The sequence below is a fragment of the Perissodus microlepis genome, chromosome 7 (genome assembly GCF_051167445.1).
Source record: "Perissodus microlepis isolate ML-2025 ecotype Zambia chromosome 7, ASM5116744v1, whole genome shotgun sequence".
Classification (NCBI taxonomy): Eukaryota; Metazoa; Chordata; class Actinopteri; order Cichliformes; family Cichlidae; genus Perissodus; species Perissodus microlepis.
In genome coordinates this window covers 10,344,636-10,632,993 of record NC_140467.1, presented here as the reverse complement: position 1 = coordinate 10,632,993, position 288,358 = coordinate 10,344,636, and the positions used below count along the sequence as shown (strand labels likewise).

The 288,358-nt window shown below is 40.6% G+C and overlaps 9 protein-coding genes across 18 annotated transcripts; 2 read left to right on the top strand and 7 right to left on the bottom strand.

Moving 5' to 3' along the window:
- Positions 1–8,098: 8,098 nt before the first annotated feature.
- mctp2a (multiple C2 domains, transmembrane 2a) lies at positions 8,099–41,302 on the bottom strand. Its single transcript, XM_084933356.1, has 23 exons — positions 41,174–41,302; positions 39,300–40,260; positions 38,216–38,257; positions 38,022–38,130; positions 35,805–35,947; positions 35,596–35,672; positions 35,392–35,506; positions 35,268–35,291; positions 32,736–32,912; positions 31,894–32,024; positions 31,594–31,780; positions 31,287–31,380; positions 31,052–31,154; positions 30,853–30,955; positions 30,665–30,766; positions 30,475–30,549; positions 30,077–30,196; positions 20,118–20,237; positions 18,241–18,282; positions 13,601–13,710; positions 13,361–13,470; positions 11,062–11,159; positions 8,099–8,914 (listed from the first exon to the last, which is right to left on the bottom strand). The coding sequence occupies exons 2-23, from the start codon at positions 40,245–40,247 to the stop codon at positions 8,855–8,857; spliced, it is 3,090 nt and encodes a 1,029-aa protein (XP_084789482.1). The 5' UTR covers positions 40,248–40,260; positions 41,174–41,302; the 3' UTR covers positions 8,099–8,854.
- A 7,037-nt stretch (positions 41,303–48,339) lies between these two features.
- mef2aa (myocyte enhancer factor 2aa) lies at positions 48,340–112,466 on the bottom strand. Of its 8 annotated transcripts, none has more exons than XM_084933350.1 (11): positions 108,263–108,440; positions 106,699–106,728; positions 90,763–90,977; positions 83,849–84,052; positions 66,690–66,824; positions 65,094–65,316; positions 56,120–56,304; positions 54,606–54,629; positions 52,740–52,869; positions 52,438–52,561; positions 48,340–52,247 (listed from the first exon to the last, which is right to left on the bottom strand). In XM_084933350.1, exons 3-11 carry the CDS (start codon positions 90,814–90,816, stop codon positions 51,911–51,913), a joined length of 1,416 nt encoding a protein of 471 aa, XP_084789476.1. In that variant the 5' UTR covers positions 90,817–90,977; positions 106,699–106,728; positions 108,263–108,440; the 3' UTR covers positions 48,340–51,910. The 8 variants fall into 8 exon arrangements, with proteins under 8 accessions (XP_084789476.1, XP_084789481.1, XP_084789477.1 ...); XM_084933355.1 differs by lacking the exon at positions 106,699–106,728 and adding an exon at positions 66,892–67,023; XM_084933351.1 differs by lacking the exons at positions 106,699–106,728; positions 108,263–108,440 and adding an exon at positions 112,292–112,466.
- Positions 112,467–140,458: 27,992 nt separating this feature from the next.
- ttc23 (tetratricopeptide repeat domain 23) lies at positions 140,459–152,679 on the top strand. Its single transcript, XM_084936752.1, is given in 14 exon segments — positions 140,459–140,764; positions 140,767–140,833; positions 144,493–144,651; positions 144,717–144,849; positions 147,549–147,563; positions 149,594–149,700; positions 149,703–149,728; positions 149,896–150,001; positions 150,364–150,491; positions 150,675–150,721; positions 150,723–150,826; positions 152,334–152,418; positions 152,597–152,635; positions 152,637–152,679. Coding segments are annotated over 14 exon segments (1,158 nt in total). The 5' UTR covers positions 140,459–140,665.
- Positions 152,478–161,150, bottom strand: synm (synemin, intermediate filament protein). Its single transcript, XM_084933345.1, has 4 exons — positions 160,222–161,150; positions 159,241–159,365; positions 157,068–157,147; positions 152,478–156,897 (listed from the first exon to the last, which is right to left on the bottom strand). The coding sequence occupies exons 1-4, from the start codon at positions 161,017–161,019 to the stop codon at positions 154,826–154,828; spliced, it is 3,075 nt and encodes a 1,024-aa protein (XP_084789471.1). The 5' UTR covers positions 161,020–161,150; the 3' UTR covers positions 152,478–154,825.
- A 64-nt stretch (positions 161,151–161,214) lies between these two features.
- On the top strand, positions 161,215–179,396 carry pgpep1l (pyroglutamyl-peptidase I like). Of its 2 annotated transcripts, XR_014800659.1 has the most exons (8): positions 161,215–162,368; positions 162,451–162,503; positions 162,569–162,685; positions 162,871–163,097; positions 163,169–163,363; positions 164,623–164,655; positions 171,545–171,743; positions 179,293–179,396. XR_014800659.1 is itself a non-coding variant. In XM_084933346.1 (6 exons), exons 1-6 carry the CDS (start codon positions 162,290–162,292, stop codon positions 164,657–164,659), a joined length of 708 nt encoding a protein of 235 aa, XP_084789472.1. In that variant the 5' UTR covers positions 161,215–162,289; the 3' UTR covers positions 164,660–165,831. The 2 variants fall into 2 exon arrangements, 1 of the variants encoding a protein (XP_084789472.1); XM_084933346.1 differs by lacking the exons at positions 171,545–171,743; positions 179,293–179,396 and having other exon boundaries at positions 164,623–165,831.
- igf1ra (insulin-like growth factor 1a receptor) lies at positions 166,812–245,855 on the bottom strand. The gene is made up of 21 exons (XM_084933344.1): positions 244,657–245,855; positions 236,232–236,798; positions 189,331–189,631; positions 188,230–188,366; positions 187,813–187,957; positions 184,919–185,127; positions 184,681–184,807; positions 184,323–184,558; positions 184,043–184,210; positions 183,555–183,762; positions 179,287–179,570; positions 178,640–178,782; positions 178,102–178,267; positions 177,911–178,013; positions 177,606–177,676; positions 177,280–177,509; positions 176,171–176,275; positions 175,806–175,965; positions 175,453–175,582; positions 172,405–172,539; positions 166,812–169,274 (listed from the first exon to the last, which is right to left on the bottom strand). The coding sequence occupies exons 1-21, from the start codon at positions 244,760–244,762 to the stop codon at positions 168,749–168,751; spliced, it is 4,257 nt and encodes a 1,418-aa protein (XP_084789470.1). The 5' UTR covers positions 244,763–245,855; the 3' UTR covers positions 166,812–168,748.
- Positions 245,856–252,922: 7,067 nt separating this feature from the next.
- On the bottom strand, positions 252,923–259,702 carry cfap161 (cilia and flagella associated protein 161). Its single transcript, XM_084933343.1, has 8 exons — positions 259,536–259,702; positions 258,829–258,918; positions 258,524–258,741; positions 258,351–258,432; positions 256,677–256,712; positions 256,376–256,498; positions 256,184–256,257; positions 252,923–255,797 (listed from the first exon to the last, which is right to left on the bottom strand). Exons 1-8 carry the CDS (start codon positions 259,605–259,607, stop codon positions 255,602–255,604), a joined length of 891 nt encoding a protein of 296 aa, XP_084789469.1. The 5' UTR covers positions 259,608–259,702; the 3' UTR covers positions 252,923–255,601.
- Positions 259,703–260,563: 861 nt separating this feature from the next.
- On the bottom strand, positions 260,564–266,977 carry cers3b (ceramide synthase 3b). Of its 2 annotated transcripts, XM_084933341.1 has the most exons (14): positions 265,936–266,977; positions 265,756–265,825; positions 265,485–265,537; positions 265,255–265,300; positions 264,372–264,548; positions 264,124–264,241; positions 262,655–262,773; positions 262,503–262,560; positions 262,342–262,392; positions 262,160–262,252; positions 261,571–261,699; positions 261,174–261,280; positions 260,940–261,093; positions 260,564–260,829 (listed from the first exon to the last, which is right to left on the bottom strand). In XM_084933341.1, exons 1-14 carry the CDS (start codon positions 265,979–265,981, stop codon positions 260,710–260,712), a joined length of 1,341 nt encoding a protein of 446 aa, XP_084789467.1. In that variant the 5' UTR covers positions 265,982–266,977; the 3' UTR covers positions 260,564–260,709. The 2 variants fall into 2 exon arrangements, with proteins under 2 accessions (XP_084789467.1, XP_084789468.1); XM_084933342.1 differs by lacking the exons at positions 265,255–265,300; positions 265,485–265,537; positions 265,756–265,825; positions 265,936–266,977 and having other exon boundaries at positions 264,372–264,648.
- A 206-nt stretch (positions 266,978–267,183) lies between these two features.
- ano2a (anoctamin 2a) lies at positions 267,184–288,154 on the bottom strand. The gene is made up of 28 exons (XM_084933340.1): positions 287,814–288,154; positions 283,633–283,802; positions 283,114–283,437; positions 281,927–282,022; positions 281,572–281,744; positions 281,280–281,334; positions 281,123–281,174; positions 280,970–281,025; positions 280,743–280,790; positions 280,312–280,376; positions 279,806–279,940; positions 279,534–279,694; positions 279,126–279,208; positions 277,404–277,415; positions 277,013–277,087; positions 276,859–276,915; positions 276,266–276,340; positions 275,874–276,075; positions 275,006–275,117; positions 274,253–274,310; positions 274,050–274,150; positions 273,804–273,967; positions 273,543–273,695; positions 273,283–273,335; positions 271,360–271,538; positions 269,559–269,664; positions 268,490–269,075; positions 267,184–268,376 (listed from the first exon to the last, which is right to left on the bottom strand). The coding sequence occupies exons 2-28, from the start codon at positions 283,777–283,779 to the stop codon at positions 267,718–267,720; spliced, it is 3,987 nt and encodes a 1,328-aa protein (XP_084789466.1). The 5' UTR covers positions 283,780–283,802; positions 287,814–288,154; the 3' UTR covers positions 267,184–267,717.
- Between the last annotated feature and the right edge of the window lie 204 nt (positions 288,155–288,358).

Sequence of the window (288,358 nt, the reverse complement as noted above, 5' to 3'; positions counted from 1 at the left end):
GTCCGCGGGTCAGCTAGCAGGTGGGAATGAGGTGAACCAGAGCGGGGGAAAAAACAGGATGGCAGAGTGGGGACGTCACATCTGGGCTGAATTAGGAAAGTAATACGGCGGGCCCAGGAAAGTGTTTGAGGACCTGGCAGATCTCCTTTCCCTAAGAACAGCAGGTTAGTATGTCAGCAGGGAGTCCAGATGAGAACGATTAGAGGTGGCCTTTGAGGAGCAGGTGCCTCTTCTACCTCTGCTGCTTAGCACTGAATGCACGGTCATTAATCTTACATTGTCATAAGGCATTTAAGCAGATGATACTTTATGAGCTTGTCAAATTCCGCCTTGTATGTGGTTTGTTTTAAATGCATAATTTCTTATGCATGGACCATTATGGAGCAGCACTCGGTTACATTCAACAAGCACTGGAATTAAAGCTAGAATCTTCTGCTGCAGTGTAATGGAAGAAAGAAGAAAACAGGGCATCTTAATCATTGTAAGTGGATTACCTCACCTAACATTACATCATAGCTGATTTGGTGAACAAATTATTTGACAATATCGCAATTTAAAATCAAGTGGCTCGCAGCTTCACTACTGCATGACCAGTTGCTGCCAACTGCTGTATTAAAATGGAGATACAGCCACTGGCAAAATCCTGTAAGAAGCCAAGAGTAACAACAGTGTCTCCTTAATAGTCTCATAATTTCCCCTATGGCTCTATCATGCTCACTGTCTCACTCTGCTCCGCCACCCCGCCTTGCTCTGTATACCAGGGACAGACACATTTGAGAATTGATTCAGCGCTACATTAAGTAATCTAGTAATCATTTACAGCAATAGTTTTGGGGTTTTCTTTGAGAAACAGAAGCATATTAAACAGGCATTGGTGTCACTACGAGGAGAATGGAGCGGTTTCCGTGCAATGTGAGTGCTATCTGACTCGGACGGCCCGCGTTGGGGTTTTTGCTCTCCTTTACGACCTCAAGCTGTACAATGAAGTGGAAGAGCGTCTTTTTCATGGTACAATTTCCACCCCATTTCTTTGCATTTCATTGTTATCCCTATCTCCAAAACAATTCAGTCATGCGGCTCTATGCAAAAGAGCAAAGCATGCATCTGCTCACAGAATAAGTGGAAAGAGAGCAGCTGTGGACACAGACCGCAGCATGAGAACTACAGTGTAGCTGTGTTTGTCAACATGAAAGGCTCGAAACCACAAAAAAACCCAACCTGTTTTACAGTTTTACATCAGCAGAGAAACATTTTGTTATTCATTTTATGATTGTGGGCATTTTTGGTACATTCAGGCTCGCTTGAGCATTGAGATGGTGATGTAAGTAGTGATGCTGGGGAGCCGGATTAGCAGGTTGTCATACTTTGCCGTTTTTGTTAGTTTTTGTTTAAAAGGGATTTCAAAACGCGGCTTTCTGTAGTGCTTATGAAACCTGAAGTGCTTTAATAGGAGTTCTGTGGTCTGTAGCTGTGAGCGATCTGAAACATGGACAAAGACGGGGAGATGGAAGAGAAATCTAAGCCAGAGGCAGTCTAGTTTGAACAGCTATACAGACTCGCCTCAAGTGCACCAGGCAGATTTTGGGGTGTAAAAGAATGAAAGCGGTAATTCTCACCTGGCGCTGGTTTTTGTTATAGAAACAAAAAGGTTGCTTTTTTTTTCTTTGCAGAAAATTTAAGAAAGTTTTTGTTATTCTACTGCACTTGTTAGCAAAATCGAACAATAACAATGAACAATTATGAATGAACAGTACTTTCAACTGTAATTGAAATTGTGTAATGCCCTTCAAAATAACAATTCCAGTTGTTGTTGCTGTTCAGGACATTTTTAAAGGAAGAAAAACAAATTTTTAAAAACCACTTTTTCATCCGCTTCAACTAGTGCCTGAATGAAGTGTAGTCTTCTCCCCTCGCATAGGTTTCAGATGGAGGTGTGGGTGGCTGCAGATCAGTAATGATTTACAAATAATAAGTGGTGGAATGAACAAATCAATAAATCAGTAGATCTCTGGATATTTGTGAGGCAACCTTATTTTTTATATTTATCTGAGTCTTTTATTTGTTTTCAGCTCTCCAAGGCAGGAGCAGGAATCCCAAATTATCCAGGGGGTTAGGGGGCGCAGTGCCCCTGAGCCCCGAGCCCCATAGCAGAGGTAACGTATTCAATGGCCTGGGGCGAGTGGAGGAGAGGAGCGGCCCTGCTGCATACTGATGGCAGGGAGAGAAGCCAGTAATTGGAGCTGCAGAGGAGAGGGGAGAGGGGGGCAAGCACTGGGAGATGATGGCTTTGTTTTCTCTCTTCCTGTCTGTGCTGCTCAAACTCCTCCTCCCAGGCCTTGCTCTCCCTCACACTCACTAAGTAGAGATATGGAGAAATTGAATAGAGATACTTGCTAATTGGTCTCTTGCTGCTTGCTTAAAGGACCATAGACATTCTTTTTCATTTGCCTATTGAAACTAATAAACTACATCTGTCCGTGTGTGTCTCTGTGTGTGCGCCTGCGTATGTGCATGCGTGTGTGCAGTTATTCAAGGATTACATGAAGCGCTGTGTTGTTCTAACAGGGAGGAAAAGAGGAAAATGTGAGGCATTGCTAATACAGTAGATTTAAGAATGGTTGTTATTGTTATTAAGACTGAAAGGAGAAGCCGAGCTCACCAAAATGAAAAAAGAAATCTCAGACTAACCTATTTGTAATACCCTATCAAAGCTTGACGAGTTCATTTACTGCTTTATTTCACTCCACTGCCGTAAAACATATGCACTGCGTTCATGAAAGCCAATTTAAACCCTGTGCTGCCTGATATGATGTAAATTGGTAAATACTATCCTAATCAGAGCACATCACAGTTAATTAAGAAAATTACTTTGACAAACGGTTTGAGACTGGTGTAGGAGCTCAAGCCAATCAGGCTCATTCCTTATGGTGGTGCTCCCTCATGTGGGTAGGGAACGGTGAGAGTGCTGTTACATACATTGTCGAACATCGCTATCAAATCGGCCAGGAGAGAAGCGGATGCTTTTGGCGAAGTAAGTCCCACAGCACCGTCTGTTGACATTGTGAAGTGGTATGATATATGCAGGCAAATTAACTAAAAAAGAAATAATAATTTTTTGAAAATGGAGAAGAAGTTTGTTGTGGCGACATGTTCGAGTCAGGCCTGCTGGCCAGTTGGCCCTTAAACAGGTTGAAGTTCACAGGTCACAAGAAGGACACAAGCAAAGTGAAGCTCTCATTTCCTGTCAAAAGCAGCGCAGACAGATTCTTTCCAAGGCATCAGTCGCAGGCTAATTGGGCCCCGGTGGGTGACACTGCAGCATCATAAATAAAACAAACACAGTTGTGGTGTTTCTGCCACTGGACTCTTTAAACCTTCATCACAGAATAAACGGTTCTGATGAAACACCCAGCCTAATTACTCTGGTACAGAGCTGTTATCTTTTCTGCCTCGTGTAATTGATCCTCTTTTTTTTTTTTTTTCCTGAATGCATTTATGTTTTTAATCAGAAATGAGAGCATGCATTGCCTGAGAGCTTGAAGACCTTGTAGGAGCCGATAATTAGCTGCTGTGGTTAATGGGCCTAACTGTGCTTGTGTGCTACATGACTCTACGGTGTCATAATGTGGCAGAGCTCAGAGGAGACAGTGCTCAGGGGTGATGCACGTGTGATTAGTCTCCTCACTTCACCAAAGCCCTCTTCACACCTTCACTTTGCAGTCAGAACCACGAACCTCTGGTGTAGAAAATTACATATCTTTAACTGCACTCACTAATCAAATGTGCTCTCTGTGAACCTCTGACTGATCCATGACCAGTGTTGGGTTTTAATAGTTTTTTTTTGTTCTCTGAAAAAGGACTAAAATACTGAAACACACAAGTCTTGTACTTTCAAAGTGTTACAACTCAGCACGGCAGAATGTAATTTGCTCCCTTTAATATGTGTGTTGCATTCATGTGTTTGTATGGCAGCATGTGTGCTAATTTAGATAAATATACAACTTGCCCTGGGCCATGAATTAGAAAGCAGGCTAATATTGATATACTTTGAATCTCTTGCTTCTTTTAAATTCACAATGAATCAAAATACATCAGCTGCCCACCTGGCATATTGTGTGTTCTTCATTCTGCTCGGTGTCCTGATGATTTCACTTTGTTATTCAGCCAGTGGCTCCTTCCTTGGGACCATATATTCATATTCATTCTGAACCTATAGAATGTGTCAAATAGAGGTGTCCTAATTGTGTCCTTGATGAAAGGCTATTAATATTGAACATTTTCACATTCACCCGTGTGCCAGTGCTGAGGAAATGTGTTTTTCCCCCTGTTTTTTTTTTCTCCAAGACAAAAAAGCAGATCTGTTCATATCTCTAATGATACCTGATTCCCCAGGGGTTAGCGGCGAGACTAGCGGTGGCTTGAGCAGATTCATCAAACAAAATATGGTGCTCTTTCCTCAGGAGGCTGAGAGTCACATTGCGTTATATCACTGTTAATTAGAATGAAATATGCAGTTCAATTATTCTTTGTATTGTTTCCTGACGCGCGGGCTTGTGCTAACTATAGAGCACTGATGTAACACCAAATGTTAGAAAGCTTAACACTTATTTCCGCTCATTTTTTTTTCTTTTAACAAAACTGCAGTGCTGCTTTTTTTTTCTCTCACACACACACTTCCATTCCATTTTTCAGCATAACAAAGTGACCCCATAACTATTCCAAACAGTGACTGTAAAACCAAAGCGTTTATTGTGTGAAAATTCTTGTAGCTCTTCTAAGCAGTGCTGTCATGATACTGGCAGCAACTGGCCTGATCGGCTGGGTAGCCGGGTGGCTCACTTGACATTGTTTTTTTGAAGCAGGCACTGGCTGTCCTATGACCAGTGTCAGTATAGCACAACCTCTGATCCGGGAACAGCAACTGTCAGGCCCGCACCTGTACGGCACTGAGACCTTGTGTCCCCCTCCACGTCCACAACGCAAGGTTGTACTTAGACATGCTTTGCATCTCATCGGCACTCATTGGCCCAAGCAATGCTCTCGAGACTGGCCATGATCCCAGCTGTTGTCTTCATTTTAATGCACTCTGAATAATATTAAAGCAGAATCAGTTGAATTTATTAATGCAGCTCGCCCCTTGGAGAGATGCTTTTAAAGGCCAATGATTTAATTTCAGCTCTTAAAGGCCATCTTCAGTTCTTGATGCTATAAAGAATTATGGCTTTTGCCATCTCTTAACACCAGCGTGTACTGTGGGCCACAAAATGAATTATTAGTAAACTGGAGCTAGTGCAAACAGCTGCTATTAGCGACCATTTTTCTCTCTGTTGTTATCTCACTTACATTGCCGCCCGTATTCCCAGAGACGACATCAGTCCCGGTTACTATAATTTATGTCTTTCATCAGGAGAGACTAAAGAAATGTGCCAGCTAGTTAAGGCGCAATCTGGAGGAAAACAGCTCAAGGTGGCTACAGCATCATTTTAAAAACTCCCAATGCAGTTTCATGTAGACGTGTTAATATACACTGGGCTAAACAGTCGCTAACTGTAGCAACATCAGTATGTTCTGCGTTGTGTTTTACAACTGAGCTGATACACAACAGGTCATGTTTCATTTGGTACATTGGTGTGTTCTGTTTAGAGGCAAATCGTAACCTCTGCCGTAATAATTTAGGCCATTTGGGAATTGCAGAGCAGCCAGTGATCTCCTGTGATGACCTGCTTCTCCGGTGGTACAAAGAGACCAAATAACACATGCACAAGCGCTTTAACACATGTAAGTCAACGGAGAGCGGTGCTTTTGTTGGTTTTTCCTCCCGTGCGCATTATGTCTGTCAGAGGGGAGGTCAGAGAACCTTAACAGCATTGTAATAGTAACAATTACTAAGGATTTGTTGAGAACACTGGCTTATTTAAATGAGTTTTGTGTTCTGTTTTGTTTTTTTTCTCTATGCATCTCCTTGTAAAGCAACACAGAACTGCGACAAAGGGTGCAGTGTTCGCTCTCCCTCTCTGCACTTGGTAGTTTGACGCCCGCTCCAGGGCTGAACATCAGAAGAGCGGCTGCTGAAAAAACAGGTTGTATGGGTCCTTGCACACAGCCTGCCTGTGGTGCTGCCTGAAGGACTGCCATGGAAACAAGGAGTGTGACAGGCTCTGGGGGGATCCGCCACAGCTGCAGGCACTTCCTTTTTGACAGCCTGATGAAGACATCACTGCCACACCATGCACAACAACAACTACTACTGGAGAAAGAATATGATCAGACAATGTTAACTGCTGTGTGGCTGAAATGTTCATTAGCAGGCTTGTAAAACATCCAGGGATTTTCCCCACTGCATTCAGGGACCATATTGCACAGTGACTTCCTCTGCAAATATCTGCAACTGTCCCAGGAGAAAATATACTGATAAATAATTCCTTAAATATGATTACAACACTTTGAAGAGGGGCTTAGGTGTGTTTGTGTGTGCGTACCATATGTGCATATAAGTAGAGAGCATGAGTGCGCACCGGTGCATGCAAAGTAGAATCAACAATTGTTGAATCCCTGTCAGACTGTTCGGTATGATCCACTGAATATGAATGATACGGGGTACATCCAAGTCCACAACCTCAGTGCCACAGATTCAAAGATTTGACAGCTTGGAGGCAGGCAACCATAGTCCCTTAGGACCTCTCGTAACTGGAAGAATTTATCTTTATAATAATATATATGTCAAATGACACATCATTTCAACTAAGTGCTATTAACCAAAGCGATGACTTTAGATAAACTGTTGTTTTTGGCCCCGTATATGTCACATTCTTATTTTCACTTGTTCTGTCAGATATTTAGATGAAATCCGGTTGTTTGCTGTAATGTCTCTTAAAAGTACCCTGGGAGTGTCGCTTAATTGGTTTCACCTCTTGGGGACGTTTCATCGGGTTTTGCATTGGATCTGCTTGTAACCCCCCCTTACACACCTCCCCGCGATGCCCTCCTCTCAGCACAGCCAAAACCAGCCCCCCCCCCCAAGCCCCAGTGGAGCCAAGAATGTAGGAGGGTTTCAGCCAGTGTGTGGGATTTAGCTCGTCAGAAGCTCAGGGTCACCTCCACACCCTCTCACTTTGAAATGGACCCCTGGTGGCAGCTCCTGGGAGAGCCCAGTGATGTCTCTATCAGCCTGTCAAAAGAGATAGCCCGGGGCTCCACCAGGTCCCCCTGAGCCAATCAAACTCTTCACAAAGCACAGATGGATGCTCTTTCACCAGCGTGCTACTCCTGAGGAGGGGGTGGGGGTGGGGGGGGGAGGGAGGGGACCCGGCCGTGATGCTCAGTCCCCCAATTGGTTAGAACAAACTTCCATTGCTGGAGTCCACTCCTCAGTTCAGCTCAACTTCAATTATAACTATATATTGTATTGTATATTGTGAAAGAGAGTATCTGCCATTTATCTAGTGGGCAAAGAAGGAAATACTACTACTATTTCTAGTTTTAATTTCCTCTTATGTACTCATATATTCTACAGGATGCAATTATTTTGAAGGACATTTCTTTAGTCACTTTGTGAAACATTTATGTGTGCAACATAAATAAGAAGAAATACTGTTTTGCACAATCAAAAATGATCAAAGATGCCAATCGATCATTTTGCGTATTTAAAATTAATATGCGCGGGAACACTGAGAGATGATACGCTATATCCCTTGACTTTGAAAAACTGTTGCGGGAATACAGATGGAAAAACAGAGTACGTGTGTGTGTGTGTATATGTGTGTGTACATGTGCAACCATTAGATAGGCCAGGTGATTTTAGTGGAAATATAAAGCACTAAGTGCCGGGGATGGAGAGAGTACTCTCGGTGAGATGAGCTCTTTCTCTCTCATCTGGACCCTGTTATTGTGAGAAGGCAACAAAGCAATACATTAGGAAGCACACTGGAGCCACACAGCTTTGATGTGAGCTTGGTAACCAAGGCGCAGCAGTGGCCGGTGTGTGAGCGCCGTTTCAATGGCTGTGTTGTGTAATCAGATGTGTTTACTGTGTATTCAAGTAAAGAAGTGGTGTAATCCATGCTCACAAGAGTGCAGTTATTGAAAAAAAAACAAGAACTCAAACTGATCAAGATTCTTTATTCAGGATTCTTGCAGATTCTCCATTTGATGATGCAGACACGGTGCTAGGAGGTAAAACTTGCACGTGAATTTAACAGGAAACACAAAAACTTTACTTAAGCCAAGCAAGTTGGAAATAATACATTTCATGACTATATTTGTTTCTGAGATAAAATTAGGAGTGCTTGTAGGATTACGTTAAATAAAGCAAATCTATAACACAAAAAAGATAAATTCAGTACTCTGTCCTTAATATTTTAAATATAAACAAAAAATATTATTTCACCACAGTTATTTAAAATATATGTGACCTTTAGTTAAATGAACATATAAAGAAAAAAAGAACATTGCAGTGTTTTGTTAAGTTTGTATTTTCTTTTCTTTTAGGCAAATTTCTCAGTTTTACCAAAGTCGAAAAAAAGCCCCAGATGCTTTTCATTCCTTTCTAAATTATATCCAAAGATGAAGGCTGAGCCTCGCAATGCTCTCTTTTCTTTACCTCCAAGCTTGTGATTGACAGCGCCATGTGCTGCCCTCCTAGCGGCTGCAGTTCACAGCCCCTGTCAGGGGGGTGGCAAACACACAAACCAGAGAGCGGCTAGCTGCCCCTCAGCAGCAGGGAGCAGAGTTAGGGTGGTATGATGGGGTGCACGGGGTCAGGGGCTCTGCTGGCACTGGAGCATTGTTGTCAGGTGGATTGCATCATGCCACATTTAGAAAGAGACCAGCCTTTCATCCAGCGTGTCCGCGGAGCTTACTTTTTCTTCCGCGCTTGGTTCTGGCTGGTGGGCGCTCTCAGCACACTGTACTGCACCTGTAAAAACAAACAGGAGTTTGGTCAGAGGCAGGTAATCCGAGCTCAGTGGAGCGCACGGTAATGGCTCCCCTGAGGAGAGCTGGTGCAGGGGAAAGCGAGGCAGGCTCGCCTGTAATGAATCATTTTTTAAACACAGGAGCAGAGGGGATTAATCACAGGGAGGAAGGATTTGAAGAGTCAAGGGTTCTGTACCAGTGAACGCCCCCCTCATTCTGCACCACAATCACAATATTAGAAACAGACATCAACTGCTGAGATGACCTGCCAGCCAGGCCAGTGAGGGAGTTGCGAGCTGCATAATCACTCAGTGTAAGTTATGTCCCCTAAAGAAAACTTTGTAAGTGTTTAGTGTTGTTTAAGCTGAGCGCTACCAACACAAGTTGATGTATAAGTTTCTTTATGACTTTGCAAACCTCGGCGTGACTTTAATTTCTCCGGGCTAAAACTGGACCTGAAATGTGATATTTGAACTTAAGACCTTGTTCTTTCTCCTGGCTACATATGTAGTGTTAAACTCAAGGAACTCAACTCATGTTACACATTTTCTCATCCATAAATTCCCGCATGTGCTTGCGAAATAAGAATCGGGTTTATTCGGACGCTAATTTTTGTCTTTTTTAAAATTACCACCAAAATTCCCATCATATGCCAAAGAGGGCCGATCATAGGGTAAGCTGAAAAGACAAGTTGGAATTTGAAAACTTGCTTTGAAGCTTGCTCGCTGAGCTCAAACAATACGGTGAATCTGTTGAATAAAGGTAAGAACTCTATGCTAATTAGCTGCTCTCCATTATTAGAATGGGAGATGGAATGTGGGAACAAAGTGACTGCCTCCTGCATCAGAACATGAAACTGTCCTCAGAACTGACAGATGCTTCTTATTTCAAGACAGACACTGTGTTGTCAGAAGTCCCCGTTTGAGGCGGACTTTGTAGATGTGCACAAGCACTAATTGCCAAGTCACATTTGCAAGAAAGACAGGAGTCAATTTTCCTCCTTTGTGGTCTTCTGTGTCCACACCTATCTGAGGATTGAAGTTCTAAGTCAACAAAAAAACCAATATGTGGTTTATTGTTTTTGGGTCTCCTGTGTATATGATGTTAAGGTTATTTTTCACAGCGCATAATGGAACGTACTTATGATTAATCTTAAGAGTGTTTTGTTTCCTTTTTTATGACTGAGGCTATTTTCAAGATGTAGTTCCTCTTTTAATCCAGGCTAAAAAAAAAAACAGGAAAAAAAAAGTATTGTTTCTATGGGATTTGAAAATGAGTCAATTTCAAAGCTCAAATAGTGTATCCCAATGGGGGAAAAAGACATACAAAGGATTCTGAATCAAAATGTATTCACCACCTTGTTTTGCCAACTCAGTCAGCCAAATCTCAAACAACACAGGCTCCCTCCAACATCACAGAGAAGTCAGCAATGGCTTGCTGCAGAAGGACATCAAGGGTGCAGCTGAGAAACAGACTAGGGTGAGAGTGCCTTGCCAGATCCAGACTGTCAGGATTTCTCGCTCTATTCTGTCTGGTGAGTTACCTGCGAGATAAAGGCATTGTGTGGCACTTCATTTCCTGGCTAAGCAAAATCCTCAGTCAGAGAGCGCCGAGCACCCAGCGCCACTTATAACACCCTGACAGCTCCTCTCAGCTCTGTGATGTAAATGCAAATGACAGATCAGCCATGGCTAATATGTAATCACATATGGCACCCAGCAAGTCGACTGGGGCTCGCAACTACATTAATTGACTCTACCACCCTGAAGTGACTGGGGCCACATCAGAGTTTCTCTGCTGACACAACAGCCAGACATGTCAGGAGCCCTCTCTGTCGGCATGCAGCCAATCACTGGCTTTTATGTCACAGCGCTTCAATCAGCCACGCAAAATTGCTAATAACGGACAAGGCCTCTGCAATATGGCTGAGGAGAGATCGGAGCATCTCCTTATTCGGGCACTGCAGCAGCTACACGGAGTTGCACTGTGGAATAATTGGGGCAGGCCCGCTTTAAAGGCGAGTGTCCATTAATAATCAAACAAAGCCAGAGGATATATCTCTGCAACACTTGGGAATTCTGGTACAGCAAATAATGCGGACATCTTCAGGGAATTCCCTCCATATCTGTATGTAAAATTGGACCTTACCTTTTGAACATCTGAAGGCACCCTCTTGAGGAAATCCAGTATTTCATTACTGTCGATACTATATGGGTTGCGCAGCTTCTTGGTAAATTTGTTAATGCCTGTGAAAACAGGAATGCATTATTAAATAAAGCTGTCGTGCAGGACACAAGTCTATATAGTTTTATATAGTTTTGTACTGTAAATAACACCTATAATAAAAACAGTTGTGCAACTCTATCAGTGCAGAATTTCCCCACCTTGTTTAAGTAATGCATTACATGATGCTGCTTTAACAGAGTCCTTTCAACCAAAAATGTGGGGAGTATTGTTAATCAGAATCATCAGAATCAGAATACTTTATTGATCCCTAGGGGAAATAATTTTTCGTTACAGTGCTCCATTATAAACAAACATTAACAGAGACAGACAATACACTAACTAAGACTAGCACAATATATACAGGCATATATATACATACAAGTCGCTTATTAATAAATAGCTGAAAAAGAACATGTGCAAGAAGGGTGTAGCTGTTGCAGTAAACAGTGTGTTAAGTGGATGAGTTGTACATAAGGAACATTATTCAAATATGATCTTACCCTTTATTAACAAAGTTTATTTGTAATTATTAGAAGGACTCCTGACCACATTCGCAGTGTGTGCTGCATCCAGTTTATCAAATCACCAGTAGAGCAGGTGGTGTACAACGATTTTGAATCAGCAGTAAGGTTCACTTTTCAGAACCTTAGTGCCAAATGGTCCCCCCTTTGACATCCTAGGATGTTATAGTAGAACTCTCAAAAACAAATGCTAAACATCTTCCCGACTGAACCCTGTAGATTCTTCCACAAAAGGTAATAATGGTCTCTGGGTTATACCAGGAGACGCAACTCCCAAACAGCAGTATTACCCTTCGACATATAAATCGGGGCTTACTATTTGCTCAGTGTGCAATTTTGAAGACTGCAATGGTGTCACATACGCACACATCAGAACAGGATATCCAGGAAGTAAAGTTTAAAAAAAAGCAGGAAGTTTAAAGGAGATAGCATCAAAATTTTATGGGAAGAAAAGATTTTTTTTAAAATCACAGATCTAGGCACGTCTGACATTTAATGGGTGTAAAATTGTGCATTAACTAATCAATGACAATCAGTCACTCAAACAGTATTTATTAACCATTCATTAATCGGTTATAACGTTTTTGAATATGCATGCATCATGTCGTTGTAAAATCACAATAAATCAAAGATCAGTTATTAACCCATTGGCATTAGTAATTTTATAAACAAGTGAAAGATTATGTAACAACTTTGCATGTAACAACTTTAGCTTTAGCTTACTAAAGCATCTGAATCTCATTTAAGAATGAAATATTTAATTACCCACAAATGTACTATTCATTAATAGTAGTTACAAAGTGTTAGCAGTTACTTTAATTTGAACTATAGGTACTCGGTTATAACAACTTTTTTCCACTTTAGTTTGCTTCAATATGATCTTTTTGTGCACATCTATATTTACTTTACAAATAGTTCCATACCACAGAGGGGAAAAAAATCTCTTGGGTCTTGTAATGGGACCATTATATTCACAGCTCAGTACTGCCTGTACCTCAGCATGCAGACAAAGAACCTAAGGACTTAAATATGTGCAAGAAACTTGAAAGGCTTGCCTTGCAACCACAGAGATGGGGGTTAACTGGGAAGGCAGAGGAGTGTCTCAGACTGTGTGTTTTTTGTTTGATATGGTGGTTTTTTGGTATTGATTGTGTTGAAGGCAGTGTGGAAGTACAGTGGTTGTGGGCTTACAGCTGGAGGAGGAGAGTCTGTTAAGGGCAGCATATCTCCCTGACCACTGAGATGACGGTCTATTCTCTATGACTACAGCAGATAATGAGAGGCTAGACCAGGAGCCTACAGACTGCCCAAGGACATCATGTATTATATACAGCTTGCTACTCTACCTCTGCTTTGTTTTCACACAAACCCTCGGTCATGCCTCTGCTGGGCTCTGCTACATCAGCCCACACTGGGCAGAGCAAACCTCTGCAGCTGTCTGATCTCTGTGCATTTGCAGAGGTGTTGAGATGGCATAGTTCTTAAATTAGTGTACTTCATTAAATCATGGATTCACAGTTAGGAAGACTAAAAGAAGTTGTGTTTTGCAAAGATGATATAGGTATATATTTCTTTCTATAATATTTGTAGGGATATTTTTGGTTTTATATATATGTATAAATGGATCAAATAACAAAAGGTATTAAGTATCTTTTGTGAATTAAACATGCTTGCGATTTTTCTCCACATGTGGTACTTACCCCATATCAGTACAATGTATCGCAGTGGGATCAAATACAATAGCGCTGCTGCCACAAACAGCACCAAGCAGGCCAAGCACGACAAGAATGGGACAGACCAGTTGAATATGCTGTAAAAAGAATAACATGTCCAGTTAAGTTTTATATATACACTACAACAATAAAATGTTAGTAATTTAAATGTATTATGTATAATAAAATCCAGATATTTGGCAGGTGATTATGAAATAGTCATATTACTTCTTAACTCGCTCCCCGATGTTTGCAATCTCCTCCAAAACGTTCTGGACAGCCAGGACTACTTCCTGCACCATATATATCTTATCAATCAAACCCTTTTTTCCGGGTTCCTAAAATGAAACAAAAAAAATGCACAGACACTGATGAGGTACACTGTGTGTCAATTGTTGGGCAGAGTAGACAAAGACCAGTTTATCTCTGCTGTGCTATTATGTGTGATTTATCTATTGAATGGCCCGTAATGAGCAAACACTGTACATCTTCAGACTATGCTTTTGAAGATGAGACAGACTCGGCCATCCACATAACAGCTTCAGAGCACTGAGAGATTTCAGCTTTTGTCCGTCACACACAATGGAGCTGTTGCACAAGTGCAGCACAATCAAGACTCTCCGGTAGATGAAAAGTACAGAAAATGGCCATCTGCAATCAGGCAGACTAGATGACCTAGAAAAGAAGTGCAGGGGTCCTCACAACTTAGGAGCGATTTTATTCCAGGAATCTGCACAGGACGAGTCTGAACACGTTTTGACAAGCTTCCTAGCCTATCCTAACATTCTCAAAAAAACAACAAAAAACACACACACACTTCAACCTGCTTAGAACACCACGCACGAATATTATCACAACCATCACGACGCAAAGCGCGCTATTTGCTTTTATGCATTGAGATAATAAACAAGGTGGAAAAGCAATAAGTCAGAACGAGAGCGGATTGGGCTGTTTGTCTTGAAATGAAGCAAACATGATTGCATCAAACTTGGAAATAATGGCAACTGTGAAGCCTTCCAGGGCAGAGAAGTAGACTAGAGATAACACGAGTAACACAAGCTAAAGAGGGCTGAGGAGCCTCACATCAAAAGGAGGAAATAATGACAGGAATGATGACAGAGAGAAGTGTGGAAGAGGGAGAGTGAGAAGGGGGGTGAGAGTGTTGGGGGTGGGGGTGGTTGGCTTGCTCTAATGGACCCTAACAGGAGGCTTGAGGATGTCTATATGTTTGTGTTACAAGTCAGCTGAAGCCACAGCCTGTGTGCATTGACAGGGCGCAGACAGAGTGCCTTTATCAGAGCTTCATGAGGCAGCCCCTGGGAACACGCTGTCTGCCAGCACAGAGAGACTCCCCACTGCTGGGCCCACTCTCCTCCACGAAAGGCGCAGGAAGAGAGCAATTCCCACACTAGCGGAGCCTCCCCCACTGGGCTCCGATCTGGACAGACACTGAAGGCCTAGCACTGTCCAAAAAAGGAAAAACTATCACAAATATGCTTTCTGTGAGATTAACATCTCACGGTCTCGTTATGAGGAAAGACGACTATCTGTGTGCACGCTTCGTTTTTGCTCTACACCCCACTGCACCGGGCGGCAGAGGGAAACAGAGGAAACCATCCTGAGTGTCTTTTACTCCACATCAGGTGTTAGTTGAGCTGACTGGGGACGCTTTCAAGTTTATTTTGAAGGCGCGGAACATCTTCAGAGTTTGCTAAAAGCCATTACGAACCGTGTTGGTAAGCTCCTGCAGGACTTAGACAGCCACACATCAAATGATAGCTCATTTGATATGGAGCCCCGTCAGTTAGGCATTCCTTTCCTTATTTCCATTTAAACTTGTTTAAGCAGCCCAATTACATGACTTGGAATTCAAATATATTACAGTATGAGACACGAAGCATTATTTATCTACAACGGATACGCACGCGAGGTAAATCTAGGACCCAAAAGAAAAAAGAAAAAGAGAGAAAACCATATTGGCTTTCATTTCTAAAAGAAAAAACAGACAAATAGATGCGCTCTGAAGTATGCATCAAGAGGCAGAGCTCTCGTGATTATCATTATTCATCTGCTTTAAGATTCCTGAAATCCTCCATCTCCTTAGCGACCAAAACTGAAGTCCTTCCTACATTAATCATGTGATGATATTCTTTGTTCATTTCTCTTTTGAGCATGTACTTGAGCGCGAAGAAAACAAATAAATAAAAGATCTCCCTCTTAAATGGGAAAGGATGGCTGAACTGGGAATGGACTAAACGAGGCCTAAATGTCTACTGATTAGAAAACCTGTGTGAAATCATAGTCTCATTTCAGATAAAATTGTAAAAGCTTCCTTTTAAGGTGCCGTAATGGAGAACCAATTTGATCTCCCACACAAAGGTAAACATGCTCTCACAGACATGTGGAGCTATCAAAAGCTGGGGGGGGGGGAAGCTCATTTAGCATCATTTTAATTAGAATAAACGGTGCCAAATTTGAATTCTCAGACTGAATCTTCTTTTTTCTTTTTTTTTCCTGACATGGATACAAAATCTCTCTAAACAAAAAACACCTGCGTTCCTTAAACAAGCTAACAAACAATTTGCTGAGATAGGGCTTTAATGTAATGTTGGGTCCACATGCAGCACGACGTGCACATCACAGATCACGACATGGGCAGTCTGTCTGGCTGGCGTGCTCAAGGAGACCCAGCGGTGAATGTGGACTATCGGGTGAGTGATGGAGTAACCCCGCAGCCCAGTCTAGCACCCCCACAACCACCTCCTCACCCCCCCCACCAACTCCCCTGGGCTGGGTTCTGCGAGCAAGTCAACCTCAGACTTGGACGCGGGGGTGTACAGGCTGTTTCCTCTTCCCTGTTCGTTTCTGTTGGAGATCTATGGACTTGTTTTGCCTCTCTGTTTCTTTATGTTATGATTAAATATTGTCTATGTGCTCCATTGATACCTAAGGCCAAAGGGAAGTCACTTTGGCCACACATAATTTGTAAGCCCTCTCCTTCCCTGAGGACAGATTTGTTCACAGGCAGGGAATCTGTTCTGTATTATCCTGCTGTAATGCTGCCTTGCCTTTCGTCTCTCTTTAACGTCATGCCTTCACATTCTTGCCGCTCTGACTGAGGTTTACATATTTCCTTCCTCAAGGGGGAAAAAAGAGGGGGGGATAAAAACATATTTGAGTGGTAATCATAACCTTCTCAGAGGGAAAAGAGACTGTGGGGAAAAAGTGAGGCTTTGAAGTCATCAAATTTAACACTGATCACTCTTTAACCCCAAATATTTTTAAAGAAGACTTTGATAGGGTGTGTAAAGCTACACTGCTTGATCTAACTGCATGATATCGCATTCAAGTGACAGCAAGACCATAACAAGACTTTCAAATAAGCCACTTTAAATTAAAGCTGACAGCTTAAAACAAACATGGGTGACTGCTTAATTAGTAAATGAAAGGAGATATTTCATTTCCTCTGATTGTGAAAGGGCTTAGGAGACTCATGGAAAAACCTTTCAAAAAGCTTTAAGAGGTGAAGGCTGAGTTTGCAAACACATGGTGTATATATAGAGAATCATAAACCAAAGCAGTTTGTGGGAGAAAAAAAAGAGACATTTCTCGCTTATGTGTTGAAGTTTCAAGGTGAAACCAATAATGATTTTTCTGACCTCGTAATGTAATGATGATTTGGTCAATTCAGTTCCCAGTTCAATGTGGATAAAATGCCGGATTCTGTCAGTGTTGCCGCTGTTTGTTTAAGCCTCGGTTTGCCTGTTAGTAGCTGTGATAGGAAGTGTGGGTTTTCCACTTTGTATGTGCAGTCATATCACACGAGTTTCATCTGTGAATTAGCCCGTCCTTTCAGACAGGATTTGCAGGATGTGCCTGTGTTTTTAAACAAAGCTGGCTTTTTTTTGTAGCCCCTGGTTATCACAGCAGAATATATTGAGCACATTATGGATATGAATCCTGGGCCTAGACACGCAGCACAGGGGTCATTGCTTGGAGGCTTTGCGTTAGTTCCACACTTCATTGCCATAAAGCAATAGTACACATCCCTGTTAACTTTTTTTCCCTTCTGTACTAAAAAAACAGCGGGTTGAGTATAATTGAATATTATCTGCTGTGGGAAGTATAATTTTCAGGCTACTTAAAGATTTCCTGTTGTTCTGTTTTTCAAGCGATGTCATTATTATTTATGATTTCTCACAAAGGAAAAAGTGAAGATAAGTGATAACCTTTTGGGGTGCGGTATGTGTTTGTTACTGTATCCGGTTCTAAAAGATCATACTCAGTGTAACTTCTCCCTTTAGAAAAGGATGACATAAGAAAATCTACTTATTTTGTCCCCAAAAGCGGACTCGAAATCTACCTAATGATGCGGTTTGGATTTGTAGAGTGCTGCAGAAACTCTGTGCAATGCATTCAGGATTGATACTGAGCGCCCAGAGGAAGAGAACAAAGAGCTTTGTGCTACAACTGTTTCACAGACTTTGAATGCATGAAAATATGGAAAAGAGCTTCAGAGAGCTGTCATTGTGACTATGCTAAAATACTGACGAGGACCCGTGTGGCTTTTTTATTTTGTCTGAATATTTCCTGAGAAGAAATTTGCAAAGGAATCACAGCTATTTGGTTGAATCAGGTTTGTCTCTGCCACAAGCATGCACGCATCGCCGTGTTTGATTTAACCTTAGTTATTCAGAAAAAAAATATTTAAAGGTTTTTTGCTCAAGCCGTTGTGTAAAATCACAGTGAAATGTTAAAACAGCCTGCGCTAAAATATGTATTTACATTCATAGTGAAACTGAGAGGAAATAGCATTCTAGCAGAACAAGTTATCCCTTAAAATGCAAGAAGGAGACAACATAAAATACCTTCTCGTCTTCCTCCTCGTCGTCACCTATGGTCATGTTCACCTAAGAGAAAATAAAGGGTAGAGGGTGAGTTCCAACGAATGGGACATGTGGGCACTGGAGCATTTTTAACAAACACCTAGTAATGAAATTTTCTTTGAGTACATTCACCCCTATTGGGAGAGGCTTGTTTCCATAGAGACTGCATCACAGGGGTGACCTCACACAAAAGCAGAGGTGAAAAAGGGCCTTCCTCACAAGAGCACTGTCACACCAAAGCAATCTCTTTTCTTCACAACATAAGCACACAGAAAAACAGAAAAGGAAAGAAAAAACACATTTAATTTGGATGTTGTTGCCTAGATCACTTTATATCAAGTCATCCCTGACCCCTCTGTGGTGCGCGCTGTGGCATTGCCTGGGCACAGAGTTGTGTCATTGCCGGCCAGAGGGTCACATGGGGGTGACAGAGGCTCCACACTGGATATGAGGTTGATCCTGGGCTTTAACATTGCCCAGGGATGGCATCTTGAGCCAGCAGCCATAAACACAATGACTGGGACAGAGATTTCGCTTTGGGGAGGGTGCGTGAGGAGGCCAGGCCCCTGGCTGGCCAGTGAGAAGGCTTACAATACAGTGAAATTGGGGGGCAGTCAGAAGTGTGAACAGCATTAACCTTCACAAGCATGTGTAGGGCGAGAATAATTTCCATAAGACTAGATAGAGAAAAGATAACACTGTAGAAAGACCTACAGTCTTCCACCTACAGTCTTCCACCTACAGATGTGGACAAACAATATCAGCAGTCTGTAAGCTGCATCGCATATTCATAGTCACTTCATTTGAGTGGCTTTTTGCTGCTTGAGGTTTTGTATTTGGAGACAACATAGAAACTAATGTTACTAGCTATGAGCTGCATACAATGGAAAGCTGCCACAACTGACTGTAGTGTTGGGGAAGATATTTTTTGGGGAGTGGCTCAAAAAGTAATGATTTATGTTGCTGTAAAACTGCATATATGCCCCATGTGTACCAAAGGAAATTAATTCCTTCCAGCGCTGGGTTAAAGGGACAAATCACCCCTAAAAAAATTTACATATACACAAATTTACACATTTATCTCAGCTGTAGTGCTCCTTTATTCACAAATATTAATTCAGTGATAGTCTGCCTTCTCCTGAGTAGAATGAAACCAGATGGCACTTATCTCGAGTCTCTCAAAGCACCAAAAAATAAAATAAAGAACTACGCAGCAATGTCTCTTTCCACACACCAGGACCTGGTCATTCAAAAAATCCAAAAACATTGTTCTTAGCTTAATGTGGAAACTGTTTTCGCTCTTACCAAACTATACAAACCAACCGTATCACTCACATGAGAAAGTCCATCTACCCCTGGCAAGTTGCTTGTGCTGGTGACAGCACAGCAGGATGTAAACACAGTGTCCCCTCCCATCCGATGTAATTTTAGCTGCTTGACTCTTTTGGTTGGCAGATGTAGATCGTAGAAAGAAAATAGCTACTGTTTTAAAATCTGCTCACAACAAGGTTTGTGAATCTTCACTCAAAAAAGAAAAAGCTGATTTAATTCAATGTAAATTTTGAAATGTAATTTTGCCACATAAGCACAAAGAATCATTTTTGGAGTGTTTTTGAGTAACCAGGTCACATTTTTTTCTTCTGCTTTGAGGATCTTGTGCCAAAAAGAAGGCAGCTTACAGCAGATAGCTCCAAAACAGGGCAATTCACACCAAAACAATCTACATGGATGAAGCACAGTGTAGGGCAGAGAGAAAAAATGTGATTGACTTTGAGATGAACTATCAATTTAACTTGTTACAAACTGTTGCACTGTAAAACCATGCATTTGAAGAAAATACTGAAGTCCTCATCGCTTACCAGGTCTTGGTTGTAGCTGGCCCTTCCCGTTGAGAGCTGGAAGTAGTTCCAGCCTATGAGGAGAAGCAGGAAGAGGGGAAGCATGAAGAGTTCCCAGTGCCACACTGTCAAGAGGAAGATCTGAGGAGACAGAACATGACAGTATAACGCAAAGCACACAGCACACACCACTGTACCCTCACCCAGCTTTCAAATCTCAGCAAACCTTTTCACAGAACAAAATATATAATGGTTTTAATCACGTCCTACATTTCTTGATGACAGCTACTAAGCTCGTAAGATTTACAGCCAGTGGCAACAGATTTTACCCCTGGCAGTTTGAAAGTAAAAGACATTCAACTTTTAATATCATGAAATCCTATTTGCAGTATACACACAAATAGCACTGTGCTGGCAGAGTGCCTTACTGCTGAACAGAAAGTCTGACATGGATAGGCATGATATGCTGCCTTTCAACATCCACATCAAATCCTCTTAGATTCAGAGACAGGAACGCTTTCTGACGAAGCACATATGGCAACTAGAAAAGCATTTGCAACATTTACCCCCTCCGTGGCAATGATACTGAGAAAAGCCAAGACCCCTGGTAGAAATAAGATGGATCACACTGAATGAGTAATCCCTCATAATTCTGTAAAGGAGTGGTGCTAAGCACGTTGCACAACACCCACTGCATTTCACAGCAGAGCACTAATTGGATGGCTGTATTTAAACCCATTTAGTGACAGCCTAATGAGTCTGCCTCCAACTGAAATGATCGGGAATGTTTGAGGAGGATCACACCAGCAGGTTGACATGGATGAAATCAAAAATATTTTTTAAATGTCCCCCACACGCTATATTAGATGTCCTAAAATGTAATAAAATGCGAATACGTGCCAGTGCACCCAACATGGCTCACTTTTATTTACCACAATTCATCTTGCGTGCTGAAATTTTGCGTATACATTTTCTGTAATTAATGCTTCCTTTGCAAAAGTTACATTAGCTTTCACGTCAATTTCAAACATAGTGTAACTACTACGTTGAACCCACACGATGGTCACAGTGTGCAGTCTAGGCTCAAAGAGCTGGAGGCTGCTTAGAGTATGAACAATATGTTCGAGTTAAGCTCGAGACAGGATGTGAAGCACTGAGGCCTTCAGGCCCCAATAGCAGGCCTGTAAACAGCAGACTGCTCCTGTCACAGCAACCATGCGGAGTCTGTGCATGTTGCTCTGGGGGGCAGTCTACCTATTGCCACACCAGGCCTAGGTTCAAACAGCCACCAGGGAAACGTGTACCGTGACTAATGCCGACAACACTGTGGCCCAAGAGCCCTGGGCTTCGCTACTGTACTGCTTATTATCCCCTCTATGCAACCTGGGTGGGAGGGGTGGGTGGGTGGGTGGGCCAAAGTGCAGTGCAGGAAGCAGTAAGATCACCAAGATGCAAAAAATGAACAATATAAGCAATATGTTATTGTTACAGCTCATTTGAATTACGTACACAAAAACAAACTACAGCCGGTAAATGATAAAAAAAAAAAAAAAAAAAAAAAAAGGTAAACAATGAATATGCATGATGTGCAGATATAGCTGCGCTACATCTCCTCTCGGTTATGAATAACTTACGTCATGTGTTGTCACCTGAGTTCCCATGAGGCAATCTAAAGAAATGCTCCCCTCACCCCAGAGGAATTCTGCTGGCTGGTGGACAGGTAGCTTGTCATATTCCCAGTATTTTCATTAAAAAAAAAAGAAAAGAGAAAAAAGGGGGGAAGGGAGGGTGTGCCTGGAAACTGACACAAGCCCAGCAGGAATGTTGAACCTCCTTGCCCTCCCTGCAAAAGCTTCTACATTAACCACTAAAGTCTAATTGCTTGGTCTCTGTCTTCCTGTGCAAGTCAACAGAGGGAGCCAATTCATTTCCGCCCAGGGAGCCAGCAGAGAGAATCTGTCACAGGTATTCATAATCGCCCACTAATGCAAATTTCTTCTCACAGCGTTCTGGCTCAGTGGACAAGATAAAAGCCTACAGAAATACAATGCCTTGTGTCTAAACTGAGTGCTTAAATGAGGGTATAAACCAAAACTGTCAGAAATATCTTCTCAATTCCTCCCTCATGGTATGTCAACCCATGTGTTCAGGATTTACATGCTTTTTTAACACTAATAAAAACGACGGAGAGAAACATCTGGGAGAGGCGCTGAGATTCCTTCACTCAGGTGCGCACACTGAGACTCGGCCGTCAGATATTCCGCAGTAATGAGAGGAGGCAGGGCTATTCCTTCCCCCTGTCTCCGCACATTCTACAGAGTTTCTGTGAAATGGAGACGGAGCTAATTCCCCACTTAAGTGGTTTATGTTTTATTAGCAAGCAGCTGAGTGATTAAAGGACATATTGGACAAAGTGCAGCCTTTCAAAAGTAAGTGTAAATTTGTAGGAAAATAATCTCGTTTTTAATTGCGTTCAGCTCCATTTCGGAGCCCAGCCGCATATTTTAATCGTCTTTTTGTCAACATGACATTGCTAATATGTTGCACAAATACTTAAACGGTGATTTATTTCACCAAAAAGGACACAAAGCAGCAAATGAAAGCCAGAGTAGTAATAATTAATGATATACCTGGGCATTGCGGTTTACCCATAGCAAAATTGGATAACGAGCGACTTGTAATTGAACAAGTGTTGGTATGTATGTCTGGAAGGAGTGTCTCTAATGCAGGAAACCTCCCTTGACAAACACCATTTAGCTGAAAAATGTCTGTATGATTATGCACATGGTGCCTAGGGAGAAAAAAAAGAATGAATTAATAAAACTATTAGCACACGGTGGAGTAAATGATGGAGATGCACTCTCCTTAGCCACCTGTAAGCGCTGTGAGAAGGGGGCAACCCTGGGCAGAGCAATTCTGCCAGGAGGGTTAAGAACAGCCTGACAGATTTGTTTTATAGTGCCATTAATATGATTCCACTAAATGCATTCTGCGCCTTCTCATGCAGATCCCCTGGCCAGCAGAATCCAGCACCTAATAATAAAGCACTCAGCGATTAAAAGTGTGAATAAAATAACTTAAAGCTGAGCAAGCACGGTAGCTTCCACCACCCACACTCTCCCTGGAGAGGGAGAAGGGACTGTAGCAAGAACAAAGGGACAAAGACACCTTCTATATAAGTTTCTATCACTCTGTAAATTGATTAACAGGGGGTGGCTCGATCTACCAACCTAAACCACTGACTGGCAGACACACTGCCAGACTACCAGGCTGCCAAATGCTCTCTTCATGCAGACAGACTATAAATATAGGCCTGATATCAGTATAAGATAAATAAAACTGTTGATAATCCAAATAAGTGTAATGTCATAGCACCAGGGCCTTCACAAAATCCTTATTGTTTCTGTTTAAAAAAATAAATAAAAGCTTCTTTTTTTCCCCTCCCCTCAGTGTGGTACATTTCAAAAATACCCTTATTTTTAAACTATGCACCAAGCAAAAACACAAAAGATTTAATCTTGGCTCTATCTTCACTATTTCTCTTCAGTTGCACTCCACTTGGAAAGCTAAACAAAGCGAGAAGAGCGCCAGCCAGCATTATGAGGGTCAGTCATGGGGGCTGTGGACGGATGCCAGATTACGTGAACATACAGTGAAAGAGTTTAAGACGGACTATAGGCTGCAGGGTTTGTGTCTGAATGTGTGTGGTAGTCTCTATGTGTGTGTGTGTGTGTGTGTGTGTGGCAGAGAGACAGCAAAAAGGACATAATTGATATATGTGATTAATGGCAAAATATGAACGCTACAAATAGTAAAATTATAAAATTAAGTCATGAAAAAAAAATCTTAGGAACTTTTACAAAACCTTGAATATTTTTTATTGTGACAAAAATTTTCCTTTTATGGGTGAAATCAAGGGCAGTAAAATGAATCTGAAAGACCTCAATTACAATACAAAAAACCCCAAACAAACAAAAATAAAAATTAATAATGAATCAAAGGCATAAGTAGCAACTCGGCTCATGCGAGTCCTGTTTTTTTGTTTTCAGCTGAGCTGAAACAGAGTCTGGATGAGAGGGCTTATGTGGGGGACAGGCGCGGCAGGCTTTAAAGTAGCTGTAAATGCAGAGCAATGAGACATGTAATTTGTGTTGAGCTCGGGCCAGTGTGGGGACAGGCTTTCAGGGGGTGTCGGAGGCAGAGGAAGCACAGATAAGATTTCTCTTCAGGGCAGGTAGAGTGTGTGGGCAGCCATAGTGCTCTGAGCTAACGCTGAATAAATATTTCACATACCCTCAGCTCAAGTCTTATCGACTGAGGGGAGGGAAAGAGAGAGACAGTGAGCGTAAAAGGGGCTACCTTTGAAACAGGGAGCGATACAGTGGGGAAAAAATCATGTCCCTCTTAAGCAGAGTGAAATCATTTGTGGGAGTTGCAAAGTGTGACACAATTAGGAACAAAATTTTTAAATAAGTATATACTAACATTATTTTACATACCTAAAGAAACAAAACTGACTGGTTTTTTTTATATTATTTAAAATTAATATTCATTTTTCTTCAGGATTGGGTATAAATAGTACAAAGGTACCAATTTTAATTATAAATGTCCAAGTAAATAAAAACAATTACATTTCTTAGGAAAGCTCAAAACCTAAATATAGTGTTATACAGCGCAACTGACATCAAATCTGTGTGCAGTACTTTTTCAAAGTCGGACCCAAATGATTAGCATTGAATGATAAGCCTGTAAGTCTGCCTGCGCGGTACATTGCAATAGTGATAGCTCTTCATCAAAGCACTTATGAAGAGCAGCTGTGCAATGCGAGGCATTAGCATTTGCACACGGGGACATTTCTGGCCGTTGTCTCCCTGCCTGTCTGACACATGCCAGGGCCAGAGTAGCGCCAGTACAGGCTGGAGCAGGGCAGTCAGCAGGGGCCCCGTGGTGCCTGTCAGTGGTGGCTACGCTGACCCCGCACTCCGGCACTGGCCACTAGTGTTTAATCCGTGTCGGGAGCGTTAACACTGAGCGACCTCCCGGGTGACAGATCTGCCATGCAACCCTTCTCCCCTGAGGAGGTGTGTGTGTGTGTGTGTGTGTGTGTGGTGGTGGGGGGGGGTTGGGTGGCAGTGGCACCGACTCTTTCTTCCTGTCAGCTCAGCTCACGTCGGGGCCAAGACCAGCCCCGAAACAGCCACACACAGGGGTGGACAGGTCGCTACCTCAGCTGCACAGGGAGAGGTGTCCTCTGTGAGTGGGAAGGTGGTGATGATACGGCGCAGACAATGGGGTCAAATGCAGAGCATACTTCAACTAGGCTGAAAACATGCATAATATAAAACAACAAAGCGCAACAGATGCACTGACAAAATCTTGCCTTCTCATAATACCGTAACTACTTAGTAAAACTTTCAAGTGAATTCATGCTGTTTTCTAACTGTAATGATCGGCAGTGGTTTCAATTAATTCACGAGCACTCGCAACTTTGAATGTCCTAAAACATAAAACATTCGCAGCCCTAATGACGTGAACGTTAGCACAGAAAGCTTATTAATCCCACTAATAACGTGACATGTTCCAAGGTTACACACTGAATTCAGCCGGCCTCAAGAGCTGTCAGCAGAAAACTGCTATTTGAGGGCAGATAAATAATAATAGCGTGTTAAATCAGGAAGCACTGCTAAGCAGTTTGCAAGTAGTCACAGACTATCATTTAATAATTAATAGATCTCGGGCTAAAACACCATGAACACACACCGCCATCGCTGCCATCATTTTTTTTCTCCCTTCTAGACACATTCCCACTGCACAGCCTGTGAGAACTCCCACAGCCACAGAGATGGAGAGTGTAACCCTCATGAGACTGAAAAAAACCACTCCTTTAAGGCCTCCAACTTTTTCAAACAGAGAGAAAACAGATGTAAAGCAGAAACAAGGAGACAATTCACAGGCGCACGCGGACCTCTTGCTTTTCTCGCAAAAAGCCCAGGCACGCCGCAATGCAGTAAACCACAAAAGAGTACATCCAAGACTCACAGAGCATCTCATATTCAGCGACGGTGTTAACAAGAACAATTATGACAACTCTGATTGTGGCCTTCATCTTGGCCAGGCTGGTGTTCTGGTTAATGGCTCTGACTGCTGTTGCTCTACACAGGTGGTCTCCTGAGACCTCTGGAGCCAGATCTGACCCCGTCCTGCCCTCATCTGGGACGACGATGATTCTATCAGCCCACAAAAAAAAAAAAAAAAAAAAGAGCGCCCGCTGCAGCTGCCAAGTGTGTTTACAGCTGCACCGCATCAAACATTCATCAAATGCCATCTTTACAGTGTGTGATGTGAGGCAATCAGCATTTCACAGGCCGTCAAATGATGTCTAAAGCAGTTGTTACCTGGCAATGTCGAAAAGAAAATGGTTCAAATACTCACGAAAGGTTTACAGGTTTCTTTCTAGTCTAAGTCCTGACAGATGAGGTACCTCATATGTTAAAATATTAATTCCACTTAAATACTTAAAACGGTCTAATGACAGCAAAGCTCAAAATAAGCTTTCAAGTGTAAATGATCCCCCTCCTTTTTTTTACCTTTCAACCATTTCATCTAAATCAAAATTGTTCTCAACTTTAAACTCCAGATTAATTTGGCTTGTTAATACGCGCTCATTTCTTTCTTTCTTTTTCATCTTTTTCTTTTTTTTTTCCTGGAAGAAACTTGTGTCTTTTGGTTTAATGCACAGAATGGAAGATTTCACTCCAAGTTGTTCCCACGAATGGCTCCTGTTGGGAAAAAGTTAGTGATCTGATCTCTCCAGCGCCTCCGCTGATGTTTCTAGCAGTGCTGTAGCTCCATCTACAGGTGGTATCCTTGCGTGCAGCAAAGAACTCTGGGTGACCCCTCTGCAGTCGCTGCTGATGTATAGCACATTCATCTCGCTCAGTCTTAGTGAAAAGCACATCTAAAGGCAGTTATTTTATGAAGATTTTAGCTGTCAAATTTCCCTCTCTCTCAGAGAAAGGAACATGCTGTTGTCAAACTCTTTAAAAGCCCAGATCCTCAGCTCATTACTGTAGCATAAACAAGAAGAAGGGAGGAAAAAAATCCAAATTTCATGTTTGTATTTCCACTTACTGATGAAAATGTTTATGAGGATTTGCCAAAACTTTGTTTAAATGCACGACAAAGATTTTTCTCCCCTTTTACTTGTTTTTTTTTTTCCTTTCTTAAATTGCATTACCTAATTAGAGAGACTATTTTAAAACTGCAACCCATTGGTGGAAAACTGAAGGTAACTTCAAAAAGTATGGACTCTGCTGATGAGTTTGCACAGTCAAAACAAGCGACCGCCCCGCGTTCACAAACTGTAACAACACTGCAAGTCTTTCCATTCCTTACGGAGTCGAGTCTCCCACAAAAACACTCGTTAGTCGCCCAGCCAAATAAGTCAATGTGCAGCTTTCTGATTGCTACCCACGGGGGAAATCAAATTGAGATATATAAACACACACACACACACACACACACACACACACACACACACACACACACACACACACACACACATACATATATATATATATATATATATATATATATATATATATATATATATATATATATATATATATACACACACACACACACAACTTGCTTATTCAGTCTTTGGAACCAGTGCACTGATCTCTGCAAAATTTGAGTACCTTGCACACCCTAAACCAACAACCTCTTCATAATCCAGTTATAAAATCTACATAAACAGGGTAGCAGCGTAGACTACGTGCTGTGTAGAGGTCAGAAAATTGGCCTGTGGGACTGAGTGATATAATGGCTAAGTATTCCTGGTAAAGCACTACGTGAGCATCCCGCAGTCCCAGTAAAAACCACAGCTGTGGTAATGCATTACAGGATGTATATAGTGTAAAAGGGTAGGACTGGTCTGCCTGCATGATAAATAATGTATTGTAATGTATATTATAGCTAGACCCACCGCTGCAGTGTTTCCAACTGCTATACCCTGAGAAGCCCTGCGCTGCCTGCCACTGTGGAAAAGAGCAGACACTAGTGGTATAATTATGCACATCTGAGAGGCAAGCAGAGGCCATCTGTCAATGTCTGAATCAGTTACCTTATTACCACTGCCTAAAGATATAAAGATAGGAGTGGGAGCTGCTTTCATTAAAGCACATGGTGGCATGCTGCTTTAGACAGCTCCAAACAGTAACTTAATTGGAAACGATGACTTGGAGGAGGAGAAGTGACTGTACGGTGAGCGCCCTTGGAGTGGGCAGGGGCACGAGACGAGGATGGTGGCATGGCACCAGGCTTGTAATGACAGTCAGTCAAGACCTTGCGGTTGGCCTCGTTGACAGTGAGGCGGTAGCAGAAGGAGTTTTTTTTCCTGTTGCAGTATTTACAGTATTGTGATTTGCATGTTTCATTGTGCCTGTTGAAACTATAATAAATCACTGAAAAGGGAAAAAAAAGAGCTTTTCACTCGCTGTACTCTCAGTCTGCTGATGAGTGGGTGATGAATAACAATGGCAGTTTCGCTCTCTTTGGGCAACTCTCGCCGTCGACCTTCGACACTTAGACTATTTGAAGCGCACCTCTTCACGGGCACAGGCGTACTCTGACTGGTGTGTTACTGTCTGCTTTTTGCACGCTGGTATCAGTGTCTGAAAACGTGCCAGTTGTTTCAAATAAAAGGATAAGAATTGCAAGAATTATCATTTTCACCGACAGCGAACAGATTATACACAGCTGACGACGGGGTGGGGGGGCTACACTGCCGTAACAATGACAGTCACCATGAGAAAAGTGAGCGCGAGCCTCTTTCCTCAATTTTAAAATCTGCTGAACTCTTAAACAGCAGGTGGAGTAGAAGTGGAAATGAAAGATTAGAGTGTACCACCTCACACTCCCATTGCCTGCGGAGGATCTAATTATAGGTGGAAGAAGATGGCCCCATCCCGCTGACCTGTCACCTGTCAGCCTGCCTATCCTCCTGCTCTCCTGCCCATATCCATGCCTGCCCGTCTGCCTCCAAGTCTCTCGCTATCTCGCCCGCACTCTCGCTGAACTGTCTTCCTCTTTCTGTGCTCCAACTTTCTTTCCCAGATAGTAGCCTGCCTCCCACTCTCCTTATACAATTGGCTGCATTGTTCTCTGCCTTCCTGTCTGTGTGTCCGCTGTCTGCCTGTCTATGTGCCGTGCTGTTCTAAAGGCTGTGATACACTGAGCCTGGCCATTGCCTGCGGGGATTTGCACCTCAGGATCAGTGAGAAGGGCTTATAGAATACACCAGGTATGAATTGCATGTCATCCTGAGACAGAGCAGACAGAAGAAAGGCGGTGAAAGGAGAGTTCTTCACACACCCTGTCTGTGACCGCTTCCTCACCCTGACACAGCGCTGGCAGGTCTTTCATGGTAAGTGTGCACTCTTAATCATGACATTACATGTGCTGTACTGCAGGGGATTCACTGGGTGCTTTAAGATTATTTAAGCTTAGGACCTAAGATCACATACCCTCATTAAAAACAGCTAAACAGAGACATTTAAACAAGGTTCAAATCTCAGAGGCAGACTGTCACTACTCTACCCAAGGAAGCTGAGACTGTGATCCTCCTTACACCATCCCCTGGGTTAGGAGGCTTTGCTAAGAAGTCAGATGTACAAACGCCCAAACCCCACACCTTCAAATACACTCTAATGTCATCAGAAGTGAAGGAAAGCCAAGTGGGGTTTGATTTAAAGGATAAATCACATCCATCACATTGCACATGGGATAAAAACAGAAGGCAGCCATTGTTTTTCATGGGAAAAAGTCCAGCAGGGAGAGAAAATGGCTAAACCAAAGAATCTCTTCAACATCTAATTCACATAAAATGAAAGAGTTAAAACTGGGCTCCAGTGAAATGGGACAAAACTTGTTCGCCCCTAGGCTTAAAGAGAGTTCATTAACATGAGGCAATGACTTACCAGAAAGGCTATTAGACTCCGTTGCGTGCTCTCCCACTGAAAACAGCTTTTAATGTACTGTAACGTGGACAGAACTGCTGTGCTGATTTTGCGGACCCGATATATACTCTGGGCAAGAACCTAATGGGAAATAATTGGAAGAAAACACCAGTTAGTATCATTTTGATACTGGACAAAATGTTTATGACTTTGCAATGAGCTTGGATCGGCTTTACAATCCCTTATTTGCCACGTTGAAGCCAAACCCAATAAAACTAATTAGGTTGAGTAGAACAATCTGAACTACAGCCTATGTGTAGATTTTTAGTGGCCACTTTTTTAGTGCATTGTGAGGGGGAGACTTTATTCTAAGCTTTTAGTTTCTTTTGCAAAATCTTGCAAAAACCAATAGAAATCACCTTTTTGTTGAACTTGATGGTTTCCTCTGTTAATTTTGCCTCCTTGGGCTGGAAGGATTTGACACCAGCTCCCACCTGAGGCAAACAAAGAAAACAAACAAATGCTTCCATTCGTTAAGGCTTTTCACAACATATAATACAGGCTATTATCAACATTAACCATTTTTGACCAAGTTGATTTGATCTTTACTTTGTTGTAGATAACCTCCAACACCAGAGTGATGGTTCCTTTAGACGCACTTCCCAGTTTTTCTTTCTTCAGTAACAGAGTTATCTCCTGGCCATTCTTAACCTTTGGGAAATTCAAAATACATGCGTATATATAAAAGTGATTTGCTACTTTTTTTAAACAGATATTTATAAACTCAGCAGACTTACAGTAAGCAAAGGAATGGCCACCTTCCCCAAAAAATTTGGGGCTTTGTCTCCATTTTCATCAAAGACAGTCAACTCGACCACATCGGTGATGTCCTTAATCGGGCTGCGAATGAGTAATTCAAATGTGATCAATATTAAAAATATATATCCCAAAAATTTGCTACAGATTTGCTTTTTTTCCCCTACTTGTATTACTTACAATGTAAAGGATTTTTTCCAGTCTGGATTTACATTCTTATAGACTGTGTGAGTTTGAAGTTTAGAGTTCCCCAGCTCTATAACGCACAGGGCGTTGCTTTTTCCTGCAAAACAGCAACAATGTGATGTATCCACAACTTCATCGTACATGTACAATGGCAATAAAGGGATATTCTATTCTTATCTAAGAAATGAATCTGAAAATTAAAAAAAGATGATCTGGAGTAGCTGAATACCATTAATGTCTGTAGCAGTGAGATCATTTGCCCTGATTATGCCAACCTGAAGGATGCCAATATCTCTCATGCAGTTGTGCGAGTTTTTTAAGCTCTGGAAAGAAGAAATTGAAAAATGTTAAACAAAGAAGGCATAATTATTCAGTGTGATACTGCTATACATATATTACATCATATATTCATCTTAAGCAATCCCATCTACATCCCAAACTTGAACTCATTACTGAACCAGTTGGTGTTATGTGCATGACTACTATTGTCCTGTTTTACTTTTTAACATTATACAGGTACAAAAGGAAAAACGTACAAATTTCTCCACCACTTCGTCTTTCTCATCAGGTTTTGACAAGGTAGCATTTTCGATGTCAGAGATGGAGACCCCCCAGACGGATCTCAGGGTGATCAGAAACACCACTCTGCCTTTTCCTGGGTTCAGCATATAGGAGTAGAGTTGCCTCTCATTAACCGTAAGTGTCGACACGTCAACCTCAAGCCTGGCGCACAAAAAAGGAGATTCGCTCAATTGAAACAATTTGTAAGGAGTGTGAGTTCCTCGGGTGAGCAAGTGTGTGGGCAAATGTAACTTTACAAACCAGGGAATACTCACATCCCCCATGATTCTTCACTCTTCCTCCCTCTCTTTGAGCACATCTCCACCTGTAGAGGTTCCTGGTTATCTTCAAACTGATTGAAGTCAAACTGCTCTCTCCACTGGGGATTTGCCTGAATGCAAAGGTTCTAAGGGCAGAAAAGATGCGGCTTCAGCACATACAGTAACACAGAAACACACACACACACGAGCGCGCACAAACACTTTGACGCAATGTCAGGTTTAATGCATTATCAGACTGAGCAGCTCCTGCATGACAGCTGGATTAAGTCTTCACTCAGTCCTACCAGAAAGAGGCAGGAGAGGAGAAAGAGAGGTATGTTGCGCGTATGTGTATCTATTTGTGTCTGCTTGTATGTGTACACCTCAGTAGCCACTGTGGGATTGTAAACACTGACAGCTTCCAATTAGAATCAGCTTTGTTCAACAAACAAACAAGCAGAGAGGAAAGCAGAGAGGTTTACAAAGAAATGACACGACAACATGAGACAAGTGCACCATGGAATCATCAGGGGGGAGGCCAACAAGTACAGGTAGATGAACAGGGCATGCTGGGTATGCAAATGAAGGCAATGAAGCCCGGCACTCGAAGCACAGTTAGAAGTGAGTGGCAGCCTTGCCCAGTCTAATGAGCTGCCTCTGCCATGGCCCAGTGAGCCAAGGTGGAGGTGAGTCAGTGGCAGGTGCCTGCTGGGAGAGAAAAGTGGGGAAGTAAGAGAGTGGGGCTAGGAAGAAAGTTAAAGTCTAAAGAGCAGACATTAAAAAGACAGAGGAGCACGAGTAAAGGGAGTGTAGGAGAATTGCAAAAAGAGTGCGACTTTTAATGAGACCAGTCCAACCTTGCTCTTGTACTTCTGATCACCGAGGCGAAAGCGGACGTAAATGTCACCCTGGCCACACTGCGGCATGTCCTGTCCCTCCACCAAGGTGATACAGAGCACCCCGGTCCACATCTGGTTCCTCAGCTGATTCTTCTGTGTTTCAGCCGAGCGCTGAGCCGGCGTGGCCTGGTTCTGCTGCGGGGCAAAGATGCACACAGATAGTTAGATCTTTTTCTCTTTTCTTTTTTTTTTCCTCAAAGCAACATGCGTGCAAGCTTTGTGAGATTGCTTCCCTTTTACCTGCTCCCGCCTCAGCCTGGCATCTCATCATGTTCACAGAGTGCACAAAAGTAGGACAAAGGTTTACATTATACAGTGCATCTCTGTTGGTGCACATTAGCACATCTCTACTGACAGGCGAGCCACACCATGGCGGCTCCTGGAACGAGAGGAAGAGAGGGACGTCAGCGAGCAGCCAGATGTCCCTGGCTGTGACAGTCCCACTCATCACTGGCTCCCAGACTGAGTGTGGGGAGGCAGGACACTTGGCATACTGCACCAGAGACAGCAGGCAGCAGTGAGTAATGATGCAAACCACACAGCTCTCTCTCTCTCTCATCAGCAAATTATGCATACATGCAGCATGTATAGCCAGCATCAGAGTTTTACTGCATGTTAGCAAATGTATCCACTTTGAATTCAGCCAGCAAAGTAACGAGTGTTTTTCTGCTCAGGTGAAGATATCAAACTGACCAGGGTACTGTGCTTTCAATAAGCCTTCAAGAGCAGCAAATAATCCACTTCTCCCGCCGTGTGTCACAGAGCAAGTGTGAGAGAGAAGGAGAGACCTTGATATGTTTCCATGTTAGAGTTCCCGTGAGGCTGTGCGGTGATAGGCCAGGGCTGTAAAAACAAACAGCACAGAGGTTGTGTAGGGCTGACTGTAATTAAAGCGAAGGAGCGTAATCTGCTCTCGCTTCTTTGATTGCCCGGCTCCTTCGGCTGCCCTGGCGACGGCGCTTCAAACAGCCCCACTGCAACTCCCCTGCCACTCCGGCCCCTCCTCAATAGCTACAGGGTCGCAACCCACATTGCCACCCAATCCGGAGGGGATCAAAGCACATCTCGGGGACCTGAATTAACATGGAATACCACAGGCACAGCCCTATAAATATCAGGCCCTTCAAAAGAAGACGAACAGAGGGAGTGGAGGAGCGATATAAAACAGGCCTCAGCCAAGTCATCCCAAGTGTTTATCTTGGACACATTTCTATCTCAGCGGCCAATAAAACAATTCCACTTAACTGTAAGTGGCCCCTAAAGAGAATCTATTCCTGGTCTTAAAAGGGCTGTGCGATTGCTTCCATATGGTGGGACAGCATGGGGACAAGCATGATGAGCTCAGACCCAGGTCCATTTGGCTGGTGTCTCAGCACTGTCCATCCACAGCTGTGATATTACATCCTAACATCTGGGTTATTGCCCGCTATGCCTGGGAATTATCAGCCTTGCCGATCTTAGTCATCCCACACTGGCAGCATGCCTCCAACAGCCAAGCCCCCCCGCTCCCCTTCCCTTCCGCTTCTCCCATACGCCCCCTCCTGTTTGAAACACTGTCACACAGCAGACTTTTACTCAGGCACTTGCAATTCCCTGTCTCTGTCGTGGTAACACAGAGGGAGAAAACGATGTTCTGACGGAGGGGGAGTAGAGCTGCAAGAGCCGGGTATTCAGCACTTCCAGGATAGGTGTTAAACGCAATAAGATATTGTACGTTTGTCAAAAAAAAAAAACATGAAATTGGGGGGGGGGGGGTAAAAATGGCATTGTTACATTGTTAAATTAGCACCGTGATTTAGGCAGGAGAACAGCGCGCAGAGTCCCGCCACGCATTTCTGTCTCCCTTTGAGTATATTTAACCATCTGTAGTGGATAACCTACAATGTGTATGAAAATGGCATTCATTCCTTTGTCATCTAATTTCAAATTGAGACTGCCTACTGGACCATCAAGAGACTGAACAGTGGCAGATGTAGTGACAGCATAGGTGTGAAAATAAACCCAATCGCTGCAGTGTGAGTCCCAAACAGCAACCCTCCTATTTCACTCTGAATCTAATTACTGCTTCAATATATTGAAAACCACTTGAGAAGAGACGGAACTTTGTTTACCACAAAACCAAATACTGCTCTATAATGCTCATCAAAGGCTCTTTCATGACAGCATATTCAGCGAATACTATTACTTTGATTTTGATCAGAATGTGATATTGTACCATACTTTCTTTACACAAAATGATTCCACTGACTGAATATAGTATGCATTGCTAAAAAGGTTAACTATAAACCAGAAAGGAAATAGGCTGTGCTGATAACAAGGTTACACACAAAAGCCTGAGTCCTGAACATATGCCTCGTTCTTTGTTGCACCATTGTGTAGTGAGCTACTGCCCCCTAGTGAGTTAGATTAGCCTAACCATAAGCGCTAATGAGGAAATTAAAAAAATATCATGGCATTAAAAGCAAATGTGAAGATTTAAAAAATCCATACCTTATTTCTTTTGGGTCCAAATCTCTGTAAAATTAAGAAGAATTGCAATGAATGAGTGCATAATAGCAGGTAAGAATATAGATTTTCATCACACAAACACTTGTAATGTCTGAAATATTCCTACCGGGCCTTTTTTGATGGTGGCGTCTCTGAACATCAGGCAGACATCAACAATAATGACTCCCATGTCATCTTCTTTGCTTTTTGGATCTTCGAGACGCAACTCCATTTCATTGGTTCTGTGAGGAGACAGGAAGGGTATGAAGATTAAAAATGAGAAGACCCCTTGTGCATAAACTAATCTCTAAAATGTAAAAGTATTACTCACTTGTGCAGTTCAAGATCTCTCAGGGAAATAAAGCTGGAACCCATGAAATCATCAGAGGTCCGATTTTTATCATAGACCTGCAACATTATTAGAGGTATGGCATGTATTAAATTAAACATCTCTTGGCCTTGCATTCAGACTGAAATTGTCCGATCTGGCACAAGACCAGTGTCCCTCGCAAAATGCAATAATATATAAGCAGCGCCTACCCGAACTTCTATGTTATATTCTCTGTCTCGGAGAGGGTGGGAGAAGGACTCGTTCCAGCGAGGGTTCAGGTCTTTATAAACCACTTTGCTTTTATAGAACTGTTTTCCTTCAATTTTGAACTTCACATAAGGATCACTGGTACCTAAATGAAACACAATAAAGGGCAAATCAGCAAGATAGTGTTGTGCGACACAAGTGGGGGAGCGATCTTATGTGTTAAATTATCAATCATCAAGCTGGTTCCATGACAGCATATAGAGGAAGTGGAAATACTAAATGGAAACTAAACGATGTTAGCAGCTTGTCGCTCTATTAGTGTACACTGTGCATGAAAACGCACATTCGTATACACTCCCTCCTCCCCCCCACATGCTCGTCGTGTGAGAGAGTGAAATATGTATGGAGGAGGTACACCCCACACATGGCAAAAACAGAAGAATGTAGCTGTTTAATTGTCACAGGGTAGAAACACTCGCCAGCATGAGGCTACCAGAAACCAAAATCTAGAAGCAACCAGTGTTAATCCTCCAAGCTTGTTAAGAAAGTCTGTCTGTGAGTGGGGTGGGGGTAAGGGACTTCTTTGTTTCTGCAATTGCATGCAGATTGGCCAAAAAAATGAAAGCCAGCCCCACGCCTTCATTTGTATAGGGGAATAAAGGGGTGCTTGAGAGAGCCTGCAGGGAGGCTTGAATCACATGACAAAGGCCCTGTGGGGATGGGCTGTCAGGCCTGTCAGCTCCCCACTCCAAATGAACATCTCGCAAAGGCAGGCAGGACCCACAGCAGCTCCACCCTGCCAGCCTGTGACAGGGAAACCTCCAGGCAGCTTGACAGGAGGAGAATGTGGCAGCTAGCAAGGAGAAAAGCTCTGGCATGACTGAGAATGGTGACGATGGAAATTAATAGGGGGGAAAAAAGGGGAGAACAAAAACCAAGGAATGGGAGAGGGGAGGGGCTGGTTATGTGGGTCCTTTTAGAATATGTAATGACAATGTATGCCATTGGTGAGCTCTTGGCACTGTGTTGACTGTTGGGCAAACAGTGGAGAGATAGGGGGCGTGTGGGGATTGCATCATCACTGTGCCATCTTGTCAGGGGAAGTGAGGTCTCAACTAGCTTAGAAGTATGACTGAGAGAGCCTTGTACCACAAAACAGCACCATTTCAAGTACCACCACCATATATAGCTGTTAGGTGATGGGAGGCACAGCAAAGTTTATAATTGGTTAGAAGGAAACTGATGAGATTAACATAGCTTTAAAATATTGACCTTCTACGAGGCCAATTTGAACACATTTGTTCTAACCTTAAAATAAAAGCCAGAATGTTGCTTTCATTTTGGATTCTTGAATAGCCTTCACAGTTTTCTCATATGTTGTAATTCAACCTATGACCACGTGAGGGTGTAGCTTTCCCAGAGTAAATACCGACCTAGGCCTCAGGGGAAAGAAAACTTTTTTCCCTCTCACAGATCAATGCCAGATATGGGGGGAAACAGTCATTTAAGCACACAAAGATTTGAAACCACCTTTCAAAATATCTAACTGATTTTACACACGGTGACTGTTAATGTAACCAAAGCACGGCTCTGCCACTTTAGGAAGTAAACATCAAACTATCAAACCAAAAGACATCTCTAAAGTAATTACAGTGGTAGACAGCTTTGACTTTAGGAGGTAAGGGATGACTTTTCCACTTTAAAAATCTACAGGCAAACAGTCGTAACAATACCAGTAGTGTCTCATCGTATCGTCAGCCTCTTGTCATACTCGTTTGACTGCATACTTTTCTAATGTTTTGTTTTTTCTTTGTCCGTGCATAACTTCACATGAGATGTCTCACCTGCAAATAGGAGCTTTAACTGAACTGACCTGAACTGAAGGATATCTCACCTTACATTCCTGTCACAGTAACAATAAGACTGACAAGATCAATATGGACTTCACGTGCCTGTAAAATTTTATCAGATTGTCCCTAGGAGCCAACAAATAAAGAAATGCATTGTTTTACTGTATACAGGACATGTGATCTATCTATGATCTAACGTTTTGATAGATACGGATCCAACCAAGACTGTTTAAAAAAATTGCTGTTATAAGAACAGGATTTGATGTTAGTTTATTCAAATTTCTAAGATCTAGATGAGATCTTTTAATTTTACAGGTTGTTAAAGGTCAGGAGCTTATTTTATGGATCACCTGTAGGTTTTTGACGTACCTGAGCGCTTGTCTCTGATGACCAGGTTTTTTCCTCGCTTCAGGTTGATTTTTAAGAGATACCTCTGGAATGGGGCAGGTACTCGATCCTCACACCCCCCTGTAACATCCTGTGGAGAATCACCGATATTTGTATGCATTTACCACACCAGATGATTAGCTTAATAAAATGAAGACAACTCAGTGGATACTCACTGAAGCATTTTCGTCAAAGAAGTCAGCTGATTCACTGGCAATCTGTGTAAAAAAAATAGATTTTTAAAAATGTTGTGACACTTTATAAAACATAAAACTGCGCAATCATTCGAGTCGAGGACAGCCAAGCCATCTAGGTTTGTGTAGCATTCCAAGGGAATCATAATAGCATTACTATTATTTATTTAGTCAGTTGTTTGCATTGTTACAAAAAAGGTGTCTATTAATGTCTTGCTAATGACAACATATTGCATTTGGGTGAAAAAGTCAGTAGACGCTTTGTAGCATCTGAAGAGAAAGTGAAATTCTGCTTGACCTTTTTTGTGCTTTTTCTTTTTTGGCTTGTTTGCACATTGTGTGACTAACTGGTAGCACAGGTTTTTATCTTTCTTTTTTGAGGTTTGTTTTCATTTTTTTATTTTAATCTAAGAGACATCTAAACAAAAGTGGATGCTTCTCTCCACACAGGGACTTTAACTTGAACACCAACCAGCTTTTGATGCTTCATCAGTTGAGTGATTTGCCTAAAAGCTGCAGAGATCAAATGTAATAAAACCAAAAGTCTGGGCTCAGGTTTAGAAAAGAAATTTTAATTTCATTCATGACTGCTTACTAGAGGATACAGTAACTACAACATTTGGCTTCATTTGCAAAAGCGAGTGGAAAAACAAAGCCACACTATTTGAAAGCTAAATGAAAGCATGGAAAGGTTCAAGTAAATGTGTCCAGTGATCCTGGCAGTTTTTGTGCTGTTACTTCATGTTACATTTACCGCAACTATTTTTTTAAGCAACTTCTCGTGACAGTTGAGGTTCACTTTGATGAGATAACCTGTTTATATATATATATATATATATATATATATATATATATATATATATATATATATATATATATATATATATATCAGTGCTCTAAACTGACACCAATTCCAACTGATATATATATATATATATATATATATATATATATATATATATATATATCAGTTGGAATTGGTGTCAGTTGTCACAGTAAAAGGAAATCACTAGGATCCACTGACTATACATGTGCCGAAATATATAATAATAAAAATAATACTGACCTCTTCCGTTTCATCCTCCTCATCTGCCAGGGTTTCATCGAGAAGATGCATGGAGAACTCGTTCATCGGCAGGGGAGAAGAGGGTTCTCTGTCTTGTTCTTCCACATCTCTCATCCAAGGCATGTTGGCTTTCTCTTCACTGGGAGTGCCACATGCTGAGTTCAGAGAGTTGCCATCTCCACTTTCCAAAGGTCTGCCCATAGAGTCCAACATCAGCCTATCTTTACGAGCATTTTGTCTTTTTGTTGGTGGAGTCCCTTTTTCAGATGATGTCTTTTTCGGCTCAACTGATGAGTTCTGTTTTTCTCTATAAGGGTTTATTTGCTCTCCCATTGATTGTGCTCTAAACAGCGCTGCAGCAGCAAGACTTTCTCTAGACCCTTTTTCTGAGACTTCTTCACTTCTCTCTGGAAGGTCTGGTCTTGGTATGGGATCTTGTCCACTGTTAGACATTTTACTTCCTGTAGGAGCTGGTTCAAAAGGGAATTTTGATAAGGCCCCTTTGCCTTTTTTGTCTATTTTAGCATATAACTCATCTACAACTGGGTTGGTTTTGTTCTCTAAACCAAAATCATCCATTTCTTCATAAATGCCCAGGGTCCCCGGGGGTGTGCTTAATCTATTCAGAGCTGGATTTGAGTGATCAGGCTGAAGAAATCTGGTTCTGATTTCTGGGATTGGATCACTTAGTTTGTCTGCAAACTCTGAACTTGCAATAGAATCAGTATCACTCAGACCAGGAGAGATGCCAAAAGCAGCAGAAGACAGCGAAGCATTCTCGGTAGATGCTTCACCTGGCACCATTGTTAGGTCGGGTACAGAGATACTTCGTCGATTGGCCAGATTCCTACCCTGCTTGGCCAGTGGCTTCTTGGCGGGCTTCTTTAAGTTGGGAAACTTGGGTTTCAGACGGAATCTCTCCGCTAAATTCTTTTTCTTGTTCTCCATCTTGAGGGCTACCCTTTAGATTAAAATAATCAACAACAGTGAAATTGACTTAATTTGCTGTGCATTTTTAGAGGTCTAATGCACATAATTTACATAGAAGCTTCATGGAGATCAGCTGATGTGAACATACTGGAGACAGTCAGTGAAAAAGATCTTCCCTATATACTGACTTGGGTGACGAGTTAAAAGGAAAAAGCTGAAACTTTAACCCCTGCAATGTTTCTGTTATGCTGTAAGAATATTTTGCTGACATGAAAAGTTGCAGTGTAACAATGCCCCCCATACCTAAGGCATGGGGGGTAGCTAATGCTTTAATCAGCATGAACATTTTGGAAATTATATGCCATGGGCTTCACAGGAACCAGATCCCAACTCTACTGAACAGCTCTAGGACATTTTAGTGTCCAACATGATGCTCTACCACTATAATTAGAACAGCAAATTATATTTTGAGGGAAGGATTTTCATCTCACCAGTAGGTTTAAAAAAAAAAAACTGGTAGAATTAGTGCCAAGACACACTGAAGGTAATGTGGCAGACTGTGCAGCCCAGCCCCTTACTCATCTTCCTAATGTGATTTATATTTCCTGTGTGACATTTAAGCTTGAGTCAAATTTTATAAAGAAGAAACTGAATTTATATGGAGGTTTGTGACATATTAAGGAGGTAGTAGGTTGGCAGTATTATGGCAAAGATTTTATCAACATACACAAACCACATTGGGACGAATGTTTAGTGTGATTTAATGTGCTACTTTTCTGCCTTTCACCTTGATCCAACACAAAAAAAACATATTACAACAAAAACAATCTTACCAATAATGCTGACATTAAAAAATTAACAAATCTGTATTTTAAAAAAAATAGCTGGATATACAGCAATCTGAATGACACTCAGTCTAATTTAGAAAAGACACTGGAACATACCTGTTCAGTTGACCTTTGTTGTCAAACCTACAAACTGATTTAGTTCCCACCCAGAGCAGATGAAATCATTCCAACAGACAAGTTAGCTATCCCAACTATGGTCAACGAGCCGAAGTATTTAAGGCAACAGATCACGTAGGATCCCAGACAAGTGATTGGTGGAGGAGCAGCAGCAGGTGAAACTAGCCGTACCAGTCAAACAAGGCGAGTTTCAATGACTATGTGAATGCCTTTCAACTGTTCAGTCCTACCCAAGTTGTCTGTGATAGATGGAGCAACACAAAGTACAGTTTGACTCCACTTATGTGGGCTAAGAAAACAAAATCTGACAAGAATTATGGAGTAAATTAAGACAACGTAGCGAGAGAGTAAACCAACACTGCAGCGTTGAAACTATGAAACAGTTGCTCACAGCACAGTAGCCTGTTATGCCAGCTTGCTCAGTGTTGATTTGTATATTTGACAGTTTATTTGCATTTGTGAGGCAATTTGTCTGTTTTACGACTTGCATTCTCTCATATGGGTTCCATTATAGCCCCAAGTATTTGAAAATATACTTAATACCTTAATCTAGCCTAATTATACAATACAACTGTCTTTCCTATGTGTCTAAAACAGTCCCAAAAATGCTGCTGATGGATTCTGCAACATGACTGAGGCATATGAAATGTCAGGGAGGATCTGGCACTCGGTAGCTGCCTCGCCATACTCAACTCCATTACTTTCGTACACCCCCATATTTGTTTACAGTAGAACGTGGTTTAGCCTAAGCTAGTTAAAAAGGAGCATTTGTGTTTGCAAAGTATAAACTATAGCTTTCTGTCTACAGATAGAAGCTAATGCAACAGACACACTGGTGTTCCCTCTCTCTCTCTCTATCTTTGTCTGAGCCTAACAGTTGAGACTATATGACAACAGATGTGTTTGAGTCTGGACTGTCTTGTTCAATATTTGCTGATGTCTTTAGGAGATCAGGCCCACATGAAAGACCCTCTACTTGGCTTCCACTTGAAAGGCAGGGTTGGGCATCAGAACAGGGCAAGCCCCTATGGCAGGTGGCCTGTCGCCCTCCTTCTCGCTCAACTCAAACAACCCAAAACCCTGCTTGGTTACTCTACCCATGCACAGTGGACATCTTCCAGCCTAAATCACAGCTGGTCTCGGGAAGGAGAGCCAAGAACATGCACTTGGGGACAAATCTACTGAGTTATGCACAAGCAAGCCTACAAACTGAATACAGTCATTAAAGAGTGAGCCTGTGGACTGAGTGGCCTAAAACATCCGTGATGTATGTTTGATAAATGTAGTTTTAACTTTTTCTTCGTATTTAAGAGTATCAATATTATATTGATATAAAGTAAAGTAGAGTAAAGTAAAATTACAGTAGATGTACTGGCAGTAACTGACCTAGCTGCTAGTGGTTAGGCTAACAATCTGATTCTTAGCTGGATTACAATTGGCCCAGAGTTACTTCGATTACGAGATATGCTCAAAATGTGTACAACACCATTAACCTCCTAAGACCCGAACTCTTCCATGGCATGCATTTTTAATTTCTCTTTGATATTTGAGCTGATTGGGACCTGATGAATCTAAAAACAAAGAATTAGCAGATTTTTTTTAACCTGATTTTTGTTTCTAAGACAAATGAGAACCACATATGAGGATATTTGTATTTGTATAATGTCCTCATAAGTGGACATAAGGCCCTTGTAGAGCAAGATTTAGTATTTTGGTCTAAATAACCCAACATGTGATGTCCAGGTCCTAGGGGGTTAAGTTTGCATAACATGTTTAGACAATGTCTCAAAAAGAGCCCGCACGGCAATCTTGCTCAGCTAGATACCAGGGAGGCCACGACTTATAGAGCCGTTTTTCACTAAAGCAGCAGAGCAGCCAGACACAATAATGATCACTGGCTGGCTTGAAAAATGAGGAAATCCATCATCTAAAAATAATTATATAACCGTGGCTATTTTCAAAAGCTGTTGTCCCAAAGACAGTGAATATGTGGCAGAAAGTACATTTTAGTTGACCTAAAAATTAAGATGTTTTAAACATGAGATTGCAGAGTCGAGTTAATGAATGAAATGAGGCCTGTTTGGCTGAAAATGAAGTGGTTGCACCTTTGCATTATTACAACTGACAGTTGATGGAGGAAAAAGGGCAAGAAGATTTGGCCATATTCCTGCGCAAGATTTCCTGAACACGGTGTGCCAAATTTCAAGAATGCGCCCAAAAAATGTAAATCTTACCTGATCCTGGGCATTCCCCTTTTAAGTTCAGCTTCTTGGGCATTTGCAGACAATGTTATGCTCACCTATCGGATTGCTCCCTGAACACCGAGCGGTTGCACTCTGTTCACATTGCTGTTTCACTTTAACAGTAACGTCTTTTTCTGACTAACTCAATTTTGCGTGAAGGATCACCTGGATGGATCGTGGATGATACCTGGGTCTCCAGCTATGATCTAGCAGTGTTCAGTTGATTTCAATTTATCCATCCATTTTCTCAAACGCTTATCTAATTCCAGGGAGCGGTGGGCAGGCCGCGAGTCTATCACACGAATATCCGCGCTTACATCACAACACCAGTTCCCAAAAAGTCGCCAGAAGAAGCTTTTAAGTGCTGTTAAGTCAGAATAAAGCAGAATTTTGCTCAGGCCTTATTATGTCCTAGCCTACTGAAGGTGCAAAATAATATTTATTTCAGGTTCACCTGTGTTGTTCATTAGTTAAATCCTCATCATAAAACTGAAATTGTCAGTTAATTTTTATTTTTATTGCTAAGTTACTGGTCTTCTTATAATGAGGATATACATGCATCCTCTTCATTTTTAAATTAAAAAACGCATTACAAAAAACATGAAAACAATGTTGAGATTCACAAACTCATTCGTTTTTATTTCACATTGGAATAAACTACATTTTTGTTTGTTTGTTTATTTATTTTTTAATGAATGTCTTTGACTAATTAAATATGATAGCACCTTAACCAAGTTTCAAACATGGAGAAAAATGGAGTCCAGGAATAAAGTGCCAAAAACTGTAGTTCCTCTAGGTGCCACTTGTGGCTCTTTCCACAAGGGATTTAACATGGTACCAAAAAAGAAAAGAGATGGAGTCTAGTTTATCCCTTCATAACAACTCTGAGTGAGTACATTTTGCATAACTGAGTTAAGGGTGTGGCCATATTGAATGGCAGGTGGCCTTCCAGTCTCATTAGGCCTCACCTCCCCTATGAAGTGAGTGTTTTAATGCATGCTGTTCTAATCTTGCGCAGCATTTTTAAAGGACTAGCTGAGTAATGTTTTGAGTTGCCATGTGGTGCAGACAATCCTTTGCTTCAGATTTGATGATTGTGTCTCTGTTGAACCCACACAGTTTATTAATGAAACTTGTTAACCAGTCTAGATAGCTTAGCTGATAAATGACCCCTCCAACACTAACACTAAGGATTAGTCCAAAAGGTGTTGATGCTGTCCAATGTTTATGGTGTCTGTGACCATTGTTTGACCATGTATTCAACAATTAATTTAACAAGTATGTGTTTTTCAGACTCATTCCCCTGATAACTGACAACCTGATTCAGTTTTCCATTCTACCTTAATGATTTTATGGAAATGAATATTTAAACGTGTGACATATAACAGTATAATGCCTCAGAAATTCTACAGTGGTTAGATTGTAGAGTCTATGACCCACACCCCAAATGCACACACATCCCACCTTCCCCACTCAAACTTTAACTACACCCATGTTTACATGCACTTTAGGAAGTGCAGCATTTTGCTGTTTCCCTCTCAGGTAATCTGAGCATCTAATTAGAGATTACACTGTAATAACAGTTCTGTACATAAATGGATGATGAGACCCTGCTTACACAAGATGTGAAAAAGCAGAGTTTTCTAGAGAAAGCCGACTTTAATTCAGAGAGAAAATTTTGGCCAGCACATTTAAAATAAACCAGTGGACAAAAGTCTGTTCTATACTTCGAGCAGTAATTGCTCAGCCTAACATCTATGATTCAGAACTGTACTCTCGAACTGGTTCTGATTTCTAGAACTATACTGAACTGTTCCCACTGCTTCAAGATTCAAGATCCTTTTATTTGTCACGTACATAGTTATACAACTATAACACGCAGTGAAATGTGACCCAACCTTTCCCAACCATCAGACTCCAGCTGCCTGTTTAAGAAATCAAGGAATCACACGGAGAATGTGTGCAAAAGCCTCAAGATTCAAAGTGTAAAATAAAATCATAATCTGTCTTTCGCTGATACAGGTTGTAACAATTACCTGCATGTTTGTTTTTTCTTACCTTAATAATGGTACCTTAGTCAATGCCCGGGCAATAAAATGCTAATGTTAGAACTGTGCAGCTGGGCAGTGTTAACAAACTAATATGTAACACTGTGTGGACAGTTTGATAGTTTGCCATGGGAAAATGACCTTTCAGGATTTTTTACTTGTTTGACAATACCTCCCTGTAAGTAATCCTTTACACACAGACACAAACTGCATTCAAAGTGATGAAAGTAAAAGTAAAGAAATAGTTTTTACCAGGGTTTGAGCTTAAGATTTAAACATTGTCAGTGGTCAAATGGTTTAAAACTGTAACTATTTAATCTGTTGTAGGAGAGGTAATTATTTTCAAGCCTGTGCTGACCTGTGGCTCAGGAGGTAGAGCAGGTCATCCACTAATCGAGGGGATTAGAAGATGACCTTCCAATTTGAGATTGGAGATACTGAGGCCTGTGTTGCTCCTGGTGTGTTCATCCAAACGAAGGTGTGAGAATGTTAGCTAGAAATCACTTAGATGTTTAAAAAAAAGTGTAGAAAATGAATGAGTGAATGGGGCATGTTGTTTAAGGTGCTCAAGTAGTAAAGTGCAATAGAAGAATCGGTTTGTTTACAATTTGGCAAGTAGCTAGCAAGAACAGGTGGCAGATGAATATAGTAAAAATATACAAAGTTGTCCTCTAAATGGACCCACCCACTAATAAACACTTTGACTTGCCATGACTAGAAAGGAATAGGTGTATTAAAGATGTCTGCATTCCATTTATGGGAGGCCCTGCTATTACGTATATTGCTGCAGGGTCACGGTTTACTAGGACATTGATTGGAACTGAGTCATGAGTCATTAATGTCATCAGCTCCACCTGTGATTTTCCTGCTGTCAGGAATGAAAGTCTATTGCAAAAACACTGTGTAGTCCTGTGAAAAACAGAACTCTTACTGCTTCCATGGGATTTAAGAGGGTAAGTTTCAGCTGCTAAGTGAGAACCAACAACCTTTACAAAAGCAGAGGGTTTGGTTTTCTGTCTGAAGCATCCAGGTATGTTAACACAGTAACATGGTCTTCTCCGGAATGGTCTTCCCAGCAAATTCTCTCCAAAGTAAGACCATACAATGTTCAGAGAAATTAAAAAAACCAAAACAAAACTGAGAACTATGCCTCAGACTCTACAGGCCTCAGTCCATGGCAGAAATTAGAAAAAGACTGAACAAATACGTGTTGGTTTGGAAGCATAGCAACTTTGTACACGATTTCCTTTGGACAGATAAAACCAAAGTAGAGCAGTTTTGCCATGATGCACAGAGCCATGGAATCCAAACACAGCATATCAGCATAAACCTTATATCATGGTGGTGGAGGTGTGATGATTCAAGCTTATCTTTTAGCCATGGGACCTGGGCACCTTGTAGTCATTGAGTTGACCATGAACTCCTCTGATAAAGTTTAACTACAACTGAAACTATAGAGCAACGATTACATACACACCAGCAAATCTATAACAGAATAACTAAAAAAAAAAAAAGAAGAAGAAGAATCAAGGTGTTGCAATAGTCCAGTCAAAGTCTAAACCTCAATTTGATTGAAATGTTTAAGAGACGTGTGCGTAAATGAATGGCTGCAAACCTTAATCAACTGAAACTGAAATGTTGTAATGAAAAGTGGGAAAAATTCCTCCACAACAATGTGAGAGACTGATAAAGTCACAAAGGAAGCAATTACTTCGACTTTTTGCTGCAAAAGGTGCAAAAGCTGTTGAATCATGGGGTGTGTTTAGTGTTCTACTGAAATTCTGTAGAACTTTCCTTTTTTCAAAAAGCCTCAATAGGTAAGGAACAACACTAAAAATATCGAACTTATAACAATAATTCACTTTCCAAATAATGTCTCAATATATAAAAATATGACAATTTTAACTTTGACTTTTGGTGTGATCAGTGATTCAGTCCCCAAATGGTTTATGTTGTTTTTTTCCCTTCTCATTGTCATGTTAAAGCTTATACTTGTGTTGTTTTGTTTTTTTACATTTTATTTTATTTTTCCCTTACTTTTTGGTGTGTCCATTTAACCTCATATTCATATATTGATGGCTCATAACGTCTGTCATCTCCCATCTTCCACATACACATTTGTATAGTCGACATAAAATTAATATAGAGCCCACTAATAAGAAGTAATAATAAGCTTTAGTCAAAGTAGATCAAGAGAGATGGAATAAACTAGTTTTCCTTTGCAGTACATTCCCCTGCTTTAGTAACGGCCCAGCAAACTATTGACTAATTTATTGGACTGCAGTGCCTCCTGCAGGCAATAGCATGCAAATACACTGTTCTCTACTGGTGCCTGTAACAGCTGAATGCAAAAAATATGGTTTCTACTATATATAATTTGTAGCTGTTCTAACAATAATATTGTTGTATTAACTTGACAAACTTAGAGATTCTCCATTGCAATACATGGAAGATTTTCATTGTAGTAAATACAAATTTCCAAATCATATACAATATATAAAATAAAATCTATGTAGAAGTTAATGCATAGGCAGAAAATTACTTAATATTACACGTGATCACACATGATTGGATTCAATGGACAGTTATTTGGGGTTTTTTCCAGTGCAGTAGTCTTACTTTTTCATTGGAAATTAATATGATTTTAAAATACACAAACTGGAAATGAAACATTTCTTATATAAATTCTGGGTTTTTTCAAGTTTTTAGAAGCAATGTGCTGCCTGTTCAGCTTGCATCAAATTGACAATGGCAGTGGGCCCAGTGAACCAAATAAATATAGTACACCGATATAAGAGACGAGGGAAAAAAAGTCTTTGCATAATTCAAAGATAAATAGACAGTGAGATCAGACTGAGCATACACTGAGGTGTTTAATAAAGTTGACAGTTTCTACTGTTTGGGACTTCACAGGAGAACAAATTCTATGAAAGAGTTGTTTACTTCATTTTATACAGAATAAGAGAGATAACCTAAATTACACATTAAAAGCCAATATTTTGTACTTTTGTGAAGAATACAAATTTTGTACAACATCTAGCATAGTATCTTAATTGTTTAATAAAAAGTTCACTTGAATATTTATGCTGAAAATAAAGGAACACATTCAAGGGAAATAAAATGTAGATTAACTTCAAATCTATTTTGATTCTGAAACAAATAATGTCATTATTGGCAACAAAGTCCAGCTTGTGCCGCCAAACGGTCTGAGCATTCAAACCGAAAACAGCTTCTTTAGTTAAGTGAACTATCAACTACAAACACTTACCAAACACGTAGTTCTGTTTATAAAAGCAGTGAAGCAAAGCAGTGTACTCTTGCACAGCAAAGTGAAGAAAGTCCTCGACAGAGGTTCATTGATTACCCTTTCCTTTCACATTCATCAGTTGTGCACAACTTGGACAGAGACCAAAAGAGCAAAGTGTATCGCAGTGCATTCGCCATGCGTTTTCTTGCGTGTGTCCTATCTGAGACGAGGCAGGTCTGGTCATGTTTGCTTGAAATCTGCATTGTCTTTGTTTTACTGAGGGAAAGTAAAAGCGGTGTCATTTCTCTTTGGGATAAGGCATTTTCCTAACTGTGCATATAGATAGAGCAACTACAAAATTCCCTGATATGTTATCGAGTGCTAAAATATGTGCTCAACTTCGAGGTGATGCTGCCCAGACAGGCAGATGGTTTTCGTTGTAGTCTTTTATTATTGCTATTCTCACCAGCTGTGTTAAAACTACATTACATTATGGATTACTATACACCATGTGAGTATGTGGAAATTGACATAGGGTATCCAAATAAATAATTTAATGAAATGTATTAGACCTAACTTGTACTCCAGCAACTTCCTTCTGTGGCACTTTAGGAGGCTAACAGTCTTTAACACTCGTCTTCCTAATGCACCGCAGACTAAACGTGACCTGTAATGACATCATATTCTGTATGTTTAATGTGAATCGGGGTTAACTGCATAGATCATTACAGACGTGAGCAACCATGGAGCTGTTGATGGGGGCAGCATAGGTCAGAAACCTCAGAAGCGCAAACAAGAAAAGCCATGGCGAAGACACAGCAACACTCGTCTTGTACAGCAAACTTCTCATACAAATGTGTGCCTTTCAGCAGTGAGATTGAAGTCAGTCAGTGTGTTTTATTATGATTTGGCTGCTGAATGATTCCTTTCCAGTGAGGATGAAGAAGAAAACAAGTCACAGCCCCTCCCCCTGCACACCATCTCCTGTCTTTACATGACCTCAACAGCTTCAGATTTTCACTGTTCCTCAGGCTGCACTACTCTTACTAACGGGAAATGGAGATAAGATGAAGTTTGCGTAGCCAATTCATGACACACATGGGTGTTTTTTGCACGCAATTGTGACGGACAGTTCAAGCAGACTTACATATTTACAACTACACGTGGGAACAGGCATGACTGGTTTTGTACGAAGGTCAGCAGCCACTTCTGCCATGTCCATGTGTCTTCCTTTAATTGCATGAACCAATAGCACGATAGCGGAAATGGCTTGAGAGATGACGTGTCTTTCAGTCGAGCTACACGCATTAACAATAGATTATTCCTCAGTGAGGGGCTTGGACCTTGGATTTGAATGGTGGCAGTGTATTCAGCAGCTGCTAACACAGGCCAGCACAATAGGTGAGAAGAAACCCTATTTCCCCTAGCCTTGTGATTATCCTTAAGAAATATGAAAATAGTGGAACTTCAACCTCACAGCATTGTTATTACAATGTCATCAGGACAAACAATCACCACTAAACCACTAAAAAGAGAGACAAAACAAATTAGCCATCTGGAACTAAACACATGGGAGTTTTATGTTGGCGATTTCATTTCCAAAGAGACTAACATAATAGTAAATATTGACCAGTGAATGATCTACTTTTTTTTTCTTTTTCTTTAAGGGTGTACTCTTGTAAACTTGGCTGTAAACCACAAAAATATACTTTCCTTGAAAACGGTGATCATACAGTACATTCAGCATGTACTCACACCCTGGTAATATATATTAAAGTAGCTATTTACACAACAAAAGACGACGTTTGGCTCAAATGATCAATTACACAAACAGAACAGCAAATGTTCATGGCTTTCGATATCGATTCAAGATCTGGTTTACATGACTTTAAACTATAATAAAAGCACAATAACAAATAAGAACTGTGACGAAACAAACGGTGCGTTTGAGTGAGTTGTTAGGAGAAATCAATGCAACTGTACAAAACAACACAAAAAAACAGCTTTGGCTTATATTACTGATGAACTGTTACACAAACGTGAACATGCTGACTTTCTCACCAGCTCAACTGGGCATTATCTTAATTGCACATTTACATACCCTAATCTTTTAAATTATAAAATGAATAGTTATTGTCATTATTGCAATAGATTCTGCTGCTATCTCATTTTTACCCCCGACATTTATGTTTCATGTATTCACTAAAGTAGTCTGAACTGTTGCAACGATTTACTGTAGGATCAAAATACCTGTGTAACTTCGATAAAAAGGACCAGTGTGCTGGATGTTTGAGTATCCAACGGCAGGCGTATATTACAGCATTCACAAACATGTTTGAATTAGTGTGTAGTCAACTGTAATTGAATTTGTTTTTTCTGAAGGGGGGATGTGTGGCTTATAATTAGAGCAGTATTTTCTTCCACGGAGTCGGTCATGTGGGACAAACGTGGACAAACCTTTCACGTTTCTACATTGGCGGCCTCGGAAGGGGAAAAGTGAGGGATCAATTTGCAACACACACCATCGCAGCTAAATTCTACCAAATCCCACACACTGGTCCTTTAAACTGATGCGCGCCTGATCCACTCAGTCAATAAATTAGGAGAGGCCACTTAATATAAAAGGTCTTGTGTGATTACAGCATGATTTTAAAGACAGTTCTTGCAGTGAAATATCATATGCACGGGTCCTCAGCCTGAAAGCAACACAATTTTCTCTGACTGTTTGCAACTTGCAAGCACAACAGCAAAAACAGCAACTACATGTAAGTGTCTGACTAGACCAGTGACTAAAGTAATCTACCGCCTATTGTTTAACGATTTTCTTTGAACATCTTTCTTCTGCAGCATCTCCTGAATTGCACCAAGTACCTGATACCACCTGTTTGTGCATATAATTCAGTCCACCTAGCTGAGTTTTTAATCTTATTTTATCAGTCTGAGAATTAACTTTAGATATGTCCTGACACGTCTTATTACATTACATCTCAGTCATACAAACTGAAGTGGAGTTGAATAATAGCATGACAATGATAGCTGTAAGGACCCTTGCTCTCTCTCTCTCTCTCTCTCTTTCCCTCACTCTCTCTTTTTCCCTCTTTCTCTCTCTTTTAGCTCCATGTCTAACCCCTCCCTCTCTCTCTGACCGGCTGGTGACTGGAGGCTTGATCAGAGCTCTTTATGTCACCCATGTGTCCATGCGCAAGCGCTTGACCGACGGGCTCTCCCTGTCCTCCGAGCCAGCAGGGGGTCTGCCCAGCCCCAGCGGGGAGTGGAAGTCTGGCCGGTGGTCCTCGCGATCACTGCCATCATATGAGCTACAAGACGAGCTGAGGCTGTCGGCAGGTGAACGTCCCAGAACTTCCTGTCGGCTGGACCCTTGCTGCGGCTGCTGTGAGGGGAACCCAGACGGGGTGACGCGCTCCCGTGGCGGTGAGATAGGCTCAGACTTGATGTTTATGCTCTGGCTGGTGCTGATAGATAGGTTGGAACCCTGAGGTAGGTGACCTCCGCCACTGCAGCAAAGATAAGCGAGACATTTTGTTCTTGGTCAAAAACAGCGAGCGAACAAATATGAACTGAAATAATGTGAAAAGCCAGGACTGTAGATGTGTGATTCAGTATGATATCACAGAGCACAGTGGGTGTTGCTTTTATGTGAGGGCGTCTGGAGAGTGTGCTTTTGTTTGTAAGTGTGTTACTCACACCAAAGAATTAAGAGCTGCTTGGCCCAGTTGATGCTGTTGCCATGCCGACATGGAGCCCAGCGAGAGCCCAGGAGAGCTGAAGCCCTGTAGGGAAGAGATCTCTGCACTGCTCAGGGAGTACTCTGTTAAAAAAAAAAAAAAAAAAAAAGCAACCACGCACACTGAGAACTCACTCGCATTTCAGTTACAACACTGTGTGCCACTGAGAAAAGAGCAGGAACCAACAGCGTGTTGTGCAAATAATCTCGGCCAAAAAGGTTGTTGTCAGTCTGGGAGGGGGGTGAGCGAGTCCAGACTCACCAGCAGGATTGTAGGAGGTGGTCATGCCTGAGTAGACCAGGCCCTGTGGGGGTAAGCTGGGGGTGGTGACAGACACTACTGGAGTAGCCAGCGGCTGGGTGGACTGGGAACTGCTTATCCTCTGAGTGTTCTGCAAAAAACACAAACAACAAAGAAAATACTTTAGCTCAAAACATGGCACTATAAAAATATCACACTTGGATACTAAACAGTGCCAATAGTATCATTTAAAACACTTCATTTAGTGTCGTGTTACTCGAATTAGAGGCCGGGTGCCAAATCAGCCATATAATGCCAAGGGCAGGCTGCACTAAGTAAGACTTATTGATGAGTTTTCACCTCTGCCTAATGTTTTCAAAATGTAACTAAAGCATTTTCAGTTTAATGAAGCTGTAGTTACTGAATAAAGCAAAATCCTTTCTTTGTTTGTCTTTTGATCCTTTTATTGTTTTACCTGATAAATACTGCAGATGATTCAGTCATTTCGCTAAAGTAGCTCTTGGGCAAAGTTAAAAGTCCCTAATGTAAAGGCTACAAATGATCCAGTTTTTTTAATGACTATTTTTTTCAAAGTGTTCCATATTCTGTACTAAAGGTCGTGTCAAGAATGTGCATGTAATAATAAAAGCTGCCACAAGGTGGCAGTGTAGCTTCATTGCTGTAAATGTTCCGCTCTTTCTGATTTATTATTGACTGTGTGCTTTAAAAAGTTTATGAAAGTAGATTAAAAAATGAGGACACCTAACAGTAAACTGATATATTTAGTCTGATTACCTACAGATTCGTCTATATTTAATATATACAGAAAAATGTTGAGAGAACTTTGCAATAAATTTAGGTAGAATTCTGCTATTTAAAGTAGAAAGCTGACCGACGTCAGTACAGAATTGCTGATGTGCAATTAAAAGCATGACAAATGCATTTTGTTACAGTGTTATTAAAGAGTTAAGAACACTCGTTTTGGGCAAGCTCCACTCCACAAGAGTCCACCGCAAAAACAATCAGAGTGAGCCATTAAAGTGAGTCTGGAGATCAGTTTCACACCCGAATATTTCAGACGGTATACGAGGACAGCGTATATGACACATATCAGCACCCAGAGTGACACACAGCAGAGCCCCAGTGGTTTTTAGTGCAGTGACTGGCATGCAGTCCGCAAAAAAAAAATGCAGCTTGTTGTGGTCATGCAGCAAACTCTTCAGTGAGTTGCAGATCCACTAATGAAACGCAGCAAAAGTTTAGAACAATACTATAAAAATCCCCAGTGTTTAATGTAACAAACATATGTGCAGCTGCCAGCAGTTGTGTTTGAAGCGCCATTGCATCATGATCTACAGTCGATGGCTTCCTCGCATTGTTCCAACACTCTCCAGCCAGATGACTTCACCGACTATCTCGTAAGGTGATATCATTTAAGATGATGTAATCCTCTCTGGCTTAAAAAATATAAATGATTTATAATTTACTCATCACTCTTTGAGTTGTAAAACATGAAACTATGCGTAAAATAATTTTAAAAAGTAATCACTGATCTGCTTTCTCTCCCTCTTCCTTTCTCTCGCTCGCTTTCTCTGTCACACACACACACTTTCACACATAAACTCTGGTGGTATATGACTAACATTGACGTGTTGGGAATAGAGGAGCCAATTTAACAGGCCGAGGCAATTTTCACAGGCCAAACCCAAAGCATGCAGTGTTAATGTTTTTGTCGTTGTTGTTTTTGTTTTTCCATGTCTTGTTTCTTATCACTGGGAGATCTGAGAGCCAGTCTCCAGTGTGCGCGGTGCCTTCAGTCTAGCATCAGTGATCACCGGAAGCACGTTCACATTGCAGCCATTTGCCCAGGCATTTCTCAAAACTCACCAAATCCATTTCCTCCTCCTCAGACTGCCCTCAACAGAAGAAAAGAAGAGAGTTACAGAAAAGCAGCAGAGCGGCTGTAAATCGCTCGGGGTGGGGGGAGGTGACAAGTGCAGGAATTTACAGTAAAAGGGACAATAATAAATATAAAAACTTCTGGTGACCAATCACTGGTAAATCCCGCTCTCTTTGAACAAAGCAGTTAAATTTGCTTTTTTAAATGTAATGCAAATACATGCGGTCACCAAACCGTAGCACGTGTGGGTATGAAGCGCTGGTGCTCCGGTTTGTTGGGCTATAAAATTCAAGTCTTGTAAATAAAGAAGATGGAGCAGTCAGACGTCAGTGAAGCTTACACAAATGAGAGCTGACATTTGTGAGTGGCACTGAGATCAAATCATAATCACCAGAAATTACGAATGAAGCTTCTCCGCTGGTACCAATAATGGCTGCTTAGTACTGTGCACTTAAAAATCCCCCCTGTGCTGGGAGGAAGAACAAGAAGCCCATTTTCCATCTTTTCTGTGCTGTGGGACATACTGTGTCCACGCCGGGGCTCTTAATACCCACACTCAATCAATAGCGGTAGGAAGACACGACAAGGGCGACAAGATATTATCTGGCTCACACCCTGGGCCCCTGATTAAGTCTTCATCTACACTCTGTCACACTGAGATGTGATTAATTTAATACCATTATGGCCTAATGACAGGCTGTCTGCAGACCTGCCACAGCCCACGCCCTCAACAGCCTCTACCAGTCGAAAATACTTCGTAGGCTCAGACAGAACAGGACCTCCCACCCTGCACCTCTTGCAACACAACCTGTCCTACTCCTACGTATTCCACAAGCAGACACAGTATCACACAGTTGTTTAAACACTGCTCCAGGCCAGCTGAGGCTCAGCAAAGGAGGAGCAGCCACAGTAACCAGAGGTTTATTTACAAAACACATCGGTTTTCTGGAAAGGCTCCTGTTACTGACACCACAAACAACACACAGAGGTGAATCAGGGTATTTGCTTGCCACTGTCTTTAAATCCCACCCCAACCCCCCTTTTACAGTTTTCTGAATGTCGATTCGTGACTCGGAGGGTCTGCTTAAACTTCATGTGTTTGCTACGATCAGGGCACCCTGAAGCTTTCTTCTTCTTATTGTTTTTATAGGCCTCAGAATGAATGTGAATAATGGAGGGAGGGTGCAGATCCATGGTTCGGTCCACACTGAAATAGAGGTGAACACATCTCAGACACTAACGCTACCACACTGAGCCCCACTTCTCAGATAAATAAAAGTCCTGAGTTCAAGTGTTCAAGTGAGGCGGAAACCTCAGCTGAACACCACGCTACGTTTTGTGATAACATCGAAAACATGTTTGGGCAAAATCCAGGCAAAGTGTTCTGCTACGAAGGGCTTGATAAAGACACCAAACAAAGCTCTGCTCTGCCCTGCAGCAGAGATATTTAAAGGTGCTTCAGCTAGTGATACTCGTGTGCAGTGGTGTGCTCTCTACTCACCAGCGGGGGCATCATCCCTTTGCTTGATGGAGGGATAACAACCCTCAGGTCTGGCTTGCGGCTTCCCATTCCCATGTTCCCTCCAGGGGGTGGCGGAGACTTGGTGGGCATGACTTTACCCAGGCCATTGCCACTGGCTGTGCTGAGGAGGCCTGGAGAGCCCCTGGGGTTAACAAAACCATTTCCTGCAGATGTGCACAGCAACAGAAACACATCATCAAACCATGCACTGTGACTGACAACACTCCCAGTCATCAACCAAACCTCTCGCGCTGTGTTGTTTTCCAGCTTGCTGCAGCATGCAGCGTTAAGTGTTTCCAACCCTCTGGGAAGTTTTAATAGACTGGGATAATTATCCTGCACATTTACAAAAATAAAATGTCCATTTCAAAATTGATGAGCCCTTTATTTTTACTGTGAATGATTACATCAAAGCCAATTCTTTGCATCTTGGGACGAGGAGCAGTTCACTGGCAAATGTACTGTGACTGCTTAAAAGAAATAGCTGAGGCCATTACAATTGAATAAGAACAATAAAATGTTGTTCTTTGTTGTTTTTCACTGTGCACACAAACAGCAGCATGTGCTAGACTATCCCCACACCATTCACACCTAGGCATTCATGATCATTAGTCATTTCCTTTTCTTGAGAACAATTCAACTAATTTTAGGAAGTTATTTTCTTGAGTTCCAACAACTTATTTTAGGAACTCCCTCTCCCTTTTCGCATTGGACAACCACCCTTGAAAAACATCGCTATATCCACTGGGTGTGGAACGATCGAAAATAAAAGAAGTAATCGTATTGAACCAATATTAAATATAAATCTTATAAAAAGGTGTTAAAGCTACAATAAATGCCACAATACAGAGAACGGCTTATAGTTATTATTATTATTAGGACTTTTTTTTAAAAGAAATATGTTTTTGGTAGTTTCTCAATTAAAATAAATCTTTCCGAAACAAAACTGAAAATTTCTAAATCACCATAAAGTGTCTGGATCCATTAAGCATTTTCTTTTTAAAACACGTTTCACATAAAGATGTGTTCTTTCCATTTCTATCATGCTACAGTACCTTATTTTGAACCACACGACACTGTATGACTCATCTGCACAAGATCTGCAGTGAGATTCTGCAGATTCCACACAAAAGAGCTCTGATAAAAAAAACGGACTGCTGAATTCTTATGAAAACAATAACCAAACAAAAGTAAGATTTCAAGCGCACTTGAAGCTTAGCCTCACTTTATTTGACGTAAGTCTGGAAAGAAAAACTATACTTTAAGAAAAACACACTCGGAAATCCTGAAAACAAAGGGAAGAAGGAATTAATGATATCTAGCACTGCATCAACAGATCAGTAACACTTCAACAAGTTGCTGATTTCTCTATTGTGTTCAGTTTATCCCAGTGAAACACAAAGTGTGTGCGCAACAAGTAGACTCTTGCATAGGAACATAATGGAACAATAGCCCGTCTGACTACAGATAAGGCCAGCAACAATTCAAGGTCAAATAAACAGTTATGAAGTGCACAATAGTATCTCACCACTGAATCAACAGTATATGCAAGCAGCTACTGCCATCAGCCTTCACTTTGATCATATAAGACTACGCTGCTGCAAGACAACAATGTTTACAGAATTAGCAGATTAAATGTCCAAAGCCCCAAAAATAGCAAGCCTGATTAAAAGCATGGAAGAAGTCATTCAGTGGGAATGAGGAGCAATGAGTGCAAATAGAATTTCATGTAAAGGAATGGATTTCAATTTGGCAAATAAAGACCTCGCTGATAGCAATCAGTGAGCTCGAATATTTTACTTTGACAGAAGTCTGCCTTGTAACGCTGAGGAAAAACAACACGATGGAGATGACTAAAGGCCTTTTTCACATCAGAGATTTGTCTTGCAGCATTGGAGGCCAACCTTCGCAGCCAAAACTGTCTGACGTAACATTGTTTTATAATAATGCTTTTCAGTAAAATATCAAAATGTAATCCTTGCTTTGGTTTAGTTTGTTTTTATTCCCTAATCATATCAAAAATCCGACTCAAAACGTATATCAAATAATAATGTAATGCATCATCTGGTGACACACATATATAGCCAAAAGAAGACATAAATGATTTTTCTTGGTTTAACATCAAATTTAACTTGCATATGTTTTTCTTAATTGTGTGCATAATGTATTGTTTTATTATGTAGCTCATTGATCTTCAGCTCAAATAGGCTGTTTAAATAAAGGATTCATTCATTCACTCATAACTGATGTTGTAAAATGTGTCCACATTACAGTAATGTTTGTGGGTTAAATTGCCATGTATGCTTTATGTTTTCATGCACCTGCATATATATTTATACATATATCTATATATATTTCATTATGTCTTTCTCATGATAATCTGCTTAATTTTATTCACTGGTTTAACTGTTGTTTTTTTTTGTTTGAAAACACTAAAGGCTTAAAGTTGCAGCTTTGCTAAAACTGCAAGGTTCTTTCAGAGATGTTTGTTTCATACCTGCAAGCTACATAAGATACAACTTGCATATTCTTAGCACTTGTAGTCATACTAGCACTAAGGTTCTGTTGGTGGCAATGATGGTTTATTTATCAATAAAAAATCTCCACAGCTGTTTGACACAAGAATATCACATCATTCATAGTGGTCACAGCACAAGTACACAAGTAAAAAAAAAAAAACAAATAGCAAAGGAAAAGATAGAAAGGATCACGAGATAAGAGTACAGAGTCTATTCACATGAAAAGAAATGATTGCACATATTCAGGTAACGCGAGCGTTCGGCTTGACTGGCTTGTGTTATAGTTGGTTTATTATGTTGTTTAAGTATTTCCTTTTTGTGCCATGGAAACAAACTTTCATTATTAAAAACAGCCTACTTTAAAGTAGAGATGGCACGATACTACTTTTTTATGTCCGATACCGATATCATAAATTTGGATATCTGCCGATACCGATATGAATCTGATAGTGTGTTTTTTAATCAATAAAACTGTTTTTTAATATCTTGCTGCATTTTGTATAAGTTCATACTCAAGTTTAAATAAACAACAACACTAAAGCTATTCTGTTATACCTGTATGTAAAAAATACACTGCACCCAAAATATTTCATAGTTCAGCAATACTGATCAATCTAATAAACTTAAACCTACTCCATCCTTCCTATTCTGGTATTTTAAAGAGTACTTAGCAGAAATATTAAGCAACCTAACTAATAGGGTTGCAAACTCCCAGCAAAAAAAAATAGGGAACCACCCCCCACCCTCCACCTCATGATGCTTAATCGACGTAATCAACTTTAATTTGATGCAGTGTGAAAAAAAAATGCACAGAATTAAATTATTTTTCAAGAATAATTAAATAGATTCAACATCTTTCTTCAACAGAATTGCAGACTGCACAGATGGTACCTTCCCAAAGGAAAAAGTACTATAGCTTACTAGGGTATATTAGACTTAACAGTTACTATATACAGTAATGGACTTCTATATATTTTACATCAGATTAAAAATTTGGGTGTAAGATTCAGATAATTATTTATTAAAAGCTAGACATTTTAAATGAGAATAAGAAAGAAAAGTATGTCTTTGTGCCCCCCTTTTCCCTGTTAATGCCCTATCGGCCCCCCTGGCTAAACTTTGCTAGATCCACCCCTGCACAGTTACCAGCCGTCAGCTACGTAGAAAAGGATCCTGGTGTAGAAAGTAATATTAAATAAATTCTAACAACAGATTATCAAGGTTAAACGTGTTGCTGTTGTTCAGCCGCTGGTTTCCTCTTTCTGGTGCAAAGTGGGCCAAAAACAAAGAAGAGAGACGGACTCGCGACAGAAAAGCCGATCAGCTGATCATTAAGCAGTTTCATGATTGAAGTAGCAACAGGAGAGGGAGGGAGAGAGAAGAGGCACTCGCTCCATATATCGGTTGTTAACCTTAACGTGGGAATGCTTTACAAACATTCAGAGACAAACTTACACACTTGCTTTACTTCTCTCTGGGATAACTTCCTCGGAGATGAAATGCTGGTTTGGTAGGAAGCTACAAATACACACAGCCGCTCTATCACGTGAGCACACTGCTCCCACGTGCTATGGTTATGAGCCGAGTTACGCCATGTCGCAAGTTTTGTGAGGTGCTTTTTTGATATTTAATAGATCGGATTACATTTTTTATTTCTCTCCAATATCCGATCCAGTAATTTACGTCAGTATCAGACCGATACCGATAGGCTACGTAATATCGGATCAGTCCATCTCTACTTTAAAGTCGTTAAAAATGTAGACATCCACTGATAAGTCGTCTTGCTTACTCATAGGCTGATGTAGTGTATAGAAAAGGGTTTGTATACATGACACTCCTGTGTATGTAGCCTGTAACCTGCATTATCAAAGTTTAATGCATTTTTGTAAAAATGTTACAATCGAGGAGGCAAAAAATGAAGAACACTTTCTCTATTTTCCAAATGTGAATATTCTCAGAAACGTAAAAGAAAAACTCACAGCGTTCCAGTTGTAATATTTCTAATTCTACATGACTTAAATTGTAATATTGTCACACTGCATCTATTAACATTTCAGTTATGTCCTTTCGCCACCTCATTTAAAATACATTTGCGTCACACTATTGGCGATTTCATTACCGGTCGGAGACACAAAGACCCACAGTCTTGTGTCTACTGGCTCATTTAGACACGGAATAACCCACCTGACTTGCTTATGTGTGCAATGTGAGTTTGATTATGACTTCATACGTCTGACGATGAGTGAAGGAAATAATTCTTTGAAAATAAGTGAGGATGAAAACACGTCTGAACAAATACACGGCAAAGTTCAATGGGATCCAAGGTAACAGACACAAGTTAAGACCAAGCCTTCAGCATAGGGCATGTCACCGGGCCTTTCTGCTCTCATTCTATATTCAGACTTCTCTTAACAGATTGGTTGTGCTGGTAAATCCTCTCTGACTGAAACCTGTGCACGCTGAAAGCTGTTTGGTTTCTGTTCATTGTTCTGAATTATTAAAATGGTCTGGTAAGGGGTATTACATAAACCCCTGTGTTTACAAGTGAAACATTCGGTTTTCATTTTAAGTTTGGGGAAAGAAAACACTGTGACTTATTGTGTCCAACATCCCACACGCGCCAGGCTCAAGCAAAAAAAAAAAAAAAAAAGGGGGGGGGGAGTCTTGATGAATGAGAAGAAATCATAGAAGTGAATCAAGGGGCTCCAAATGCAGTTTTCCAATAATAGCTAGATGCCATGTAGCCTGCGGTCCTTTTGTTGTATCTCAGCAAACTAATTTGAGACAGGATGTCCCAAGTGTAACTGCTAAGAATGAAGTCAGATGGAATAACTGTTCACGCCCCATAAAAATTTTAGACTGAAGAAAAACTGAAACACGCATTTGACGTTGGAAAGTATCCCTCATTATTCAGCAACTGCGGACATCCAAGCAGCCTAAGATTAATAAAGTAAAACTACAACAAAGAAAAACAACCTTCTGAAAACAAACTCCGGCACCACTGAGCCTGTTACTTAATGACATCTGGTGGGCATGCAAACAAACTTTGAAAATGCGTTTCAAGAGCTTGCAATCATTCAGTATTAATGAAGGCATGTATACAGCTCGCAACCATACTGCATACCAGAGAGCACTCTCCTAAATCCTTCGTTTTCGCCACAACTTTCTCACCAGTCAAGGACCAGACCTTGTAATTAGGTGTTATTGTATGAGCTGTTGTAAGAAGTGATGCACTGTCACTCAGTGAAGTACACACACTACTCAAGCACATAAAATGAGGCTTAAAGAGAAGCAGTTTGGTTTGTGGAGGTGTATTAGCTTTCAAGCCATTATCTGAATGAGAAACTAGACAAGAACAACAGATGGCTCATTTCAGAGAGAACAACTGACATTTATCTGCCAGAAAATGTTGCCAGTGATGTTCGCTGTGGTATCGTGCATGCATATACAGTACGTGCGCCTGTAAGATGGAGAAATTTTACACAAAAAGCTAATAAATAAAGCGGCTATCACACTAATAGTTGAATGGGATAAAAAAATTTGCCTTTTGCTTAACTTAGAAAAAAAAGTTTGAAAGTACTTAAAACTATTAAACGGGGAGAAGATATCACACAACACATCTTCCATCTGGCTGCTTTGAAATGCCTCTACTGTGGTCACTGCGGCTACTTGGGAAAATCATAAGCATTTCAGGAATGGTCATCTGACATCAGGGCTAGAGAAGTTAGTCCTCCTCGTAGCCTATGCTCTGCTACACACTTGTTGCAAACAACAGCTGCAACATGCCCATACAGTGCCAAATGCTGACGCCCCTTGGCAGAGGCTCCTGACTTTACCCTGACCTGGTGCCACACCCAAACTTAAAACCAACCGAGCACTTTCTTTTTGGTGGTCTTTAAACTCTGTGACTAAGGCCGAGCCTAAAATCTCTTAAAGCTTATATCCTAGTGTTCTTCAAATTGTTATTACCTTTGATTGTCATGCAGTTTGCCAGTTTGCTAAACAAAATAAGGAAAGAGTTAAAACTCCACCTGCCTCCACGTGTCACACAACACTTTTCACTCATGACAGGCTGTCCGGTCATTGTGTACTGAGGACTTAGTGGAATGACATGGCCTGAATACCTACAGGGTTATGCTGGTCTAGGCATCTTACAGACCCTCTCCAGCCTTATAAGGGCTGCCAGGGCAGTCAGGGGGGAACAGATGCACCTGTCAATAGACGGGAGGGAAACAGGAGAAGAGGGAACTGTGTAGAGGCGACAAGTTTAAAGGAAACACTGGGTTTATTTACCTGCCCGTGTCAGTAAGACAGCTAATTGCCCCACTCTGTTACCGCTTTGAAGTACAAACACCACACAGTGTTTAATGCTGTGGAACCATTTCCCATCTCTCAAACGTGCGTTTACCAAGCATATTGTGCATGCTCTCTGTTAAGAGGACATGTGTGCCCTTTGCATGCAATGGAAAGACAGTCAAACCAATCAGTCAGTGGTACTGACGGCTGTCTTTAGCCAATCACAAATAGATATGCTACTATCCAGCTCATTTGCTAAGCAGGAAGCCTGTTGGGCAGAGCTACAGAAAGCTAATGAATCTCTCCAGGAGGACTTACCCGCTGGGCTGGAGCCCACACCACTTGGCACTGAAAGGTCTGTGGTATCCAGCATGCCACCTAATAAGATGCACAGAGTGATATGATTAACCATCTGCATCTTTCTGCAAGCTAGCAGAGCATGTGATGGAGATGGCAGACCAGACATGAAAATGTCATGTAGCTCTATCTTCACAGTGCACGAAAGAGTAGAACGTGCTCTGCCAGGGTCCTTATGGTGAGGGAATTTTCAATATGTGATTAAAGAGAGCAACTTGTTTGTTTTCAGCTTGTTTATCAAGTCGAGGATGAGGAATGCAGCATTCCACTGTGAGGAGGCACGTTCAGAAAACGGTTACTTGTGTAATTCTGAATTTGTGCACCTCTGAGTGATGTTTCACACACATTTAAGCAATGCACTTAGGTCAAAAGAATATAATGCTAGCATGCCACCAGAATCATCCAAAAAAAAGATAAATGCTTTACAGTTATTAATCACAAGGGATGAGTTATTCTAGAAAATTATCATTTAGTATACCCCCAGTAAACAAGAACATGTTACTACTGATATGTGGTCAAATGTCAGTGAGGCATTTCACACCTTGCTGCATGTGCTTCCATCAAAGGCATTGTAGTGAAATCTTGCAAAAGCCAACCGAACTGACTGAGTCCGACCAGTCATACCAGTACTAGTGTCACTGACATCATTTTTCCACTATGCAGATACAGTAAAAGGTGTAACAATGAGCATCTCAGAGGATGTGAAAAAAATATATCCACCAAAGATCAGATAAGAGGTGTTGAATGACCACTTGACATTAGCTCACTTACCCTGGAGACCATTTTGGACAAAAAGTTGAAAACCATTTGAGATAGAGACCACTCAGAGGTTAAATGTGGACAACCTAGATAACGCAAACCTATTTATGCATATGAAACTAAAGAGGTAAAAGCTAGATCAGTCAAGTTTTCTCTAATCTATCTGAAGTATGCAACATTATTGGCTTTGTCAAGTGCCTGAACTCTGTCATTCAGACATAGGTCACATTTATTGTTTTTTTCCCCGTACCCTTGAGATGGGACTGCATCTCAATATCTAGCCCCAGAGCTTCCAGCATTTCCGTCCACACTGCCATGTGTGTGCCCCATTCCCGCCTCTCATATTCCCTTGCCTCTCTGTGCACCCTGTCCTCATATCCCCCCTGCTCCTGTATGTGTGCAGCCTCTCTTTTTACTTACGTCTCTTAGCCAAAAGCCTGCGCTTGTCCGCAAACGTCTGGTAATGTCTGAACTTTGTTTTTCTTTCTTGGGTTGTTCTGTTGCAGATCGGTCTTAATTGTGAGCATACCAATCCCATAACGTTAACTGGCATGTATTTATTTGAAACAGTAAAAGTGATACATAAATGTTGTTGATACAATTTCCATCAAAGGGGCCAGGATGCTTTTTTACAAATAAAGCCGACAAGTCTGGACAATTGATTGGATCCAAGATTAATTTGTATGTCGATTCTACACAACATATATCCCGCTTATAAAATTAAGTGAACTTGCATGCTGCTACCCACTGTCTCCACTCTTTATGCTAAGCTAGGTTAACAAACTTCTGGCCTCCAACTCCATGTTCAACAGGGATATAAGAGTGATACTCATCTCCTCAGCAAATTCTGAAAAGTCAAAAACAGCAATTTCCAAATTTGCTGAGCTACTCTTTTCAAACTATTGCAAATAAAACTTTGGTAATATTTCTGATGTTGGTGAGACCGACTCTTGTATCAATTTGGTGGGAAACTGCCTTAACCACCATTAACAAAAATCGAAGTGAGATTGTTATCCACTGACCTGCACTGCCTGCACTGGTGGGCCTCTGGGATCCTCCACCAGAGCCAACATTCCTGTGCAGAGAGGCCTGTGGAGGGGACAGCATCCCACTCTCACTCAGAGAAGCTGTGGCGGCTGCCAGGCCCTGGCTGCCCAGAGTCCCTCCTGCCTGGTACATGGCATTAGGATTGGATACAGGCACTGCCACATGCATGGAGAAGTTCTGCTGAGGCAATGCTGTGGGCTAGAAGAGGGAGACAAACACACAAATATTTACACAGATTACACTAAAATTCCAAGCTCCAATGAGTCTGATGAGTCACTGGTTGTCATGGCATCATTAACAGCAAGCTCCACTTGAAGGTTAGCTTTAATAAACAGATTCACAAAACAGGCAGGCAGGGCAGATTGAAGTACTGCAAAGGAGACCTCCTACATTGTCGGCTTTGTATGCTTTATAGTATACATAACATAATATTTATATAGCAATTCATGGTACTTTAATAAACATTCATAACCATCATTCTCATTATCATCATACATAGAGAATACACACAAATCTTCAAGTAATACCACAACATACAAAAATAATAACTTACAAAACCCAAAATATAAAAACATGCTGTCAGGTGATCACTGTGCATTGCAGCAGTCAGCACTAGACACATAGATTTTCCTTTTGAAACACCATTGTGTAATGGGTTTCTCTGCAAAACACACAGCGGTGGTGGGGACTTGCAACCCAGACATCTACAAGAATCACAACTCATTTGCATTTACCCACAAAGTGCTGACTGTGCAAAGCTTTAAGTGAGAATGACAGGTGGCAGTGAGAACATTTCATTATAGCATTATCCAGTGAGCCAGTTGGGTGTTATCATTAGTTTGTTAATGGCAAAGTGATGCTCTTCATGTCAGGAACATAGAGAAAACAACTGCTTCTTAGTAAGCACTATGTTCTTGCACAAGTCTAATATTGTCACGTGTGATAAGATCACAAGAGATCTGTGGTATCTTGAAAGACAGAGCCAGTGTGGTACTTGGAGAAGGGAACGGGACGGTGTAAATATTAGTGCAGTGTAACGATGAAGAGATATAATTTGAAAAGAAGAATGAAAATGTTGGATTATTAAGGTCCTACGGAGACAAAAAAATTATATATTTTTTTACCAATCGAATAGAAATCTGGATTGAGATGGCAAAAAAAACACCCTTAAATTAAAGGATCTGCAACTGTTTATAATAAACACTCACTTTACTCTTAGGGTATTTACTGTAAATTCATTATGTTGAGATAGTGATTGCAGTTTGATTTGTGATAACATGACCATGATACTAGGGTGTAATCTTTCTAGCAGAAGCATGCAACATTTCATCTGTTAATGAAGTGTGATCTTATCAGGGTGTGCCAAAATATCAGCGGCAAAACAACTCAACGTAAGGAACAAATGCACACCCAGTAAAGGGGGCATTAATCTTTAGTGTAGGTCTGAAAGAAGTTAACGGAAATCTTCGGAGGGACAACAAAAAGAGGAAAGAGTTAAATGGAGAAAAAAAAGAGCCAAAAATCCGTTGTGCCACAAAGCCAAGCAAGAACATTGCATTTACAGTACTTACGATTTTATGATTTCTCATCATATTATCAAACTCCTCATTAATTTTTTTATACTTTTCTTCTGTGTGAGGAGTGAGGACATATGAGGCATCGGGGTCCGGGCTATCACAACCTCTGTGTTCTTTCTTGTTTAGCGCCTGTAGTGAACATCAACATAAAGACAGGAATCAACACAAAACAGCAGGGGACAAAGGAAGTACTTACACCGCAGCGCTTGTACATTAAATCACTGTCTTCGCTTAGTTTGCCGAAATGGTCATCCATGAGGGGGCTGTGCCCAAAACAGTCATCAGGATCAGGACTAGCACAGTCATTATGGCCTTTGTTTCTCAATTTCTGAAATGAAATTGCACAGTTGAAAAGAAACAATGTACAAGAAGTAGTCCTGTGTTTATGTTGCTTGTTACCTGTTATATACAACACTGTGCAAAAGTTTTATGAACATCAGAACTGTACATTTTTATACTAATGCTAAACATTAGGAGGAAACTGATCTGTCACAAAATAATTCTGTAGCATTACAGACACAGTCAGCCATAAATACATGTCTTCAGTGCTGAGAAAAACAACAGATCTGTAACAGATGGTATGGCCCCCATACAACATCACTGAGTCAGTCTAGGATCAAACGAAGAGACAGAAGATGCCATAGACTGTATTTATAAAAAAGCCAATGTGATGTCACCCATTGGTTTGTGGACTCATTTTGAAGCCTCAGACTAAGCACTTTGGCCGCTGCCATTTTATAGAGAGGTGGATATGGCTGATAAAGTGTCACATGTCATAAAGTAACCACTCCCTAAAGCATAACCTGCTTTACTGCCAATTTTACTCGGCTAGAATTTATGAAATAAAACAGCACGTTATGGTAAATAAGGCCTGAAACTAGCAATCGAGATCATAAACGCTTAGGGGGAAAAAACGCTTACTGAGGTAATAAATAAAGTAGGCAGTAGGACAACTTAATAATAGACTTCCGTACAATAGGATTTTATTTTTGCAACCAGATGAGCACCACCCCCTTGCTCACCATTAGAAAGAATGTAGGTTTAAGGCACATTGATGCCCAGTTTTTAAATATACAGTATAAAGCAGACACTGAGGTAACCCAATTTCAGACAAACAGTGGTAAGTTCCTCAAGATGCTTGAGATAACCTCACAGCTGAATAACTGGAGAAACTCTGTGTGAGGCTATGTCATAGATGTGGTAACATTTTAAGGTCGAATAATAGATAACTTTTTAAAATTTTTGCACTTTTTGTCAAGGTAATCATTCGCAAATGTACCTGCAACCTTTGACCAGTACTGTACTTTAAACCAAATTACATGTGAAAATATTCTACTCTGTTTTTTCTTTTCTTTTTTTCAGAAAAACTATTTACAAACACAGTGGGCTAGAGTGTGGAAGACAAGGATAAACTGGAAAAGTCACTTTCACCAATTCACCCTTCACCTGGAAACTCCCTTTTTCTTTTCTTGTATCCATTCCTGTCCCCACAGCCTATGCATGTGCATGGCCATATATTTCACATTTATTAGAATGCCCTGCACAAAACGACTCTACAGCTGAGCACACCTAGTCAGCAAATTGGTATGGTTGGCACTTGCATACTCTGATCAAAGTTAATGAATGTGCGATTATCAAAAATTGGTTACATATGCTTATTTGTGCAGGTCATTGAGAAATTATAGCAACAGAAGGTGGTCCGTTGTGATGTTATAAAGAGCCTATTCTAACTTTAGCGAGGTAAGAAACATGCCATGAAACTAAGCTCTTTTGCTCACTTTCATACAGGCTATTCTCTGCTCCTCATTACAGCTCTGAAAAGCAGTGTTAACAAGACTTGCTGACAGCATGTGACAGTTTGTGATATCTAGGCAGTGTACATCAAAACATGATTTATGCGTGGCTCCCAAGACTTCTCTATCAGGCTGCTGCAGGTCCACAGCAGCACCCTGCCCCATCTTGAAGACCTCGTGTCTACAGGAAGGTCACTGACTCCTGTGGATGTAGGGGTTACAGTGCACACCAGAGGAAAGGAACCTACACACACTAATGAGACCTCACTCTCTTGTTTCTGGTCTTCATCATGCAGCAAAGTGGAAAATGTGTGTCTGTGTGTGTGAGAGAGAGAAAAACAGAAACTATGTGAGTAGGAGTGTGCGGTGCATATGTGCAATGTCTGTACGTTGTGTGTGTGTGTAAATGTGGTGAGGGGAATGGGGGAGGGGGGGTTTCTACAGCTGCTACATCCTCTGACAGCGATGTGACAGTACGTTTAGGTCTGTGCAGACAATGTGGCTAACCTAGCAGTTCTCACCACAACCTCAGTGTAAGTCACATTTCCTAAAACCTGGGTTGTATGAGACTCCTGCATAATACAATTTCTCATTAAAACTAGACCACTTTAAACACCCGACTGCTCCTCCATTTTTCGCGTACATTTTCTTTTTGAGGGATGTATATTTTAAAACCCAGTAACAATGTTGGTATGCAACATGCAATGAGAGAAATTATGCTGTGCATAGCTGAGATCGAAATGAGGAAGCTCAGAAAGAAAGAAACAACAACAAAAAAACACCCACATCTCTTTAAACGTTAAGTGTACACAGTGCCCAAAGGAGCGCAAGAGAGAGAAGTCCTCTGGATAATGAATGACCAGCACTGTACCACAGATGCATTACTGTTTGGTGTGGTACAGAGTGGAGGCATTCTTCTCATTCTAAGAAAACGCCTTGCTGGTTCATTTCCTGTTTACTGAACGCAACCCCCTTTAGTTAGTGTCCTGAAAGGCCTGTGTTTACTGGGGTTAAGCTATGCACTTTCTCCACCAGTGAGCCAAAGATCTGATCTCAACCTGCTAATTTAAGTTCCAACCTGCTCATTATGGGAATATCTTGGTCGGATTGGTCGGGCACGGCTGTGCGAGATGGGCAGGGTTGCTCCACTTTCACAACAAGCCTGGCCAACCTTCAGTACACCACACCCACTAGTCCAAGCCTTTTAGGGAGGGGTAGCAGAAGCAGAGTGGGCGAGCAAGAACCGAATAGCAGTCAAGGGCAGGCGGGACTCAGATGTGTTTTATGATATATGACACGAGTCACTACAATACATATTATCTTCAAAGAGATGTACTAGAAGGTGTCGTGTTGTGCAACAGTTCATCTCTGTACTGTTCTAATGAATACAATATTGAAGTGCAAGTAAAGCGTGGCTGTAATTCTTTTTTTAAATTACTTGGCATGTTTCCGGGTGCCCCCCCACAGACACTGCCTACAGCTCTCAGTAAACGGATCACTAAATGAGCACATGGCCAAACAGGTGCTCCTCTTCCAAACACCTGTCAAGACCTGGCTCCCCATGCCAGCCAATCAGAGGCACACTCACGGAGACATAGCCATAGCAGGGACCACATGTATCCCTGAAGGCCCCCCAACCACAGACCAACTTAGTTCTTACATGCCAGTGCCACGCACTGCTCCAGACGCTACAGGGTTCTGACACGGAAAAGGAAGAAAATACATGATTAGGAAGCAAAAAACCCACTTTCTCTTTTCCGTATTATGAACAGCTTGTTAAAAGCAGCTTTAAAATGTCTCTCAAATGTTGAATCAAGCTTTGGGGTTCGTACTTTTTGGAAAGTATAGTTGGCTGGACGTGAATGCAGCTGAGGCTGGGATTTTCAGTAGCATGTCTGATGAAAGATACGGCCTGTTTGTTGCGGGAGAAGGTTACAAAGGCTATAGACAAGGGAACTTGTGTAATCTATTCACGAGGCCCTGAGAGGCTCACAAAGATGAGTGGGAACAAGGCCAGCTGCTATTTTCTCACAGTGGTCCAAACCTGTATTGATAGAAATTTGGCTCTTGAAATAAAAATGAGGCTGAGTGGCTGATGACAAAACCTACTGGGTCCTATTGTCTGAGAGTGCATCTATAGTAAGTGTGTCCATCAGTTTGCTTTTGTGATACTTCTCTTAAAAAATATTTTCTATTGCAGGAGGCCTTGAAGCTTCCTTGTCTTGAAGAAAACATTTATCCGTCATTTCCATCTGAGCCCTGACTAATAACCTAGTTGTTACCATGGGAAGCATTCAGCGCAGTAATTGCCTCCTCACGTTTGCACTGTATGTTCAGCACAGGAAGCAGCAGAGCAGTTAGATCTCACCTTGCGTTCCATTTTGATATGATATCAATATAAATTCTCTTTTTGATTCAATTCTGCGCAATGACACGGACTGCTACTAAAAAAGTGAACTTTGAACAGTTTCTGTGTGTCATTAGGCATGACAGATCATCAGTTTACATCACTATGCTCAATTCTGCCTCCTAGGTTTACTTTTAAGCAGGATTTTCACATTCAACGGGTTAAAAATAAAACCCAAACTATTGCATAAGCCACCTACATCACCTGTTTCTTGAGAAGTACTTTTAGTGAGATGGGTCCAAGCAATTTACTCTGCTGCTGTGAGTCTTGGAAAACCATTTCTTTCTGATGTTCTCCCTCTCTTGTGTCAAGAGAGCTTTCTGCACTTAACTTATTCATGTACTGTACTCTACTGTACATGAATAGAAGGGAGGGTGAAAGGAGAAAGATAGTGGTTAGGTATAAAAGCTAAACTTCAAAACTGTGGGGGGGATGGCTGAAAGGAGGGCATGAAGAGGCTGTTTCTGCAGTCTCTTCTACTGTGCCTGAATCACGGCAAAAGGCTATACTTACAGTAGCTTTCACTATTGGAAGAGCACCACCTGACCTATGACTGGTTTACCACAGCTCCAATTCAAGGCCCTCTGTGGAAAGACAGTCTGTAGTTATAAACTGGAGTACATCATGAATGTTTAATTCACGTAGTGTTTGTTCAAGCCTCCCCGTTAAAAGCCATATTTTAACGGGTTGCCGTGCCTGTGGCCTCCCCTCACCTCATTCCAGCCGGGTATCTTGGCCCGCTTGCCCTGCAGTGCTGTGAATTAGCCCTTGTGTCCGCCGCTACACTAAGCAAGGTAGCATGCTAATCCTCATGACATCACTATTGTGTCCAGGCCGTTCCATCTAATGTGCTTATCAAAGGGCTTCTTTGAGTGTTAACGTACTAGAAAATCAGCATGGGGAGGTGGCTTATAGGAAGGCTTTTATCTACTAAGGGATATTTCTGCTCTTATATAACATCTTAACAATCTTTCAGTGCCGCCATGTTCCCTTTCCTCTCTGGTGGTGCTGTAGTCTTCACTCAAGGGGAATAAACACTTCCTCAGGTCGGTCTTTAGCCGCTGTTTAAAACTGTCCAGCACTGGGTTACTAGGAATCCATTTTTCTCCATTTCCTACCGCATACTGTGAGACTAGAGCAAGGAGATTTTAGATAAGGAGTCCTCTGTAATTCCCAGACATATCTTGTTTAATCTCATGACCATTAAACATTACAGAGTGGAGTGATATCAGGATATGAGACTGGATTCATGTCCTTCCTTTAGCACAGTCCATTGTCTAGTTACTCAGTGGACAGGAAGAGCGAACAGGAGGGGGCAACTTGACTGCCTACATTACATTTTGACATTGTTCTCTTGCAGCTGTTAGAAAAACAACATAAATAGTGAGATTCAATCCCACCTGAAAGTAGTGACAATGGAAGACAACAATGAACTAAGGCCTCAAAGTCAGTGGACCATAAGTCGAAAGTGGCAATGCTTGTTAAATAAAATCGTGACAGACAGATAGACATCAGGCAAACCTCTTATATTTTACTGCAAATGATTACCTGCATTTGGTTGACTAGATTCCCAATTTAATATAGTCCATTGATTTTACTGAATGAGGAGTAATTGCTGTGCAGTGAGCAGTCCCTTCAGAGCTTTCTGCTCTGAGACTGTGGTGAATGACTGATGTGACAAAGCTATTAGCTGCCAGAGTCAGAGAGAACAGTCTCAATCAGTGGACTGCATATTTTCAGTATAGACAAGAGGGAATTAAACTACAAATTGAGGATAAAGGCAAACCAATGTCATCATTATCTACAGATTAAAAAGAATGAGAACAAGCACCCTGTGCCCACGTGAAAGTAGTGGCACACATAAAAACTGAACAAACTCTAACAAACACAAAATCCTTCAAACCATTTCAATCTCAGGCTCTTCATCTCCCTCTTTCTCTGGTCATTGAGTGGATCATTAGCTGTCAGAGCCATTGAAACCATACCCCCAACCCTGAACTCCCATTCCTGCTCGCCTCTAAAATATTCATAAGGACAATTAGGAGTTCCGATAAGGCGAGTACGAAGGGCTGGGGGGCGTGCGGCAGAGAGGGCAGGATGTGCCAGCAGGACGTCTGTTCTGCAACACTCTATACCCAGACCACAGACCTGTCCTCATCAATCTGAGACACAGCAGCCTCCCTCTTTGCTCCCAGTCAGGCCGGGCAGTCGGGGGGGAAGGTGGCACTGTGCCAGCTAACCCCCCCCATCCCAGCAGGCTTTGCTCTGTCCTCGCCCCTGGGCAGGAGGGGTTGGCTGCACAGCATGCACAATAGGAGGAGGGGGGCACAAGGGCAAAGTGATTGTTGCACGAACTAACTCACAGAAGCTGTTTTGAACGAAAGCAAGGTCACTGAAGAACATCGAGGGTGGAGTCGATGGCTTGAGGTTCTACTAATCTTTATCATAACTAGTATCGCTGTTGATCTGTAACTAGATCAAACCAAATTAGGCCAGCTTAGTGTATGACCTATTTCATGTGGTTCGTGCCACAGTTGATGACAGGTATGTGGTTTGAGCTCAGTTTTGAGGCACTATGGTACACAGAATTTGTGTTATTTGCTATGAAAAATACAGGGGGGGGGGGAGGACAACAATTTCCTGCTAAATAACAGGTACAGAAGGAAACATTTTTTTTTGAGTAAATACATGAGAATAAAATGTTGAAAGAAATCATGTCCATTACATTGAACAGAAGAAATAAAATGTCTGATGACAAAGAAATCTAAGTTAATTTCTGGTGAATAAATTCCAAGGGCAGCTATGCCTCTGCAGTGACTTTAAAAGAACATTTCACAGAAAGCTGAAGACAGGTTGGGGTGCTTTGATGCTAGGTGCAAGAAAAAAGCCAAACAAAGTCAAAATGCATAATAATGTAATCTATTTCTTAACAATCGATCTAACAAGTTTAAAAAATACAATCTAAGCACTGGTGCCAAAAAATGTGTCCATCAATAGTTATCTAGGCTTTCTGAAGGTCTTTAAAAGTTCTTCTTTGGGTATCTGCTGCGTACTGACTAATTTTCAGTCCAGTCCTTATACCTCAGCATTTTCACAAGAATGCACTTCTCTTTGTTAAACCACTTAAAACTGACCAATGAGGCAGTCAAGCATAAAAAAGACATTTAATTAAAGGGTTGAACCACTTTGTGCCTACACATAACAAAAAACTAAACAAAAAATCAATTTTATATTACATATATTTTGTATTTTTAGGCACTTTGTTACTAGCAGCCTAATGCAAAAATATTATTTTATTAAATCTATTAAAAAAAATGCCAATGAGAACACAGTTATTCCCAAATATCTGAGGAAACTGGAGATGTGGAGGACATCAGAAGACATAACAGGCCTAAAGAACTATCCACAATAGATGAAATGTATCTGAAAGTCTTGTCCTGAAGAAACAGGTGATTTAACAGCTCTGTTTTTGCCTTATATACGGCTCATGTATGTTTGAACACGTTTCAATAAACTTTACACCTATTTTTCATTTTCCTAGCAAAATAAAAAAAGACATTTGTGGTGACGCTACTTTTTCAGAAAAAAATCTGATTAAAAACAACTTTTAACACTGAAATTTTTTAATGAGTATAAAAATATAACTCTCTCCTTAGTTAACTGAAGTGTGTTCAGTTGAACACACTTGAAACCCTTGAGTCCTAGTAAGCTCACTGGAAAGTACTGTTTAGAATAAGACACAGTGTCTTGTGGTCCTTGTTGTTGTTGTTGTTGTTGTATCTCTTTTCATTAGATGCTCACTAAAAGACCCTCCGTTTGAAATGAGACATATGCGACGTAGTTGAGAGGGTGGAAAAAGAGCTCTGACGTCAATGAGGCACGACATGAGCCAAAAGCAAAAATCTCTTAGCAGTAACCTGGTAACAGGAATCGCATACACACACAGCCGAGTCATAATAAAACAATGAGATGTAGTACATGATGGATTTAAAATGCACAGAAAAACAGTGCTTGATTATGGAGTAAAGCCAGTGAGCAATTCAAAAGACAACTACAGAAAAGGGATACTGCTGGTTACCCAATAATCAAACTACGTTTCAAGATGCCATTGGGTAACAACTACTTAAAGTATCAGTTCCACAGCAGAGTACACGTGTTAGAGAGTCACCTATAGCTTAACCATATATCTGCATGAGCATTGCAACATCTGTTTTATTACACTACAAAAGAAGACCGCTGACCTTTTTTCGCTAAAAGCCCAGAGGAAAAGGAGTCCTTGTCCTATAAAAAGTGGCACTTCTGAAACACAGCGTGTTGCTCGCAACAGAACCATTAATACTGCTCGCTGTGGCACGAGAAGACCTTTCAGAAAACTCTCATCAGACTCCTTCGTGAGAGATATGAAGACATCAAGTGGTATAAGCTAAGTACTTATTTAGATAGAGTTTACTTTTACACTTTGCCCCACATTGGGTATCTCTACTCTAAATATACTGTAGACTCTGAGGCTATAAAATTTATACCCTCTGTTGGAACTATAAATGTATCAGAAGTATTCTAGTAGTCCAAAATAAATCGTCCGCTTTTACTATAAAATGTGTGAGTTTATTTTTATCTCATCCCACTGCACTAATCTGAAAATAACTTATCTTGTATGTATATAACAGTTAGTATGTTGGCTCTGACACTCAACAAAAGTTAACTGTAGAGCTGACCTGGCCGGAAACACAGGCCCAAAGGTTAAATGTCTGCCCTCAGATACAAAAAAAACCCCCAAAAAACAGTCTGTGCACACAGACAGGAAGAAGTGCATCATCTTAACAACACTGTTTGTTTATATGTACGCCAAATGAAGAGGCGATAATGGGATTTCAGAAATACTAATTAATGGCTGCCTTTGTTGCTACATTATCAACCTCTCCAGAGACAACAGACTAACTGACAGGTTTCATATTTATGCGGCAACAAGGAGAAGACACTAAAATAAAAACTAAAAAAATAAATAAATTTTCATTATTACAATGCAGTATCACCGAAAACTTCTATTAATCTCAAAACAAAAACTTCCAAAACACAATAACATCATATTTAGGTTGGTCTGCAGTATTGTATGTGACCTACAGTTATTAAGTATAAAAAATAATTTTAATATCACTTCAATAAGTCATAGAAGCCCCAAACTACATGTATTTTTTTTCTGTAATATTAAAAATGGGCTGGCTGAAAATTTCACATATATTGAAAAGCCCTGGAAAATCAACATCAACCCAATAAATCTATGTCAACAGCAATGACATTTGATTTAGCTTAAAAGGGATATCTCATCACTGCTGCTGTGAGGTCTGTGGCGAAACACCAAAAAGGATGATGATGGTGCAGATAAAGGGTAAAGTAGAAAGATACTGGTAAAGGGCTGAGGCAGATATTGAGCTTTGCAGAGAACTGAGAATGAAGTCATTAAACCGGTCTATTTATTTATTCCTTTAAATAGCGCTCATTGCAGAGAACACAGCAACTTGTGCTTGTTTTGCCTCTTTTCAGACAACAGGGAAATTCTGTCAAAACCAAAACATTTTCACCGGCATATCATATATATATATATATATATATATATATGAAATATCATATATTATATATCATCATAATATATCATATATTAATGTATACACATTACTTTAAACACACCAGAAAAGTATGGATACTACCAACTTACAGAGAGAGCAAAAGGGAAAACTAATAAATGAATGCTATGTCTTTATGTTTTTCATGACAGCAGAATATAGAAACACTTAACAGCAAACTAAAAAAAAATAAAAAATACAAAAAAAAAAAAACTTTCTGCAGAAATGAAACCAAGACAATGAAAAATCTTCAAACATGCATAAAAACTTTGACTGGTGTCAGGTACAAGTAATTATCCAAACAACAAATAAAACTCAACACCTAATCATGCATCTGTTCACTTAATATAGCCACCCGACACTTAGCACAAACATTGCGTTGTTGAAAATAAAATTCTATACTAATTCAATTCTCCCCAATTCTAAATTTCAGTTAAGTAAATATATCTGTGTAGCTGAACTTGAACGACTTATGTTACAATTGCAAAACTGACCATATACCATTCAAAATACCACCACCTGTTTTTCTAACCTGGAGAAATTCTCTCATTTTCTACACAGAAAAGTATGCTATGTGTGTTAACTTGTTGTGAAAAAGACTCTTTTTCATCGGTATGAATAACTTTCATAATGTGTACGTGTGTGGGCAGCACATACCTATTACTATATTACTTAAGTGACCAATGAATGAACAGTGCAATAACTGCAGTATCCACCAAACACATTTTGTAGCCTATGAGATAATACCTGAGAGATAAAGAAACAAGCAAGTATCGTAGGGCTAAAGAAAAAGCATGAATAGAAATAAATAATCATTTTATTGCCCTTAAAATATGTTTGGATATAAAACTTTTGGATGTCTAAAAATAAATTTATATTAATGTGTTTTTTTTTATTTAAACACTGTGACATAAAACATAAAAAAAAATCACACTACCACATTTCTGTCACACTATGAAATTCCTGAAGAAACTAGAATTTTTATCTCTCTATTGTCTCCACTAATCAGCAAAGTTGCAGCAGAAGTTGCAAAGAAATTCATGCTGTTGCAGTAAAGTTGACTTTTAATCTTTTCAATTTGTGTTCAAAAGATTTCAATTACACGTGTCAGAAATCGTGTGCTCAGACCGCTCTAAATGCTTGGTTTTTCAAAGGGATTTTTTTTAACTCTTAGCTCTAATTGACATCAAAGATAGGTGATGGCCTTAATATAGTCTGCTTGCACAAAACAGCCAATCACTTGGAAGTTGGCTTAATTGAGCTTGTTTCAGACCAAGGATGAATTAAGGGGCTGCACCAAGGCCCACTAGAGGGTAAATCGGGAATAAGGAATGATGTAAATCTAGAATAAAAGTGCAGAAACAGAAATTAGTATAATAGGAGCACTTTAAATTATGACCATAAATGTGTTTAGTGAGGTTAAAACTGTCCTTGACCTTGAACTGCTATTTCTAATCAGTTCATGTCTGAGTCCAAGTGGATTTTTGTGCTAGATGTGATAAAATACTTCCAGGTGATCGATTCTAATTATTTGCAAGACTGGGATCGACATGAGGTCAGAGACCTTGACCTTTGACCACTAAAATTAAAAATTTTCATCCTTAACTCCAGGTGAGCTAATCCTACCACGACTGCCGCCAGTGCAGAAGCACGAAATATAAATTTCAATCTACTGTTAACTAACATTTCAAGGTCTCTCTATAAACGTGAAGCTTCTGTCAGAGTTGCTTTCAGTTTTATTTATTTGTCATATGCAAGTTAGCACAGGGTCAACATTGCAATGAAATGTGTTTGAGTTGTGTGCAGTATGTATTCACCTGTTAACTCTAAATCAAGTATACCACACTTTACTGCTATTTTCTGAGATGTGAGGCTTTACTTTTATAAATTAAGATTCATTTTGAAATCAATACATCGAGATATAAAAACATGCACTTTCAACAGTGCATGTTGCTCAGCAGCAATCTACACGACACATAATTGGCAAGACATCATCTTGAGTAAATCATGTAGCACTAATAGCAATTTAAAGCACAATTATAAATACACGCTCAGGACAAGCTGCCTCTGGTACTTGGAGTAGTTTCACCAATTCACTCTGATATTCAAGTATTTGTTCTTGCTGTTAAAACCAACACAAATAATCTGCACAGCACAATATCCTAGACAGACTTCAGAGTTGACTGAGTGCTGATCTATTAAATATTTGCAAGGCTAAAGCTCTTTTCTCTCATAAATATTTGATCAGTAATTCTGGTGATGAAGGGTGAGAACAAATTCAAATGCAATTTGTGTTGGGCTTTTTTTTCCCATGTAAAACAAATAAAGTATTAAACAAAGCCGGAGCCACAGCCTGACTTTGTTAACACATTTGCTAAAGTAATATATTTTTTCAATTTTAATCTGAGCACCTGATCTGATCTCTCTGATCTCTGATCAGCTCTTTGGAAATGTTTCATTCTGTCAAAAAGTCAGAAGTCGTTCAAAGATAAAAAAATCACAGCTTTTTCAAGTGTAGTTTGAAGCGTTCATTTTTAAGAAATGTCTGTAAAAAAGAAGCCTTTTTTGAGTAAAATGACTCTCTGCTATTTCTCCACTCTCATAAAGTAATAAATAAGAAATCACATTCACTGAATGGAGGCTTAAGACAGTTTTCTGCTTGTTTTTTTCTCATGTTCTTCCATCTCTCTTCCTTAATCCCCCCCATCCATACACCCCCGGCCCATTCCCCAGCCTCCATTTCCAATGAGCCACCAGCAGGAGGATAATTGATCAATCATGCTAATTGAAGAGTCTGGACAGCTAGACCACCATAGCAGATGTGCCAATTTGCATTCATTAGGATAGAAATGAGCCTTAATCACTGCTCAGCCTTTGATTGACGAACATAAATATCTCCTGTCTGAAACTCCCGGTGCCCATTCAGCCCAAAGCTTTTCAAGGGATTCATTCTATAACTGGTAATAATATTTATTTTGCTTTGATCTGTAAATCACAGGAAAAAAAAAACACTTGCGAGGCACAGCTCATCACTTAATGCAATGATCGTCTCCATCATTTAAAGTGTAACACGCAGAATGAGGGACATGAGGAGAAATTAAACCTTGAATTGTGATAAATGCATGCGTAGCTTTTGTCGTCGCGAAATCTACAGCACACAATGTGTGACATTCAGTAATGGTCAACATTTACATACCTTATTAATACAGCTCAGTTTATGACAAAAGTTCATAGTGATCATGAAATAAAGCCTAATGGAAATTACCTGATAATTCTGTGCTCATTTCCTCTCACTGTACTGGTCTTGTGAGACGGGGGGACTGCTCGTTCATAAATACAGAAGGAATTGTCCCTTTTTCCCCGAGTCACAATAACAATGGCCACCTCTCTTTATTATGAGTAAGATAAGCAGAATTTCCCTATGAATGATCTCACGCTGTTTATTCTCAGAAACCATCAGGGTAAAAGACATGAAAAGGAGCGCTAAAAAGTCACTTCTTTGCATATAGCTCTCTCCGGGTATTTAAAAGGTATCGGTATTTCACTCCGAGCGCATTCCTGAAATTTGATTATAGTCTATTCACAACCTTGATTTCATCAGATTAGAATTAAGTGTCAATTAATGTTTATTCCATGTGTCTGCAAACCTGATTAATGCTAACCTATACCATATACCTTAATTGCATCGAATTGCTTAAATAGGGGACAGATTGATACCAAATTATGCCTGTGAAGTTAATATCTTATTTCAAGGTTTCTCCTGGAGAGACACAGAGATCTTTCTGTGTGCAGAAACACAGCGTGAGGTTATAGCAGAGCACAAATCTCATTAGCTCCACAAGCGGAGACGAGAGTAAGACTAAATATTATTAGATTAATCTAATGACTAACGGCAGCATTTTCATTTGTGGAATAAACAGAATTCAATAAGTAACACAATAGAAACAACACCATGAAAACTTCATTCAGGAATACCCTACTTAGTCCACTGTTACATTGAATAACCCTAATGCATGAGAATACGCTGAGACAACATGAGCTATAAATGCTAAATAAGTCGTCTTTATTTACAGTAAGAGACATTGCTGGTAGTCACTCAGGCCATGTGATTCTGGCAAAATTATTTATTTAACAAATTAAAACAGTAGCTTGTATAAAAACACCCACCTGTCTTTAATAGTAAAAGCGGTGAAAGGTTTGTTTGATGCACACAGGTGAATTCATAAAAAGACTTTACACCACTGCTCACCCTCGCCTGGAGTGACGGTAAGGTTAGCACATGCAGACAAGAACTGCCAAAACACACACACACACAACCAGGGTAGAAAAATCTGAGCCTACTGCTCTGCTTTGGACTGCGAGCCAAGTTTGAGACAAAGTCCATAGCCCTCCACTGGGTTATCAAACTGTGGCCAAGGCATGCATCCATCTGTGGAAAACATGGAGACTGTTCTCCCACACTGCACAGCCCAGCCTTTATCTACAGATGGTACTACTGAGCAAGAATGTGACCTTTGATTTGGTTTCTCACATGGAAAGGTCTTACCAATGAAAAGTGGGTGAGCATTTTTCTTTCCTCCAAAACAGGACAAATGAGCACATGGCTGTTTTTATAGCAAAGACTTGTTTAACACAATTTAAAAATTTAGATAAGTGTCCCGTGTAAGTGCCCTCATGTGAGGCCTATTTCAGTAGATAAATGAGGAAGGGGTGGATTCTTCCCATTATTATAAATGCATCAGCTCCTCTGTGTAGTGTACAAGGATTTGTACAGCGGTGGTGAAGCACAAAATCTGGGAAAGTGCTCACCAGCAGAGACGGTCAAAAAAAACAGCCAAAATTAGGCTTTCTCTTAAAATATGATCAGATCCGAGCGGGAACTTGTGGGACTGGAAAATAAAGCCAGCACAGAAATGCAAACAAAGCTGCAGTTCCTGAAGTGGCCACTTTTACAGTGGAAATAAACACAGTTTTGGCCTCAAAAGCTTATTTTCCCCTTCATTATGACTGAAACCTCTACATCACCCTATCACAGTTGAGATAGATCCCACCCCCTCACTACCCAGAAATGAACAAGCAGTTAAGAAAATGGATGGATGACAAACTGTTAAATGTATGTATTATGAGCTGTTGACAGGTGAGAGCCACCCAGGCAGCTAGTTAGCGAAACACGCCTCTCCACTGCATAACAAATAACATGGCTCAGTTGTGGATAATTGTGTTAAATGCAGGGGCGGATCTACTGTGTTGGCATGTGGCTTAAATTGTAACACATGCATATGTGTAAAGAAATGGCTTTGATTTTGCCACCCCATCTGATTTCCATGCCACTCTAAGAAAGTTTCTCTAGATCCGCCCCTGGTTGAAAGCTAAGTGAATTTCTAGTAAGTTCTAGTACGTTTGCTAGAATTAGCAAATAACTTAGCAATCCATCAAATATGGTCATTTCTGGCTAATGATGATGATTAAAACAATGACAGTCATAATGCTAAAATTGGCACATCAAAACGGGAGTTTATGGGTGACGTCACAGTGGCTAGAACTATCTTCTACATGTATATATACAGTCTATGATTGGGTCATAGCCTCCACACATTATCAGGCTCCTCAGGCACAGCTCTCTGAAGAATGAATAGTGAGACAGTGTGTTGATGCTGTTAAGTGGACTGGGTTGGTTACTTCAGCTCTGTTTCACATCTGAACCCTGACCACACAGCTTGCAGGCAGAGGGGCATTTGTTATAAACTGCAAAGACGCTGGCCGAGTGAGCCGGGACAACGGTGGCTTGTTCTCGCCTTTTATACAGAGGGGCAGCTTGATGGGGTCAGCCAGCAGTACTAGGTGGGAAAATCAGCAGGAGAACAAAAAATGTACATTCCAATTACACCAAGCTGTTCACATAAACATACATCTGCAGACCACAGATATAGAGCGTGGTGTGGATTGACCCGGCTGATACGTGGTGAAAAAAAAATCCCATGACTCTCAGTGCAAGGTGTTTGCGGGAAGTCTTCGTTGTAATAAGACAGCCTCCAGAGTCACAGCAAAAGCAAAACTGTGGTCACTGTTATGTAAGGAAAGTATTTATGTATTTTTTATGCAGGTGAGCCCTTGCTATGCTCTGAGGGCCCCTGATGGAGGAGTGACTGCATGAGTGTACGGATGCCAGAACACTCTTGTGCAGCTCTGCCAAGCAGGTAATTCACAAGCAGCAGCAGTATAAATAAAAGATAATGGGCCACAGCTGACTCCTTTATGCTGCATGTAATTTCACTAATTCCTCCAAGTGAAAGTCTTTTTTAAACTGGCATTCTTGATTTTTTTTCTATCCATTCTGGCCCATTTGAAACTCTTAATGTCTCTTAATAGTGCAGGAGTAATAAAAATGCTATATGTTTTAGTGGGCAGGTGGCAGTAAAAACAGAGAATTGGGATGTAGCAGTTTGCATGGTCTATTAAAAAGTGTCTTGCTGCAGAAAATTATCATCTAAGTCTATTTCAAATAATAGCAATAAAGATTAATGGGCAACTTCATACTGAGAGTGTGGATTCCATCAATAGGCATTAACATACATTGTGTGTGCTTTCATCTAGTCAGAATGAAGATACCGGCCTCTTAAAGCAGATCTTGAATAAGCTGAGAAACCACACATGTGCCAATGCAAGATGTTTGGAACAGGATGTATCCCTAATTATTCTCATTTACTTTGGCTTTTACGCTTTTGGCTGACAGTTTTGTATGCTGGCATAACAAGTGGCTTACTCTTCCGCTAGTTGCTGGGCATGCAGGAGCTGCCAGGAAACCCAAGTGCTTGTTGAGTTTTATAAAGCTGTATGGAATGTACTAAACACTGTATTTCTCTGAAAAAAATACTGCAGCATTGGGCAAGCTAACTGTGTGTGCTGAGGAGTAGCCAGAGAGCTGTGCCCTGCAGGTACAGTATCTATGGGAAACAAGGTTAGCAATGGTGGTCGGCAGCTACTGTGTGCATGAGTGTGCAGAGATAGGTTTTCCACGTCAGTTGATGGGCCTAAGAGAAGCTGAACTTATCAGAGAGTGCAGACCTCCTGTGCCCTATCTGAATGGTGACTAGAAGGAAACTGCTATTTGTTCCTGACAGCACTTACAAACCAAGCCAATGGTTATCAAAGAATACATACGTCTTTTAAAGTGGAAGCCAAGCAATAAAATAATTTAGCCTGCATAAACCCGAGGATATGTTTTGTATAACAAAGCATAAGGAAGATAAACTACATGCTCAGTGTGAGGTTAAAATGGCATGGTGTGAAAGAAGTTTTTTATTGCAAATTAAGAAAGCGGTGCTTGCTCACCTCTACAATGTCAGAGTTGGTTCTGCTCTCGTGGGGCTCGTTGTACTCTGTGTATTTCAGCAACACTTTGTCCATGTCTGTGCTGGCGTACTGGAACAGTTTGTTGGAGCTGTTGAAAATGATGAGGGCGATCTCACAGTCACATAGTACGCTCAGCTCATAGGCCTTTTTCATCAAGCCAAACTTCCTCTTTGTGAAGGTAACCTGAGGAAACACAGAAAGCAGCCAACGGAGAACATTTTTATTTGTACACACAGTTTGGTTTAATTTGCACTTTAGCATTCTCATTACAACGAAAAGCTGTAGTCAGTAGTTGCTGTGTGATTATTAGTGGTAAAAGGGGTATTTACATATTTTTTTGAAATACATTTAAAATCTTCACGTAAATGCAGAGAAGTACTATCAACAATAATAATAACAGCCACTGTCAGTGCTGTCTGTAAAACTGCTAGATACTTCTGCATTAAGCCCTGTAAGCAGCGTATAATCGATCCAGGTGGATCTTATAAAGGAATGTTTGTATGTAAACTGTCCATGTGCTAAATAGCTGATATTTCAACATAAATACAACACTTGAGTGAACTGCAGCAGAGATGTATAGTAGAAAAAAACATTAGAAACAAGCATGGTAACACAAGATAAGAAAGGCAACAACACTACTGTAAACAAGATGACAGATAACAAATTCATTTCTGCTTTAGTAACAACTGAAATAACATAGTGCATATCTGAAATGTCTAGTTATCGGGCCAGAGGTCAGGGTTAGAGCCACGAGTCAGCGAGCTGAGTCAGAGCTTTGGCAACAACAGGGGTCCATACATTACTGTAGCCCCTGTCTCCATATACGGAAAGCTATCTCTGTAGTGCAGCATAAGCCTTGTAACACGAGCCCTCAGATGGGACTTTGGGTCATACATCACTCCAATGGTAACGCAACCCTCTGCAAAGTGACTTTCTGTCCTGTAGCTCTGCAGCTCTGTCTCTGTGGTCACTCACACCAATTCACATGTGTCATTATGTTACACTACCTCTTTACAGTAAGCTACACTCATTTCTCAAACTAAAAACATTATTAGTGAGGAAACTGGACACAAATACAGCCGTTGTCTCGCTTGTGTGCAGAAATCTGTTTTGGAAATGCGTTGCTTTTTTTTAATCTGACTTTTCACAGCATATGTCTTGTCAAATTGTGGCTTGAGAATGTGCTAGTAAAAGCTGCGCTCAGAGCTTTCCGTCTTAAAAAGCAGTGCATGGGGTCTATATCCTCCATCAGTTTTACTGACCTACTAAGAGAGGAGTTGAGGAGATGAGCTTGCTTTGTTCAACTTTAATTGGTCACAGCTCGCAGCTATACCCTCATTTTAACTGGTATAATGCAGTATAATCTTATGTGTTGCATAGTGTATGTGTAACCGCTAAGGCAGCGGGGTCACTACAGCTGTGATAAATGAATTTTAAATCTTCCACGCTACAGGTAATTACACTGGATCATTATTCCTGTTATAGACACACCGGAGCCTGTCCTGCTGTCATTTTCTTTTCACTGCACAAATCTTATTCAAGCTCATATGACAAAACAAAATTCTAACATGAAATTTCTTAAAATCACAAGGTTTAAGTACAGGAGAAGCTGAACCAAATAACATGTTTCCTTACAAATCACAGTTACAGAGTGTTTGAGTGAGTTTGGCTGACAGGGGAAAAAAGCATTTTCTTAAGGTGGACACACAGTGGGGGATCAAGCCGGGACCAGCCTCTTTCTACCTAGTTGGAGTTGTAACCACCTGATACTAGTCTCCTCTGATTAAACACCAGCGATGCCCACTCGCTCATTTACCCGCTTGCGTATTTGTTTGCCTAACCAACTGGAAAGCAGCGACTGTCATGTGGGAAAACGATTAACAAATTGTATGCTTTTTAGCAGATGAATGTGGCTGTTAAGCCATGGAGATGTCACCTTTCAGCAGGAAGCCCAGGATGAGATGCTGAGCGAAGACTTTGTTCCACCTGGATGCATGGCTGTGCTGAGTGCAGAGCTGCTGACCCAGGCATCGCTTCATTTCAACCTCAGCAGCAGTACTGAGACCTGGTCCTTGCCCCAGCCACAGACAGAGTAACTCTACAAGGGCTAGCTACTGCTCACACTTCCATTAAAATGTGACAAGCATATTATTCTTCTGTACATACACACTTAGGTTATTTTGTAACCGATTGCCCTATTTTTATCCTTTTGTTAGAACATGTAAGAGGTCCGTCTAAATTTGATGGGTCACAACACAAAAAAAAAAAAAAAAAAAAAAAAAAGGTTTGGGGCATATGGACCAGCATTCACAAATGCACAAACCTCAATCCACCCCCATCTTTTCTGGGGTGACTGGTGCGACAGTGGAAAACCACAGACATCCTTGAGGTCAAGTGGGAGGTTCAATGGCAAAGCTTTCCTATGCTTCACCGAGTCAAATACACCCACAAACACACTCGATGCGGTTTTAGCATTTTTTCGAATCGCTCCTGCAGTAAGATGTGGTGCAAATTTAGTCTAACTCCCTGACTAATTCATGTAATTCACAGCGACAGGATTAGCCTCAGTATTGTAAAATTCTACACCACACTGTTCCAGTGCATCTTACAGTTGTTCACAAAAATCGTATGCCGTGGCGAAAAAAGACAGGCCACATTTAAACTTCCAACACATTTAAGTGATCCCAGCTTTCTAGGCTTGATAAGGTCATTTTAACAGCTCACACAATACCCAGCAGATCAGTGAGCCTCTGCCACACTGAAAACTCTCTGATGTTTTAAGAAGCTCTCTCAATGTCTAGATAAAGTAGTAATTCCACTCTCAATTCACACTTTCTGCATTTCTACCTTCTTCCCAAGAGCCCCACCACCACAACCTATGTTTATAGAGCTTTAATTGAGGTAGGTAATTTACTTTTTATTTTTTATATTTTTATAGCAGACCAAACTAAATGCTGCTGCAGTTCTATCTTTCCCTAAGCGATAGCAAGTTCAGGTAATGGGGAAACCTTCTTTGGAACGGACAAAATCATAGTCAAGGGGTAAATTTAAAAAACTGCATATGAACGGCAACAAGTAAATTTGGTCTCATCAGCAATACAGTTGCCTGTTTGTTAAAAATAATTATAGACCTGCTTAGCTGGTAAAATGCAATGGAAAGTTTAACTGCACAACGTATAGACCTTTAGTGTAAACATACAAGCATGGGTCTGTCATGTATGCTTTTACTGCTGTATTCGGTTTATGTTTTATTGTCTTCAACATTCACAAGACAGGCTCTGCCACGGAAACTTGTGTAGCATATAACAGCATATGCTACAACAAACTCCAATACACACATTCACACAGAACTGACTTGTCAATCAAATGGTCTATCAATGTCTGTCCGCAGGCAGAGGTGCCAAGATGACAAACAAGACATCTGGGACTGAGAGTGCAGCTGTGACTGGAGCATGGCAGGAGATGCCTGAGTCACTAACACCTTCAGAGGGGTGAGGAGCTAGCGGCCTTATTAGAACCTCATGTCACCTCTGACAGCCCCTATGGCAGACATGAGAGCAGGCTTCAGAGACAGTGAAGTCTGGCACCAGCTGGCAGAGTGACCCAGGCCCTGTGGCTGCTGCCCTGGCTCCGCAGTGGCAGAGTGTGTGGGCTTAGGAGATGAGCCAGGGCCACTGTGACTGTCTGCCTGGATCAGCTCTCTCTGAGAGAGAGGACAGCCCGAGGAACCCCATGTGGACATTCGAAGGCACAATGGGCTAATCCAGTGGGTGGGATTGACCTTGAAACCTACAGTAGCTGTGACGGATCCTGTTTAGCGGAGACGATGACATGCAAGGTAACAAAATGTAAGTAGGTTTCCTGGAAATATCTCTAATCAATAACAAGAATGATGCATTTAATGGATAATTAATTTGTTCTGTTTATTGAAAACTGTAACTGAGAGAGTGTGTTGTGTTCAATATACTCTAAGTAAACCTGCTGCCCTGTCTAAAACCAAGACGAGATCAGCTAATTAATGGACACAAGCACTATTTCCACTTTCCTTTTGGACTTTCACACACCAAACAATAAAGAGATGATGCAACAAATATCAACAAACTCTTTAAGTGTCAAAAATATATATCAATTAAAAAAATATATAACAATGACTGCTCAGAACTTCAGGACTGAGTGAAAGCTGAAAAAGAGGCGCTATGTGCTGTGTTGCTCCCTGGAGAGTAAGTGAGAGAGAGTCTCTGCTTGCCTACAGGCATTTGACGTGCTGGAGCAAAATCCAAAATGAGCCACAGCAAGGGCAGGCAACCCTCCACCCAGCAGCAAAATCATCAAACTTTTAATGACTTGGACAATTACCCCCAGTGAGCCTGCTTAATGGCATCCAGAGGACGTCACTAGACACTGCTCACTAGGCCTCACCAACATGTACACTAACTTACGAGACTGATGCATACCTTGGCTTCTTCACTACTGTTCTCCCTATAGTTTCACAAAAATCGCAGCTGCTTTGGGAAGAAGGTAAAACGCACTGAATTGGCTCAGTGCTCTTGGCCCTACTATTGTTATTTTGTAAAGAACATGAGTTCCAAACCTCTGAAGTCTGAAAGAATGACAACTTTCTATTGTTGAAGACTAAATTTTCTTACTGGTCCGTCCACTCTTCTAGAAACTCAAAGTAAAAGAGGAAAATATAAGAACCTTTCAATCTGCACATGATGCCTGTACCTGTCTGTGTCTCAAAAGGTAATAATTGCTGTGAATACATCAAATCAGAAGAATGGTGCAGGTTGTTATCTTGCATTCATTTGCAATCAGTAAAGTCGGTCTAGCTGATGACTCTACTGCTGCCATCATTTAGCCAAGCCATGGAACAGAAACTGGCTCTTTGCAGTTGTACAGTAAGCATTATACGACCTCAGTTTGCTCCATGTCTCATTCTCCAGTGCATCTCTGCCAGGTCAAACAGCAGAAAGCGGCACAAAAATACTCTACCCTACACATGATGTATTAAACAGTTACACATCAATTTGTCATACATGCACAACACACTTCATTAGAATATAAACCTACCTGCGAAGTTCACAGCTTGCACTACGCTGTAACTACTTACCTTCTCAGCCTGTGTCACACACAGTGTTATAAATCCTGAAGGGTTAACAACCCTCCTAAAACACTTGCAGAGACAATGCAAGGGAGCCCCTGTTGTCCTTACACAACATCCTCTATAGAAATACTGTCTAATTAGTCCACTTAAGGACCTCTTTCATTTCAGTGTTACACTATGGAAAACTAACAGCAAAGATTTAAACTGTCTCCTGACAATGGGGAACATATGCTAATGGCTATTCCCCCTTGGTTAGGAGCACGCCCAAGGGAGATGGCACTGTGCGCTTCATGGCCCACGGAAAAAAAACGAGAGACAAAAAAAAAAAGCCACACGCATACATCACCTTATACCAAAGCTTTATTTTAGCACAGCCTATTGTCACAGCAAATTCTCTGCTGAGCCAGCTAAAACCAAACTAAATGCTAAATGTAAGCTGAAATGCCTGCATGCTGCTGATAAACTTTCTCACAAATTATCCAGTCAGACATTTAAAATCTGATGCAAACACTAGACTTTGGAAGGCATGTTAATAATAAGCTCTTCAGCTTTACTTTCCCGTAAAACAACACTGCAAAATGTGTCCCCTCACCACCTCATATATGCAGTGCAAAGAATGGATCTTCTGAAGAGTTAACCTGCTCGCCTAGCAATCGGAAAACAACCTGTTTTCATATAACTTTATGTTCTTTTTTTCCTTCATGTCACAGGTGACTGAATAGAGCTTGGATACCACCAACGAGCTTAGACCGATTCCCCTAACGCCCCCCTATTTGGAACCCACCCAGAACCAGGTGTAGTGCTGATAATTGGCCCACACTGTGGAATTTTGTTTTGCACTTGACTGAACTGCTAGCCTCACAGATAGAAACATAGTCAGAGTACCAACTGCATATTACCACATAATTAATCATGTTTAGCCGATGTTAACCAGATGCGTTCTATCTAGATACAGGAAACCTATGTATCTGCATTAATTGGTATAATTTGTCAGAAACAGTGCACATGCTTCCTTAACTTAGCTCTTAAATCATAGGGAGCGTAGCTAAATAAGACATACCATTTCTGCTATAGATATATGCACCTGTTATTCATGTTTCAAACAGACCCAGGCTGTTTTTTTTTACTGTTTTGCTGTTTAGGAGTTTATATTTAACATGAGCAGACAGAGTGAATTCCAGCTCTTTCCCGCTTTGTGGCTAGTCGGGACCAGCGAGGCCAAGGCAAAGAAGGGTGCTGTGTGTCCTTCTGACCCACCCTACAAATGAGAGGGTGCTGTGGTGCAGTGGCTGCTCCTAATTACTACCAAACAGCTGCAAACACACAGGGCTACAGCAAAGGGCCCCAGCCATACTGCCGGGCCAGGGGACAAGCCCTATAGTGTGGGAAGGCCACAGGCAGCCCGCTGCACTTCTTGCAACACTCAGTTCACTCCCACGCCATGAGGCCCCCGCTGCGGCCCAGACCTGCTGCTGCCTCATCAACTTCTCTGGTTGAAATTGCAGGGTGGCAAGGGAATCATGTCTGTAAATGCGACCGCACTGACAAAGAAATGTCATGGTCCCTGTTCAGCTGGCTGGGACTTTGGGGAGGGAGGTATGTCTGTTCAGATCCTTGCACACCATGACAGCTGCTGAACTTTTCCAAGAAGGAAAACAGAGAAAAACTGTAACCGTCAGATAGATACAGAGAAGCATGTAAAGATACAGAAGCATCTTTTAAAACAGTCTTAGATTAGACACAGACAAACATAGATATATAGATGAACTGTTATCTCTGTCCCACTCACCTGCCTGTTCCTTTCGTCCATGATCCTCGTGATCTGTATCTTCTTTCGCCCCATGGTTGTCTCCTTTCCTGGTTCTCTGACACCTCGACAATATCAGAAAAACAACACTCGTTCTTCCTCCTCTCTCCTAGCACATTGTGCAAAAGTCTCTCTTCTTATATTGGCTCTCACACTTCTCAAGACACTCTTTGTTCTTCAGCAGACCACACCAGGATCTGAAAGAGGACCAAAAGAGAAAGAGAAAAACTGAAAGTTAATATGACACCCAACAACATCTCCCAAAGTACCAGAGGGTTCTGCATTTTGTACTCAAGCACATACAGAAACTATGAGACCTGCATAGCGTGCTGTTATCTCTTTGACTGCTTCAATTGTTCCACAGCTGAAATCACTGAAAGGCAGGTTCACCCTAAATGGGAAGGAACTATTCAAGTCTCCTTGACATTTATTGTGTTTTTTTCCAATTAGAAGCTCATATTTTGAAAGAACAGTTTGACATTTTGTTAGGTTTTATATTTTTCTGACAAAGTTAAAATTAATACCAAAGTAGGTGGTGTTTTAAATTAGAAAAGCGAATGGAAACTTTTGTCCAAAGGTGACAAACTACACCCCCCCAGAACCTCTGAAGTACACCAATTAGCAAGTAATCTGTGCTAAGTCTATAAAAAGTTAAGAGTCAAGGGGAAAAAAACAATTCAATATCTTATTAAGGGTTATTTGCTTGGTTATTTCTTGGCTGAGAGCACTACCTTCCTGGAGTCTCTGGTCGTTGCCTGGCAACTGGTTTCAACTGGTGTGACTAAGTGAGCTCTGAACTTGTAGGCAAATTTAGTTCCCTTGACAGAGATTCAGGTTAACCATTTCTCTATTTCCAGGCTTTGTAATAAGTTAAGCTAAGGTAAGATAACCAGAAACTAGTTGTTCATTTGACTTTGAGGAGAGGTATAAATTCTTCCACAAAAGTCTTTTAAAGAAAGTGAAGAAGTGCATTTCTATAAATGCCAAACTTTTAGTATACTCGCCTACTTTAAGTTAGCATTTGTCTTATGCTTACATTTAACACTATTTCACACATTTAACACAGAATGCAAGGTTTTTATTAAACAAAAACTTTTAGTCAGTCTCTCCCCCCACCTGTACACATAGCCAGTTTTCAAAAGAAGATCATGCTGTCCCGAGAAGGCAAATTATGGACACTGTGTCCTCTTAGGAGAGGGACCATCTGGATTGTTACTCACACACAGTTAAAAGCAGGCATACACGATGGTAAAGGGAGCAGGTTGGGTTTGGTGGCTTTAACAGAGTAGTTGAACTCTATGCATGACACTCCCTTTCTCTAATTCTGGGTTTACAGAATGAAATGTACAGTAGTTCATTCTTTTTTTTATCCCATAACGTTTATATTGGCCACATAAAAGTTATCAAGGGACACCAGTGACCCATCCGTGACACAGACTGGGATGAAATGATGCGCAATACATAGCATAACTAACGTTTTTGGTAACTGGCTTTGATAGCAGAGTTTTTCCTGAAACAAATTGATTTATTTGAAAAAAAACTGTACCTTCCTCAGCCAGTAATATTTTTTTTACGGTCTCAGCTTGGTTACACTGATGCCAGCTTTGCTGTTAAGATGATGAAGAGGGAGAGCATAGTTTGGTCTTACAATAGGGTGGTTGAAATCTCCAGGGTTATAGGATAAGCCAGAGGGATAAAAAGAAGTTGGAATATATTCCCATATGAGCTTGTAACCTGGCCAGTGGTTCAGATCACAGTGTTCCCCAAGGAACATCTAACTCTGTCCTGTCTCTACTTCTCTGGAAGAAGAGATATAGCCCCCTCCCTGGAGGCACATCCATCACTTACACCCAGCAAATAGAAAATGTCCAAACAACTATATTTCCCCCATGAGTACAAATGTAGAAAGGTTAACAACTCGGGCCTTTAGATGCAGTCAGCAGTTGCGAGGTGAGGAAGCCAGGGGCCGATTTGGCAGTGAAAATGAAAATGACCAGTTGCAGTGGCACACAGTCATTATGGGTTACAGATGGACTGGCATTATGGTGTCTGGCTGTCTGAATCGGGGCTCCACTGTAGGCAAACTTGACTGAGATCACCTTGCTAACTTCCCACGCGTGGCTGTCTGAGCCAGGAAAGAAACTGTCTGAACCCCCACAAAGAATTTCCCCAAACCACATCACAACAGGCCAGGGAGAATGACAGTGCTCTTGTTCATTCAGCATTTTACACACAAACTAATGTTTGAATTAAAGTGAGCCCTGGGCAAAGGGTGTCTATTCCACTAAAGAAATACACTGGCCACCCTGAAGTTCATTTTGCTCCTCCTCTGTGTTTGTCAAGTTTTATCTGTGCATGTGAATATGGTGTCAGTTTTGAGATGTTTTATCTAATCACTTGCCAAGGCTAGTCTGAACTAACCACTGGCCTGTTATTTGAATGTGTGCATATGTGAATAGGTTCAGTGTAATGCGAGTATAAGCAGCGCGTACACATTCTTTCCTCCCGTTTTGCAGAGGAGCTGTCACCGGAGGACAGTTCAAGTCTAGAGGCATAATAGGCTGTGTCGTGACATTTTATCTTCCACAGATACGAAATGACAAGCTGAGAGAGCCTTCAGACTGCAGGTGTGCCACGCTCCAAACTTAGTGTCCATATTCATCACAAGTTAGTCAAAATCTAAAGTGGCTAGCTAACAAGACATTATTTTCAAGACTTGAACAACAGCAATCACTGATGTGTTACTGTGGTTATCACAATATACTTTGGCGTAGAATAAATAACGCAATTTCAACGTCCTGAAGTGAGTGGGATAATTCAGCTGGTCTTACCAACCGGATAAACATGTCAAAAGATGTTCAGATTACAAAGTAGAACAATGTCTGCACTGTAGCAGAGTGCGTGTTTCTGCGTGACACTCTTAACTTCTCGTGAGTGTTGGAATGGGACAGAGTATCTGTTTATGGCCTAAATCATGTGCTCTTTGTACAAGTGAGTGTGCATGTGCGTAGGAAACAGAGACATAGACAATAAACATAAAAGGAGAAAAGCACTGAACCAGAACCAGGATACCATATGAGGCTATGAGCCCACCTTAGAAAAAATGTACAGTATAGTCACGCAGCTGTCTCCTGTAAACTCACTGTCAACAGTAAAACCTCTTTCTTTCCAGCAGAGTGATTTAGTGGAAGTCTACTGGCAGCGATTTGAGTGTTTTAATTTGTGTAAAATTACCTTAAAATGATAACTGGGTTTTTGTTATCTTACCTTCACTGCAAGTGGCCACTAAATAATACACATTGGTCCTTTACCAGCTGCAAAAGGTTCCACTCAGTAAATTATAAAACATTCTGTGGGTAGTAGCAAAGTAGACGAAGAAGATGAAGTCACCTTGTTTGCACAAAGATGCATGGAAATGGATGAACGGTGTTGATAGTGACCGAGGTGAATGGATTAGCATCAAAGTTCCATATTAAATACACTTTTTTATTCCGCTTTGTTGATTTACAGCTAGAAGATCGCATGTTTAATACTACCACTTATTCTTCTCTGCCTTCTGCATGTGCTGCACAATAATCTGATTGGAAGATAGTGCAAGGCTTCCAGTTCTGTAAAACTAGAAATGACTCATGCGGCTCACTAATGTTAGCTTTAGTGTTAGTTTTTCCAGCATTACATTTTTTGCTCTTCTTGGCTATTTGTCATTATGAGGTTGATGCATTGTAATGTTGCAGTTTCATAAAGACACTGCAGGAAACATTTCTACAAACCCACATGTCTGAATGGCTGCCTCCACGTACAGAAACCATATCTACTGTGAATCCAACATTACCTCGAGCTTTTTCATGAAAAGCCACACAGATACTAAATGATTTTGCATTTAGGAGAAGCTTTAGTTTGTGCACACAAAACAGCACATTGTATAACAACACTACATTACAAAGACCTTGATGTGACACACCTGGTTCACTTTGATATAAACCAATCCAGCACTTCTGAAAGATGCTTACCAAACATTTGTAACACATAAATCAATGTGCAGAGAACATGTCACTGTAGCAACGGCCACAGCTTGACATAAAGTCAATATGGCATCCCCTACTATACCTGCTGTTAAACAAACACGCTGTTTTAGAATATGCCATGCCTATACAAGTGACTAAGCATTGCAGTTGTTTATTAACAGAGCCGCAGCAATCCTCTGTGATGAGGTGCAACACTGGTCAACTGACAAGAATGCTAGTCCTCCTCCTCCTCCCTTAAGACGGACCACTGAGACACTGGGAGGCTTGGTGACAGGTCTAGCCCTTTCACAATCAATAAAACATGCTCAATTCCCAGTGTAATTACTGGATCCAGCCTCCTCCCTCCCTCCTTGTAAGCCTGCGCTCATTCCACACAAAGTTGAACCATTACTCTCTCATCTGCTGCCCTATATAAAAGGTAACATAAAATTACATTTCTGTTGTGAGATGTGCCTAATGAACTAAAAACGAGGCCAGTGCTATGCAGTTAGTCCGTAACGAAGCTTATAAACTACAAACTTTTTTTTTCCACTCAACATCTCAAACGTCATAATATAATAAGAATGTGTCAAAGAAGATTTTGAAGATTCATCCTATGTGGCTTGTGTTAAAGATGTACCCACCATATGTAGCTATACGCAGCAAGCGCGCTTCAACTTCTTTGAAGGTGATGGACAGCAGCCAAAGTCTTAAGCATAGCCGTGACAGTTGCACTTCCTGTGCAAGGCAGAGTTAGCCTCAGTATCCTACCACAGGCCGTGGGCAGACAAAACTTAACTTCCTGCCCCTCGACTTCCTGTTATTCAGGACCTTTCAAAGTGCCCCTCTGTGGGGGAGACAGAGGGAGCGGGGCAAGGCAGTGGGGAGGAAGAAAGGGAGGGACCACCTTGGGGATACCCTCCCTTCTGATCCTTCCCCTTATTATCATCCTGAATGTAAGTCGAAGACTAAACAACAGAGGCTCATCTCTCGTGGCTTTGCCCTGTCTGTTTACTGTGTTTACTGTAAGGATCATTACACAGGCTGGACGACGTGCACAGGATGCTTTTGGCCACTCACTTTACAATTAGCAGGCAGAGGCCTTTTCTAGTTATTCAAACACTCCAATGGTTACATAAGAATGAATCACGGTGCTCACAACTCAAGTTAATATATAAACAACATGATTAAGACAGAAGTACATTCCCGAGCATGCAACAGCCTCACGCGGTAATCTGATGTGCATTGACACACAGATTCTGTGAAATAATCCATGACGACATTCTTAAGTGTATCAAACTCAAAGTGTCAACATTGCGGCTCGGTTATGATTAGCTTCTGGCAGACTGAAAACATAAAGCGAAGCGGCCTAAATCCACAGTTTTACCAATTTGTTTCAATGGCGCCTTGACACCAGCGCAGTAGGAAATGAACATCCACCTCTTTGTTCTCGCTTTAATCAGGAGGTGCTGTACCTGTAAATGGGGCTGTTGGCCTGAGGGGAGTGGAGGCAAGCCAGCCCTCTCACACTCTCTCCCTCTTCCCTTTTGTGAGAGTGCGCTTATCTCCCTCTCCAGCAGTGAAAGGCAGTATTGTGGCCCCAGCAGCATCACTAGTGTTAATGTCTCCTGATGCTAATCTGACACACGGCTGATCCTTTAACAACCACTTTCTCTATCCCCCCCCCCCTTTTTTTTGCCCTCCCCCTTCTTTTTTTTATTCTTTCATGCCATTTCTCATGATTTATTTTTCATCGTCTCTTTTTAATTCTCCCTTTCTTTAAACTCATGTTATACATTCCCTCACCTCAGTTTCCAAGGCAACTAATGAGACATAATTAACATGAGCTATCGCAAGGGCATGTGAACAAAAAAGTGAAAAAGGAGGCTTTGAGAAATGTAGAGAGGTGGGGCAGTCTGCAAAACATGGACTTTCTGCAGCACTTCCCCTTCCTCTGTAAAGCATAGCTTGGGGGTGACATTTCTCACACAGGAGAGATTTGAATATCATTTCAAGGAAAGGCTAAAATGCTTATGATATGAACACCTTGAACGTGTTAAAAACAAAATTCATACAGTTTGCACTAAAGAAGATCCTGCAGGCCAAAATACTGAGACTGAAATCAGGAATGGCAAGTCTTTCATAGGTTGCTTACAGATTTAAGCACTGTTAGAATGTTTCTTGCCTTATTGCATTAGGTAATACGTTTCCCTGCATATTAAATCAGTCTGAAGCTAATTCGATGAAGAAAGTATAAAAATGCATTGTTCAAAAGCAAACAGTGACCTGCATGTAGGGACAGTCACAAAGCCAGCAGTGAGTGCCTGCACTGAAATGGCAGCCAAGCAGACAGCGAGTGGTTAATCTGCCCTGATGACTGGAAGCTCAGTCCAACTCTCCAATGACCCAGCTGTAATCCCACAATGGATCAATGCAAGTTCAAACAATCCTCCATGCTGCTAGCACCTTGCTTGGGCTGGGGGATGGTGGTGTAAGACAGGGACCAGGAGACAGAAAGCTACTTATCACCTGCAAAATGACATCAAAAGGAAAGAGAGCCCCACAGGATGAACTTGTTCTCACTGAGAATACGCTTCACTGTGGGCTACAGCATACTGTATAGACGACTGAGTGGAAATGATGTCGCTCTTCAGATAAACACCAGACACGTATTCAATCTGCAAAATATGAATGACGATGAGTGGATATAACAACTTGTAACTGAAGGACATCATATGCTGACAACCTTAGCAGACAGACATCCTCCATCTCACTCTCGCAGTAGTGTCAGGGGATGAGAGGACTATGCAAGGTGACTTTGACTAAGTGCCTTGGGGTTTCGTGAGAAAACGCCATTGACATTACATTAATTTCATGTCTCTTTTTTAACTGACTTAGTGCCACGGAGGCCTGGAGAATAGAAAAAAAAAACGAAACAGACATTTTGCTTTAGCTTCAAGGCATAGGCAGTAGGGATCTAGAGGCCAGGAAGACAACAGTGACAAATAGGTGACATGATGTGATACCAACTTTTTCCTCATTATACGAGTAATTTAACAGAAGGATGAGACATTCAGTCAGCAGATCAGGATAAATGTTAGTCAGAAACTTTCCACTGCAGCTCACGTGTGTTTAGGTTTGACGGCAGTTTTTGCCAATGAAAGACAGACAGAAAGAAAACAACACAGAGAGAGAGTGAGAAGGGGAGTGTGAGACAGAAGACAGTATGACTGTGTTAACTATGTGGAAAGATGTAAGGGAAACAAGACTAAAAGAAGCACCCCGCACCCATCCCAACCCACCTCTGTGGTAGTGTGGTAGTGTGCGGCAGCTGCGTTGTAACATAATTACTGCTGGGACACATCTATTCCCAATGATCCATTTGCGTCAGTCAGGTTTTCAAGCCCAGCCAATGAATGGATTCTCAGTTTCTCAAGGATAAAGGGATGACCCTCACCTAACAGTTATATCCATTTCATGTAGAAAAGCTACTCTCCTCCTCAAGGTAAATCCCTTGATGCATATTTGAGTCAAACTTTCATGAACATAGAAAATCATGATAACTTCTTCGATGCACAGACAGGATGATGAATTATATCTCATTAAAAATGGATGTGCTTGATGACATAGATATACAGTTAAGTTGCTATATTGTCCTGTTAGCATAAGGATTTGCCTCTAAAATATTACCATTACTATTAAGTTACAGAGCTCAACATTTTAGTTCCCGGCTTTCCAGATGGTTATTTAATAAAACTTACCGACGTCCTGAAGCTCTCAGCAACTTGAAAAATGTGTTTATACACTGAGATTAAAGGCTGCGTTAGACCACGACCCAGTGTTAGGTTTATGCCACAGCTACCTTATATTAATTGGCAATTGCCAAAATCATTTTTTAATGTTTTAACGGTTAACCTGTATACGCAAGCTCTTTAATCAAAATTATATTTTTATGCTAAAATATATTTATTGTTGCTATTGTTACAATTTTACAAAAAAGCTGGAAAAAAATAGTAAAGTATATCATTATCTTTTGGTTAATTTGCAAATTACAATTATTTGCTTGTATTTCTAAACAGAAATATTAGTTTAATAGTTTTAGTGGTTGAATGTTATGCTTGATTAATTTTTGACTTCTCAGAGAAGTCCAGTGTGATGGTTTAAATGTTGGTTTAAAAATGTGAATTCAGTTAATCTAATTCAGTATTTCTGAATTTTAAACAAATTTTTGACACAGTTCCATGATATTTGTGTGTTCTAGATTTAATGACAGGTGGTCGAATAAACTTGTCTTGTTCTGCTTTTTTTTTTTTTTAATCTCCAACTTGAGAAATCATTAAGAAAAATTACTGTGCAAAGGCACTTTTTTAAATCAAGCAACCTGGAAATACCTTTAGGACTCACTGTCTATGCTTACATTTTAAGTTTCCATGCTAACCTGCTACTTTGGTGCAGGACTGATGGACTGACTTGCGCATTTAAAATTTATAAGTTTTGTTTGGAGGGAATATTTTACTTTCTTTTCTTGTTTGTTTCAGTATTAATATAGCTACTTTTTGGATTATTCATTCATTTATTTATTTATTTGAGACGCCACAAATCACACAAAAGACTTAACTTTATGTCAAAACATTTTTTTATGCTCTCTGGAAGAGACATTTTGATTTTTAACTTACTATTTGGTTAATTTTGTATTTGTTGTTTGGTCGAGTGTGTAGGACAGATAAACACTGGAACAGCCTGTAAATACAGTTATAGTTGAAAAATGAAGCCAGTTTCTCTTTGTTTCTCCCTCCCCACCATTGTCATTTTTTTTTTAAATTTAAATTTTTTTTTTTTCTGAACATAGGCTACTGCCTTTCTTTCTTTCTTCCTTTCTATTATAAGTCTGAGTAAAGAAATCGCTGCATTTGGGTGCACCTGAGGAGGCTGCATTTTCTCACAGCTGCAAGATGGTGCCATTAAAGCAGCGCTATTATTTTTTCCGTTGACTATTTCTCCTATGTTCAACCAACATTATTAGCAAACTTACTCATAGGTAAATAAATAAATCGCTCTTCTAAAAACGATTGGTGAAAGGCTCAGCCTGTCGTCAATAGTCAATAAATTTGTCCAATCGCCCAACCTTATCACAGTCCATACAACTGTTTCTTTATAACCTTAAACCCTGAAAATGTGATATATATTTTTTACTAATAAAAATTGCATTATTTGGGAAATGTCCATACCAACTGGCAGCTGTAGCTTTCTGGTAAGCAACACATCATTGGTTCTTTTCTGTGTGGTATACTTGCCTACCACTCTGTTATGAAATTCTAGTGTTTTATTTGTCTGTTACTGAGAAACTAATTAGCAGGTATATATCTGTGATCATAAAGGCTATGGATGTAGCTTGCAAAACAAGTTTGCTAGCATTGGCTGATAACTTAGCTCTTCCCCCTTCTTTCATCTACATATAATCACTTCAGATGGCAACAGGCAGAAAAATTGGAGTCCAGAAACGAATGGGTTACACCCACTTTTTTACATGCAGTCTGTTCTCCAACCACCAAGACTGCTCTGTTGAAGTGGCACATTATGCACCAAGTAGTGCTTCTGAAAAAAGGCGTACTACTGTACTACTGTTTAAAAGTATGTTAACCAGTAGTACATATATTGACTCTGGGTCACAGTATGAGTTTTTATAACATATTTTCTTATTTGTATTTGCAGAGGCCAAGTGTTCAACTAGATTTTGGAATTTCTTTAGGTAACAGCATTTCCCATAGTATCACACAATGATTCAGCTTAAGAAACTTTTCAACTCCTGATGTGTATAAATTATTTATAATCAGCCAGTCGTGCTATGTTAGAGTCATGAAAAATTATGTCATCCTAAACACACTTGACATATTAACCTCTAACTGCTCAGCTCATATTAACTCTGTTAATACAGATTGTGTATCTGAGCAAAATCCCTCCATCACCATACTCCCTGTGACTTTGTATGAGCTTCAAAAGATATCGTCTTAACATGACACATTAGCAATGAGGACATTATATAAACAAACACTTCCTGTGTTACCCCTTTGCTCTAACTGATGAAGTATTTTCAGTATTTCCCTATTTTCAGTATTTCATTATTTTTGTTGCTTATTGCTCTGTTCACTGTGTTACACACAAACACACATGGAATAATAAAAACTAATGCATGCATGCTCCTAGAGGTTTATAAATTTGCATAGAATTACAGTGTGGCTCTGTGGTCTGATTTGGTATGATGGCATGTGTCCATTTGCACGGTTGTCTATCATAAGATGGACTTCTCACCAGGGAACAATAATAATGCCAAACCCATAGGGAGCAATAGTCTCCCCCCCCCCAACCTCCCAGTAAGCCTGTGAGCTGTGTTAAGTGTCATGGCAGCCTTTTGATGTTGCACAGACCGCAACTCAGAAATGGTAAACAGCAAAGATGAACCAAGATCTTCCTCCAGGGGGAATCCACAGTGTAAGGATATTAGGGGCGTTATGCATAATGCGTCTCAGCAGCAGCGCATTTACCCAATCCCAACATGTCTTTTTTAAACACTGGGAACCGAGATTAGACACAGAACTTCTAGATATTCAATTCTCCACCAGCATTTGGAAATCCACATGAAGATTTTACTAAATAAAAAGCATGTTTTGGAACACATACATGGGGTCCATATTGTTTAGGGGTATAGTGACTGGGTATCTTCAGAGAATGTCTGCTTTTAATGGGAAAAAAAATTAAAAAGCTCAGAATAAATATTTGATTTTCTCTTCCCATTTTTATCTTCCACTCGATGCCTCTTTCCCACAGTGTTCCATTACATAAAAGGTTTATGCAATCTGAGCAGTGAGGATGGCCATGAGTCATAACAACAGTGAAAAGGCTAGCTAAAGTAGCACTGATTTTTTTTTCTCATAATTTCATGTTATAGAATTGGTCTTTTAATGATCGCATGCAGACCTGTGATTCATGCATTTCATTTCATTTATATTACATTTAAAATAATGAAACTACTCACTCATCTCTCTGTACCACATGGCTGAGAGATGATGGAAGTGTGAGAGAAAAGTAGGTTTTGCTAAATCATTTTGTCATAGTGCTTCATGTTGTTAAGGCTCCTTTAGGTCACAGTGGGTGACAGTTTTCATTTTTAATAATCACTCACGTTATCACTTTGCTTTTGTGAATGACAGTAAACATCAGTTTTAATGAGGCTTTTCCTAAAAATGTGCAAGGCAGATCTGCCCATTCTAGTCTGATATGTATTGACATGAATGATTATCATTCACTGAGCAAATAATCAAATGGGTATTTCACGAGCTATAGCCTACAGTTTCTCCCAGATCAGATGATATGTGTTAGCTGTCACATGAACACTGTGTGCAAACATGCACAGAGAGAGACAGAGAAGGGGAAGACAGAAAGACCCCAAAGGCCTTCGCACAACTTGTCTCTCCAGGAAACAGAAAGATTCCTGGAGAGGCTCTGGTCCTGTGTCCCAGCTTCAAATAACTAATTGCCTCAGGCCCTCTATCCCAGGGCCAGCGGCTCATGATGAATCCCGACCTCCCTAATCGCAATACCCGCTGTGAACACCTCTGTAAGCTGGACCAGTGACAGAGGTTCAGAGGAGGATTGAAACAAAGTAAAGAACAACCCAGTCTGACATGAATCCAGGATGGCAACAGCCAGTGGAAACACGACACTATTTTCACCTAGATCGGCAGCCCACAGCACACAGATGGAAAGTGGACTGGGAGAAAGGAAGAGGACAGACGGGCAGACGCACAAACAGCGGGCAGACTCAACACCTCACTCGCAATCACAGTCACACTATGAAGAGCTGGGATTTGGAGACTGGAGATGCAAAGACAATCATTTCTGAATGCCCTGGATTTAAAGGGACAAGTTTTGACTGAATTAAAATGCAAAAAAAGAAAGAAAAGAAGAAAACATGGCCTGACTATGTACAAGAAAGAAAAAGTAATATTTAATTTTCTGGATGATTTCAGAAGTAAAATGATATGTAACTATTGAATTCAGCCAGGCTTGCACTTTAACTTAAGTGGGCAACATAAAAAAGACAATCTCATCATCCTGAATCTACAGAAAAACATACTCAGTGCACAATGGTTTGGAAACTCAAATGCATAACTCACTGCAATGTTCATGGTGCTATAGCTGTGCTCAAACAGTAGAGAGGAAGACAACTTTAAACTGTAAGTCAGAGCCCTGCGGTGAACCGGAGCAGCTTCCACAGAGCAGAGGGGGCTGGGGTCACTTCCTTTCCCTGTTCATATGGCTGATGTGTGCTGGAGAATAATAGGAGGAATCACATCCCCCCCAGCTGTTCTAGTTCACAAAGCTTCTCAGACAGACAGAAAAACAAGGATATTACAGACAAGGCCTTCTTCCTGCAGATGAATTGGCCACAGGGCCGGTCCAGCTGCAGGAGATCCAACTGTTCCTTCCCAGAAGCTACTGAACTTTTAGTCAATGGGCTTTGTGTATGAGCTGTGACACCTAAGTCTCACAGCTGTAATGAATACACCAGCCATTGATAAACACTTTTTAATGCATTCGACTTTTATTTTTGGTAACCTAATGGACGGCTAGATTAAGTGGCTGTAACTGATGAATCAAAGAGCCTATATTAGCCCTCTCTAACAGCACAGTAAACACCTCCATCACTTAGACAACAGCAGACTTTGAAGAAAGTTTTACTTTGCGCACAGTTCAATTGTTTGTCTGTTGATGAGGCTTCTACTTCATCGACTCTATACAAAGACAGAGAAGTTAAATCTCCAGCGAGAGAGGCTTTTTAAGATCTACAGTAGAGCATGAGTAATTCAATACAGTGGGGTATATTAGCAATCATGGGAGATCTTTTGATCTAGTAAATTATATTATAATATATTCCTTTGATTTATGTGTTTTTCAAAGTCTCATTAAGATGCGGCTAAAATGCAACTCAGCAAAGACATGTCTTTCTTAACTTCAGCTTAGTTTTGTACGTGATATTGTTTAGCTACATCATTGACTAATATTAGGTCTCCATGCAGGACAACAAGATGAAAACAAGGTGAAAAATACTGACTGAAAGCACGGGACGCACATGTTTTCGCTCTACGTCTTTTGAGTTTGGCTCACTCACTTCAGAAATGAAGCACAGTGTGATTCTGTGGTTTTTCGTGCAGTCCAGAAAGTCAAAGAGGCGAGAGGAGGCATCTTAAAGGTGTTAAATGATTTGACTTGTTAAAGTCATCACCTTTGCTCTAGCACATGCTTCCACAGTCTACCCTCCCAAACCACACCAACTGTGCAAGGCCAGTTTATGCTTAACACAGTAGCCACAACCCAAGAAACCAAGAAATTCTGAGTTTAAAAAAAAGCAATAGCATAATTTTAAAAAAAAAACAAAAAAACATTAAGACTATAGGCTTGATTCTTCACCATTATAGTCTGCTTGCATTATGGATGCAAATAAACTGACAGGCTACAGTGGCAAAAGCAGGCTGACAGCATTACAGTGTGGCGCTGTGTGAGGATCTTCCTGCTGAGTCTCCTGTGTGGTCCAGGTTGCAGAGGTGAAGAGACCTCCAGCCAGGCCTTGTTTGAAAGAGCAGGAGAGACAGGAAAAGACGGTGCGGCCTTAAGCTGCTCTGCCCTGCTCAGCAGCACATGTGCTGAGTGAGCCAAAAGGGTGGCTTACCACCAGAGGTCTCAGTCAAGGGCAGGACAGTTGAAAGGTCACTGCTAGCTGTCTTGCTATACAAACAGTACCTCAGTGAGTAATGCCTTCACCCTCTGAGCTGTTATAGAGATTTAAAAAATACTAGAGATAATGAACATAGTTTATAACTGTCAATTAAATGTAAGCATTCAATCAAAGAGCTATGATTTTTTTAAAATAATTTTTCTAAATTATTTTATATTGTTTATCAGCACCTTAGCACAAGTTTTGCCAGTGGGCTTTGCGATATCTTAATTAAATTTCAGTTTATTTTGTGTATTTTAATCAGTCAGATACTTCACGCAAGTTGCTGTTGTCAGTCACCCAGTGCTAGTTCATGCCCATATCAGTGGTTCACGGTCACAACACATGAATGTTCTGTCTTTAAAGTAAGGGACCGGCACTAACCAAAGACCCATAGTGACTCCCACAGTCCAGAATTTATCAGACACATGAGTGATCTGATTAGCATTAACAAAAGAAAAAGAAAACATGTAACTAAACATGAGTAATTATATGTATATATTTATAATAACAATTAATAGTCCATGGGGAGCAGTCTACAGTTAGCTGTAGCCTAAAACATTATCTCCCAGGCTCAAGATTCTGCATCCAACCTCCAGGTCTCACAGAGGAACGCTGGAATCTCCATGCTGATGATACAGCTCCAGTAAGGAGTTCCAACAAACAATGACTCACGCTAAGATGTTTTAGTTAGGAAGACTGATCATTGTTATGCATCTGACTCTTTTAAACATAGATATTAATTCAAATTCTTGCAAAGAAAAAAAAGCATACCACAAATTTAAAAGAACGATAGCCGTGCAAAGAAGAAAAACAGAGAAAAGACAACTGTGCGTTAAAAAAAAGTGTCGCCTCAAGTTAATTGCCGTCAGTGAACAGACTCAGTATCTTGTAGCAAGTTTAACGGACCAAACCAACTCACACAGCTGGAGCGGTGTTTGGGGGGTGGGGGGGGGGGGGTGCTAGAGAACACAGTATAATGAGTTTAAAGTTAATAACAAGCCTGGTATAGACACAACTTCAAGGATTCACAAAATAAAACTAGGGATTCAAAACACAGACAGATAAATAACCATGCAAGAAATTTAAAATAAATATAGGAATCAAACTACACTGTATAATACTATAATAGCCATAAGGGCCTTAATTTTCTTAAGAAATCTGCAGCATAAAAGAACAGCTTGGCTTACCACACAACCAGAGAAACACTATCCTCTTTAACGGGCCAAGAATGTTCAGCTTCTATCTCTTATTTTTTATTCAATGCATCCTTGGCTTTCAGCTCTCTGCTGTTTTGTCCTCCTTGAAAAAAAATGTCCTGGGAGGAGGAGAGTGAAGGAGAAAAGACTTTCACTCAGTGATTCAGAGGCATCGTGTAAACGCCAGCATTCTCCTTCTGACAACCGGCGTTAATTGCAGATCCGACTCGCCCACACACTCCACATTTCTCCTGGAAGGAGAAGCTGAGACACTGAGATTGAAGTGGGATGAGGAGTGCAGTAAAAGATGCTGCAGCTGCCCATTCCTCGCACCGTCACCACCTCTCATTTCTCCCTTTCCACTGAGAACTTGTGCTGAGACGCAAACAAGCGCTTACGCACATTTACACAGGCATGCAGGGGCACACAAACATCCCATATAACAAGGCTAAAACAGTTACTAAACACTGGTAGTCATTGTGCAATACCAGCCATAACGATTAAATAAATACAGGACAAAACTCTCATATTATCAAAGCTTTCTGTGTGCTTGTCTAATGGACGCTATAGAACATTTGAGGTCTCTGAGGTTAGTGCAACAGTTCACAGCGCACGTGAGAAAGACATTTACGGCAGCCCTATCTGTGCCTTCATACTCATTCCTTTGACTAATACATGACATAAATTGTTAAAACGATATTCATTTCAGCACGATGAAAAAATCCCTCATCCACACATTAGACACAGGAGCTCACGTGATGTAGATCATGAGCAACAAGGCCCATTACTGGCGAGGCCTGGGGCAGCACAGAAGCTAATGACTGCAGATTGGAGGGTGCTTTAATGCTTTGCTTTAGAAATCACTGGCAACCAGCTGGTACGGTAACATGCATGCTTTCAGAGTAGCGGTAGCACAAAAAGGACAGTGAGAAAATGCAAGTACCCTTTCATGCTGCTGTAACAACTCGTGCCCCTAGAAAAACAATGAAATTTGTCATTAGTTCAACCTGATAAGGGGGTAATATACTGTATGCAGTAAAATATTTACAACTGTGGTAAAGACAAAGTCACGTTTTATATATGCATGCAACATACAGAGGGGTTTTTTTTCAACACGGCAAAACATAACTTTGATTTTGCTGGGTTTTATCCACACAAAAGGCAGTTTATACGTTCAAATGTGAAGCACAACCACACAGTAGATCCACTCATGAATGAGCTTATAAAATAAGGACAATTTCAAGTCTTATTTTCAGTTCCAACTGAATAAAAACTACTCCTTCTGTGCAATATTAATGAGCTATGCAGGGTGTAGCATACACTAGAAACATTTGAGAAGGTCAGGTTACCGTTGGCCATTTCCCACTCTGGCCAGGGGTTAAGGTCACCAGAGTGCCAGAGATTCAAAGAAACACCAGGCAGCAAAGGTTCTCTCGCACAATCTCTGCTGGCCAAAGATCCTTATGCAGCTTAACTTAAAGGTGCGATGCCCCTGTCACTATGCCTGTCACTTAAATGCATAAAATGTGTCACCTTCAAGTGATCTTATTAACCAGGGAGAAATCTTTAAGGTCAAAGATCATCTAAAATATCTCACATCAATTCACTTGATTGGGCACGCTTTGGCTGAGCATATTTCAGTTTTAACCATTCGCATATCCCTTCATCTATTTCAACTAATTATGAAAATATATAGTACATATATGTATACATATACAATATAGGCAACTACCCCAGCTTTGACTTTTATCATGCCAATTGCTCTAATGAAAAAGAAAAACTTTATAATTCACGTTATAATGCTGTACATCTACAAATTAAAAAATACCCCTGCATACATAAAATGTATTTTATTTTACTTTTTTTTTTTTTTATTAAAGGAGGTTAGGTGTTTATAGAAAACATACAATCTGCAGTAAACTCACGCCAGACAACTTTTTTATTACCACTGTCACCGTGTGAGCTCGCCTGATGTTGTCAGTATGATGGCTCAACAGTGTTATTATATACACACTGATTACTATTTTCCCCAGGAGACTCGCCCGTTTTACAAAGTACGGCTAATCATTTCACACTCTGGACAACAAGTCAGAATCTGTGTGAGTTTTAAGACTCACAATTGACAAACCGACCATGTAGTCGAGCTTCTAGTACAACTTATTACCGGCTTAGAGATGAGTCCTATAAAAGTTTTTAACAATTGACAGATATCAACAGCGCGCGCGTCTAGCTACCCCCCCCCCCCCCCCCCCCCAAAACACGACACTTGGGTGTTTTACGAGACGGAAAGCGACTAATTACCAAGTGTGACTTATATTAAATGACGCCACTTTTTACGCTGTCTTCTCGCAAAAGCTACATGTTATTAGGATACGATAGATAGATGTCTCCTAATGTCTCCCAAATCCACTCTACGTCTCCCTCTTGCGCTTTTCTACACTCACTCTCACTGTAGCTACAGTATCGCTGCCACACTCCGCAACATTGTTTCTATTTCCGTTACTCACCTTTACTCCCAAGTCAGTCGCTGTATATAGACACTCTATATCGGTGACTCCAGTGGATAAACGTAATTTCAGTTCACATTTACACGCTGACTGCTATTTTAGGGGGAGCTGACAAACTCAGAAAAGCCAGTCTCCCTCTTGTCAGTGAGACTCCTCCCCTCATCTGACGAACTGCCTCTGCCCCCCACTCCCTCCTTTCTCTCTCCCTCTCTCTCTCTCTCCACTCTCTCTCTCACACACAGCGTCAAAACATGTAGACTACAAGCTGTCTAAACAGTGTTTTGTTTTTTAAACTTGAACATTCATGTGAGGTGAACATTAATCCATTTTGTGCTCATTTTCAGACATGGAACTACCCCCTCAAAAAATTTTACAAAATCAAAGAAAACAATTATAGAAGCATGTCCTCAATTCCTCTTCCTTTAAGGCGTATTTTTATTTAAAAAGCTACTTTTCCGAACTCACTGGTCTCGGCCTCATTACAAACTACATTTGACGTCATATCTCTAAGACAACAGCGATGGAATTCGGTTTGAAGAGCAGTTCCGTCGGCCGATGAAAACTCGCAGCGCCCCGTGAGCAGCTAATCGGAGCGGGAAGGCGGGACCTTCGTGACTCCCATACGGGCATGTCACGTGTATTTGCGGGGGTCATCGTCACAGGAGGCGTGGCTAGCAGGGGCTGTAGTGGCGAGTGGCCCGCCCCGCTGTTTATACTGGCGTTTGGAGGCAGGTGTCATTTTCTCTTGCAATTATGCGTTTATTATGGATTTGATAGACTTGATTCTGGAGCAAATTTACAAATGAGTGGCTATTACGATTAAATGTGGCAGTTTAAAGCTGTTTGAAGCTAACAGGGCTTTCTGGTTTGAAATGGAGCCTGAATAGAAGGACCCTTTTCTTCTACTTTAAATGCGAACTTGGACTGTATTTACCAAGAAACTATTCTAGCTACAATTTACTTTATACATTTATCGCATAAGATTTATTTCTTGATGTCTTACTACCCAACAGCAGGTTAACATAAACTCTGTCTTAACAAGGTACGCCAGGTTACGCCTCACACAAGTTAATTATTCATTTTAAAATAATTACATTTGTTAGCATAATAACCCTTTTCCCCTCCAAGATTAAAAACATAAATGAAAGAATGTCCTTGATATCCTTTTGTGGTTTTGCTGCTTTATTAAAGGATCCACTTCCTGAATCCTCAGTCTTTCTAAGAGTGAAACCCAGAAGTCTCACAAAAGTTTTCCACATTAAACTACATTATCTATTTGTGAAGGAATAGAATCACTCCTTCATATACAATAGCTTTTTGGGTAGCACATTTGTATTAATATACAGCTGATAAAATCAATTTTAGATCGCAAAGAGTAACCAAACTTTTAGTGTCTGAATGTTTTCACTTCCTCTAAATACTTTAGAAATGGTAGTCAGAGCAGCAATTTTGTATCTCTGCAAACACACTGTATGGTTTGATGGTGCTATGATGTAACATTTTATACTTATTCAGGAATGACGGAGAGGGTTTTGAACAAAGTTGATTAGTGTTTGTTTCGTCTGCGGTGCATTGTGTTATCTAAGTCACCAGTTAGTTTGAGCTGTAAAAAGAAAGGCTGTGTTTAGTGTTCCTGGGACCTCCTGATTCCTCATAAGTTTAAAGCAAGAAGTCAACATACCTTTAAAAAAAAACTATTAAAACACAAAATGTCACAGCCTTGGAATAATTAGGCCAAGAAGCAGCAAACTAACAGATTAAATGGCAAATCAGTTTGCTTCATTCTATCATGGACTTGTGACCTGTCCACACTGTATCCTGGAATATGCTCCAACATCCCCCACCCCCCACCACCTTACTAAACTGAATTGGATCAGCACTAAGGAAACCCTGTCTTTCTCAAGACTTTTCTCAAGACTTCTCCCTCCATGCAAAAAAAAAAAAAAAAAGCCAAAGTGATGAAATTAAATTTTAGAATAAGTCCTTAAACAAAAAGGGAGTAATAATGTTTCCATTCTATCTACAGCTGTTGATTTACACTGCCCTACCATTTGATTCTAAAAATCATGTTAGCATTTTAAATCATAACATCATATTGCCAGGTAACGTACATTTCTGGTTGTTCTTTCGTGGGAGGCCATTTAATTATTATTTTTTTGTGTGTTTCCCAAATTTACTATGTATTTATAAGCACCACATGACAGGGTTAGCAAGTTTTGTTTTGTTCTGTTTTGTTTGTTAAATATTGAAGTACTTTTAGTCTAATGAGCAATTCATGCAGTTGTTACACTTTGATGAAGTCATTGAAGCCTTTCCTGTAATTTGTGGATGGCTGAAAATTTTAGTCAATAGCAAAAAATGAATATTTTGCACCCAGCAGTGCTTATATCATAACAATGCTGGTGCGAGATCTATCTTTGAAAAGATTTTTCTTTTCTTTATCCAGACAGAGAAGAACATATACTTCGTGTACTTTAATAAGTATTCTTATGTTGTCTTTGTGGTAAAAGTTCAACCCTCTTTGATATATTGTAGCATATAAAAGTGGTATAATATATTACATAATATATCACGTATGTTTTCAAAGTGACTGAATCTGTTAGTGTCTCATGTGTGGTATTCTGTTATTAGAACAATAGTACTACTACATTGTTAGTACAACAATATTACATCTCATAACCAAAACAAAAATCAGCATTGTTTCAGCTTTGTCATGATCCTTTATGAGTTCCAGCTGGTTCTTATTAGGGTGCAACGATACACAAAATTCATGGTTGGGTTCGGTTCAATACTTTGGTGTCACGGTTCGATATTTTTTCGATACAAAAAATGTTCATGCCTTTTTAATTTATCATTTATTAAAATTATAAATATATATTTTAACTCAAAAGTACAGTTTTTAAATTTAATGTTGCTGAAACAACAAAATAAAAAAAATAAATCGATCTGATCGAGAAATCACTCATCTTTGGAAAAGAGAGTTTATTACAGAGAAATGGCTCTTTCCAAAATAAAAGCTATACTATACGCTTCTTCTGGGGTATATTCTCAGCAGCATATTAAACATATCAGGTCCCCATAAGGAGAATCATGTGCTAACGGCTGTCTAAATGACTCGGGTAAAGTTTGTAGCATGCGTGCTTGTTGTTTTTGTCTGCTTCCACTTGTCTTTGCACTAGGATGATGTCGGCGTAAATGTGCTGTCATATTCGTTGTGTTCCCACTAGTGCTGTCAGCGTTAATCTTGTTAAAATGACATTAACGCCATAACGCGGCAAATCTCCGTTAACAAGTTACCGCGGATCGCCCCGTGGTTGGGGCTGGACGGCGTCAACATGTTAACAAGCTAACTGCGCTAACGCACTAGTTCCCACAAATTGAGCATTGCGTGGCACATCCAACATACTGTTTTACTTTTGTCCATGACGCACTTACCATCAGGGTCATGCTTCACAGAAAACCAAGATAGTTCCAAACGCCAGATCTGAATGAGGGTGGGGGAGGTTCAGTTTCGGGTAGCGTTGAGGCAGTTGCCATGTTGCAACGAGCTTAGCTTCTGTCTTGCTCAACACAGACAGCATCGTCAGAAGAAAAGTTGATAAAACAAATAAAAAATGTTCGATACATATGCGTACCGAACCGAAAGCACTGTATCGAACAGTTCAATATCGATATGAGTATCGTTGCACCCCTAGTTCTTATATATCTTATATATCTAAGTTCTAAGATATCACCTTAGCAGCACTTTTGTGTTAACGTGTGTTACCATCATCTCAAACTGAGGCTAGCAAAAAAGAACAAACAACAACAAAAACTTTTGCTATTAAGAATAAAGAAGAACATCATTGTAGTGATCTGCATTACCTGTGTCAGTTTAATCCAATAAAAAGCAGTAGACTAATATATGAAAAGCTATGTGCAACCCATATCATCCTGGATGGGAGATAAAACTTAAAATGACATTAGCGTCACATTTCACTTCACATCCTGTGTGAGGACTTCAAGCCCTTTGTGACACCTGTGTCTTACCTGTTGTTCTACATGCGCCTTCACAGAACCTGCTGTTTCGATCTCCACCTTTCCTTCTGCAAGCATTGACTTTCCTTTTTTCTTCTTTCCGTTCTGCCCACAAGTCTTCTTTCTGCTGCTTTGTGTCACTCTACCCACTGATTTACCTCAAAGCCAGACCAGCTGGCTTTGGATGCTTCCCTCAGAGCCCTACGAGGCCCGTCTTCACACCCTGTTCTTTCTCTTGTCCCTTGGTCTCTCTGCCGGCACAGAGCAAGGGGCAGTGGTTTGAAGGGTAGGACCCCAGATGGACATAGACATGTCGGGCATGCATTATGTGATGGGGCTTGGCTCACAGCTCTCTAGACCAGCCACAGCTGTCAGTCATAGCTTCACAGATGAAGGTGTTGAGGACTTTTTTTTTAAACCCCCTACTCTGTGAAAAGGATCATAAGAATAAAAAACTAATTTTTTCTAACACAAACAGTTTTTTAAAGAGTGAATGCTAATGTAGTTCATGAGAGAGTTTGTTTTTTTTTGAGTGAAACAAGTCACAAGTCACAATATTTTTCTCATATATCAAACGTTTGTTTGCCTTTATCAATTAAGCAGCTTTTTTTTTTACACATATGACACAGCAAGTGATGCATTTCAACCAGCTGAACGGACATGCCAAATAATGATTTGTTCCAGCAGGGTTTTGATGCCGTCAGCTGGCATTTCCAACTTACATTGCGCCAGACCACAAATAGACCCAGACACTCTCCAATTAAAAAATGCATGCAGCTAGCTTTATTAAGCCGTACAAGTCAAGTCTGATCTATCTTATGATCGCGAGGAAAGAAATAGATGCTTGTGTTGTAAATGAGAAAAACACAAACAGAACTCAAAGTCACACAATTTCCTAAGACAGCAGTCAGACTACAAGGATCTAAAATAACATTTCATTATCTGAGGCTCATTAAAACAACAGTTCTAAAACCCCTCAACACCCCTCACCAATCCCCGGTTCTGTCCTCGCTGCACATTACACCTTAGTCATGGGACATGCACTGCTAACAACTGCCATGCTGAATATCACTGATATAACTGAATAGCTACACTTATAATGACTCTGATATATAAGTCAACCATTAGAAAAACAGTAGTATACCTTCTTAAATAACCACCAAATAAGTTTATTTATTAAATGTGAAAGTAACAGAGTTGCATAAGATCAAAATACTTTCAGTCTCGGAAGAGATTTAACAGCATCATAGAAAAGTGTCGATTGATTGAAATCATATTTTTTTCAAAGTGCTACAGCTTTTCCTCCAGACTGATTTTAATCATATTGATGGTACAGAAAGTCTTCCAACAAAGTCATATCTGAGTCGACCGCAGCAATGTGTTAGATAATCAAGATCGAGATCTAAAAATACTCCGTGTCTCACAGTTTGAAAGTCTTCTCTCATTACCCACTGTAATTAAAAGTAACCAAGGCATTCAAGCTCCAAATAGCAGACAACTGTTAATGTGAAGAGGTGACACTTGAAACTAAATTCCTTAGGATACAAGTTTGCTGAGGAGAGCGGAGTAGCTAACACGATATATGTGCACTCCAGTGAATGTGGGTCTGGAGAAAGGTGCCCGCTTAGGCTTAATGGTCAGCTAGCAATCAAATGTTTTCTGCGCAAAGCAAGACGCTGCGGTTTCGGTTTATTTGCTCTATAGAAATAATGACAGGTATAACTTTGCAAGAGTTCTGTGATGTTTCTCGCTTGTTATGTCTCACTTCTGTACAACTTTGACACTCTGCAGTAGTTTTGTTGAGCGGTTCCTGAGGCAGAGAACGACAGCATACAAAGGTCCTTATGATGAGCTGATGATCCCTCTTGAGATTATCAGTCTCTTGGGTTTCTTAATGTATTCGTCTCTGTTTATCGCACTACTGAATGCTTATCAGCTGCAAGGGGGAGTAGCTCAAACATCCATTCTGTCTTGTTTGCTTGATAGGCCCCCTTTTTCCAGCAGATGTGCAGAGATTTGGATAATAACGCAAGTTCTTTAATTATCTGCAATATTCACACAAGTCTATAGTTCCATTTCTGAAATTTAGTCTCAATTGTACTGAGCTCATTAAAAATTGAACAAGGTCAGGAATTAATCTGCTCTTGCCATTATTCATTTTGTCGCCAATATCAATTTAATTAATCACCTGGAATGGCTCAAATGATTAACAGTGCCACGTACTACTGAGTGATTTCACAAACATATTTTTTCTTGACATCCACCTGAGGATCTCACTTATTAGTAGAAGAAAACATTCGAAGTACTTTCAGGGTTTGTTTTTAAATAAATCTTTAATTTTCTATGAGTGCAAATGGTGATTTTGTACTCGGGCAGTTCACTGTTGGCTAATTTCACAGATTTTCTGACTCGATGATTGCATCATAAGCAAAAACGTGTGCGAGCGTGTCTGTGTACGTGTGAGTTTCTGACATTGCCAAAGCCAGTGAGCAGGTGCCATCACTTCTCATTCCCACCATTTCCAGTGAAAAGACATGTTGAGAACGAGACGGATCAGGGGAGTCTGCGGAAGGGAATGTGTGGGAGAAACCACTTTAATTCCTGCCTTTCAGCCAGTTCTCCTTGGCATTTTAGTTACGATTGCACATCAAGCTAATGCAACTGTAATTGAATTTGTCAGACTGTATAGCAGGAAAGCCAAAAGATATCTAAATCTACTCTCAGTGTACAGTACCTGTAGGCAGGATTTAAAGAAGACAGTGTCCTCCATTCTGATCCAAATGTTGTTTAACACTAGACTCTAATTTAGCATATAATTTGAAATGCCATTACTAACTTGTGTTTACTGGTTTGTTTACATATGTTGCTGCTAAACTGCTTTCTTTAAGCACAATTACATGTTCCTTCACAATGCTCTATTACTGCACAGTTCCTAAAAAGCTAAAAAGCTACCCTAACATGCAGTTGAAGGTAGTAGGTGCCCAGTTCTCACTAAGCATTATGACTCACACCAGGCATACAGCAGCTATCCAACTCTAATCCACAAGAGATAATTTGGTATTCATGTTTTACAAATGTGCTTGAGAAAAATCCTTAAATCTTTTTGGCATGTGCAGTCGAGAAAGTCGTGCAAGCATGTCATCCACCGTGAAAAGGCAGCTCGATGGTTGAGCAAAGCGAGGCTTTGTCTCCCGAATTCAGCCCGAAAGACATTGCCATCATCATCTTCCTTTGTTGCGGACTTTGTCTTTCCAGTATTTTACTGGTTTCTCAAAGGTAAATAGAGGCTTGACTCACTGGGACATGTGCAGTTTTCCTACAACAGGTAATAAATTTGCGTGTCAGGCCTGCGCGTCACAGATTAAACATGCTTTGTTTAGGATGATTTATGAGTGCAATGTCGCACTGGGTGCACTTGGCTGCAAGAAGCTGAGGGTTTGATGGTACGAGGGGGTAGCAGGTGGGGCGGTGGGTTGGTAAGTGTCAGATTTGTCTTACAGGAAGACTGATCTGTAGCTGCTCCGAGGGTGCCCACTGCAACACACACCTCTGTCATTAATCACACACAGCCTCAGAGAACAGAGTGCTTTGTCTTCTCCTCCTCACACACCAGTGCTGCAAGCTGTCACCGTCCCGAGAAAAGCTTACTTCAGAACAACTATCAAGAAGTAAAAGAAACTGCCTGTGCCCCCTGAAACTGCAGATTGTATACTCACAGAAAATGGTACAAAGTTGCAGCACTAAAACACGACTCTCTTTGCTGTTCATGCAGTATGGCAGCCTTACTGCAAGACCATAAACTGTGCTATTCTTGCATTCGTCCTCGTGCAGAGAAGGTTACCTAGACATACAGGATTAAGATCATTCACTGTCCTCACGCAGAAACAGCTGATTCAGCAGGTAGCACAAACCATGTTGACTTATAATCCAAATACAGCTGACTGCTGATGCCCCACTTTCCACCAATCACGCACACTGACTCCTTCCATTTTGAGGCTGAATTTGAGGTAATTAATCACAGTGGTAGCAGAGTAGCAGGCTATTACGCCCAGAATCTTCTCACAGTACGATCAGTTGATTTTGACTTGGAGTTTAACATCAAGAGAAAAACACTCCTGACAGTAACAATACATTGCGCAATAGTGCTTTCGTTTAAAACATCACGCAGGAAGGGCCATTCTGCGTCGGTGAGGCGAGAGTTAGTCCTCGAAGCTATATTTGCATTAGTTGTGAGTGCCATGTGATATTTTGTGCAGTTTCCTGTTTGATCTCTTGCAGCAAAAGTCTATCAAACCCTGACACAAAAAATCTCTCATCTGGATTTTACTGCAGCATCATGTTCATAATAGGAATAATAGCAGAGGAGGAAGGGTGTTTATATAAAGGGAGAGGCGAAAGTAAGCCGATATGATAAAACTTGTTGAGTAACATATAGGCCTTAACTTGCCATTGCCCAGTTTGTTCAGTTAAGGTGAGCAAAAGGAAAAAGCGCAAACAACAAATAGTTTTAGTCTAAAAAGGCAGAAGAAAAGACCACGGATGACTCTGAAGCTCAGGTCTTAAAATCCAATATTTAGAAAAGAGATCAAAGCATCTGACATGTTTCAGATGGTTTTACGTCTGCACTTTGATTACTTTTTCTGCTAGGTTTTTTTGGTTGTTAGAAAGTCCTGTGTGTGTCTGTCTTTTTAATCTTTACCCTGAGTCTCTCTTTTGTGATTTCTGCTTGCACCTTGACGAGTGCATTTGCTAGTATCTTGCAGGATCTTTATGCATTGTGTGTTTTTGGAACCTTGGAGTGTTTTTGCTACCTGACTGCTTTAGTTACTGTGCAGACCGCCTCCGTGTGCATGCCCTCTGCTGAGTTCATTCAAATTTGGGACTTTAATCTGTGCCCTCACTAGTCTGTGTTTAAATCTGCGTTTGGTTCTAGATCGTTGGATTGGTTATGCAGTACGTTCGGTCACGTGAAGAAGAAAGTTTTTGCATGACTCTATGCAGTCCTGTTAAAAACAAACTACACATAAGTAAGCACGCAGGACATTTGATAGCTTGTGGAAAAGACCTTTAGGAGCAATAACTTGTAGTAATCATTTTCTGTATGACTTTATCAGTGTCTCACATCGCTGCAAAGGAATTTTGTCTAACGCTTCTGTTCAGTTTTGCTACAGTTAATCGACATCCATTAATGCACTGCTCTCTTAAGGTCCTGCCACAGTGTTTCAGTCGGGCTGGGGTCTTTGACTAGGTCATTGTAACACAGTGATTCTTTTCTTCTTCAACCTTTCGGCTTGTAGAGTTGCTGCTGTGGTTGAGATCATTGTCCATGACCTAGTTTCAGCCATTAGCTGTCAGACAGATGGCCTCACATTTGACTTTAGAAGACTTTGGTATACAGAGTTCACGACTGACTCGGTAACTTCAAGGTACTCAGGTCCTGTGGCTACAAAAAAAACCTTAAAAGCCCAAATCGTCACCCCTCGACCACCACGCTTTTCAATTGGTATGAGGTACTGATATGCTGTGTTGTGGTGCACTTTGATCTTGTGTGTCCAAAGGACGTTGTTTCAGAAGTCTTGTGGTTTGCTCAGATGCAACCTTGAAAACCTAAACTGTGCTGCCATGTTCTTTTTAGAGAGAGGAGCCTTTCTCCTGGCAACCCTTTCACACAAGCCATACTTGTCCAATCTTTTTCAAATTGTACTTTCACTCCAGAGAAGATTGTGACACTGTGTTAATGCACATTTGTGGGCTCCAGACCAGCAAACTGCCAGAATGTCTGCTTTTATCGAGGTACTCACACTGGCTGATAATTAATTAATCAAGTGCAGTTGATTAGCAGCACCTGGCCGCTACTTACCCCCTAATTCCTACGCACAGTTTTTTTTGTTGTTGTTGCTTTTTTTGTTTGTTTTTTAACAGTACTGCAAAAACCTGCAGAACTGGACTCTTGCAAAAAACTTCCTTTTTTCATGACTGTACTCTGTCTAAGATACCTTAGACAGAGTACAGTCTGCACTTAAATACAGGCTGCACTTAAATACAGGCTAAAATTTGTAATCTACCCTGAGCATCTCATAAACGGTTAATTTCTGAATGTGACCCTTGGTGGTCAGGAAGGGGAATAACGATCTGTCAAAATAGAGCTCAGGTCCACAAAGCCTGCTTTCAGTGTGGAGAGCCAGATATGTGAAGTATATAATTGCATGCACTGTTTAACATTTATTACATTCAGTACACCATTGCGGTTTGTTTATCGTAACATACCAGGCAAACAGAGTAAATGTGCCTAGGCAAATATTTGCAGCACTATATCAAATTCAGCTCCAAATTAAGGATATCAGAGAGGCCAAATAGGGTCGCGTGTGAAATAACAGAGTTGTTAGGCCATTCACTGTTCCATACACAGATTGCCCTATCACACGAGTGGTTGAAGTGTTTGCACACAGAGCTTTGCCGCCTGCGGGCTTATATATCACACTGTGTCTTATTAAGAGCTTTTACAAAATCTGGCTTTCACTAGCCCCCCTTAGTCACCACTGTGAGGGTAGCGGACTTTGGGACCTTGGTTTGTACACAGCCCTGACTAAATGCTTTTTCCTCCCTGAAAAGATTGGGGGCAGTGCATGTGGATGATAGATAAAAGCAGAGAGTGGAGATATCATAGATGTTCTGTATATATTCACGGGGAAACTGGTTTAAACTGATATCCTTTAAGGAGATCACATATATTCAGCTTTCCTGGATGTCATGGCTTGAGGTGATTAAATTTATTTAGATGTGCCTCACGACAACCTTTACAGCATTCCAAAACATACAAAAAGTGACCAATACTGAAAAAAACATTAGACTCTTTGAAAATGTCATTTATAACCAGATTGTCTAGTAACTTGTTGTGATAACCATGGCGACAGTGCTGTATTAGCCTCGTGTTGCAAGTTCAGCTGTCACAAAGACAAGCCAGACAATTTTGCACAAAAGTTATAAGCAGTGACCACTGACCCATAAATTGTCTCCAGCTGCACGCTGAGCCACAGAAATGACTTCACTGTAATCGTTGAAAGTTGTTACAAATTCTGGGTGTAGCCTAACTATGTCCTATTCCTATAGTCACCGAAATAGAGGACTCCATTTTATTATAGAATGCTGGGAATTCCCCACCATTTCCTCTTGCTCTTGACCTCCCACCCTCCATTGTATGTGCAAGGAGAAGGTCTGAGGCCGGAGAAGAGTGCGCAGCTCTGCCAGGCTGACAGATCGGCTTGCCGTGCCCTCTGCTGCTCCGTCTGCACTGCGGCTCCATTGTTCTGCCCTTTCAGGTCGAGCCCCCGGGCAACTCCTCAACATTGTGTCGGACAGACCTGCAACCTGATACCACAGCAGCAGGCGCCTGCCTACATCCCCATGGAACACTGATGCTTCATCATGCACTGTATATGTGCATGTGGGTGTGTTTGAGTATGTACATTAAGTTTCAGGAGAGAAAAAATTATTTCTATATAAAACTATAGTGGAGTAACTGTTCACCACTTTAGTCTTATCTGTCGAAGATGTGAGCGATCAGCGTGCAAGGAAATCACTTATACGTTCATCACATGGAAAAAATGTTTACATATTCAAGGAACCATAAGAACAGGGGCAAACCTTAGACTACACTGCAGTGGTATGTATGTCTACGCAGGCTTGATGCTCTTATTTAGCAGCAAACTATACAGCCGCAGTCACATCTTTACAGCAACAAGAGGAAGACTGACATCTTATCTCACCGCCACAGAGAAATGGAAAAACTGAGTCTGAAGAAGCCTATAGCAGACACAACACAACAGCCTATACACATCAAAGCAAACCCCAACCAAGCTGAGCATGCCGTTGTGTGTCACTGAGGAATAGTCCTCTTTTTATGTAACACACAGATGATTAAAGAGTTCAACACAGCAAGCAGACTAATGACTCCACTGGGTTGCAGGGGAACTCAGGAGAGAAGAAGGCAGGGCCTCTGGAGAATATGTGCTGAAACAGGGATAGGTTCTAAAATATACAAATTTATTCATCAGAAAGCAGTCTTTTTTATGCCATCGATGTGTGCGTATGCGAGTGTGTGCAGGTGGCAGAGAGTGAATGTGAGCAAGGAAGGCGGAGGGGGAGAGAGGGAGAGAGATGAGAGAGAAAAGGATATAGCAAGTCTGATAGTATCAGCCTTCTGTGAGCTGTACAACATCAAGCAACCAGCAACAAACACTGCAACAAAAAAACTGCAACTCTGCCATAATGTCAGTTTCACTTTCTGCATCTGTCTTTTTTTCTCTAATAGTATAATGTGTATTTTTAAAAATCATTAATAAGTCATCTGGCACCATTTAACAGGTCTAAGTCAAGAGTTTTTCATTTGCTTTTGTCCTCCGTTTGTGAGACATAGCAAAGGAGGCACATACATACATATTCCAATTGTTAAACTGTCCATCATTATTACAGGAGGGATTCATGACCACAACCTAAATTAGATTTTTTTTTTAAAGTATGGCTAATATACTTCATTAAAACACCAAGAAATGTCCTCACACAGCACATAATAAACACTTTTCCTACTCTTGAAATGATTTATCATCAGTCATATTCATGTACTGTTTGTGCACGGTTATTGCTGTACTGGTGTTAATTCCAAACACACCCACAAACTAGTCCTTAAAGAAACATTTTGTATTTGTACAGCAAATTCCACACAATTTTTCCCTGCCCAAAACAAAGTTGATTTTCCACCATTTTTTCTAATGCCTGTCATGGGATACTAAAGCCTGTCTCAACACATACTGGAGTAAATGAACAGAGCATAGAATACCATGCAGATTCAAGTTATATCATTAACTTTGTACTGCTCTCATCTCTTTCATTTGTCACGTTGTTGTATCAGTGGATAGCTCAGTGCAGTCAGTACATGTTTGTGTGTTTTTTTTTCCTTTTAAATCCAGTAGCCATGTGAACGGAGACGTCTAAAAATTACAACAAAGCAGCGTGTCTTAAATTTTGGGGAGATTCCATTCCCTCTCTTGTTCACTTAACTCTGAGTTTTTTGTAACCCATTGTGCTCTGAGAGGAAACATATTTCATCCTTAGATTGAGGTGCTATTTTTACACAAACAGGTAGCAGAGTGGCAGAATGAGTCAGTGGTAGAAAATTACATCATATTGTAAATATATAAACTAGCCAGCTGCTTTCGTAGACACATCTTGTTAAAAGGTTTGACTCCAGAACTGCCTTAATCCTTCATGGCATAGATTCACAAGGTGCTGGAAACATTCTTCATAGATTTTAGTCCATATCAAAGAATTGTTTTTATTTTTATTTTTTTGTTATTGACACATATTTCTGCTGTACATCCATGCCCATCTACTTGTGCATTTAGAGATATTCTGCTGCATATCTTGGTTGTAGCAAGTTGTTATTTGAGTGACTGTTGCCTTTCTATAAACTTAGAAAGGCAAGAGTTCTCAGATCTCTGGTCTTAACAGAGATGTCGGCCATGGCTGATTACATATTTACATCAACATGCAGTTAAGCACATGTACCGAATGAAATGGCTGGTGAATGTATACTTTTTACACAGCTTCTATATGACTGAATGCAAACATTTTAAAATATGTTAATGACAATATGCCTCAAATGGAAACATAGGTTGTTTATGTAGGTATTTCCATCCATCCATTTTCTGCTGCTTATCCAATTCATGAACTCTGGGGGGCCAAAACATATTCTAGCTGCCAAGAGGCAAAACTGGTAGATTTTGAGACCTTTAAACATGACCACAAAACATGTATCACTTTATTTTCTATCATTATTATCTTACATTGTGCAAACACTGTATTGAGCAAACACACATTTCTCTAATTAGCATACCACACTTTGGAAAATTAAAACAGTTTCCTCTTTTTACTTAGTGGTGTTTAGATCTGATTTGATTCTGCATAATCTGAATCTTTTTCTAAGGAATCCAGGAATTGTTTAATTTCAGCATTATATCCTTAGAAGCTTTGCTACTCCTTCTATTTGGTTTAAGGCTTCCTTTAGAAAAATAAAAACCCACAATAGTACAAACACACATGTTTTCCTTATCCCTGGGCATGGCATTGAAATAGTAAATGTAAATCCACTAAATTGGTTACTTCTGACGAATACAATCGAGAAGGGATGACAACATAAACAATGGTGCAGAAAGTTGTTCAAACCAGCTGCACAGTGCTATTGTTAGGATTAGAGGGGTAATCTCATGGCTGGAAAATCTCATACTACAGACACCTGATCAGCCAGGGTGCTTGTTCCTCTTTCATTTTGCAGTTATTGCAAACAGCATTCCTCAACATTAGTCATATTATCATAATATACATTTTTACCTCCCTTCATGAAATGTCTATTATTTTGTGCCATACCTTACATATTTGTACAACCTGTACTACAAGACTGGCAAGAGTTTGTAGTTTTTACCTTGGCAAAGTAAATCTTATTTGATCAAATATTTCTTATGATAAAATGAACATTCACTATGATATAGATAAAGTGAAAAATAGTGCCTAAAATATGCCTGTAGCATATGTGTATTACACATGAAACAAAGCAGAGGAGGGCTGAGACTAGGCCAAGAGATGAAGGAATGAAAATAGAAAGGAAGAGAAAACAAAGAGAAATGAGAGCTTGTGTTTGTCTGTATGGGCAGAAGGCCTGCAGAGCTTGGCAGGAGTCCCGCTTCTGACAGCAGCTGCGGCCTCAGTTTTATATCTTAAGGTGGTGCCTTGACTCCACACCAGTCTTTCAATCTCCAGCTCTCATGTTTTCAATCAGAGGGGACCATAAATTATTGTCAGCAGTAATCACAGCTGTCCATGATGGGCCTGCTGAGGGGTCCCAGCCTGTCCTGGTGCATTAAGTCACACTGAAAAGTGGCACCTCCGATATTGGCAGTGGGTTGGACCTGCAAGCGGCCTAAGACACATCACAAAAGTTAAGAAGAGGTGTTAAGAAGAACCTGAAGCAAATGGAAAAGAAATGCTTTGTTGAGACTATCTCGCTTTGACTTAAAAGATTTGATTACTTGCACATGACAACCAGTCAAAACACATGAAGACCAGTTTCTAAAGAGCTGTAGTTATGCTGCTAAGCTTCAGCTTTTTGTGGCAAATGAGTATTTGATATCTCTTCAATTTATATTTTTTGTTCTAACCTCAGGGGAATTTCAGGGATGAGGTCTTGAAGTTATTAATGAATATTTAAATTTGAGTGAGCCCTTTATTCCGTAACAGTGGAACGCAGTGCAAATGAGACTGTACATCTGTGATCAAACATGATCATTAGCTGTTGCAGTCTTTTAAAAAAAAGAAGACACGACGTTATCTGTTTGTAGCCCTGGAAGAAATGACAGAAATGCCTGTTAGATTTCCACTAAATGCTGGCACAGCTCTCCTCCCTGAAGTCGTAAAGCAGAAAAAGTGGGCTTCCCCTCTTTCTTATGTCCGCAAAATTCATCTGGCTCCCCTGGCAAGTTGCCCGGGTAGTTGTGGCATGGTCTATGTTTTTTCACGACAGCACTGTTATTTTGCTGTGAAAACTCAGCATGGGGTGGCACACCCACCTCTGGCAAGACACTGCTGTCAGAGCTGATCAGCAGAGAGCAGCCTTCCCTTTCAATTAGCCTTGTCTGTCTAAGAACAGGGCCAGGAGCACCAGCATACAGCCACACAGGCACCCAGTGAAGGAACAGCAAGGAGAGCAGGTGGGAGAAGAGGGGAGAGCTGGAAAAGTAAGCCCCAAAACTCCAGACGGGGACTGAAATACCCTCCACTGCTGTGCACTAAGTCCCTCTGTACCAGAAAGGGCCCTGCCATGGCACGTCACAGTAAACACAGGCAGGCTCCATGGAAACATGGCCATTTGGCACAAACGCATGGGATGAGATATGGCACCAATGAGGCAGATAATTCCCTGAATAACTATATCTTCCCCCTCATGTGCTATCACAGTGAATAAGAGTGTAGTGCATGTGCGTGTGAAAGGCAAGGAAAAAGAGAGCATGCAGGAAACAGCCGTCTCACATATTACCCATAGTCTTACTCGGGATAAGAACAGTTTATAAGCCAGTGATCAAGATACAAATTAGAGGCTGTTCAGCAGCCTATAAACAGTATTGAAGGATCTTCAGGAAGAGCACTGGGAGTGAAGAGAAAGGATAGCAGCCATGCCCCTAGGTTGTTTATTACAAATGCCACATCCAGGTGGGATTTGCAGAGTTGCACCCTAGCCAGCATCTTTCTCTCAGTGGAAAGAGCCTGAGGTGGAGGATGGTAAACATGGGCAGCTGTAGCACAAGCACAAATCCACCCATATGCTTGACGGAGAGTTTAGAAAAAACTGCTAAGAGGAATGAATGTATCAATACTTTATTAATTCCGTGGTTATACTTAGCATTCAGCATACTGCTCGCAGATTTTATCAGCAACACTACCTGTTTAAAGTCCATTAAACTTTTAAATAGCTTAAGGTTAAACAAAACACCTTAACACCTTGTTTATTTCTTTATTATTATTATAAACTTTGGTTTATAATAATAAATCCACGCAATACAAAGTGACAGAGAAGGAAAGGACATTGTGTTATGCCCTTCCAGATTTCCGTGCTCCTTTCTCCCTAGATGCCCTACTGTAATGAGTATCATGTGTTTAACTCTGCTGTAAAGAGTCATTGTACCTATAAAACCAACGGCTCTGTCTTGAAACCTTGAAAAGTCATCACTGGCTAAACCTCAAAGGTAAGTACAGGTAAATGTGATAAACAGACAAAATCAGCGCGGTCTATTCAAAACCTGTCGCTTCTGTCACGCAACCTCCCATCTAATTAAAGTAAACATTGCAGTTGTCTGGGAATATAATGTCCCTACAAGGACAAAAAATACTTGTTCTGGGAATTTAAGTAAGATCACATGGTCATCATTGGCAGATTGAATTTGCCCAGTCGTCCTGCACTAGCAGATACTTGAATTTCCCCTTTTTTCTAAGCATTTTCTACATTGACGGGAATAAGATGAAGGTAATCATCTGTACGCAACTGGCAAAACCCCAGTCTGCTGATTGAGATACCCATGTGATATGACTGAAAGGTCCAGAGCACAGTTAGTCATCTACTGTTTCCCTGGTAAATGTTTTACACTCCAAAAGACACCTCAGTTGAATGACAGACAGCTGTTGCACTACCGGGGGCTCTAAAATGTTTGCATCCCATTAAGTCCAGTATAAAGTCATCAGTTTGGGACATATTGCTCAGTTTGTTTGTACAGCTTTGTCTTTCATGTCATAACAACTGGGAGGAATATGACAGGCCATTGCTGGGTTTTGTGCAGATGAGGACACCAGATATTGAAAAGAATGTAAGGCAGTTTACACTGTGAAAGCATTTCCATTAGCGGGGCAGTGTAACGCCAGTGGTATAACACAGACACAGCATTATGTTTGTTATGTGGCAGGGGTGATTCTGTGTGCTCTTTTTTCCCCATTATATGGTTAACTCAGTATCTCAGCACACTTTCAAGTTATTCCAAACTCCAAAATCCTGCCGGTCTTTCATTTCTCTAGTCCCATATGTATCCTGTTCAATCCATATGTAAGTGAGGATATGAGTCTGCTTCTTTGTTCTTTTGCCATTCACAACTATCAAGACGGCATTTGTGGATAATTTATTTCATCCTTTTCTGACCAGACTTATCATGTGGATTTTTTTTTTTTTGTATTGCCAAATCACACCGCAGGCTCAAATACAACTTGAACTTCAAATATTAGTGTGCGTGGTCATAAAACGGCAATAAAAGAACACATGAAAATTTTGAGAATTTAGCAAAAGTACAGAGGGAAGGACAGCACCCTCTCTTGCCTTTCCAGCTGATGTGTGGGATGAGGGCCCCTTTGGTGAGCGTTGTTGTCAGCCGAGACAAACTGCAGCTCCTGGGAGTGCCCCAGATCTGACAGAAACCTCCCCCTCCATCAGTCACGTCATCTGAGTCAGTGAAGGAGTCTGTGCCCTGCTCGCGGTCACACTAACCAGGAGACACAAGCTGTTCCTCTCCAGGTGCTCATTAATGCACTTGTCCTTGATACCTCCACCGTACAACAACACAAAGACAAACACATGCCTGCCGTGTTCTAATTACACTTGCGCGCACACACTCATGAGGATGTGCATCATACATTTTACTAAGAGACTTGTAAATGTCAAACAATGGCAGACGCCCCTTTACTCCCCCCTCCTGTTTTTCATCTTTTCTTGTTTGCGCTGGGTGCGGTTGGGGAGAACTGTTGTTCCAATGCAGGAAGAGATGGAGTGAATGTAATGCTATGTAAAGATGGTTCAAGTCTTTGAAGTGGGGGACGTTGGGGACAGCTGACAGCAGAGCCAACATTGGAGTGGAGAGCTAGGCTGGAAGAATTCATCAAGCTTTTCCAGCAATTAGCATATGGGTCTAATTATCATATGAAACCGATCCTCCATAACTAGCTTCTGCCTCCAATATGTCTTTCTATCTTTCTAAATTATCGCCCATCCCACTGAAAAATGGTGAGCATGAATGACCCCTGTATTGTCTTATAGCTCTCCTCTCCAAGGCCTGCTTGAATAACTACCATACCTCCAATGTTCGTTTTTCCATTATGCAGTTAAGCCAGACAGTTAATTATCCAGGAGCAGGGGAGGCCAGGTCTCTTTGCTGGCTGCGATAACGATATGCTTTGCTGGGCAGAGAATGAAGAGGGCCAGCCCATAGGGAACCGTGCTGATGTCAGGCAATCTTTCAAAAAAGGCCCAGGCAATTAGATGCACCAGTGCTACCAGGGATGACTAGTGTTATTGAGGATACTGGCTAGCCTCTCTAATGGGGGTATTTAGGGCAATTATGATAAAGATGTCAAGGCGACCTCCCTGCGATTGCTGCTTTTACAAGGGGTGCCTCTAAGTGCAAGATCATAGAGCAGAAATAAGGAGTGACTAAAGATGTGGCCAGTCCCGTGTGGAAGTCTGGCCACCAGCAGAACTGCACTTAAGACTCGTCTCATGTGGAAAACACTGTCAAGAGGTGCTAAATGGGATAATCTGCCCTCGGAGTTGAGTTTTATGGGAATTTTGGAGTCTATTATGACAGTCTCAAGAAAGTAAACACTCAGTGCTCAATTAAAGAGTAAAGCCCATCTGATTTGTTTCCATTTCGCATCATACCCGTTCAGCACATCTGGCCCAGGGAGACACAGAGCACTGTTATTATTTAATGGACGAGGGAAGCTGACCATCTGTAAGGTAGAAGAGCCCCACAAAGGGGCCTTTCATGTGGCTACTGTTGAACACTGCTTGCAACTGAACTGAATTGTTTCCATACACACGTTCACCTTAGCCGTCACCTTTCCACCACTGCCGTTCTCCAACTCACATCAAAGTTACAGTTCAAGGACATAACTGAGAGCTACTGGTCACCACACACACTTATACCTAGCCCGCCCATTTACAGAGTTAGCATATGCCATCCACATGGCTGGCATGACACTAAACACACACTGACTAATGTCTGAAGTAGGTTCAAAGAGGTAACAGCAGAGGAAAAGTGCAACGTGGATGCAGCATGTATCCTCTTTCCTCCTTTAAAACAGTCAAACAGCTGGTCGTGTTCTTACAAAGCGCTCAGTACATTTCCATGATTGTTTTTATACCGTGTCTGTGGATAATGCACCATGATATCCCTCTCTCTGTAATAACCTCTCAGGGCAGACATTAGACAATCAGGAAACAGCAATCCCACTATCTAGATGAAGTAAAGCTCTTCAGTGAAGCACATTCCAGAAGTAAGTGTTTCTTTTGGTTGCAGTTGATGGAACAGAGCCATACGCTACTTCAGAGGGACCATGGAGATTAAATATAAGGTTTAATGCAATAAAATCCTCAAAGCACACTGAGCCTCTCATTTTAATGTTTTAATAAAGAAGTGCTGCTCAAGAAAATTAAAAAGGCAAGGGATATTAAGCTTAAAAATCAAAAGTTTTGGTCTTGAACCGTAGTGCCACAGCTTTCTATATCACTTTTGAGCTGTCTGTGTGTTTGGATGGTCTATTCAGACGTGGGGCATATGTTATATTTTCCAACTGGCAATATCATGGGAATAACATGGATCATAGTGCACAACCTTTAACATTTGGTGGTGATGGAAATGGGACGGGCTTGCTAGCTTAGAAATTTGTTGGGCAAAGAAGTATTGAGTTCCATATGATGGTTTGCTTACCAGATTCCATGTACACGTCAATGCACAACTCTGAAACACTGAGTCATTAGAAATCATGGACAATGTTGTAATCTCAACATTAGCATTTCAGCCACCACCATAGTGGTGCTTTGGAGCCAATATTTGTACAAGAGGGCAGAATGCTTAGCTGGTGGTTAGCAAGTTGCTATGTTGCTAGTTAGTGCTAAGTACAAAACAAACAAGCATAACAAAGTTATTCATCAAAAACTGAAGCAAGGCTGTAACTTACTGCAGGATATTTTCTTTAGCAGATAACTACCGCAAAAATGCTCTAAAAACACTATATTACCACATTGCCACACCGCCTTGTTTTATAGTGTTTATCATATCATGTACAGTACAAAAAAATGGACACCACTACTTGTTTTCTTAATTCCAAGTCATGAGCTAACAAATTGCCAATCTTTAGCCAATGAGCATACCCTGGATAACTGTCCTTTCTGAAACACAGAAAGATGAAATGAACAAAATGGATCTTTTATTCAGTATGACCTCAAATGAGTGACTGAGCCCATTTCTTCAAACTTCTAGTGCAACCACAGCTATCATGCCTTGCTGGTCATTGTAAAGAAAGCAGATTTTAGACACTTCATGTTGGCTTGAGGCCCAGAAAAGTCCTTTACACCGTCTGTGGGATTGGCTAACCCTTGGTGCCAGCCTCAAGTGGCCATTAGAGAAGGTGCAGTTTGCAGACAAGAGATGTCAAAGTTATTTTACACCGAAGGCCACATACAGCTCACTTCGATCTTAACTGGGGCGGGTTAGTAAAACTGAAAAACTCACATTTCTATAACCGTGAAAAACAGAAAATTTTCTGTCATTTAACTGTTTGTCTATTACTTAAATACACTTTAGTGTAGTTTAATGGGTGTGGGGGTCTTTATTAGCATGAAAAGCTGCAGAAAATTACAGTTAAAAGTCCAAAACTGTATGCCCTTCTTCATATTTTCCAAAACTGTTCAGCAGGCCAGATTGGAGTCTTTGTCAGGCCGATTCTGGCCCCTGAGCCTTATGTTTGACACGCCTGTTATAGACAATGTTGTGAGGTTTGATGTAAGTGATACTGACACAGATGCATTCAGATTTGTCATTTTTAAACACCATTTCTAGTGTTATAAACTAGAATGTCATTCATATAATTTATTTACCACATATGAGTTAAGTCCAAATGCTCCAGAAAAAAATACTAAATTTTCTCATCTGCATTTTTTTTAAACTGATAAATAAAATACTGCCATATGAGCATTTTAGTCATTCTCCAAAATGCTACAAAGTATTCCAACTTTATAAGCAAATGGGAATACAAGCAATCAATCAGGTCAGGTTTGCCCTTCTGGAGAAACAAGGCGCCATTCTACCCCACCATCAGTCATGCACCACCTCTGCTTGTCCTCTTGCCTATTTTCACACCATCTCTTTCACTCCACACCTAACACAGTGACTTATTATGTTATCCCTTGATTCCCCTTGATGTTGCTCTCTTCTGCTCTCTTCCTGCCCATGAGTTACAATCCCATCTTCAAATGTTTGGCAGATTCAAGAAAGCGGGGGGGGGGGGGGGGGGGGGGGGGGGGGGTGTGAAGGAAAAAATATCCTTTTAATATCTACAGCCAAGTGTCTTCAGTTGGTGTGTGTAAAGCTTCTATGTTTTGCACAAGGTCAGTTAAAAAGTATAGGATGTAAAAAGGCTTTCCATGACAAATTGCTCCTTGTAAAAATAAAATTTATAACACCAGAATCATGTGGATGTGTGTTGTCTTCTTGGGGGGTTAAGTCTTCACTCCAGTTTAACAAAAAAAATGAAAAAAAAAAAGTCAAAGCATTTCCCAAAAGGGTGCAACATATGCCTGTACTATATAAGGTCACCTTTAAGACTGCTGTGCTACACAGCTAAGAGGTACAGTTAAAACACCTGGTAAGCAACAACCCACAACTTTAGATTACAAGTGCAAATCGTCATGAAAATCGCTGAAAAGGCAGGTTAAGCAAAGTCATCAACTATAGCCATTTGTTAATCAATCGCAGCAGAAAGATGTATTTCTCTTAAGGCAGATTGATAATCAAAGGCTCTGCATCAGGTCTGAACAAAGGACCAGCATGACCTGCTGTGTGTACATAAATCCCAGCTGTAATGATGGATGGCTACTTGGCAGAGTGTTGTTCTACGGTGCAGTTGAAGAAGAATCCCACTGTGACTCCCATCCACCATCACACACACAAACATATTTAAACACCACATGTACCTTTATTTACAGATGCTGAGATGGTGATGTGTGACCACTGATTTAAGGTGTGTAATGAAAGTTTATAAAATTGGTGTTTATGCATATGTATGTTTTCGTGTAACACACAAACATAACCGTTCACTTGGTCTGGTTACATCAGAGGGGTAGAAAAAACAGTTCTACCTCTGCTGTTTTCGACTCGTTCTTTCATCAACAGGAAGATAACAAAAGAAGAAAGAGGGGAAAAAAGCAGACAAAGAGAGTGAGAACAAGACCCACCATCCTTTCAGGAAGGACCCTGCAGGGTTTGGGGCCCTGAAAAATAAGGCTAATTTGAAGGTCATTTAAAGAGCGCCAGGCGTTGCAGCTCAGGAGGGGGGCCTCAGAACAAGTGCAAGGGGAGCGGCTAGGTTTGCACCGCTGTGAGGTAGTCGCTCCGACAATCCCTGGTGCTCTTCATCAGTCTCTCCCATCCACCAAGAGCCTCCTCTGACCCACATACCAGCCAGGGGGAGGGGGGTTGCCTTTCTTCCATTATTGATATCACTGCATCACACAACCTGAACTTATATGAACCAAGTCAGCAGAGGAGCCACAAAAGGTCAGAGAACCACAGGCAGACATTTAGCCTCTCATTCACATTCACAGTCAAAGGTAGGTGACATAACCCCCCTTTTTTGATATGCCTACTGTAAACGAAACACTCGGTTTGGAAGTGTATTCTTGAAGATGGGGGTGTTAACTGAGTGGTCTTAAGCAAGAAGAGAAGATATGCTGAAAGAGCACTAACTACAGTACAGTACTGTGCAGAAGTCTTGAGTCACTCCACATCTCTTTATATTTTGCTTCCAAGGAAGCAGACATTCTTCTTGAGCAATAGTTCTCCAGGCTTTCTGAAAATATTTCAAATATCTTCTTTGGAAATTGTTTACTTTTTCATTCATTTTCAGTCCAGTCTTTGTACCTTTTTTTCTTTTTTCTTGTGTAAACTCAAGACCACTTTGCAAAGAAGCTATTTTAAATTCTAACTTTCGGCTCTTTGGTGCCAGCAGACTGTTGCATGAACATATAATTCGTTCCAATTTTTTTTTTATCTAAATCTACAAAAAAAATGCCAAAAAACACAGAATCCGACAGGCTCAAAATAGTATTTCTACAGTAACAAGGTGCTTCGCAAACTGCTATTAGCTGAAAACATGCCGTGTCGTGACAAGGTGTGCTTAAAGTATTTGAAGAAACTGAATAAGTTTCTTGTTCAGGAAAAAAAAGAAGGAGTGACAAGTCTAAAAAAACTGTCTATAGCTGATCATAGTATGTGTATGACATGACATATCTGAAAGACCTGGGGACTGCATCTGGGCTTTTAGCTGAGTCATCTACTGTTCACAAAAGCCTCATTAGAAATTATTTAAATGTAAGGGTGGCTGTGAAGTAGCCAAAGGAAAGGAAATCTGACTAAAGGCTGCACTGGCAAATTAGTGGCAACAGATCTGATTGAGTGATGAGTCCAAATTTTAAAACGTTGGTTTAAATCATTGTCAGTATGTATGGGGGAGGTCAGGAGAGAGGTACAACAAACAAACAGGGCGGAGACTCTGTCGTGGCTTGGGCCTGCATTTCAGCAGGTTGTGTAGTGGATCTATATATATATTCACTCCTTACGCACATTCCAGAGAGCCCAAACGTGCCACTGGACTAAAAGTTGTTTAACTAAATGTATTTAAAAACAAAAACGTACATGTTATTTATCCGTGTTTGTGTACAGCACTTTGTATCTGCTGTGGCTGTTTTTAAAGCACTTTATGATAGTATTGTATGTTACGGTATGTAACGTACACAGATATACACGTACTGTACACATCGCCATTAGTTTTGTGATCAGCTACTACACAGACACGCACACAAAGTTATAAAGATGGTGATAATGCTGGTACCCTAAGCAGTCGAAGACTGCTATATGTGCAATTCTTTTTCTGACAAAGTTGTACTTTTGTATTTTCTTACTCAGTTGTATATAGCATTTGTATTCTATTTTATTCCATTGTACATAGTATTTTATTTTATTTTATTTTATTGCATTCCAGTGTTTTCTAATTTCTGCTACATAACTTTGCACTTTTGCTGTAACGAAGCAAATTTCCTACCTGTGGCACTAATAAAGGTCATCTTATTATCTTATCTTATCTTATCTTATCCAGCTTTATTAATGCATCAAGAGGAGTTAGATGGTTACCTATTAAATTATTAAGGTTTTACCAAAAGTCAACTGCAAACATTACTAGCTGTAACTGTTTGGATATTAAAAGTAAGATCTTTTGATAGAGTACAAACACAATTAAATTACTATAAATTTCAGATTTCTTTCCTGGTTGGTATCAAGGTGAAAATGTGTACAAGGCTCGAGCACTATTCACCAAGGAGCTGCACCTTCCTCTCATCTCTCTGAGGGACATCCTTGGCAGTTGTTTGTGTGTATGTGTATGTATGTGTGTGCCTCTTTTGGTGTTAGCTTGGAGGGATATAGAAAAAGTCCTTTACATCATTTTGGAAATGTCTTGAGAGCAGTTGCTGATCTGTGTTTTAGCACCTAAAGCTCGATTGCCGGTTGTGGAACGAGCCAAAACCCTCCAATACACATATCTTGCTGTCACAGTGCTGCTAAAACTGTGTTTACGAAGGAATATACATGCTGTCAGCACACAAAATGGCTAGTCTATTGGTTTAGGCCGCTATTGTCTAAATAAAGAATAGCAATATCAACTCCAAAGCGCCATAATCTTTGATTTTGACACTGAACAGAAAGAGAAGAATAAGCTTTAGGGGAGAAACAATAGTAGATTTGTTTTCTGCGTATGTTTCAAATTAGGCCATGGTTTAGGTAAGGATAAACAGTAGTTCAAGCCATTCCAAGTGTTTACCACAGCAGAGAATTGTATGCATATGAATAAAAAACACTATTGTTTAACAAAGCACTGGAATGGAAGGATGCTGCTGGATGCAGAGAGAGCTTATCGCAGTGTAACTATCACGTCTTTGCTATAGATGGCTTAAGTCGGTTCAAAGGAAAGGGTTCCTGGCTTAAGTGTCCGCCTTTGTTTCTACTTCTTAACAATGGCATTACTTTCACAAATACTGTGCCACTGGATATGTTCCTCCAAAAACCTCGCTTTATCTAAAGTGTAGCAGCTGTCAAGGCATTTGCATATTTGCTGTGAGTCAGAATATGATACATTTGTTGAAGGGGTAAACCAGTTGTGTGGTTTAACAGTTAAAATTATGATTTGTCGAATTGTGTCCCTAAATTCAGACTGATTTAAATTCAAATGTAATACACAATAGAGTCGTCAAAGATGAAACAGGAATATCAGAGCTCCTGTAGAATTATTAATGATTTAAGGCATTCCTGAAAGCTATGTCACATTAAATGTTGTCTGCTCTATTTGGCCCCACGCTACAAACCATCTCTGACAACAGGGACTCAAGTTTATCGCTGAGGGGTGGGTGTCTGTGGGTAAACTAACACAGGAAGTGGGGACAGCTGTCTAAAAGACAGGTTCTACTTTGTGGCTTCGACAAATAACTGTGACATATTTGACAAGCATGAGCACAATATGATTGATGACTCTTGCTGATTGAATACGACTGCAATAAGAGCTGAGTTTATAGGCTTCATTTATCTGTGAATTGGACCCATAAATTGATTTCTTGTTATGCAGGACTAGCACATTCCTGTGTGGAAAGTTAAAGCTGGGTATGCGAATAATAAAACGTACATTATAAATTATTACAAAAATATATACATTTTGCATTAAACTGTTGTAAAAAAGACAAAAGGATCTTGTGAAAAAAAATGCATGATGTTGTTTTATTGAGTAGAATGACTCGTGTCAAACTAAAACCGCAAAACTTTAAATATTACTAACAATTCATGACAACGCCATTAACTTTGCATTCATTTTCCCTTTTGATTCAGCTCATTGTGGAGTATATTATATTTCTGCATGTTCATAACGCCATCCCTTCACAAGCCGGGGACAGTGTGGTTTGTTACTTTGCCTGTTTGTGACCCCAAAGTTGTGTGGCAAAGGTTAACCATACAAGCGCAGAGAATTCACCCATGCTTCCTGTGCAACTGCATGCAAGACGCAGGTTTTCTGACTAATTATGTGACTTTTTAAGATCCCAAGTTTGGTTTCTATAAACAAAAACAGTGGAACATCTATGTTAGCAGCACATTGAGGAGCAGTTGCCCTGCTGCCTGCATGTTTTATTTTTTCTGCTGAAGAAAAACCCAACAGACAAGGAAGTTTTCAGTTTTCATCTAAAGCTTTGGCTTTGCTAGTGATGTTGACAAGGTTGCCATGAGCCCCTTGAACTGTGAACAGAAGGGCAAGTGCTATAGTGCCTGAAGGCAGGTTTCTATGGTGACTTGACAGATGAAAATTGAGTAATTGCAAGCTAAACCCAGGTAGGGGTATGTCCTAAGTAAATTCAATACTAAATAAAAGTATTGCTTTCGTATTGATTATTATTTAAAGAGCTAACATGTATGATTTCGAAGCAGCACTTGAGAAAGAAAACATTCATCATCAAATAGTTATAATCTTTAAATCCTTGCAGGAAGCTTGGCTTGCCTTCTCCTTTGTCTCTCAGAGAAACCACCTAAAATAAAGTTATTCACTGCTAATGTTTTTGGAACGATTCCATGGAAAATTAAGAACATGGAAAGTCAGAGGTGTATAGGGTAAACATACATTAAAAACTGTTTTTCTTCCGCCGCATGTATGGGCTGTAGCTGGCAAAGATCTGGCCTGGAAGCTCTGAAGGGTTATCTTATATCCTCTGTTCCTACTAAGCAGCGCAGACATAGGAGTCTGTGTGCAATGCAACATCTCAAAACTACATGAAGAAAACACTAAATGTTCAATGAGGTGTCATAGTTTTTAAATCTCACGGTTTATATTTGAATTAAGATTAAGGGAAGATCAGTTTTGCTGAGTACAAAATACTGCTTAAGCTTTAAAATGCTCTGTAGATAGAAATGCTCTTTTGTTAACGCGTTATCTCGCTACATGACACTCTTTGGAGCTAATATTAGCGTAAGAACATTTTGTTAGAAAACTTGACCAAGAGTTGCAGATGCGAAAGTCCACTTAAAACCCAATACTACAGTAAAACAAAGCTAAAGAAGAAGAGACTACTCTTTTGGAAATCCTTTCCGTTTGTACCGTGTGTATACCATACGTTTGTGCACGGCGCAGTAAGAATAAAATAGAAGAATGTGCGTTTGAATGGCGTTTGGCAGTGGTGAGCAATTTTAAGTACTCACTCTCCACCTCTCATCACCCCCACACACTCTCTTGAATATCTACACATACACACAAACACACACACAGATGTCAGAGAAGCCTGAGTGACTCTAGCCCTGTCACTGGGTGCCTACTGTGAAAACACTCCCCCCTCTCTCCCTCTCCCTCCCCCAGCCCAAAGCCCCCTCCCTCTTTTCTGGACGCCAGCCTGACATACCAGACCTTGTTCGTTAGCGCATATTTTTACCCACCGTTACTAAATTAGGAAGCCAGAGGGAGCAAATGGTGTGTAGCTGCCAAGGCAGAAGAAGAAGGGTCTGATCAGGCCTGGGTTTGTTAAGGGCCCATGCCAACCCTACCAGCTTCATTAAGAGCCACTTGGGTTTCAGAAATAGAAGCCCAACAGGGACTGGGGCCAAACAGAGCCCTGAATGGCCAGCCAAAAACTCACGGGACAAACAAACAAATAAACGAGTTGTCTCATGGCCTGCCAGAATCAACCGGCAGCAGCCATCCCAAGGAGCCATTAGAAGTTATCTTAGGCAGTCTTGCACACAAAATGTGCCCTGCCCCGAGTTTAAAAGTGGTGACAGTATACACACACTCCCAGCAGCACGATACAGAATAAATTAACCTAGAAAGCGGTCTCTGGAGACCAATTTCTCAAAGCAGCCACAGAGACGTTATTTCTTGTTTATTTGGCATGAATATTGGGTACTGATGTAAGAAAGTATATTTTCACAAGGAAATGTACATTTCCTCCTCCTGCTATGGGTATATAGCTTTTATATTAAAGCACAAAATGATGGGAAACACAGGTATGGGTTATCGGCACTTTTACAGCAACATTTTAATTTGAAGGCTGTTTAGTTCTTCGAATACACCTGTACTAACAATTTATAGCCATACAATTGTACTATCATACCCTTTATAAAAAGGAAGAATGTTGCACAGCATCGAAACAGACTGCATACCCAGTGACAAATAATAAATTAACTTAATCAAGGGGAAAGCATGTTGCTGTGTAGAACACTGAATCACATTTATTTGCACGAGATTTGGACAAACGACAGAGCTTGTGTGCAAACAGCATACTTTAATCTCTGGATGTGTAACTTCAGCAAAGTACAAACAATTAGAGAACACAAGAAAAAAACTCCTTTAAGCAGTAAAATTAGAAGCCATGGAAGAATGTCTTTCAGGTTCATTGTTTACCATCTCATCAAAGTGGCACCTCTCAACCTGCGCACCACTGCGACTTCAGCCCATTTAACACCCACCCATTAAAACTAATGAGCTACAGATGACATTGAACAACTTAAAGGTCAATGTTGCCTCCCACCCATAGGTACATTAACCAATAAGCATACAGAGATTTTTTTTTTTTTTTTTAATTCTGTGGTCTACGCAGGTTGTTGTCATCATAAAATACTTGTGAAGGCATTGTGAAGTCATAAGTTTTTGCCATTTGTGTGACTGCTGAAATGTGCAGATGACTAAATGGTGATTTTTATAAATCATAAGTATCTTCCTAAGAGCTTTAAGAAAACTTAATCCAGAGGATGAAGCCTGGATGACACAGAGGAAAAAAAAGAAAAACAAAGGCCCTGAAGTATACATATTTGCACTTTACTTTGAAGTGCGCATGCCCTCAGGGATGGCCAAAACCTCAGCCATCACTTCTTAAAACAGCAAAACAATATTATAATACTCCCTTGAGCTCAACAGTAAATCCCACGGTTTGTCTGAGTCCACAGCTCTTGTGTTGCTACACTGACATCTTGTGGCCTTATTAAGACGATAAAAAAACAAACCCTGATTTTAATGAGACAGTTCCTTTGTCATTGACTGTCTTGACCCCTCTCTTACCTCGGGTCATAGGGAATTAGAGACAGGGTGCACAACGGACAATTCACCAGTGCATCAAAGGGGCTATCACAAGAATACAGACAATGACACACCTATGCACCTTTGCACCTATAAACTTAACAAGCATGTCTTTGGTATGTTATTGGGAGATTAAAGCACCTGGGGACAACCCAAGCAGGCACAGGGAGAACATGTCAACTTCTCACAGAAAGACAGCCTATTTAAAGCAAATTTTGTATGTCAAAAACCTTGTCTGTCTGTGAAGGTTCTCAGTCTAAAAACCTTGTCTGTTTTCTTCAAGCCAGGGGCTAAACAGCCATCGGGAGCACTGGGAGGTTTTATGGTGGCTTGAAGTTTGTTTTTGCCTGCCAGGAACAGTCAGGTTTTTCATTGATTTTCAGGCCCTTAAAATCCATCTTTCTATGCACACTTTTTAAAAAAAAAAAAACTCCGTAGCTAGGACTGTCAGGTGTAAGGAAGCTGATGTATTCCATCCTGTAAATTGCTGCCTCAGTCTCAGCTGTCCCCTGTTCACAGCCAAAAATATATTTCAGGTTTTTGAAAATGGTCTGTACTAATGTGTTGGGCTTTGAATACTAGAGCAAATTAAAATGTGGGACACTATCTCAGTATGTAGAACAGCGGGACAAGGACTAAAAATGACATGCAACATTACACAAAGCGCACAGCAGTTCACTTAAGCGGTTTGTTCGTTCATTAAAGCAGCATTGGAGAAGACCAGAGATAGGAGTAGATACAAACCCTGCCTAGAGGTGGACAGATGATCCAAATATTGATATTATCATTACCAACCCTGGTATTGGTATTGAATCGATACTAGTGGAATAGGATTAATACTTCACCAGGATAATCTGGCATACTAGGGGTTTGCCCAGTGGGCTGATGCGGGTCAACTGAAGGAGCGCTGTGCACCAACCCTACAAGCACTCACGACAGTCCATTTGTTCATTTTCATTGCAGACAATGTATTGCCCAATCAAATCTCTTAATGCAATCAGACCCTCCCCCATCTTTGATGTGCACTCATGCGGCTTGTAAAACAGAGTTTAGTGTGGAAGGAGTGGCAAAGAAACTAAAAATAAATGCAGAAAAATGTGTCAGATTAACCGACATGTTAGCTGTCTCTATTGCTGCTGCACCGTCAACACCAGCAACAAGTAACAAGCCGTAGAGAAGTGCAGCAGGAGGAACTGCAATCACAACAAGAGAGTGAGGAAGAGACAGAGGAAGGGGAAATTAATGTGGTATGAAAACAGATGAAGGAACATAATTAGGAAGTAAAGTGAATGGCTACATTGACCATTAGCAAAAGTGTGGCTTTTAATTCTCACATAGTGCACTGCAGCTAAGAACTAACCCAACAACATAAAACATGCTGCTGTTTATTTTTTGTTGTTTGTTTTTTTTGAGTGATCATGATGGGCTGCGTGGACCAAAAATGCCAGGGCTGATTTCTTTTGTCCCAGTCCAGCCCTGATGAAGCCTACTTTCAAACAACAGCAGAAGACCCAAAGTGCTTTAGAGACACGCACATTTACATTCCAGGTCTCAAAAAAAATTGTTTCAAAATACAGCTGAAAAAATACAGCTGAAAAGTGAGTTTAGTTGTCGAAAGTAAAATCAGAGTGATTTAATGGTCATTATAATGTATTTGGAATAATTTGCTAATAATAATTCATCTCATAAATCATGACACACTGCTCTCCCCTACATAGGCTGCCTTTGTAGGTTATAAGTATTGGTATCGATATTGGTATCAGCAATACTGACCCTGTATTTACTTGGTATCGGATCCAAAATGTGTAGAATTGCATTAAGTCAACCGCCTTAATGACAAATGAATCACAAGAAAAAGAAAACGTGGATGTGGCTATTCTTTGATTTAGTGACTTTCTACCCAGGCTAGTTCAAAAAGCACACTGAAAGAGCGTTAACAAGAAGACTGAAACATGCAGGCGCAGTTTAACCATTAACGATTATATCCGGTTTGATGTATTTCATTAAACTAAGTCGTGTTGATGATGTTTGTGGTCACATAAAAAATCGTACTACACTTAAAAACGACGTGTTCGTCCACGAACAGTGTAGTTCTTGAATGCTGCCCGCTCAATGATATGCCAGTTTGCGCCTTCAGGAAACGCTTCAGCGGTGAATATTTTTCAGCAGCGGACCCTAACGGCATCGCTGAACAGAGCCTGGCTTTGGTTTAGCTTGTAAGACGATGTTTTTTAGCTATTAATTGCTAGACCGCTAAATGTTTCCGGTGAATAACGTGGACGAGGATCCATTGTTGGTCACATTAACTTGCTACTCTCGCACGCGCCGTGTGTAACCAAGGAAACCATTCTACTGATGGCAAATGAATAAACGAATTAATAAAACAAAGTAATTTAGAGATGACAACCAAGTGAGTCATCAAGTGAGTATCCTTTATGTTTACCTTTATTTGTTTAATTCGTTTAATTAGCTCCGCTAGCTAAATGTTGATCATTTTATTTACAGTTAAAGAAAATTAAGCGTTTCTGTAAGGTGTTGGTAGTTTAAGTGGTAGGTTAAATGAACGCAAGCATTTACATATGTTTCCTTCCAGGAAAAAAAAAGTGTTAACATGACTTATTCGATTAAACCTATGGATGTTCCCATGAAAACATGGCAAGCAGAAACAGGGGTGCATATTTCTTTCTTTTTCCTTTTTATGGCTCAGATGTAGGGAAACCTTCACAAATAAACAGTGCTAAGAAGAAATTTATATAATGATTCCTCCTGAAGAAAAGCTCAAACACTTTTAGAGGCACGCTCGAGCCCATGAGGACCATTGAGAGGTGAGTACGGTATAGGCTGTAGTGACACAAACTACACTTTTTTTTTTCTTTAGAAGTCATATTGCAGCGTTTATGTACAGATTTAAACATTACAAACAAAAACAAAAAGCTCCAGCCGAGTCCCTGTCCAGCACATAGACCAATCCCAGTCGATCAGGTTAGTGCCATCTTTGAAGCAAAAGTGGAGAGAAAAAAAAGATCTGATTGTGGTGCAGCTCAACTGCTAAGTGATCATTTTGGGGAAATTTTCAGTTGTTTAATGTTTGGTTTAAACACCCTTGAGCTTAAGATTTGAAAATCCTTAAAGCTGCACCAAAAACAGCTCGAGTTTTCCTCCCACATGTTGACATTTTGAACTCCTAACATCAGACGGCGCTGGATATGTGCTGCAGTGTACACAAAAAAACAAAAAAGCAGTGATAAACAGGCAGTTATAACATAAAACACAAAATCTGTTACAAGCATAATGTCCAGAATATAATCACAGCCCAGTTAGATGGAGCTAGCCTGGGGCAGAGTATAATCCAGGGCGTAGTAAGGGCCCATGATCCAGAGTCCAGAAGAAACAAAGGCAAAGCAAAAAGGAGGAGTCTGTCACTTCCTGTCAGATTTCACGAAACAGAAATAAATGCAACGATACAGTCAAAGTCAGTGAACATTATAGAGCAGGAAATAGACCCACCCTGCAGAAAAGCAAAAAAAAAAAAAAAAACCAAAAAAACAAACAAACCCTAAAAACGGTCTTTCTTGTGTGCCATTTGGTGACTCCGGTAAAGATGGAAGTATTCACAAACTGATAATAGTGCAAGAAATGTTACGAGTTCTTTCCAGGATATAGACACAGACCACACCAAGGCAGTCATTTAGCTTTTGTTGAACCATTGTGGATCTCACGCTAATTAAAGCTGTGCAGATTTTTCATTGTCCAGCTGTTACTGATTGCTGTTTGTCATCAATGATGTTTTTAAACCAGGTTTTATCCAAAATAACCTGACTAAAACAAAGGGAAACATGATCACCAAATCTGGTGTTTTAATATTTTAGCGTTTCAGTTTTTATTTCTCTGAGATGGTATTTTGAATAAAAGCCATCCCTGATGAATTTGACTGTTCTGGTGGCAGGCGCTGAAACACACGGGAGACCTTTTTGTATCCCAAAGTGTATAAAAAGCAATAAATAAAGGCTGGGATGCAAAATAGCTGCACATAGTACCTGTAACATTTCACACTGTGAACTCCTGGACGTAGCCACAGCCCAACACAGACAGATAAAGCAACTCTTAATTAATCTAAGGACACAATCAGTTAACGTGTGACACCAGCTGACAGATTAACAGGAAGTTTTGTTTTGTTTTGTTTCTTTTGTTGGTTTTTTTGGCTTTGAGTTTTTCATTCTCGAGCATTTTGACAGAACAAAATATTAAACAAGAGACCTAATCTCTCCAAACAAGGCAACCTGCTTCACGAGCATTCCCTTTTTTTTAAACTAAAAAAACAAAAAAAAAAACAAAGACAAACCCCAGCCCCCCCTCCCCACCCGAGGCTCATGTAAAGAGAAACAGAACAAAACAAAACACACTAAAAATGTATAATACACATCAGGAAAATACGTTTTTATATTGTCAATAAATGGGTTCCAAGTCGCAGAGATTTTTTTTTGTGATGAGAGAACTCTATATCTTTCCAGTGGTAAAAAAAAGCACCTCCTTTAACCATCGTATGTATGAAGGAGCCTTATTAGACTTCCAGTGGAATGGAATAAGTCTACGGGCAAGCAATGTAGCAAATGCAATGGCATTTTCCTGAGGAAGTATGTATACGATTCAAACAAGATCTCCACTCATCATCAGATAAAACCAGCCCAATGTCTTTTTCCCAATTATTTTTAGTTTTTTCCCAAGTAATAGGCCTTAAGCTCTGTATCAGTTTGTATATGACAGAGATTCGCCTTTTGCCAAAAGGATCCATTTCCAAAATAGTATCCACTTGATTTTTAGGAGGTAGGTAAGGACAAGAAGGAAACAATGTTTTTGCAAAACTTCGTATTTGCAAATATCTAAACATATGTGAGGTTGGTATATTGTAATCTCTCATCAAAGCGTCAAAGGTGTTAAAAGTTTCTCCTGAAAATAAATTGTAAAAAAAACCTTCAAACCAATATTATGCCAAATTTGGAATGCTTTATCTGAAATGGATGGCAAAAAAAGGGTTAAAAGCAACAGGGAAAAAATTACTAACCTGTTGCAAACAGAAACGCCTTCTGAATTGAAGCCATATTTTAATAGATGTTCTTACAACTGAATTTGTTATTTTCTGTTTTTGATTTAGAGCTAGGGATGAGGTTAAGAGGGGAAGTGGATTAGACATCAGTTCCATTTTTACCCAAGCCTCACCCTCGCTATTTTCATAAACATATTTCCAATGCAATAATTTGGTGATATTAGCCTCCCAAGATAAAATTTGGCAACCGTAGCCCACCAGCCTCTTTTGGTACTTCCAAATATGTTTTTTCCATTCTGAGATTTGAATTTTTCCAAATAAATGTTGCTATTAATCTATCTAAATCTTTGAAACTTGATTTGGTTATGAAAACAGGAACCATTTGGAAAACATAGAGAAATTTTGGTAAGACCGCCATTTTAACTATATTTATTCTGCCTGCTAATGAGATTGGAAGTGTTGCCCATTTTTTAAAATCTTGTGATGTTTGTTCTAACAAAGTGTCAAAATTATGAATCCGCAACTCTTTCATTGTGCGGGTTATATTTATTCCCAAATATTTAAACGTTTCTTTTTCTAATTTAAAGGGGAAGGCAGAGAAATAGGAAACAGTAGGCTTTTCGAATAGTTCACAAACTACACTTTACAGTAGCCTATGTGCAGCACACCCAGATGCTCAATAATGTGCTCACTGTTGTCATGGCGCAGGCTCAAATGGAAGGATACAATATGGAGACCACACATTATTTGCGTGAAAAGTAATTTTATCTAGAAACAAAAAGGGGAAAAAAATCGAACCCTAAATAATTGCATTGCACTCATCAATAATGTCTTGTGCGGAGATGTGCTGTATTTAGTAAATCAAAAACCAAAGCAAGCAAATCTAAAAGGTCTGGAGGAAAGAGAATGGTTTATGTACAGTATATCTGCAGAAGATTAAAAAACCAAGTTTCCAACATTAGCTTTTGTGCTTTGTTAGTCAGACAGAACACAAAGTTTGGATTATATATAATAATATAAATCCTAAATAAATCCATTAAGTTGGGCAAGGTGAATGACAGTGCTAGTATATGGGGAACGACACCTGAAACTAGCAGAGGCCCATGCTAGATTTGCTAAAGCATATTTCAAGTTAAAAGGTAATTTTACATAGATGCTGTGAGTACATTGCGAATCTCAGTCTCAATATGTAATTGCCTTATGTTTACCTTAATCTTTACATACTTCAACTCAGGATTAACATTCCGCTAGGTCTGGTCGACCTTTACACAGACGTAGTTATGACAGTGATTAGCCATTTTTTCACATGTTGCTGTTTGGGTTTCTTTTTGTAAATGGTGTAAGGAGAATGTTCAGATCCGCTTTGTATCAGTTTTAAACTCTGCACTATGATCTCTCTCTCTCTGTGTGTGTGTGTGTGTGTGTTTTACTCTAGGCTGGGGACTGCAGGCCCAAACGCACTCGGCTCTTGCAAGAGAGGTGCTAAATTTCCTGTCCACCTCTACAATCACAGGTGAAAAGGTTAAGATTTTCACATGTCTTCTAAATGTAAACCTCACACAAGGTGGTGCGTTCCTTCTCACGGTCACACATCGTTACCACAGTTGCTGATATGGTATTATATAAAGCAATCAGTTCAACTCAGATAAATTGAAAAAGTCCTTGACTTGTGAACTTTGCCTGGGGCAAAATTATCTTTTCTGAAGGCAGAACATATCCTGAAGCAGCTTCGTAAGTGCAGTGTTATCACCCAGGAAGAAAAGATAAAGACTGAGCTGGAAATATCCTCTGGGTATACAGGTATTTTAGTCAACAGATAAACAGCTGTAAACATAAAACAGAATTCCAAATTTGCAGCCATTAGTGTGTTATATCAGCTGCTACTCAGTTTTCTGATGATCTGATAATTTCCTCTATTTCCTTAAACTGTCATGCTCATTAAAAAATAACTGAAACACTTATGCTTAAGTATGGTACTTTATGTTTTAAGATTGGCCACAAGATGGCGATAGATTTCTGCAGATTTGCACAAAACTACCTTTTAGGATGTTTTTGGAAAGGGGAATTTTTGCTGACCACTTGTAAACAACAGCCTTTCAAACCAGAATTTCCCCTATGACTGTCCAGTCTGCTCGGCAGTAAGCAGGGGTGTTTTGTAGTGGTGTTTATAGACATGGAATGTAGGACTGCTGCATGGCAACCCAGTTAATCATTAATGAAGCAGAGGCACAGATGGGAAAGAAGCACATATTTTTAAGCATTTCTCTAGGCTGTGGACTGCAGGCCCCAGCCTAGAGAAACTGGCTTCATTATTTTTTCTCTTTTTGTTTAGTTTGGCTTCCTCCTTGGCTCATAGAGATAGTGTAAAGCTTGTAGTTACTCTATTAAATGTCACTTCCTTTGTTTGTTTCCTCTAAACAGGCTAGCATTTTTATATAACTGATATGTTTACATCACTTTAGAAAATGCATTACCACCATATGGTCGTATTGACAACAGAAGTCCCAAGGGCACTACTGCATGCTCAGGATAAGATTAAAGAATTAAAGGATCACGGTGACGACACCTTCCACAGATATCAAGTCCTGTATGCACTGTTACGGGAACTTCGTGGCCTGGCAACATAAAAAATAGCAGGCACTTGCATAGTTTAAATCATGGGGTGAAATTAGAAGCACAACTAGGAGAGAAAATATAGTGTTGCCTGGGTTTAGGCCAACATACGAATGCCTTTGTATTTATTTTGATCCTGTTGCATGCTTTTCAATGCATGCATCTTAAGTCACTTATAACTGAGAGCACTGAGGCAAGGTGATGTAGACTCAGAGGAATTTGTAAATGATCCAATCTTGTTCTGTTTCAGAGAGCCAGAGTTTGTTGACATGATGTGTGTAATTGAAAAAATGTGCAGACTCTGGCTGGTGTGTAAGCTTACTAAATCTCTTTTGTTAGGTGATGAGTAAGATTTTGGCATGCCTCTAAAGCTCTATCAGTCACCACTGTTGTGATGGAGGGGAATGTTCCCACCAAAGCCTGGAACAATGAGCTCAGCTCTAGCTATGGATCCTGGTCCAAATATTTAGGTCCATTTTTGATTAACACTCAAGGTGTGCACTAACAATATAATCAGTAGATGGGATATTTTTGTGCCAAACCTTTATTGCTGAAGTTTCAAATTTGCTGTGTTGTTCTTATATTGGCAGGGCATAGCCAAATAAGATGACATGTTTTTTTTCTTGTTCTTTATCTTCAGTTTCGCAAATCTAGAGATTTTGAAAGACTTTATTACATTAAACATTTGGAAATAGTATTTCCAAAGTTATCTCTAGTTAGATAATGAATTCATATTTTATGAGTCATACATATTCCCTCCAACCTTAATTGACAACTCGTGTTTATGGTCCGTATTCACTGACATTTAGTCTCTGTTTACCAGCTTTGTGCAAAAAGTTCCCAAAGTCTGAACTGTAACACTTTGCAGCTGCAGTTATTTAATTTTCTTAGGCTATTGATTGTATAGTTTTTGCAGTGTAAGTATTATAGGTCAGATGTCAGTAGTATTCTCTTGCTTGGAATGAAGTATTTTTTTTTTCTTTTCAAAAAGAACCCCTTTCTCTCAGTTTACTTTTGTTCAATTAGCTTACTGAAATAAACCAACCTTTACTGGTTTATCTGATTTGTTGTAGGCCATGGTTGCCAATCAATACCCAAGAGAAAACGGGAATTTGTTTCTCTGTGATGCTGAGGCTAAATGCTATTAGTTTGAAGCACCATTCCAGTATGCTGGATCAGATAGCTGTTTTTTAGTCTCTCTGTTTTTACTTTGGTTTGCCCTTACTGTATCATTTTCCAAATGAAAGCCCAACAACCTTGCGTCAGTCATGTACTGGAAACGTTTACAATAGTGAACTGTGTGGCTTGCTTGGCAACACATCTACAGATCCCTAATTATATTAATTTTCCTGCCCTGTGGGCTTTTGGTATATTTCAGTGGGATGTGACATATTATCGTTCTGCCAGGATGTGCGTAAGGAGGTAGAGTGAATTAAAAGGATAGAGAGGCATTGTATCTGTCTGTCTGTCCGTGCAGGCAAAGCGGTGGGGCTTGAGCCATGCTGGAATGTAGTGATGGGTTCAGCCGTAACTGGTGCCCTAAAAGGGTCTAATGTGCCTGGATATATGGGTGGGGCACTTCTTCTATCCATCAAAGTCTGGTACCATAATCTTAGATTCATGGGAAAATTCAAAGAAATGAGCATTCACGCTGCTTTTGTAACCTGTGCTGCTGGTACATAGCCAGTAAGCCATAAATACCTAAATCCAAGCAGTGCAACGATGGGAACATAACACTGTTAGGCTTAGACTTTTGGTTCCCATATACTCTGCTCCTAGTAAAACAGGAAAAAATACAATTTTGATATTATGATAAACTGTGTGGCTTTAAATCAAATGAAATTCTTTTAAAGGCTGATGTTGTGTTCATATCTAGAGATTGTATAGAAGTGAGTATTTGCCCTCCTATAAAGGCCAGGCCCTTGACTGGAGAGCTGAATTAAATTTAGAGTCCCTTAGTGGTTTAAAGCTGTTGGCACAGTAGCCTGATGGATCCAGTGTCCTCGAAGTGGGTAATGCTGCCATCATATCATGCTCTCTCCTTCCTCTCCAACTCCCTAGTTCTGTATCAGTCAGAGCAACTCAGTATGACAGGAAATGACACACAGTTGTGGTCAGAAGTTTACATACACTCGTCATGAATGACATGGTTTTTTGGGTCTTTTAATTATTTTTGAACAGTTCTTTTTACAGGGTGGAATGACACGACTTTAAAAACAAGAAATGGGTACACAAGTTTGAATTTATTCATCTGCACATTGTCAAAAGTATACATTCAGGATTAAATCTATACATACCCCCCCCCCCATGGGGCGATCGTAGCTCAAGAGTTGGCAGTTTGTCTTGTAATCAGAAGGTTGCCAGTTCGAGCCCCGGCTCGGACAGTCTTGGTTATTGTGTCCTTGGGCAAGACATTTCACCTGTTGCCTACTAGTGGTGGTCAGAGGGCCCGGTGGTGCCAGTGTCCAGCAGCCTCGCCTCTGTCAGTGTGCCCCAGGGCGGCTGTGGCTACAATTTCACCTTGACTGGACACTTTTGGTACCCAACAGGTTGACATCAGGTTTTTGGGAAATATGAACCCCTATGAGCAAGCACTTTGGCAACAGTGGGAAGGAAAAACTCCCTTTTAACAGGAAGAAACCTCTGGCAGAATGAGGCTCAGGGAGGGGTGGCCATCTGCCGCTACTGGTTGGGGCGAGAGAAGGAAGAGCCTGTATTTGAGCCTGTATGTATGCTTTTGACTCTGTGTAAATTAGAAAAAATCAAAAATTATTTCAGACTTGTGCATCCGATTCTTGTTTTTTGTAAGTCATTGAAAGATGTATGCTGTGCAATTATTCCATCCTGCAAACTCAAAGAAATAATTGAAAATCCAAAATTACAATGAAATCCATGCCAGTGGTGCCTTTTATTGACCACATGTCAATAAAAAAACAAACAAACAAACATGCAAAATAAAAAAGCACACAATAACAAATGGGTTACAAATTGGTATTTTTTCTACAGTCTACAGTGGTATATACGCACATTAAACCTGTGAGAACCTTCACAGACATATTAAACCTCCAAGCTACCCTGTTCTGTCAGTACTGAAAGTGTAGTTTCCACTGAGGCTATAAGAATCTCCACTTATTTAGACATCCTTAAAATGAGAGTTTAATTAGCATTGCTACCAACAGTGTCACATTTAACTTGTGAATAGATGCAACAAAAAGAGTCGGAAAGGCACATTTCCCTATTATTGTCTGCACTGCACCAAGCCTCAACTGGAACCATCAGCCAAAGCTCTTTTTTCTCTCTGCAAGGCCTCAACCAGGCTAGACAACCTGTAGGTAATTTAGTCTTATTAAACAGGCTCATAGTATTAAAGTAAAATGTTTGTGGTTATATACTAGACACTTATTTCCTGGAAGTTTAATAATTGCACTATTACTAATAGTCTTTGCTTTGATGATCTTCTAGATCAGGGGTATCAAATGATTAGTTCATTACCAGACCCCTGGAGATCTTCAAGACATGTTGAGGAGGTCATTTAGCCATTTGAATCAGCTGTGTTTGATCAAGGACACATCTAAAACCTGCAGGACACCGGCACTCGAGGCCTGGAGTTGCCTACCCCTGTTCTAGATGGAAATCAAAATACAATGCCAGACACAGAATATACAGACACAAAGATGCAATGGCTTCAGTGTACTCCTATCACCTGCACAGTTCTATACCAGGATGATCATTGTTCCATAATGGAAAGACATACCACAGATTTCTTGTGGATATAATTCAACATCCTAATTATATCCTAACATAGTTGGTTTATGGTATGGGCAATCAAAATGACCAAGGACTGCATGCATATGAAACTTAGACTCAGGAGAACATTGAGTAACTTCCTGTCAATCTGAGTATTTGGATGTCTTTCTCTGTAGAATCTATAAGAGACAGAACAAACCAAAGAAAGCTTTAAGCCAGTGTCAGAAGTCCCTGCAACTGCTGATGGACTGTAGTAATCCAGAGAGGACTTGCTCTGTCTATAGACCAAGGCCACAGAGCATCTTTCCAAGGCAAGCAGATTCAAGTTAACACAACTTGCACATTATATACAATTCTTCTGCACAACATATACAAACACAACGGCTTCCTGAGATAGTGATGTTATTTGCCAGTCTTCCTTCAGCTCTTACTTGGTAGTATGCGATTTCTCATTTTTTCATGTGCATGTTTCCGTTAGGCTTATGCCATAGCTGTGAGTCATGGCCTAGAGGAGCTGGAGGGGGCTCAGATCTCCCACAGCCTGGCCCTCATCCTTTCTGTTGCAGCAGAACCCCATCACAATGGTAAGTCTATTCACAGATACAGGCTGGGCCAGAGAAGTTAATTGGGACTTAAATATTCCACTGTCTATATGTCAAATGGTGTAATACAGAATCCAGCTTTATGGTAGCCTTTTTGAAGACCTCAGTATCACTAATGTCAACAATGGACAATCTATTCTCTACTGTAGCCATATAAAGCATAACATCTGGAGACTGTAAAGAGAATACAAGGATTTCTTAGTTACAACCCCAAACAACTGATCTCACTATTAAGGTGCTCATATTGAAGGTATTAGCTAGTGCTGCCAAGTTTTCAGAATCAGTTATTGTCAAATGTGTGTGTTTTATGTGTGTGTGTGTGTGTTTCCCCTTTGCTGTTTTAGATTCTGCAAGTCACTAATTTGATCAAACTTTAAAAGCATAGAAGAACTCTGTAGGTCCACAGGATCCTGCTTTTCTTGTTGCCCAGGATGACTTCTGTCACTTTCTCCTTAAGAATAGACAAAAACAGGTTACGTCCACTCACAAACTACGATCTCTATAAGACAGCCAGATTTCCATAAGATTATTTTCAGGCACAGAATGTCATACAAAAGTTTAAAAGGATGAATCCCCTTAAAGTTTCATTATTTACTTGCTTTATCTGGAGATAAAGTAGGAAATAAGAAGTTATTTACCTGTTGTACCACTGTAGAAATGTGCAGAGATCCAGAGAACCTCTCTTGATTTTAAAAGATTTGCATGACCTGGGTGCTGAGGTAGCCGATACCCTTCAGCTGATTGGATGAGTGAAGATGACCAAGGGCAGAATAAGCCAGGCTTACAAGACACTAACAATAATCATGTGTTACAGAGCACATATTTGTCTTGGTTAACACCTGTGTAGGTGTAATGCCTGACAGAGGACTACTTACTGTCATTGAACTTGACATCATAGAATTTTAATAAAAGGTCAGAGTTGCATGCTAATCTTGGAAGGGTGCAGTGTGCAGAGCCCCTCTCTCTGGTGTAAAATATCCTGAAGAGTGACTTTGTGCTTCTTTGGTTTGGATGGAGTCTGACAGATGGGCAACACTTTTGGGAAGGAAATTACAGTTTGCTAACTGTTTTCAATTAATAGGAGGCTGACCCCAATTACTGCGGTATGTCTTTATGTCCTTTGAAACAAAAGTGGCATTTCTGTGTCAATCACCACACAAGCACTGAATAAACAGCAGCTCTTTAGTTCATTTAATTCAATTTCTCTTTTCATAGCTCTTACAGGTTTTCTTTATTTCTTATGTAATGAGGGTTTTTTTTTAACATGCTGTATATTATTTGCCACATGAGCTCAGTTCTACCAGCAACAGAACACTGGTACTAAAATATACCAGGAAAGGGGGGATTGCTCCACACTAGTAATGACATGCCTCTAAGTGAAGGAGCCTGGTTGCTATGTTGCTGTGTTATTGCTGTTGAAGTGCAGAGTCGGGGTCCAAGTATGACATGGAACACCAGGGCTCACTCTTCTCTGTTCGCCGTTCAAGTGGTAAACTTTCTGACAGAGAGCAGATATGCCCGGAGTGTTTATTTTCACTGCTTTCCTCATGACATCACTCAAAATGAGTAACTTTTTCTTTTCTGAAGTTAAGCCGGCTTGTGTAGCAGATACAATGCATAAGAAGTTTTAAAAACAAAGAGAACAATAGCCCACATACAGCTACGCTTTTGACATTTCCCCCCTTCCTCTGAAGTGCAGCTGAAAAAAAGGGCCTTCCATTACATCAACCTTAGCAACAGTGAAAACATTCAGGAGGCCAAATGGATCTGTTCCAGATTAGCAGTGTTTCACTTTTCCTGGTGAGGAGGGTAACTTTTCACTCTTCTTTTCCCTGCTTTAATAAAGCCCTCTTCAACTGTTATTTATGGTGATTCTAGAAATGGCTGACAGCCATTCATCATGTCTGCTGTGTCACTTTGTGTGGGCACATTGTGTAATCATATACGTGTTTCCTGATGAAGGTTTTGATTTGGGTTTTTTTGGGTGGGGGACTTACATAACAGTTTCTTATGAAGTTGCTTATTTCTCTCTCATAATTATACTATATAGAGAACAACAACTGGCTCATACCGAGTCTTTATTTTACAGCAGATTGCTGATGGGTCTTCATAATAAATCAAATCCTGCTTGTTGATCTGACACTCTGGGCAGTTGGCACAGGTGTTATCTAAACCTTGGACAGCTACAGTGGTTATTTTGGTATGTTTAGTGCGTTCACATGTTGCTAGGAAGTGGCGCTTCCCCTCCGAGTTTGAGTTTCAACACTTATCTTCCATTGACCACTCTCTCAGCTATCTTTTTTCCCGTGTGTAGTGCCTGAAATCCAGAGATCCTTGTATGGGCGTCAGCTCAAGAAGACCAAAGCAGTAAAAAAAAAAGCTGTGGACATGCTGGCTAGGTAAATTTGTGAAATAATGACAGTGTTCTTATGTTAAGAAATCTGACAGGCCTCACCAGTCAACACTTACCATTTATTTCTTTTTGATAATATGATTACATTAGGGTAAACCTAACAGACACTTATAAGAATGCAGCTCATGTTTTAGTAAAGGAACTGTGTCCTCTATGTTTCTCAGGGCACCAGAGGTGGCTGAGAAAAAAGGTAAAAGGAAAACGACCTCTAATCTTTCCACTTGTACCATCCAGTGGTAATAATTAAAACTTCATAACTGAACACACTTGTTTTGTTTGTTTTCAGTGTGGTTTAAAGTTTAAGCCAACGGTTGATATTCCATCATGATGGTTTTTGTAACTAAATGGTTTTTGTCATCTGGCAGTACTTGATTTTTTGTCAATTTGCACTTTAGGTGAAGAAAGTAAAGTCTAAATAAATACTCAAACAAAACATACGCATAATATTTTTTAATGATGTTATAATATTGGGCCAGTTTTCATCTAAGGACTGGAATTAATACCAATATAAGCAATGGTCTCAAAAGAATTCAGAATAAATCAATGATTTCAGTCTCTCCATTTGACCTTTATTAAACACTGTATTAGTCACTCTTTCACTAGTGAAGATAATAACCGCATAAAGATTAATAACAAACACTTTAGGTGCACTGATATAGTAGTGTTTGAGTTTAAAGAGTAAATCACAACAAATCCATGAAATGAAGGGTTCTTTTTGTAGATTGCTAATGACTTCTAATTTATTTTATTTGTAAAAGCATGGCATTCATGCCAGATGTTGTATTTTTGGATTGCTTTACCATCACACCAGAAAGTTGACTTGCAAAGACTTTTCAGTAGTTAGAAGTAAATTATACAGCCACTGTTAGAGAAAATAAGCAAAAAATAACCAGACGGTACACATGCTATTTCATTTCTGCTTCTGTAACGCATACACAACACAACAAACTCTAGTCAACACTCAATGCTAAGCTGATGATCCAAAAATAGGTGCGGTTATAAACACACTTGTAGGTCAGAGCAAAGTTGAATCCTTCAAGCCAACACTGAAAGCCAACAGCTGTGGACAAGCCATAAGTGCTATACATGACAAAGATCAAACCTATGTGTGATTACTTTTTCATCACTGCAACATCCTTTTAATGCAAAACGCCTCTGCTGCTACTTTAATCGTTTTATCAGGATATTGTTTTCAACTTGACAGCCATGTTTGGAATTCTAAATGGGACCATTTAGAATTCCAAATGTAGTGTTACCCCCAATTATATGCTCAAAACAAAAATCTTAACTGTTTGCAATTTACAAATGTTTGGCACATGTTAAAATAGACTTTTTGTTTTATTTTTTAAAAACATGCTTCTCCCTTGGGGGGTGCTGGAGCCTATCCCTAATGTCATAGGGCGAGTGGCGGGATACACATTGGACAATTACACATTTACACCTATGGGCAATTTAGAATCATCAGTTAACCTAACCAACTCCACATAGACAGTCCCCAGCCAGATGGTGGAGTTGAAATCTGGACCTTCTTGCTGTGAGGCAACAGTGCTAACCACTGCGCCGTCCCTAGAAACCCCAAGAAATCACTTTTAAGCTTCACAAGAGCTTTGTTAAGACAAACTCTAAAGCAAATAGATCTTTTTTTTTTTTTTTTTTTTTAACTCTCATGATATTATCCTCAGTCACAAGGTCAACAGTCTTGAACACATGTTAGCAATGACTTGTTAATATAAACCACTGTGTTCCAGCATGTGCTGTGTACTAACATCATTCCATTTGGTAGAGGTGCTCAAAACATAAAAAATTAAAGCCCCATTCTGCAAACAGTGCACAGCACCTTGTAACCCGGAGAGCAATAAATGCTGACCAAGGAGACTTAACATCATGGCAAGTACAGCCACGACATGATGGCTGGGTGGATTATATGCTGTAAACTGTAGAATGAGCTGTTTAAGCTGTTAAGTGTAGGTTAGTACAAAATGAAGCACTATAAAGAGAATAATCAAGGATATTCAAACTGCACCTTATGAAAAGCCAAACATACTAGTACAGCACACAGCATTGCCTACCATTAAATCTGGCTACAATATGTAGAGGTTTCAATCCTTACACAATCTAGCCCACAGTAGTTAGTATGGAGTATTTCAGTAATGGGATCTCTGCAATCAATAGCAAAAAGAAAAATATATGGAAATCAGATACTTTTAACTAAATAGCTAGTACTCTGTTTTAGGTAATCTAGCCTTATGGATTATAAGTACGCTTGTTTACTTGAAAAATAGCATGAATACAGTTCCTGCAATCACCATTAGTATATGCTTTGTATGTTTAAGTAAACATACTGTAATGCACTGGCAATTATTCAATTTGAAAAAAATAATCAGATTTAGTTCTTAGTCATTAGAAGGGCTTTCAAGGTAAACTGTTGCGATTCTTTTCTCCTGTGAAATCTTCACTGGCATCTCCAGGACTGGAGGCTGCAGCTCTTGCTCTGAGGCAGCCTCGTCATGGCCACCGTGTACATCCATCTGGAAGGAAAATGACTTGTCTGATGGCCCCAGTTTAAAATGTTTCTCACTGATTTCAGATGCAGATTCTCCTTTGTCGCTGAAGTCGCCATACTCCACGCTATGAGCAACATTATCTTCCCTGGAAACTCTAATGCTGTATCCTCCTCCCGCCCCACTCTGGAAGGCTTTCTCGATCCCTATGTTAGATGACTTGAGCGCTGCCATGATATGATCTTCAGATAGGTCATCTCCTTCCAGCAGCCCAGATTCTTCCAGGGTTTGAGAAACATTTAGCTCTGCAACTATAGTCATGGTTCCATTGTCAGTGGACTGTTCCACTCTTTTGACATCGACGGCTACATTCTCTGGACTTTCACTACTCACTCTGGTGAGGAAAGCTAACTCCTCTTTCAGTGGTCCCGACACTGAACTTTGTAGCTTCTCAAGAGCTCCTTTCAGCTGCTCTTTGGGCTCCAAAGAGTCTTCTCTCAGGTACTCAAGCACTGACTCTTGCACTACAGGTGAGACCCGAACCTCTTCTTCTATTATGCACTCTGGAAAACTCTCTTTGGCAAACAACCGGTCACCTGACATAAACTCATATTCATCACTTTCTTTTACAGTCACTTTTTTCTGGGGAAGGCCATCATCTTGATAATACCTCTCATCCGACAGGTCATCTACAATTCCATAATGGCCATATGAGGTTATCCCGCCACCCTCCTCAGATTCAGAAAGATTTTCATCTGGTGTGGAGACAAAATACTCATGAGACTCTTGATCATGGGAGAAATGTGGAGATTCACTCTCTCTAGAGACCTCTTGGACTTGTACAGATCCAAACTTTGACTCATCTGTGTTGGATTTCATGACATTATCATCCCCCCTGCTATCTTGAATGCCATGAGGGATATTTTCTGGCTCCTCAACTTGGAAATATGCAGAAGGCTCATGAAAAGTAAACCCGGACTTCTGCTCAGCCTCAAGTTCTTCATCACTGTAAGACTCCACTGGTTCCTCGATGATTTCCACATTGACTGACTTATTTTGTAAGTCCTCTCCTCCTTGCAAGCCACTCAGCAGATTCTTGACTATGCTTCCTGTTGCTGTGTCCTTGATGTCCTCTAGTGACACTTTCTTCACACCTTGTTTCAACAGTTCTTCCAGGGCATTGTCCTGAGAAACATCCAGCTCTTCCTCCACTTTGGACTCCAGCACGATTTGTGTTTTAGTCGTGCCATCCTCCTGCTCAGTTTTCTCCACGTGATATCTGACTTTTGAATCTCCTGCTGAACAGACCTTGGCTTCAAAACCTGCTGGTTTTATCACTTTCTCAATTATTTCTTCTACAGACACAGAGTCTAATATCTTTTTCTCAGCTGGGCCTATTGTAAACTCTGTTCTTCCTTTGTCTTTGACCTCACCGTCGACAACGGGGCCTTTTTCTTTTTCATCTGACACATACTTCTTGCTTTCTGTCTCGGTTTCCGTAACTAGGCTCTTCATTGATGGTGACACCACTCTTACGGATTTGGTATCAGGAGTAGAAGACTTGTCAGGACTCATCTGGCCCTCTGTGTGTGGGAGCCAGATGAGTTTCACAGTTTGCTCTTCTGCTGTTCTTTTTGGTACACTCCGACTGACTTGGTTTTCACTATGGCCTGCTTGCTTATCTTTGGTTGTAGTACTGGTGGTGGTAATGGTAGTAGCAGAGGCAGAAGCAGCTGCCCGAGCTTTGTTAAATGAGATCATATCCCTTCTGGATGCCGGACTCTGATGGCGAGCTCTTCCTGTAACTGAAATAGGGATGACCCTAGACGGACTTATGGACCCAGAGGAAGGGATGGGGGCTCTTTTCAAGCTTGAAGTCGATGGCATGTACCTTATATCCATGTGCTGTTTGGTGGTTAAGGTGGAAGCTCTTGGAGTATAGCGTTGGGCAGGCATTTTGATATCTGAGTCAAAAGTAATTAGTAAAGAAGTAATTAGTAATAATTATTTGATGAATTGACATTTTGTTTTCAGTTTTGCTTAATAAATGTGTATATGATTTATCCAAGTAGAAACCAGTCTTGCAGTGTTTTCCCATCATTATCACATCAATAAAAATAACTGAGAAACATACCTATTATTCTTTCTCTTTGATGTTGATTCACTCTCTTATGAGCATCTTGCAGACTGATTCGCTCACCCTCCAGAAGAGCCCTAAACGGAGACAAGGCAAATTACATATGAAGACAGGGGCAAAAAGGTCCTAACTCAAGTTAATTTCTCAAATATTTTCAAAACATCAACGACAAGTACCTCACGGGATCGTGTACATCCTTCAGCTCTGCCATTTCAACCCTCTCAAACTAAACACAACTGGCTTACGAGAAGGCATGAATCCTGTACCTGACCATATAGGGTAGTAGTCTTAAAAATTCAAATAAGCCACCGTCATTTAATATAGATGCATTACTAGTATTTGAAACAGCTCACCTTTCCTTGGCCATGCTTCAACAGACATACAATAGCAAATGAAACGAGCAACTTCTCTGGAGAGTGCCTTCCGAAAGACTGACCTAAAAATAACGCCCACAAAGCATGGCTGTCTATGCTTCCCTGTGAATCCCAGTGCAAAAACGGACACGTGACACATACAAAAACAAATGCCGCTGCCACGTCTCTAATAAGGTATTCTGTCTATTCCAAAAGTTCAAAACAAACCAGTTGTGCCTGTGGAGAGCCTGCCATACAGATACAAGCTAAAGCTAAAATGCTAATATCTATCACCATCTTTGATATAAGTCTGTTTAAATGTAGGTCAATATGAGGCAAGAGGTTATAATATATCAAGGGTACATTGATATAACATTCCAGTACAGTGTTTACCCACTGTTTTATAAAGAGCTTTGAGATACAGTTAAAATATCTTAGCATCTCCCTGTGTCATGAACATGAAGCCAAGACACTGAGTGCTATAACAAGACAAGTTATTGCTTATAAAATCAGTCCTCCTTCACACAATATGTTCTAACAGCTTTACTTAAGAATCATCTATAGCAGCGGTCCCCAATCCCCAGGCCTCGGACCGGTACCGGTCCGTGAGTCGTTTGGTACCGGGCCGCGAGAGTTGAGGCTCAGGTGTGAAATGTTTGGTTTTCAGGGTTTTTAACAGTTTTCAGCGTTATTTTGTTATCGTTTTTATCGTTAACTCGGTTTTCCTGGGTCTTTTCACGTGTGTTATGAATAAATCTTCTTTTTTTCAGTACTGGTACTAGTTTTATTTTGTTGTATTTATCCGCGACACCTTAAAGGCCGGTCCGTGAAAATAATGTCGGGCATAAACAGGTCCGCAGCGCAAAAAAGGTTGGAGACCGCTGATCTATAGCATGTGTAGTATTTATGTAACCTTGTCAGACACTAATTTTCAGTTAAGCAGCTCGGGTTTTTTTTAAACTGTATAGCAGTCTCCACTGTTGGTGCATGGGGCCACTGCAGGTGGGGTGTGAGTGAACAATGAAAAATATGAATCCAAGCTATATTAGCTTAATGACTTTTGTTTGAGATCTTAGATTTGAGCAATTAGTGCCAAAACCAGGAATGAGCAAGAAAAGTATGTCTCCTTATGTAAATTATGAAGTTAATTGAGTTAAGATTAACTTGAAGAGGTATTTGGGCTGATTTAATCAGTAATCTGATTTCAAAACCATAGAAATATCTCAGAATAAAGAAAGCTTCTGCATTTTAGCCATTGTTTCTACAATGTTTTCTACAATTGTTTCTTCAGAAAAGAAAAAAAATAATGATTCCAAACAAATAACCAGTACTGTCTCTGTTTTCACATGCGCTCATTCCCCAAAGGAGTTCTTCATGAACAACACAAAAATCGTTCAAAATTGTTGTAGCTTACACTTTTTAAAGTAGACTGACTGTTAGCAACACCTTTGCAAAAAGCATCTGACAGCTTTTCCTTGTATTAAACGTGTCTCTGAAACATTTAAGACGCCACATGTACTTCTTCTATGGAAGACATTTCCCCTCACAGTAAGGGAAGCAGTGAAACATACTCCTATGTGGTTCTAGCACCCAGGTATGGTTCATATCATATAATAAAGGCTTACTGAAGAGTTGCATATACAACAACGCTGACTGCTGATTGTCTCTCATAGTGTTTTTATTCGTGCCATCTGTGCTTTTCATGCAAACACAAGTAAAAATGGCTTCTGGGACAAGACTTATACTTGACATGACATTATAAAATATCCATTTCATTTATTTAGACAAAAAATGAACAAACTAAATGGTTTCATCACCTGTAAGTAGCAACCTCCATTCCCAGATCCATCTTCACCTGGAGAAGCTGCTGATGCTCTCTCATTTTTTGTGCTATAACATCAGCCATCACATTCCTCTCATGCTCCAGCTGTTCAATAGTCATCTGATGGTAGGGGGGGAAAAGCAAAAACAGGAAACCATAATTCATCTCAAGGCAGCTTTTAGTGCTCTTAACAGATTTGAAGATTTTAGGCGTGTCCTCTCAAGTAGTGCTTTTGTGTATTGTGCATAAACCCTCTCCAGTACATGTTAACATTTGCCTTCCTTACATACAGATAAACAGAGGAATGTATTTGGTGTGACTTTACTGAAGACAGCCCTGCAGTGGGTGGAAAGAGAAGTGGTATGTAACTGACTGGCCTGCTTTAGACTGCATCTTTAGGCTAATAAGGATTTGCCAGTCTGACAGCTAATTGGTTTAAGTGGCTGGTGTAATCTAGCAGTTGGACGGTACTAGGGCGGAAGTATAGTGTTTGTCCAGCTAATGGAGCTATGCTGTCCTGGTATACTGACGTCAAATGTTGTGCACAATCCATATTTTTTAGTTATGGGTACATAAACTTGACAGGCCTTGCTCACTGTTGAATAATGACCCCTCCTTATTTATTGTGTAGTGTTTTGGTACAGACGCCAGAATGGTGCAGCATATATATATATATATATATATCTCACATTATTAGAATGTGAATGTAAATGTGAATGTAAATTTCACATTATTAGAAAGATCGAAAACATTTGTAGCAGCCACTGTGAGCTGCAGCTGCATGAGTACCTTTAAGGACAGTGGGTGTGGCAGGGCAACAAGGGACAAGCCGCTCCCCCGTCTCCAAAATTAGAGCTTATTTTGCGGGGTTTACTGAAAGTGGTGGGTTTTTCGTTTGTTAATTTGTTGATAAAACGAATCAAACAATGCCAAGTTAAACATTTCTTCTACTGTAGCACAATTAATTCGTCCTTACCTGATACTGACTGTAGTCCACACGGAATTTTTCCTGCATGTGCATCAGTTGCTCCTCAAGTCGCATTTGAATCTGCCCTTGTTTTTCCGCTTCCGTGCGTAATTTGTCCAACTCGGACGCATACAGTATCTTTTCCCTCTGCATGTCGTTCAGCATTGCCTGGTCCGCTTTAATTGACTGCTCCATGTCTTCTACCGTCTTCTGGTACATTTCGAAGGTCTGAATCCATCCTTCGGACATACCGTGGGCATACTCCTGCACCTCTTCCACGGAGACCACCGGAGGCCCACGATAAGTTTGCCTGATGATGGGTGCCACTCGGGACTCCACCTGACGGCAAAGGCGGCTCACTTCTTCCCTGTGTGCATCTTCTAAGCGTTTATACTCGTTCTCTAGTTGCAACAGCCGCTGCTGGAGTTCGCTGTTGGTTTTGTGAGCGTGATGAAGCTCCTGCTCGCAGTTCTTTAGTTCGCCGCTGACGTCCCGGCACACATCGGTCTGCTCGCTGCACAGACTCTGGATCATCTGCAACTCCCGCCATAGCTTCTCCCTCTCCATCTCAGCCTGGGACTTTTCAAACGACAGCTGCCCCACCATTCTCCGCAGGTCTTGCATCTCAGCCCTGTACTTAGTTTCCCATCCGGTAGTCCTCACCTGTCTCAGTTTATTTATTTCAGCAATGAGATGCGCGTTTTCTTGCTCCAGCTGCTTGGTTCTGGATAGATACTGGGTAAGTCTGCTGTTGAGCTCCTGCAGCTGGTGCTTCTCGCTCTCAAAAGTTCTCTTGAAAGGGAGCATTGTGGTAACTAATTATCTCTGTTAAGTTAGATGGAGAAAAATGTCCGGTGATTTTATTTATTATTTAGGAGACGGATTCTCCCGGCATCAATTTGCGTCTGCGTCTGTGGGCGCGACTGTGATGTAATTTGTGATCGGTGGCCTTTGACAAGTGCAGGAGGAGGAGGAGGAGGAGGGCGGGTCCTTTGCTGCATCATAGCAGCGTCCCGAGCGTGTCCCTCCGTCCCTGTCCGTTATGTTGCGTTTAAGTGCTCTCTGAAATACTATAATGCTAAACTCACCTCAACTATAAATAAAAGAAAGGACAAGCTAAAAAGAAACGTACACGAGTTAAAAAAAAAATGATAATAATTGAGGTTTAAACACAGTATATTGGTTTTGGCTACATTTACCTTTTGGCTTTTTCTCCCACATGTAAAAACCAGTCTACATTTAACTGCAGCTATAATATAGCTCCATATTAGAATGTATAAATATATATTATTTAGAATGTGTGTTACACTTAAAATATATTCCCACTGATGTTGTAAGCGTCTAGTTTGCAGATTTGGTAAATTTGCTTTTTCATTTTGCTTTTTTAATTTTAATTGAATCTTTTTTACCCTAATACTTTTTAATTCAGAAGATTTACTCTTTCAATGAAGTGCTTGCCTTTGTTGTTTACTTGCCATAATAGACCGATAGATTCTTCACCCTGCATGGGAAGTTATTGTGTTACAGCACCAGGGTAAATATTTAAAAATAGAACATCCTACAATAAATAAACACAAGTTAAAGTAAATGTGCCAGAGGCATAACATAGTGATGGCCTGATTCTGTGAGAGTGCAAGAACTTTAAATATATCCAACAGCGATTTAAGGTTAAGTTGAAGGAAAGTAAAAGGTAAACTGAGATTGTGCAAGAAAGTAGTTAATATTGATAACTACAATGTACACACAGTGGCGCAGTGGGTAGCTCTGTTTCCTCACAGCAAGAAGGTTTTGTTCATGTTCTCTCCAGATTCCTCCCATAGTCCAAAGACATGCACTTAGTGGGGTTGGTGACTTTTGGTGATTCTAAATTGCCTGCAAGTGTTATTGAGAGTACAAATGCTAGTCTGTCTCGCTGTTTTAAGTTCAATATGATTTGTGGATGGCATAACTTTCCTGAGACACCTGAATGCATCACCCTCACAAGGGCATCACATTTATCAGAGATGAGCGCCCCCAAGCGGACAGTAAACGGATAACGAAAGCTAAAGAAAATCTATCTACGTTTTAGTATCCTTGCATGAAATCCCTGAACTGCTGTTACAGGCGCTGCAATCTCGGTTCGGCTATGAATAAAAGCGAAACTGTGGTCGTTACAGGTAAACTGTAAATGTTCATGTCCTCCATAATCGCACCGAACCGACTTTTATTTTGAATTGGCAAATTCGATTTACTTTTAAGGTTTTGGACCTTTTCGACAGTTCTTGACCAACACCAGCTGGGAAGCCGCCAAGGTAATAACGATCAACGCCACCGGCTGACTGAGTCTGAAAATAACTCATTTGAAAAATCATTGCAGGGGTTGAAACTGATCGGACTGGGGGAGAATGTTGACGTCCATGTGAGGGAGTTACCAGTGAGTTACTTGAAAACCCAGAAAATTATTGGTGAGCTCTGGCACACTCTTAACCCAAAGGTAAAAATAAAGCGAAATGTGACTTGTAGACTGATCACCTTATTATTTTAAAACTTAATTCTGTCAATAGATTTCCAAAATGTTTATTGTGCTTCTTCCAAATATGAAAAATAAATAATAAAGAAATCCCACCACATAAGACAAGGTGAATAACTCACTCTTGTGTTTGTGTGCATTTACTTCAGTTTGCTGTACATCTGGGTTTGGCCAGAGGCTCCAGTGTGGTGATTTTGGAGCAAACGGGAAAGAACACTGGCTACAGAGACCGAGATGTCTGCGGCTACTGTCCAGAGACTCGCTGCTGCGTCGAAGGGGGGGCACAGAAGCTGGAGTCAGTCATTAACATGAGGGCAGTCTCAAAGCACTTCAGACAAGCAGGGATGGATGTAGTTTATTCAAGAGATGCTGGCAGGTAGGCAAGTGTTCCAGCACGATCAAGAGTCACTCTTGAATATGAGATAATGACTGATTTCTTCTTTTTAGGTACCTGTGCGATTTTGCATATTACTGCTCACTGTATCACGGTCAGGGGAGAGCAGCCCTCATCCATGTACCCACATCTGGTACCTTGGCCTCAGCTGACAGACTGGTGCCTCTGCTGCAAGCCCTCATTCAGAAGATCCTGGAACAGCTGGAGGAGCATTCAAAAACAAGAGATCCCCCTTTTGTGTCAATGAGGTAGATCGTGATCTATAGTAGATACCCACTGATTGGCGTGAATGGAAAATTAAATATAGCAGGCATTCGTAGTTCTCATTCATTTATTTATTCAAAATTTCAGCAAAAAAAAAAAAAAAAGAAAGAAAGAAAATACAAGAAATTCTCAGATACATATTCAGAGAAGGTGTTTTAAAAAAATACACCATCTCAGCTATAGGTGTGAAAAACTTTGAGGCCTCAGATATAGAGCTTGAAAGAAGACAGTCTAGTGATTTTTTGTTTTGATTATTTCTTTCCCCAATCAAGTAATGAACACACAGATTTTGTGAAAGCATCATAATAAAGTAATAGTAGTAGTAGACCAAGGCCCCCTCAGAAGGTACAGGAATGCAAATCATTAAAAACAGAGGCGCAGAATGATGATGATGACGATGATGAACCTCAAACTTATTATTGCAGTTTAAATGCACTGATGCATTCTCCATAAACCTGACATTTGCATGAAGAACATTCTGAAGAATTGAAATGTTGACAGACGACTAAACTGTAGTGTATATTTATGCTGTTTAAGCCTAAGGTAACGCAAAAAAAAAAAAAGTATCGCGTGAAGCTGTAAACTATCGTCTTTTTCTAACCATGATTACTCTTCACCGTGACTACCCGTAAATCTACGCAACATCCCTGTCCTATACATGTCCACGAGTTCATTGTAAATGTTGTAAGCTTTGACAGGTTCGTGATCTAATGGTAACTAGTTATTCAACAGCTATTCACCTCAGAACAGATCAGTGTCTACTCTCAGAACTGGAAAGTTGACATATACCATAATACAGCAAAAAAACAAAAACAGAAATGCATAGATATGTTAAGTAACTACCTAAGCTGTTTGCTTGTCAGTGGTGATTTTTAAACCGTTGTGATATTAAACAGCAATCAGACAGTTTTATCTATTTTTTTATTTACCACGAACTTTAATTGAGCACCCAAATTTCACATTAGAAGTTACCTGGTTGCCTATCTGTGATCCCATTTTCTTTTCTTATTGCTTTTGGGTATTCATATAAATGCAAATTATCTAATGTTCCCAGCCCATCAGCCCTTGCACTGAGTTAACGCTCGCCAAGTAGCCACTGCGAGTTAAAAAGTAGCACTGAGGTTTCTTTTGTTTGTTTGTTTGTTTTTAATGAGACGCTTTGAGATGTAAAAGCTACTTTGCCACCTTTTCACGCTTGTTCTCTCTCTTTTTTTTCCCTCCTATTTTGTGGTGACAAAATAAGATCTACTGAGGTGACTGAACCAGCAGCATTACTGTAAGTATCAGTTACAACGGGCCAGACAAAAAAAACGGGGGGTGCAGACTTGACTTTTGATAGAGCAAAACAACTCTGAACAGACAGTGAGGGAGTGGCACCGATAACGGGAGTGGAAATGAACGCTGGGGTCAGAATGTCTTGGCATTCAGCAGGTAGACTGGGAAGGAAGGGGAAGGGGGATGATGACATTCACATAACCACGAAGAGTTTATAAGGGTAGAAAATGACACTGTTTTACTGCTCTTGTGATTCCAATGTGGAAATCATTGATTTAGGGGTTCCTACAGAAGTTAGAAATACGTAGGAGGCTGCTTTCCCCATCTTATGGAAAGTACACAACTATCTAGTTTTTGTTGTTGTTGTTCTGAAAAAGTGAATGCTATCTGTTTGCTTGGAATAAAGTGAGAGGTGGAGTTGCACTGTACGCTCGCAGCATCACAGGCTGCAGGTCAAATTGTTTTATTGGAGGTGATGAAAAAGTTTCCCTTTTTAAATATTTCCCGTTTTATATCTATCTATATATATATGTATGTATATACATTTTTTATTTTAGACTTTTATATAAAAGCATTTTAGAAGAGGAAAAATTAAAAGTTTTTGTCTTTTGAGGATTTGAGGTTGTGACATTTATGTTTGGAGATGGAATGTGTGGTGTTGAGCCCTGGCCTCCTGTCTTATCACGTACTGCACCTGCCTCGGTTAAAATACAGTGTAGATTGACGTCCTCACATAAATACTCATTTACATTTAACACTGAGAGCAAAACTACACCGTACTAACGGCTGCTGTTCAATTTGAGCAAACGCGCGGTCCTTTTTTTTCTAAAAGCTTTAACCCGCTGGGCCAGAAATGGCCGGGGTAACTTAACAACACTTCCATTCCATCTCCTGTGTTAGTCCGCTTCGTGAGGTTTATCTAGATCCCTGTGGGGGTTTAAAAAAAAACAAAAAAAACGAGAAAGAGTGAGATGTATTTGTTTTCCATACGCATACATATATTTAAAAAGAGTGAGGTAGATATACTTAAAGGGGAAAAAAAAGAAAAGGTTTTAAGTCCCCCAGTCATGACACCAAAGAAAATGCATACAAAAAAATCCAACTTTATACTGAATCATGGGGCATTTATACAGTGATTTAAACTGATATCACAAAAGGAAAAAAAAAAAAGAAGAAATAAATAACATTTCTACAGAAAAAAAAAATAAAATAAAAGAAGGGGAAGGGGAATCACCAGGTAACATGAGCAGAAATCCTTCAAAACACTTTCAGTATTCAGCCATTCGTGACATTGAAATGCGTTCCCTTCCCTGGACTTTAACCCATCCTTTATTTGGTTTTAAGAAGCAGTCGTCGCGAAGATTAAACAATAAGTCTGAAGAAAGGAAATCAGCAGAGGGAACACTGAGCTAGAGGAGGGAGTAGAAGTGAAACGGTTAAAAGATGGTTGGCATATATTAAGGCAAACGAGACAACCTAATTTAGCCCTATCTATTCGAAAAAAAAACGAGGCAGGACGTGGATGGGTTAAAATACCAGATCTGGTAAATATCTCGTATACTGGAACTTATCCTGACTTCAGAAGGATGATCAGGAGCAGGAAAGGAGGGGGAAATGGTGAAGCAAGTACAGGATGATGTTGTGAGAATGTGTGGAGAAAGCAAAGCCTTAACTTTGACCTGAGATCGAGTCGCACCTAGTGGCCAATGCCAGGCGCAGTGCTAGACAATAAAGTACAAAAAAAGGGGTGCAGAAAGTACACGCTTTGCTCACAGACTGAGCCAAGGTGTCCGTTCTAAATAATAATAACATTAATAATAATAATATAGACATCCAGAAATAGAGAAAGAAACATTTCATAAAAAGAAAAGGCAATTAACAAAATGCAGTGTTGCAGAAAACCTTTCGGGGGTCACGTTTTGTGATTTATTTTGAATTTTTCTGAACAGTTTAAGGGTATTAGAAATGGACTGTTGTGGAGACCATAAAATACCAAACCTGAAGGATTTCTTTATATATATATATATATATATATATATATATATATATATATATATATATATATATATATATATATATATATTTTGGATGTTATAAATAAATATATATATATACATATATATATATATATATATACACATATATATATATACACATACGTACATACATTTTTTTTTTTATTTATAACATCCAAAAGAGGAAAAGAATAAAATAGCAGCTTTGTTCTGTACAGACATAGAGGCAAACATTTTTTTAACCGTAAAAAGGTTTTAAAAAAGTGACAAAAACCAATGAGTGTATAAAAACGATCCTGCAGTCAAAAATACAACTGTAAGACCTTTATATGTGTTTGAAATGTAGATAAACTATTGACTGTTCTAAAAAGAGACCACCTGTGACTTGAAGGCTGTCTCTAGGCTACTAAAATCACCTCATTTTCTGTCTCTTGCGTTGTATTCGGTACAGCAGTGCCGGCGAATCATGTTCACCTCCCACTGTGAAATGCACAATTGAAAATCTCAGAAAAAAAAGGTTAGAAGAAGTCAAAGTGGAGCCAGAGTTGTATTCGTAAAGTATAAAGTTCAGTGATTTGCTCATTTGAAGTGCGACCTTCTGATGCTTTGATGTTTTCAGTCTTTTTTTTTCTTTTTTCTTTTTTTAAATAAATTAAAGACAGAGGCTGTGACTCAGAGTTGGCTGTGCTTCAATCACATGCCTTCTTCCCTCAGATGTTTGAAAGATGAAAGTAATGAAGGGCATGTAGGTGGGCAAGCAAACTTTTGATTAGCCAATCAGCACCACAGCTTTTCTCTTTTTCTGAAAATCTGTCAGGTGTTTGTAATGCTCTCACATATATGGTGCTCTTTTAGTCTTGCTGACCACTCAGTCACATTTTAAATGGGCATGGATGCAGGCTGTAGCAGATATCCGTGGCCAATTTAGAAACACCAATTGACCTAACATGCACGTCTTTTGACTGTGGGAAGAAGCCAGAGTACCTGGAGAGAACCCACAGAGGCACAGGGAAAACATGTCAACTCGACACAGTGTCCGCAGCCAGCGTTTGAACACAGAACCTTCTACGTTGTGAGGCCATAGCTCTTACCACTATACCGCTGTGCCGCCATGTGATTGGCGTGCACACAGAAAAAAAGAAAAATTATTACATAGGCTGAGAACAAGTCAGCCAGTCCTCAGTTTTGAGATGGAACCAGTAAAATCTGCGTTAAACATAGAAAATAAGTGATAACCAATGGTGAAGGCAGCAAACTCCTACACACAGCTGCTCCAGGAGCAGTGACAGATAAACATGAAGACTGAAAACAGCCAGGCAATCTTGGCATTATCTTCCACACAGACACAACTCTGAACCACAACCGTCAGTAAGAAGGGACACCTTTTAAGAAACTGAAGAGAAAGCATGATTTGGCAATAGTCTGACAGAAAATAGATCTTCCTCTACCATTCTGACCTACACAGGACAAAATCCCATAGAAACATCAACAGTAAAATAAAATGAAAAGAAAAAAAAAGATCTTAGAGGATCAGAAAAGTTGGAACCTTTCTAATCCTCACGCAACATGAGGCAGTCTGCTCATGTGAATACAGTCATTTTGATGGAAAGTAATTTTAGAAATGGAGCTATACCGTATTATGTGTATAAATACACACTTGAATATCCATCACATCACCTCTGAAATCATGAGGAAAAAGTGCTCTTCTGTTGGTTTTGCTGGCAGATATGCTTTAAAAAAAAAAGAAGAAGATTTTCTTAAAGTTCATGTGTAAATCTGTAAGTCAGGATACATGCCTGTATCGTTTTCCTTCTTTAAGGACTCTTACATAACAAAGACTCAGATACAGGCTGCGCAGGATGGAGTTTCCCAGTGTTGAGCTTGAGCCACCAATTGCTCTGTGCTATCTTGTTTTCCATTTCTTCCGAGTTTATGTTTGACCTTAAGAGTGGAGAGACCATCTACTGGCAAACAGTAGAAGAAAGCAATTTCTTACCTCATCCATCCCTCCTTAAGAGACAGATGAGAGGTCTGTGATACCCTGTGTAAAAGGGGAAGGAGGAGAGGGCTGGTCTGATATCAGCAGGCTGATGACTGGGGCAGTGGTAGCGCCCGTTCGTTCTTTCTGCCCCCGTTCATGTGTGCATAGGGTTGTATCTCATCAAAACTGGGCCGCAGCACCACGACAGGCCCGTTGGCCGAAGCATGTCCTGAGTGCTTGTCCAAGGCTAGTCCTGGAGACGCCAAGGCTGAAGCAAGTGGGCCGGGAGGAGAGTTAGAAACAGGTCCCAGTAATGGCGTACTCGGGCCTTGCATGGGGGATAACTGATGCGTAGAAGGAGGAGACATGCCTCCTGCACACCCAGACGAGGAAATGACAGCAGTCGACGGCTGCCTCACGGATGAAGGGTCCAGTGGAATGTTCTCCATGTTTTCTACCTCCATGTCCAGCTCCTCTGTGTCCGGCGGCTTGTTCTCCTCGCTGTAGAAGAAGCTCACTTCCCTGAAGGGAGGATCCAGTTCGTCTTTGATGCTGTTGATGATCTCCAAGAAGGACGGACGCATCTTAGGGTTATACTGCCAGCACATTCGCATCAGTTCAAACCTGAAAGATAAATGACAAAATCATCATTTTTGTCATTTCCGTGTAAACGTTTCTCACACACCAGCTTGAACTGACAAACAGAAACTTCTTAAACTGCAACATATAAGCAAACTTTACAACCGGTAAGGACAGGAGGGATGAAAACAGCATGTGGCCCTGTAAGTCTTGTTTCTGTCCAGCAGGTGGCAGGAGAAACTGAAGTCCCCTTTAGGGCTTTTTGGCACTACAACTCAGTTCATAACACTGATGGTGAAGAAAGAACAGAGACTGTAATATCAGCATTGGTAAAGTGTGCTACACTAGATTTTATGCTTCACAGTTTTTTCTTTAAAAAAAGAAAAAAAAAGGATGTAGTTATTGTAAATAACCGTCCTTACCACTTGTAGCTGCTCATTAATTCGAAGCAGGTTTGTTGGCAGGTAATCTTGGTGAGCATGCCTTCTCTTTAAGTACTGTCCCATAAAATTATATAATTAAAACCCTGTAAGACTGTGGCCAAAAGACTAAATATATGTGCGCGCGTTCCAAAGTTGCTGCAAGCTACAAGGCTTTCAGTGGCAATAATATAGTAAGTAAATCCACAAACTATTTTTATGCCAGTTCAATTGTTTTGAAATTTTGCCATTTTTTTTTTTTCCTTCTATTTTGGGGGTTCTGTTTGTTTTTTCTTTTTAACAACAAATACAGTAAGATCAGAAATGTAGCATGCACTCAGCAGAACAGTAAATCATACTTAAGGTTACTGTGCCAGGCCAGCAACCGAGCTTTGGGAATGTCAAAACAACATCATAAACAGGAGAATTATTACAGTTTTGTGTGGTGCTGGACCGCACACCACAGCTCCAATTATACACAAACAAGCTCAGAATACTCTCTAAGGCCCGCTGACATAAACACCTTGGCCATCGCTGTTCCGTTCTTGCTGTTCCCTCTGTCTTGTTTTTCCTAGTGGTCTCTTTGCCATCTAGAATAACCTCTGCAGCTGGGTGCCAGCTCCTCTCCGCGCCAGAGGAATTATGGGTAAAGCTTTCTTAAGCACGTGCCTCGCTTCATGCTCTGAAGCAGCAGGGGGCGGCTCAGACTTGTTTTGCACATGTGCAGGAAGTGTCTCAAAGTTGACGTTCAGATGTCCGAGCTCGGGCAGCAAGGACCTCCCGTGAAAAAGGCGCACGGCGCTTGGAAGTAAGGCCGATGCACCAGAGTAACCCGTCTGCTGCAAACTTCCGACGCCGTCTCGCACGAGGCTTCTTGATGCAAATTTAGAAAACAAACACTGTAAATCCTGACTTCTTGTCAGCATCCTGCCAATCGTGACCCACAGGCCACATGCTTTGGCTAAACTGACTAACATTGGACCTGTCAGCAACACAAAACAGATTACATGAGCTTTACTTGCACTGCATTAAAACTCCACTTGTTCTTTAGCTGTGTTTTTTTTCCCCCCCGAATCACTTCACATTCAAATTTGAGTGTACCAAATGTGCTGTATAAATACAGCTGAGCAGCAGCTATTAAGTTACTGAGATGGCGGCTCGTATGGTTTGCCTCGGGTCTGCTTTTTTGTTTCTGTTTTTCTTTATTTGCTCTGGCTGATTCGATATCTTTGCTTGGCTGTATGTCTGTATCTGTATTATCCTGCGAATTTGCCATCTGCACGGTATTAAAATATAGTGAGAGCTCATGTGTGTTAACGTACTTGGCCAATAAACAGATTCTGACTTCACTGTCCGATATACTGTATAAGGACGGTTACAAGTGAATATGAGATAGTCGGTGTCAGAATTATAAGAAAATCTTCACTGGCCTGGATAAAGCCAAATATTCACAGAAGAGATGGGCCAACAAAGCTTGATAAAAATCAGAAACAGACGCAATTTCAGGCCAAGTGTGAGTGCAAAAAAGTCTCCAAACATCTATGCTAAATGCTTAATAAACCTGAACAGGAATCCCTGCCAGATCTGAAAAACTTCACACGTGCAACCTCCCCGGCGTGGCAAAACCTTGACGGATAATAGCGTGTAAGTGATATTCCACAGAAAAATAATGATGTTTAATTTAGTCACATTTATTTTCCAATTCTGAAGGAGGAAAAGCACTCTTATCTCTGGGAAACTCTAGACAGAAACATGAGAATAACAATCAGTGACCAAAGCTACCTGAGAAACAAAGGAAACAGTACAAGTAGGAGACATTTAAGGCTCTCGAAATATGACTCATCCCTGTTTGTGTTAACCTGCCCACTTCCACTTCTTCTGTATCTTTCTATTCAGTCTTTGTATGAACTCTCTGGCTTCACTGCACTTGGGCAATCTTCTGGAAATCTCCATTAAGTCACTACAGCAGAGGCGACCATCGACAGTGGCCTGACTTCCATGTGTGCTGCTAAGCCCCGACTCCACCACCTCTGTAACACAATCCACACACTCCTGTAATCAGGACAAAACAGCCACGCTGCCATAGAAACACGAGGTTTGTGTCTGCACAACACTTGATCCTCTTTTTCTTTTTTTTGCTACTCACACTCTTTCTAAGGTGAGGTCAGCCGTGGAGAGTGGGAGGGGAGAGAGCAGAATGCCTTCTTATTGAGGTCAGCGACGGAGAATCAAAATGCATGTATGCAGCGCTGCATGCCGACGAGCAGGCTGTGCTCTGGCTTTTCTTTCCCCTCTAACAGCCAAAGTGTTTGATTGATTGACTGATTAATTTAAAGTTAAATAATGATAACTTTCTCATCCACCACGCTGACAGACAGGCACTACCTCCCTCCGTAGTAGGAATGAGGGGCATCTTTCACACACTGATTGTGGCATCCCTTCTATGGGCCGGCGTTGAAGGCTGAGCAGGGTTTTCACTGCCAGCTGACCACTGAAGCTATGTCGTCAACGGACCACATTTATCCTGTGACGTTAATGTCGGCCCTCGTCCTGGCTCTACCTTAACTTATACACACGATATCCTTCACACTCAGAGCCACAACTTAAAATAAAACAGGGCAAAATATTAATAGGACAGAAGACATGGGTGGCTGCGGCTGTAGAGGATAAAATATCCTTCATAAATCCAAGCTGATGTTACTTAGTTTTATTGTTCTTAAGGGCAGGGTCACAGATTTGAAAAAAGAAAGACTTACAGCATGTCAGGGCAGTTGTCAGGTTTGTCCAAGAGTCCTCCCTCCATGACAAAGCGCAGCACTTGTTCATTGGACATCCCCTGGTAAGGCTGTTCAGCTAAGGTGGCGATTTCCCACAGCACGACACCAAATGACCTGCAGCGAGAAATTAGGCAACATATTCAAGTAATATATTGTGGTATTTTATGTGATGCTCTTTCAGCTTTCACAGTAAACGTTTATTTTAACCATCGATCAAGCACACATATTCTTTTATTGCTTAGGAATAAACTTTACTTTGAAGAGCCTATCCTACATCATCGCTCTAAATTTGAAAGAAATTACATCCATTATGTTAGTGACTAAATTGTTATCAGGGTGACCTGAAAATGCCTCACCAGTAATACTTGGTAACCATCTAATAAAAGCAAAAACTCCCTCCACTCAAAATTGAGCTGCACTGTTTGCATACAAACAATAAGTACAAATCATATTTTTCATATATTCCTTTTTTAATAAGAGCCACATATGGTGCTTGTTTGAGAGCCGTGGTGCTTGAGATGTGCATAAATGTCCAACCTAAACAGAGAGGAATATTCTAGTAATGGTTTTAGAGGGACTAAATGTCAAACAGCCTGACTGACTGATACAGAAAAGGTAATAAATGCCTTTTAATATACAGAAGAGGGAAAAAAACTGATGTCAGCATGATAACATGCTCACAGTGACAGGCCGATGCTAGGCAGGTATCTGATTTGGCGTGCTCTGTGCCTTAGTTTATTGTGTTAAGTTGGTGAGATTTACTGGAATGTAGTCATTAAAAAATGTATTAGAAGATTGAAAATTCTGATCTCGTGATGAAGCAAGATGAAAAGGCAGAGAAAGTGGCTGTAAAGCAGTAAGTGGGATTCATCTCCTGGGTGCAGTGAATGTCTGAACCAAATTTAATCTAAGGCTAACCGATAGTTTCTGACTTTTTGTTCTGTCCGTGTTGGACTGAAATACTCTCACTGCCATCCATCGATCGCAGTACTAACAGCGCACAAGCTGAGCTGACACTGCTGACTTTATTTCAGGCTTCATTTCTTTTATTTTCTTTTTGGAGTGTTTCATGTATCCTTAGCTCATATCTGTCCACAAGTTCCCCAAAAAGATGAATGCTATTTTAAATATTGCAACTTTAAGTTCCCCAAATAATCTGCACTAGAATCCAAAATGAGCGCAGGATGTCGGAGAGCTGGTACTGAGCATTTACCCTGCTTCTTATTTTAACTTCATGACGTGTGGCACGGTATGTTGTAACACAGCTTACATGATTACAATACTGCAGGAAAAACCTCAGCATGAAGTATTTCTTCAGTTTAACTTCAAGACTGCCTCGCGATGACCACAATATTTGTTTACTGTACTACTTTGGCTAGCCAAATTTTCAGATGGTATGCTTAACTTAAAAACAAAATAAATAAAAAAGGCCTATTACAATACTGCACACCAGGATCTCAAACAGTCACCTACTCATGATGACATCAGGGTTATCTTACACTAAACTTCTTTACAACATCAAAGGGGAGGATATAGTACACAAAATGTGGAGGTGTGTTTGTGCTGGCACGGCAACCTCTCATTTAAAGACATCTGGAGCAGTTTAAGCCCACTCTTAGGGACCAACCCGTGACATTTGGGGAAACAAACACGCAGGGGGTTCTAGTAAACAGTAGTAAAACACAGGAAAAAAGTGGCAGTGCTGTAGGCTGGGAATCTACGAAACAGTGGAATAATAGAGTTGTCAGTAAATGAAAAAAAAGAAGAAGAGGAATACTCCTGGCATGTACTTTTTTTGCCAGGAATTTCCAAAGAGGCAGCCAGAAAACCAAAGGTTTGGATGCTTTTGGAAACAGTAGTCATGATTTAAAAAAAAAACTAAAGTAGAAAATTATCATAAGAATATATTATCTAGTTTTTTGCCACAGCATGAACTGTTTTAGAGTATACACAAGGACAAAGGCAAAAAAAAATATTGAGGTGGTTATGGAAAACTTAGCATCTTTCTGGATTACGTCGATTACGTCGACTATCAAAATCGTCGACGACTGAATTTAATAGTCGACGCGTCGTTTGAAGCTTTGTAAGATCCCAAAAGACGCAGGAATAAGTAGTAGGATTTAAGAGTGTAATAACGGACTGAAACAGAAGATGGCAGCACTGCATGTACAAGGATGCCAGCTGCCGTTAAACCCCGAAGAAGAAGAAGAAGCTGTGTCCCAGAATTCATAGCACAGCCCAGCTCAGTTTCCAATAATGGCGGCAGCTAGTTAGTTTTAATGTTACTCTAATTATTCTTTCTGGGTCACAAAATAAACGTTTAGCATATTTTCAGGCGAGAATGTATCTGTGTAAACCTCAAATATCGGCTCAGTTTATCAAGACACCACATATTTTCAAAAGCGCTCCGACGTTTTCGGAGATGTCTGTTACCCACTAGCTCGATAGCTAGCCGGGGTTACAGGCTCACTAGAGCCGGTGAGAACACCGGACTGCCGCCAAATCGTTTTCAAACCCACCGCCGTCTTTCGCTACTCAGGTGAAACATATATAAGTGACTTAGATAACTTAAAAATGTTATTGTTTGGCTTTTTTTAGTATTTTATTTGTTCCTGAGTAAATCGGTTTGGCTGAGCTTAAAGTTATAGTTTTTACACAGCTGAATAAACGTCAAGCAGACAACTGATTATCAGAAATGTGAGATGCTCGAGAATATACTCCGGTGTCCCGTTATATTTTAGATAGCAAGGAGTTTATTAAACTTCACCGAAACAATCTGCAAATTTCATTAAAATTTAATAAACTATCATCTTGTCTTTATTTTTAGTTAGCACATACCTTAAACACTTAAAACTGTAAGCTAATGATAGTTATATAAGAGCAGATGCTGCTGGTGCAATAATCTGATCTGATTAGTCGACTAATCGCAAAAATAATCGGTGACTAGTTGACTATCAAAATAATCGTTTGTGGCAGCCCTAGTCTAATGCAGGCTTGTGTATATGTAAGAGTGATTTGCTGCCATACCAGACATCAGACATTGTAGTAAACACGCCATCTTTCAGTGACTCTGGAGACATCCAGCGGACAGGCAGCAGGCCCTTTCCTCCTTTTCGGTAGTAGTCCGTCTCATAAATATCTCTGGTCATGCCAAAATCTGGAGAAAAAAAAAATGAAAGCAGAAGTTGAGGAAGCCACTAAGTATCACTCATTATGTGTGGGAGAGGGAGCTCCAGAGAGCTCATCTATCCCTCTCACCTCCTCCCTCCCCTCTGTCCATCTACATTAACGTGCTTGGGTCCGACACTGAAATCCAAACAGTTTTTTGTCAAGGCCGGCAGAGCGGAGGAGGCTGAAGGCAATATATTAACTTGACTTACCTCCAATCTTCACAGTGAAGTCCTCTGCTACCATGCAGTTCCTCGCTGCCAGATCTCTGTGGACAAATTTGTTGGCGTTTAGGTACGCCATACCGTCTGCGATTTCTCCAGCCATCTGGATCATCTTTTTGAGTGGGGGTAAGACCTGGCTGGTGGCGTTCTGCAGTAGAGCAAGAGGCGGTGAGAAGAGAAACTCCATGAAAAGCACTATTCAGTCAGTCGACATATCACGCCTTTCTGCTTTAATCAGCTGAGCGAAACAAAGCGTAGCGTGGATGATGGATAAGGGTGGCAGAAGAAATTGAAAAAATTAAGAAAGAGAGCAGAGGTGAGTGTGTGTGTGCACACGTGGACAGGTTGCTTACTTCTTTGCGTAGGGAGCGCAGGTGGCTCTTGAGATCTCCACGAGTCATCAGCTCCATAATCACTAAGGTTGGCTGTCCCTGAGAGACCACGCCAAGCAGCCGCACCTACATTAATCACAGCAGTGCAGAGGGGTCAGCTCTAATAAAACAAAACTGTGTCCAAAATACATGCTACATATAACTTCAAAGTAGGTTTTGTTCACATAGGAAAATATGAAATATGCTCAAAACTTTAAGCTCTGAAAAAAGTTTTTTTAATAAAAAAAACAGCACAGAGTTCATTCAAATAGGCAAGTCAAGTTCAGCTGTGATCCAGCAGATTGATGATACCCTTCTACACTTCTACAAATCTCTTATGGCACCTTTAACCTGCCTGCCTGCCTTTGGTGGATCATATTGCTGTTCACCCCAACTCGTGCAGTTGGGGTGAACAGAGCCATGCCACCAAATCCAAATTACTGCACCTGTGAGTATTCACCTATTACAGTGGTCCTGACTCAAATCACTTTGTATTTTCCACTGATCAACACCATTCTCCCACAAAGCAAACCACAAAGGAAAAGTCTCACTAGACTTTCTCGCTGTTGGGTTTTGTGTGATTTCTTGTTAGAATAAAATGTTTGGCTTCCACTAAATCTAGATAACTTTAAAGACCACCACATAGTGCATTCAGTAGCAATAAATTACTAGGCAGTAAGGTAGGTTGTCTGACTCAGAAGCACACTAGGTTACAGTTCAGCTCCATTCTGCATTTGCAATTTAAATGTGTTTTTTTTTTTGTTGTTGTTGCTTGGAGCATTGTTAAAGATCTTTATCCTTAAAAAAACAAAAACAAAACAGTGACTAATAAAAAGGCTTTAACAACACATCCACTTTATGCAGTTACTGATGCTGTGATCACACTGAAGTGAGAATATACAGTATATCCTGGAGTCTGAACTGCAAGTCATGCTGCAGCTGTCGGAATAAAGACAACCACAGCGTACTTGAGTCTACGTCTGCGAGGATCAATTTCATCTCGTGACTGGATTCATTATGACAATACACTGGTTTATTATTAATAACCACATGAGCCAGATGGTAAGGATTTGATGACGCGTCCAACTTACCACATGGTGACAGTTGAACTCCTTCATGACAGAGGCCTCGTTCAAAAACTCAATTCGCTCCCTCATGCTGGCCGTCTCATTGACCGTCTTGATGGCCACTCTTGTTTCAGGTTCGTCCTTCACTACTCCCTTTGCGATGCCTTCGTACACCATGCCGAAGGATCCCTGGCCCAGTTCCCTGTGCATAGTGATCTTCTCCCTTGCTACCTCCCACTCATCTGGGACATACACTGGTGTGGCACAAGAGACAGCGGGTCACCATCAGAGTTTAAACACCCCACCCAAAAAACCCAATGAAAAATAGACCAAATATCCAACAGTCTTACTCTCAGTGGCACTGAGGTACTCTGGATTGACTGATGCATACAGGACGCCATTCCCCAGTCTGTCACTGTTCCTGTTAACACAAACTCAGTTAGCCTGCAGGCAAGTCTGATTGCAGATGCTGTGTACAATTTTCAAGAGGAAGTCTACTCTTTACCACAGGGGAACGTTAATGAAAACAACACCTATTAATGCTGATTAACATTACACTGATCATTAAGCTTCATGAGCATAGCCAGGCAGAACAGCTTAATCAAAGAACTTCTGTCAGGCAGTTTTAAAAGCGCGTCTGCAAAAAGATACTTGCCTCTTTTTGTTCACATAGAAGAGGATGGTGGTGAGGCTAGCGATAAAAATTGTCACAATGATGGGAATTATGATGACCACATACAACGTAACACCGTCATCACCTGTCAGAGAAGATAAAAACCGATGGTGTCAAGTCCTATTTATTTTTCATTCCTCTGCATTCCATGTAATTAGGGAGAAGTTCATTACGTTTAGGTGGAGACACATTGAAGAAAACATTTTCTGTCCAGGAGCCGTTTCCTGCCGGGGAAGTGGCACGCACTCGGGCGGAGTAGTTCCCCGAGCCAAGGTTGGTTAGTCGAGCTCCTTTGTACCGGCGGTAATCCTGTCGCGACACACACTTGTGCTTCTCAGGCTGGAAGAGAACAAGCACACGCTGGTTACTGCTTGGAAGAAAACATACCATCAGGTTAATGTTCTCATCTAATCAAAAATATGATTTCTTGTTTCTTATTTCAGGTGAATAAGGTTTGATGGCCTCCAATCAGCTTTCTATTGTGTAGAGTTTGTCATTTGTTTTTGGTTTTACTCAGTGTTTAAGCCCTGCATGCATGAGCATGATTGGAGTCTGGTGCATGTTTTAAACATGTGAATCCTCCACTGAGCAAACACTAAGAGACTTTTCAGTTGTTTACAATATTTGGATAGTCATGGATTCCAGGCTTTTCAATGTTGAAAAAGGAAATGACCTATGATAATAAGCTATAATTACCCCAGTCCAGCTCACCTCATTACCCAGGCGGAACTTGATCTCATACATCAAGATGAGTCCATTGGGCATAACGGGCTCTGGCCAGTGCAGCACCACACACCCCTCGATTTTGTCACACCTCTCAAAAATCACCTTGCCCGGGATGTCATCCGCTTTGACTGGGGGAACAGGCACAACCACAATAATACAAACAAGGATATTTAATTTCAGAAAAGGTGCCAGCACATTTCATTTTCCATTTTCCACACCACTATGCTACCAAAAACAGCAGGGATGCTGTGTAAATGAAAACAAAATCAACACAATCACTTGGAGTCATTTTAAATCCTCAATCTATTTGAAAACTGAGAGATTTTATATTTTTATATTATATTTATATTTTAATCCTCTCCACCTTTATTTCCGAAAGGCTCAGCTTTGTTTTATACCCAGTCATGGTACCGACCTCCTTCCAATTAACCCAACTAAGTGTGAGATGTTTGACCAAGTGTTTTTCAGCATTATACACCTTTTCCAGTGTTTTTTGCCCGATATCCAAAAAACACTGGAAAAAGTAATATTTGTGACTTTTTCAGGTAAATAAAAGAAATGCACTCTCTTTATATTTGTCAGCATTACTGAAAACAGGTAGTTGAATGCAGGCTTTTTATTATGCTTCTAACCTGCAGGTTTGGTCCTGGAGAAGACGAAAGCTCCAGCGCTGCACTTCCCCACCACCTCGTTGCACGCATGGATATCAATGCGGTAGACGGTGAAGGGCCGCAGATTGGGGATCTCTAAATACTCTGTTGTGCTCTTGTCTTCAGTGAAGGGGAACTCTACGTTAGGAGGAATGCCATCTGTACTGTTATCCCCTGCGCCGAGAGTGGTATTCCCTCTGCCGCCCTCATAAAACAGTGTGTTGTTTGCTGTACCAGAAAGGTCTCTGCGCCGACGCTCTTGAGGTCTGAAATACAAAGACACAATTGAATATAAAACCTGTAGCACAGATCATTAAAATTCAATGAGCAGTGCTGGGGAAACAAAAGACAAAAAGGTGCATTGTATGTCCTGGAACCCTTATTGTGGCATGTCAGTGATGGTTTATACCTCCTGAAAAAATGTTTGCGCAAAGCTAAACATCTTTCATGGAAAGCACGGAGTGATTGCTACTCCCAGTTGTGCTGTGCTTATTAGGTCATTAGATCACTGAGAGGCTGACTGACAGAGAAATGCAAAAAACAGACATTAACACTAATGTCCAACATACCCCTGATAAAAAAAAACAAAACCCAAAAGGTTAAACTCTGAAAAGTAATATTTAGCCTTCAGTTCACTCAAAGTTCATATGATACTGGGTGGAGCTGCCAAGACCTGGACATCATCATAATTGAGGCGATGACAGCTGTGACCTTAGCAGCAGGAGATACCACAGGACATCTTGTCCACCTGTGAAAGATGCAGGGTGGTCAATAAGACAGACAGACAAAGAAAAAAAGCACTTGCTGTGACTGAGAAGATAAAAGCGTTACTGATGCCCTTTATAGAGCTCGTACACAGACATGTTTGGGGGTTATCTAAAACCGAATGAGGAGAAATGTCACATGAACAAGTGACTGGGTTTAGACAGCTTAGCTCAGAGAAAAATAGCAACTTCAACTAAAGACTCAAACTGTACACTGAGAATTAGAACTGCAACTACTTTCTTTAATAATTTGTTGTTTTTGTAATAATTAATAGATTCATTATTTGATCTACAACACCATTAAACAGTGTTTTTAACAATCTGACTAATAATTCAAATCCATAAAATCTACTTTTTGTAATTTTTTCATGAGATGAACAGAAACCAAAAATCCACAGAAAAAAGAATTTGTTCCTCTAAAATCTTGAGCCACCGCTTCTCTCTTTATAACGTTGGCATTTACATCACTGGCAAGTGGTGCAATACAGAAACAACTGTGTTTGTTGTTATAGGCGTATAAATATATATATTCTTTATTTTATTTTTTATTCTTCTTTTGCACTGAGAGAATTGCACCTCAATTTCATTGCTGTAATGACAATAAAGATTCAGTTCTGATTTCTTTATATTTTGCTTCCAAGAAGCCAGACTTTCTTTTAATTTTTAGAAGTTACATTGAGCAGTAGTTCTTCATTCTTTCTGAAGGTCCTTCAAAGTTTTTCTTTGGTATTTCTCTGATTTTCTGAGCATTTTCAGAGAAACTTTTTGTTTTGTTTAGTTGTTAAGCAACTTAACACGAATCTCTGAATCATTAAATTGTTATAAAAGAACCCAGCTCGAGGGATGCAGCGGTGTTGTTCCTACGCATAGCAGATAACTTAGCAAAGACGTATTTCTTTAGTTGCCAAAGACAACAGGTCCAGGTGAGCAGCAATGGACAGAGGAGGTCAGGAGAGATGTGTCTGCAGCATTTCGGCCAGTGGTGTCGTGGATTTTGTCGAAATTGGTGGAATGATCAAGTTATGCAACACCATTTGGAACGTGTAAGAAAGGCAAAGAGTGATAATGATCCCAAACACACTGCCAATGCAAGTAAAACCATACGGGATAGCAAAACACACAGTGCAACACGATCAGTCATGGACCGGCCTCCCCAAAAACCGGATCTCAAGATTGTTGCAGCTTGACAAAGAACAGAACAAAAAACAACAAAAATTCTAAGAGATTGGAGAAGCCCGGAGAACTATTCATGAAGACGACTTTAAAAATTTACAAAGAAAGCTTGCATGTTTGCACATTTCAATAAACTTCTACACCTGTTTCCCCATTTTCCTAGCAAAATATAAAACGCAGTACAGTAGACTACCATGTTAAACTAAGAAGCTAACTAAGCAAAAGCTACAGAATGCGCGTTTTATTTTACTTACTTTTGTTTTACTTTAAAACAAAAGTAAGTCTGTGAATTGGGGAATGGGAGTCGATTGCACTGCCTATGTGCGCTTCACTGAGTCCTCGGAGCAGGGAGCAATGGCCCTAACAAAATCACATGTAATTGTGGTCAGCTCAGTGCAGTGGCAGTAGCTATGCTGGAGGCTGGATGGGACTTCTTCTTTTACGCAGTACAGTAGACTACCATGTTAAACTAAGAAGCTAACTAAGCGAAAGCTACAGAATGCGTGTTTTATTTTCAAGTCGACCTGCAGGAAGAGGAGTGCACAGACAAAGACAGAAATGTGGGAAAGGCAGTTTCACTGACATGTCAGCATTCCTCTCTGACAGCTAAAAGTGCTGCAGTCCAGCAAACCAAAGCCCAGCCTTTTAGTTATTACTGACTACATCACACATACATGAAAACTGACAACATGGTAGAGACTACAGACAAAAGACTCGTGACACTGATTCACTCTGACAGTAGCCGTTCATCAAAGCCAAGAAGAAGAAGAAGAAATGAGCAGGCGACAGACATTTTATGGCTTCGACTTTCTGTATGGGCGATAATGACAGTGAAATAAGAAAAAAGAAATCATCTGCTACCTGTCACATGCTTTGTAGCTGTAGTTACTACAGTGCCCTGACCTCACCTGCTAAAAAAGCTCTACCTTTATGCATCGGAATCCAGAGAGGAAAGCCGTGACTACACATTCACTCTATGGTTAGTGGGGCACATTGTAAGCAGTTGGCAACTCATACAATACAACAGGATCATGGATAATAGTGAAACATCTGATAGAAGAAGAGGCAACTTCAGGGAGTCCTTTTCACCTCATCTGTATGTATTCATCGTGAGGCAGCCCCCTTCCTTTTCCCCATAAATCAGTCTGCTTTCCTTATTTTCTACTTGTCTTCTACGGCTGATGGGGCTCTTCCCTCATTCATTTAGATTCCAGATGGATTCACTGTACATTTCCTGGCAGCTGCCTCGTTACAGGAAAGAAAAAAGAGGGAAAAAAAGCCTCGGACAAAGAGAGCATGCAAGGGGAGGAGTAGCGTGAAGTGCCGAGTTGAGAAGGACAGAATGGAAAACATTTCCTTTTCTTTCTCTTTCTGTTTTCATGCACCCTCTTTTCCCTCACCCTGGGTCTAAACCCTGAACTTTTGAGAAAGAAAGAAAGAAAAAAACTCCCTCATTTTCCCTAGAGTGGTTTGTAATAATGTTGGCTGTGTTACAGTGGAGAGGCTGTGCATACACTGGCCGAGCTCCTCGCTGAGGGCCAGGGACCTGCCACCCGCCAGTTTCCTAGACACTTCTACTGAAACAAATCAGCACAGCCAGAGAGAAGAGGAGGTGTAGATAGATAACAGTTCAGCCATTTTTAGCAGTTTTCCTCCAAAACATATTGATCAAATTCCATGAACAGCACTACGAAGTAAAAGGTCAGTGCTGTTCAATTAAATAAACTTCATCATTTTAACAAATGAATATCCATCAGTCTATCCTGTCCTATCCTATCCTATCCGAGAACTGTGGGAGAGGAACACTGAAACATCCATAGCCACGAGCAAGTGAAATGATAACACAACACAGATGTCAGTCCTGTTGCGGGGAACAAAAGCATAAGCAGCTATTGTGTAGCCAAACGAGGCCCTTCAGACTCTTTAATCTCGTCTCTCTCCTGGGTTTGTTTGTTTTGTCCAAATTGCTGCCTGGTAGACCCCATCAACCCCTGTGCCACCGTTGCCACGGCAATAAAAAAGCCACATGAGTGCTGAGGAGGCTTTGGAACCTACTCAGCATGTCTCCTTCATCTGCTCCACCCAACAAAAGGGCCGGCCTCAGCGGGCCAGCTCAGCGTCCGTCAGGTCCGTCCACACCCGTCATGCTCAGATCTTGTTCGCTCCACAGAGGAGCCATTAAACCCGTTCCACCACCTCAGTCTTCGCATTGACCCAACAAGGCAATTACATTCAGTGCTCTGATAGCTGTCTGCACTTGAAAGGGAGGTCACAGCCTATAAACGGTTTAAGGAGGCCACTGATGTGACATACCTTGCCAGAAAGATGGAATTGTGGAGGAAATTCTCAAAAACTTTCAAGAAGACACGGTCGTCCTTCTCACGGTCCTTCTCTTCTGGTGTCTTCTGGCAAGCACAGCACAGGACCTTTTCTGGCCCTGCTAGGTCTGACTTCGTGGGCTTTGTGTTCTCTTCCATGTCTGTGAGCTCCGACGCCGGGATTCGGATTGGGATCTTCAAGTCTGTTGAAGAAAATATGAAATGAAAAGCCAAGAAAAAAGAGTGTTTAGCAAGGGTGGGATTTAACCTTACCAATTACAATGACCAGCTTTTTGTTTTGGCAAGCTAAAGCTCTTTCAGGTAATTGTCCTCTTTTAACTGTGCATTAAGATTAGTTTAAAAAAACAAATAATGTTTGTACGATGCAAGAAAGACTGAGTGGCCTTCACTAAGTAACTGGAAAGGTTTGAAAGGTCAGAGAATAAAGACATATTGGCTGTTTATTTAAGGAGGAGTGCAGACCTTTGGAGCAGTAGTCATGTTGGTAGAGCTCCCTATCCTCAGCTTGACGCTGCCAGCGGACCAGGTAGTAAGTGAGATTGCCGTTGGGCAAAAGTGGAGGTGACCACTTCACCACCAGCTTTGTTGAGGAATTACCATATGCACGGGCATCTTTAGGCACAGACGGCACTGTACCAGGGGGAAAGACTAGATTATTTTATGTCGTTCATGTGTTTATATAGTTGCGCAACAATAATAATGTAAAACTGAAGCCAGAACCAAAAGTGATGGTCACACTTACACGATGGGTGTGTGCGAATATAAATGATGTCACTCTTTGCTCCAGTGGCATCTTTGTCGCTCTCTTGCAGGGTGATGGCCTTCACAAAAATAGCATACTGAGTCCAAGGTTTGAGGTGCTGAAGTCTGACATTTGGGTCATTGTTATTATCTTTAGGAAGATCCACATCCACCATGTGCCAGCTATTTGAGCCACAGCCATCCTGGCCATCAAACTCAGTGATGTTCTGGAAAGGACTGCAAAAAATACATTAAAAAAAAGAATTTCATTAAAAAAAAAAAAAAAGACAGTTGACATGAAAGTAAGACACTAAATTACTTTATGCTCAGAGGCTAATAATAAGCCTTTGTGTACTCACGATTCCTTGTAGTAAATGATGAAGCTGATAAGGGTTCCATTTTTGGGGGGCTGGTAGCGCTCCCATGTCAGATTGATCACATGGCTGGATGTGATGTTGGATTTGAATTTCAAGATATGGCTTTCACCTGTCACAGCAGAGGAGGGCCCCCGGTGAGACATATGTATAAAGTAAAAACGTGCACACAAGCTGAATGACTGAATGAATGTGGACCAAAAATTCACACGAATTTACTCACAATTGGCTCTTTCGCCATTGTTGCGGAAATCCCCTTCCTCTGGCTTCACAGCTATGCCAGTTTTATCCCACATCTTGTAGATCTCAGACATGCAGAGTTTGGGGTTCTGACGGAAGAATAGACGTCCATTGCTAATAGTCAGGTTGTGCTCAGTCCAGTTCCACAAGTACTTCAGATTCTGATTGTTGATGGCGGAGAATGAATACATGCTGGGGGAAAAAGATCAAAAGACTGTAAGAAGCACCTCGTATAGTCTCTATCAAAAAAACAAAACAAAGTGTTTCACAGGATATAACGTTCCCCTAAATGTTGTTCAAGGAGCTTTTTTTTGCCACCTGGTGGTCCCACTAAGGACCAGCAGATGTGGATATTACGGCCTCGGCTTTGTGTGTCTGCCTGAAAACAGGCCTCCATTACTACAGACGAGGACATAAAACAGAAACTGTCACACCAACACTTTTAGCTCTACCAGTCCAAGTAACACAGATGAACACCTCCAGAGGGAAAGGAATGCCTGCCACCCTCAACAGCATTCCTTGGTGAAACTTAACCCTGGAAGAAATGATAACAAGAAGGGCGACAGGCTTTCCCATGACCCCTTTGGCCATCACTAAAAAAAACTTTCACTTGTATCTTGGACTAGTGTTAATATCACAGTGGACACTAATGGACTGTACATTTAACTTTGTTTAAATCTTACTGAAAATGTATTATCATTATTATCTTCATTAAGATTATTATTAATTCATCTCTTCATTGACCTATTGTGCTAAATTACAGTAACATATTAATTTTTGCACTCTACTGGAACAGATGATAATAACAATAACAATAATAATAATAATAATAATAATAATAATAAACTGAGTCATTTTATCTCGTTTCCCTTTAAGGTCACTTTCCATTTAAGCCAACGTTAGTCTGATTAGCTGCTTCTGGTGGGCGGGGTTTTATAACCATATTAATCACAGCTGTTCCCTCAGGCGTCATACAGAGCCAAGAGTGCAAAAAAAGACCCCAAAAACTGAGATTTTGTCTTTCAGGCATATTTGTATGGAAGTCTACCCCATTATTTGAAACTTATCATAGCAGCTCTCTTTAGACCAGCGAAGTCAAACTTATTTTAAAGGCCCGCATACAGCCTGATCCTAAGTGGGCTGGATGAGTGAAACTTGCATTCCTGTTAGGGCTGCCACAAACGATTATTTTGATAGTCAACTAGTCACTGATTATTTTTGCGATTAGTCGACTAATCAGATCAGATTATTGCACTAGCAGCATCTGCTCTTATATAACTATCATTAGCTTACAGTTTTAAGTGTTTAAGGTATGTGCTAACTAAAAATAAAGACAAGATGATAGTTTATTAAATTTTAATGAAATTTGCAGATTGTTTCGGTGAAGTTTAATAAACTCCTTGCTATCTAAAATATAACAGGACACCGGAGTATATTCTCGAGCATCTCACATTTCTGATAATCAGTTGTCTGCTTGACGTTTATTCAGCTGTGTAAAAACTGTAACTTTAAGCTCAGCCAAACCGATTTACTCAGGAACAAATAAAATACTAAAAAAAAAGCCAAACAATAACATTTTTAAGTTATCTAAGTCACTTATATATGTTTCACCTGAGTAGCGAAAGACGGCGGTGGGTTTGAAAACGATTTGCCGGGAGTCCGGTGTTCTCACCGGCTCTAGTGAGCCTGTAACCCCGGCTAGCTATCGAGCTAGTGGGTAACAGACGTCTCCGAAAACGTCGGAGCGCTTTTGAAAATATGTGGTGTCTTGATAAACTGAGCCGATATTTGAGGTTTACACAGATACATTCTCGCCTGAAAATATGCTAAACGTTTATTTTGTGACCCAGAAAGAATAATAAGAGTAACATTAAAACTAACTAGCTGCCGCCATTGTTGGAAACTGAGCTGGGCTGTGCTATGAATTCTGGGACACAGCTTCTTCTTCTTCTTCGGGGTTTAACGGCAGCTGGCATTCTTGTACATGCAGTGCTGCCATCTTCTGTTTCAGTCCGTTATTACACTCTTAAATCCTACTACTTATTCCTGCGTCTTTTGGGATCTTACAAAGCTTCAAACGACGCGTCGACTATTAAATCAGTCGTCGACGATTTTGATAGTCGACGTAATCGTGACTAGTCGACTAATCGTGGCAGCCCTAATTCCTGTCAGTACAAAGAAGTTCATCTACACATCTAATCTCTGAGATATCTTAACATAAGATATAGAGATGCAATTTCAACAGCACATCTTAGTTTTTATACATGATAAATAACAGATCACAGAAAATGTTCTACTAGCTTGCTTCCTGTATTTCCTGTAAGCATAGTTTTTGTTGATTGATTAAACATTTTCATTTTTAAAACTGAAATTTCTATAGACAGTGGAAAAAAGGAACATTTTCTGTCATTTAATTCTTTAACTAACACCTGACTATTTTGATAAGGTATAAATGGCAGTGGGGGAAGTCTTTATCGGCAGAAAAAGCTATACAACGTATGAAAATCCAATGATAAGTCAAAAAACGTATACTCTCCTTTATATCCGGGCTGATTCTGGTGTTATGTTTAGCGCTCCTGCTTCAGACTGAGTCGTTTTAACTTGATTTGTATTTTTTAACTTCCTTGTCTGTAAAATATGTGTTGCCTTAGTAGCCACAGTCACTTATCTAGCCTTTGTGCATGACATTTTATAAGGATATTGCGATATCTGTGAAAAGTGTTGCAAAAAGCATTCTTATCAACAAGAGGTTAGTTTGACATCTATGGATGTAAAACAGTATGCTTGCTGCTTGGCTCCGATCCACTCATGTCCTCTAATTCCCTCTTGCTTCGCACGTGCACGCTACCACAGCCTAAAAGTGCAGACGAGCCTTACTTGTCGATGAGTTCCTGCCCCTTGATGTAACGTAGGCTCTTGAGGAAGGACAGCGAGCCAAGAGCGTCAGAGTGCCGAATCTTAACATAGCCCGTCACTGTCTGGATCAATCCCATGAATCTCTCAAGCTCGGGGGCTATATTATCTGAGGACAAGAGATTTAACAAAGAAAAACAAAACACATTTGGTCACACAAAAATACAAAAAAGCTATAAAGAAAATCTATTGCTACTGTGATAACCAATTTGGTCTTCATCCAAATCCGCCAATGAACACATAACGGATTAATCTTTATCATATACAGGGATTACCTTTGAGCCACTCTAGCTGCAGCATAGCAGTGTAGTGAAGTCCACACCAAAATGTAAAGTACATGTGCTTCTAAGAGGAATGTTCATTGTACAGAGCTACACTCACTTCCACGGCGGATATTGATGTCCAGATTGCCATCGATGACGGTGCAGTCCTGCAGGAACTCGGCAGCATTCACAGAATCGATGACAGTGGATCTGCAGACCTTATCGCACGGGCCATTACAAGCACTGCATAGCATACTGTATAAAGAAGAAGCAAATATAGGGGTGAATGAGCAAGAAGAGCCATGTGAAAAAACTAAACAAAAAAACAAAAAAAGTGTCAGAAATACAGAGAAAAACTTTTTCTACCACGCCCTGAAAAAAAGTTGCTCACTCCCCAGCTCCCAAGCATTCCAGAGAATTCATGCAAATAATTTCAGTGCATGATACAAGGTCACCTCTCACACGGAGAGTTTAATCTTTTATGGGCCCTTGACTGAACTCGGTTTCGTGAGAGAGTGACTCATTGTGTTGACCTCAGAGACAGAGCAGCAGTCGTACGGCCAAAAAAATATCCGGCAGCAGAAAGGCTGCATGGAAACTTTACAGACAGACAAATCCGAAAGAGACAAAACGGGACAAAAAGGGTGTTTTTATTCCTCTCTCTCTCTTTCAATATATATATATATATCCTTGGTTGGGAAATGTTAAGTACAGGAAGTTTTAGGACACTCAAGCCAAGTCTCTTCTTAATACCTTTATTTGCTAGCCTGTAAAATCTACCAGTGGCAAGTGTTGAGCACATTTTACACTTTCTAAGTAGTCTGGGAAAAACCTTGAAACATTAATAGCCCGCATACTCTAAAACCGCTAGCACTTCCAGTTTTGCAGAAAGGAAGTTTTTGAAGAGCCGAGGTCAGGTGAAGTTCAGCTGAAGGATACTTCATGCAAATAGATTCATTATGCCTAAGTGCACAGTGCTTTAGTGTATGTGGGCACTGCAGAATAAACATGCATCTACTTCAGAAACAATACCAAGACCTGTGGCTCTCCTTTTGATAGCAGTCAGGTTATAACCCTTACAAATTCAAATACAGAGTATTAAGAATGATGGGCAAGCCTGGAAAACACTTAATATAATGTGAATGTATTTACTTTAACACATATGTTACCATGGTATTTCCAAATGATCAGGGTCTAAGAATAAAGGATTCATCTTTACCGATTAGTCTCGTTACGTGTGAAGCCAGAGGGACAGTCGAGCATACACTCTCCATCGTGGATGACAAAGTGAAAATCGCTGGCCAGATGCACTTGAGCGCACAGTTCCATGGTTATGCAGCGCCAGCCCTCAAACTTGTAGGTGCCCGGGGGACAGTGTGGGACACACCGACCCTCGTGGTAGTAGTGGAGACAGGCGGAGCAGGTCATGTCGTTGTTGGGTTCGGTGCAGCTACCGAGGCACTGGTTGTGGCAACACTCCCCCTTGTCCGTACAGGCAAGCCTACATTGCTTCGGGCAAACTGACAGAGACAGAGAAAGACACGGTAAGTAAGTGTCAGACATATAGAATGGCTTGAGAACACCCTAAACAAAGAAAGTATGCAAGGATAATGTTGTTCCATATACACAGGTCTGCAGAAAGCATCATTCCATCCATATACATGGAAAGCCGGATGTAGGAAGAGAAATAGCAAGACACCCAATTAAAAAACAAAAAAAAGTTAGACATCGCATTAAAAGGAGGAGATAAGGAGGAGATATTTTCCAAAGTGGTCTGCAAAGGCCCTATATGAATGGATGTGTAGAAGGGGATTAGCTTTACCATCACCACACTGTAGCCGAGCTTGACTTCTTGGGCCTGCTGTGCTTGGTTTTAGGCAAGAACAATGCATTCTTTTACTTTCAAATATTCTGTCATGGTGGAAGAGAATCACACCCTTTCTATTACAGCGTGTAACAAAGAATCACTTCCCACAGAAAATGATTGTGCAGGGTGTTTCGAATTAAGCTCGAGCCCCATGAATAATAGTCACTGTTTTTTGGGCATCACTCAGAAACCAAGCAGCAAACAATATGTTATCAATAAAGCGCGGCATTTTCCCATTTCTTGGAAGGACAGACAGTTAGTCAGATTTATCTGACTGAGCTTGAAACGGGACGGTTAATATACGAGTCGTCATCACTAGAGAATAAGTGTTTCCAAGTCCAAACTTTGATGCAGGAAAGACTACAGTTATGAGAAAGTACTCATTCAGCTAAGAACACACTACAAAACCCCGATCTTTGCTTGTATGTAGTCTTCCTAAGTACTTGTGTTAATCCCATCTGTCTTACTCTAAATGAACAGTGACATATAAAAACAGCAAAAGCAAAAGGAAACGTCTGTTTTTAATGTTCAAAAGCATTTTTTATACTGTAGCCTATTCACAGAAAGTCTCCTCAGGAAAAACAGATGTAAAGAGAAGAAAGCAGACGTTTCCCACCGCTAGCTAATCATGAGACACAGGGGTGCCCTAGTTTTAGATAAGCCTACTTCCATAGACAAAACACCTGGACTGTGTGTGTCTGTGTCTGTGGGAATCTGTGTGGTTGTGAAAGGCCTGGTGACACTGTACTTTATACAAATAGCAGCTGAGGAGTCACTTGGGGGGAAAAAAAGCTGCCCTCTGTAACAGATAATAAATCTATTGTTTTTTGTTAATTGTTATTTATCGCCGTTTCTTAAATCTACCTAATTTACATAGAAACTATTTGGAAAGAGCAATGCTTTTTGCGGCCTCCACAGACGTTTGTTATTTAGATTTTGAGAACGTAAGGGTTTACCATTTATTGTTGTGCTTTTGACTACAAGACAAATTTCTTTGCATGAAATGAAGTGAAAAAATGAGGCAGAGCAACCATGCAGAGTCAGAGCTTAAAGAAAACACGAGTACACACACGCCATCAATATGTTTTATGTGTTATTTTTATATCATTATTAAAATTTGCACAACCATGACAATACACAAATTACTTCATTCATATTGTTTCAGCCTTCCTCGTAACACATGCCATTGTCTGAGTGGAGAGTGCACATGTGTGTCCAACGTGTTAGCATGCATGTAGATATGTGAATATTTGTGTACGCTGCAGAAAAGGACTCTGCTCCGCTTGTTTATTTGATTTTAAATTAAAGGCAGGTTTGGGTGCATTGCGTTTCATTTGTGTTCAATTTGTTAATCAGTAAAGAAAATGAAACCCTTGTGTTGGGCTAATCTCTGGAAGGGTACTTCCCCTTGCTTCACAAAACATCTGTGCAGGTTAAAACGGTTCACGGTACAGATCAGCACTGCTGCGGAATAAATGCATACTCAGTCTGAGACTCTCATTTCTGCAAGGTTTCTCAAATACATCTTTCTTATATTATCAAAACAAAATTATCAGCAATATTTGTTGAAGGAGGTAATGCACACAGTTGTATGAAATCTCCATCACTAATTTATAGCTTCTTTAATAAACCTTTAGGTCTTTACCTGTGTTAAACTGATTGGAAAGAGGTGTTCTGATCATCATTGCAATGTGCAAGTAAAAGTATGTATGCCTACACAGATATTCCATTTTAAATAAATAAATAAAAATAATCAATTTAGAATTCCCATTTTTTCATTTTCAAAATTTCCCTTCAGTTTAATATTTTTAAGTTAGTTACAAAAATTTAAGAAATGTGTTTTTTCTTTTTAAAAAACAAGAACCTATTCTCAATAAGTGTTCTTATTATGGGCCACATATTGGTTGTTTCAGTAGTTAATGACAAAAAAAATTCAAGTATTTGAAGTACTGGAATCACTAAAATTTGAATGAGTTATATGACCAGAAAGCTACTGAATAGCATATTTAAATCATTAGTTTAATTACATGCCACATTATAATTCGTAATCATAATTATAGTTCTATACTGCACCACCCCAACAAGTGTTTGCATGATGACATGAGTATAATACTCAGCGTGGGAAAGGCCATAATGCTATGTATATCTTCCTCTACGCACATTTTCTGTGACGACAGGAGTCGAGCGGCTCCTTCACAAACAGTATATTTTCACCAATAGTGTATCTAACTGTTTTAGATTGGGTCCAGTACAAATACCAAAGATCTTTTTTTTTTTAAACTACAGCTTCAAATGCCAACACACTCACATACTCGCATGTAGCAGCTATGATTTGATTAGAAACATGATGCTGACTCTAGTATGCCAGAGCAGGCTGACTGGTGCTGCACATTTAGTAAGAAAAAAAACACAGCGTGGCTTCATTTTCTTGGAATCCTACCAAAAGGGGGCAGCCAAAGCAAACTCTAATGAGCCTTATTGGAGCTTCTTTCTGCATCATTTTAAACGACTCCTCAATGAAGAAAAATCCCAAACATGCATACCTTCCTACAGAGGAAAGCAGACAGAGGCGAGGAGGGGGAGTAACTGTCTTAAATCCATATAAGTCGATCCGGTTTCACTGCGTGACCAAACAACCCGTGGTATCAAGGATACAATCCCCTATTTATAGATGGTCCTAATGCAGCCCTATTTCCACGCTGCTGCTGTCTACACATAGCTATGCTGGGTAATGTAGGTTTCCACTACTTCAAAGGAAAGGGACTACCTAACAAGGGTCTCCTCTTAAGATGAGTCGTCATCATCCTTGTAGTCCCCCGGGTAAATGTTTAATATGAACTGGAATGCATGAGGAGCATCAGCAGGTCTGGATTTGACCCTTTTTGAGTACACACTGCATTAAGTAACCTTTTCAAAACTTGCAAATCCCACCCCCACCTCCCTGCAGGAAAGTCAAATTGCTGATTGTTGGGTTAGGGGACCTTATAATGTTGTTCCTCTCTCACAGTACTTACACAACCCTCCTCTCTCCCTCCGCAAACAATGTCTGGTCAAACATCGGAGCCAACCAACAGTCTACCCCCGCTGTTCACCAGACCGCTGCGACATGAGGAGTGGCCAGGTTCGTTTCATTAGTAGTAAACGGCACAACAATCCTCACAGAGGAATCTCCTTCTGAGGAGCTGGCGAGGCCCTGGCTATAGTCACTGTTAAATACAGCAGCAGGGGGAGGAAGCATTGCTAATAGGGAGACAGGCTGACAAGTTTAGTTTTTGTTCTAAAGGTATTATCCAGCTGCCGGGCTATGAGAAAAATCTGCAGAATGTTCCAGGCTACGGAGAATTCAACAAGGAGAATGTTAATCCCTAGTAACAACTTCCACAACTAGCTGCAAACACGATTACAGAGCAGTCAGAGGAGAGAAAATCTTACAGACATGGAAAATGCAAATACAATATGAGAAAAATGTAGGCATACAACAGATTTTATAGGAAGTGCATTTGTCTCCCACCACCCATGAACCCACAGCACTCACCTCAACACTGTATGAACCAAAAAGCAGCTTTAATCTTATAACAAGATGGTTCAATTTCAACACTGTTTGTTTTCAGGAGGGTGTGTGTGTGTGTGTGTGTGTGTGTGTGTGTGCGCGTGCGTGCGTGCGCGTGTGTGTGTGTGTGTGTGTGTGTCTGTCTGATGGGTGAGAAGGTTCAATGTTATTGGTTCAAACTGGTGCATTACTTGAGAGGAAGAGGATTGCAGTGCAGCAATTCTCCTCATCTGAATGCGAGTCATGTCTTGTTTGCCGGAGAGCACACTGTGCAAGTAGACTACTACACTGTTTACACTGGAAGGCTGGTGACATGTTTACAGCCAGCTGGCCACTGCCACCTCTGAAGATGAAGTACGCGTGAAAATATAAGTAATGCGGTAAAATGTTACACTAATCCCAAACCAACCAGGTGCAGTCATGCCGAAACGTTCAAATTATCCAACAAAGAATGTTTCATTCTTTAAGTCATTCTGCACATCAAAGTTCAGTGCGTCTTCCCGGAGTCATTTAGAATAAGTAGGAAGACCGACAGACAGCTAGGAAATCATTCATTATTCACAGTGGGGCTCAGGGGAGAAGGAGGGGGTGCCGAATCGAATATAGGTGGGTAGGGTTTACACTGTTAGCTGTCTGCTGGACCAATAGCAGCTGGGAGGGGAGGTTCTTTTCCAGATGACTGACATGTTATTGAGTCTGGAGCAGAGATGGTAAACAAGTCCTCTCTTGAGCAGGCACTGGGAGGGGGAGTTGTAACCATAGTGATTAAGCATGACCTTTCTACAGATTTAGAGAAACCATAAGTTAAGGAAAAACCTGAACAGACCCTTTAGTGGAACATTCGTAAATAACAAACCTGGCTGGGCTACGCGGAAGGTGGGACAACCTTTCAGGATGTAATAGGTAACATTTAAACTGGCAGTGATTTTAAAAACGCATCAGTTTGAAACAAAACCATAAAAATACATTATAATTAACACAAAATGTGCGCTTTGAAAATATTGCACATTCATAAAAAGAACACAACCACCACATACTTTGCTGTGACTGCCTATGAAGGCTGTTAGGATAGAAGCCGTGCACATCAGGCGTCAATCACACCGCCGGTGCTGCTTCACGTTATAAATGGGGTCGTAGCTTCATCAGGACATAATTAAATTTATCTCTATATCACCTCCATTTATGAAAGCATTCACTCGACTGCACGCTACAGTGATCCACTGCACTGGGGGGGATGCACAGCCTGTCTGTGCACAGTCAAGGCATTTGAGCTCAGGTTACCAGCTCTGAAAGCAGACTGCAAGGTAGCTCAACTGTACAGTAGCAAACAGCAGGGCCTGTCAGGGCCTGCTGCAGTCCAGATCCCAGGCTGACCCTCCCATCTCCCTGAGCTCAATCAGGCCACATCCTCATCCGGCAACCCGATCCTCCCCGGGAGCCCCCAGTGGATCACTCCAGACACTTGTTTAAACCACATCAGCCCGAGCGGCTGGAGAGAGGATGCTTCCTCTGCTCACAGCCAAAGGCAAACCGCATCAGAGATTCCAGTGCGGTCTCACTCCAACAGCGATAGAGTCTTAAGTGCTGGGACGATCTAATCTAAAGAGGTTTTGTTTTTTTCTTTTTTAAATACTTTTTCAGGCAGATTGTGTCTGGCTGCGCACGTTCGGCAAGATCGACCGTTTCGCTGATCAGAGGGGGTTTTGTTTGGAAGAGGAACGCTGCACGGCATCATGATGCGATTTTCTCGTGCAGACAGCTGGCTCAGATGAGCTTGCCTAAATCTCTGTTCGGGCCTGCGCACAAAGGTGTGTGTGAGCCCATTTCTCCCTGTCCCACTGATTCTGGGTCTTTTCCACTCCCATGCCCTCTAAAGAACAGCAATGTGTTTTTCACACAACTATGTGCTGGTCTGTGTGTTCAGGCATGCGTGGTATTTCCCCTCACTCGATCTCAGTCACAACAACAACACACAGGCACGCACACATGCGCCTGTACACACACACACACCTTCTTTAGGCCCTCGGGCCTTGGCCCAATCTGCAGCTGTTGTTGTTGTTGTTGTTGTTGTTGCTTTGTTGTTGATTGATTGCACCCACTAAAAAGACACAGGTATGCAGCACCATATGTAAGAACTTTGTTTTTATCACTGTAGAGACAGAGGACGGCCTGAAAGCTATTAAAGTGCTAAAACAATGGAAAAAGTGAGTAAGAATATCCTTCAAAAGGGACATTTTACCACACAGATTAATATATTCTACGCATTCGGATGTTACCAGGCAAAATCCTCATTCTAACTAATCATTGAACAGTAAAAAGCCCAAACATTTAGTTAATCGAGGTCTTTATATTAAAGTTAGAGATGCACCCATGTTAAATAATTCGGTGTTTGAACACCATATCCTTCTTCTATCTTGTAATTCTAGCTTGAAGCAGTTAATGCATGGTTGACAGGACAGGTCAGTTAGAGTGACAGAAAATTAATTGGCAACTGTTTCAATAACAAATAGTAGTTTTAGTAATTTCCCCAGTTTCATTAGAAAAGAATATTAGATGGAAGTCAAATAGTGGGGCCTTTCTCTGTATCAAAGCTGACCTTCTGAATCCCTGTGGGCCTGACTTCTAGTCGACTAATAGCCCCACAGTCCCAGCTCATCACCCCTGGAGTGTTTGTAGCCATGAAGATGAGCCTCTCCAGCAGCTCTCCAAATTATCCTCAAGACTCACATCTAGTGGTTGTCATGACTCAGAGGGGGAGTTCAAATTAAAAGCACATTCAGCTGCACTGACAAATCTAAAGAAGGCATTATTGCAAAAACTGACTGTGTGACTCGTACCTAATGGTTGGCAAGTAAGTGCTTCGCCTGACATGTCTAAAGTTGATCTGGTCATGAAGAGTTCACAGAGATTTGCAGAAATGTTTCAGCTGCAGGCACTGAACTTAACAAGCTAAATAAGGTCCTTAGATAGATATTAAGGATGGAAAGAGAAACTTTGCAGAGAAGTTGGGCATTTTTTCAGAGGTTCTGAGGTGTTTCCTCTTACTAAAGGTGCCTTCTACAAATACCTGACTTCCCAGATCTCTTTCATTAAATACAGTGCGTTTCCTGGCACTCCTCTGTTGACTAACTGTTTTGCAAGCCGAGTGACTGGTCAGGGTTAGTAAGAGCCTTCTACGCATTGCACTCTAATCCCTCCTGTTAAGTGATTGTCTTCATAGCTGTTAGTTACATGTATACACTGTAAGATGAATCATTACAGATTTATTTCGCAACACTGGAAAAAAACAACATAGCTGGTCATAAAATGAACAACTTGGTGCTTCTTTTGGCTCAGGCGCTGGATGTTTGCAGGCACAGTTTAAAACCTGGCTGTGTACCCACATGCCACCAGACAGAACTTCCAGCCATATGGACCAATGTTGATTCTCAACATATTCCAACCCACTCCAATCTAAACTTTAATAAACACCTTTAAAAAAAACACTCCTGAATTTTAGTGCTGCTTGTACAAGTTGCAATCAGGGAAATGTGTAACATCTTTAGTCCGCAGACAATCTTAGCCAATCATCATCGGAACATCAGAGAACAGTAACGGTTCTCATACCAGAGCATATTTCTGTAAATGACCATCGACAACTCTGACACACGGTGCCCAGACTTCATCCTGGTGCGCCATCCGGCATACATTATCCCTGCTTGCATGACGTCTGGATTCAACATGACAAATCTTCATTTCACATCGACTTCAAAGAGGTCCTAATCCTGATTAAGCACAGCAACATTTGCCTTGAGCTAAAAAGCTGATGGGGATATGTTTGTGCTCATTGCAAGCACTCCCACCAGGTTAAAATTGAGATCTCTGCTAGCACTGAGGAGGCCATTAGTTGATTGCTCCTCTGTGATAGCGAGAGGATGATAAAGCCTAAAATTGCTTGAGATTACTTTAAATAAAAACATTTTATAAGTTAAAAAAAAAGTTATACAGCCCACATTAAAACCTCTGTATGTCTGCAGACACTTTCTGGTTGTTGGCACACACAGGCAGACTGCAGTGTTGTTACTCTGCCCATCTCTTCAGTGCATCGCTCTCTTTTCTTTAGGATACACACCTCAGTATTTGGCACCTTAATGGAGCCACCAATCCCAATAGTCGCTTCATGAATAACATCCGGGTTAAGGATTTCCTTTTTCCTCCCTTTGATGTTGTTATAGAAGCAAGATTCAATTTGATTTGATATACCTTTATTAGTCCCACAAGGGGAAATTTCATGTTAAGGCTGCCGACCTATTGCACGCAATGGCGGCGCCATCTTACCCTCCGACCATACGTACATTACACAAAAACATCACATGGGGAAGACAGGTCAGAGAGGTATAACAATGGAAAATGCACCACATGAGGAAAGATAAGGAGAAAAAAATAACTCCCCCCAGACTGAGCTCCAACAGGGAGATCAGTTTGAGAACAGAAAAAAACACCTCTGCACAAAGCACATGAAAAAACTCTTAATACACCAAAGAAACACATGACAAGCAACAGGGGTGGGTGAAGGGTGAGAGACAGCCAATGTAGACAGTGCATCCGGGCCTGCAGCCTATGCGCTGGTCTCCTTGATCCACCATCAGCATCGGAAGGGAATAAGCGTCGAAGGCGTTTGGAGGGGGAATGAGTGTATATCTGCATGTGTATATATATGTCTGTGTGCGTGTGTGTCCAGAGTTCAGCTGAGACAGTGTCCTTCGCCCTGCCAGGCTAAGTAAACAGTCTTCCAGCCAACCCAGGTGGCCTTGCATAGAATGGGAAGAACAGTCTAAACACAGTCCATTATCAGGGTGTTGTTGTTCAGCTCCAGCCTTGAGACCGCAGCTGGCGCCAAAGGGGTATCCGCATGAAGTGATGGAGGTTTTTACTTTAGTGCGAACAACTCATGAATTTCAAAACTGTTCTAACAGTCCGACACTGGTCTCTCAATCTCCCGTTGGAGAGCCGTGAGCTTCTCCATGATGTTATCAAACTTACGCTCCGTGATGTTGTCATTCTTGTGCTCAAAGAGCCGATTTCTGAGAACTCACGACCGCAGTGAGCTTATCCAAGATGTAATCCAATTTGCACTCCGAGGTCTTGTTCTGAGTATTCACGGCAGCCGTAAGCTTCTCCAAGATCTTATCCGTGCTGCACTCAATGAGCCCATTTTGAGAAACTCACGCCTCAACCCATCATTTCAATCCCAGCGGGCAGCCTTGTGGGGGTTTGAACAGCCGGTTCCGCTTCCTTAATTCTTCGATACGTCAGGGCCAAGCCAGCTCCGATCAGCAAGAACCCTGTTATCATGGTTCCGAATAGGTAGATATCTTCAGCACTCAGGCTCACCCAAGCCCAAACTTCTCATTGAGAAAGGGGTGTCAATTGCATTCAGGGACCAGTTGATCAAATCCATAATTCTCTTTTAGATTTTAGAGAACGGACTGTGAGAGAGTGTTCCAGGGAAAAGTAATACAAAAAACACGAGACTAGACAAGGACACAAGAGGCTAAGCAGGGAAGCTAAGGGAGGAGGGGAGGAGAGGAGAAAAGTGCGACCGCCTTCGTCAAGAGCAAGAGCAGAATTCTTGAGTGTTCATGCACAGAAAAAAAAAGGACAAGCACCAAATCACTCTCTTTATCTAGAGAGCCTGCACTGAGACTTAAGGCTAGGTCTTTCAAGTGTAATGGCCTGATAAGATACCACAGTCCCAGATGATGTCACAGTAAAACAGTATTGTACTGATCCAGTAGAATACACACAAACCTCGTGCTTGTTTTGAACATTTCCTTTTGGCACAAGGAGTTAAAGGTTTGCAGTTTTCCTCATAAACAGTTGAACAACAGAGAAGAATAGAGGCACTTACTACTGACATGCACACTGATAAGGCCAAACAGGACCGGTGACGGGAAATGTTTGGCAGCATTCAGCAATTAGCTCATTCTCACTCGATCCTTTCACATCAAAAGGGGGTGACTGGATATCATAAATAAGGGCTACTTTACCTTAAACATCCCATTAAATCCATGTGTCTTAAAATGACAATAAGCCCAAAAGGGTGGCTTACCATGTCAACGTAAAGCCACGAACGACACTAAAGGACCACTACAGTGTCGTCAACAATGGACTTGTAAAGGTTTATCCTTATTAGTAATTGAGTAACAGCAACACCCAACGTCATGCCAGTTGCACAAAGCCTTGCAGCGGGAATGAACTACTATTTACAAGTCTCTGAACAAACTGTGAGTTACGTCACTTTCAGCAAGTTTCTCTCACAGGCTCAACGCAGACGTAGCTCCTCATTTGTAACCTAAGTTTCGGTGTTAATCGGATTTTACCATGACGCAAGTCCCCCATTCACTTCTGGCCGCGAACACAAACAGTAGTCATGATAAAGAGCGTGTGGAAACAATACAAAATGACAAACTGCAGCTCTCCACCTAATCTGTACCATATTTGGTTTTGGGGCAGTGTTTCAATGGCAGTTCAGCTAGAGCATTAAGTGAGACCTCGCTTCAGGACCTTCATATGCCATACATAGAGCGTGGACTCAAAGGTCAGAAGCTAGAGGCCGGTGACCAGACATGGGGCAGGGGATGGATAAAGCTGTGCCTGACCTCACACTGCCTATGTGGATGGAGCAGGACAGCTGACAGGCCTTAAACAGTCCCCAGCCCACACTTCCTATTGGCTGCCTGTGACATCATGCTTCTATCCCCATTTTTTCACCTCCTCTTTTCAGGGTGGGTGGAGAGTTCAGTTCTTCCTCCTCCTCCTCCTCCTCCTCCTCCTCCCCCGTCTCTCCTTCTCTTCCCCCCTATCCCACACACACAAATACACTCAGCTTTCTTTTCCCCTTTTAGGGACCTCAGCAGCTTCAGGAGGGAAGAGAGAAGAGGAAGGAGGGAGCAAGAAAATGAAAGAAAGATGAAAGAACGATTAAAGCATGTAGTGTGGAAGCTTTGCTAATTTTATCTACATTTCTAGACAGAGGTGTGTGTGTGTGAGAGAGAGTTTCCTTCAACTTGTGTGGCAGGTACATGCCTTGTATGACTCTCATACGAAGCACCACTGCCACATCACACTTGTTTATCGTTAAAGTGCTCCCCGATGGGTCAGCGTGTGGTCTGTAAGCATGAAGCAGAATCTGCATATAAGCCATAATGTTTTCTTTTTCCTCTCTTTCCTAGGCTCTCGGACTTGAGCAAGTCCTTCCTAATTAACACATGCCAAATGAGGAGTTTTGTCTGGCGTATCGTGCTTCATCATGTTATTGTAAAACTCTGGGTTTGACATTTTCACTAGAGGACAGCTACAGCTGGGCTTTTTCTTTTTCCAGTAATAAAACCAAAAGATTATTAAAGCAAAAGAAAACTAAAAAAAGAGAGAGAGCCACAAAGGGAGACAATAAGAGGAGGCATATTGGGAAATAATTGCTTAATATAAAAATATGCGCTGTAAAAAGAAGAAGAATCAGACTGTTTTTTTTGTTTTTTTTTAGTGTTTTAAACTAGACATGCAGCAGAGGGATGCGGCTTTTTAGGGAGATTTAAAACACAAAAATGATCAAGACACGCATTCTATGCGTGATGAGGGACAGTGACTAAGGGCTGAGATTCCCCTGCTCTGCGACAATCAAACCTAGTGTTTAGTGCCGGATCACATCCCTCGGCGATAGATTAGCTCTAAGTCGGATTAAGGAGGAGTCAGTGCATATAGGAGAGGTGAAGTGTCATCAAAGCGCTGCAAGAGGACTCAAAGACGCTGCAGCGGTTAGCAAGCATGAGGCAGGAGGGTTTATTTGGGACTTACGGGAAGATGGAGAAAGATCTGGGGCGGGTTTTTTATGTTGGGCACAAAGCACAAAAACTACATTTGAACACACTTTCAGCTCGTATAGCTTGTCCTGCTATGACACCAAAAGCTGCAGCTTAATCAAAAAGAAAACCTCCACAGGTGTGAACACACTATAAACCCGGAGCATTCAGAAGTCGACACAGAGGGCAGAGAGGACAGATGCCAGTGCAGAGGCTGGGAAATGGACACAGGGAACAAGACTGCTTCCAGCTACAGGAAGCGTGCTAAGCCCCCACCATGTTAAACATAAGACTTCCAGAAATGATTGAAACAAAATGCCCATGCTTTCTCCTCACCAAACAAACAATAGTCTCCTTTGTGAAAGCCCGTGGCTACCAACAGTCAGGGGAGATATAAAGACACAGTTTAGAAAGAGCGGGCATGTTTCCCCCCCTTCTTTTTTGAGGCTGCAGACAACTCTCTCCTTCAGTTTGGACAGACCGGGACATAAATGTGGGGCGCACTACAGTGTGGCCCACTTAGGTGCCCCCTGCTTAGAAAAAAATGCTTTTGTTTTCCTGTTGTTACAGGCCTCAAACAACTCAAGGAACAAGGCTGCAACAGTAGCGGAGCACCAGCAGGGGGTCAACGCCATGGTAGAGAGGCACGCTAACACAGCAGCCATGTTACACACATTCATTGAGATTGTAAACACAGGGCTGAGGAACCAGTTTTTTTCCCCCTTGTTGTGACCTAAAAATCTGTTGTATTCCATTAATGGTTCAGTGAGCGTCTTCTAAAGCAACACAGCATATCTACCACAATCTCTCACACCGTCTGAACTTTGATATTTCAGACTTATTATCATTCCTTCAGCTCCGTTTTAATCAGCCCCGGGGTTTCCCCGAGCAGATCACTTTACACAAGTTTTCTGTCATCCTTAAAAGATCACTCTGCTCCTCTGACACACATGTGGTAACCTGCGTAAAGAGGACACTGCACCAACTGCAAGCACAGGATGAGCCGATTCTATATTTACCCGAGAACTGCTGTATCTCTGCTGTCCCCAGATGCAGTAATTCATTAGTTATTTCATAAATGTCTTGTTAACTCTTATTGGTCTGAATGCTGCTAAACTGAACATCATAAACTGTAATAAATGGAGGTCCCGAGGCTATATTTTTTCTCTTCAACAGAAGCACTGGATCAGCTCTGGAATTACTTGAGAGAGAAAAAAATCATATGCCTCATAACACATGACTGTAGTATTTAACTCCACTGAGGAACATGCAGATAATAACACAACGAGCCCTTTATCCTACTTGAATTGTGTGTTAAATATTAATCATCAATAATGCAACATATTCTTATTCTACGTAACATCAACTGGTGTTAAAATGCTGCCCACGCCCCGATTAAGACCATAACAAGACACCATGGGAGAGTAGAAATCGCACCTGCTAGATCAGTGATTTCCGCCGGAATGCACTTATTCAAACATGAATGTGCGCACAGATTCACACACACACACACACACACACACACGCATACTTTTGAACAGCTGGTGCTGGGCTGGCTGGCTACATACAGCCACGGGACAGATAGCTGGCTGAGAGAGGGAATGGGAGCACGTTGCTCAATCAATGAGCCATCAATCACACACTTACACACACACACACGAACACAAATGCATACACACAGCAAGAAGGAGCAAAGACATGAAACAGGAGACCATATCCTTTAACTACCACTCAAAAGAAAGCCATCAAAGCGCTGGCTCTGGCTCCAGGCCTTTTTCCATGGCCAAATTTCCAGTCACTGCTTTGTCTTGTGGTGGTTTCATTAGAGCTACTACTAGACTCCTCTGTGTGTGTGTGTGTGTGTGTGTGTGTGTGTGTGTGTGTGTGTGTGTGTGTGTGTGTGTGTGTTGCACCACAGCAGTTATCTGCTATCTAACTAGCTCACTGCTGCGGGGTTTCTTTTCTGCACTCTGCTGAGCTCCCAGACAGCAAGAGGTTGTGAAAAGGCTGGCAAGGAGGCGGCAGCAATCATATAGTAAGTAGCACCTTTCTGTTGTCTGTTTGGTTCCTGTAAGGAAAAAAGGCGAGTGAGGAAGTAAACAAAGCACGTCAGAGAAGGGACTCAGCAAGTGATTACTGTTATTTATAGCTATTCTTTTCCTGCTTTGGCAACACCTGTACAAGCGGTACGTGATAACTTATACCACTTAAAGGGGGAAAAAGAATACATGGCACAAATTGCAGTTAGTTACTCTGAACAGTTGGATTATTTTAGTCGAAACATTGATTTTTATTTGAAAATGAACAACCTAAACACACCAACACACACACATTCTCATTTTGATATCTTAGTGAGGACATCTAATTGACATAATGCTTTCCCTAGCTGCTGGCCTGTTTCTTGCTCACACCTAACCTAATTGCAACCCTGACACTAAAACCAAGCTTTGAGTCTCAAAAATGCCTTCAAACTCGTGAGGACAGGCACTTTTGTCCTCACAAGTGTCTGTTGGTCCTGACAAGTATAGTAATTTTTGATTTTTGGTCCCCACACAGATGTCTAAACAGGTACACACACACGCCTATAATTTTATCAACAGGAATAATAATAAAGTTTTCAATGATAAATGCGGATATCCATCCCTGTTCTTAAATCAATACTAACATCAATTCCTGAACACCCATGAAATCAGGTGGGCCTGTGTCCATTAATTGTTAATTGTTTATGTAAATGTACACAGCGGGAATACATCCACAAACAAAAAAGTAATGCGCATGTAAATCAGAGTCTTCAAACGATTTTAATAACAGTCCAAACATGACTCATTTGGGATAATTTCAAAACATTAGTTCTTATATTTGAAAAGCTGGAACGGGTAATCGTTAGCGGTGTTATTTTATCGGTGACTCAAATGGTTAACGGATTATCTCAGTTAAAGAGAAGCAGGAAAAGGCGAGCGGCATCGCCATCAGCAGCAGGATCAGCAGCGTTAATGTACACAGGGAGGAGTAAACAACACCAGAGGACGTCCTCGTGTCCCTGAGCCGCAGTGACAGCATGTCCTGCTGTCTGCACTGTCATTCTGTGTCAGCTCTCATTACCTACAGCACTGCACGAGCAGCATTGAGTGACTGACTGGCTAATGGCACCTGCTACCTACTGCTTTATGGATGACAGCAGTGGGCTGGGAATCGCCATGACAACACAGAGATTGCACTATGCCTGACCTCGATCACGTGGAATAATCTGTTCGTTTAAACATTATTACTCATTTATGCAACACAAGAAACCGATTTCAGTTGATTTCGTATGTGTTAAATATCTATAATTTACACAGAAGACACAGCAACCACTCAACTGCCGCCTACATCGGACTAAGTTAGGCCCAGTTCACATAGTGGAGGTTCGGCTTCGCCTTGCCATCTAAACTAAGTTGTGTTTATTCGCCTGCAGCCATATTTCTGTGACAGCAGATATAGGGGAATCACAAACGAGAGAATAAGCTCCGTCACTTGAAACAAGACTCCCCTTGGATTGTCATTTTTCCTCTAATGGATAACAGAACAATAGATGCCTCTAACTCACCTCTAAAGGATCACTGTGCCGTCATTGTACAAGGGGCACAAGGGTCAATTTCCTCAGCAAAGAAGAAGAGAAGATGCACTCTCTGTGATCCCCAAACTCTGCTTTGTTTTCTTGGGTAACATTTTTTTTTTTTTTTGAAGATTTTAAAGACTTTCTGCAAATGATATCTTGAAGACAATAAAATAAATTAACTAAAGAAAAGAGATTTACTAAAAAATGATTCAGTATGCTTGTATACCGTCTCTTCCACCTGTCTAAAGCTATTTCAGCTGGAAAAAGAAAAAAAAGGTGATTATATCTACTGGAAGATTTTAATTAAATAACAATGCAAATAGTAAAGTTGTGTGGTGAGACCCTGGGAATCCACTTAAAAACAAAACCCAACAAGAAAAAAAAAAAAAACACTGGGGTAGTTTCACTGTGAGACAGCAGGAGAGCACAGAAATGATGTTTACATGCTTCCACAGCACATGGTTAAACAAGTGCAAAATCAAGATGTCTCTCCTAACTGTAACTGGCGAAGTTTACAAAATGTTGAGGTGTGCCTGTTACTCCTCGATCTGATAACTGATCTGCAGTGGCTGCTAAGCGAGCAGCTTCAGACGGAAGCGCAACCCAAATTGGGCCTTTGTTCCAGACTGCACAGTGCCTCAGTAGAGGCATGAACAAAACACAACACAGACGCACACGAAGCCTGAACAGTCGCTAACGCGCACACACACAAACACACATAACTAACTCTACCACAAGCGCCTCTGAGCCGCGTCTCACCCACCCACACACATATACTAAACACAACCTAACCCGCCTCCCCTCTCACTCTCTCTTGCTCCTTTTATTCCTCTCGGTCTCCCGCTCCCTCCCCCCTAACCCTCATTCATAAAATGGCTGCTTCACAACTCCAATTCCTGGCATGGAATTTATGGATAAGGGGTCAGGAGCAGCAACAGGCCAGGGGGGACTTGTTAGTTCTATTTTTCCCCTCCCATCTTTTTCTCCTCCTCCTTTTTCGGATAAAAAAAAAAAAACAACCTACACCAATGCGATTTGTCCACCTAATTCTCCTCCACACATATGCCAGCCTTCCTCATCTCTACCCCAACCCTCCCCTTTCCTCTTACCCACTCCCCTCCAAAACAAACCTGATACCCTTGTAGCCTAGCAGGGAAACTAAAGCTATGCATCTGGCAGAGGAAGGCAGGCACGAAGTGGAGAAGGGGCAGGAGCAAGTGCTGGTGGCTTCTCCTAAGAGGCCAGCAAGAGGGGAACGGGGACAATCTCAGGTTCCATCCCTGGAACACAACCTCCATGTTTTTGCAGTTTTACCACATCACACGGACGCACATGCAAACTCCCAGGGCATGGGTTAAAAACAACAGGACATTGATTGCTATAGCATTTGCTCCGAAAACACCAATCTATGTTAAAGGAGCAACAAAATGGGGCAGCTTGAATGGCCGAGAAACTCATCCCAACCTGCCAACACATACCTGTCTTGGTATGAGACAAAAGTATGTGTGTCAAGGTAAATTTGGGCCTATTGCATCAGTTTTCCTCACGACACCACTCTGCGATATCTGCTTCTGAAATCACACAAATTAAAACTCACTCAATAACAGCACACAAACCCTGAGGTGCATGTCAGGTTACACCGTAGGTAACAGCATAAAGTTTCAGAGGGGTTTGCGGTTACAACGTAGCTACGGCGTAGATTTCCCGCTGAAGCATTAAACCCCAATAACAATCCCTCTCCTCCTCCCACCTTCTCCCCTGTGCTGCCCCTGGAGCCCCCAGCAGAAGACGGTACGAGCAAGGAAGGGTCGAGGCCACGAGATGAACGGTCCCACCTCTTGCTGGAATGAGCCTTAATTTGATAGGGGTTGGGCTGAGCCAGGACTGTGGTAAGACATGCACATGTGCCACACAGAAAGAAGCATGTGTTAAGTCACTGGAATGTACATACATATCGGAGACACAATGAGGAAGGTCATTCTTAGGATGCAATTTGAAAAAAACAAAAAACAAAACAAAGAATCAGCCATATGCTTAAGTCGTTGCTGCACGTCTGCCGTTTCTGCATCTCACATCAAAATGAGGACACCGGACGTAAATGCATAGACCTGCTGCAAAATGACACTGTGCCGTGGTTACATAATCTTTGCACTACTAATGTAGCTGTTACTGTGTCCTGTATCTCATAAAAGCAGCAAATTTAGTTGTTCTGCTATAACCAGAATACAGTGTTCCCCCTCCTAAGCCCACACGTTTCAGCCCACCCATCCTCTTCTTGCCTATCAGTCCTGGCCTTATTCCATTCAAACTTTTCACAGATGGGAACAGAATTTTGTTGATGTGCATTCCATATTCAGTGTACATGCATCAGTCACACCACAGACCAGGGTGTCAGAGGGTCAGAGGTGGAAATGACAGACCTGGGGTCTTTATACATGCAAGGATACGTGAATATAAGATCCCATATCTGAGCTGGCAGTGCAAAACAGGGCAGCAGTAATCAAATGAACTAACATCCAGGCTGTGTTGCATGGTGTGGTTACGGTTGCCTGGCTATTTATATGTGTCCCTCCTTCAGAGAAGGAAGCCGCTCCTATTGGATCCAGATGTGAGTGGAAGGACAGACAACAGCTCGACTGAAAGGTAACAGCCTGGATCCAGTTGAGATTCTACTGCTGCTTAAACTACTGTGCTATCATTTAGGAAACAGCGGCATTACTCCTAATGGCAAGGACAAAAACATTACTACACATGTACTACCACATAGACTACATTTGTCTTTGAAGTGTATCATAAATGAGAAGGTGGACGGATGTGAATTTTAAAAATGTGTCTAAATAAGTCAACATTCACACATTTAAGCGTTTCTGAGAGGTGAACGTCACCGCTCACCTGAGACTTCAAGGGTTAAATTACGCTCTCGGCCAGCCAACTACCATAACTTAACACTGCTCTCCTCCTCCCTCTGTTTAGCCACAGTACTTGAATGTCAGCAAGTGCCTGTGAAGCAGGACTAAATGTGTTGTGACCGCTGGTGATGAATTGCTGGTAGGCAGCACCCCAGTGGGCCATGAGCCAATTGATCTACTAGTAGATCCCATGACACATGATCAATTCTTAGGCCGGTCTCCTAAGAGCTAGGGTCTACAGGCATTTTCACATGCCCTCTGGACTGGGTCAGGAGAATCAGGACAATACTTTGTTGGAACTTGTCCTTTGTTACATGTAGGAGGCAATCTGCTGCACATGCATTCTCACTATTACACAGAACATCTATAGAGTACAAATACTATGCTTGGTTTGGGTGAAGGTGCTGCCCGGGTTCAGGGTGCACACATAATGCCCACTGAACAAGTTCTCTATTCTCCAGACAGTTACCTCAGCTATTCTACATGGGTCCACACAGACTCTGTACTAGGATGCTGTCAGTTTAGAGACTCTTTAATTGTATTCTCAGAACATCTCCACCAGAGAGTTTAAAGCACAGGTGTCGAACTCCAGGCCTCGAGGGCCGGTGTCCTGCAGGTTTTAGATGTGTCCTTGATCCAACACAGCTGATTCAAATGGCTAAATGACCTCCTCAACATGTCTTGAAATTCTCCAGATGCCTGCTAATGAACTAATCATTTGATTCAGGTGTGTTGACCCAGGGTGAGATCTAAAACCTGCAGGACACCGGCCCTCGAGGCCTGGAGTTCGACACCCCTGGTTTAAAGGAAAGTTGAGCTGAGAGAAGAGAGGATATGATGTCCTGGATATGTTTTGTACAGAATGAGCTGAAATGATAGAATAACTTGTCCATCTGTTCAGTGTACAGTTTCATTCTTTTCTTGTTCTTCTGTCTTCTTACAGCCACCGGACATGATGTGGCAGACAATAGAGGCCGTGGACAGCTGTTAATCTAGTAACATCTGGCTCCGTCAACCCACATTTTTCTCTTCCATAGTGAATGGATACGGACTATTCTCAGACATGACATGGTGATCCCTTGATCCGCTCTTGCATCAGATATGTCTGGCATGAGATAGCTGAAGCTAGCACAGACGTGTGCACACACACACACACACACACACACACACAAGCATCATTTGCGGTTATGGGGCATGGGACATGAGGTCTCAACAGGAGCCATTGTAGACTGCACTACCAGGCAGCCACACTGGGGCCCATTCGCCCCTCTGATATGGCTCGAGTCTGAACACCTACGTCAGCCCACAAGCAGCCCGCGTGACGTCAAGCACATGTGTGCTTTGACCAGAAGCCTGCACGAGTTGGTTTCACACAGAGAACGAAAAGGAGGACGGAAAGGGAAGAGAGCACAATCTTGATGTCTCAACTATTTGTAGCCCCTAAAACAGAAACTGAGATCAGCTTTGATTAGAACACGCAAAATAAAACAGCAGTATTAGTATTTCACAGCAAGCATCACTGTCAGTCTAATGGTATAATTATACGTCTGCTCTCAAATAACTCTGAGGCATTCTTGGTGCCCACAGTAGGCCAATGTTCAAATAAAATAGCACTCTCTGGTTGACCAGCAGCTGCTGGCTTATATATAAAGAGAAGTGATACAGATGCCAAAGGAGACAGCAATAAAAGTAAATCATTTCACCAGTCAAGGGTACATCATGTCAGATCGAATGGGCAGGTTTCTTGGAATAAAAAAATAAAAATCAGACCTTTGTCAGTCAATATTGCCCTTTGTTCTTTGTGCTTCTTGTGTAATACAATGTTGTATTCTGTTTTCTGCGTCAGTGCAGGGTAACGGAATACAACAGTCGTGTCTGGTGTTGTATTACATTAGCTAATAAATGACATCCTGATGCTGAGTTAACTTTGTTGTCTGTTTGGCTGGATAAAATGTGCCAGAAGGAATGTCTCAAAGGCAAGAAAACACACAGAAAAAAAAGTAGGTTTGGCCATGAAATTAAATCTTGATCTTTCTCTATCACTGACACAGCCACAAAAACACCAACTCCAGAGCACATTACACTGATCCCTGTGTCGCCCCTGCACCCTCCTGGTACCCATTCTGCTGGCTCCAACCGCCAAGGCCACCCGCCACGAGAGAAGCAGCAGAACGGTCCGGTTTCCACAAGCCTACGTGCTGCACAACACAACCACATAACTGCGTACATTGGGGGTGGGTGGAGGGGGGTATCTACCCTCTCAGTGCACCCCATCACCCTCAATCACGACACACAGACGTAAAAACACTTTGGCACGGGGTACAGCATGCACGCATGCGTCGATAATGCTTTCTTAATGATTTTTGCCACTGTCTAGTCAAAAGAGAACATATCGTCACTGGTCCACAATATTCACCCATCAATACATTACAAAACAGTTTTGAACTTGAAGCCGTTGACCAATGAGGAGTAAAGACTAATGTGCTTAAGTCAGAGACCAGACTGCCCACTGCTCTCGTAAGCCTGTTTGACCAGCTGTCTATCTTCCTAAAGACAGACTGGAGAGCACTTTGCGTACACACACCCACTTGAGGGAGGGAGCACCAAAGGCACTCCAACTTCCAGACATCCGTCCCATCTGCTCGACCAACCGCCAAAATCAAATCACAACAACAGGAGAGGACTTGTGCTTGGCTTCCCTCTTTTAACCTCAAGGAATTAACCCTTTGAGGTTATGCGTGACAACCTTGAGCATAACCCTAATTCTAACTGTGGGCATTCGAAATATCCTATTTCTCTTTTTATTAAATAGTTCTTCCAATTAGTGGCAATCAGGGAACAAAGGAAATAACGTTTCTAACTGAGAGAAGATCAGGAGTTTGGATTACCACCTAAGACGTCTTAGAACTCAGAAGGTTAAAACATGCACATTTCTCTTCATAACACATCTAATGTACAAGTTTCCAAGTGCTAAAAAGGCTCTGAGTCAACTATTAAATCTAATGTGTATGCTCACTCAGTGGTCACTTCATTAGATGCACCTGCTCAAGTGTTCAGTAACGTAAACATCTAATCAGCCAGTCACGTAGCAGCAAACAACTGGATTTGGGCATGTAAATATGATCAAGTTCAAATCAAGCATCAGAATGGAATAGAAAGGTGATTTAAGTGACTTTGAGCATGGCATGGTTTTAATGGCATGAGTATTTCAGAAACTGCTGATGTGCTGAAATATTCTCACACAACAGTCTCTAAGGTTTACAGAGAATGGTCCAAGAAAGAGAAAATATCCAGCGAAAAAGGCAACGTTGATATCAAAGATCAGAGAGAAAGGCCATACCCCTTCAGGTGGTGGGCAACAGTAACTACTAATCAATTTTTACAAGCATGGTGCAGAAGAGCACCTTGAAGCAGATGGGCTACAGCAGCAGAAGTGCACAATGGGTGCCACTCCTGTCAGCTAAGACAGGCTCACAAAAATTAGACAACCGAAGACTGAAAAAAAAACTTTGCCGGGTCTCAGGAGGCTCAGTTGTTGTCAATATTAACCAAAATCTCAGAGGACATTTAGAGCACCTTGATTAGTCTATACCAGGGGTCGGCAACCTGTGGCTCCGGAGCCGCATGCGGCTCTTTAGTCCTTATACTGCGGCTCCGCGTGGTTTGGGAAAATAAATTAGAAGTATTTAGCTGAAGTGTATTTTATTTATGTTAGTTCTTTTTAACTTGTAGTTCTAAATTGGAAGATTGTGATATTGAAATATAAAAATAAAATTATATTCTATTATTTTTTCATCGCTCAAAATAATAGTCACACTCGCGGAAGCCGGTATACCCGCATTTATCGAGACTTTCAACCCCAGATAGGCCAATTATGGATCTTCGGATCCACATTATGTCAGCAGCTGTTCTCCACTGTGAACTATGTTAAAAACAAACACCGCTCGCGCCTCACAGATGACAGCTTACAGTCCTGCGTAAACTGACTTCGTATATCCCCGATCTGCAGACGCTGTGCGCAGAGGCTCAGGAGCAGAAGTCCCATTGTAAACATACCACGGCAGACCCGACGATGAACATGCTTTTCAGCATCTCTATATTGACCACTTTTCACACACGGTTGCTGTACGCACACAGCCGGCTGTAGCTTTTCAGCTCACAGCCCGACATACACCACCAACAGCACAGATAGCGCAGACGTAAAGGCAGCGAGGCGTAATTGCGGGTGTCGCTCAGGTGCGTCCGCCTCCCCTGCAGCGGCGCTGCAGACCACGCCCCGCCGCACGCATTAACCAGGTAAAATACATATTTAGGCAGAATTTTGCAAATACCTATTTTTCCTTTTTTTTTTTTTTTTTAGCAGCATAGTGCTTTTTTCTCAATTATTTTTTAAAAGTCAGATCAAGGCTCAAACAGCCCAAAGGCGATATAAGGGTGGCGGCTGACAACAGTTTTTGTTTGCTACATGGATCATTTTAGTTCAGCTGGGTGTCTTTCCTTTTGTTATATTTCTTTAAGAGTTCAAAATGTGTTGATTACATAAATAAAATCTAATTTTCTCTGTAGCACTTCATGGATGTCATAAGCAGCACACCTTAGTTGTTCACACAAAGCATAAAGGTAAAAAACAATATATACAGTGTTATCTTCATTTTAGATGTCAAAAAGTATTTGCAGCTCCCAGTGTTTTCTTTTGCGTGGAAACCGGGTCCAAATGGCTCTTTGGGTGTGAAAGGTTGCAGACCCCTGGTCTATACCCTGGAGGCGAAAGGGGATCCAACCTGGCAACAGCAAAGTGTAACTAGTGAAGTGGCCAGTGAACATATAGTTCAACTTTAATAGAGAATTTGCAATATTAATCTTTATTATTTATATACACTTTTGTCTATCTCGATTGTAAAACATTGTGTTATCCCTGGTATTCAGCCCACACATACTCTCAACACTGAACATGCCTTCTCTAAATCTGAAGCCGTGATTCCATTTCATTGAACTTGCAGTGTACATTACTACTCGAGAGCACGTTAGGTGTGAAGGCAGGAGCTATAAGTGAAGAGAGGTTGTGAGTGCACCTTGCAAAGAGTGTGTTTCAGCCTCAGGACTGCATTTTCCACAACACTCCTGCAATTCAGAGCTGCCGAAGAACATGCTCAACTCATTAGAGCAGAGTTCGTTAAACCTTTCTCATCAATGTACCTGCACTCTGCTCTCCATCCTCCCACATTTACTCTGTTATTAACCAGACAGCGCTGTGAGATAAATGACTACATTAATCGTCTTTGATAGCTCAGGGATTTTCCTTGTTCGCGGGCAGGAACAGTATACAGTACACGGTGATGGTCAGGGCCATTTTGTAAAACTGCGTACGTGTCTCTCCCTGTGTGCAAATGTGTGCAGGGACTGAAAGAAGCAGAGTTTGGATCACTGCTTGATGGATAATTTGTCCCTGCGTGTTCAGTGTCTCTGCTGTAAATGAAACACATGGGACATGGCAGCAGGCTTTTAACCCCACTTTGTCCGATGGCTGTGTTTGCTCTTTGCGCTCTCCCTCTCTCGTCAGAGGTGAGCCTCTAGTTCTCAGATTGCCGCAGCTGTCAGGGAAGACCCGAAGGACTCTGGCTGTTTCCTCAGTTCACAGAGGAGTTAATGCTCTCTGGCTTTTTCACTTGCAGAACCATATTTTTCCTTTCCTCTGTATCCTCTTCCTTCCTTGGGGGTGTGCTGTGAAGTTGTAAACCTGAGCCACAGGTGTCCAGCAGTGATACACGTTTTGCCCCCTCCCCAAACGCATCTGGGAGATCTTATAGTTCTTTCACCCAAAGCATCAGTTTAGCATACAGTTTACGAGAGCAATGCAGGCAGGGCTTGTTGTGCAGTAATGTTGTATTATTATGGCACCTTTCTCCAGAGGGTACCTCTAATCCAGTTACAGATTTAAACAAGGGAAATGGTTCCAAGGCATCCATCCCACTTATCCTTGGATCACAGGGAGAACAGAAAAGCTTGTTGCCAATCCTGCAGGGACTTCAAAGGGTTCAACCGTCCAAACATTTGTAGAAATTTGTGGAATTCAGCATACTTGATTGCACATGAACTACAATAATACCTAAATTCCAGCTCGTTAATTAAATCCTGTGACGAACCCGACAAAACACTCAAACCTGGTTTGTGGGAGGCATGTGGAGGCAAAGGACCACCTCTGTTAATTCTTATGTTTTTAACAAAACAGCATGAAAAGTGCAAAACACAGATTTTTACTGTAATCAATTATTAACAATAGCAATTATTAACAGTTGTAACAAGAACACTGACAACTGTTTTAAATACATTCCACATCATGCATGAATCCGTTTCCTAGATCTAAAAGGATAGCTGGCTGCAGATTAGCTTCTGATTTTTTTTAATAACATTAATTCAATTCAATTCAATTCAATTTTATTTATATAGCGCCAAATCACAACAAAAGTCGCCTCAAGACGCTTCATAGATACAGAGAAAAACCCAACAATCATATGACCCCCTATGAGCAAGCACTTTGGCGACAGTGGGAAGGAAAAACTCCCTTTTAACAGGAAGAAACCTCCGGCAGAACCAGGCTCAGGGAGGGGCGGCCATCTGCTGCGACCGGTTGGGGTGAGAGAAGGAAGACAGGATAAAAGACATGCTGTGGAAGAGAGACAGAGGTTAATAACAGATATGATTCAATGCAGAGAGGTCTATTAATACATAGTGAGTGAGAAAGGTGACTGGAAAGGAAAAACTCAATGCATCTTGGGAATCCCCCGGCAGCCTACGTCTATTGCAGCATAACTAAGGGAGGATTCAGGGTCACCTGGTCCAGCCCTAACTATATGCTTTAGCATAAAGGAAAGTTTTAAGCCTAATCTTAAAAGTAGAGATAGTTTCTGTCTCCCGAATCCAAACTGGAAGCTGGTTCCACAGAAGAGGGGCCTGAAAACTGAAGGCTCTGCCTCCCATTCTACTTTTAAATACTCTAGGAACAACAAGTAGGCCTGCAGAGCGAGAGCGAAGTGCTCTAATAGGGTGATATGGTACTACAAGGTCATTAAGATAAGATGGGGCCTGATTATTTAAGACCTTGTATGTGAGGAGCAGGATTTTGAATTCAATTCTGGACTTAACAGGAAGCCAATGAAGGGAAGCCAAAACAGGAGAAATATGCTCTCTCTTTCTAGTCCCTGTCAGTACTCTTGCTGCAGCATTTTGGATTAGCTGAAGGCTTTTCAGTGAGTTTTTTGGACATCCTGATAATAATGAATTACAGTAGTCCAGCCTGGAAGTAATAAATGCATGAACTAGTTTTTCAGCGTCACTCTGAGACAGGATATTTCTAATTTTAGAGATGTTGCGCAAATGGAAGAAAGCAGTCTTACATATTTGTTTAATATGTGCATTAAAGGACATGTCCTGGTCAAAAATGACTCCAAGGTTCCTCACAGCGTTACTGGAGGCCAAGGTAATGCCATCCAGAGTATGAATCTGGTTAGATACCATATTTCTAAGATTTTCAGGGCCGAGTACAATAACCTCAGTTTTATCTGAATTAAGAAGCAGAAAGTTAGCGGCCATCCAGGTCTTTATGTCTTTAAGACATTCCTGCAGTTTAACTAATTGGTGTGTGTTATCTGGCTTCATGGACAGATAGAGCTGGGTGTCATCTGCATAGCAGTGAAAATGTATGCTATGTCTTCTAATGATGCTGCCTAAGGGAAGCATGTATAATGTAAACAGAATTGGTCCTAGCACTGAACCCTGTGGAACTCCATAATTAACCTCAGTGTGTGAAGAGGACTCTCCATTTACATGCACAAATTGGAGTCTATTAGATAGATATGATACAAACCACTGCAGTGCAGTACCTGTAATACCTACAGCATGTTCTAATCACTCTAATAGGATATTATGGTCAACAGTATCGAACGCTGCACTGAGGTCTAGCAGGACAAGCACAGAGATGAGTCCACTGTCAGAGGCCATAAGAAGATCATTTGTAACCTTCACTAAAGCTGTTTCTGTGCTGTGATGAGCTCTGAAACCTGACTGAAACTCTTCAAATAAACCATTCCTCTGCAGATGATCTGTTAGCTGTTTGACAACTACTCTTTCAAGGATTTTTGATATGAAAGGAAGGTTGGAGATTGGCCTATAATTAGCTAAGACTGCTGGGTCTAGAGATGGCTTTTTGAGTAAAGGTTTAACTACAGCCAGCTTGAAGGCCTGTGGTACATAGCCGATTATTAGAGATAGGTTGATCATATTTAAGATCGAAGAATTAATTAATGGCAGGACTTCTTTGAGCAGTTTTGTAGGAATGGGGTCTAAAAGACACGTTGATGGTTTGGAGGAAGTAATTATTGAAGTTAACTCAGAAAGATCAATTGGAGAAAAAGAGTCTAACTTAACATCAATGGTACTAAGAGTAGCTGTAGATAATATTACATCTGTGGGATGATTACTGGTAATTTTTTCTCTAATGATAAAAATTTTATTTGTGAAGAAGTTCATGAAGTCATTACTAGTTAACGTTAAAGGGATGGTTGGCTCAACAGAGCTCTGACTGTTTGTCAGCCTGGCTACAGTGCTGAAGAGAAACCTGGGGTTGTTCTTATTTTCTTCAATCAGTGATGAATAGTAAGATGTTCTGGCTTTGCGGAGGGCTTTCTTATAAAGCAGCAAACTATTTCTCCAGGCTAAATGATGATCCTCTAAATTTGTGACACGCCATTTCCTCTCCAGATTACGAGTCATCTGCTTTAGGGTACGTGTTTGAGAATTATACCACGGAGTCAGGTACTTCTGATTAGAGACCTTAGTTTTCACTGGAGCTACAGTATCCAGAGTCGTACGTAGTGAGGAGGTGAAATTATTAACAAGATAATCGACCTCTGTTGGGGTAGCGTTCAGATAGCTGCTCTGCTCTGTGTTGGTACAGGGCATTGAAGATGATAACAGTGGGTGGATTATATTCTTAAACTTAGTTACAGCGCTTTCAGAAAGACATCTACTTTGATAAAATCTACTCTCCACCGCTGTGTAATCAATTATTGTAAATGTCAATGTTATCAGGAAATGATCAGACAGGAGAGGGTTTTCAGGAAACACTGTTAAATGTTCAGTTTCTATGCCATATGTTAAAACAAGATCTAGAGTGTGATTAAAGTGGTGGGTGGGTTCTTTTACATTTTGAGAGAAGCCAATTGAGTCTAATAACAGACTAAATGCCATGTTGAGGCTGTCATTTTTAGCATCTACATGGATGTTAAAATCACCCACAATAATTATTTTATTTGAGCTCAGAACTAAATTAGATATAAAGTCTGAGAAATCAGACAGAAACTCTGTGTAAGGCCCAGGTGGACGATAGATGATAACAAGTAAGACTGGTTTCTGAGTTTCACAGCTGGGGTGGACAATGTTAAGCATCAGGCTTTCAAATGAATTAAAAGTCTGTCTTGGTCTTTCATTAATTAATAGGCTGGTGTGAAAAATTGCTGCCACACCGCCCCCTCGGCCTGTGCTTCGAGGTTTCTGGTAGTTAGAATGACTCGGGGGTGTTGATTCATTTAAACTAACATAATCATCCTGCTGCAACCAGGTTTCTGTAAGGCAGAGTAAATCAATTTGTTGGTCAATTATTAAGTCATGTACTAACAGAGACTTGGAGGAGAGAGACCTAATATTTAATAATCCACATTTCACTGTTTTACTCTTTGGTTCAGATGTGGATACTGTATTGTTCTTTCTTTGTAATTGTTTATGTTTAAGTTGTTTATTGCTGGTTTTTAGTTTGTTTTTTGTCTTTTTGGAAGCTGACACAGTCTCTATGGAGATGGGTTTTTGGGGGGGTAGCAGGAGGAGAGAAGCTGCAGAGAGGCGTGTAAGACTGCAACTCTGCTTCCTGGTCCCATCTCTGGATAGTCATATTTTGGGGGGTTTAATAAATTTGTCCATATTTCTAGAAATGAGAGCTGCTCCATCCAAAGTGGGATGGATGCCGTCTCTCCGAACAAGACCAGGTTTCCTCCAGAAGGTTTGCCAATTATCTATGAAGCCCACATCGTTTCTGGGACACCACTCAGACAGCCAGCAATTTAAGGAGAACATGCGGCTAAACATGTCACTCCTGGTCTGATTGGGGAGGGGACCAGAGAAAACTACAGAGTCCGACATTGTTTTAGCAAAGTTGCACATCGATTCAGTATTGATTTTAGTGACCTCCGATTGGCGTAACCGGGTGTCATTACTGCGGATGTGAATTATGATTTTACTGAATTTACGTTTACCCTTAGCCAGCAGTTTTAAATTTCCTTCAATGTCGCCTGCTCTGGTCCCTGGAAGACAATTGACTATGGTTGCCGGTGTCTCTAGCTTCACATGTCTGAGAACAGAATCACCAATTACCAGAGTTTGACCCCCGGCGGGTGTATCACCGAGTGGGGAAAAACGGTTAGACACATGAACGGGTTGGTGGTGTACCTGGGGCTTCTGTTTAGGACTATGCTTCCTCCTCACCGTGACCCAGCCGCCCTCTTTCCCCAGCTGCTTGGGGTCTGCCGGGGAACAGCTAGCGGGGCCTACGCTATCTTCGGCTGCACCAGCTACAGGGGCCTGGCTAGCTACGGGTGAATGAAGGGTGCGAAGCCGAGTCTCCAATTCAGTAATCCTGGCCTCCAGAGCTGCAAATATGCTACATTTGTTACAGATATCATTACTGCTAAAGGAGGCCGAGGAGTAACTAAACATCTGACACAGTGAGCAAGAAAGTGCAGGAGGGACAGGTGAAGTAGCCATGGTGCTAACGAGTCGGCTACGAGCTAAGCTAAGCTAGCGAAACAGTACAGAGACAGTGAGTGAATACTTTGGCTATAAATTAGGTAGTGAGTACACAGAAAGTGTGCTTCGGATGAAGCACGTGAAGATTATACTATGAAAGAAGAATGTATTTAAAAGTTGTTAATTAAATTGCTAAGCAAATAAGCTACTCAGAAACACCACTGTGTTTGAGCAGGAACAGGAAGTGATACTCTACCGCAGAGCGAGCGAACACCAAGTGACAGCACCACCAAGGATAGGAAAATTAAGGCAGCAGCTTTTAAATTTAATACTTTCAGTTCATATTCTGTAGTGAAAATATGATGCAAAATGTCCAATTTTGCCCTATGTCTTAATAGAAAATAGCAAAAGTAACAATGTTAATCATTTGAAGTTGGGTTAAATTTTGTCTATATTAACAGGCAAAAATCAAATATATAAAAAAAACACAAAGAAAACCCCATAAACTCCTTGGCGGAGGTATGAGAAGAACAACATGATCTTCTTCCTGATTTTCAGGAAGAACACAATCCATTATTGCCGGATAATTGCCACACATAGAAACCATCAATAGTTCATACAGCTCTAAGCCGAGCCAACACACATAAAAGCTTGATGTGCACAATTGTAACGACTCCAAACATATGACCACAGAGTCAAGAGAGAGAAAAGGACCTTTTTCTTTAGGGGAGAAGTGGCACCAACAAACGAGTGCGCCCGCACCGACTGCGCAGAGCCCGCGTACCCTTCAAACATGGCATTTTCCAGTGCAGCTCATGAAAAAAAATAACAGATGTGTCGTCACCCCATAATCGCCATTAAGAGGAATAAGAAGTGGGATTTTCTAAAAATAAACTCATTTGTTGGGGTCTTAGAGGCTAAACACTGCATTCTAGAGAAGCTGAGCTGAGTGCAAGTGACGTGCCAGCGGATCACTTACCGTCATGCATTCTTAATTTAAGCTGTATCCCTCTTGAGGGGGCCTTAGGTAACCTTACAAATGCATGAGGAATATGGGTTAAAGTGTGAACACGTCTCCAAATAAGGATTACTGGATTATAGGAAAAAGCTTTTTTTTTTTTCACTTTAGACAATTGTTAGTTTGGTGTATGAAGCCTCAGAAAACACTAATGTCTACAAACAAAACTTAACCTGACAACCCCGAAGACGTCATCCATATTTTCCATGTGACCGACAGCAGAAGAAAGGATACATATTATCCCATTTTCATACATGTACTGCACCCCTGAACCCCCCCCAACATCACCCAACAGCAGTGCATGTGAGAAACCAAATACCCCACACAGTCAGTTTTTATATTAAGCTGTTGTTAACCTTGTCAACTTCTCAGTACAAATTCTATATAATGTTGGAATGTACTGATGCACAAACAGCACAGGTGCATTCATTATTAGTGAGCTTGTGTCACGTGTGGTGCCTCCTGCATGCATACATGAAGGCAGCTCCTTCACTTAAACCACACAGAGTATTTCCCTGAGTGCAAACGCATCTGAAACAGACCATTTTCTTCTGCGTGCTACATGTAAGAAAGGACAGCTGTGGAAAATATCCCGACTCGATCTTCTGAAATTGTCCAAAGTTCCTGTGTGAAAACAGCCACAGAAACCTAAGTAAATGATTCGCCGTGGGCATGAACAAGACGAGAAGTAGTGAGAAATTAGGTTTCTGGAGGACAGGGGTTATGTCCTCTTTCAGTTTGTGACATTATGTGAAGACAGTACTGTTATTCTTTTGTAACAGTGGAAATCAACTGTACTGACAGCTAAGTCGCTAGTCTTATATAATCCCTGCCCAATCCAAGGCACTTTTTCTTTTTTACTGTGAGGTAAACAGGCCAACAGTACCCAGAGTGCAGAGAGGTGGTCTTCCAGGTTAGGAGCTGTCAGGGTGAGAATCAGCAGAAGGATGAGGAATTAACAAGTGTATCAGGAGAACAGTTGGTGATGGAGGGTCAACAGCTTTCAGCTATTGGTCAGAGTTTATCAGACAAAGCAAGCAATGAGGAAACAAAAGGTATTGTTTCAGATCTCCCTGTGAGAATCAGACCCCCCCCCCCCCCCCACATTTAGTGTCCTACAAAACACTGTCTGTGTTTAGAGCATTTCTTCACCAAGCCATATATCTGGGATTTCGTTTCATCAGCCACATATCACCCAGGGAATAACGCCAACACTGTGGCAATTAGACGATAAGTTGCAGTAAGCCTGAGTCAATACCAGTTGGCTCATTTAACAGAATCTGCCCATTGTCTGCCCTCTGTGACATCTCCCATTCCTCGCCACCATTGTATCTTCTCTCCTTATCTCTCTCATAGACAGAGGAATCTTCAGTATGCGACAAGAATGCCAACAGGGAAGCCAGCCACAAGACTGAACTTACGTAACCCTGGAACCAGGGGTAAAATGTTACAGAACAGACAAAATACAAATATGGCAAAAGCTCAAGGGAAATCTAGAATGTCATGAGGGAGAAATCCATGTTGATTTTACATTCAGTTCAAAAAGTGTCAAAAGATGCCTCGGAGGTCACAGACCGCAGGGCATCAGAAAGCACTAGTGAACAATGAAGGATACATTTTCTAAGTGGAAATAAATTAGCCAAGCGAAATCAAAGAACAGCGTTTTCTTTTCAGTAGCTTCCTCATGTTTCTGTTTAGTCCATTTAAAACATTTTCTTCTGGGAGTTTAATGGAGCAACACACATTAGAAAACAAAGTTAGAAGATTTATGGTCATTTGAATTGTAGCGACAGGCAAAAATCCAGAAAGGGACGAGAGAAGAGAAGGTAACGGAGAGAGCAATGAACACCTCGGTGTACAATAACAAGGGGGCCGTGCACCCATTATCTCCAAGACATCAATTCAGAAAGGATATCGGGAGCGACAACCGGATTAAACTCAGATTAAACAAAACACATTGGAGCCAATAAATGAGAACAGAAATCTAATTATTCTCACAATGTCATTTCAATTCCACCGACAATTAGCGGCAAGTCTGTAATAGCCTACACTGCCTAATAGTGCTTGTGATTTAACTTAAATAGAGTCCAAACTAAACTAACAGAACATTAATGGCTATTTGTAAAGAGGCCATTGGTGCACAAAAGGCTAATTCATTCCTGCTGAAGAGAGCAGTTTAGTTAGAACAATGACACTGGGCAATGAGGGTATGAGGCCACACTTGAACTGGCTTATGATCTTCACAGCTTCACAGTTAATCAAAGCCAAGGGGGCATGGGGAGGTAGAGAGAGAGAGAGAGGAGAAAGTGAATAGCAGAGAAGTCCAATAGTTAATCCTAGCCACAGTCTTTACTCTCTGAAGATGCCCATGACAGACCTAAGATGGGGAAGGATGCCAAGCGACTAACTGGAAAACTCACTACTTCAACAGTCACGGTCTGGAAACGTTTTAATAAGCTGGAAACAGTTTCCAAAATGGTTTACAGTTCCGATGCCGACCAGAGACAAAGGCCTGCATTGTGAAGCCAGAGCGTGTATTTTTTCTGATCAAATTTACTGCCAAGAAGCTGGGAACAGGCGACATACTCAAGAGCAGTCGCTGTTGTTTCTTTAGGCCTAACCTCCCCCTACCCCACACCCGCCTACTCCACCTCCTAAAACACTCGCACACACACACAAACACAGCCTTTTCCACCACAAAGGCAGACATGCGAGAGCTCCTCCATTGAGCTATGTCAGAAAAAATGCGACGCTGCAGACCATCCCCACAGTGGCCCGTGGCCAATATCTTGAATCAATCTTCAGCATGATAGCCCTAATTTGGGCCATTCAAAGGGTAAGTATTTACATGAGAAAGTCAAAGTTGGTAAAAACCACGAGAGATTCCTGGTATGGGTGTGTCTGTCAGTGACAGAAAAAAAAACGAAAGCAGGGTAGGAGAAATAATGTCGCAGACAAACACACTTCCAAGCACAATGCTTCTGTATGTCGCCCTGACACCACAGCCGTTTTCCACAGTTCATCCAAACATAACACACACACACATACACTATACATATACAAACAAATAAATTCTCCAGGCAGCATTTTACCGCACTGAGGTTGCTTATTACATTTTATAGTTACATTTTCATTTCTTCACTGCCAAATATTTCAGCAGCCTAAGCTGATGGTGATTACTTAATGAGAAGCCTAACCGTTTGGCTTGGTCAGAGATCGGAGTTCTGGGGGTATTTCTGGGACCCGAGGAATCATAAACACGTGACTTGGTCTTGTACAGATGTCAGTCTGGATGTGATCTGACTGCTGGATGGACATGCATGAGCATCCATCTCACTTGCTTCTTCTCAATTCTTTTCCACTCTTGACTTTTTTTCTCCTCCCCTCCTCTTCCTCAAGTAGCCGGCCTCTCTGTCAGGACACGACCCGCCCAGCTCATACTCCGTAAATCAAGAGCGACATCTCCGTTGTTGCACTTAAAAAGAGGCAACAGCACAGGCTCTCTTTGCTGTGCCCCGAGAGGCCGCTTCCTCCCACCGCACCGGAGCCAAGAGCTTAAACACAAGCTTGTGTGCAGCATTTTCTGACACCCGCAGGCACTAAGCGACGCGCCAAATGCAGATGTGTCTGTCTCCATGGCGGCACAGAAGAGCTCACTGGGCAGAGCACGTACTTACATGCTAGGAAATAACAACCCCCTCTGATATTTACATACACTCCAATGCAAAACAACACTGGGCTAGTGTCTGCTGCCATGTGGCGTGAATGGAAATACACACTTACTCAATTGTAATATACGATGTTAAAATTTGTTGGGAGCAGACACAGATTGAGTTTTAGGGATTAACTGTGATTTTTCTTTTTTGTGCATCTACGCACAATTAAGAAAAAATAACAAACATAAAGATAGCTAAAAAAAAATGAGCCACACATTTGAATTAAAAAAAATGTTAAATCCCAATTCCAAGAGCTTAAATTAATCCTGCAGTGGAGGCAGTCACTAGAAAAGGTCACATTCTCAGGGGGTATCGCTGCCGGTCTTAAATATTATGTTTACTTAGGCAAACACGCCTGTACCTCAGCCACTTTGGGCTTTCACTTAATTAAAACTCAGTGGACAGAAAGGTGTAAAAACAAACCATTCCTTGATTTGAGATTCTACATGACAGCTTCTCAGCAGGCTGAGGTGTGCAGGACCTCTACAGAGATACAGAATACTAATAATACCACAGAGTAGGCCAGGGTCCAGCATATCTGACTCTACATCTACGTGCCAGTAAAGCCACTGGTGCCAACACAGTGGCTCACAATGTGAGCCATTCACAGAGTCTGTGCACCCACTGTCCTTACACACAAAGAGGAGTCCTGCTTCATCACACGTATCAGATGGCCACATAGTTTCAAAGACAATCCATAATGCTCTCATTGACCTCATCGTTCTCATCAGCGCACACCTAAGCAAAAAAAAATGTAAAAAAGTAAATTTCTCTCCCACCTCACTCTCATGTTCCAAGCAGGAATAGTGCACTTTTATTCCTCTTGGTCATTACATTTTTTTTGCTTTTATCCGGGATGTGGAAAATAGTAGGAGACCCAAACTGACCGATCCGTGAAAAGTAAAAAGCGGAGGCGGCACAGTGTGTGATGTAAGATGCCGGGTCTGTCTGATTCCACGGCACTGGCATGCTATGTAAAGATACACTGGAAGAACAGCAAACACCAGTTTAAATAAGAAGAAAAATGATGAAGGAGAACAGGTACTTGTAGTACAGGTAGTTGTTATTCAAAACATTCAAAACATAACCAGTTAGCACACATAAATACATAACCATCATAACCAAAAACTCCACAAAGAGAAGCATCAAATGGGCATTTAAAGGTCAGCTTGAGTAAACCGTGCGGAATGCTATAAATTAAAAATGAAACAGCAACACTGAGGACAAAAACAGACATTCAGCAGGTTTTTGTTCTACTTCAACTTGAAACGGGTCAGCGTCGACCGAGTGACTGAAAGGCTAAAAAAAACCTAATTAGTAAAATGTCGTAAAATAATTTATCTGAAAAGGAAAAATAGAAGACAAAGCAACATTTATTAGCTTTGTGTTCATTTTCATTTTGCAAAATCCCAAAGTTGTCTAGAGATGGAAAAGTTCTTTATTGCGTCATTTAGTGCCTGCGGGTGTCACAAGTATATTTATTATGTTTTAAAAAATGAATTACGTGAGCCATGAGTTCAGCACCTTGTGATGCACCTCGGGCAAGCCGAGACACTCACCAACCACAGAGCAAAATTTTACTGTGGGTGTTGTTCTCTCTTACAGCCTGAAAGCGCCGTCACTGGGTGGCCTTTCCCTAGCAGTCACCACGCTGGATCTTCACAGTACTTCATGAAACTCCTGTTTAACGGCATCACTTTGGATTCAAACGCTGCTTTTCCAGGAAAGACCTACGCTTAACCTGCCCTGACCCTGTGTCACTTTTTCTGTGGAAATGTTTTGCACTTTATATAACTTTTGTACGACTCATCTACTCTTGTCTGAAAATACCTGCGATCGATTAAAGTGTTTTGTCACAGGCTGGATTTTCTAAAGCCTGAAAACAGAGAGAAGAGGAGATACTGGGGTCTAGTTCCTTCTCAAAATGTTTCAATTACAATATCCTGAAAAGCTGTTCCGTTTTTTTCTTTCTTCCCGCGATGCTAAAAACATGTTGCCTAACCCAGCTCTAATGGAGATGATGTAAACACAATGAACCACTAATCTGAAAAAAAGAAGCCATGAACCAGAAGAAAGGGGAAAGAAACCTTTACATGCGTCGATTTGAGCCTGAGGAAACTGTTCCTTAGTGCAGATGAATGACTCACATATGCACAGCAAAAACATGCACGTCACACCGCTAATTAAACAAAAGCTATTTTTGTCTGAGCACGCTATAAGCACGTACATATATACAGTGCATACAGTAGGTACAGTACATGCCGAGAGGCAGTGTCACACATCCTTTCTCATCCATCTTTGGTCCCTGGTTTATTTTCCAGATGACACACATCTGGAGGTGGTGGTTTTGACATTTACTTTAAACACGAAGCCGAGTATTTTGAGTTAATCTTAGTCCTTTAAAAAGTTGCTGTTGACTGAAGGACATGCTGTTATGAAGAAAACCGCTCTTTGTGGGGGGGGGGGAATGTTAATGGACGGATTTCAAAACAAGCTCGAATTCAGTGGTTATGATATTCCTAAACAGGAAGTCCGTTTGCAGTATTGAAAAAGAGACAAAGGGGAAAAAAAACACACTCTGAAATCTTTACTGTAAATAAAACATACAGTGGAAACAACGGCCATTGAAGGCCCTGCCTTCTTAGAACAATCAGGAACAAAACAGCAGGAACAAAAAGATTTCCTAGTTTTGTTGATCCTAACCAAAGAAAAATAAATAAAAGTTCCACTGATGTAACGCTCGCATATATGAAAAGGAATGTGGCCTTTTGCTTTATGCGAGGCTATTTTTACGTACAGAAAGAGCAACAATCCAACGTGTTTGAAATGGACTATGGCTCTTTTTTTTCCTGTCTTTCCTTCCCAGCACCACACTAAGGCTTCATTCCTACCCACTAAAATATATACTGGTCAAAAAAAGTGAAGGGAACACATAAATTACACATCAGCTCTTGACAAATGGAATATTGAAGGTGAAAATCTTTACTGACAAACAGTACATTGTGTCTTTTGCTGCAAATAAAGTGACAATATAAACAGTAAATGGAATCCAAAATCTTGATTATAAATCACACCAAGAGTAAAAGTTAAAAATTGCCCAAGTGTTCTCTTAATTTTGGGAGTTTTTGTTTTCCAAGGAAACCAAAGTTTCAAGGGTTTGTCTGAAGACGAGCATCAGTGTCTTTACCTCACACACAGGCAGACCAAGGGAGACACAAACAAAAGGGCTGGAAGTTAATACCATATATTATGCAGGGAGGTAGGTGGAATGCAACAACAAGCTTCTTACAAGCAAGTACATGCCTGGACTGGAAAAGTGCTAACAACAGTACATATAGGACAGAGCAACTTCTCAGAAGGGTTGAGAAACAGACCACAACTCAGTGAATACACCTGCAGGGTCTTTTTTTCCCAACTGGGGTGAAACAATGGACGTTGACTTACTCATCCAAAGAAAGCCAAGCACTTTTTTAAAACCAGATCATACATAAAAGCAGAGGTGCAACAGAACAAAAGCTTAAGCTGGGATGACAGAGGAGCGCCTACGCTGAGTAAACGAGTGTGAGTAATAAAATATGAATGACAATGGGTGATGTTTACATGGAGACTGTATGTTTATCAGCCACAGGGAGGAGCCTGATCCACACTCAAGCGCAAACAAGGCCTGCAAAGCCTTTCTGTAATTGACGCAGTAATGGGGGTGGGTGGTGGTGGCAGGGTTGAACTGAAGTCCCGACTGGGACTTCAAAGGCGCGCTGGACGCTTATCAACCACTGTGCGCTCGTCAAACAGAAGAGGATGAAATAGATGAAAGGAGAGCTAATGCACCTCCTCTTTTACCCCTAACAGGCTGCACTTTCTGCTCGATCAGCAGACCTCATGAGCCAGGCTGTTATAAGGAGGATGCACAAGCGCGCTCGGACCAAAGCACGCATACACAGCGGGTCGGTTGGCGCACTTGCTGCTGAATTAGCAAAGCCATCACTCACCATTTTCTTAACTTTTAAGCCAATAAACATAAGAAATCGGTAAGTGCTATGGATGAAATCATGACAGCTACTGAGCTCAAGTGTGCTGTCGGATGACAGCTCTGTGAAAAGACAGTATGTGGGCATAAAACATTAAAGCGTACCTTGTGCCTAACTTCAGCCCTTCTCTGTGGTTCACCTTATACCCCACCCTATCCCTACAGATTCTCAATAATCTTTAATGTCCTGCAAATCTAAAGCCAATTTAGTGAGGATGAATGAGGTGAGTGGCATCTCCCAGGTGACGCGGCCTTTCCCTTCCTTTAAGCAGCGAGCAGAGATAGAGCTGCAGTGCAGAGCTCTAGAGACCTCTATATTTATCTGACACAGTAACAAGCCGCTGTCTGACTGCTTCATAGTGCAATACAGCTGCAGAGCTTTCTTTCATCCAACAACCCCCCCCACCGACACACACACTCACCATCCTCCGCACTCTACATCCCCTTCTCGGACATTGCTCTGCTGTGGTCAGTAACTGGGAGGAAATCAGCGATGATCTAGCGACATGTCATCTCTTTGAAAGCTTTTATGAATGAAACTGCATTTGCATCCACGCCTGCCGGAGGAGGAAATACAGCGAATCCTGATCGGAACTTCACACGCTGCTGGATTTCAGAAGAAACCATAATTCAAAGTTGAGAGCCATAATTCATCTTGGGGGCCACCCTGATGCTAACAAAGCACCAGCTGGTGATTACTGCTTTGGAGTGGCCCATTGAGGCGAATGGCCAAGGAGCTGCTGGTCTGCCAAGAGAACCATGCCAAGAGGGCTGGAGAAGGCAGAGGAGCCCCAGCCACCTGTGCCCATTAGGCTGCGCGTTGACAACTGCACTGGACTCCGGGGATCTCACCCAAACAAGACGAAGAGAGGAAGGGGAGGCAAAAGACAGGGTCAAGGTCATTCTAAGCCACTGACAAAAAGCAGGCTAATGACATTAGACAAGTTAAGACTCCTTCATTGATTGCTGACACTGAACATTAGATGGGGAAGATTTTTAAAGAGCCAACCTTATCCAAAGTTTGGTTCAAACTTCTGTAATCTAAATCCTCATGCTGGTAAATAGGGAACTTGAAATAAGGCCTGAAAGGGAAGTGTGTGGTTGTCAGAGGCATTTCATCTAGCTGTATAATTCATGAGGTTTCCTTTGTAATTTTATTATGTCCTTTCATCTCCTCATTGTACACATGCTCCGATAAAGAACAGACGGCAAATCACCACTGGCACGCCGAGGCCTGCTTGATATCTCCTTTAGAGATAGCGTACGCACAAAAGAGACACGTACAAACACAACCATAGGATCCGTGATTCATCGTTAGTTAAGCAGCTGCAGGATACAAAACGGCTCTTAGTAATTATACATGTTTTATATTTTTATAGTTTATAGAAGTAATGGAAGAAAACAAACAGAGGCCAACAGTTTTTAAAGAAGCACACACATTTTAGCCATGTGTGGTGAGGAAGGTAGACAAGAGTAGCTCAGATCCTCCTTTGGTCTCCTCGCCACACATTTAAAGGGAAGAGAATAGAGGACCAGTGTTTCTGTGACCTGAGTGAACCTACCTAACTATTCTGGCAAGAAAAAAAAAGGATACTCTTCTCTCTCTCTCTGTGGGATGCCAGCATACATCCTCACCTCTGCAGGAGAGATTTGTCAGCAGGAGATTTTGTTTTTTTCCCCACTGTGGAATTAACCCATGCTCTGAGCTTACTTGCAGGCATGGCGCATTATCTCCCAGGAGCCACAGCCAAGCCAGCCTAGCATGAGTAAATGGCTGCTGTGGCCGGAGTTATAAAGAGGGATAGAGCTGAGGCAGGCAGGCAGACAGAGGCACAGTTAAGGCACCGAAGGCAGGCACAGGCAGCAGACACAGGCACTCATCTCTCGCACCTCTCAGAGAGGCGTCGCTAAGAGGTGGCGATAGCCCTCATCCCGTCCTGCCATTTAGAGCAGGACTGAGGGGAACCTACCACAGAGCTGGGGGTGGGTGGGGGTGGGGGTGTTATAGTATTGAATGAATACTATGAATACTATGAATGAGTAGTGAGAGCAAAGGATGAGTCACAGCTCCCGAGCTGCGCAGCCACAAGCCAGCAGGCAGCCTAACACTAGAGGAACTGGGTGGCTCAAATAGGCATCAAACAGGCTGGAAACACATTACACACTGGGCTGACACTTACACAGGCTCTCTCTCTCTCTCACAAACACACACACACACACACACACACACACAAACACAGCAGATACAGTCACAGTGGGCACAAGTTGAGGAAAATTTGTCAAAAGCGATGGCACGTGAGAGAAGAGAGCATATGTCTGTATGTTTGGATGTGAGTACAAGTATGTCAGTCAGTCTCTTTGGAGCCTGGCAGCGAGACACACAGGTCCTATTTTGGTCAATCAAGCAATCCTAGGAAGCGGATCTAATCTGTCAGTGCTTTGAGAGGAGACCTTTGTAGGCCACAGAGGACAGGAGTCAGATAAACTCACAGGGTCAAGCATTAATAGACAATAAGCCTTGCTGTTCATACATGGACAATAGCACACTGTACAGCCGTGTCATCATGACTCGGTGAAACTTTGCAAACTTGCAACCGATTCTAAATAACAGAGAGGGACACTGCTGTTGACATTAAAAGTTAGTAAGAGCAGTCAACACGTGTCTGTGGCTTTTCACCACTCTTGGCCCAAACAGCAAAGTGAAATAATATAGGTTTCAATTTTGTCTTTGCATGAAACTCAAAACACATTAAAGTCTGAGGAAAAATGAATTCCTTTCTGACCAATCGCAACACGAGCCCCTCGAAAGTCCAAAGGCAACCAATAAAACCAATTGAGCAGAACAACTATTTGTAACCAAGTTGAGTTTTACTTCAACAGGGCTCAGGTTCTGGGTACTCGGTGAAGAAGGTCTCTGTTTGGGCTAATGCACCAACATCATCTGCAAACGGGCCCTGAGCATGACATTTATGGATGTGACGTGGATGGTGGGAAATGTGGCAAAGGCCATGAGAGGCGAAAGAGGAGAAGGGAGGGTGGGTGATGGGATTTAGATGGGATGACAGCGCAGAAAGACATGTCAACTGCTTGTAATTAATATCCTATCAGAAAAAACCTAATGATGTATTGTCAAAAAAAGAAATTCAGATATGATTTATATACTGTAGCAGCACTGTGTATCATGTAATGTCAACAATTAAAAACACTGTAAACGTGCCACAGCAAATAAACTGTCTCAAGGAAAGCAAATAACAATTTCACTAAACTATTCTTTTATCTAATGCTAACATAACCACTGACTGTCAAATGTGCTTCAAGAAGTCAAATAAAATGTGAAGACAATATAGTAAATAAAATCTAAAAAATCGATGCCTGATAAATTCAGAGAAGACAATATACTTTCCCATGTATCACACACACACGTGCAAAGAAACCAATTAGTAACTTGTTTTTGCTTCTCTTGTCCTTGGTTTGAAGAGACATCTGAGAACCCAGAAAACAAAGGGCTGCTGTAAAGGGAGCTTTATTTGCTATTTAATGCATTTATTTTTGTGACACCATGGAGTTATAACACTGTGAATCAATAGTATCCTGATCTCATGGGAAATAATAGGGGCCATGCACAGTGTGCCAGCAGGGTTGGAGTATGTTGACTACATTCTCTTTTAGTTCTTAGTAGAAACCACACACAGGCACGCTCACTCCTTTTGGAGCTGTGGTGATACAGTGATATAGTGAACATGGCAGGAGACACCAAGACAGATGGGACTTTTCCATGGTCAGTCTGGTGGCTTTAGGATGGTGGGAGTGAGTGACTCTCCTCACTTTGTCACCAGCGCTGGCACTCCGCCCAAGCTTTGTACAAACTGGAGCAAAGCGCAGGCAAGTAGTTTGTGCCCAGTGGAAACAGCGGATGTACGGGAACTTGTCATGGTGCTGAGCATGCCCCCAGGAAAGCACTGGATTCTCAAGACTGGTATTTGAGCTGTTTCCTGTGCCTGTAACCGCAGGACTTTGATAAGCTCCAGAAGCCATTAAATATTCAAAAGCTTCGTTGTATCTACTGTTGGATGTTGGTTAAACAAAAGAAGGGGGAAGGCACGATCATATGAACTTGGCTCACTATATTACACAACAATGGCTGCATACACCAAACAGACCACACACACACACACACACAAATCAGTTTAACTCTTTATTATTCGAAAAGCACATAAAGTTTCTCCACGGCTTTCCATGTGTAGTCCGCACACAGCCTCTGCTGTGTATTTCCCCCCTCTTTATCCCCTCACAACTGCAATGACTAAGCCAGCAGGAATGTCTACCTTATATACTTAAAGTGGCAGACACAATTCTACTAACTCCATGTTACGAGAGGTGTAGAGATCAATAAATCTAGTTTATTCTTTGCAAACCCACCGTAGAACCACTTTGCACAAATGTATTTAATGAGTGGTTATTTCCAGGAAATTTGAATTAAATTAATCAGCAGAGAGCCAGGAAAACAACCAAAAGTAAACTGGCTAGTCAGTGTGTAACCGTACTGTTACAAAACACCAGGTATGGGCGAATTTGGAGAGGTGGTGATTAAATCCCTGCAAACACTAAGGTGTTAAATAATCATTGTTTGAACATCCAAGGCATAACATTAGCTCAAAAATGAAGTCAGGCCAACTTCCGAGTCATTTTCTGAGCCATCTGCTGGATTTTTCCATGGAGCAATAGGATAAAGAAGGTGCAAGCACTGATAAAACGTGCAACCTTGACATTATCGTCATTTCCTCTTAATTTACCAAGCGAAACATCTATTACTGAAAGACTCAAACACTGCATACCACAGAGTTATAATTATTGGTGGAGAGATGATCATTATGCACTGTTAGAGACCAGAGGCCCATTAGAATTGAGATTTCAAATACTCAAGGACCTAACACCGTCTGAAACCCAAGCTTTGTGACATTTTATATTTTCCTTAGTGGAAATGAAATACTGTTTACTCGTTTTCAAAAACTACAGGACTAGCTGTTTAAAAAAAGCACTTTCGACTTATTTTTAAATGGCACCGTTTTGACACGTTTAGATAAGACCGACTGAATGCCACAGTCAGAATGATTCATTTTGCTCTTTCTATTATATTTGGGGAAGGTTTGCGAAAACTTAACACCATTGGGGCTATTACTCATCAGGAAGAAACATAGATCGCATCTGCCTGTGAGACCTTGCTCTACAGTAAAATAGTGGTTTTTGGGGGGGTTTGTTTAGTTTTTTTTTATTAAAAAACCCACTTCTGTTGTGAAGTGGATTCAGGTCAGAGCACTCAGGCCAGAGATATCAAGTAGGTCTTTGGCAGAGAGAGAGCAAACATATTACTAAATGCAAAATAATGCAAAGTCTCCGAGACTGGTGCAAAGCTCTCCCAACAGCCAGGGCTCCAGAGCAAAGTCTGTGGTCTCCTCATGCTAAAGTTTTGACTTACCCTAATGTCCCACTACTCTTAAAAACAATAAATAAATCATTATGACGTGCATTTGTTAATATAAAAATAAAGCATGGCAGACGTGCTGCTTTAAATTAGACAGGGTAAGTTAAGGTTGAGAAACCAGACCGGAGTGCCTGCAAGGCTGAGCATACCATAAATTAATATTCTATTGCATAAAGACGTGAGCTATGTGAGAACCAGCGGGTAAGAGAGTGCGTGCCTCCCAGTGGAGCTATGAAGACTAGCCGGCCCTAAGACCAGCCGTGACTACAGCGGCATGCTTAGTGTTCATCTGCCTATTGACTATGCGGATTTGGATAAGGTCCAGTAAAAAGCAGGACTGTCTACAGCAAACACAGAGACCTGAGGAGGACATCTGAAGCAGGTCACACTTCTTTAGTCATGGGATCCCCCATAACTCAAAGCAAGCAGCTGGCAGCGTGGAAGGAGCCAGAGTCTCGCCAAAAAAGCTTGGTGGTTCTGACCAGTGTGTGTGTGTGTGTGTGTGTGTGTGTGTGTGCGTGTGTGTGAGTAAGTGCCTTTCGACAAGTAAACAATGAAGAGATATCTGACAGCCGGAGCTGTTAACAGCCCCTGATAAGCCCTGCAGAAAAGAGTTAGGTGAAAATAGAAAACGAAACACCAGCAGAACAACTGACAAGGACAATCAGAGATGAGACTGAGACTAAGTGAAGTGGAGAACGACAGTTAGGAAGACGAGAACAGACAACATATACAAAGAGGAGGGAGTAACAATGAGGAAGGCAGAGAGGATATACGAGGAAGCATGGGGGTTATAGATGAGTGGGAGGAACGGGGCCTTTTTCAACACTCTGTACACTGCCCTTCAGCGAGACGTTGGCATTGAGCTTGTATACTTGACATTTGTCTGACATTTCCCCTCCATGCCCCTCCTCCTGTAAACAGCTTCTCTCCCTGCCACTAAAAGGCACCCAGAATTTCTGCTCCAATCTGCACTTCTCTGCACAGTCACTCCTACTCACGTCCATCCTGTCATAAATCCAGATGTAACGCAACATATTAAAGCTCACTTCTGAGAAGCCCTGGTCTAATTCACCCAAACCTGGTGTGGGAAACAGTATCTGGTGAGCGGACAAACATTTGGAAAGGCCCAGAGGGCAAAGCAGTGAGCTAGGCAGACATCACTCCCTCTTCATGTTGTGTAATTAAAGAGGAGACCGGGCTGTATTGACTAGAATACCACTGCATGCCCTTGAAGGAACATCTGTACTGGAGAAAAACAAGGCAATTATACAAAGGGGCGGAGGAAGGAGGAGAGAGGAATCTTAAGCGGGGAGGAGAGACACATCAAACCTTTATAAAAACAAAGACAGGCACAAAGCCTGGAATATTACAAGACATCACAGATCTGCTCTAGCTTCATTGTGTCTTATTTTTGCCTCAGTAACTCCTCCTTTTTTACCACTGTGTAGCTAAACCCAGACCCTTTATCTGCAGCCTTGAGACCTCAAGGCCTTCTAGATGAATGCTTTTACCCTGACCTCGCCTGGGCCTCTGAGAGAAGTGAACTGGTTCAAACAATGCTCCGGCTCTGCTTCTCAAGTCCGCTTTGTGAGAACAACAGAGGGTTTCACCACAAAACGCCACATAGCAGCTAGTGTGGGAAGAACAGACGTGACTAAAAAGTCATCACAGGCGATTTGCACCTTTTACTATGTATGGTATTTGTAAAATATGCCCATTTAAGATTTCAGTGTTTTCGAACAAAGACAACCATACAAAACCTTGTTCATTTTCATTGTGTATCGATCAAAGGGCTGATAACATACAGAGAGCACCAGCAGGTCACAAAACGCACACAGTAAACACCATTGCTTTCCTATAGAGATCGACTTGGTCAATAGGAAAAAGCAGCAAGCTTGATTTCCACTGTTTATTCTGAGGTTCCCTGAAGGGATGAAGGACAGGGGTGTTTGTGACTTCAAACAAATCCTAGCACCTGCACAGATGCCTTCAAAAATGGGCAGGGGGAACATTAAAAAAAAACTGTTTTCACATAAAAATGTCATCATGTGCTAGTTTTAGTTGCAGATGGTTAAAAAAAACTCAAACCTCTGACGCATAGATCGATGAGCCCTTTTGTAAATGTGTACCTGACTCCAACTTTGAATAAATTTTCATGACCTGTAACTGAACTTCAAACCAGAGACAATGTTGGACCAAATCAGTCTTCAAGCTAAGCCTTTATGTTGCTCCCATCTAGAAACCCTTATAGTTTTAGGACTGTATCTCGCATTTTGTGACATCATCTGCCCGCAGGCAGGCAGAAACACCTGACAAAGTAGTTGCTGGAATATATAGGTGTCCTCCAATACCAAAATTTCCCATGATCATAAACATATAAACAGGTGGAGACCCAAAACGTGCAAAAAGTATTGCAAATGGTAGCAAACAGCAATAATTACTTAAATTCATGGAAAGAGTGGGTGAAATGTGTTAGACAACAACAACATAAAATTTCTCCAAAAAGCCTCTTTGCTCATCTTTTTGGCCTATAAAGACTCGAAGTGGTTGACAGAGTTGTTTTGAAGAGGCATGAGACGGAAGATCTACTTGTCCCAGTTTCTGATCTGAAAGCACAAACTGTCTCACACTCTAAAATCTGTGAAAAAGACAGTGAAGATAAGTAATGTGACCACAAGGTGCTACACCCGCCTGCTGTATGGATGCACAAAGTATCAGATATTCATAAATGAACTGACTCAACTCTACAGAATGGAAGGAATTTAAATGCAATGAATATAAAAAAATATGACCCTCCCCTGAACTGTTAAAAAATGCATGACCCTACCGCAAGGCCAAAGTTAAACAAGAATTACCCTCCCCCCCTTATTTTTCAATATACCCCTTTTCATAAATCGCAAAACGTCCCTCAGGCAAATATTTAGCTGACATGGTCCAGACAGGTAGACTACCTCATTTCTTGGCAGGGCAACTTTAACCTCAACTGAGTATGCCTCTCTAATACCTGGTGCTCTATATTGCAGCCATCCTTCATTCCACAAATAGCCTGATCTAAAGACAAGGTCTCTGTAACGAACAGAGAGGAAATGTTTGCACTGGCCCATGGACAATCTGACTGCCTGACGGAAATGAAGGAAAAACACTGCATAGATTCATGGGATTTGTTCACTGGTGAAGAAATTTACAATTTCATCATGTTTGTGATGCTGGAAACCTCCGAGCTAGATCAAAGCCACGTCCGCTTTTACTCTACTGCAGCACAAAGCATCGCTCAAACATCGCCATGATGAAAACTACCAAGGAGTTCAGGGTTACCTTTCTGGCAATGGTTGGAGGTCCAGCAGCGGTAGTTACGATTGTCATTGAACGTCGTCTGCTGACAAAGAGGGTTATCCTCCATGATCCCCGGGCAGACGTTGTCACATTCCTTTGCCTTCTTGTTCCCGTTGATAACATTGTTGAACTCAGTATTCATAATAAATGACCAGTCCACCGAGTCCAGGTAGCAGAGCTCAGGGTTCTTTTCAATCCTCATGGCCCCACGGGTGATGTTCCTCAGGTTGTAAAGCCCAATGTCTTTTAAGCTGGTCATCTCATAGATCACGAGGGCGTAGTTGTAGAAGAGGTTGTGCCCACGAATGACGCTCAGGTTGGGGAAGAGCACACTGAGGCTATCGAGGCCCGAGACACGAAACAGAAGCAGGTAGCCGGTGATGACGGTCAATTTCGGGAAGCTGACGGAGCGGAAGTCCTCCTGCTGGCTGTTGTTGCTGGTCTTTTCGTTGATGAGGAGGATGCGCAGGTAGCCCTCCACCACCGTGCAGTTCTCAAGACGCTTAAATTGATCGATGTCGTTTCGGAGGTCGATATCCGGGCCACAGACTGCAACACACAGAAAACACATCTTTACTGTTTTCTTCATTGAGAAACAAAGAAAAAGAACAACAGAAGAGTATTACAGTACATATGCATCATATACACAGTTTCACCAGTGTTCGATGGGAAATACAGCCTGGAGATTGTGTATGCCAAAAGATTTCCACGTAAGTAATCTTCTTGAAACATATAATCTTGTTAGTACAGTAAAGTTGGTACTTTGCTGGCAGTTTTTCATATAGGAAAAACAGCATGTTTACACCAAGTTCCTACGCTGCATGAAAGAAATTAATTTATTCTCACTGCTCTCTCAGGAAAGGAGTTTTTAAGTGCGACACGGGGGGAGAGGTTCTCACCGAGGTCAGCTGAGGTGAATGCATTTTGAACAGGGTGATGAGAGAAAAAGTCGCTTACTTTCACAATAAAGTGCGAGAGTTAACATGTTCATACATCTTTTGTATCATATCAGACACAAACCCGGCATTTCGTTGGAAGACATGTGGTCCTTCACCTCAGATAACCCCAGCATTTAAATAAGCTATTTCTCTGTTCTCGGAAAACAGCACTTGAAACCACAAGGCCTGGAGCATCCCTTCACACCGCACACACACCCCCCCATATGCAAACAGACAGAGAGACAGGCAGGCAGATGCACACACACAATAAAAAAACTGCATTTTTTATTGATGATAATCGGCTATCCTATTAATTGTGCAAAACAGCAACTACACCAAGGGAAACCTTATCGCAGTGAAACATGCAATTACATACATGCTGTATGCAGTTTTGGATGCACCAAGTTAGTCATGTCTGTCCCCAGGCGACAAGGTGTCGACAGGTTTTGTCAGAAAAGCAAAAAAACATGCTTCCATGGAGCACTGGAAGTCATGAGTCACTTCACAAGTAACAGTCATCAGTCAGCATGAAAATAAAATACAAGACAGAAAATAGATGCTCAGCCAGTCAAAGAAGAAAGCAAACAAATAAATAAATAACTCTTGGTCCTATAATGACACAAAGGAAATTTATAAAGCAAATCCTGGGTATATGATTATACTTAGATATGACATCTGCTGTACTTGCCTGTTCATGTAACATCCTACATTGTTTTCAATTCTTTGTGCACACTGAATACCCTTTGAATACCCCAATGCAAGAAAGGTAAATGCTTCAAAGTAGATTATACAGTCTCACTTCTTCAGCACCTTTGCAAACTTTATTCAAACTTTTATTATTTTTAATCATTTCATAATGTATCAATCTGTTTACCAATTCACTGTTTTTCTGTTCATCAGTTTTCTTAAGCCAACTATTTCGTCCGTTATCACATAATTGTCTTTTTTTAACTTAGCTATTTAATCAGTTTATATATTACTTTTTACCTATTTTAACATTTTATTCCAGTGAAGTTAAAATAGTCCATTTTTAATTCAAACATCCATATTTTACCCATTTCCCCTGACTATTTCGTTCCATTTAGTGATTAATTTTAGAGAAACTGACTATAAATCACATTTTTCCCTATATAGTTTTTTCACATTCCTTCATACAACAGCTCAAGTACTCTCCGGGGTAAATACACCAGTGTTTGGGAATCAACTGTCAGTCAAAAAGCTTAAGAGAAATCTTCTGTGAATCTCAGACAAAGAACAACTAATTCCCTTGCATTGTATGTTAAATCGTTATGAAATCAGAATATCTTCTAGTTGCATTTATATATATTTTTTAACAGTGTCTAAAAGAGGGTTCAACAATCAGCTCAGGAAATGCAATGACATACAAGCTCTTAGGTTAAACCTGTTATGTTCTTAAAGGCGCTTAAGACACCGTCACCGTGTCCACCCAATGAGGCAAACAGACATGTTTTCATTGTCTTGTCAAAACACTGTCTACTGAGAGCTAAAGGATAAAGAAAAGAGCTAAACAGTTTCCACTCCCAGCACGAACACTATGCCTCCAGATTGTTTTTCTAGACTACAGAACAATGACATAGAAATCTAACAAGCATACAAATAGTTCTGTTAGTATATTAACTTCACTTTACTCATGGTTGTTTTTCTGAAAAGAAAAAAAGGGAAAAAAGCCACGTTTGATGTGCTTCATTAAAGCTATTCTACCAAAAATAGAAATTGCAATCTTTATGGGGGTGAACGGGCTATATTTGTTCCTGCAGGGGTGTTTCACATGTCCAAATTTAGAACGGAAACAATTACTCCAGTAGAAAATAGTATTTGCTTTCCCCAATCAACACCAATGCCCCTGGGCTCCACTCGTGAGCCATCGAGCTGCATGTCTTCTTTGTTTCATTGAGAATTTTCTTCCAGCTTCTCCAGCAGCCGGGGGAAAGAGGGAGGAGGGGTGGAGCCACTCAAATACAAAGACTAATTTGTTTGTTAGTAAAGAGAAACTCTAGGCTCCACTTCCTGATGGGGGCATTAATAAAATCAGGAGGCGTCTGGCCAGGGAAGGATAAGATTTCTGCCAAGAATAGCTATCAGGGGCCATCCTGGTGTAAAATGGCAGCAAACAGAAACCGCTATGCAGTAAATGTCTTTCTGAGTGCCGTCAATACAAAGCAGATTTACGCTCACAAAGAAAGCCAGGAAGAATAAAATGAAAGGAATTACACAGACCTCCTCTTTGTGATTCCCTTGTTCTACTCATTAGGCATGTTAAGTACCAGGAATTCCAATCGTTTCCTCGCAAAAAGACCGAGAAAGACGTTGCCTCAAACTAAGCCTCCAGGATTCTCCGATTCTTGCCAGTCAGCTCATTTGTTGCGAAGACAACGATGCTTAAATAAGATTAAGACACCAAATCCTTTATTCATTATTACATACACCAGATACATTTCAGCAACAGCGTCCACATAACACGATAACCCCAAATAACACGCGTCTCCTTCTCTCCTCCCGTGTATCTTTGCTCTTCACACTGCTGAGTAAACACACATATCTTCACAGCGGGATGGGATCCATCGGCTCGTGTTTATGACTGATAAACCTTGCCCTGGCTCTCTGTGGAAATGTCATCACACAAACACACGCACACACCAGCACAAGCACGTGCACGGTCAAACGCGTCCCCGTCGAATGAAATCGAGGCAAGTGGCCGCCGTTTATCTCAGCTTCACGTAAAATCAGATTCGGATCCAGTAAACATACCTCACACGTAAATAAACGCCATCTCGGTTTTGGCTGAGAGAAAAAAATGAGATAGCAATCTGGGACCACATGCTGTGCTGTTTATCAAAAGGCCACAAACTGAGCTTTCTGGGAAAGCACTTGTATTGCAACTGTATCCTTTATCAGACATCCAGCTGTAAACTCCGGGAAGGTTATTAGGGAAGACTCCTCTTCCCTGTGTTTATTTTGAAGCGATTTTAAGGGTCCCGAAAACTCTGTGACCCCTGCAGTTACTGACATAAAGTTGTTGGTGGGCTCTGTGCGAAGTGCAAGCAGGGATGCATAGAACTGTTTCCATTGTGGATTAATCATTAACTATAACACAAAAATAGGAAGAAGAACAACAGTCTTAAAGTAAATTGTAAAAACAGAGCATGTGGGCAGAAAGAAATGTTTGCAGACTTTAACAGACAACTTAAAATACTCAATTACCAGTCCGCTGACTTCCATTGATTATTTTGCACTTCTTGTTATTTAAAATCTGCATTTTTTTTTATTCTTATTTGAATTCCAGAAAAAAGCCCATGTTGATCATATCGTGTTAACTACCACTTTTATTAGTGTGTATATATACTGAGACCAAGTCTAGGTTAGCTAAGATTTCGGATTTCCCTTTCATTTAAGGCCAATCATAAAGGGTCTGGTTTTATTTTCAAGGGTTGCCTAGCAACCAAAGCCACTTATAGCAAATGATCAACTTCCTGAAATTGTGTTTTTCAAAATTATATGAATTCTCAACCAATAAAATCAGTATGATCATTAAAAGGTTCAAACAGTGAAGGAGTTGGCCACTTTGCTGTCCTATCCCCTCACACCTGCCACATCAACTGGCTCTAATCCCCAGCATACTGGAAGTCATCTGACCAGCAGTGTGGTGGACCGTGTCCACTCAGTGGACCTTACTTCAATCACTGTGGCTCAGATTTCACCAAAACCCCAAATGGTAACATTACCCATCACAACAACTCTCAGACAGGCACTCCCCCTCACCCAGAATGAGGGAAGAGGGCAAGAGGTAACAGGCTGTGTTTACATACACACTGCACATGCTCAAAACAGCAATATGAATTTGCAGTGATGTAATTTCTTTAAGGAGGGAGTGTGAAAACCTACAGAGAATTTGAAAACTTGAAAAATGTCATCAGAAGGATTTTGATTTAATGTCTAGAAAAGATTGATGTAGACAATTTGATGTCACTTCTTGTGATGGAGCTTAGTGCTGACGGCCTCAGCCTTCACCACCTCTGTGGTTTGAAACCAGATGTGACGAGCAAGAAAGTTTTACCTGACTACGAAACCGAGGGGAACTGCACACTGATGTGGTAAAGATCACTCAGGCACAGTTGTTTTTGTATTAAAAGACAATGACTTTGAGGTTTCAAGTTCATGTCTCACCACTTGGCAATCATCTTGGCACCTTTTTGGACACTTATTTTGAAGAGTTACCTAAAGTAATAGTATTTTAACTGTTCACCTGATTTTGCCCCAAAATACAGTTTTAAAAATATATCTTTTTTCATTAGTTCTTTGACTGTCAGCTTCACTCTACAGCCTTCTGGTCTGTGGCATGTATAAAGAAAATGACCTACATAAAGGAATATAAAGTAAAATGCAGTGTTATGATCTTTAGTGTTTAACACTCAACAGATTAATATGAGTATAGAAAAGGCTTCTTGTAGACATTCTGGGATCCTCCGCGCCACAGAGGATAGATCAGCACTCTTTTTAAACAAACAGCTTTCAACTGATAAAGCGAGTGCCATCCATTAGAAGAGCTAACATTTGCAATCATCATCTCGCAAATTGTAAAATACTCTACGGACCATTAAACCGGCAGCCAATGATGATGTATGTGCAGTCGGACGGATACTGCATTTGAGCAAATCCAGTGACATGCCACTTGAAATAAAGTGTTTAATTAAGCATTGTAAACCTCAGCTGGCAGCCTGGAGGAGCGGTAGGCCAGCATTTGACTGCACTCTCACAAACTAGCCCAGTGACACACTTTTACATCCTTACTCAGGGGCACGCCACTGACTCAGGCTGCCACGCTGAGTCCTGCTGCAGTACACACTCGATGCTGCACAATAAACTTGCATGTGTGCACACAACACAGGGCTGTGAACGCTTGTCACACTCTTTTGGTGCAGTGTGACTAGGCATTCCTGCATCCAGTCTCCAGGAAGACCTAAAGGAAGTGGGGGGGGCTTTATGTAACCACAAAGTACACCTTAGAGTAGAGTGACAGCAATCAAATCTGAGCCACTTACCCCGTCATGACAAAGAGTGCTGAACTTCAAATATGCCATACCCCAAAGGGAAAAGTAGGAGGGGTGCCTGTCAAACACAGTGTTCACTGATGCTTGATTATTTATTCCGTCATTCAGGTTTTTTCCTAATCAACATGTTCTTTCATAAATAACTGAACAGGAACACTGGTGTACCCGCACGGATCAGGACAGCGGGTGCTTGTACTTACACGACCCCACTTTTGCCAGTGACATATCTATTTATAACTCTAATAGCAGTGGTGCCAAGTGATGAAGTTAAGCGCATCAGTCTGCATACGAGACCGCTCCGTGCGAACAGCACAAGCCAATAAAACAGTTCACAAACTCACTACTATTCCAATCAACAAAACCAAGTCTGTTTCTCTTTCAAGAGTATTTTTGCACAATCTATTTCCAAACACCGAGTCTCTATCGCCCTCACACACTCCCTTTAGACTTTTAGAGACTTGTTTGCTGCACATTTCGACGCCATGGCATGGAAAGTTTACTGTGGCGAAAGTTAAAAAGTAGTTTAATTGCATTTTATTGGTGTGGACAGATTACAGAAATGAAGAGAGCAAAGAAGGTTTTTACCCCCTTGTGGAGCACTGGAAATTCTGTCCCTCTACAACCCGGTGAAGTAAACATCATCCTCGAGTGATACATTTGCATCTCTAATGTTGTCCGCAGCCTTTGTTATGAAATTCTTTGTTCCATGAGTTCTGATGTATTATGCACCACAGAGAGCCGAGATCTGAGGGCAACTGCCTGTCTTCCAACCCTCAGATGTGCTTGTGGCCTTCAGAGGGGGAGAACATGACTGTGGTACGACTACCGTGTTACTTTTATTTTTCTTCCATTTCCATATAAACAGAGGTCAGACTATCAGTTTCCTTACTTATCAAGATATAAAGCATATGCAGCGTAGCTGACAAACACACTCAACTCAAGCACAATTAATGGGCTCAAAGCAGAGATGCAATTAATGTGAGGCGGGCAAAAGAGCAACTTGTGGTGATGGGTGTGCCAAACAGACACCCAACAGCAGATCATGATGATATGATAAACTGAAAGTTTTTTGGAATGCTTAATCCTCTCTATCATTCAATTTCTTTAGTTTTTTCTTTTTTCTTTTTCAAAAACTAATTTCTTTGGGCATTTGAAGCAGAAGCTTTTGCCTTTGAAAACCAAGACAATGAGCCATTAGATATAAACACACTCCATACAGCCAGTGACTGGAGAGGGAACCCTCTTTGACCCCCATTGATCAGATGTTCTATTTTAGCACTGGCAAAAAGCAGCCTTGACTGTGGCAGCTCTCAGTACATTACACAGGATTAGATCAGATTAGATTTATATGTAGATATAAACAAAAACAGTTTTTATTTTATATGATTTATCATCCTATTCTAAATTTAAACCATGAAAACAAACTTTTACATCAATCAAAGGCAACAACAGTGGGCAGACTCCTGTGAAATTCTGCCATTTATAAAACTGAATACTTGGGAATAAACTGAATACACTGGGTCCTACAAACCCTTTTGATTTTTTTTTTTTACTTTTCCCCGCCTTTAATGGTTAATTAGCATCAAGTGCACACATTTTCACGTCATGCCAAAGAAAATTAAAACGTTATTTGGATAGTTAGTATAACGTCAGCGGACATTTCTTGCGTTTTACAAAAGAGCACGCTGTTAAGGCTGGATTTATGTGCCTGGCGCTGCTGTATTTCAATACTTTCATTAGTTAACAGTGCACAGATCTATACAAATGTAACAATGTTTCACTTTTTTATTTTTTTAAATTATATTTAGATATATAGGCACTCTTCTGGCATTTTACATTTTAAGAAGCAAGGGATCGCCAGATTTAAAAAAAAAAAAAAATTGGCTGTTCGTGCGCAGCGACGCCACACTACGAAATGTAAAATGGCCACATGGTCGTAGTAACCTTCAGCTCAGCTCCCTGGCTTCATCCCGTGCTTTCTGGATGTCTAATGTCAAAAATCACACCGGTATCTGCTTCCATGTCTTTACGCGTTTCTCAAAAATCATGACAGTTTCATCAAATAAGACGATATTACGCACAACAGTGACTGTATCTGGTTAAATGCGCGCATCAACTGACGGCAGCTATACCACATGGTCCTCTTCAGATAGCATAAGTAAGGGGCACAAGTCGGTTTTGTCGCATTCCATCGTTTTGTCCAACTACAGGTATTCACTCTGATTATTTTGCAAATAAAAACAATAACTGCAGCTAACGCATATCCTCCACTAGTGGGGAAAAATGCGTTTATGCAAGAGGTTAAACTGGGTTACAAAAGCAAATTATGCCTTTAGGCCTATTCCTGCTCAAGCGACATCTTCTTCATAAAAACAATATTGATTAGAACTAAATACTTACTCTCTCCATATGTGGACCATATGCAGATAGTGGAGACAGACAGCATCAGACCCCAAAACAAGATCGGGCCACCCATCGGTGCTTCTGATTTTACGTTCCTGAACATTCTTCTCCTCTTCAAGAAAAAATAAAAATAATGAGAGTAAAAAAGGAAGTAAAAATATTTAAGTTGTGCACATCAGCTCAATAAATCAGAGCCTTCGCACAAAAAAAAAAAGAGAGAAAAAGAGAAAACAAGTGCCTCGTAGCCCAAAAGCTTCTGATATCCTGATGCGTGGTCGCTTATCTGTCTGGATTTGCTCTAAACATATATATAAATGTGTACAAAAAATATTTAAACGTTGGGGGGTGGAATACTAAAACACTCTGCTATTTTTGCCAGTCACAGGATGCTTTGACGTTGGCTGGTATGGCACACAAGCCATGATTTTACTGAATAAATGATGGCAATCCCCATCTTCATTCTCCATCTCTTAAAAACAGCATGCGCGTAGCCTACACAGCGCGACCAGGCCCGTTAATACAACAAAAAAAAAAAATCAGACTTAAATCTTAGCAGCCTTTACCACCATAATAAATTAAAGCCAGTGTCGCTCACAAGAATCCCCCCGTGTGAATAAGTGTGTGTGAGGAGGTGGTGGGCTGAAAACGCGTACAGATCCACAGGGGTGGTGGCTGTGAGGTTGAAAAATGAATGAAAAACCTGTTTTTCCGTATGCTATTCAAACAGCAGGGTCTATCGACCCCCCCAAACCAAGCAGTCCTGGCTCGCAATGAGAAGTTGCTTTTAAAAAAAAACAAAATCAGCAAATTTTCAGCCCCTCAGCTCCGACTTATCTCCGCCGTCAGTCGGGATTTGCAACTGAAAGAAAATACCAGACTTGTGCCACGCAAGAGAATGGGTCTCCAGCTCTCCAGCTAGACGACCTCGGCTGGAGTGGGGAGGGAGAATATGTCTAAGGAGTTGCTCTCCAAGAGTGTTTCTTGTTTTGCCTTTATAGCTTCGCACAAAAGAGAAAAAGAAAAACTCCCGTCGCGTGTGTATCCACAGGCTGAAATCCCACGGTTCGCCCTCGGTTAAAGCACACTACGGGTCTCCGCCGCTCCTCCGTGGAATCGCTGCTGTAAACAAGAGTCGGCTTCTCTCACACAGAAACACAAAGTGTTACGGATAAGGTGGTCGGGAGCAGGATACAAAAAACGGAGCGGATTTAGACCCGGCGTGTCTCGAACGACGGGGCAACCCAAACAAAACACACACACCCCAGCCGGATGTGAGTGGGAACACTTTTCTGCTGTCCCAGCTTCTAAACTTCATGTCATTATTCAGAACAGTGGCTCCCATGTTATTTAATACACCTTACCCCACAATATGGGCCACTAATTCCGTCATACATTAGCTAATTGTTTAACTACTACTTCATTAAGTATTTCATGTCACTTAGTGGACTCTTTCATATGCGTATCATTAGGTTTAGTCAGATATTTCGTTTCTGCTGTTAGTTAACAACTTAAGCTGTTCATGCGGCTGTTTCAGATCTTAAATATTTAAAAGTGATCATTAAAACCACTAGTCATACCTTTAGATTAAGTTTTTTACAATATTTGAAACATCTGTGGCTCCTCCCACTGGGTTGCTTTGACATTATTTTGGTTAATCCTTAATTTTTCTGATGCTGTCAATTCTTTACATTAAATTGTGTTGTTTGTTTGTTTGTTTGTTTATTTGTCCTTCTTACATATTTCCTGCATCCTACAGAAGTACTCAGTGGAGTTCTTGTAGAGCTTTTGCTTTTAAAAGAAGCAAACAAATTGTATTACCTTTCCCTGAGTTGATCCTATTTGTATAATTCAAATATCCCAGTCATTTGAATTATATTGCCCACATAAGTGGTTTTCAACCTGAGGGCTGGAGGCAGTTCTCGCCCATCTCACCAGATTTCCAGCACATTTTTTTTTACTCTTCCAGTAATGAAGACAAATGAGTATCTGTGACATATTTATATAAATTGGGCATTTTGTCTGTGAGGCAATAACTGAAAAGGTGGTTTGTTTTTAAATGCCAGTTAGGTCATTTTTTGTAATCATTATTTTAAGGTGGTATAGCAATAAATGTTATTTTGTGTAACAAACTGAAGGTTAGTTCAGTGTAAGAATTTGGCTTTTAGGACAGAGGAACATGCACAAAGTTATTTTTTTTATTGTCAGTTAATGTGTCCTTTGCCTAACAGAGCTTTGAAACATTTATCTCAGTCAAGGTTAAAGAAGTTTTACATTTTGTAAAAAGAATTAGGTGGGATAAAATACAACGTTGTTGGCACACAAATCATGTTATCTCAGATGGATTACTTCAAAGAGTGCACATTGTTGACTGAATAACTTTGTGCTCCAGAGCGAGTCAAAATATTACAATGTTTACAGTTACAGTGAGAGTTTAGCCCTGAAGAATTTTGCCTTTGTTTTATTATCCAAGTACAGACACATCTTATTTTTCTGTTTAGTTTAAATATGCATATATATCTTACTCCTCTGGATTTGTTCATAATATTTTTTTCAAAAGGTGTAAGTAAATAAATATTTGTGAATGATGTACTAAATAAATATGTTTTTCTTTGTTGTAGGAGGGAGTGAATAATTGTACTGCATGTTTCACTTCATTTTAGCTGATTAGATTATGTTTGGGTGGTTTCACTGGTTGCTAACATCCTCATAGTTACCCTTTATCACCGTTGGATTTCACTTGTAATAAGAGGTACTGACAGGTGATGAAATTAATTTGTAATACTAGCTATATTTCCTACAAATTTTTCTTTATAATATGCATTTTGCTGGGCTAAAAACAAGATCGGCAGGTCTGCTCAATGAAGTGAAATGTGGACTTTAATTTTTAATGGCTTTTAAACTCGTCTTTTCGCAGATCACTGCAGATTTGTCTAAGATTGAAAGGATCACTTTCGAGTAACTCAGCTGACGACTCTTCTTATGTGTGACAATGTTTCATATGGTTCAGAGTAGAAATCTTTTACACTGTTCTGTTCATTAAACTGTGTGATTTAATACACTTTAAGGTTTGCAGGACTTCTGGAATACAGGGACGACGTTCAGTGTTTTGAAGTCTATTTAGTGCTCAGGAGCTGTACCATAGGTTACGCTGCGCACTATCGTCACGGGTAGGGTAAAAAGTAAAATCCGACATGGACATGTATTCAAGCGGGGACTTGAGTTGTGCTTTTATCTTTCATTCATCCAATACACGCAGCAGACAACGCGCGGTGCAAGGAGCGTGGTTATCGATCCATCCATACCGCACAGCATCCCCTAACTGGGGACCGGTGAGCCTAACTAAGGTTAACTCCAGCGGACATTTGTAATTAGTTTTCATTTTGAATGAAAGCGGGTTGTCTTTTATCTCCTTGTTCCTTTGCATTTTGATGTACGAACGAAATTAACGATGTCGTTGCAATAAATACTATGAACTATGAATTATAAACAGCAGCATCACTGATCTTTATTTGGGGAAAGGAACTGCTGACTTATGCTTGCTTCTCATTGTATTTTCAAATAAAGCTACATGCATTATAGTAAGGGAGTCCTTTAGTTGCGTAAATATGTGATATGATATGAAAATTAGCATACTTTATTACAAAAACAATAATAATAATAAAAAAAAACCTCACATATGTTTGACAATCGTAAAACTCCGGACATGTACTGCAATGTTTTCTAATGAGAAGCGGCGCTGTTTTTTTCAGTTACCGTATGGTGCTGTGGTTGTTGAAAAGGGTGTTTAGTTGTCGCCCTCTGCTGGAGAAACGTGCGTATTATATTAAAAGTATTATGGAGAAACTAAGTATGCTTGTTCCTCTGCTTGGTAGCGTAGATCAACTCGGTGTATTTAGGCATGTAGATGTCATGAAGACGACCTGCTGATGTTGAAACCAACCATCAGAACAGGGAAGAAAGGTGATTTAAGTGACTTTGAATTTGTTGGTGCTGGTCTGAGTACTAAGGAAACTGCTTATCCAATTGGATTTTCCCACATAGTCATCTCTGGTGTTTACAGAGAATGGTTAAAATGAGAAAACATCCAGACAGCGACAGCTCTCTGTTCTCTGTGTGAAAATGCCAGAGGTTTAACTAGAACAGCCAGATTGCTTTGATTTGATAGTAAATCAACAGGTGGCAGTGTAGTAATAGTGGATTAAAAGTTAATGGGCACATTTTAAACCCTTTAGTGCTACGTGAGAATTGTTCAAATGCCAAAGCCTACCTGAGTATTGTTGCTGACCATGTCCGTCCCTTTATGACTGCAGTGTCTTTATCTTCTGATGGTTGCTTCCAGGAGGATACCACGCCATACTACAAAGCTCTAATCATCTCAAACTGCTTTCTGGAACATAACAATCCACCAAATAGAAAAAGCACCTTTGGGATGTGGTGGAAAGGGAAAGTTACGTCATGGATGTGGAACCGACAAATCTGCAGCAACAATGTGATGCTGTCATGTGAATATGGACCAAAATCTCTGAAGAATGTTTCCACTGTCTTGTTGAATCTATGCCATGAAGAATAAAGGCAGTTCTCAAGGCAAAAGCAGGTCTAACCAGGCATCGGGAAGGTGTACCTATAAAATGTCTGGTCTAGAATTCTCTATTGACAGTTAGGTTTTCCTCAAAGGAGACTCATTTCTTCAATGCCTGTTTCTGTTTTCTCCCCAAAGACTCCCAAAAGATCAGAGCACTGAGGAATTAGTTGTTGATAGAAACCCAGCTCCAAAATTGTGATGTTTAAAGTGTCTTTTAACATGAGAAAGCAAGTACAGAGTTTTTAGAACATAAAAAGAAACCATGAAGTTTCAACATCAGCTTGTACGCAACTAGATCTGTAAAAAGTCAGCTGCAAACATGTCAAAGGATACTGGTCATTACAAGCCATGTGGCAAACTAATGATGATATTACTGCCCACAAAGGTTTTTGAGGCTGTATGGGAAGCCATCATTAGTAACCTATTATGCATTGCACATGGATTATAATATGGGCTATAGAATTTTAGTCACATTACTGTATTACACACGTTGCCACAAATTGAAAATAAAATATAAATGACAGCATGTCATCAGCCCATTTTCCCGCATCCTCCAACTTAAGCTTTCCTATCCATCCATTTGTTACCATTTTATTTTTCTGTTTTTGTAACAGCATGCACATATTTTTTAATCAAAATGATATTATTAAAACTAAAATTATTATTGTTCTTCTCTGGGAATTTTCGAGTTTTCAGTTTTACCAAAAAAATAGCAAAGCACATTATGATTTTTTTTAAACTATAATAGTGAATATCTTTCAGTATTTTTTGAAACCCACGAAATAAAACTCACCACAGCAGGAAGCAAAAGTGTTGCAGTGCTGAAATGGTTCCAGCATGGTGATGCAAAAAAACAATCCACCTTAAAAAAAAGTGCACAAAGTAAATGTAACATCAATGCAAAGAGACATTCTGATTTAGACAATGTAAGTAAAGGACCATACGCTGGATAAGTGATGTGAAAAATGGTTACAGGTTACATTGAAAACATTTTTTTAAATCCAACTAAATGCTATATCGACATTTAAACTTCCTTATATTTTGCCAATATTTCTGATAATCGGTGTACCACTGCATAGGTCACACATTAAATACACTGCACTGAAATCAAGTGAACTATCGCTATAGACTAATTTCAGTCCTTTAGCTCTAGAACCAAAAGACAATCTGTTTTATTTTTTGCTTTTTTTTTTACAGTTATTTTTTTCATGAAAACTGGCCACAGTAATTCTCTGCCACACGTCTGACACGGACAACCTGTTTGTGAAAAACATCAAGCAATAAATTAACATTTAGAGTCCTGACAATTCATTTGTTGTTACAGCAACATTTGACTGTGCAACAATATAAATCTAGCTTTGTAAAAAGTGAGACCTGCACAACAGATTAAATGTGCCATTTAAAGGAGCAGTGTGTAGAATTTTAGTGACATCTGGTGATGAGGTCGGCACTACAACCAACTGAGCAGTCCTCACTTTAGCTGCCAAAGCATCTTTTCAAGCATGCAGTAAAAACTAAAGTGGCTGCAAAGCCTTAAAAAATGTTGTTACTTGCCCACATCCCCTGGATTTATCCAGAGAAAGTAACAACATCACAGCAAGCCCTGCTAAAGTTGTAACAAATGCAAAAGACTCTCTCTAGAGCCAGTGTTGTTATTATTATCCCTCTAAGTCTGAACTAGGGCTCTTAATGATTAGGCTAGTAAATTTATAGTTTTGGCCTCAATGCCCTACCTCACTATTGTTCTTCTAGACAGGTGTCAAATATTTTAGTTTGTCGGTGCATTAAAAATAAAAGTACTTAGACTAGATCCAGAGTTACAGGGTAGTTGTGAATCTGAAAAATCAAGTCTATCTTTTACAACCCATTTGGCATCTGCTACAACCAGATCTTTTTAGTGAAAGGTACATGGTGGCCTAAAAATACATACCCACACCAAAATAACTACTATAAACGACCCTTGTTTAACTGCCAACATTATGTTTTTTCTCCCTTGATGGGGGGGAGTAATTGGTTCCATTTGTTTGTCTGTCTGTCTTTTCAATTTTTGTGTGATGTTAGATACCGATTACAGCTCGACCTGATTTAATTTTGGTAAAAATCAAGGTCATACCAAATGTGAAAATCATAAAAACTTTATATCACCCACAGTTTCTTTTGTAGATTAAATTTAGACAACAATAAACTACACCTTAGTGGACATGAGTACCTAGGTTGACCTACCTATTTGACCTTGACCTTAATTGTTAGCACCCAGGGTCAAAGTTGACCTCAAAAAACAATTTCAAGAAACTTTCATGTGAAAGGGCATAGAGACAGAGATGAACAACTACACTGTTTTTCAATATGGTGCCATACAACGTCACGATGACATAATCATATTGTAATAAAAACAGACTGAGATCAGCATGTTGTAATAAAAACACCATAAAACCGTTTTAGGACAGCCCTTGCCCTTCAGGAGGCGCTGCGTTCTTTCAGTGCTATTGTTTCAGGTATAATGTAAGCTTGCCTACCACACACATCCCTGGAAACCTGAGTATGTGAGGCTGACAATGGCCCTCAAACTCAGAACAAGAAAAACTTGTCAGATGCTTTATAGTAGCAGCATAATAATAATACTTGTGCACTGACCATCACCCTTCTGGCTTACAGTTTCAGCTACTCACTTGCTTCACGCTCCAACCCGTGTTGCTAAACGAGAAGTAGAGAAAATAAGCAAGTTGACAAAGACACAGTCAAACATGTGGAGAGCAGGAAAGAAAACATACTGAAAGCAATAATGATCAATCAGTTCAAAAGTTCTACCTGTCAGGGTAGGAACCCCCACCAGAATACTGATTTTCTGGCTGCCAACAATGGTAACTTTGTTCTTGTTGCCATCACATGTCTTCTGCACTTTCTTTGATTTTGGTGACCAGGATGAGAATATTTTTAAAAAACACACAACAGCCACCAGTCCAGGTACATCCGCTGCCATGACTGTCTGGTTACACAGTCAATCTAAATTCTGTCAATGACATAAAAAACACAATAAATACAAATAAGGAGGACGAAACGCTTATGTTACTGTTCTTAATTAGTTGAGAAGCTGTCTACAATTTGTATAATTAAAAAATAATATAATTATAAAATTTGTATAAAGTTATGAGCCTATTTCAGGCAACTATTTGTCAACTTGACCCTGACACACTGTGACTGGATAAGACTACTGTTGTTAACTTACGATGCTAGCTCCTGGAGGTCATTTTTACAAACCTATCCATGTTTCCCATACTTCCTGCTTCTGACTGCACCACATAAATATATACATATTATACAATAATATTTCTTATATAAATAATAAAAAAAACCCTGACTGAACAGGTTTTCTTATCCAGGAAAAATTATATGACTTTTTTTGAAGAATCAAAATTTTAAACCTCCTTAGGAGTGGAGTGGGGTGGGTGGGTTAACTGTGAAGTTAAACGTTAACATGACTTCAGACTGGTTCCAGTAATTTTCCAGCAGGATAGAGTCATTCTTTGTCTGGATAGTTTCCCCAGGAGTGGGAGGGCACAGAGACTGCATATCTGTATTGGCACATAAACCACAATCCAGCTGCTTTATTGAAAGTTTTTCAAACCCATTTATTGTTGGCTTACTGAAATAAACAACATAGGGACTAGTTACAGTGAACAAAGTTCTTAGAAAGCAGTTTTTTATTTTACTGGCCAAGCCACAGCATTCACCCTGCTGCCATCTGGCAAGTATTACAGAAGTACTGACTGCTGCTCCAGCAGACTTTAGGTCAGTTCATTTCCTCAGACCACTCACTTCATCCTCCGTCAACATGTATAAAAGTATTTTTGTTGTTGTTGTTATATTTACAGCAAAATCATTATTTTTTATTTATTTTTTGTTAGTAATATAAAGGCACTACATCATTTTAACCATTTTATTACATAAATTACACATTAACTGCAGAAAACAAATAGTGTGATTGATCGTGTATTTTATGGTTTTAGTGTGCTAATGATAAGCATTTGCCTTGTATGTACTTACTGGTTATCAAGAGCTGGTCTAATGTGGACTCTGACCATGAACTGGCCATGGAAGATGATGTTACAGCAAGCGGCTGTAAAACAAACCGCTGTAAGCTCTCATTCTTCTCAGTATCTACTGCACTATTGAAAAAAAAGACTTGGTGTAATTTAAAAGCTCCGGAGCCACATCATCGTGTACTTGAATGTTTTCTGGAACTGTATATGGCAAATAAATGTTTATTAATTAATTAATGAATTATTTAATTAACTACTAATGTATTGATCTGTGGTGCTGTTTTTATTATGAAAATAAACCACTCTTCAGAAAAACTAAAATCAACCATGCTGACATTACAGATCTTCTAGTATCTCGATTATCTCCTTCACCCCTGCTGCAGAAGCCAAAAATATTAGAGTTAACTGTCTTTCCCTGTGGTTGGCTTACCTCTCTGCAGTGGAGAAGTTCTTCAGAACCACCATGTGCAGTAAGGGCTTCTCCCTTTGTCTCTGAGTCATGCTCAGTGTGGCTCAATCACCTGGCAGGTGCAGCAACACAGTCCGTTTCAGACGAATGACACTTAAATGAAAAGCATAATAGCAGCAAACATGTTCAAACGCTGCTGTGAAACAACACATAAGGGAAAAAAACATCAATGATGTAGCTACATAAAACCTTTTAAACTCTGAGCGGGATCATTATATGTATTTCACTGCATATAATTAGAAGAAACATGATGCTGCACATTACGACCAAAACCAGGAGAAAACAAACACGTCTCATTGTGATGTTTGTTTTGCTTCAGCGATGGTAAGTTAAATGCAAGCTCAAATAAAACAAAAAACTGAGGTCTAAGCCATGCACTTGGAAGTCTGGTTTACTGATAATGCTTCCAAAACCTCTGCCCCACAATTGAGGTCACGAAGACAAAAGAAAAAATTTAAACTGAAACCTAATCCCCAGACATCTTAGAGAACAGAGGTCTGTTTTTAATATTCGTTGTTCTCTAAAGCCATCCCTCAGAGTCGTTCCTGCAGTGAGATAGACTTAAACTTCCAAGGGGTAGACTAGCTGTCTCTCCTATCACACACACAACTGGGATATTGGCTCTTCTTGGAAGGTTCTTCTGGGATCTTCTCCTTCTTGCTGTTTATTTTTCCCCAATTGCCAAAAAAATTGAGAGAACAATAATGTTTTGTAAATTTTTCTTTTCAATTTTCTTTTACAGAACATTACTTTGTATTGCAGTTTCAGTTAAATAGAAGACTTAAATCATTTTTGCTTTACATTATTTACAAAGTCACAGCTTTTTTGCAGATGAAGGTTGCATCTTTGGACATTCCTGAATTTATAAGCAGTATAGATCGATATTCCTCAGTTAACTCCCAGTGATTACTTCCTTCAAACCATCAACTCTATTAGACCCCTTTTGACAAGACTGTTTAAAAAGTCCCACAATTAACTAATGTATTGATCTTAAATATGATAAATCTATCTTTATTACTAGGGTACCTACCACAGGCTTTTAAGATAAGTTCATTAAACTATTACTTAAAAAGCCTCTACTTGGCCCAGCTGTCTTAGCATATTATTGACCAAACTCCAACCTTCTTTTTACTTTAGTTTATTTAGCAAATTCTAGTCAGTGCAGAAACGGCACTGGTGAAGGTTATGAATGATCTACTTATGCCTGCTGACAGTTGATTAATCTCTGTATTTGTCCTGCTAGACCTCAGTGCGGCATTTGATACTGTAGACCACAATATTTTACTGCAAACATTAGAACATTTTCTAAGTATTAAAGGTGCTGTGCTGCAGTGTTTTGAATCCTATCTGCAAAACAGATTTCCATTTCCTCATGAAAATGGGGAGTGTTTTCTATACAGAGCTCCACAGGGAACCGTGCTGGGACCAGTTCTATTTACTATATACAGCGTTCCCTCGAATAGCTTTCTGTTATTTGTATCACAGTCTTCTGATGCTGACTATGCACAATTTTAAAAAAAAACATTAAAAAAAAACAATCAAATACAAGTTCCAGCTGTATAATAATCATCCACATAATAAACAGTGTTAATTATTAATATTTTAACATCAGCTGCAACTTTGTTATAGCTTTCCAGATAATGTTCATAGATGGTTTACAAACTAGTTATTAACAAATTCATGAACATTGCTGTCAAATTATTACTTATTACTTCTAGTAAAACACACTTAACAGTTGGTGGTTATGTGTTACTGATTTTTGCACAAGAATCTTCCTGCATTACAAGTGATGACCTAACCAGAAAAAAACAACCTTTATTACAATACATTTTAGCATAAAAACAGATGGTGTTAAACACTAGGGTTAGCTTCTGAGAGTGCCTCAAGTTCTGTTTTTTTAGCCATCAACTGTGGTTGTTTGAAAAGTACAAGTCCGTCCCCTGCAGGATCAGCGGTGCAGAGTATCCAGTGATTGTTGTCCTGTTCAGCTTTATGGGAATCCAAGAATGTGTGAGCCGTCAGCTCATACTCCTTGCCGTACATGGTCCTGCAAGGACACAACTGTTATGCACAGAAAAACGATAGTTGGCATGCAGGGGACCGAACGTCACTTTTAGCTGCCATTCTGAAGGCCGGAATCTATTAACAGCAGAAATGAATTCACATCTTGATGGTCATTATTAAGGACACAACAGATGGTTGGTTTCACATGTTCTTATACCGGTGTGGAGCTGATTAGCTAATTGGACCTGAGTAGCAGTGCAATTGTAATGTCAGTGTAGCAAAAATGTACTGTTTTCTTCTTTACTTGCTCCTTATGTATCCTACAGTTTGTTTGTTATTGCTAATGTGCTAACAGACATCTAAGCTGATATCATAAATGCCCAACACAACTGGTTTGGAGTTACATTTGAAAAGAAAATTGAAAAATACCAGAGGACTTGATCACCCAGAACAGCAAGAGCCTGGTTTGTTTTGCAATGCACAATCAGCACCTTCACATTAGCCTAAAAAAGCATGGACAAAACACAATTCTTAATGGCAGTGAAAGGAACATAATGCATTTATAACACTGATGCTGCAACAGGTGTAACGTTTAACCAGGAAGATACAGTAAACACTTACAGGAACTGGCAGACCCTCACATTCAAGTCTTTCCTGGGGGTCAAAGTAAACTATCTTCCACCATGACAGAAAGGAATCGCTGTCTTCCAGGCTTACTTCTTGGAGGCGAGACTTTTTTGCACACTTTTAGGTCAAAATATATGATAATAGTAAAAATTCTCACGAAAAGGGGGAACATAATTATGTCATCTTGCACTAAAGTATGTACAGTATGTACAAATGCACAATTTTTCCATTTATTTTTCATTTAAAGCATTGTCACGGTTAGTTTTGCTGTAATTAATGTTAAAGCTTAACTTACCTTTTGAAAACTTTGCAGGTCACTCGTCAAGTAAAGCTGAGGGAAAGAAAGGGAAAGAATACATGTAAATACAAGAAGCAATCATTCAAATTGTACATACATCCCATGTGTATATGAGACCCTGCTTTGTCTTTGATTCATGTTGTAACATTAGTTATGGTACTTCCATGGGTTTGTGGTTTTCCTTTCCTGTGCGTTTTCTGTTCACCCTGTCTATAGCTTGCTGTTTTTCTGCATCTGTTCTTTGTTCTGCTTTAAATTTTCCTGTTTCATTTTGAGCGTTATTCCCTTGCCTCCTGTGAACCTTTCTCTATTTTGATTTTTGTTTTCTTGACAGGATATTGGATATCTACATTTAGACATAAGAAAAAAGCATGGCATGTTAAAAGTTCATTAAAAAAAGACTATAGCAACCTAGAAGCCATTTAAATCTTGCATTAAAAAAGGGGATTTATGGATGGCTAGATAATCCTGAGAAATATCTGTATGCAAGGGAGAAAGTCGAACACTCTCAGAAAGCAGTGAATTAAAAACCAACATGACTTCATATCTGACATTAATGCATGGCCTTAACCCAGTAAACACAGTTTGTTGCTATCGCCACAAATTCAAATTAAAACTCTCCTAAGGTAATGAAAAAAGCATAGTATAAAAAGCCAATGTGTTCTTCGGGACCTAACTCTTTAGAGATGGACTGAGGCGATGTGCAAAAACTATTTGAACCATCACAGTTTGAAATTGTTTTTCATCCTCTGGGATAAAGAAAAGAGGGACCGTTTCAATTTTTTTCAGATTTCACTTTAAAGGCAAGAATCCACAGTAGTATAAGAGCGTGTAGTGTGTCAAGGGATTTTTTCAACCTTTGAAAAGCATCTTAATGGGTTGAAAAAACTGTTTCAGGAAAACAATGCCAACCTACATTCCACATGTAATTTAATAGCATGAATACATAGTGACCTACAAGGGTCCAGGTGCCAAACTAGCCTGACTATAGTCCACACCTGTCACAAATGGATCACACTGTGTTAAAAAGAACGCAACTTAGTGGTAAGTTTTTTTCTTAGAAAGGTAATAATTTAACCTTCCAGTAATTGGCACACTGACAAGATCAGGTTTTTAAAGGTAATGTCATAACTTATATAAAGCTACTAAAATACTATAATAAACAGACTGTTCATACATATTGGCTCATTTGTACAGGCCATCCTTTCTGGTATTTCACTTCAACACTGTATCTACTACTAGTAATAAACGTCTTAATAAATCCTCTAAACACAACACATCTAGTTTAGATCAGTCCAAAGACATAACTGAAAAAACAGTGTTATATAATAATCAGTGCTTAAAAGACTTATATCCTCCTCTCATACCAAGAACACAACTGAAATAACTGACAATAACTGTAACAAACCCACAATCAGTGCTATTTTCTTAGACTTTAAAAGCTTACATCTGAGGATATTACAGAACTGTGGTGTCAGGCCAGATTGTGCTCCCTGTAAAAAAAACATACTAAAGGATTTTTATGTGGAAAATCACTGGAATGCCCATTTAAGATACTCTTTGTATTCAACATGTAATTAAAATGTGTATTGTGTGTGTGTGTGTGTGTGTGTGTGTGTGTGTGTGTGTGTGTGTGTGTGTGTGTGTGTGTGTGTGTGTGTGTTCACTTACTCCCCTGGCAAAGCCACTTGTTGTCTTTAAGGCAAAACTTTGCTCAAAATGAAGAGTGGATCCCTCAGGACTGCCATCTACACTGATGTCACACAAGCAGATGTTGCAGATTTAAATCAGGGTGTTGCTATAAGTATTAAAGTTTATGTTAATGTAAATTTGAGGGTGTTTACCTGGTAATGACGAAAGCTGTGCGTGTGCACGGCTGGACACTCCTGACAGCGCTGACTGCACACGGAGCTTGAATGCTGGGAGAAGGAATCTTTGTTAAGCTGTTAACATCAGTGTTGATGCTCACTGCACTGCACTCCCTGTTTCCTCCTCCCATGTTCACTAACATCACAATATCACCAAAGTGCAGTGTACCATCATTTGTCACGGAGAATTTCACCTACACAAACAGATAAAGTCCCTTATTAGCACATTGCCAGTGTGATTGGTTTCAACAAGTATTTTATTAGGTTAAAACTAATTTTACCGGTTTTAAAATGTTCTCTTTGAGGAAGTCCATTTTCTGGCCAGCAAGCTCACCCCTCTCTTTTTTCTCCAGATGTTCTTTTACTTCATCCTGGAGAAAGAAAAAATAAGACATCAAGTAAGTCCTCTTTAACACAGTTTTTTTCAGTCCCACTACTACTAGTTACTGAGTAACAAGTAAAGTAAATCAATTACTTAACAAAAATTTACAGTAGCATTAAACCATTATTACAAAAATTATTTGTAATCTCCCAAATTCAGTATTTCAGGATTATATCTAGCTGCGTGACATTTTGCGTTTGTTTTTGTCTCTGTGCAGTGGAACCCTGAAAACTTTACCCCAATAGCTATATCAACGTATTTTTGTGTTGCCTACAACTCATAAAACGTCTAGCACTGAATACTTTCTTTAGGTGTGAAAACAGGACTATAAACAGTCAGATGTAAAGTACATTTCGAAGAATATGGGAATATTTTGACCATGAATTGTAAAAGGTTAAATGTTTATTAAAAAATTCCAAAATTAGCAGACTATTTGTTATTATTTATTAGATCAATGCCCAGTTCGCAGTGAATGAAACACTTAACTGAATTACAAACACTGAATTACAAACACTGAATTACTACCAGTGCTATTTTCAACCCATTGCTGGTTGAAACATTAAATGTTCCAGTAGTTTTTTTCTCTCTCTCTCTCTTTAAACAAACCTCTTTTAAGCGCTGCTCTTCAAACCAGTTTCCCATTTTCACAGGTGTGCGGTAAGTTCTTATATGTGCCATTTTTCACTCAGGCAAAACTGCGAGTACATGCCGGAAACTTTAACAAGTTTAGCTGCTTTAGCTACTTTAGCTTGGTTTGTGATGTAGTCTCTATGGTAACGGTGTACTCGTCAGTTCTCGCTGATCGTCGCGAGACGTCGAGGTTGTAATTAGAAACAAAACAACTGCAGTGTAGTACATTCATACAGCCATATATTTGCGTGGGGGCTTTTTAATCCGCTTTAATCTTGCTTGATTTGATTTTTTTTTAAAGTTTTTTTGCTCTATAGAGCAATTGTATTGTTTTTGAGTGTGTTTTTTGAGCTTTATTTTATTTTATTTTATTTTATTTTAATGGTATTGACTTGAGCAACTCTATTTGTAATTGTATGTGCTTTTTTTGTTTTGGCTACTGCAATTTATTTACAACATTTATAAAGTATATCTTATTTTAAAAGGTTCATGGTTTATAATTTATCCTATATGAAATAGAATAACCCATGCATGTGAGATCTAAAACTCATATTGTCATATCATATCAGCCGCTCACTTCGGAAGTCATCACAGCGGATCATCTGCCTCTGTCTCACTCTACCCCTAGCATCCTCTTTTACTACACCAACCCTCTGCGTGTCCTCCTTCACTACATCCATAAATCTTCTCTGTGGTCTTCCTCTTTTCTTCCTACCTGGCAGCTCCATATTCAACATCATTTGTCCAGTATATTCACTCTCTCCCCTCTGCACATGTCCAAACTATCTCAGCTACGCCTCTCCAGCGTGACCTGTCCCTCTGATACATTTTCATATTTGTCTTTATTGTTACTAATTATTCCCACCAACATACAAAAGCACAAAATAAATGAAAAAGAATTTCTGTTTTTCATTTAAGAGTGGAATAAAACAACATGTAGTCACGGAGTTGCAGAAAGCATGTAGTGTCATACAAGTTTATTTTTGTAATCCTTCACAGTTACCTATGCAATAATATTCTGTGCTTTAGAATAATACTATATGCTTTATCATTTTACAAACAGTTAAACTCTAACAGTTGTAATCCAAAGACTTGAAGAAAAATGTCCACATATCTGCTGTACATCTTTCTCTGTTTCTCTCTGTATGTTTCAGTGGCCATTGGCCCTGCCTCTGGCACCAGAACCATTCATGTGACTCGGTTTGTGGTTTCTTTCTATCGGTGGGTCACTGTCATCTTCCTCTTTATCACTCCTATCATCGCCTTCCAGCTGCAGGATGAAAATAAGCAAAGAGGATAAACAACACAGACAAAAATAAAACATACCCCACATTCCCACACATCCCACATGCATGGACACAGAGACATCTGTAAACCCACCTGGGTAAAGATAAACTTGTAAACCATTCTTAATATGAGAGCAGCCCAGTACAGGTGGAGCAACTGGAGAACCAACAACATGACGTTGAAGAAATAGTAGCCAAAGAAGGCAGGGTACAATTCCAGTGGGTACACCCATGTACAGTGAATCAGCCTGTGGAAAACACACTCATAATATTTTAACATATCACACTAAGATCATCAAGATCATCCTTTTTCTTTTAAAATACTTACCAAAAAGGAAAAACAATAAGTCTTGTCACCATAAAGACGACTGCAAACACCACAAACATGCCGTTAGAAGTCTGCTGCCACGTGGCGTAGTTGAATACTTTTGCACCCTATAAGGGGGGAGAGTAAATACATGTTACCTATTTTGCCATCAAATATGCCTAAAGTAACACTGTACTTAAATCTATGTATATTTTGAGTTTTCTTATTTTCCATGCCACCTCAGACATTGTTCACTGCCAGATTTTTGCTGGATCACCACCTTTACATTTTTTTTTTAAGAAAAAAAGGTCTGAAGTTCAAATTTTAATCAGTCTTTTTCTGACTAACTGACAATGCAACACAACATCCCCATAAGTATAAGTACCCTCACTATAGCTAATACAGCTACAGCACTGACCTCGAGTAGGATGTCAGAAGAGTCATGAACAACCATGACAAGGGTTCCGATACGGACGAAGTTTAAAATCCAGGAGAAACTCAGGAGAGTCAGTGTGGCCATATGATGAACCACCTGCTCTTTAAAGTCCTAAAAGTAAACAAGACTAATAAGACACAAAGATCACATAATACAACAGGCTTTGCCCCCAAAACGGTATTCTAAAAACACAGAAATCTAATCTAATAATAATCTAATGATATTATTACATTAAATATTTTTCTGTCTCAAAATGTGCCTTTGGGAGATGATTACACATTTAAGTGTGATTCATTTATGTATAGTAGAAGCAACAATTCTGTTTTACGTTGCTCATTTTCTTATTATTTCTAATATACAGAAATGCATATGTTGTGCCTGAATAATTGAAAACTATTATTTATTTATTAAACATTTATTAAAAATGTTTATTTATTAAAAAGCTCGTGATTGTCCTTTGGCTCTGCATAAAACATAGTGGGGGAGGTTGTATTGTGGGTAGAAAACAAATCCTCCAAGATTAAAATAAATGAAACTACTTCATTGTCACTTTACACGTTTGTACACTTACTTTTCGTTTCACATCAAATGTGAGACTGAAGACCAAAGAAAGATAGAAGCCCATTTCCAACATGTAATACCAGTACTGTGATGGCAGAAGGGACTGTGTGGGGACAAGCAGATGTATTTTTGTGTCATTCATCATGCTGTACTGTGTAATCCATAGCAAATACCAAAGGTAAAGGCACGTACCTGTTTAGGAAAACCTGCCCAAACTTCCCTTAGATTATAAACCCAGGGTTTCTAGATCCAAGGAAAACAGTAAAGCAGAGAGTGTGATGTGAATATCAGAGAAACAAGTCAACCAAGCTGGCTGTTCACTAATGCCTTGTAAGGACAGTCCCAGTACTTACATCATAGAGAGCTAGGATTCCACCAAAAAATGCAAAAAGATAAAATGCACATCTCCAACTGTTGACAGGCAAAAGCAATAACGTCACATATTTGCACAGACATTAATCTTTTCGCATCAGTGCATCTTCAGTTCACACAGACATACACTCACCTGGCTTCACTGAACCTCTTTCGAAGCCCCGGTCGCTCCTGGTTCCTTCTCCTCCTGAACCACACCTGAACTCTCCTTTCTGGCCAGCCAGTCTTCTTACACAGAGACCACACGTCAGCCTGAGACACAACAGGAGACATTCCAGTGTTCATAACCTTTCCACATTTGGACGCACCCTCTCCAAGGTTACACAAGCAGTAAGCTTTAGTCTTTGATTATTAACACACATTAACAGTGCAATTCCACTAAAATTTGTGGCAACCAAACATGTTTAAAGGGATGTGATGCACACGTAAAAAGACTTTATGATGTTCCATTAAAATGCATTTTACCTGTAGCTTATTTGAACAAAAATCTGGATTTGTTTTTCTTTTGTACTTTCAATCATTTACTATTTTTTTTTTGTCATATTTGTCACCCTTACATGTTTCAGATCATCAAACAAATGGTATTATTAGACAAAGATAACCTGAGGAAATAGTAAATGCAGCAGTTAAATGACACTTTCAAGTATTCAAGGAAATAAGCAATCCAATACCATCAACCCTTTCCTGACATTTCAGGAAAGGGTTATAAAGGCTTTGGGACTCCTTGAACCATAATAAAGGCACTTATCCACAAATAGAGAAAAACCTGGAACAATGGTGAACCTTCCCAGGACTGTCCAACCTATCAAAATCACTCCAAGGAGGCTCGTCCAGGAGGTCGCAAAAGCGCAGACCTCATTTGCCTCAGTTAAGGTTAATGATGAGTTAATGATTCAACCATAGAAAGAGACTGGTCGAACATGACATCTATGTGAGAGTTTCAAGGAGAAACCCACTGCTGACCAAAAAAGAACACAAAGGCTCGGCTCATATTTGGGGAAAATATTCTGTGGACTGGTTTAAGTCCTGTTACATGTGACATAAAACTAACACAGCATTTCAGAAAAAGAGCATCATATCCCAGAACTGCTCTCCTGCTTCAAGACCTGGATGACTGAAGCTCAAGCGCGCTCAGATAGGAAGACACATATCTGAAACCTACCAGAGAATTTACGTTAATGGCTCAAAAAAAAGTAAAAAAAAAAAAAAAGGTTTTAGATTAGCGTAATCAAAGTCCAGTCTTAAATCCAACTGAAATACTCTGTCATGACCTTAAATAAGCCGTCCATTGCAATGTGAAAGATTAAGTTTCAGTTATTCTAAAGACTTGATTATAGTTCTTGATAACAAGGGTGGCACAACCAGTTGTGGGATTTATGGGTCATTGCTTTTTCACATAGGTCCAGACAGCTTTTTTCCCCTTAATAATAAAAAGCATAATTCAAAAACTGCATTTTGTATTTACTCTGATTATCCTTGTCTAATAATAAAGGTTGTTTGACGACCTGAAAAAATATAAGTGTAACAAATATGCCTGAAAAAAGAGATCAGGGTGGGGGCTTCACATCACTGTATTATCCATGTGTTCGCAGTATAACTCACTTGAGAAGGAACCCGTGTTTGGCTGCAGAAGTATTTTTCTAGTATAGGGTTTTGTTCTGCTGGGAGACGTATCTTGTCCCTGATTCCCCAAAAATTAGCCAGTGGTGTGGCAAAGTACCTGAAACAGCACCAAAAGCCGGTCACTTCCTTCTACACACAAAAAAGTCCTGGGATTCTAAAACCAGATGACTGCGTTACTAATCTCATTGACACACAGGCATATTTACTTACATACTTTGCGGTCTTACCTTTCAAACAAGTATCTGACTACAAGCAGGCAAAGGGCACAGGGTAGAGAGGCATAAAGATGAGACACTTTCGCATAGACACGACCTTCCTTGTCCTCTAAAGCAGACCAGGACAAATTTCCTGGCAGCCACAAACGGTCCCACCAGATCCACTCCCCAACTGTCTGCAACATGATGCTGGAAAACACACAAAAATTACATCTAACTATCACTGTCACTCAAGTAAATAAATAAAAATCTTGTTTCCAAATTCAAATGAATTTTTTCTTTTCTTTTCTTGTTACATTTCCCTCTTTTCTTTTTGTTATCATGAAGATCTCCTGCCAAAGTAGTGTGACGCCACTGAATGAGCCATGTACATATTCTTGAAACTTAACAGCGGTCACTAGATGGCATCAAGATCTGGCTGCTGCTATGATCCAAGCACATTCACAGCCAAGAAATCTACCATATGGTGCCAACTTTTCATCACAGCAGCAATTTTTGATTCGACTTTCCACTATCTTCAACTCACCTTGGATAATATCAATTCTCGATGTACTGGCAGTCATGAATGAAGTGAGCAATATACAGAAGAAGAACTGCGTAGATATCAAAGGGCAAGAAAGATAAAGATGGGTGAGGAACAATTCAAAAGGGAGATTAAGGAAAAACAAAGTCCTTCTTCTCATGGACTCTGATCGTAACTGTAGATAAAAGTGTGTTTTTTGAGCAGTGAGAAAAGTACTTAAGTACTTAAAGCGAGCTGGATTGTAACTGGTTTAAATGATCAGTTAAAATATTTGCTGTAAAAATTTACTCGCTACGATAGACTGAGTCATATCAGTGTGTCCCTGAGCCTCAAAGGTAGTTAATAAGTCAGCATAAGAACAGTCAAATGTGCCCGCAAGCGGTGTTGTCTTGACAAGTTCTAACAATAGAGAGGGAAGCTGAGGCAGACAAAGCGAGTGAGTGTATGCGACAAAGAATGATGAACCTAGAGAAACAGTTAAATATGGTGTAAACTTCAATAATTCCAGCCTTCCGCTTGATTGAAGTTATTACATCCTTTAGTTTAGGTAACAAAATACATAAAAACTAAGTATGGAAATGTCTACCCAAACACACACTCACCTTCAGTGTCCCAGTGTGAGTAGTGTCTGGTGTTTTCCTCTGCCAGTCTGTTACTCATACAACTCAGTGGTACTGCTCTTATCCACACCAGGTAACAGCACTGTCCTGTGATCCTAGACGATCCCTCTTCCTGCTATTGTAAAGCCATTCTTCATAGTTATAGAAAGCAAATATCAGCTCACAGTCTGCTGCCTCACTTCACCTGTACAATGTGTCTCATTGTGTGGCACTAGACTCCAGTGAGCATGTTTCTAGGCATGCGTATGGTCACTCACCTGAATGGGATCCTTCCCTCCCACTTTGTCTGCTCTTGTGATCACACCCTTGTAGTTGCTGCAAGTCTTTTGAGATTAGCACAGCTGAGCACTGCAAACACCTTGGAGCATATTTGCATGTTGACTTGTAAGCTGCAAGAGTCAGAGGGTGGGAGTATTTGCGTACCCTCACCTGCAAAAGAATTCCCTTGGAATGCCAGGAAACCCCCACAAAGGTCCCATTCATTGGCGGGGCAGGGGAGGAGGAGCCAGGGCAGAAAAGGAACTGACACACAAAGAGAGTGAAACATCACTCTGTATACATAGCTAACTGGGTTGATAACAAACTTATTAATACAAATGAGATGACCTTGGACTTAGTTTTGGTTAACAGAAAGTATTTCCTTTTTCAGTTTTCTGTGCGGAAATAAAAGTAATAATTTCAAGGAACTTATTAAAGCAGTCTAGTGATTATTTTTGTGATTTCCCACTGACAATGTCAAGCTTCAGATGTTGAAAAAATAAAAGTGACCATAAAGCAACTCATTACTAAAGCATCCTTAATAAAATGTAGAACAGTAGATAGTTTTGTTTCAACATACACCAGAAGGTGGCGATAGAGACAACATAATACATGGACCTGCTTGTCAATATACTGTACATGAGTGACGTGTTATAAATGTAGTGGTGGGTCTGCTGAACACTTTTGTTCAGTTTGCTTTCTCAGAGAAGAACAAGCTGCTTTTTTACTCGTCATAGCAGGTAACTGAATATTTCAGTGGGTATATTTTGATTTGGATCTGTTTATTTATTTTGCCCTTCCTGACACAACATCAAAGAGATTTGTGTCTCCTCCCAGGAATAAAATCTTGTTAGGTCAACATGTAAACCACTATATGATTCATACAAAACTGTGCGAAAAGTCTTTAACACCCCTCACTTATTTACATTTTGCTTCCAAGGAGCCAGATTCTCTCATATTTCTTTAAAGAGGTCTTGAGCAATAGTTCTCCAGGTTTTCTTAAGTTGACTCTACAATAATAATAAAAACAAAAACATTTTGGCATGGTGTGCACACACTGCCAGTGAAGTAAAAACACACCGCGAGCCACTATCAGTCATAGATTGGCCTCCCCAGAGCATTGAAGCAGTGTGGGATTATCTTACCAGAGAGTGAAACACAAAGGACGCAAACATACAAAGGAGAGCTTTGGATGTCCTTCAGTTAGCCCGGAGAACTATTCCTGAAGACTACTTAAAGAAATTATAAAAAAGCTTGCCTTATAGAGCATAGGCTACGTTAAAGGCAGCCATAACAAATACTGACTTTAAAATCAGCTGCGATCAGTATAATATTTAAGTGTTTCCTGTCAATAATCAAAGCCCTTGTCCAAGGAAAAACAGCCTTGAAGCTACACAACTTTACAATGAAGAACAAACATGAAAAACATGGGGGTCTTTTATTATAAGTTCATGTGTTTATATATCAAAACATCTAAAGATAAACGTAAATCTAAAAGCACACGTGCTGATTCTAGCTGCAATGAATACAATTTCATCTTCAGCTGGCCTACAAGGCAGCACTGCTGCATGTGTTGGACTGGAAGTAACAGAGGAGCATTGGCTACTGAGATGTGAGTGTAGGCAAAAAAGAACAGCCCAAAAAATATACACAGAAATAAAACAGAATACGGTCCAGTGGTTTTTTTTCACAGGTCATAGCAAGGAGACTTTCAGAGCAGTCTTTCTCTGAATTGCCCAGCACCCCATTGTTAGGTTTAGCCCTAAACCACTGAGCAGTATAATGAGGAGTAACATGATAAAAAGGAGTTTCCATTGATGTTTTCTTTCACACCACAGGTATATGCAGTGGGGACTGAAGGGTGTGCCTCCAGGCACAGACAGGAGAAGGTTATCTGAATAGTCCTCTCCCTCCCTCCTCCACCCTCCTTCTCTTCCACTTCGCCTTGCAGCTCTCCTCATACTGGTCTGTTGCGCTTCAGTTCACTGGGGGAAGGCGGGATACGGTCTTCCAGCTTTGTAAAGCTGGTGGAATGGCTAGGCTTTTTAGAGTGCTCCTCAGGACCCTGTGCTCTTTGTCTTGGAGGCAGGGTTAAGCACCGGGCTTTGGCCCTGGAGCGTGGCTGTTGGGGTGGAGGGCCTTTCAGCACAAACAGTTCAGTTGAGGCTTTGTGCTGTTGGGCAAGTAGAGGCTGTGTAGATGATGCGGATGCCTGTGTGTGTGTGGGAGATAATGGGCTGGGCGAAGCTGATGATGAAGGGTCCAGGGAAACCAGGGGAATAAGTGTGGACTTCTGCTGGAACCTGGTGAGGCTGGTGGAGTGGCTGGGCCTTGGCAGGCTGTAGCAAGCCTCAGCCCCTCTGTGGCGAGAAGGCAGGGTGGAGCATCGGGCCTTGGCCTTTGAGCCTGGCTCTCTGGGAGGAGGTGCAATTAATGAGAAGCTCTTAGTTTCATCATCTGTTGTTGTAATCCCTTCCGTGGAGATCTTCAGACTCTGAGATGATCCTCTTTTACAAGATGAATGTGACAGAGGTTCAGCATCTTTCTGGCATTCTTGTTTGGAGCCTGAGCGGGGAAGCTCCATATCTTTAACTGTGCCCGATGAGGGTTCTTCATCTATATAACAAAAAACAAAAAAATGAATCGTACGATGCAGACAATATGTTTCACAGACAAGATGAACAAAGAAAGAAGAACTTGTGCTCTGTTATTAAATTGTCTCCTCTTACCTAAGAGGCCCAGCTCACTCATGAAGACGTCCAGATCTACAGTAAAATTTTCATTCTCAACTTCCTTTGCTTCGTCTTCATTTGTTCTCTGTCCTCCTTTCTCTTTTTCATCACTTTCCTCTTGCTCAAACTCTTCCTTTCCACCTTCTTCCTTCCCATCCTCCTCCTTAACATCTCCTTCTCCTTCCTTTTCTGTTCCTTCTGCCTCTCTGTTTTCCTCTTCACCTTCATCTCCTCGCTCTTCTAGACCATTTACTCCACCTTCTACCAATACATTTCCAATCTCTGGATCACTGTCACTATCTCTGCTCCTTGCATCCAAATTGATCTCAACCCCCACCACTTCCTCTTCCTCCACTTGTACTTCTTCTTGATTTTCTGGTGGTGCCTCCACCACAATGTCTATGTTGGTGGGGAAATAGGGGGCTGAGGGTTTTGTGGAGTGAGTTTTGGCACGTGCTTCTTGGTCTTGAGTCAGCAGAAACTCCATCAGCAACATGTTCTCTTTCTTCAGCTGTTCCCGCAGAGATCGTGGTACATCTGGGATCATCCAGGCAACTAACATGCTGAGGAACATGGCAAGGTTCTGATAGAAAAAACAAGTAACAAGAGTTGAGATTTTTATTTTTAAAGAGGGTTAACTAGTTTTGAAAGCCAAAAATGTATTTGTTAAAATAATTTTTTTAAAGGCACCTATAGGTAAGAAAGGATTAACACTGAATGCCATTAGGCAGTTTGCACACTCACTGAGATCACTTTTTATTATAAACAGATAAATATCAGATAAATAGGTCTGGTCACAGTGAAATAGAGGACATATTAATATAAATTATCCAACTTAATATCAAAGACAGCACTACTGTCAGAAAAAAACTATCAGCAAATATCAGGAGAGGAAAAGTTGGACTGGTGCATCTCTACTTATATATACATTATATCAACATCCTTTGAGAAGTCACATATCAGCTGGATAGAAAGCTATTCGTGGATTTAAGTAAAAACAGAGCTGGAGATACCTTTTCAGACTAAGTGTAGCATATGTCCTACTGTAGCTAAGTCATATTGATACCTGGAAGAAAATTACGAAGGCCAGTTTTGCAGCCAGGACAGACCAGTACTGTTTAGAAAAGGTGTATGAATCTGTTGCCCACGGAGGATCTCTGTAGTCTTTATACCTGAAGAAGATACACTGTGAGTATTAGCACAGAGAAACATGTGGGAGCATGGAAAAAAATACACACAAAAAAGCTAAAAGCTATCCAAGCCAACATTTGACAATTTCTTAAAACTCATCCTTGCACACATTTACAGTAAAAAATAAAAACAATTTAAATCCTTTTAAATTTTCCTCATCTTTCGTTTCAGACATCTCAAAATTGATTCTTATACTTCTTTTTCTAACCTCTCATTAATTTCCACACAAATACTCCACAAAAAGTTTTATGAATGTTTTGTAAATGCACTAAAACAAAAGCCTGAAACGTCCCATTTTACATACATTAAGTATTCAGAAATTTCTCTCATTACTTGGTTAAAGCAGCTTTGGCAACAGTCACGGCCTTTCTTTGGAATGATCTTACAAGTTTGGCACATGATTGTTTTGGAAGCTTCGCCTATTCTTCTTGGCAGAACTGCTTGGTGTCACTGCACAGCCACGTTCCCGTCTCTCAGGTCTTGCCTGTGATTGGGTCATTCTAGGTCGTGTTTTTGTGTTTGGGGTGCTTATTTGTCATCGGTTGCAAAAGATTTTCACAGAAAATTAACATTTTTTTCTGCAAGCATCTTTAACACTATCCCATCTTGTCTTCCACGCCTTGTTGTAATAAAAACAAACAAAAAACAAAACATAAACATTCCCATTGCATTACGTTGTCACGAGTGCCTTAGTCTGTACAGACAGTGTTAATGAAGTCGGATCTATTTTCTCCAAACAAAACTATAAACTGCTTGATAAGAAACTGCTCCAAAACTTGCTACACTACCACGAGGGCCTGATTGGTGGACTGCTACACCAGTGATGGTCCTTCTGTAAGGTTTTCCCATCTCCACATAAGGATCTTTCATAGTGACCACTCACTTATTATTTAAATGTGTGAACAAGTCCATGAGGGGCTGAGAGACGATGCACATATGCTCTCCCTGGGCCTGAATGGTTTTCTCTTAGGTGTTGAATTTCCATGCACAGCTCAAAAGACATGCATGTTAGGTTAAATGGTGATTCTAAACTGTCTGTCTGTTTCTATGTGTTGGCCATGTGATGAACTTGCCAACCTAACCCAGATACACTCTGCCTCTCGCCAAATGACAAGTGAGATAGACTGAGAGAGGAATAATCCGTTAAGAAAACTGCTGGCTGTGTGGCTGAATGGATGGATGGAAATTTTGAAGTGGATACTGGATGGATATGAGCATGAATCACAGTATGTCCCTCAGCATCTGCTCTGTGATAAGCCACTGCTCTTCCAGTATCATACAGGATACGCTACGGTTTGGCCTTCAATCTGACATCCACCATCAACAGGAAGAATTTATATCGACAGGTGTGTGCCTTTTCGTATAGGCTGTGCCCAGTTAAGTTGCTGAAACATCTCATTGATTTTTAACAGGATGCGCCAGAGCTCAATTATAGCCCTGTAAGGTCTGAATACTGAAGTAATACAGTAATACATTTAACAATACCTTCAAAAAATGTTTGCTTTGTAATTTTCAAGTATCCATGAAGACTGATGAAAAATGAATCTGACACATGACAAAATGTGGAAATCTTGAGGAAGTCTTTTTGTATATGTTCCAGGTAAAGCGCTAAGCTGCTGGACTAAAGGATTTAAAGAAAGTTCCAGGTAGGTCAAGGTTAATAGAGTGACTCTGACCTGCACACGGATACTCCAGTGATAAGAGTGGTGTTTGGCGCTGTGCCAGAGGGGAAGTTGCTGACATCGAAGTAGGACAGCGAGTGCTCCGTGTATCCGCTCATGGTGCCATTAGCGCTGTACATGTACTGGTAAACCATTCGTGGAACAAACTCTGATGTGAAGGAGATGACAAATGCCTAGAAAGACAAACAAGGGGTGAAAGTTACATTAGCAATAAATAACTTTATGGTCCAATAATAAGAATAATGTAACATTGGTAATACTGTCTATTTTTTTGTCTGTAGCTTTTAAAGAAATATTACACTTTAAAAATAATTTGGTGTTTTAATTAAATTTTTGATTTATGTCTGTGTTAAAATATTACAATATGTGATTTGAACAATTATACCTGAGCTATCAAATTGACAAGATTCGTCAAATATATTATTGTCAGGAAGGGTTTCTGGTGTAATCTGCCAAAACAAACACGTCGAGCTACCCGCTGTGGCATCCCTTTGAGAATAAATGAGCCGAAAACAGTTTATATATAGATCCAAGCACCACAGAAGTGCCCCACCACAAGGATAGTGGTAAGCAGCATGTTTTGTTTTAAAAAGTGTTTTTTTTTTTACCATTTAAAATGCAATAATATCTACATAACTATCAAATATACAATAAACGTGACATAACAAAACGAATTGTAAACAAAATCTTAAAAAATATTTAAAGAAAGTATTATTCCCCTGATGTTTTCATATTAAAAAAGTGTATTATTTTGAAAGAAAAAAATGATAGTGATGACATCACTCAATTCCCAGGATTTCCTCTGACATATTTACTGAATTGCTCACAATAAGACCAATGCCTCTTTTCATTTATAAGAATTTTTCTCTTTTATTTTATAATTTCATAAAAAAGGTTTAGTTTAAGATTTTACCTTACCTTTAGGGAATTGTAAGAAAAACAACAAAATAAAAACTGATTAAATTAATGACTCCAATTTACAGAAAACATTTCTTTCTCATTATTAATCCTCCTTTTGTTTGCTATCTCCAAACTGAGTGGGGTTTTTTTTCGATCACATCAAGCAAGGTGTTTAATATTTGATTTCGACACATTAGTAATTAGTAACTGTGTGGGTTAGGATATACAGGATTGCATTGTTATTCATTTTTAGCTGTAATTCTAATATTTTTATTGTTATTAGCAAATGCACAAATGAACAAATGTCATACAGCCACATGCTGAACAAACCTGACTGTAAATAATAAAATGAAATCTTGTTTCCTTATCCTAAAGAGGCTGAGGAATAATATTTTGTAAAGCCTTTAAACTTGCCAAAAGAATATGGTAACACCAGTGACAAGATGAGTGACAAATAAAAAGGAAATCAGTATTTTTAAAAATTTAATTTGTTACATGTCTGTTGTGAAATTGGTAGACCTCTAAAAGAGCCAACCAAAAAAGTCCCGACTATTTCAATTTGCAACTTACATTATATTATATTATATTATATTATATGTTTAAAAGTACACTTTGTTACAACTGTTCCACATGTGTTTGCAGCATTTCTATGCCACGACACAGAAATGCTGCAAACCAGCATCAAAGTTAAAGGAGGAAGATTTTAAGTATACTGCAAATTCAAGTATATGAGCAATTAAAATAATTTAAAGCTGCATTAAAGTAGCTTTTGTGCTCAGAGACCTGCAAATTGTGCCACACCTCTAGCTGCCATAGAGTGCCTTGTTAAAATATTATGAATTTCAGTAAACAGAATTTAATTCGATGGACTTGGGTAAACTGAATATTTGCACTTATTCAACAAGGACATAGCAGCAGCAGTAAGTTGCAGTTAAACTGGAGTTCACTTCAGTATACACTCCTCTGCCAGAAGTCAAAGGTTATAGAAAGCAGACTCATACACGCACACACACTTACATTGGTGATGACAGAGAATTTGCTGATTCCACAAAGGATGTTGTACCAAATCCCTGGAGATAGCATGCACATGAAAAGAGACAAAGGGGGGAAAAGAAGTGTGTCGATCCATGTGTATCAATGTGTGTGCGCATGCGTGTATTCATGTAAAAGAAAGGAAAGAAAAAGAACTTGATTAGAAATTTAGGGATAGGGTTTTTTTTTTGTCACATTCACACAGAGGAAGACAGAGAGGACACGAGCACATGTGAAATCTGTACCTATGTCTTTGCACCTCACAGCATCGGGACGCCGGATTTCAGTGACAAATTTTGCAGCGTCGAGGCGAATCTCGATGACATTGTTGAGCAGCGCAAACGCTGGTGCCAGCGGGAAGGAGGCCACAAACAGAGTCACAAACCCATACTGGATTACTGTATATGTCAAGACATGCACACATGGTTACAAGTTAATGCAGGTTCATTGCAGTATTGAATGATTTTGTGAATAAATATATATCCAAGGGACCAGAAGAGACTTACTCATTTCCATGTATTCTGGACTGACACCTTCAAACGGTTCGAGGGTGAAATCCTTGTCAAACTGCTGTTTCGGTCGCTTCTCCTCTGTTTCACTGTCCTCATCTTCTGCTCCTCTATTCTTTCCTTTTTGCTCCTGTATTGTTCTGTACATCTTTTTCAACTTACTGTAAAACAGAAAAGATATATTTACAGAGTCAAATTACAGATTCAAATTCTGTACATTAAGCGGTATCTGGGAACACTTACGGTACGAGTATCTCAAACACATTGTTTTGGATGAGTTGTTTTCCGAGCATGATCATGCTGAGCTGGATGCACAGCTCAATGAGGCAGCCAGGAGGGGCACACTATAGAAGGCAAAACACACATTTACATAAAAGACTACAGATCATTTATCTTACACGTACATACACAAAACAATAATCACTGATGTGTGTAGTGCAACAAACCTCCTCCATGCGATAGTCTCCAAAGACATAAACATAATCGCCAGGCCGCCCAGCAAACCTATATGAGGAGAGGACCAAGTCACGCGATAAAGGAATGAAGACACACAGTGCAGAGTGAGTAGGACAAACTCATCTCAGCAAACTAATCATGGGGCAAAGAGTATGTTTGTGTGAGACAATATATATGAAATGTAGCATATGAAGAGGAAATATATTTAATTTGAATGCAATTTTCCATTCCTTTGCTAAGTAAATACATTAACCATATAGGAAGAGAAAGTTTGTGTTGCCTTATGCAATTTCAACAGCTTCATTTCTATCATACTCTGTCACAGTCTGCATAACTACTGCCATTAAAACTGTATAAAAATGTATTCTTTCACCATTTTTTAACTAAACGCTGGCATAAGTGAGATGACAAAAGATTGAAAGTGATAGTACTCCATTATGACTTTGTGGTCACTCGCATTTTTCCCTGTTGGCTGTATCTTGGGCAGCAAAAGACGGCAACAGGTTAACCTGCACTTGACCCATGATTACAGCCTTCCCTGTTTGCTTCACAGCCATTGGATATAAGCCAGACATTAGAAAAGTATCTCTCCTGCAGTGCTAATTTTAGAAAACTGGTGTCAAAATGGTTAATTATCTCTACATGTGAGACAACAGACAAAGGATAAAAATGCTGTGTAGTCCCACATCAAATGGGACCCCAGGTCACTTTATGAGCTTGTGAAGAAAGAAAAAAATACAGACCTGCCCTTGAAGAAGGCCACATAGAAAATTGGTGCAAAGGCGTTCATGGATTTGAGGAAGAAGGACTTGAATATTAGTCTCTCTTCAAACTCCTCCGTTGTCTTTGGAAGTTCTGTTGAGACATGACTTAATTCTATTAATTCCAATTACAACTATAAACACATCACCTGCATCATCAGTTTCTTTATACTGGTTACGTTTCACTAACAATATCACCAAGACTCCCTTAATCTGTAAAACGCCCTGTTGTACTAAAATGCATGGTGAAGTATCTAATCGTGTTAGATGGCATCATACAGTTAGTTACATGAAAATTAAAACTCAAACAGCAGAAGGCTTAAAGACAGATCTTGTAAAACAGAGTGGACAATATTTGAGCTGTCTCAACAACAGTAACACCGTTATAATCAGTAAAGATGTTTCTAGAATAGAATCACTGTGGCTTCGGGTGGTTTTCATCTCTGTGCTGTGTTGCCAGTTTTGTGTTCATACATATAAAGATAGATCACATGTGTGTCCTCACACCTCACCTGCTTAGGATGAGGTTATGTGCTGGAGTGTGAGACTGTAGCCTCAGGTTTATACTGTCAACTGATAATTTTGTGACAATGAGTTTCAGGTAATTTTAAGTAACACAAAAGTAATGTAACAAGTACTGTAATGAATTACTTTCTCCAGGGAGTAATTAAGTAATATACATTCAGGAAAATGCGGTAATGTGTAATGCCTTACTTTCTTGAGTAATAAATTATGTTTGCTGGTGAGTGTTCAGTTTTATAACTTGTTTTACCTTCAAGATTTTACTGCTTTCTGTCTCCAATTTTAACAATTTCAATGATTAAACTTTCTAACAGCATTAAAAAAGTACCAAGCTCAGTTAGCCACACGGCGATCGCTCCGTAGACCTCTTCCAACACCAGAACAACCAGCATATTGAGGATGATGCCTGTGGTTGTGACTGTCATCCTAACGCTGGCCTTGGCCTCCGGATCAGGGTTCATGGACCACACACTCAGCATGCAGATGCGGTAAACTGCCACCCCGAACACCGCTGAGAAGGTGATGAATATCTGAAGACACAAAAAGTTTATAAAAACTTTAAAGTTTATATTAAAAAATAAAAACCTTCTGATTACTGTTAAATACAAACAAATAAAAATACAAATAATGATGGCTAAAATATAATCTCCCTTAAGAAATCAAATCAACAAAAAAGAAAGATAGAAATGTGAGAATAAGAAGAAAGTATGATTGCAGTACCAGCAGTAGTAAGGTGGATATATTGATGAGATAACCTGGCATGTGATCCTCTATGTCCAGTGACTCGGGCTCTTGCTGCCGAGAAAACATGCATATTATTTTTGTTCTCATCATCGGTATATGAGTTAGCACTGTGCATTAATGCACTGCACATGTTCTACACACACACATGCACACACGTTTTTGTTTCTGTCTGGCAGGTGCGTGTTTGCCATCTCAAAGGACAGAAATCCCCTCCCCTTCTTCCTCTGCTCCCTTTTCCCTCTCCAACAGTAATCTGGGCTAATCTCAGGCAGGTAAGCTGCTTTGGACTCAACCATCCACAGTAGGTGTAGGGGGGTTTATTATGAACCAACATAAAGTCATACACACACAGGTAGTCTATATTAAATCTACAATACATGAAAAACCCAGATAAACTGTAAGATTTGCTTTTCTGGCAGTAATTCACTTAACTTCATTGAGGATAAAGTAAATCGGGGAGCGACATTATCTGCTAGCAGCAATGAAAGAAGTTTAAATACAGCCCTGCCCTCTACCCCCAGCAGCTCTGTCCACATAATGTCCTGTCACTCAGGGCAGTGTAGTGATACCTGGTAGGCCAGCATCTGGTCTGTTTCTCCATCTCTACCGTCCCCAGACTGCGTCATCTGCAACAGAGGAAAAAAGACACAGTGAGTGAGTGAAATCTGTGTCTTTTGTGTGGCAAGTTATAAAACTGAATGTGAATAAAAACACACATTATACCTTTTTTGCAGACTGTGCTTTCATCTTGGCTTTTTTCTCCTGCAGTGCTTCTTCATATTCAGGTCTCAGCTCCTCCTGCAGTACACACACACACACACACACACACACACACAGAGACACACACATTTAAAACACATGCACTAATGTCTGGCATCTGCCATTACAAAACCATTTATTTTGTGTGAGTTATTTACACCTTTAATGTAAGTGATTTCAATCTGCAACTGTGACCATTAACTGAGTTTTTCAATTGCTGATGTTTAGAATTAAAATTCTCAACTGTAGATACACAACCCATTAAATGCCAACACATTAAAACATTAACAATGAATTTATTTCACAATGCATAAAAAATGGCTACAGAAACTTGCGGGTAAAGAAACCTGCCCACCTGGACTCGCTCCTTCGGGCAGGAGACAAAGTGACGAATGAAAGAGGCAGAGACAGATATGCACACACAGTTAGAAAGGGAAGAGAGAGAGTAAGAAAGATTAGCTGTTTTCATAAATGAATGCTGTTCATGAACTCTGTAACACACAACAGATAATTCTCTGTGTTATATATTTATTCAAAAATAGTTCATTTGAATAAGAATTTGGAAAAAAAAAAAAGATGGATGGACGGTTCTGGGGAGGGGCCACATGTCGTTGCTATGAATTTCATGAATTTCAACTATTTCGAAGACACACTCATTGGCTAGTTTATTCAGTACACCTTGCTAGTCTCTGGTAAAGACCCACTTGAGCCTTAGACTTAACAAGATGATAGAAACCTTCCTGAGAGATTTTGGTCGATATCAACATGACAGCATCACACAAGTTGCTGCAGATTTGTCGGCTGCAAATTCAACATGGCAATCTCCCATCCCACCACATCCCAAAGGTCCCCAATTGGATTGAGATCTGGTGTCTGTGGAGACCATTTGACCATAATGAACCCCTCGTCATGTTCAAAAAACCAGTATGAGATTATTTAAGCTGTGAGTCATGGCATGTTATTCTGGTGGAAGCAGCCATCAGAATTACATGGTCATAAAAGGATAGACTTATATGCTGAACTGAACCGTTGATACAAGGCATGACAGAGTCTTTCTGTTGCTCATGTTTCAAAATCGGACCCTGCCATCCAAATGTTGCAGTAGATATGGACCATTTTTCTTCTACTGTGCACTTTTGGTGAGGCCAGAGTAACTGCAGCCTCAGTTTGTAGTTCCCAGCTGACAGGAGTGGCACACAGGGCTGCCGTAGGTATCCACTTCAAGGTTTGATGTGTTGTGCACTCAGAGATGCTCTTCTGCATTCCTTGGTTGTAACAAGTCGTTATTTGAGTTACTGTTGCCTTTCTGACCTCTGGCATCAGTAAGGCATTTTCTGGATATTTCTCTTTTGGACTTTTGGACCCTTCTCTTTAAACTTTAGAAATGTTTAAACTAAAGTAAACAGTTTTTGAAATACTTGGACCTGGATCTTGGATCTGACACCTATAACCATGACATGTTTAAAATCACTTAAATCACCTTTATTCCCCATTCTGATATTTGAATTTTAGCAGAGCATGTTGCCTAACGTCTATATGTTTAAATGGATGGAGTTGACGAATGGAGCTGATGTTATGCGATTGGATAGCATAACATCCAATCGCATTAGGTACTCCTTCATTAGCAGGAGTACCTAATGAAGTGGCTGGTCAGGGTACATTCTCACGTACGTCCGCTGGATAACCTCAAGCAAAGTTCAAACAGCTATAGTTGTTCTAGGCTGTGTCTGGGTATGTTATGACCCTGCTTTGTCATACTATCCAGGAAATACCCTTTAAGAACTCGCCAATCCCATTACCACACTTAACACCCTAAACACATGGATACATGGGTGCCTACAGGTATGTGTATGTAGGGGATGGGCGGTGTTCTGAAACAAACGATAATCTACAAGGTAAACCACAACTGATCCCTGCTGTCAAGTGTCAAGAGGTTAAAACTCTGGGCTTGACTTACATGGGTTATAAAAATAGAAAGTGAAAAAATAAAATGATGTAATAATTTGATTGATTTTCATTTTCAGTTAATATAGCAGTTTTTTTTTTATTGTACAATATGCCAAATCTACTTCAATACCTCCTCATCCTCGAGGCTCGTCAGGTCCCACGTATGTTTCAGATACATCTGCCGCCTTTTCCAGTGCTCAAGAAACCATGCAGCTACAAAAAAAAATGAACAAAAGGAGTTCAAAGAAATTTAAAAAAGATTTTAAAAAATTATTTGCATTCAGGAGGTTCAAAAAAATAAATTTTGGCAGGAAGTTTATTCACAAACATATCCTAAATGTGAATGTGTTCAGAAAATTAAATAAGCCTGTTTTGACAAAATAAGTAGCTTCATGTCTTAAAATGTGTATCTGGGTTAACTGAAAGTTGAATTAAGAAATCTAAGTGTTTATTAAATGTCTGTCTGTCTACTGGAGCTGCTGTGTTAAAACTTACTGCGTATGCTGTAACAGGGATATGCATTAAAGTGTATAGTTACCCCACAGAGACATGAAAATAGCAAAGAGGACAGTGGCTCCATTGTCAAACAGGTATGAAGCTCGGGCCAATGAGCACACCGAACTCAGACGCCAGTAGTCGCACACGCCATCACAAAGTGGACACATGGTGATGTTCAAGCTGTCATTACACGTCTCCTGACTTAAATACACATGTTAAAACAGCACATGCATAATAACATTAACACTGTGTGTCAGTAATACACTTTTGATAAGCACAAACAGATTTGAAGACTAATTAGTATCTACCCACCTTGGCACATTGGTATCCACAGTAAGTATGCCGTATAGGAAGACAATGATGCCCAGTACTGAAGGAGGGATGAGGAGCTGAGTATAAACACCCAGCCATGCAAAATACAACCCAATCTGTTCTCCAAAGTACTTCCTGTAAACAAAGGAGCAACGTGCAGGCTATACATTTTTCTCAAGTGGAAATGTGAAGAGCCAAGGACATATGCTATTTTAGACTCAAGCGGTGTTCAATTTAAAAACACAAGAAAAAATTGATCTCACCTGAGAAACATTAGAAACCTTAACGTTTACTTGGCACATCCATGAACTTTATTATTAATAGTAGAATTAGTACTTTTAGTTTAAAACTTTGACTTGGCATCTCATCTATAATGATGATAATAATGATAATGGCAAGCCTTAAAGACTTTGCACCAATATTGTTTCTTAAAGATCAGTATTAGTGGCTGTAATGAACAATACACTACAAGCTAAAGCTATAGCTAGAAATTCATAGCTCAGTACCTGATAAGATCTACAGGCTGGTATTTATGCATGACTCCATAGTTAGCCCATTCTTCATGGAGGCGCTGAAAGATGCACAAGAACATGACAGGAAAGTTTATAACAGTTAATAACTAAAATGTCAGATGCAATGTTTTCAGGCCTTTCATTATAAATGTCAGACCTGTGGACCTCACCCAGAGTGTTGATAATAAATAATCAAACTGTATTAAGATTTTGAAAGAACTCAAACTACTGGATCACATATAGATTTGTACACTGTATTACTTGTTGTATGTTAGCGCCTAAGCGCTCTGAAGCTTGGTTAGCAACAGCAAAGATTTTATCCCTTAAATGAATGTATCACCTCCATCGACTTCATCAAGGATGTTCCAGAGGTAAAAACATTTTGTCAACACATGCTTATCCACATCCAGTTAGAGAAAACTCACCTGTCTATCATTTCTCTGATCTTTCCGTCCTCTCCTTGTGAATGACCCCTAAAACAGAAAAAGTGATCAGCTCTTTATAAGACACATAGTGGTTTACTTTAAATCATATTAAATCCACAGGATTGAGTGAAGATGACGTTTTTAGGAGTTGTGCATTTTTTTATTACTTATATACAGTAACTGAGCAGAACAAAAGCACTTCAAGCAGAGGTCTTCATTTTACTTACGTCATGCAGAGGGAAAGCAGCAACATAGACACCCCGAGCCAGTAAAGAGTTGATGCCTTACAACACAAGAAGGTAATGTAACACACAGGCAGTTTAGCTACGACTGTCAGCATGACTCTGAACAATATGAAACAGAAAAAAAGTAGATCTCACCGGTAGTTTGGCAAGAGTGTCTGCAAGTAGTACGTGAAATAATCTCAGCTACCTAGAAGCACACGTAACATAGTATAGAAATTTTAAGTGAGCTCATTTATATTTAAACTTTAGATTTCAGAATCTTTTTTTCATGACAAAAAACTCCTGGACTCACTATTCTGCTCCGTGTCGCATTGTCAAACAGAGTCTCTGTTGACTTGATGTCATAGCTGTAGGGACAAAATAAATTAGGGTTAAAAATAAAGCCTGTTCTCAAAAGTTTTGCGAATGGCAAGTTCCTTTTTTGCGTGTTTCAGTGGCATACAAAGTTCTGAATTAGCTTTATATTACAATATAACACCTACTGAATACCACTTTGATTTTTCAGTCACCAATAAAACTATGTGTGTCCAAAGCTAAGATTGTCCTTATTATTCACCAGTAAGTGTGATCATCTATGTACTCACAGATGGAGTTTGTCTCTGATAAAAGGGTGTTTGAGGGTTTTAAAATTGACGCGTGTCTGGGAGTCTCTCTGGATGTCAAAATCGGGGACGTCCGGCTGAAACGGTGTGTTGATTTTAGTGGCAACAGAATCCCACATCCCAGCAATGCCTGTCCGTTTCCGCAATTCACATTTCTACAGAAAGACGACACACATGAAAAACATTTTGATCAAAGCTACTTGGTCATTTTCCACAGTTTTCCAAACTGCAAGTCCCCAAACCAAATTAAAAATCTCAAAAAAATGCTCAAAATGTACTAAATAAAACTGGAATTTCACTGACCAAGGTATGTTACTGACTGCGTGAAACTGCTGACCTTTTTTACCGCGACTTTGATCTTCTGCAGCTCCGCTTCTCGGCTCAGTATTGACCATGGGATGTGCAGTCGAATAAACCCCATGCCGTTTGACCTCTGCACATCAGCACACACATTGCCAGAGAGAGTCATTAGAAATGTGAAGACAGCAAAAAATTACATTCATAACTAAAATATATGCTTCTCTAAACCTGTCAGGATGACACATTTGATTATATTTGATGAGGCTGTTTTGTAAGAAATCCCATTATCACAAATCCAGGACCACTCAATCCTGCAAAGTATGGAAAACTGCAGATAACTGTTGGGATGCTTTCCTGCAAATTGCAATGATGTACCCAATTATCGGTTCTGATAATATGAAATGTGGTCAGTTACTGAGCTTCTTGAGCTCTGTGTTCCTGTCTGCCAAAGCAATTACTGCAGTTACCACATTGCTAGGCAGGTACAGCATCACAAGCTCAAACATCACCTCCCAGATATGGCTATGTTGTGCATTTACAGCAGCGTCCTAGTAATCAATCCGTAACAGCCTTTTTCACATGTATCCTGAGCCTCAATGGGGACAAGTAATGAATATTGTAAAACATAATAATGTTATTGCTAGCTTTAATAACAAAAGACTTTTCGATATTATAACTAAGACATAATCAAGCACACTATTCCTTTACATATAAATACTTACTAGTCGCAGCCAAACACATGTATGTGCCAGCCAGCACACGCTTCACAGTATTAACTCACTGTTTAATAAGGTCCTATAATCTGGCCTTTGGCTTCGCCCTTACAATCAATGCTCTTAATCCCCATGTAAAACAGCAGCCAATTTAACCTACGAGCTCTGCACAATCAAATAGACAGAAAGAAAAATCACACACTAAATGCATCTATGTGCAACGACACAAATAGGATAGAAACAAACCCTTTGTACATTGTGTTCATGAAAAAACAAATCCGGCACTATTTTGTTGTTAGTTGTGTATTTTTTAATGTATTATTCAATCATACACCACTGAAATTAAGCATTCTATTGTGCAGACGAGGCTTCTAGCTTCAGCAGGCAGGCTTATGGTTTACCTGCTGGGCAGCTGTCCAATCATAGGATTTGTGGTTGAATCACTTAAGGGCAGTCCAAAGCTGTAAACAACAATATTCACTGTGAAAGCTCTGTAAAAGCACATACACACCTCCTTATCACGCTCAATCTGTAGCCCAGCCTCCAGCAAGCCTGCTTCAAACTCCTCCCTCATTAAAGCTTTTTCCTCCTCAGTAAGCTTGGACTCTTCCGCGTCTCCCGCATGAGCTCCCGGCTCCCCAGACTCTGCTTCCGCTTCCCATCGACCTTGTATTGGGATTGGCATTGGTATAGGTATTGGTAGACTCCCGTTAGATGAAAGGGAAAGACGCGACTTTGATGTTCTCCTTTTTTTGTATTTGTAGCAAAGCACGTAGTCCACTTTCCTCTTGCCATCAGCAAAAAAAAGCCCAGGGCCAAGCTCAATGCCAGACTCCTACCAAACCAGAAAACAAATATTATAATTTGGCTGAGTGATGAGATAAAGGCTGTGATTTTAGGGAGAATACTGTACTGGCAATGTGGCAACAGTTTAAATGTGACATCTCCAGAATAAGAAAGCAGAGCTGTAGGAGGAAAAGATGCGCTACAGACGTGGGATGTTAAAGCCAGCGTTCAGGTGCAACCATACCGGAGGTGGAGGCTCATCATTGTCATCGAGGTTGACAGGGCCTCCATTGGCGGCGTCGAGTCCGAGCCCAGACAGTGATCGGGCCAATGAAACAAGCTTCTGTGAGTGAAAGGACGATGACTCACTCATTGCTGTGGTTAAGGGCATACATTCGTTTCCGTTTCATCCCTCTGTGGGCACATGAAAGAGAAAACAAGAGTTAAGTGTTGCCAAAGGCCTGTCAGGAGAATATTAATATATAACTTAATGCAACTGTTTTGTGCTCTCATTCCTGTAAGTAAAACTTATAAGTATAACTTATAAAGTGATGACATGTTATCTAACATTCATTAGATACCTCCTAATTAAAAGAACAAGGAAGCGAGTCAAGGTTTATTTTAATTTACCTTTTAAATCATTATGTTTTTTTTAAAATGCCCATTTAATTATATATCAAGTCAAGAAGACTTTTTTTTGTCGACCTAACAATATACACTCATGTATACAATGGGATAAAAAATCATTATTGTATGGGAAAAAACAAATAATAAAACTGAGGCAAATGTTGTCTTCTCAGTCTTTTTGCAGAAAATATGAAATATTTAGATTGATCCTTAATTTAAGGTCAAATAATATATCTGAGAAAACAGTAGGGGCTCTTTCAGACTGACAGATAAACTCAAAGCCAAAATTAAGCTGTCTTGTCTCCCTTTTTTTACTCAATTGAAGCTGTAGGCTCAGATTAAGCCCACACTGCAATCCAAGCAGCACAGGCTGCAATCTGTTGGGACAATTTGGTCGCTGAGCTCAGACTCTGGTGCTAAAGAATGAAGCGGCATCTCGAAAGACTGTGACTCACACTCTCGTAATTGCTGTGAATCCCTTGAATTCACAGAAATAAAATATGGAGTCATTTCTTTGGCTTGACTTGGAACTCCACATTAACTTTTCAGCACAATGTAGACTTTTACACAGCTCTGTTTTGAGGCTTTTGGAAGGTTTTTTTTAAAGTCTTTTTAGAGCAGATCAGGTGAGGCATAGCAAAGAGCAACAAAGTCAGCTGTAAGAGTTAGACATTGTGGTCACCAACCCAGGACAGTGAGGTTTGTGGCCCATGTGAAACCAAAAGGCGAATTTAACCTTTGCTTTGAGCACGTTTGTGCATACTAATGCACTGAAACAGGATCAGAGCTCGTAAGATTAAATACTTCAATTTCACTTTCATTATTATTGTTTTCTTCGAGCTTCAGTTATTCAAAAGATGTAACAGTCCATTTAGTTTTTCTTAAACGTAAATTGAAAAAATAAACACATTTTATAATAAACTATGACTAATATTTTAACAGCGGCTTTACATTTCACTCTGCACAGCCAAGAACAGCATCATCCTCTCATCTCTGTCTGATCAATTCTTCTAAAAAAAAGTGTTTAATAAGTATAATGCTTTCTGTTTTTATTCCTCCCTTCTATCCCCTCACAGTAATTATAAATGTACATACTTTGCACAATCCAATTTTACTTTGAGGTGTCATTTTTTTGGGTCACTTCTATTGTGGTAAGCAATGTAAAATAAAAGATGTTATTACATGCAGGTGGTGTTATTTATAAAAAAAAACAAAAAAAAAAAAAACAATGTGGCCTTGTTTATGTTGGAAAATGTTTGAAAAAAACTAGCATTGCTGAACATAGTAGTATAAGATCACGTGTCAAAAAAACTGACAAAAAAACAATTACAGTCCATTTCGATGCAATATAATATTGTCCATGTGCTTTGAGATACTATTATATTTATGTTTCTGAAACTGATAAGAGGTTAAAACATGTCAAATCTGAAAAAATCTTTCTTTATTTAAAAACTTTTATGTTTTCACCAAAACATCTCAATATGTGTTTTGATTTGAAATCTTTATTCAGTCTGAGTGATTTTTTAAGCAATATGTAGTTTTTTCCCCCTGCATGATCAGTACAGTACATTTTCTTTATCACTATTTGTATATTGTCATATTTTTAATTATCATAGCATTTTTTTCAATGTAATTTGCTTAGTTAGGGCTATAATTGATGTGCTACTGTATAAAGATGTAAAGTATAAAGAAAAAAACATTTTTTACTCAGATGCTAAGCTAAAAAAATGTTTTGGGGGTTAGGGGATCTTCTTCTGTTTTTTCTGGAGTTTTGGTTGCAAACTGATGATGTTTTGTTATAATTCCTTTCATCTGTTGACCAATTAGAGCTTCAGAAAAAGAATGCCAGCTATTTCTTCTCCTTGGAAAATTACCTGAAGGATTGAACACAACATTTTTAAAATTTTAATTTTTTAAATATTAAGATTACTTCTTGGAACCGAAAATGGTCACAATGTTTGCATCATGATTACACTTTGTATGTTGGTAAAATTGTATTAAAGTCCTACCAACCTAAAATACTAAGCCTCCAGATACACAATTACACTAACAGCCAACAAAACAGCATGAGTGCAACAAAAACAACAACTTCAACAGTCAATCCCCTTACACATATACACAAACATCCACGATAATCCCAGTTATCCAAGAATCAGCAAACACAGCTTGACACACACTGGCAAGACGTTGCAGGTAAAATTGCAGGTTACTTTATTTTCTTCTGCATTTTTAGCACAAAGGAAGCATTCAAAACAGATATCGATGTGCCTGTTTGACTACACATGGTCTATTGGACATTTATGATTGGTATGTTTAATTATGTAATGTAGGTACGGTGTTTTAGATTTATCTCTAATAATTTTGCAAACGGGTCTGGTTTGTTGTTTTAATTTCATTTCCATTGGATGTTCCATATTTTGAGCCCTATTCAATTAGCTTATTAGTCATAGTGCCATTTCTTCTGTGGCTGAGATTCTTGCTAAAACTGTTCATATATAATAATATTTATGCACACTTTGCAGTTAACCGAATTAATCATGTCCCATTAACATACCACAGAGGTCCATCATTAATCTGCTGGAAATATTAAGCCTGGAGCTTGGGTGCTGGACCACATCTAAAACTCCTTTCTGTGTGACAATTAAGATTTAGATTCACACAGTTCTCCTCTTTCTTCTCGTAGATCCTGAAACCTTCCCCACACTTCTGTCATCATCTAAAGCCACCATTGACATCAGTTTCCCCCTCCCACAACACTCTTAAAGATTTATGCCTCTTTCCAGCTATTAGGTCAAAACGGTTAAGACCTCAGATCTAGAAAAACAAAAACAAAATACAACTGGATTAAAAAAAAATTGGTCAAGAAGTTCTCTTCTAAGAGAATATTATTCCCCCAAATTTCCCTTTTTGGATTTCATTTTTTAATCAATAAATTAGCATCTTAATGATAGTGTGGTAATTGCCCCTGACTACTAATATTCTCCTCATGTTTTATTTATTTTAATATTTTTTACTTACTTTTTTTAGGAGCTGCTTTTTCCCCCCAAAGTCTGTTTCATGACGTATTTGTCCTCCTTTCCTGGTAACTTTAAAGCAGGCACCGGAGGAGTGACAACAGAATTGCGTGTGTCTCAGCATGGGGCTTATAGGCCTGTAAGCTTGCTGACAGCTCAACCCGAGACGCCGGGGGTCAGATGTACCTGCACACTAACTTTAATGTGGCGCTGCTCTAATACTGTCTCTCCTGAAGCACCCACCCATCGCTAATTTCAAAGAACTGCTTGTTACTTTCCAGCACAACAACAGCAAGGAGAGCTCAAAATGACTTGCATCAAACTTTCACTCGAGCCTACACAGTTCCCTCTGAGACTATCATTGAAGCCTAAATCTAAATCAGCATAAAAACATCGACAAGAGACGTCATCAAATTATCTAATTTCCATTTTGACTACTTAATCCCTGGGGGCAGTTGCTTTGGTGATTCGATAAATATGTTTAATTGGATGCTCGTTGGCGCAACAGTTGTGCGCACGCAGATGGTGGTTTGGGGGAAAAAACACAGTCTCAGCACCCTGGCACACACCACTGCATCCATCGGGGGATTTCAACAGTAGCAGTAGCTCAAGTCATGGGTATTGTAAACACTTGCAAATAAATGAGTGGTAAAGTCCAAATGACCCATATAAATCGGACACCATAGGATATACCTGTATATGCCTGAGTGCTGGATAGCAAAATGATGCGCGCTTTTTTTTAAATTTGCACTTCCGATGAAAGAAAAGCGAAAAGAGGACTCACCAGTACTCACGGAGGATCAGGTCTTCGCCAGGGAGATGATTGACAAGACGCGCGATTTGCACAGCCTGAGGGGCTGAGATGGTGGACAATCCGCGCGCGCTCCCGCAACCCCTGGCTTATTGCGCGCGCACAAGACGGCTAATTCCCTGACCGTTCCATACTGAACGGAAGGAAGGTGTGAAGCATATTACTGGATACAAGAGGGGTGTGTGAGTGTGTGTGTAGCTGTGTGTGTTTGTAAGCTAAGCGGGAAAGGGTTTACAAGTGACCCTTGAAACTGAACCTCGGCTACCCTCTGTAGGCTCTGAGACGACACTGAAAAAAATGTCAAAAATTATATAATGCCATATGTAGTAGTGATAATACAAAATATTTTAAATAAAAAACTTACACTAGCACTTATTTTGACTTTAACTGTCCTGCTCCAACTACCTGCAGTGGAGATGTAAAAGGTCTTAAAAAAAGACATAAAAATTCATAGTGAATGTTTCCTGCTAAAAGCAAAACTGGCTCCCTTGAGTACATTACATAGTGTTCCAAGCATT

Bases quoted from the DNA above. Each gene is read 5' to 3' on its own strand.
- mctp2a (XM_084933356.1), bottom strand. From the start codon at position 40,247: ATGGAGAACAAGAAAAAGAATTTAGCGGAGAGATTCCGTCTGAAACCC. The intron at 35,507-35,595 runs GTGAGTAATACT...GTCTCCTCACAG, and splicing joins AGAGATCTTGAACTGCACAA to AACCAATGAAATGGAGTTGC. The intron at 30,767-30,852 runs GTAAGTCTGCTG...AATTTCCCAAAG, and splicing joins TGGCCATTCCTTTGCTTACT to GTTAAGAATGGCCAGGAGAT.
- mef2aa (XM_084933355.1), bottom strand. From the start codon at position 90,816: ATGGGGCGAAAGAAGATACAGATCACGAGGATCATGGACGAAAGGAAC. The intron at 84,053-90,762 runs GTGAGTGGGACA...GTGTTTCCTCAG, and splicing joins TGGACGAAAGGAACAGGCAG to GTTACCTTCACAAAGAGGAA. The intron at 67,024-83,848 runs GTGAGCAAGCAC...ATTTCATTTCAG, and splicing joins CCAACTCTGACATTGTAGAG to AAATTGAGAAACAAAGGCCA.
- synm (XM_084933345.1), bottom strand. From the start codon at position 161,019: ATGCTCCCTTTCAAGAGAACTTTTGAGAGCGAGAAGCACCAGCTGCAG. The intron at 157,148-159,240 runs GTGATGAAACCA...GTCTCCGTTTAG, and splicing joins ATGGAGGTTGCTACTTACAG to GGCTCTTCTGGAGGGTGAGC. The intron at 156,898-157,067 runs GTATGTTTCTCA...CTTTTGACTCAG, and splicing joins TCAAAGAGAAAGAATAATAG to ATATCAAAATGCCTGCCCAA.
- pgpep1l (XM_084933346.1), top strand. From the start codon at position 162,290: ATGAAATCCCTGAACTGCTGTTACAGGCGCTGCAATCTCGGTTCGGCT. The intron at 162,369-162,450 runs GTAAACTGTAAA...TTTACTTTTAAG, and splicing joins CGAAACTGTGGTCGTTACAG to GTTTTGGACCTTTTCGACAG. The intron at 162,504-162,568 runs GTAATAACGATC...AAATCATTGCAG, and splicing joins CCAGCTGGGAAGCCGCCAAG to GGGTTGAAACTGATCGGACT.
- igf1ra (XM_084933344.1), bottom strand. From the start codon at position 244,762: ATGTTCAGGAACGTAAAATCAGAAGCACCGATGGGTGGCCCGATCTTG. The intron at 188,367-189,330 runs GTAAAGATGAAT...TTCTTTATACAG, and splicing joins ACACGTAACGAGACTAATCG to TATGCTATGCAGTGCTTGTA. The intron at 175,583-175,805 runs GTAAGTCAAGTT...TTTTTTCTCCAG, and splicing joins CTTCACTGTGAAGATTGGAG to ATTTTGGCATGACCAGAGAT.
- cfap161 (XM_084933343.1), bottom strand. From the start codon at position 259,607: ATGGCACATATAAGAACTTACCGCACACCTGTGAAAATGGGAAACTGG. The intron at 258,742-258,828 runs GTAAAATTAGTT...CTGTTTGTGTAG, and splicing joins AAGAGAACATTTTAAAACCG to GTGAAATTCTCCGTGACAAA. The intron at 256,713-258,350 runs GTAAGTGAACAC...TCTTTCCCTCAG, and splicing joins CAAGTGGCTTTGCCAGGGGA to CTTTACTTGACGAGTGACCT.
- cers3b (XM_084933341.1), bottom strand. From the start codon at position 265,981: ATGGGACCTTTGTGGGGGTTTCCTGGCATTCCAAGGGAATTCTTTT. The intron at 265,538-265,755 runs GTGACCATACGC...GAGTTGTATGAG, and splicing joins GAAGGATCCCATTCAGGTGA to TAACAGACTGGCAGAGGAAA. The intron at 264,549-265,254 runs GCACATTTGACT...TGTGTTTTCCAG, and splicing joins CAAGACAACACCGCTTGCGG to CATCATGTTGCAGACAGTTG.
- ano2a (XM_084933340.1), bottom strand. From the start codon at position 283,779: ATGCCCTTAACCACAGCAATGAGTGAGTCATCGTCCTTTCACTCACAG. The intron at 283,438-283,632 runs GTATGGTTGCAC...CTGGTTTGGTAG, and splicing joins ATGATGAGCCTCCACCTCCG to GAGTCTGGCATTGAGCTTGG. The intron at 279,209-279,533 runs GTAACTATACAC...TTTTTTTTGTAG, and splicing joins TATTTTCATGTCTCTGTGGG to CTGCATGGTTTCTTGAGCAC.